The sequence below is a fragment of the Pomacea canaliculata genome, linkage group LG2 (genome assembly GCF_003073045.1).
Source record: "Pomacea canaliculata isolate SZHN2017 linkage group LG2, ASM307304v1, whole genome shotgun sequence".
In the NCBI taxonomy this organism is placed as follows: Eukaryota; Metazoa; Mollusca; class Gastropoda; order Architaenioglossa; family Ampullariidae; genus Pomacea; species Pomacea canaliculata.
The window spans coordinates 19971819-20204318 of NC_037591.1; the positions used below are offsets into that span (position 1 = coordinate 19971819).

The 232500-nt window shown below is 42.4% G+C and overlaps 12 protein-coding genes and 2 long non-coding RNA genes across 52 annotated transcripts; 8 read left to right on the forward strand and 6 right to left on the reverse strand.

The window, feature by feature from the left end:
* The first annotated feature begins 13563 nt into the window (after positions 1-13563).
* LOC112558128 (adenomatous polyposis coli protein-like) lies at positions 13564-53976 on the forward strand. 8 transcript variants are annotated; one of them, XM_025228345.1, is made up of 13 exons: positions 13564-13717; positions 18360-18614; positions 33081-33291; positions 34102-34210; positions 34470-34649; positions 34879-34938; positions 35359-35587; positions 35892-36028; positions 36524-36641; positions 37181-37432; positions 37863-37964; positions 38431-41209; positions 42107-53976. In XM_025228345.1, the coding sequence occupies exons 2-13, from the start codon at positions 18374-18376 to the stop codon at positions 48354-48356; spliced, it is 10668 nt and encodes a 3555-aa protein (XP_025084130.1). In that variant the 5' UTR covers positions 13564-13717; positions 18360-18373; the 3' UTR covers positions 48357-53976. The 8 variants fall into 8 exon arrangements, with proteins under 8 accessions (XP_025084130.1, XP_025084131.1, XP_025084132.1 ...); XM_025228346.1 differs by having other exon boundaries at positions 42110-53976; XM_025228347.1 differs by lacking the exons at positions 13564-13717; positions 18360-18614 and adding exons at positions 23410-23988; positions 30036-30601.
* Positions 53977-56041: 2065 nt separating this feature from the next.
* Positions 56042-59953, reverse strand: LOC112558144 (signal recognition particle 19 kDa protein-like). The gene is made up of 5 exons (XM_025228397.1): positions 59844-59953; positions 59363-59438; positions 58402-58473; positions 58015-58126; positions 56042-57101 (listed from the first exon to the last, which is right to left on the reverse strand). Exons 1-5 carry the CDS (start codon positions 59912-59914, stop codon positions 56968-56970), a joined length of 465 nt encoding a protein of 154 aa, XP_025084182.1. The 5' UTR covers positions 59915-59953; the 3' UTR covers positions 56042-56967.
* A 63-nt stretch (positions 59954-60016) lies between these two features.
* On the forward strand, positions 60017-69369 carry LOC112558136 (centrosomal protein POC5-like). 2 transcript variants are annotated; one of them, XM_025228372.1, is made up of 12 exons: positions 60017-60064; positions 60545-60790; positions 61135-61282; positions 61653-61835; positions 62194-62366; positions 62779-62849; positions 64724-64922; positions 65371-65550; positions 66115-66268; positions 67394-67596; positions 68551-68727; positions 69045-69369. In XM_025228372.1, exons 2-12 carry the CDS (start codon positions 60701-60703, stop codon positions 69177-69179), a joined length of 1713 nt encoding a protein of 570 aa, XP_025084157.1. In that variant the 5' UTR covers positions 60017-60064; positions 60545-60700; the 3' UTR covers positions 69180-69369. The 2 variants fall into 2 exon arrangements, with proteins under 2 accessions (XP_025084157.1, XP_025084158.1); XM_025228373.1 differs by having other exon boundaries at positions 67394-67485.
* A 9612-nt stretch (positions 69370-78981) lies between these two features.
* On the forward strand, positions 78982-110636 carry LOC112558142 (hydroxysteroid 11-beta-dehydrogenase 1-like protein). 5 transcript variants are annotated; one of them, XM_025228391.1, is made up of 7 exons: positions 78982-79227; positions 105483-105574; positions 105968-106098; positions 106859-106957; positions 107505-107718; positions 108152-108289; positions 109385-110636. In XM_025228391.1, exons 2-7 carry the CDS (start codon positions 105502-105504, stop codon positions 109549-109551), a joined length of 822 nt encoding a protein of 273 aa, XP_025084176.1. In that variant the 5' UTR covers positions 78982-79227; positions 105483-105501; the 3' UTR covers positions 109552-110636. The 5 variants fall into 5 exon arrangements, with proteins under 5 accessions (XP_025084176.1, XP_025084172.1, XP_025084175.1 ...); XM_025228387.1 differs by having other exon boundaries at positions 78984-79240; XM_025228390.1 differs by lacking the exon at positions 78982-79227 and adding an exon at positions 87434-87576.
* A 3364-nt stretch (positions 110637-114000) lies between these two features.
* Positions 114001-117148, reverse strand: LOC112558145 (calmodulin-like protein 4). Its single transcript, XM_025228398.1, has 5 exons — positions 117027-117148; positions 116896-116926; positions 116320-116457; positions 115897-116082; positions 114001-114569 (listed from the first exon to the last, which is right to left on the reverse strand). The coding sequence occupies exons 1-5, from the start codon at positions 117027-117029 to the stop codon at positions 114472-114474; spliced, it is 456 nt and encodes a 151-aa protein (XP_025084183.1). The 5' UTR covers positions 117030-117148; the 3' UTR covers positions 114001-114471.
* A 1462-nt stretch (positions 117149-118610) lies between these two features.
* Positions 118611-126044, forward strand: LOC112558141 (lysophosphatidic acid phosphatase type 6-like). Of its 4 annotated transcripts, none has more exons than XM_025228386.1 (9): positions 118611-119930; positions 120558-120767; positions 121319-121449; positions 121626-121714; positions 123035-123190; positions 123567-123637; positions 124478-124567; positions 125090-125264; positions 125722-126044. In XM_025228386.1, the coding sequence occupies exons 2-8, from the start codon at positions 120651-120653 to the stop codon at positions 125216-125218; spliced, it is 783 nt and encodes a 260-aa protein (XP_025084171.1). In that variant the 5' UTR covers positions 118611-119930; positions 120558-120650; the 3' UTR covers positions 125219-125264; positions 125722-126044. The 4 variants fall into 4 exon arrangements, with proteins under 4 accessions (XP_025084171.1, XP_025084170.1, XP_025084168.1 ...); XM_025228385.1 differs by having other exon boundaries at positions 118612-119930; positions 120595-120767; XM_025228383.1 differs by having other exon boundaries at positions 118617-119930; positions 120633-120767.
* Positions 120065-126841, reverse strand: LOC112558147. The gene is made up of 3 exons (XR_003098082.1): positions 126717-126841; positions 126138-126275; positions 120065-120729 (listed from the first exon to the last, which is right to left on the reverse strand). It is a non-coding gene; the product is annotated as an uncharacterized LOC112558147 (long non-coding RNA).
* Positions 126842-128549: 1708 nt separating this feature from the next.
* LOC112558138 (lysophosphatidic acid phosphatase type 6-like) lies at positions 128550-135281 on the forward strand. 6 transcript variants are annotated; one of them, XM_025228375.1, is made up of 11 exons: positions 128550-128692; positions 129024-129333; positions 130040-130174; positions 130745-130875; positions 131061-131149; positions 131995-132153; positions 132315-132385; positions 132882-132982; positions 133216-133305; positions 133832-134000; positions 134443-135281. In XM_025228375.1, exons 2-11 carry the CDS (start codon positions 129079-129081, stop codon positions 134752-134754), a joined length of 1512 nt encoding a protein of 503 aa, XP_025084160.1. In that variant the 5' UTR covers positions 128550-128692; positions 129024-129078; the 3' UTR covers positions 134755-135281. The 6 variants fall into 6 exon arrangements, with proteins under 6 accessions (XP_025084160.1, XP_025084162.1, XP_025084163.1 ...); XM_025228376.1 differs by lacking the exon at positions 128550-128692 and having other exon boundaries at positions 128881-129333; positions 131998-132153; XM_025228379.1 differs by lacking the exon at positions 128550-128692 and having other exon boundaries at positions 129196-129333; positions 130002-130174.
* Positions 135282-136330: 1049 nt separating this feature from the next.
* Positions 136331-146870, forward strand: LOC112558137 (lysophosphatidic acid phosphatase type 6-like). Its single transcript, XM_025228374.1, has 11 exons — positions 136331-136883; positions 137869-138006; positions 138217-138347; positions 138511-138599; positions 139253-139411; positions 140650-140720; positions 141217-141317; positions 141651-141740; positions 142251-142419; positions 143890-144025; positions 144738-146870. The coding sequence occupies exons 1-11, from the start codon at positions 136473-136475 to the stop codon at positions 144812-144814; spliced, it is 1572 nt and encodes a 523-aa protein (XP_025084159.1). The 5' UTR covers positions 136331-136472; the 3' UTR covers positions 144815-146870.
* A 110-nt stretch (positions 146871-146980) lies between these two features.
* On the reverse strand, positions 146981-150267 carry LOC112558143. 6 transcript variants are annotated; one of them, XR_003098079.1, is made up of 5 exons: positions 150128-150266; positions 149322-149499; positions 149015-149186; positions 148816-148863; positions 146981-147907 (listed from the first exon to the last, which is right to left on the reverse strand). XR_003098079.1 is itself a non-coding variant. In XM_025228394.1 (5 exons), the coding sequence occupies exons 1-5, from the start codon at positions 150174-150176 to the stop codon at positions 147904-147906; spliced, it is 441 nt and encodes a 146-aa protein (XP_025084179.1). In that variant the 5' UTR covers positions 150177-150267; the 3' UTR covers positions 146981-147903. The 6 variants fall into 6 exon arrangements, 3 of the variants coding, with proteins under 3 accessions (XP_025084179.1, XP_025084180.1, XP_025084178.1); XR_003098078.1 differs by having other exon boundaries at positions 149329-149499; positions 150119-150255; XM_025228394.1 differs by having other exon boundaries at positions 150138-150267.
* Positions 150199-157567, forward strand: LOC112558135 (polypeptide N-acetylgalactosaminyltransferase 1-like). 2 transcript variants are annotated; one of them, XM_025228370.1, is made up of 10 exons: positions 150199-150777; positions 151923-152089; positions 152671-152848; positions 153291-153491; positions 154193-154310; positions 154496-154684; positions 154928-155062; positions 155763-155864; positions 156087-156215; positions 156494-157567. In XM_025228370.1, the coding sequence occupies exons 1-10, from the start codon at positions 150233-150235 to the stop codon at positions 156620-156622; spliced, it is 1893 nt and encodes a 630-aa protein (XP_025084155.1). In that variant the 5' UTR covers positions 150199-150232; the 3' UTR covers positions 156623-157567. The 2 variants fall into 2 exon arrangements, with proteins under 2 accessions (XP_025084155.1, XP_025084156.1); XM_025228371.1 differs by having other exon boundaries at positions 150711-150833.
* On the reverse strand, positions 156863-199729 carry LOC112558131 (myosin-10-like). 11 transcript variants are annotated; one of them, XM_025228355.1, is made up of 42 exons: positions 199514-199729; positions 199188-199338; positions 198611-198679; positions 198023-198067; positions 197056-197139; positions 196182-196378; positions 195667-195690; positions 192376-192461; positions 191872-191972; positions 190902-191069; positions 189102-189168; positions 188707-188813; positions 182085-182171; positions 180263-180355; positions 179669-179725; positions 173930-174016; positions 173709-173748; positions 173226-173297; positions 171522-171700; positions 170083-170136; positions 169465-169581; positions 168984-169103; positions 168664-168873; positions 168302-168394; positions 167636-167983; positions 166875-167115; positions 166277-166385; positions 165996-166099; positions 165304-165411; positions 164901-164950; positions 164225-164523; positions 163937-163984; positions 163270-163384; positions 162701-162814; positions 162276-162378; positions 162006-162082; positions 161481-161623; positions 160935-161097; positions 160506-160640; positions 160116-160228; positions 159832-159962; positions 156863-159615 (listed from the first exon to the last, which is right to left on the reverse strand). In XM_025228355.1, the coding sequence occupies exons 2-42, from the start codon at positions 199335-199337 to the stop codon at positions 159446-159448; spliced, it is 4878 nt and encodes a 1625-aa protein (XP_025084140.1). In that variant the 5' UTR covers position 199338; positions 199514-199729; the 3' UTR covers positions 156863-159445. The 11 variants fall into 11 exon arrangements, with proteins under 11 accessions (XP_025084140.1, XP_025084139.1, XP_025084141.1 ...); XM_025228354.1 differs by having other exon boundaries at positions 166277-166388; XM_025228356.1 differs by lacking the exon at positions 195667-195690 and having other exon boundaries at positions 166277-166388.
* Positions 199730-200710: 981 nt separating this feature from the next.
* On the forward strand, positions 200711-207150 carry LOC112558146. Its single transcript, XR_003098081.1, has 3 exons — positions 200711-200766; positions 201205-201300; positions 207093-207150. It is a non-coding gene; the product is annotated as an uncharacterized LOC112558146 (long non-coding RNA).
* A 3475-nt stretch (positions 207151-210625) lies between these two features.
* LOC112558134 (echinoderm microtubule-associated protein-like 2) lies at positions 210626-228061 on the reverse strand. Of its 3 annotated transcripts, none has more exons than XM_025228367.1 (28): positions 227882-228061; positions 224375-224530; positions 224151-224214; positions 222857-223041; positions 222563-222683; positions 221883-222085; positions 221319-221413; positions 220491-220671; positions 219964-220171; positions 219592-219660; positions 218839-218997; positions 218458-218656; positions 218043-218192; positions 217512-217584; positions 216909-217013; positions 216243-216332; positions 215688-215831; positions 215308-215448; positions 214944-215057; positions 214368-214520; positions 214014-214154; positions 213649-213719; positions 213400-213500; positions 213121-213227; positions 212333-212435; positions 212115-212213; positions 211845-211978; positions 210626-211597 (listed from the first exon to the last, which is right to left on the reverse strand). In XM_025228367.1, exons 2-28 carry the CDS (start codon positions 224483-224485, stop codon positions 211475-211477), a joined length of 3444 nt encoding a protein of 1147 aa, XP_025084152.1. In that variant the 5' UTR covers positions 224486-224530; positions 227882-228061; the 3' UTR covers positions 210626-211474. The 3 variants fall into 3 exon arrangements, with proteins under 3 accessions (XP_025084152.1, XP_025084151.1, XP_025084154.1); XM_025228366.1 differs by lacking the exon at positions 227882-228061 and adding an exon at positions 224941-226434; XM_025228369.1 differs by lacking the exons at positions 219592-219660; positions 227882-228061 and adding an exon at positions 224941-226432.
* Between the last annotated feature and the right edge of the window lie 4439 nt (positions 228062-232500).

Genomic DNA, 232500 nt, shown 5'->3' on the forward strand with positions numbered 1-232500 from the left:
TTTTTCTTTGGTATTGGGACGACCAAAGATTGTAGCCATTGGCGTGGCCATTTCTTCTCGGCCCAGATCTTGCGACACAGTTCCGTTAGCACTTTCGCTAGTTCCTCACCCCCTTCTTTGACGAGCTCCGCGGGGACATTGTCTACACCAGGGGCCTTCCCTGTGTGTATGTCCCGTATTGCTGCATCGACCTCCCCCCTTAGGACTTGCAGGTCTATGGGGGGGTCCTCTGGTGGCTGTACGTTCATCAGAATTGCGTCATCGGTCTGCAATTCCTCGTTGTATAGCTCACCGCAATACTGGGTGAAGCGTTCAAGGACTTTGGCCTTGTCGCTTAGCAGGCGGCCCTGCTTATCTTCTACCCGCACGGCTGCCTTACGTTTTCCACGTGTGAGGGTGCGTAGGAGAGCGAAAGCCTTCCTGTAATCGCCCCAGGCGATGCCATCGTCTATTTCTGCACAGCAGTTTTCGATATATGCGGCGAAAGCTGCTTTGATGGACTTCCGGACCTTTTGGTGTACCTTCCGGTAAGCTAGGTCTGCCTTGGGACTCTCGTTCCTCTGAAGTCTCAATTCCCTGCGGCGTGCACAAAGATCGAGAATCTTCTTTGTGATCCACGGGGTCTTGGTGGGTTTCTTTCTCCCCAATACTTCTTCAGCCGAGGAGGTGAGTACCTCTGTGATGTGGCCCGAGAGGGTCTCCACATCGCAGTCGGTTTGAAGTAGGTTGAGTGCCGAGAACCGGCCCCCCACTTCAACCCTGTATGCAGCTGCTACACCCGGATTTTGGAGTGATTCTAGGTTCCACCGCGGTCTGGAGTTCTCGTTCTTCCATCGTTTCGTCGTTAGTTTGAGACGGAGGGCCATGAGCAAGAGCTTATGGTCACTACCAATATCCGCACCTGGGAAGACCCGTGTGCCTGAGCCAAGGATACTGGAACGGAAACGGCGAGGTACGAGAATGAAGTCGATTTGGTTGCGGGTCTTTCGGTCAGGTGCGACCCACGACTCCAATCGAGACTTCTTGTGCTGAAATAGGGTATTCGCGATGACGAATCCTAGGTGGTTGGCCGCTTCCAACAATTTTAAACCCCTGGCATTGGTCGTTCCTAGACCGTAATGCCCCACTGTGTCTGGCCAATTTGCAACTGTTTCTGGCCCGATCTTAGCGTTAAAGTCACCCGCCACGATTACGAGGTCGGACTTGTGGATCCCCCTCACCGTGTTCGATAGCAGCTCATAGAACTTATCCACCTCGTTTTCCCTGCTGGTGGTGGTAGGAGCATGAGCCTGGACTATCGTCAAATTCATTGGTTTGGCCGCGAGACGGATGGTTGCAAGCCGGTCCGACACCGGGTTCCAAGACATAATCGCCCCCGCTACTTTCTTATTGACCAGGAAGCCGACGCCCCTGTCCGCTCTTTTTCCGTTTCCGCTTAGTAGTAGCTTATGTCCGTGGGAAGTTTCCCGCTCCCCTGAATGCATCCATCTCGTCTCCGCCAACCCCACCACGTCCCAATCGTAGCCCTCCAACTCTGTGCAGAGCTCGTGTATCTTTCCACACTTTCGGAGGGTGCGCACATTCCACGTACCGACGTTGACACGCTTGTGCAACGACATATACTCTACCTCACTTCGATTGGTTCGCTGCTCCTTTGACCGCACGGTGCTCCACTTGTTCATCGTCCTTCGGATCCTGCGACGATGTGTGTCCTCTTCACCCTCGCTTTCGCCATCCCGTTTCGGGCACCGGGAGGCGGGGACCTTTTGTTTCTGCAGGGGGACGTCCCAGCCTGCATGGTTCACTGTAATAGACTTCATTCATAGTTTTACATGGACAAGTTACTAGATCGGCGCTGCCCAGTTCTCCCGATCAGGCCTTTTATTCCCAGGCAGGGTTTTGCAAGAGGCTTGCCTATTATCCCCAGGCTGGGTTTTGCAAGAGGCTGACCCCCGACGGGGCCGCAGGGTTGGGTCACTACTACACAACGATAAGAGACATGGGTGGCTGAAACCCACGGTTTGAGTCTCCACTGAAGGGCTAGATCTTCAGGGGCTCAGATGACATCGGCTAGCAACTTACGGGTTGCACAGGGACCGACGAACCATTGCAAGTCACCACTGGGTACACAGACTTTATGGCCTCCTGTTCTTCGCAGGGTCGCTATCTGATGCTACCCTGCAGAGGCTTTCTATTTGCACTGGGGGGGTGCATCCGTGTGCTCTTCGATCTTTTGTGTGCGACACCTCTTGATTCACACTCCGAAATTCAAAAGGATCGATAGGCCACGCTTTCACGGTCTGTATTCGTACTGAAAATCAAAATCAAGCGAGCTTTTGCCCTTTTGCTCTACGCGAGGTTTCCGTCCTCGCTGAGCTCGCCTTAGGACACCTGCGTTACCTTTTGACAGATGTACCGCCCCAGTCAAACTCCCCGCCTGACACGGTCTTCAGAGCGGATCGCCCGCGCGACACCGGCGAGGTGCCGGCGCGAGCTTAATTCCAGAAGCGAGGGGCTTGCGCCCGCTCTCCGCTCGACTGAATAAGTAAAGAAACGATAAAAGTAGTGGTATTTCAAGGTCGCTTTTTGACGGCTCCCACCTATGCTACACCTCTCATGTCTCTTCACAAAGCCAAACTAGAGTCAAGCTCAACAGGGTCTTCTTTCCCCGCTGATTCCGCCAAACCCGTTCCCTTGGCTGTGGTTTCGCTAGATAGTAGATAGGGACAGTGGGAATCTCGTTAATCTCGTTAATCCATTCATGCGCGTCACTAATTAGATGACGAGGCATTTGGCTACCTTAAGAGAGTCATAGTTACTCGCGCCGTTTACCCGCGCTTGTTTGAATTTCTTCACTTTGACAAAGAAATTAGCACCGATGCGTGAAGAATCGGTGAACTATTTAACAGGCTAGAGACTCGCCCGTTATCGGAATTAATCAGACAAATCGCTCACCACCTAAGAACGGCCATGCGCACCACCCACCGAATCAAGAAAAAGATAGCAATGTGTCAATCCTTACAGTGTGCGGACTGGGTGTTTTTTACCGTGTTGAATCAAATTAAGCCGCAGGCTCCACTCCTGGTGGTGACCTTCCGTCAATTCCTTTAAGTTTCAGCTTGCAACCATACTTCCCCTGGAACCCGAAAAGTTTGGTTTCAGAGTCGATGAAGCGACACTTGCACAACGCTAGTTGGCATCGTTTAATGGTCAGAACAATGACAGTATTTAATCGTCTTCGAACTCTGACTAGTTCTTGACTAATGAAAATATGCTTGGCAAATGCTTTCGCAGTTGTTCCTCTTGCGAAGACGACCCTGCGAAGAGCCGCGCACGCTCAGGCTTCGCGCAGTGACCGTCGCGAGACGGACCGCACGACCATGCCTGAGATGCAACTACGAGCTTTTTAAGCACAACGACTTTAATATACGCTATTGGAGCTGGAATTACCACGGCTGCTCTCCAATAGATCCTCGTAAAGGGTTTAAAGTGTACTCATTCCAATTACGGAGCCTCAAAAGAGTTCCGTATTGCTATTTTTCGTCACTACCTCCCCTAGCCGGGAGTGGGTAAGTTGCGCGCCTGGTGCCTTCATTGGATGTGGTATCCGTTTCTCATGTCCCTCTCCGGAATCACACCCTGATTCCCCGTTACCCGTTGTCAACATGGTAGGTCTATCACGTACCATCGACAGTTGATAAGGCAGACATTTGAAAGATGCTCGCCGGCTCGAGGCCATGCGATCGGCACAAAGTTATCCAGAGTCATCAAAAGGGACGGGGCCGAGACCCCGACTGATTTTGAACTAATAAAAGCGCTCTTCCCCGGCTTTGACACCGGAGCTGGTTTGCATGTATTAGCTCTAGAATTGCCACAGTTATCCAAGTTATAAAAGTAGAAATGGATCATCTAAGGAACCTCGACTGATTTCATGAGCCATTCGCGGTTTCACCGTACGAGGCATGGCTTAATCTTTGAGAACAAGCATATGACTACTGGTAGGATCAACCAGAATGCTGTTGGGTGTACACGTAACCGACTCCCACGAAGCAGTCGCCGCTGGAGCGCAGGTCCTGCGTTCGTGGGTGCTTTTCGCTCTTGCAACCGAATCATCGGTTCAAATTTTTCAACGTGCGGAGCGTTCACCCGATCGACACGGGCGCGCTCTTTCACTCGAGACACAGTCAAGCGTTATTCGTTACGCCGACGCGGCTGGCCGAAAGGAGCACGACGAACCTCTCTCTGCTCAACCAGCGCGCGCCTGAGCCGTGGGAAACGCGACAGCGAAAGCCGCGCGAATCGCCAGCGAGCCAAGACGTACCACACCTTCTCGGTCCGCTTCGAAACCGGCTCGCAGCAGGACGGGACGCAGACAACGATCACTTTCGACCGAGGGCGTCGCACGCCGAGCGAGCGCTCAGTTGCCGATGCAAGAATCCACAACTGGGTGAGCACTACATGGCTAATAGTAACCTTTCTCTATTGCCATGTTCACTTTCTCGCGCCTTTCGGCACACCTGCTCCCCATATATATAGCGCCGACTTATTCTTCCCTGCCTTGTGCCACGCCTCCCCTTGCACCAGGCCCTCCGCACCAGACCCTCCGCACAGACCCTCTGCACCAGACCCTCCGCACCAGACCTCTGCACCAGACCCTCCGCGCCAGACCCTCCGCACCAGACCCTCCGCACCAGGCCCTCCGCACCAGACCCTCCGCACCAGACCCTCGCACCAGACCCTCCTGTTCGGTAAACTTGAAGGAAACGAGGTTCCCCTAAGCTTCCAGTACCAAAATGAAGTTACTAATGACTAGAAGTGTGTTTTCAATGTGTTGCACCAGACCCTCCGCGCCAGACCTCCGCAACCAACCCTCCGCACCCGCCCTCCGCACCAGACCCTCCGCACCAGACCCTCCGCACCAGACCCTCCTGTTCGGTAAACTTGAAGGAAACGAGGTTCCCCTAAGCTTCCAGTACCAAAATGAAGTTACTAATGACTAGAAGTGTGTTTTCAATGTGTTGCACCAGACCATCCGCTTTGCACCAGACCCTCCGCTCGAACGAACATTTTACAAGTTTGGCACCATGCCCTCCGCACCAGACCCTCCGCACCATTGACTTATCAGCCAAGCACATAAACCTTTCGGGACGCCTGCTCCCCATGTATATAGCGCCAACCCTAACCATCCCTGCCTTGTGCCACGCCCCTCTCCAAATTTCTAACCGGGCGCGAGCCGTTCAGGCCCTCCCTAGGCACCAGACCCTCCCGAATCCCTTCAGCCGTTGCCGGTGTACAGCGCTGCCGAGAGACCGTTGTGAGTCTTTTTCCGATTTTTGCCCATCGTTTGAGAAAAGACACTAGGCCTACAGCAAGCGATGCTCGTTAACAACGATTCCATTTGAATTCCCTGGGGAAATTATTATCCATTTTATTTCTATTGATTTTTTGGTCAAAACAAGACTTGCATGACCATGAGAAATTAGAGAGAGGATAAAATATGTTACTTTTGTTTCATTTTTTTTTTCTACACTTGTATTGCTTTATTTTGCTTCAGTGCTGAAAGTGCACATCAAGATAGTGAACATGGTGGCTTAGAAGATTTATTTCCCAATGATCAGCGAAACCAAACCCATTTGACTGGACTAAATAGAGATGGAAAAATGCAAGACTGGGATAGCAGACTTCTCGATCATTTCAAAACTGACACCATTGCTGTATTGATGACAGACAGGTGTATGTTGAAGATGACGTGTTTAATTAAGATGAGGCTGAACCTTACACAGTACTTGTCTCATACATTTCATACATCGCAAGTCTGTTACATGCCACACACCATAATTCTTACACAGGAACGCGTTATGTTACAGGTCCCACACGTCACATGTCACATGCGTTATGTTACAGGTCCCACACGTCACAAGTCGCACGCGTTATGTTACAGGTCCCACACGTCACATGTCACATGCGTTATGTTACAGGTCCCACACGTCACGCAGGCCACACGTCATCATACTCACACGTGTTGTTGTTTTGCTCACCTGCATCTCCTACATCGCGGAGGAAAATGCCAACACCACGTGTTAGTGCAGACTTCGTGCGCGTGCTGAGTCACAACAGTTTTGTACATCAGGTACCTGTGAGAGTTTAGAAAAACAGTTACACACAAAATACTTAGACACAAACTCACGTGCCTGTGTGCGCCAGGTATTCGGTGGGAGTTTAAAGAAGCCGTTACACAGAAACAACAGACTGGGACATCTAATCTAAAAAATGTTATTTCCCACGAAGGCACATTTCACAAAATACCATTTGCTTTATTATATTACAGTTTGACTATCATGCACTCGACTAAACCTTTAGGCTAGGGCAACGGCCGTGAGATATGTATGTGTAAACCTTGACATAAACTGTGTATTAAAATATCAAGAAAAATATTTCAGAAGCGAGTAGAATGAAAGGAGGCAAGAAATCTGATTTTTTTTTTTAATATCAAATTTATCACGAAATTTGACAAGAGCTTTCATTAGGCCACGTGCGTTTGAAATGCTGACAATAAAACACATCTGGATACTTACGACTCCTGTACAGTGCACTCAGTACCAGTCAGATTGCCTGAGGTCACACCTTGCACCACGTGGACAATTAGAAAACAGACCAGAAATCCCAATGGAGCAGGACACTTCAGCTTCGTGTTCATCTTCTGACCCTGCAATAATACTGTACTTTATTTCGTCTTCCTGTAAACAGTAATATTCCTGGGATGATAGATTATCCCTATATTATCTACCTTGATGGGTGTTAGTTCCTTTGTGCACTATTCTACAGTAGCTGCATGGAAGAAAAGAGACTGCTCATGTAAATGACACTGAAGACGATGTTACACTAGATTTTACTTCCAAGAAGTACAGTAGTCCATGGAGAGCCAACTGTCAGCCTGTTATTTTAGACTGTAAGCAGGGCCGCCGAGAGCCACCCGGGCCCCGGGACAGACCTCTCCGGGCCCCTTGTACTTGTAATCGTAAATTATTTTCCCAGTATATAATGTATGTTTACAATTCGAATCTCAATATCTACACTCAAACTCAACTTCTGCATGTGTAATGCTTGGGTGTTCTGTCCTTAGACCTTTCTTTAAAAGAAAAAGAAAAGGAGAAGAAGAAAAAAAATCCACTGACCAAGGCCGGGCCCCTTTGACAGCCGCGGGCCCGGGTACACCAGACCCCCCTGTCCCCCCCTCTCGTCAGGCCTGAGCATACAGGAGGAATTATCAGCCGCTACTCTGACTATAGAGGAAACAATTAAAAAAGACGGCGGATCGACGTTTTCCCACTAAATACGAATGTATAAAAATGTGGTTCAAAATAAAGTTTAACTTTCTGCTTTCTTTTATTGTCATTTGCAGTTGCAGTCCAACAGACTGCCGCTTTCCTCCACTTCATAGCATATGTGTTTAATTTTTAGAATAATTTCACTTTGGCCACGAGGTCATTTTTATATTCTGTGACGCTTTGCTATCGTTCTTTATGATATACTTTAAGGTGCGTCACAGTCAAACTCAAATGGAGAGCAAGTTTCCATTTCAGTGAAGCCTTTGAGTGGTATTCTGGCCACACATTGAACAGAAACAGCTGTGTACTGGAAGTTCCTCCAGCAAATTTGCTAAAGAGACGCCAAGAGGCAGGTAAGAATTAACCTTATTTGAACCAATCCACACACACATACATATATATATATAGCTGTTCTGTCTTCCTGCCTTTTTCTCACGCCATTGTCATTTTCTGCTGGACACTGCAGGCTTTTGTTCAGCATCTATTTCCAAGCATACATCACACTATACATGTATTTATTATCAAAAGAAAGTCGATCAGATTACTAAACAAAATAGCAGAATAAAATAAAAATATAAATTTGTCATTACCTACTTCGGTGTAATTTCATTAATGAAAGCTTACATTTTCACAATGTAATGTTAATATGTTCATCTCGTAAGTTTATTACTACACTGCTCCAAGAACCCTTCGAGCCATTTTTCATATAAAAAAATAATGGTGGGACGCGAAAATAAGATAGACGACTAATGGGAGAGAACTCAGCAAGACAAATTTTCGAAGTTTGTTAAAGTTGTTTCCTCCTATCCTAAGGTGACCAGACGTCCCGCATTTGGCGGGACAGTCCCGCTTTTGACCTCGTGTCCCGCCAGAATATCGGGCGGGACGCCCAATGTCCCGCTTTCTGGCTTTCTGGCAAGTCCATCAAATGACCAGGTTGTCTTTAAAAATCACTTTTTTCGGAGTTTTTTGACGGTGACGACACCATCATCGGCACGTGTCCCGCTTTCGCCCCCGAAACGTCTGGTCACCTTATCCTATCCACGTTTTCAAATCTTACACTTACTTTAAATATTATTTAAGTTTAACTGCTTTTCCTTTTGTATATTTTTGTTATAAATATTTCCGAATTTAGTGTTGAGTGTATAATGACAAAATCTGATTTTTTTTGGCGGGGGGTGGGTGGGGGGGATAAAACTAAAATGTTTCTACTTCTGTAGGATGAAGGTCAAATGAAAAGCAGGAAATGTTTCTGCTTCGAATTATCTTCGTCATTGATTTTATTTCTTGATATTTATTGTCCTATCTTTCTGTTTCAAAACAGTTGTAAATGTGTAACTTCTGTGGGTTTTTTTAAAACAGGAACAGACATGTAAATAAAAAATATTTTTCTACAGATGAAACTCTGCGTGACCTACTCCAGCTTGCAAATGAATATGGCGTGCAGCAAGTCTTTCTAAACTTTCAATCTTACATAGACCGGCGCATAAATTGCAGAAGTGAAGATATGAAGATTGATGACACTTGCCTCTTCCTTGGAATAGTTGAAGAGTGGAGACAAAAATAGGATCAGTTAAGTTCCTTTAGATCTGCTCTAATTGAGAAGGCGAGTCAAGTAAGCTGGCATTGTTTGAAAAAAGAGAAAAATTATTCTTCCTTACCTGCTACGGTTCAAAAAAACATTCTCATGTGTCGTCTTGATAAAGTCGACAGGAAATAACTGTAAAACCTAGTATTGATTGTATTGACTAGTATGATTGAAACTTCTGATGTCAGCAACTGAGGCTATATTACGGCAAGCAGCCAGCCCTGTAAACAGATGCCACGTGCAGAGAATAGCGTGCCCGAGACGAGAAATGAACTCTGGGCAGCCAAAATTCACTGTATTGGTGACAGGCGCTAACCGTTGCGCCACCGGGCCGCTCGTCTCAAGTTTAGAGTAAATCCATATTTAATGTCGGCGAGGAAGACAAGGCGAGTTCACGGCAGAGAGCGAAAGAGAGAATGTATGCAGTTCGTCATGCTCATTTCTGAGTGCAGTCAGTCTCGTTTTGTTACTAAATAAACAGAGTACTTTACGGAAAATAGCTTGAGTTATTTATACTTACATATTCTTTTTTTGGCTAGGATTTCCACTGTTCTATCATCTGACGAAAAGTAACTTAAAAATATCTAACAATGACTTTTTCGTGCATCATTTCGGTCATTTTATTCTTCCACTGTAAACACTGAAATTATAGGACTCTTTCTTATTAACTCACTTGATCGTACACCTAGACACGTACGCGGGATGTATAATACTCATTTTCCTCCAACAGAGCAATCAAAAGTTACAAGCATCGATAAACACAAAGCCCACACATATATAAATGTGCTCAGACAGACTTTTAAGTTAACAGTACAGGTTGCTCTTCTTTTGTTCTTTCTTATTTTATTCTTACTTTTATTTCTATTTTATACTTGGTAACTGGAGCACCTTCCTATGTTCAAATTGTCTACGGGGACAAATAAAGTTGATCATTGTTGTTGTTCATTGTTGTGCTCATTTCTCATTAGTATTGTTTTAATAATATACTGACAGAATAATCGCCTTTTTTTCTCAAGAGGGTTTATGACGACAGAATCTGGTGTCTTGACTGTGAAATGTCAGCATGGCGATTTAATTAAAAGAATCTGTTACACAACCTATATAAAATTCTAGCTTATTTATTAATCCCTTTCTCGCTTCCAAATCGCGAATGAGCTGTCTTATTTATTGTGGTCAGGAAAACTAATCCCGGAAACTTACTCACCACTCTCGTGGCAAAGAATCGGAAAAATGTTGAGGAATTATCAAAAGAGTTCTTGTCGCACATTCCGTCATATACTCTCAAGACTCACCTGTTTTCGAGGAACAAAACTGGAACCAGTCGACCCAGTTATGTTGCACCAGCATCACCGATAGCCTCTTGTCACAGCTGGCAGCTATGAAGGGCTGCATAAAGTTAATTGCGACATGCCAAATAACTCAAGGCCTAAAACTGATGACAGGTAAAGGTAAAATAAATGAGGACCCAAAACCACCGAGACAATGTTACCATGAATGTAGATCCCCTATCTACCTCTCTACGTCCATGATGTTATACTACAAGTAGGTTACAGTAGAGAGCTCCGTGAGCTACGCCTCTGTAGTGAAGTGGTTACGAACAAAGTGTTAAGATTGACAGTTGGTGTGTTCAAAACCTGGATTTGTGTATGTGTGTGTGTGTGTGTTTTGCTTTGGGATGTTTCCGTTCTCTAATTTTCTGTCAAGCCTTTCACGAAAACCTATAGACTGCCGTTAGAAATCATGTAATCTCGCTGAGTATAGTCTTAAATGTTAGTCTTTAATATGTTAGAAAAGCAGTTTTGAGCAGGGTTATACACATTGGAGCTGCTCCTTTGGAATAAACAATTCATTTTTATAGTTACCATATTCTATTCCAGACTATTTAAAAATGAACTATTACTCATTGGACAGGAGCGGCTCAGACACCCGCGCTGTGCTAACTAGTTAACCCAGGTCACACCTCTGTGACATTGCCGAAATAATAAATAAACACGAAAATATAAAATAACATAGTGCATCTCATAATGTGAAAACTTTCTGTTTTCAGACAACACCCTTGAGGACCTCCTTCAGCTGGCAGATGAATATGAATGTGTAAAATGTCTTGTATCTTAAAAGCTCGTTCTTTTCGAAATTAATTGTTTGACCTATTTTATTCATTGTTTAGCTTTACTTTTTGGTGAAAGTGCTCAGACATATAGCGCTAACCTACAGGTGGCTATGAATAAATTTGAACAGTCTGTTCTTGTGCATTAAATTTCAGCACGGATGAATTGCTTTACAAGAAATAGCATGTGCATTTTGAATGGCTTTAGAAACAAACTGTATTACACAAAAACGTTTTCAAAAAAGTGTGTGTACACTGTGTTGCTGATCAGTGAACTTTCGCGTGAGCTGGACTCATTCGTTGTTCCAGTCAGACTTGTGCCGTCTGTTGGGTCTGTTGCATTTGCTATGGCGTGGGGGGGGGGGGATTGGTGTTTTACGCCGTTTCAGCAACTGAGGCTATATTACGGCAAGCAGCCAGCCTTGTAAACAGATGTCACGTACAGAGAAAGAATAGCGTGCCCGAGACGAGAAATGAACTGTGGGCAGCCAACCTTCACTGTATTGGTGACAGGCGCTAACCGTTGCGCCACCGGGCCGCTCGTCTGCACAGTTTATAGTAAATCCATATTTAATGTCGGCGAGGAAGAAAAGGCGAGTTCACGGCAGAGAGCGAAAGAGAGAATGTATGCAGTTCGTCATGCTCATTTCTGAGTGCAGTCAGTCTCGTTTTGTTAATGGTTTAATGGTACTTTTTGTAGAAAATGAGTAAAGTTTGCTTTGAATGAGTAGCATACAGGAGGAATTATCAGCCACTACTCTGACTAGAGGAAACAAAAAAGACGGCGGATCGACGTTTTCCCACTAAATATGAATGTATAAAAAATGTGGTTCAAAATAAAGTTTAACTTTCTGCTTTCTTTTATTGTCATTTGCAGTTGCAGTCCAACAGACTGCCGCTTTCCTCCACTTCATAGCATTCATGTTTAATTTTTAAAATCATTTACTTTGGCCACGAGGTCATTTTTTTTTTTTTGTATTCTGTGACGCTTTGCTATCGTTCTTTATGATATAATTTAAGGTGCGTCACAGTAACTCAAATGGAGAGCAAGTTTCCATTTCAGTGAAGCCTTTGCGTGGTATTCTGGCCACACATTGAACAGAAACAGCTGTATACTGGAAGTTCCTCCAGCAAATTTGCTAAAGAGACACCAAGAGGCAGGTAAAAATTAATTAACCTTATTTGAATCGATCCAAATATACAGGTAGTCCTCGGGTTACGACGGTCTCGAGTTACGTCGTTTCGTGGTTACGACGCTCATTCCGACTTACGAGGTCAGTGCATCATAGAAAAGGAAGGCCATCACCATGGAGGTGAAAGTGGATATCATAAGGCAGTCTGAGAAGGGGAAACAGCAACAGAAATTTGCAGGTCATTAGGACTTAGTCGTTCGACTGTCACTACGATTATCAAGGATAAAGATCGCATCCTTGAACACGTGACAGGATCTGCTCCTCTGAAAGGGACAGTGATAACAAATCGTACTGTACTGCACAATATTTTACTGTACTTATGTTTATTGATAATTATGTAGGGTACTGTGTTAGGATATGCGTTTGGATAGGCTAAGTGTTTGCAGTACTGTGCTGTTATTATGATACAGTACTTTATGAACGTTTGATCCGACTTACGTCGAAATTCGGTTTACAACGCCGCGTTAAGGACGGATCCCCGTCGTAAGTCGAGGACTACCTGTATATAGCTGGTCTGTCTTCCTGCTTTTTTCTCTCGCCATTGCCATTTTCTACAGGGCACTGCAGGCATTTGTTCAGCATCTATTATCTATTTCAAAGCATACATCACACTATAATTATATATTCATTTATAATCAAAAGAAAGTCGATCAGATTACTAAACAAAATAGCAGAATAAAATTAAAATATACATTTGTCATTACCTACTTCGGTGTAATTTCATTAATGATAGCCTACATTTTCACAATGTAATGTTAATATGTTCGTCTCGTACGTTTATTACTACACTGCTCCAAGAACCCTTCGAGCCATTTCTCAAATAAAAAATAATAGTAGGACGCGAAAATAAGATAGACGACTAATGGGAGAGAACTCGGCAAGACAAATTTTCGAAGTTTGTTAAAGTTGTTTCCTCCTATCCACGTTTTCAAGTCTTATATCTACTTAAAATATTATTAATTTTAATTTTAACTGTTTTATAATTGATGTCACACATCAAGTAAAACATTTCCAATGGTGATATCATAATAGTATCTTAACCGTATAAATTGTTGAATGAAAAGAAAGCGGTGGGCTGCATCAGTTTTTGTGTGTTCGTAATAATAATAATGTGTCCCATCGATGTAATCCTGAAGACAATACCTTATCATCTACGAAATCATGTCATGACACTGCTTACAATTGTGACTGAGAGAGTAAGGTTGGCACTTCCGATTCAGATTGTGGACAGAGCTGTCACAAAATTTAAAATCCTCTTTTCAACTACAGAACAAAGACACACAAGGGCAGTTACTCTCACCTTGCAGCAGGTGCACTGTCAGCAGTGTCCAATCAAATTGATGGATTTTTGTGACGTCAGACTGGAGTGCAATGGTGGAAAAATGGAAAAACTACTGAATATAATGAATTGACGTTTAAAATTGCAGAAATCTTACAGGGTTCAGCTGCTGCACTAGATATGAAATTTCACGTATAAGTGGAAAAAGGTTTCTTGCATTAGGTAAGCGATATTTGCAAATCTAGTTCTTCCGTTGTTACTATTTCGCAAATGTCAGATGTATGCATCCGAACGAACTAATGATTGATCGGATTAGTAACAATATCGGTTCTGTTTTAATTCCAATGTATTTTAAAGGCAAAAAAGTGTACCAAAGTTGTTTTGAATCATTTGTTCTAAGGCACTTCACTGATGCAATATTTTGCCATGCCGATGTCTTACATGTCTTAAAAAAAAATCTACTGCAATAAACCTTCGAGTGCGTATTCGGACTGGCAGGAGCTAGAGGAGTGTATTAAAAATTATTGCAGCGTACAGAGTAATCCAGTACAGTGAACCCTAAAAAATTGAAACTGATAAATAACGTGAGGACCAGTACATATCAACAGAAACCTGATCGCAAAGACCAAGAAAATCAAAGTTAAATGAAATCTAGAAAATGTTTACATTATGCATCATAATAGTAATATAGATATTTCTCGTGTATATTTATATAAACACCACATTTCTATTATTGTTATTAGTTTGTGAGAAGATGTAGCTACTATGCTAATATAAATTTCCATTAAGAGTGTACATTATCATCCATCATATACATAATTTGACCATTCTAGTTATTATCTATAACTGTTACAGTCGGACCTCAATAAGTCGAACTCAGAAATTCGACTTACGGAGTTTTCGAGTTAGGGAAAATGGCGTAATAGGCGCAGGTATTTGGCCGGGAACTAACAGTTAATTCAATATAGGGAGGTTTTCGACTTAGGGAAGGTCGACTTATCGAGGTCCGACTGTATCTACAAATCATCACTTGACAAGTACCTGTCTTTTACTACTGCTTTATCGTTCCCACATACATCTTTTGAATGTGTTTAAGTCTCTTTTTTGGCTCCCTATTGCTTGATACACCTGTTCTGCATCTACAGAACCCTACAGAACAAACTGACACCCTCTACCTTTTTCTGGAAATTTCATGATATGCTGGACTATAGCAATGCAGTTTTGGACCTGCAGTGCTTCTTGGAGATGTTAATGTCCATTTTGACAACAAGTCTCATCCTGACGCAGTAAAAATGTCAGAATTGTTGCACACTTTTTTGCCTCGTCCAATCTGTTTTGCAGCCCACTCAGAAAAGAGATCACATCTTGGACTGGGTCATGCATAGACCTGATGACCAATTAGTGCAGGCAGTTGATGTTTTTCAAGATCTCAGATCTGATCATCACTGTGTATCGATTGAACTTGATCACAGATGCCCATCATTGGCGCCAATGTTTAGACTCACTCATCAGTTACACAGTGTTAATATAGTCGCATCAAAAACACAATTGCAAATGGCCCTGCTCCAGCCTCCCTCTGCTGAGTAACTTGACTGTATTTTGCGTAGAGTTATTCATGACCATGCCCCAGTGTTTCAACGCCTAATGTGCCAGTCCAAATATGCACCTTGGTATTCGCAGTTCTGTGTTGAGCTGTATGACCTGAAGCACACTGGCTGGCGAGCTGAGCGTGTTTGGCGGAAGACTGGACTCACCATCCACAAAGAGATTTATAATGCTGCATTGCGAAGCATTGCAAAACGTGTCAACAAGGCCAAGACATCTTATCTTCAGGCCCAGATAAATAATTGCATCGCCTCCAAAACACTTTGACATATGCAATCGAACGACTGGAATTAGCAAGGCAATGCCGCGGTCCACTGCCTATCCTACTTCACAGCTGCTGCAAGTGTTTTGTGACTATTTTGCTAACAAGATTTTGGACATTCAATTATCCTTGGACTCGATATCGATGCCTGGCATCATCTCTTGTGATATTCTTCTGGGATGCTCTATGACCAAATTTTGACCAGTCTCTGATGCTGATATAAAGGCAATTATTCTGAAAGCCAAGCCAACAACTTGCCAGTTAGACCCAATACTCACAAGCCTTCTTCTTGAGTGCTTAGATATTTTACTTCATTCCAAACATTGTAAATATCAGCTTGTCTTCAGGTGTTTTACAATCTTTGCTTAAAAATGCCTTGGTGAAGCCACTTCTTAAGAAATCCACGCTTGATGTCAGTGTGTTGAACAATTATCATCCAGTTTCCAACTTGTCTTTTCTCTCCAAGATCATAGAGAAAGTAGTTTTGGCACAGCTCTTGGCCTACTTACAAGAGTACCACCTCATCCCCAATGCTCAGTCAGCACATAGAACTTTTCACTGTACTGAAACTACTTTAATTAAAGTGACCACCGACATATTATCTGCCCTTGATGGTGGTGATGTTTCTGCCTTAACTCTACTGGACCTAGCTGCTGCATTTGATGCTATCGAACACTCTCTGCTCCTTCATAGACTACACACCCTCTACAGGATTTCTGGACCTGCACTAGCGGGGTTCAACTCCTATCTCACTGATAGGACGCAGACTGTGTTTGTTGATTGTCAGACATCTCGGCTACTCCACTTTCTTGTGGCGTCCTTCAAGGCTCAGTACTCGGCCCAGTTTTGGTTATTCTGTATATGAATCCATTTTCATCTTGCATCCAGTTTCACGTTTCTCATCAATCATATGCTGATGATGCGCAGCTGTACTACTCCACTCCACTGGATGAGTCTCACTCTGCTACCAGCACCATAGAAGTCTGTATTAATGAAGTCAAAGACTGGCTGGGGACAAACAGACTTAAACTCAATGAGGATAAAATGGAAGCCCTTCTATGTTCGAGAAGAAAAAATCCATCTTCACTCGTTTGTCTACCAAGTCACATCAAGGTGGGCGAAACCATCATCACCTTTGCGCCCTCCATCAGGAATCTGGGATTCATTGTCACTGCAGATATGACTCTTGCTAAACAAGTTACAGCTGTCTGTCAGTCTGCCTATTATCAGCTATGCAATATAAGCGTCATCTGTCACATTCTGTCTATGCTTGCTACCAACACTCTTGTCTGTGCATTTGTTTTATCCAGACTTGATTACTGCAACTTCTTGCTTGCTGGCTGCCCTGAATACCCTCTTCACAAACTCCAGAAAGTACAGACCTCTGCTGCATGTCTGGTGCTTAGAGCTAGGAAACAGGACCATGCCACTCCTCTCCTTTGTTTTCTACACTGGCTACCTCGCATCCAGTACAAACTGTCCGTGCTGTGTTTTAATTTCTTTGCTGGCACCTGCCCTGATTATTTCTCTGAACTGCTCTTCTCTTACATTCCAACTAGACAACTCCGACTTTCAAATTAGTGAACAACTTTCACTGCTTCTTATAAATTATGCTTACGCTTTAGTTGGATTCATTTTGTTTGTGGGGATTTAAGTCTTCAGTGTTTGACCAGTTTCAAATTGATATATTATGCACCATATGTTTATTTGTGAGGGCTAATATTAGAATATTGATATTGCTCCAAAGTTTAGTATTTACAGCATTTAATTCAACCATTGTGCAATACAACTGTGTTAAGGCAATAGCTATGCTTATTATACCTAAGTAATTTTCACCATTTATATTACACATTTTTTTTTTGTCTTTTTTTTTAAATCCTTATTTCACTGCAAAATATGTAAATGTGCTGCTTTGGTCTGTTTTCCTAGATGTAAGTACATGCTCTTTTATCAGTACAATACAATGGCAAATTTAAAGATTATTTTAAACCTCTTAGGAGAGTTTGAATTCCTTTCTCTCTCCATTTCTGTTAAACTAACTGTCATCATCTAGCCATTATTCATAAAATAAAAATAAAATAAAATCATCCACATGCCAGTGCCATCAAATTTAATTTGTTTTGATAATGAAAATAGGCTGTGCAGGAAGAAGAAATAGACCCCACTTCATTTTCTCTGTCCTTTTATCAAAGCCATTTCAGCAGATGAGGCAGTAGTCCGTCCACTTTCATAAAGTGTCAGGCCTGTAGTGGGTATATAGTATCTTGCTATGAATACTTTACATTATCTTTTATTCTACTTTTTAGCCTCTATCTTAAAGCCTTCGTGATTTTTTGTGGACTGAGAGATTGACAGTAAACGCTTTTCACTATCTTATCTAACAATAAAATGTGATAAATATGATAAAAGACATTACTGTCTTTCTTTCTTTCCACCTCTGTTATTTTTCTATGATTTTATTAGACAACCATGATATCTTACAAATTGCTGTGACTTTTTCTTTTAAGAAGCCCATTGAAAAGTGAATGATAAGAAATGCCATTAAAGAAAACTTGTTCATAGATGATATCCTGTCAAAGCTGACCTGTTTTGTAATGTAGGTGGTGATGACTATGACTTAGTGAATGACTAATAAATTTGTACTGATTCAAAACAGCTACTAATCCTTTCACTTTTATTGTTTTCTTGTGAAAGAACAATTTAGTATGTAAACAAATCATCATTATTTTGAAAATTCCTAAGAACTTGCTAGGCTCAAAGAAATGTGTACAAAAGCCAAGTTTTGGAAAATCTTGGGCTGGGTTGATCTAAAAGTCCTAGAAGACTGAAATCATGAAATGAACCTAGATCAGTAATTCATACCAATGGCCTTGTATAAGTTATAATGCAGTGCTTCACCTTTGCATAGATTACTTTTTAATATATTAGTATTTGTAGTTGATGCTAAGTAACTGAATTTTATGTTGCATAAAGTTTAGAACATGTCGTTTGCTGCAGAATGATGGTTTAGGATGGCCCTTCCTTCTTTTAACCATCTGCTGAAACAAGTTGAGTCACTCAAGTCCGAAAATTCTCATCTGAGACGGGAGCTTCAGGACAACTCCAGTCATTTAACCAAACTTGAAAATGAAGCATCAAACATGAAAGATGTGCTGTCTCACATTCAGCTAACTATGAATGGAAAAAATGGCAGTTCTGAGTGTTCCTGGAGCACAGAAAATTCTGGAGAGATGGGCGACACATTACACCAGGGTAAGATTGTGTTTATTTATGCATGAATAATATGATTGTGTGCAAGCTATTTTGCCATAATGTTTATTGTTTTGTTTTTTGCTTTTAAAAGTATTGTTTGCAAATTGATTTTATTAATGAAATCCGATTACCTCTCAACTCAGCAAGAACTTCAGTAACTCACCAGAATGAAGAAGCCACACAAGTGTACACAGCTACAGTAGGCATTTATACTTTAAGCACATTCTTGGTTTTCTACTTTCATTATGTTTAAGGACACAGATGTAGGTAAAAAGAACAGCTGTGGCTTGCCAGCTTTATGCATAAAATTTTTGAGAGATGGGACACAGTAACATAATTCTCATCAATGGGAGTGACACAATATTTGTGCAAACATTACTGCTATTGTAAACATTTTTGCTATTGTTACTATACCATTATTATTATTATGAAGAATTTGTATGGTTTATTTTCCTTTGTGAAGGCGAGATAAGTGTGCTATGCATAAAAACATACAAACTGCCTGTTAATCATAAAATGAAGAAATAGAAGCAGCGGAAAATGAGAATGAAGTGGATGGATAATTGTACACCGAGTTCAAGAGTGTGCTGGATTATGGAAGCTATTTCTTAAAGAGATGGGTTTTGAGGCTAGACTTGCAGTCTTTGGATATAGATACTACTCACATAGGAAGGGCCAGAAAATTCCAAACAGTAGAGCTAGAGAAGGGAGAGCATTTGGTGAATTTCTTGTGTGATGTATGACACAGTGAGGAGGTCAGTACAAGCAAATCATAGACACCAACTTGGATGGAAGGGCATCAGTTGCTCCAACAGGTATGCTGGGAGCCAGGCCATAACGACATCCGTAGCATAGTAAAGCAATCTTAGAATAAATGCAAGCTTGTGCTGGTAGCTGGTGTAGCATGTGTTTGAGGGGTGTAATATTTTTCTCCTGTGGAAGAGAATACCAGCAACTTTATTCTGAGCCCTCTGAAGTTTTTCCAGTAGGCAGTGAGGGAGTTTGAGGAGTGGATGGTTTGTAGCAGTTATCTAGCATAACACAATCATGGAGATAATCTTTTTTGTGGTGGAAACTGAATGAAAGTATTGGATGTGGCTGATCCCGCAATTGTAAATTCAGTCCTTCTATATGGATCTGAGACATGGCGTGTGACAAACACCATCACCAACAAGATTCAGACATTCATCAACAGATGTCTGCACCACATCCTCAGCATCAGATGGCCCAAGAAGATCTCCAATACAGACCTGTGGGAGAGAACCAACAAAAAACCTGCCAGCCAAGACATCAAGAAGCGGAAACGGGGCTGGATCAGTCACACCTTGCGAAAGCCGGCCGACAATTTAACAAGACAAGCTATGGGCTGGAACCCACAGGGGAGGTGCAGGGTTTGGAGACCCAGACAGACATGGAGGAGATCGGTCCACAGCAAGGCCGAGGCAGCTGGCTTGACATGGTCCCCACTGGAAAGGGACGCCCAGAACCGGGTCCGATGATATGGTGTAGTTGTGGCCCAATGCTCCTCTGGTGGTGATTAGGAACAAGAAGATCTGGCAGAACACATGTAAAATATAGACCTGGAGACTGCATTCTTGTGAGATTCATGAGCAGTGATGCATTGATGACAACATTAAGATTGTGGATGGTCTGAGAAAGACCATTTTCATTTTGTTGGTAGACATCTTGGCTCCATTTGATGCCCATTTTTATGTTTGTGTTTGCTTGTGTGTATATTATGTGTTGCACATTTTCATTCATGCCTTATTTAAACTTTCTGAACAACAAAAGGGATGCAGTTGTGGTACAACAAACTATAGCTTGTATTGTTTACAAGAGGGTCTGGATGGGGGAGAGAAGAAAAATCCGCATGTAGTGCGAGCTGAAAGATGAAGAAAGTGGAAAGCTTGGTAATTTGCCAGTTACCATCTGCAGACTGAGCAGCCGGGTGCAGCACTGCTGCTTTTGGCAGCATGCCCCAGCAACAATTCTTTTGATCCTACAGATTTCACAGAAAAATTCACACATCACTATTTTTAACATTTTTATATAGCTTGATACATTCATCTGTATCAGTGGATGTGAATTATATCAACACTTTGTTGAAGAGTGTAACTTCACATTTGACAAAAATATGTAAAATGTAGTGAAGAACATATTATTTATGGAAAAGTACTTATCCTAGGTAACTGAAATGAACCTAGATTAAATTATTGTTCTTATATTCTAACATAAAAAGATACCTTTCCATGGCTATAAATCAGTTATGTACTTAAAAAATTGTAGCATTGTGGCGTGATTGCTATGTCTTCATTAGTTGAAAGCATGACCCACTTGCTCAATAGTTTGAATATGGATGCTTGTGTCGCAAACACAACAGCAGTTGTGTATTCTAAACATAAGAAAGATATTAAGCTTATTATATTTGAGTAATGATTTTGAAGTGTTACTGTTTTTCTTGCTCATCCAAACATTATCTGATGGCAGAATAAAAAAGAGCAGTCTGCGTTTACCATAATGAAGTTCCCTTAAAAAAGAGCAAGAAAATGCGACAAGTGCTTAGCAAACACTTTAGCCAGCCTGTTAGCTATCACTTAGATAACAATCTGATGAACCAGCATTACTTGATTTTCCTAAATAACCTAGGAAGAAAATATGACTGAAAACTACATTTTAAAAAGATATTGAGTGCTGTTTTGAGATGGCAGTTTTAGAATATTGTCTTTTTTAAAAAAAGCATGCCTTGGTGATTTAGTAAGTGTAGATTCATGCATACATAGTTCTGCTCTTTCATTGTTAACTCATTCAGTACACGGTTGAGCTGTAGCTATGAAGATGTTCGCATTTGCAGGTGCAAATTGAATAGAAAGAGTTAAGAATATAAACCCATTGTGTTGCTAGTCTTACCATTCACCATAAGTTTGTGGATTATGGTGAGATATGAGAAAGGGCTGTTTAGTTTAGTCCTTGTTACTCCTCAAAGAGCATAGGGCGGGCAGAAAAGGCTGTATTTTTGTAAATCTAATCTTCATAGCAATATGTGATAGAAAATAAACATTGACTGAACTTCATTTGAATGAAATAGTTATACAGTAAAACACTAACCTTAGTTTTGATTAAACAATTAGAGTGGTCCCAAGACTGAATCATGAGACTGAAGTAAAATCTTGCTGTCCTTTTCAGTATGCTCATCAGACTTTTATAACTATGACTGAAAAATATATAAATGTTTGGGCATGGTTGTGAAGAAATTTTTGTCTGCTTTAAGCACTTGTTTACATAGAAGAGCCAGTCAGGTGGTGCAACCCTTAGCACAGTGGTTCTTAACCTTGTTTGAGGTACCGAACTCACAAGTTTCATATGCACATTCACCGAACCCTTCTTTAGTGTCATCACGAATTGCGGGTGTGTCTTGACCTCCGTAGTGGAGGCTCCGCTGAACGCCTGAGACCAACTCACCGAACCCCTAAGGTTCGATCGAACCCCGGTTAAGAACCACTGCCTTAGCACATGTAATCAATATATCAAGTATTGGCTGTCCTGAGTTCAGATCTCATCTTGAACACTCTATTGTTTCTCTATATGTTGGCATCTGTTTACAGGACTGATTCGCTGCGATATAGCCATAGTTGTTGGCTCAGTGTAAAACACCAATTCCCCCCTCCCCACGACTTGTTTACATGGTTTACATTTAAGAAATGGAATAATGTTATTTATTCAGATATTTAGAATTAGTATCTGTTAAGTATTTTAGAATGAACTACATCCAGTCTACCTAAATTTAAAGTTAGATACTTAATGGAATCATTATAAGTAGAGATAATGCATGTAAAAGCAAATAGTTTTGTGATGATATCTTCTGAGCTAACATAATGCTGTTGCTCAATAGTTCTTTCATAGCTCTGAGTTATTTGTGGGGACTACATTTTCTGGTGAGTCTCTTTTCAACCCATTGACAGGGAAATCATAGATCTGCAACTACCATTCATTGATGAGATCATCCAGTAGGTGAGTTTTGGAGGCTGTTTATGTTACACATTCTGTTCTCTGCTGCAGTTCCATGCCTGATGCAACATATCTGTTGGCATGATTATCTTCTCAAGTGTTTTCCCACTGCTTTTGTAGCCTTCACACGAAGAAAGTTTGTGGTATTTTCAGCATCATGGGTTATACATAGAGTGTAAATATCTATATATTCATGTGCATATGAGGGAAAGTGTATATTATGTATCTTACACTGGTTCTTGTCAAAATCTGTGTAGATGTAATCAATCTGCAATTTGTATAAAATCGTCAACACCCCTTTTTTAAGATCTACTAACTTCATAAATTTGTTACTTAAACTGTTGAAAAAATTAACATTTTGTATGATTGACCTAGTTAGAAAACACTATTTTACAATTTCTTTTAAAGATCTCTTCGAGCAAGAGAAATTATTGCAGTTCAGAACCATAGTTTTACTTACAAGGCATACCAGTGAGTAACACTAAAATATTCATCTTTTTAATCCATGTATATTGTTCAACAGCTGAGCAGTCAGAGCTCACACCTAGCTATTTATGAATATAGATCGAAAAATACTTCATTTTTCTGCATATGTAAAATGGTAAGAGATGGGACGGTTTGCTAGAGTGTTGGCTGTGTACAGTCATGATTCAGCGAATGGGTGCAGCTGCACATACACCGTCGACCTAAGCAGACAGCCTGTTTCCCTCTGAACTCTCGCTCTCTGTCAGCCCGCTGCTGGGCTCGGCAAAGACCGGCCACAAGACGGGAGGATACCAAGGGAGGGATGCAAGGATTTAGAGGAGGGGGCGAGTAGGCGAGCGGTACGGCGGGATGACGATGTGGTAGTGAGTAAGAAGGTGTGGAAGGGGGCAAAAGGGAAGTTATTCAACCAGCTGCTTGCAAACCCTATTCCTTTTCTGGCGCAAGTCCCGGAGAGCATCATGGAATATGTGCGCGCTGGCTGAAGGGCGCGTGCTGTGCACCTGTGAGCTGGCAGTCATTGTGTGCGGGGTGTTGGGGGCCAGCAAAACACAAGTACACAAGCGTCCTAAAGACGGTCGTCGCACAAAGTGTATGTCGTCAGGAGAGAGCTTCTGGTTCAAGGTCAGCCAGTGACTGGATACCCTCACCACCTTGTGTATGTCCAGTTCAAGAGTGGATACCTCTGCGGATACGGTGTGGTAGTGTCGGCACTCGCAGACGGCACGGTTTGCAGCCAGGATTGCTTTAGCATGCGGAAAGTGCTAGAATTGAACGTGCAGTTAAGTGGCAGAAGTGGTCTGTATCACACAACAGGATAATAACCTCAGTTTGGTAGGTGTGCCAGTGCCTCTCCCTGCTGACAGGATACGGGGAGATGATGCAGGTATCTGTCGCTGATGTGCAAGTGCCTGGATATATGCGATGCGAGCACGTCTTGTGGTGATGCGATTGATTGCATGCTGCAGTCCTAGTCGTTAATACTCAAAATGAATAGGTTTTCGAGCGGGGAATGGGTTATAGAAAAAGTGTAGTTTCGCAGTGGTATGATAGAAATGCAGTTGAGTCTCCGTTGATCGGCCTTACTGACGTTCGTCAGGAAAGCAGATGTGGGGGAAAGAATAACAGGGTTTTCGCCTATTATTAATTTGCTGTTTTGTTTTCTGTATTTAGATGGTTTACGAAGCGTAGTTGTAGTCGAGTGATTATCAAAGCAAGGCGATGAGCGACGGTCAGACATCCTGGGAAGCTGTGGATCGGCGGACCTGGATACCGTCAACATATGAAATGGTGGGAGAAAAACAAGCTGGTACTGGGGCAGGAGGTAGTAAACGAGCATTGCTACATCGATCTCTTTTACGATGGGAGTTTTTGCCGAGGGTTTCAGAATCGTTGTTCTTATCTTCGCTGCAACGTATTTCTTAGTTACTTCTTAGCTTCATCAGAACTACACCCCCGTTGCTCACCATTTTCTCCATCCTCATCGACACTTGGTTATCGTCTATCACGAATGCAATGAGGATTGGCTATCCTGGGTTCCAATCTCGTCTCGGGCACGCTGTTCTTTCTGGACATACGGCATGTGTTTACAGCGCTGGCTGTTATTTGATGGCTTGGCATCTAGATTATAGCTTCGTCACCCGCAGTTCTTGTCAGTCGATTGTCAGCCTGCTTTACAGGATTGCCGTTTTGAAGAGTTAAGAGCACAGTAATAAGATATATCAATTGTGTGTCGCTGCTGAGAATAATTAGGGCTCTGCAGATATCCCAACAGCGTAGAGATATTGAGGAAGGCACACAGTTTGATTCATAGTGACTAGTATGGCTGAATGTTCTTCCTTCTACTTGTGGAGGATAATAATACATTGACAGGATCTCTCCAAAATGAGTGTGCCACAGGTTGCAAGTTCTAGTGCCATAAGAGAAGCGTATCAAGAGAGACCATCACTTTTACAGTGCATGGCATATCTATCTTAAGTTTTTTAAAAGTGAAATTTTCATGAAACAAAAAGCAGTAAGCAAATTTGAGTTCATAAAAATCCCCATGAGGTGCCATGTTTGCCACAAGTAGACATTATTTACAAACATAATGTGCAATTTGTTATTAATAGGTAAAATTAGATGAAAATCTATAGATGAAAGATAGAATGCCACAAAAAGCAACCCCTGAGAGGTGTTCTTACATAAGTATGACAGCAGTTTTCGTATGTTAGATAAGGTTGATGTTTAGACAGAAAATTTAATAGTTTGTGTAATATCACATTAATAAAACATGTTAGATGCCAGAAAGTAATTTTTCTTGTGATCTAAAATTGATCAGGAGTGGATACCTGTGGATATGGTTTGCTTTATTAGATAAAGCTTAAGATCTAAGTATTATATGTAGCACTCTTTTGGTACTTAAATTTTTTGGACAAACATTATATTCAATACATTAAATATATACCATATACATAAAGTGCCAGGTGATTTGCACTTGTATTCTACGTGAGGATAAATTGCACTAAAATGGAAGTGTGTAAGTGTCCTTTTCCGCTGTATACAATTTAATATATGTAATGGACTTAAAAGCAATAAGATTTTATACACATTGTAAATGTAATATAAAAAACAGCTATTTTTATATTTATGGCAAGGCTTGGATGCTTAGATAAGCTAAACATGAGGGTCTCTGGAAAATGTTATCTGCCTCACCCAGTCTGGGCCAAATTTAAACTTTCCTGAAAGAGCCTTATGTGACAGACATTAGAGTACTAGGCCAAATATGTGGTGCTGCCTCATTTATGGGATCATTTCAAGGTGTTTTATTTTGGCTAGTGTTGGCAATGAGCCAGAAGCAGATGAAGCAGGTAAGAGGGTGGAAGATATAAACATTAAGGAGCAAGTCTGGAAAATCCAAATATGTCTCCCCTCATTTCCTGCTGCTGTATACAGATCTGGTTTTTCCTGTGGCATCTTTCAAGAGCAATATAAATTTAGGTTTTAGAGGGTTTGTGAAGACAGCTGTGTTCCAAACTTAACAGCCCTAAAAAAAATGCAGATTAATTATGAATTTGTATGACATTTTAATTTCACCTTTTTGGCAGCCCCATAAGCTCATGAGTATATCATATTGTGGGCCATATATGTTCTCTCACCTGAACACTGTACTGATTGTCATGGGCTTTTGTGCATACCTCAGCCTCTTCCACCTCAATTACCACATCTTTTCAAATGGCAAAATGACCCGAGGTAGTTTCTTGTCAAAACAACCATCCGAGCAGCCATTCTTAACAGTATTAATACTTGTCAATGACTTGCAGCACTGAAAAAAAAAAATAGAACACTGTTCATAGGTCTGTACAGCTCACGTTTGTGTGATGGGCCCCAAATAAAACATTTTACTTAGGTTTGTACAGAGTTATGTGATGGGCCCCTAAAGATGATTATGTTTACGAGTAGATGAATTGTTATGGCAAAGGAAGAAGTACCACTAGGATATTTTATTAAGAGTCAGTATACATTAGTGTATGCACACTCTGAACAACTACAGTTACCCATTATGCAGCTAACCATATCTTTCTTGGGGCAGTTTCCTTTTATATGTCATGTATTTTTGGAAACAGGACAGTACAGATTGGTGTTAATGAGGTTCTTTTTGCATTATCAAGCTGTAAGCTGTGCTCATATGGCAGTATTAAGCTGTATTTCAACAGTACATCCATAGTGCAATTCTGTGCATTCTTTGACTTATCAGATGCCTGCTTTACTGTGGTTTCTGCTATGATATTAGGGTAAGCAATAAATTCTGTGTGTTGGCTTTTTTTTTTTTGTATGTGTCAGATATCTAGGATCTCAACTTTCCATTATCCAAAAAGTAAAAAAAACCCATAAAATATTGAGTCATTCTAGTGTTGGTCAAGATTTAGTTCTTTAAATCCTTCTTTGATGTAAATCAGAATTTTTCACCACATCCAGCTGGTCTTTATTGCAATTGACATTTCTGATCTCAGAAAATGTTTATCCTTATAAGCTCTTGAATGAAACAGACCCATTCCAGTCCATACACACATAAAGGACTTGGAGAGAACGGGAAAGCAGTTTAAATTCAACTGAGTCAAAAGGGTTATCCATACCACAAGATGAAGGACAATCAGCTGCCTGAAACAGGAATTAGTTTCTCCTGTTCTGTATGGCTGCTCAGCTTTTGCCCTGCTTTGTCATCTCTTCCCTCACTTCAAGTGGCTAGGCCCTCAGGGCAAGGCTTTGATATCACTTTCCTGTTAAGAAGGCATTTCAGAACCACCAAAGAACTTTGAAATTTTTACAGATTCAGCTTCTTGAGATTCCTGTCATGTTTTATAATGGTGACAGGTAACAGTTCCAAATGCTGTCTCATGAAATCCCATTCAAAATTTGCATTTCTTGGATTGCATTTAATTTCTCTGCCTTGCATGACCGCTAGATCTTGTTATATACTTTGATGATGTTATAATGTCCAATATTTGTTAATGTTTCGATCTTTGTATGCATTATATGTTTATTTGGAGCCTACACGTATTTGACTTTGTGCAGCATCTACTGTTGCGCCTATTGTAAAGTGAGAAACTGCACTGTAAAACTCTATTGTTAATAAATTTCACAGTGGTAACTAGGTTTGTGGTTACCCTCCAGTCCTAAACAGATTCCTAAGTTCTACCATTTTCTGAAAACTGCAGTGTTTGTGATTAACATGGGTGATATATAATATAGCTTACATTTTGGAGCTATTATCTCATTATGATATTGTTTGACAGTTTTGAAAGATTACCTCTACATGCTGCTGACATAACTGGAGCTAGAAGAAAGGAGGCAAGAAAGTGTTCCCATAAATCATCAGCCTTCATTTTGCAGGCTTTTCATCAGATGTGTACAGCTTGTGTTTTGTTCCGGTAAACTCGGCTGTACTAGACACCTATAGACTAGAGGCGTCTTAGGACACTGGTAGATGCCACACAGTCGATAGCAGAATTGTTGTGGTTGAAGCCTGCCGCCATTCTGGTAACGATCGATGGTCGCAGGGTGTGAAGATTGTGATTGGTGACGGACACGGCGCCTCGACCTGCTGCCACCGGCAGCCGTCACCCATAGGCACCAGGCCACGCTCGCCTTATCGTGGACCGCACTTTGGCCAGTAGAAGGCTGTTCACTCGTGCAGTGAATGGAGTAATGAAGGCATAAAGCAATGATGATGACTCACACTAGCTCTCAGCGCTTCATTGAGAGCGTCGTGTTGTCAGCCGGCGTGCTGCCCCGCGCTGGTGCTGTACAGCAGTGTGCCGCCTAGAAGCTGGGAGAGCTCTGGGCAGCGCCTTCCTCCTCTCTGTACAATCAGTTTCTTCTTACTCCTTCAAGGCCGAAAGAGTAAACTCAAAGGGCTGGTGTCAAGGTGAGTAACTCGTAATCGACCTTATCGACACCACATTAAGAGTACAAGCCCTGGCCATACACAGGCGGTAGCGTGCTTTATGACCTGAACACCAGTGTATAAGACCGCTGTCTGCCAGGTCAAATATTACGAGAGGTAGCAACCCTCAGTTTAATCTCCGCCTTGATAGCTAGATTTTAATCCACCCAGGCTTACCCTCCCATCGTTTTTCTCCATTACCTACCTCATTTGAGGACTCTATATTTATAACCAGCAGTAGATTGTGAAGCGCATGAGGCGCATGGTGTGGAAAGGACGGCAGACAGGCAGCATTGTTTATGATCTGCGGGTCCTAGGTCAGCTGGTGCAGTACTCTTCTGTTCGTGGCTTTTAGAAAGATGGCCGTGTTGATGCTTTTGCTGCTTAGTGTGTGTTGTGGGTCCGCGGGAATCCACATATTCTGCTTTCATATTTGAGTGAAAATAAGATTCACTGACTTGGGATCATCATCATGTCATCATGCCATAGTCTTCTCTTCCTTTTTCCTTTCCCCTGTCGGCAAATTTGTTTTTAAGAAAGTTGTTTTCATGCATCAGTGCAGTGGCATAAATGTATTATCGCGCATGGGAGGAGTTGTTGCTAAGGTCTGCAGGACGATTTTTGTGGAATCACCGATGTGATTAAGTTTACTTTCCGATTTAGTGACTGGTCGTTTGCATGTACCATTTCTTTACCTTTTGCCGAAGTGAGGGTACTCCCGTTGCACGATATGTGAACTGCTTAAACTCAACACCAAGTGCATCAGTTACAGCAGAGAGGTATAACGTCTCTGGTTACAGCAAGTGTCTTTGTTAGGTAGCAGGGCACCCGTTTTCTGGCCTCAGGTTTTAGTCTCCCGTATGCAAGAGACAAAAGGCGTTACAGCAACTTAGAAATGAAAGGCAGTTTGCTGTATCAGCCTCCTGTGGTTGTAGGAAGAAGGATTCATTTTCCAGTATTCCCAGACTTTCCTCAAACTTAATGGGACCGAAGTATGAAGTGAGGATACTTCGTTACCCGGGGGGCGAAATGGGTAAATCAAGGACAAGCGTGTTGCCACCGCAAAAAAAAAAAAAAAAAAAAAAATTGTATCTTTGCCGTTGCTGTATAACTACGCCGCCAGGGTTTGGACACCGCTTTATAACTACGAAAATAAGATGAATGTCCATGATTTCCACATCTTGCCTCTGGACAACGATGCATGAGGCAAATATACTATAATGACATATAATGACGTTTGCTCTACGTTTAGCAGGTTTGATTTTGTGTACATTCGATGCCGTGAGCTAGGTTGTATTGGTTGTAGTGTCGTTGAACCGTGTACTAGCCATGTGGTCAGCGGACCTGTACTAGGAGCGATTGGCTGACTTGCATTGGAAAATATTAAAAGGGGCTTGTGATTTTGAAAGGGCGGGCGTGGGAAAAGCCTAGTTTTTCTCGTAGCAGCTCTCGCTGGCACTGCTGGCTTGGTCAGATGAAAGAAAGCAAGGCTTTCGTTTTGATTGCAGCAGCTACGGCCCAGCACGTCGCTACCGCTGCGTCCGCCGCAGACCAATCAATAGGCTGTTACTGAACTGTGGGCAGTGTGGACCAGCCTGCAGACAAGTGGCCTTTTCTGTCTTCTCAGTACCGCAACAGCACGCCGTCCCTCGCCTTTTTCACAGGCTGTTTGTAACTTCTGGCATTGTTTCATTGGCAAACGACGAGCTTTTGGTTGATGCCGGCGATGTGTGATCGTGCATACGCTGCTGCTGCCAGGCCACCCGATCATGCAGCCCGAGCCAAGAGTCGCCGCCCTTGGAAGTGGCCGGTAGTGTAGAGCGGGCCGCCTGACGCAAATTGTGGGAAATAATGTCCCAGTGGAGGAAGTGGCTGGACCTCGCAGACAAGGGCGATGCCGTTTCGGAGGGTGGGCACTCTGACGATTCTCTGGGAGATACAGCCGAGGACGAAGAAGAGGAAGAGGGACAAGAGGAAGAATCGGGTTCAGAAGACAACATCGTGTGTTTCGGTCTGGGAGAAGATGATAGCGACGAAGTTGCGGAGGATGAAACAGATGGCAACTTGCTAAAAGGTTGGTAAGGCATTTTGTCTGTAGACTCTAATCTAACGGCAGGAGAGCAAGTAACCATGTGTATGTACATGTGCATGTGCATCGGCCCTTCCACGCTCTGCTGTGCCATTGGCTTGTGTTATTATGATGAGTGTGTGTGAGGGCGCGTATAAGAAGACCCTATTTTTTTTTATAGCTGTCATGTGTGCGCGTAAAATATTGATCACTGCAGACAAGGTTAGACCAGTGTATTCTCTTGCCTCTTGTCCTGTTCGTGCACTTTGATGTGCATCCACGGAGGAGACAAGAGATCTTGGTGTACTGTCTCACCGGACTGGGTGCAGATGCCACACGGGGGATTTTTTTTTTTTATGGACCTTAAGGCACAGTCGGATGCACTTGAAACAGTTGGCGGGATATTATCTTGTACCTTTAGAGTATCGGACATGCCAAGACGTCCGTATGCTACAGGCACACAAATATACGCACATGCAAACTGTCGGCCTACCTCTTTCTTCCCCTCACCCCTACGACCCCCCCCCCCCAAAAAAAAAAAAAAAAAACCCTGCCGATAAGTAAATGTAGAAAGGCTGAGTCTCTGAGAGCAAATATCAGAGCGATTAAAGTAACGAACAGACGGTCAGGGAGGCTCCGAACAAATACACAAAGAGATCTTTTTCATCATTCAACACCTCCCCCAACCCCAACTTTTAAATGGCAAATAGGGAAGAATGGGAGTCACACCTGTTTTTCCTTTATCTGAGCTACAGTTCCTTGTAAGAGTTGATTTCAACAGGTGAGAATTTCTTTGCATGAAATATTGAATAAGTTTGTTATAATAAAATTAGGGTTAATCACTTGGGATTTAAAATAAGAAATATTTGACCACAAGACACTGACCTTGCAAAATGTCGCTTTTTCCTATTGTTAGTCGTTCCTAGTTCAGTTCTTTATTCCAGTCCCATCATACGTTTATGTGATGCTGTAAATGTGGCCACAGTAAACACTTTCCTGTAGAAGTCAGCATCTGGCGATTTTCACATGTTGCTAATTTTTGCTAACAGCTAGCATTCAGCAAGCGGCTTAGTGTATCATCAGGCTGCTGGTAATGACCGCCAGTCTTGGGAGTAACGGTACCGCAGGCCATGGTCTGGGCGTTTGGTAGCAGACAGATCTGTATTGATTGTGTGGGTACTTCCCCAGACTGGGTACAGCAATAGGTCAGGACTACTGTAATATTGGACAGAGTCAGGCGTCATACACTCATGTCCCCTTCCTTTTCTAACCTTTAAAACCAAGGTCCAAAACTAGACATTTTTTCAAAAAAACACTTAAATGTATTTTGTTTTTGTTTTTTTGTTTTTTTTTAAAGATCTTGCAGTCATTAAAAAGGTTACTAGAATAGCTGATTACAGGTAAAATAAGTCTGGTGGAGCACCAGTAAAAGCAGAAGCCAAGTGTATGCCATTGTTAAATATGTTGCTGAGGTTATAGTTTTTGAAGCAGCTTTGTTATTTATCAACAGAGACCAGCTCTGAAGCAGTACTTGATGCTTCAGGCAACAGCATGGCATTATTAATGGTACTAGGTATATCAGTAACATTAGCGAGGCTTACATCAGTATTAAATACATTGCTGTCAATAATATATTTTCAGCAGTCTATTTGCTGTTATTAAAGCAGGAAGTGATTTGCGATGCTTATGTTATTTAAATATTCACCAGTCTACCATGATTTTGAGTTTTTCATGAGAATTCATGTACAACATAACCCCAAAATACTGTCAGCTGGAATGTCCACCATATATGCAGTGCCTCAAAACAAAATTTGTTAACAGAAAAGTATCTTCATATTAAATGTGTTATCTTCTGCTTTGCACAGCTGTCAGTGAAAAGTGTTGAATCCATAAAACTGATAAGTAATATCAGAAGATTTTGTAAAAATATTGAACAAAAAGTTTCACTGTAAATACAGATAAAACCCTTGGTTAATATTATTTGTCAATCAAATTGCTATTAATGCACACACAAAATAATGTAGGATGTATAAATGTATATTTGCCAGAACAGTTCTTTTACAATGTGACAACTATGCTATTAGAATATATGCTTTTCTTACTATGAGGGATTTGCTGTTTTGATTTCTTTTATCCACTAATGCATAAAAGCATGCAAGCACAACACATTATGAGTAAGACTAGAGAGATTTTTGACAGGGAAGTTATATTACTTAGTTGATGCTGCATATGGTCAGACAGCAGTAACACCTGGCTTAAGTCCAGAAAGAATTTAACAGGAACTTTGCCAAGTCATGATCAAGCAACTAGGATGCTTGGAGATGCTGGCATTCTCTGCAGTATTATTTCAGAGCAACAGCATGATGGAGTCATTGTACTTCACTCAGATGCTAATGAGCTTATGATCATAAGCATGCTTGCATATATGCTGCGTACCTTTGTTATTTCATTTGCTGGGATTGAGTTAGGTTTTAATATATTTCAGATGACTTGTTTGGGAAAAGAGGAACAGGTGCTACAGGTAACAGCAGCCTGTGTGAAGAAAATGATAATAGTTTTGAAGATGATGAAGATGATCCTGTCCAATGTGAAACTGATGCCGACACAAACATTATATGTAGCTCAGCCACTGTGGCCATGGTAGGAGCAGATAATCGAGCAGTATATGCCCTGATGCAAGAGCTTGATCAGGAAAGGTGAGCAAAAAGTTTTGCTGAAAATGGAGGAAAATAAGGGGTAACATGCTCAGGCCTCAGACGATTGTGTGTGTGTGCTAGAGAGGAAGAGAAAGAGATGAATATCTTGGATTTTAAATATCTGAGGGAGGTTTTTTGGACATTCTCCCTCTGTGCTGCTAAGCAGTGGAACTCTCTTCCACATCACATTCGCCACTCAGACTCCAAGGCTTCATTCAAATGCTCTCTGAAAATATATTTTTTCACAAATTACTACCCCTGAATTACTATTCTTAACTTCCTGGCAATACTGTCTGTCATGCTAACCGTAATGTAATGATTCCATCTTACACTGTTTATCCCTTCATAACTTCATCCATTGCTTTACATTTTACTCTTGTACCTCAGTGTGTCTGTACGTTCACTGGCTGTTATCTTTCATTTATCATTATTGGTCTGCACAGAGAGTGTGATCTATCTTGGTTGTGATGCTGTGCGTAATAAGTTCCCATTATTATTATTATTTTTTTCTTATTCTATCCAAGTAATTATATACCATTGTTGTGGTTTTCTCCTGCATTTACATAGCCCTTGAGTTGTATTGTGAGATGCCATTTTTAAAATAACATTTACCATATTTTCCTGGCATCTTTATTAGGGCAAAAGTAGCATTGATCAAAAATTGTTCCACATGTTTAATAGTTTGAATGCAAACTAAAAATTGTTATCAAATATGCAAGACTACAGCTTTCCATTAGATAATTATAAAAAATCGGTGAAACAATTAAGTCATTGCCTTTGTCTACTGCTGCTTCTTCCTCACCTTTGCAGGAGCTCAATATTGAAAGAGATTGAAGCTGAAGAGCAGCACAGAAAATGGTTTTATCGGCAACTAGAGCACATCAGCAAGAAGTTGGAAAACCTGCCACTTAAAGAAACAGTTAGCATCATCTTAACAACTATCTTAAAATGATTAGCTGCCTTAAAGAACATTATTAACATTTTTTTTTTAAATCTTAAAATTGCCTTCTTTCTTAGGAGCACTTTTAATTTTTTGACACTTTAATGTTAGAGAATAGGTAGCTGTTTAGTGCCCTCTTGCAAGACTGACATACACCATATCATTCGCTTAGAAATTTTCAAGATAATAGCATACATTTCGAACTCATTTGTCCTGTTTTGTCTTCATGGTTTTGCAGTATAGCTTGCAGACAGATATGGCCCGGCGTCAACTGGAGTATGAAGCACAACAGGTAAGGAGTGCTATGACAGAGAAGCTTGGCACCACTGAGCAGGCATCACAGAGGCAGGAGGCTCGTCTGCAGCGTATCCGCTCCATTGAATCACAGATGATGCAGCTGACACGCCAGCAGCAGAAGGTGAGTTGACTTGGGCTTGTACAGCAATACTTAAGTGATCACACCTTAATTAGGAGTCATGCTGATGTCTTTGGTATGGGATGTGTGTCTAATGTATCCACAGTACAGTGTTTTCTTCTGGTTGACATTTTTTATAACAGATTGATGGGATACCATTTTTACTGTTTGTATGTGTACATGAAGTTGGACATGTGTGCATTTATCCACATACCAATGAAATTGTTTTCAGAAGACTGCTGTAGATGTGACATTTAAAGAGGCAGGAACGTGTACTTCCTTAACAAGAACTGTGAGTTTTTTATCATTTCTTGAGGGGGAAACAAGGAAGTTAGCTATGTGCTTTAACTTCTTTATTAATTATGCTTTTAAACTGATACAAATAGTATTTTTTATCCCTGTCTTTTTTCTCTATCAATGCATGGCACATATATTTAGTTCTGTCAAAATAATATTTTCCAGTGGTTAAATACACAATGAATTTACTGGAAACTTATGGTGTTCTGCTTATATAATTTGTAGTTTTGATTTCATGCTCTCAGTACATCCTGAAGTTTTATAGTCACTGATATAAAAACCTATTGACTAGGTAAGAGAATAGATGCATGGTAACTTTTTCGCATGATTATCTGCTGAGACATCAATAATGTACCTATTTAACGTTTACCAGAGTTACAAGCTTTTAAAAACTTCCGCTACTTCCTTTACCCAGATGTTTGTAGTTGTTCCCGGTCAAGAAAATGGGGGTTATACGTCAGATCGAAGCGTTTCCAAAGCAGCAGACGGTCACTACCGAGCAACTATTGCCACTCAAACTCCAGATGTGACCTTGACCCATCCTCAACATTGCCAGGAAACACAGTTAGGGTTTGCTGCTGGCATACCTCTCAGTGCTGATATGTCTTCAGTCATGTACCATGGAGCATGGCCTATACACAAAGGTGCATCTTTATTGTTATTCACCAGCATGTACTCCTTACATGCTAGTTCAGTTTTATTTTTGTGGATACGAATGTCTTACCAATTTCGCTTCAGTATACAGATTTTAAGAAATGCAAGGGTTAAGGTTGCTGGAAATTATTTTGTCAAGTCTATAGTATGTAGTGAGGATGCAATGATGACAGTGATATCATTAGAACGGTCACAAGGATAATCTTATCATGGTTAACTGGGATTGTTACTTTTATCTTCAGAAGTAGGAATGCATTTTAAACTGATTATAATTTTTAATGCATGTGCCTTTAGAAGTGGGAGTACATGGAAGCATTGGTGGAACTGGCGACCTGGCTAGTGTAATGAGTTACAACTCCACCAACACCAGTAGCAGTCAGGGCTCAGTTAGTGCCAAAGCATCACTTCAGCCACAGCAGCTTGGCACCAAGGTATCTTCAGTCCATTGGTTTCTTTTTTTTATTTTAATGTTTAGTGGGCCTGTATTTCAGACCTCTTTGGACCCTAAGTCACATTTGGTTTCAAAATCACCTCATGCAGGGCAGAAAGTTAAAGTTGTTTGGTAAAAATAATACAGACCTTAATTGCTTAATTGCCCTTTGGGATAAATAAAGTTGTATTTTAGTTGCATCTTAAACCTTCTTTTGCCATATATTTTTTGTTTAACTTTATGATAATTTTCTGCAACTGCAATTCATTTTCCTCTTCCTTGTTATCTCTCTTCCAAAGGCTGTTAGTAACATTAATAACAGTGAAAGGAAAACTATTTCATTATTTCACCATGAAAAACAAAAGTAATTGTTTGTTCATGCCAGCTATTTATGACACAAGATGACACACATAAGTGCATTTTTCTTTAGTGCTTGCTATTTCTAACAACAACATTAGCAACAAGAAATTCTTTTAGATTTAATTTGCTGTTAAAGGTTGAAATGGTATACTCTTTGCTGTCAATGCTGGGAACCCATGACAAAGATGACATGTCACGAACATTGTTGGCTATGTCATCATCACAAGACAGTTGTATTGCCATGCGTCAGTCTGGTAAGTGTCATGCAAACTTTTGTTCCTTGGTAATATAATCAAGCCATGTTTTGAGTAAAGCTGATATCTTGCAGAATGGCATACATATTAGAGAGAGAACATCAGTGACTGTTAGTTATCACTCATAAACTGATTGAATCAGCTATCTGACACATGAATGTCACAGCCATTAGCTGTCACATGGATGCAGTTGGTTTGGTGATAATAAAGGTTGTACTTCTAGACTCACATCTAGACACAAAAATCAGAATGTTTTTAAGCATTTCTGTTAATTGGTAAAGAAAACTGTAAAAAGAGTTTTATAATTGTTGTTAAAAGTTAAGAAGTAAGATTTTCAATCATTGTAGTTGGCCTCTCATGTAATTACCACTCACACCATTCGTGTCCACTAGCTTAGCCTGCCTTAAATTATTATCATAGAGACCTGTGGTCCATCAGCAAAGCCTGCCTCAAATGATTATCATAGAGACCTACCTTGTCCATTAGCATAGCCTGCCTGTCAAATAAATACCATTGACCAAATGTGTTCATTCTTACAGGCTGTCTACCCCTTCTTATCCAACTGCTTCATGGAAGTGATAAAGACTCTGGCCTGCTGGGTAATACTCGAGGCAGCTCAGCAGCACGAGCTAGAGCATCAGCAGCACTGCACAATATTGTTCACTCAAACCCAGATGACAAGCGTGGGAGACGTGAGGCGAGAACCCTTCGCCTTCTGGAACAAATACGAGCTCACTGTGACCAGCAGAGAGGAGAGGCAGGGGAAGATGAGGAGGAGGAGGGAGGAGCTGGTAAGAATGTGACAGTCACTGGTCTGTGTGTGGGTGTCTCTACACCATGTGTGACAGTTACTGGTCTGTGTGCACACCAATGTGTGATGGTCAATGCTCTGTGTGTGTCTATACCAATGTTTGTCACTGGTCTTTGTATGCATTTTGAAGTTACGATCAGTCTAGCTGAATCACTTGTTCCAAGTGGAAGATGCTGGATATTCTTGGAGTTATAGGAAGTCACGTTTACATTGCACTGCGTTAGGAACTTTTATGTAATCATGTTTGATATTTTCTCTGGATATCAAATGAATTGTAAATATTGCCAAAATGATTTTTCAACAGGAAAAGATTAGTGTCATCTGTAGCAATTTTTTGAGTTGTAGCAGTGTGTGGTCTGACATAGTTTGAGAAAGGTGTATGTGTAATCAGTTATTTGAGATGTTTTCAGTGGCCAAGTCTGGGGACATTGACCACCATCCAGGACCAGCAATTGCTGCTTTGATGAAGCTGTCCTTTGATGAAGATTACCGTCATGCTATCTGTACTCTTGGTAGGATTTATTGATCCTGTTCATGTAATAGGCCGGGAGGGATTCATTCAATATGTGAATGATGTGTTAAGAAGTATACAAAACTGTTAATCAGTGTGAAGATGGAAAAAATGAGGAACAATGTCTGGCAGTATAGTGTTTATTACAGAACTGAATAATTAAATAGTTGTTTGGTTTTGATTATCTAAGCAGTCTTGTCTATTTTCAAAATCTCTTTTTTTCTTTTTCTTCATGTTTATGTGGCCATTTAATTTGTGTAATTTTGTGAACATGCATTTGTGTTCATGGATATATATATCTGCATTCATTTACTTGTATGCACACATTTATGTGGATGTTGTTTATATATGACCAACAGATTACTTTTTTTTACTGGTTTATAGTAATTAGTCTCAAGTGTGTATCTTGATTTTGTCTATTTAGTGAGACAAACACAGTGTTATTAATTGTTTGTTTTACCTTGTAGGAGGTCTACAGGCCATTGCAGAGCTGCTAGAAGTGGACCACATGGTACATGGCATGACCAGTGAACAGTACAGTGTAACAGTGCGGCGCTATGCCTGCATGGCCCTCACTAACCTCACTTTTGGTGATGGAAAAAACAAAGCTTTGCTGTGCACCATGCACAAAGCCATGGAGGCTTTGGTTGCACAGCTACGCTCCCCTAATGAAGATCTCTGCCAGGGTGCTGCAAGTGTTCTGAGGAACCTATCCTGGCGTGCAGATCTGGCCAGCAAGAAGACTTTGAGGGAGGTGGGTGCTGTGACCACGCTGATGGAAGCAGCAATGAGTGTTAAGAAGGAGACAACACTTAAGAGCATTCTGAGTGCATTGTGGAACCTTTCGTCTCATTGTTCTGAGAACAAAGCTGAAATTTGTGCCGTTAAGGGAGCCTTAGAGTTTCTCGTGGGACTTTTGACATTCAAAAGCCCTGGAAAAACTCATGCTATTGTGGAAAATGGTGGGGGGATTCTGCGTAATGTGTCAAGTCAGATAGCAGTCAGAGAAGACTATCGTCGGATCTTGAGACAAAAAGGATGCCTACAATTGCTGTTGTCACAGCTTCGTTCGACCAGCCTGACCATTGTAAGCAATGCTTGTGGCACTCTGTGGAATTTGTCAGCCCGATGTGCTGAGGATCAACAGCTTTTGCGGGAAATGGGTGCTGTCAGCATGCTGCGTAACCTTGTGCATTCCAAGCACCGCATGATTGCTATGGGCAGCAGTGCAGCATTGCGCAATCTTCTTTCATCGGCAGGCCCAGGCAAAGGACTTGATTGTGACCGAGGTGCTAATGGCAACCGCCCAACCCTTTCAGCACGAAAACAGCGTGCACTGGAAGAAGAGTTAGATCAGAATCTTGCAGAAACCTGTGACAATGTGGAAAGTCCCAGAGACAGCCCAACAGACACACAGAAGTCTGATGCAGACAGCAGACGTTTTGTCTATCCCTTTGATAGCTCACAGATCAAGTCAGATGAGGATCCACGCCGAACATTACACAAGAGACAGGTGATGACACGCTGTGGCAGTAGTGATGGAGCAGAAGGGAGAATTCACTCACCACAGCGTGTCCCACGTGCCAGCAGTCAAGACAGTGTGAGCAGCACCCATTCTGACATTTCACATGATCGCACACGTGTTCATAACATGTTAGCCAAAAGCTCCCATCTTTTACACCGCCGGCAGTGCAGCTCTCTAGAGCGCAAGAAAGACTCTGTGGGTGTTCTCCACAGAGTTAGTTCTGATAACAGCTGTGTCACAGCTTTAGAGCGACAGAAGAATGGGGACCACCAGCCTCGTGTTGGACAGTCTAGTCGCATCATGCAGTACATGCAAGAGGTTGCCATGCTTGCTGATCTGGATTCTGATTCAAACCAGCAGTCCCATCACCAGACAGATCACTCTGGAAACACTTCTGGTTTCATCCTCCAGTCACGCCCCTTTCCTAGCATGAACAATCCCCAAAGAGTGTTGTTAGAACAATTTACGAAAAACACCTCTAGCATAGGAACAGGTGGTGGTGTCACTGTCAATCCTATTTATTGCAAAAATGAAACAGGTGGTGATTCTGATGGCAGTGAAGAGCCAGTGAACTATAGTCTTAAGTACCAAGATATTAATCCAAACCTTTATTCAGAACCATCAAATATGAGGAACAATATTGTGCAGGGTAACTCCCATGGACATAGTGTGACCATCGGTGCAAGAGGACCCACTGCTGACACTTCTAGGTTTCATCACAGCAGCCAGGAAGCAGCATCTGCTCGCATCCCAGGTTATACAATGGGTAGTGTTGCCCCTACTGGCATTGGTGGTGTAGGAAGTCGGATGCCTTGTCAAGTTCCCAACATGGCACACAATCACTTCCCTACTCCACAGCCTTTCCAGCAACCTCTTCTGCAGCACCATTCTTCCCAACCTCTTCCACAGCCTTGCTCATACATACCTCGCCATCGCAATGTAGGTGGGCATCAGCCTATTTCTACCCATTTCTCAACTTATGCTGAAACTGATCTCGATAGTTTTGATGACCAGCCAACAGACTTCAGCCTGCGTTACTCTGAGGAGCACTCTGATGACCAAGATCAGCCTGTCAACTATAGCATTCGCTACCGTAACGAGCCCGATCCACACTGTGTGGAGTGCAAGTATGAAGAGGCCCGCCGCACCAATGACAGGCTGGACCAGGGAGCTAATGATGATCAGGTCCTGACATTCTGTACAGAAGGAACTCCTTTCTTGTCCACTGCAACCTCTCTCATGGACCTGACAGCCAAGCAAAAGGAGGAAGAGGATGATCCGAAGGAAGCAGAGAATGATGAGGATGATAACGATGGTGGCAGGGATGAACTGCATAATTTCAGCGCTCAGTATGGTGAGTCAGAACACACTACAGAGGATATGCATGAGCGGCATCAAAGGGTTCCTGGAAGGGCTTTTTCAAGCAGCAAGCCCCATTGCACCACTGGTGCTCACCAGCAGTCGGCTTACCACGGCGAGGATGACAGTGTCCCGGCTGACCAAGTCAAAACATACTGTGAGGAGGGTACCCCAGTATGCTTCTCCAGAGTCAGCTCCCTTAGCTCCCTACACAGCAGTGAGGCCAGGGACAGTCAAGATCATGGGAAGCAGATGGTGCTCCAGAGCATTGATGAAACGGAAAAGAATGATGCCATGTCAACATCTGTCATAGAAAACAAGAATGCTGCCATTAAGACTGCACTGGTTGACAAGGACACAAGGTACATAGTGTTTGTTACATATTGTGTAAACGAACTTCTGTATATTGTTCATATCCTACATTAGTATTTGCTAGTGTAGTGTAACCTGAAAGAAATTCATGAATTTTTTTTTTAATGCTATAGCTGCTTGTATTCTTCACCTCTGTAATTCCCTTAATAATTCACTTTATGAGATTGAAAGGGTTGCATCCTATCTTAGAATAAATTTAACTCAGTTTTATATTTTTTAATTTGGTTTTTAATTTCCTACACAAAACTGGCCTTGAAAGATGCATAAGAAAGAGATTCTTGTTTAGAAAGGACAAGTGTTCTAGTGTAACCTTTTAGTTCTTTTTGGAATTTTTTACACCTTCACAGTGACTGAAAAGGTTCTGTGCAAAGCACTTATAGCCTGTATTGACACTAATAATATGCACAGTTATGAAGAGATACAACTCTTTAATCAGCACAGATAGAAAGAGCCAATTTATTTGGTTGAAAATTGTTTTTGACAAGGGGGAATGCCTTGACATGAAGGTGACAAATTTTTGTTGATCAGTTACTTATATTACTGTCCTTGTAGGTTCTTTCATTAAGACCAGTTTTAATTGTTTCTGAAAGGTGCATATGTGTTGGTGTATAAAAGACCCAGAAATATTGAGAAGAAAAGTTATGAATGTCATTAAAATGAGGGGTTTTCCATTTTATGTGTGGAGAGAGTAGTGGGTACCCTCCTGGCAGTAAATCTTGACCTGGTTAGCTGGAACAGTCAACTTCAACATACCAGGGACGAACCTCAGTTCATTTAGCTATATGTTATAAGAGAATATAAGAGAACCAGATTTTTAAAAATTTTTAAAAAAGAAGTCTTGATATGTCTTTTAATTGTATATTTCTTATTTCTTATATTTTTTTCAGAAGAAATCGCACTGATGTTGAAAGGGAACCAAAAACAGTTACTTTTGATGAAAATCGACAGGTGGAAGAGACACCTCTTATGTTTTCACGCTGCAGTTCACTGGGGTCATTGAGCAGTTTTGACACTCAGTCTGTTCATAGCTCTGTTGTATCTGAATACAGTCGACGAGCAAGTGAAGTTGTCTCCCCTAGTGAGTTGCCTGATTCACCAAGTGAGACAATGCCTCCAAGCCCCACAAGAGTTCAGTCCCCTCCTGTGAAGTCATTTAAGCCTGTTGCAGCAGTTGGGGCTAAAGCGCCAGTGCCAGTTGAGAGCATTGGTCCTTCTGAGAATTGCATTTGGCAAGCTGCCAACACCACAACACAGCTGTTGAGCATGTTCAGAGGCAACCCTATGCAGAATATAAGTAACCAAGCAGCGTCCATATCGGGGAAATCAGAGGTACCTGTTGTATATGCAGATGAAGGCACCCCTCCTGTGTTTTCAGAAACTTCTAGTCTCAGTGCACTGACTGTTGACTGTGGAGCCATATCTACCAGTCACTCTGAAAGTCACATCCAAGGCATTGAACCAGATCTATCAAATATTGAGGAAACAGATTTGGCTGATGTGACCCTGTGTGAAGCTAAAAGCCCAGGTAAAATTATAGAGGACAGAGAATCTTCAATGTCTGAAGTTTCTGAAGGAGAGGAGGATATTTTGGCTCAATGCATCAATGCTGCCATGCCAGTTCCCACTTCGGCCAGTAGAAAACTGCGGAAGAGCTCCTCAGACAATACCATCAAGAAAAAATCTAACCTGCCTAAGCCTGAAAACACTCAACTCAAGTCACGTTTGCCTACTAAAGTTTCATCTACAGTTGCTCCTGTGCTTAAGTCTTCCAAATCCCCACCCAGTAAGATAGGGAAGCTTTTAAAGCCAGGTGAATATGGTAATAAAAAGCCCTCATCTAATGCATGTTCCAAAGTGTCTGGCAGTAATGTGGTAGCCAAACCTCCAAGACCATCAATGCCCCAAACTAAAACTCCCCAGAGCCAACATCCCCCTGAATCACCACTAAATCTTCTGCCAAGAGAAGAAGACTATGCAGCTGACACACTGAAAACCTTTGCCACTGAGGGGACACCATTGAATTTCTCAGCTGCTGCATCACTCAGTGACTTGAGTATGATGACTGGCAGTGAACCAGTTACAGCTATCAAAGTGAAGCCATCTTCACATGACGTCAAATCATCAGTGTCTGATGACTCCAAGAGTGATAACAGTTCAGGGTGTGAGGAGACTGAGCAGCAGCTTTTGACAGAAATGATTCAGTCAGCAATGCCTAAAAGTAGAGCAGCTCGCAAACTGGAGCTGGAGAGAAGAGCTGAAGGAGCAGAAGCAAAGAAAACCACAGTTACTGGGGTAAAGTCTGTGCCCTCAGGTGCAGCCAGTTCTTGCAGAAGTGACAGTAGAAAGATAAGTTCACACCTTCCTCAGGCAAGGCTTCCCACTGCTGGAAAAGTATGTTTCATTTCTGCTACAGCCGATGTAGTGAAAACTTACAATACAGAAGGAACTCCAAATAATTTTTCGACTGCCACATCACTCAGTGATCTGACCATAGATTCTACGGAAGATGTTGGTGGATCAAGTGGTACTCAGGTTTCGCACATAAGGAGTCAGGGTAAGTCTTCACTGGGTCATCATTCAGCTATTCACCTGCAGCCAGCATATTTCCCTCAAGAGGATATTCTTTTTCCAGCAGGATCCTTGGATTCCCCAAGGGTGTTTGGCATGGAAGGCACACCTGTCACATTTTCAAGAAATGACTCTTTGAGTTCTTTGGGCATTGTTGATGATGAAGACCGTACATCATTGAAACATGTTTCTAATAGTCGAGCTTATCTAACTCAGGAGTCAGAATCACTCTTGCATGAAATAGAGCGTCATGTGATTGGTCAATCTAGTGAAGAAAGCAGCATTATTTCTGAAAAGCATCCTCCATCACGGGGAGCATGCAAAGATGAGATGAAGAAATTTGCTGTGGAAGACACTCCCATATCTTTCTCCCGAAACTCATCACTTAGCTCACTTGCTAGTGGAGGTCGTGCACGTGAACCCCAGCCAGAAGATGAGCCGGCCATCTCTCGAACAAGCTCCTGTAGCTCTCTTAGTACAGAGTCTGCAAACTTTGACCCTACTCCATCTGAACAGGCGCTTCTTGACCAGTGTATCAGTGCAGCCATGCCCAAGCGCCGCCCTTCTCGAGGAGATGACAAGTTTCGAAGGCATGCCCGCTCTGTAAAAGCTGAGACTGGAAAATGTGAACCAAGAGAAGTGCAGGAAGGAGGAGCATTCAAAAGCTCGGCATTAGAAGTTTGTGTGGAGTTTGACAATCAGAGTATCGGTGAGGCTGCTGTGACCACTGCTCCTAGTACCAGTGAAGGTCTTGCAGAAAGGAAAAGACTCATGACCAGAAGCTGTTCAGATGCTATTGATGTGGAAGCAGATGTTTTGGGAAGAGAATCTCGCTTCAGTAGCTGGCGCAGGCATCGACAGCTGTCCTCAGATGAAATGAATTGTCAAGGGAGCAAATTGCCTTGGATTAGGTCACGATCCCAGGACAGTGAAAACTTTCTGAAGACTCAGAAAAACATCAGCAACAGAATCACACAGTCATCTAGTGATCATGCTAGTAGTAGTAGCAGCAGCATATCCAATTCCAGGACAATTCAGTGCTTTCTTGGTTTTGCTGAGGAATCATGCACAACATCTGTTATTGAGGTTGATGCATCCAATTCAGACAATCGGCTGTTAGAGCAAGCAGAGAGACAAAGGGGAGGTAGGGACAGGCAAGCAGGACCCATCCAGTCTCTTGTTGCTAGTATCACAGACTCCACCAGCTCACAAGAGAAAGCAGATAGCGAAAAATCAATCGATGATCAGAACGCATCTGCTGAAAGTGGAGAACACGATGAGAAGGAAAGTGAAGAGTTTGAGGAGGAAAACGAGGAGCAAGACGGGGATCAAGATCAGACTGTCTTGGAGGTCACTGTTGCAAATGGGCATTTTGATGACACCAGAGGAGATGAAGATGAAAATGCAGCAAATGATACAGAACTTGATGAGGGTAGTACTGCTAATACAAGCAGTGAAGTAATTCATTACGAAGATGGTCTGGAAGAGAAGCTGTGCTTTGGCAGTGAGCACACCTCATTTGATAATGAAGATAATATTGGTGACAGTAGTCACACATCATTTGAACAGGAAATCTCCCCTGAAGATGAAAGACTTCTTCAGGAGAATGCTAGTCTTATAGTCACAGAAATAGTCACAAAACGGGATATGACAGGAAGTGGCTTTGAAGATGACATGTTTATTGAAAATGAAACAATATCTTTGGTCTCAAATGACTACACTTCTGACACTGCATCGGAAGTGTCAATTTCCTGGTCAACCACATCAGAGAAAGTGAGTGAGCGCTCCTGTTCCACTGTCTCACAAGCAGATACAGCAGGCTCTTCAGGCCCAAAGATAGTCAAACCTTCAGGAAAGGTGGCACCCAAAACTGGAGTAGTAGATGACGGCAAAGTGGTGAGAGGCCGCAGAAAGCCTCTTTACAGCAATAGGTCTTCTACATCATCCATAAAATCTGATGTTTCCTCAACAAAAACTAGCAGCTCAATACCTTCCAAGTCACCTCGACCATCAAATGCAGGTGTTGTAAACTCAAAAATGCCTCAGGTTGGTGGACGTGGAAATCCTATTCCAAAGAAAAGCTCACCAAAATTGCAGAATGGACCTGGACAAGCAAAATCCAATATTCCGGGGCTAAAACCAGCTGGTCAGGGAATTCAGAAGCCAAGCTCTACTGCTGCAGCTGTCGCCACCAGTAAGGTTGGAATGGTCAAGTCTAACTTACTCAAAACCTCTCCTCCAGCTACTGCAAGACCAGGCTCAGGAATTCCAAGATCACCAGCAAGAGGAGGAAACACTCCTCCATCCAGATTGCCTTCAGCTACATCAGCTGTCAGTCGAAGAAAAGACAGTTCAACAGAACGTCCTAAACCTCCTTTGAAGCAAGCTACGTTCATTAAAGATGCTGGTCCTGCTGTGAAGGATGGGAGGGTTGCTGGGGACAATAGTACCAGCAACGTGCCCATCCGCAACAGAAGTACCAGCAGGGGACGGTGTCAGTCTGATAAAAGGAATTCCGGTGGATCAGAAGGCTCATCAAACCAAAATGGGAACATACCGGATTCCTGGAGCAAGGCTCTTGATTCGTTCAATTTTATTGTGGAGAAGACTCCAGAGAATGGCTATGGCACGCCCTTCAAACAAATGCAGCGCAATGCAAAAGATACCATGTTATCTGTGAAGCAGGCCTCATCATCAAATGGTAAGCAGCAGAGGCCATCAAATATAGCACGACCGCAGCCTGTTGGCACACCATCTAAATCTGGAGTCTCTCCTGGTAAATCATCAGCTTCTGCCCCTGTAGGAGGGAAGACTAGCACCAGTGGCCCTTCTCCAGGAAATAAGGGCAATAATCCAATCAAGAGTAACCTTAATAAGTCAGGCAGTGCTTCTAGCCTACGCAAGGCTGGCAGTGGCTCAAGTCTTACAAAGACAAGCAGCGGCAGCTCTCTTAGCAAGGGAGCGTCCAACACCAGTCTTCGCAAAATGAGTACAGGGGCTGCAGCAAGCAAGACAGAGCTGAAAAAGTCTGACAGCAGTGCCAGTCTCAGACGAAGCAGTGACATTTCTAGGCCTTCAACACCTATAGGCAGGCAGCAGCAACAACAGCTACCACATGCTCAGCAACACCAACAGCCCTCCAATCCCAGTGTCAAAAAGATTGAAGATTCCAAACAGTCTCAGTCACAACCACAGCAACAATCACAACCATCAACCAGCAGACGGCAAGTGCCAAGCAAGATTGCAACATTGTGGAGAAAAGAAGACTCACGAGACCAGTCTCCTTCGAGAGAAGAGAACTTGCCAGTCATGACTACTTTCAAGGCCAAGGCCAGCACTTTACCCATGATGGGTACCAAGAACAAAAGCAACTCACGGACATTTGTGAGAAAAAGCTCTTCAGGACATTCCAACTCATCAGGTGAAGATTATAACAGCAGCATGGAAGGCATTCCTCGATCGTCCACTTACGACAAGATTCCTGCTCATATGGATTCTGGTTCACAGTCTTCCGATGAGCAGATGCATTCTGGAGAGTTCCCTGTTTCCTCGGGGAGTGGTACCATGTTTGAACTTTGTGATCCAACCAATGAATATGCAGAATGGACAGAGACCCATCATGGATGTGATCCAAATCTAGATGAAGCTTACATTCAAGATGATTCCATGATGACCAGTGATGCTGGCACTGATGATGCCATGATGGGTTGTTCAGTGGATTCCTTAGAAGATATGTCACCACAAAATGAAGAGCAAGGTCTTATAGTACCACCCAATGTCATTGACAGCAGCACCTGGAAGAGAAAAGAACGTCCTTCCAAAGAGATCAATGTCAGCCTTCAGTTGCCTAATGCAGATGAGACCTGTAAGTCTATGTGTTCATTTATGAGCATGAATGAGAGCCAAAATGAGTCCTTTGCAAGGCTGCAGGACAGTAGTGTATGGCAACGTCATAATGATAGTATTGTCCCTGATAAGAGTTTGACAATTGATGCTTCCATTGATGGTAAGAAATCAAAAAATAAAAAGTCTGTTGCTAAGAGTATAAAAACTACATTGTTTGGCAAATCAGGACTCAAGTTCTTTAGATCCAACCAGTCCAAAGAGCAAGCCAAGCTTAAAGAGTTGAATGAGAAAGTTCAGAACAAAAAAGCAGCAGAAATATCAAGGCCTCAGACAGTATCTACAGGAACCACAACCTTGGCCAAAAGCATATCAGTTCCATTAAGTAAGCCCAGTCCAGCTGCAGTTGTTGCCCCTTTTAATTATAGCCCACCCTCTAGCTCCCAGGTCACCGTCATGCCACCACCTATGCATGCTGGAACAGTGGCCACAACTAACATTCAGGTTATCATCCGAGATTCCTCTTCTTTGAGTGTAGATGTCAGTAGCACTGGTGATGCAGCAATCCATAAGAAGGGAACACAGCCAGCAATCAAGCACATGACTAAAACAGAAATGCTTTTGGCACGGCGCCGTCAGTCCTACCTCAACAACCCCAAACAGGAAGAAGAAGGGGTCAGCGAGGAAGACACCAGTAAGCGTGGTTGCATGGTAACCACAGTGTGACCATCATGGCCATTACAATGAGATGAGTAACTTCGTGTTCATCGATTATTGATATACAGAAACATTTTGGAACAAAGAAATGCATTTGTTGTGCAAGGTTTTATATTTTAAACTGCTTGAACTCCTCTATTTTTCACAACCACATTTTTTGGGAATGTTTTAAAGAATAATAACTATTACTAGCCTGTTCATATTTGAATTATTTTAAATGCTGGAAGACTGCAGGACTGTATCAAGAAGTTATAATTATGATAAAAGCATCTGTGGTTGACTTGAAATGTAAACTGACTCCTGAAAGATTATTGAAAGAGAAGAAACCTGCAATTTGCAAAAATTCTTATTGACAAGAAGTATATTGACAGGTGTGCTTTTCTTTGTGCGGTTGATTGTAAAATTGTTTTATGAAATTAAAATTTGCCAAAAGCGGCTTAAAAAGGCAGAAGACTTGAAGAAATGAGGCATGGGAAGCTTTGGCTGACGACGATTGCTTACTTTGGATGATGATTTTGTTGTTCATTTACCTTGGAGAGTCTGGCATTTGACTACTGTGCTTTTGCAAATAAATTATTCTGTGTTTGTGCCAAACTTTTAAGTTTTTTTTTACTGATCAATTTATTTTGCTTTTTGAAATGGTTATGCCTTTTTCCCTCATTTTTTTAAAAAAGTTAAAGCATGAATCATTGATCTTTTTTGATCATTAGATAAAACTGTGGAACATGTGGAGTAAGAATCCATTGTTCTTTAAATGCATTGACAAAGCATCCTCCAAAACAAGAGGTATCTTTGACATCATGATACTAGTAACAGTTGCTATGATATATTGTACATTATGAAAAGAAAGATGAGAAACCAGCATTTTGGACCTACTGACCCTGTTTTGTGTGCATGTAACCACAGACTATTCTTTATTACTTTAGTCTGTTAAAAATGTTTTGGAGCATAAAAACACCTTTTTTAAAAATAAAAAAATATTGTAATTACCTACAAAGTGCTGTCACACATGCGGAATTTCTTTTGGTGATAAAATCCACAAAAATGAAGATTTCAAGTGGTTGGTTGAGTCTGTAGACTACATTTCTCCTCTAACCCCAAGCTTCATATTAACTAAGCAGTTGTGAGCCACATGTTGTGAATTATTTATAAATATGTGTACTTAGTGCAATCCAGATGCTGTGGTTGAATAGATAACCCTATTGCTGTTTTTGAATGTGTTCATTTTTCCTGGACCAGCCAACTTTAATGGTGGTGAATGTCCACACATGAGAACACTTACCTTTGTATACAAATTACAGGTACATGGTTTATGTGTGGAGATGCTCAGTAATCTCAGTAGCTCATCCAAAATTATTTCAGATGTGTTGCAAGCTGCAAGCTTTAGAAGTTTTGCTGAGATAGCAGGATTGTCCGGATAGGTTTTGAGACATTGAAAGATAATGTTGATGCAAGCACTAGTGTGTGATACACTTGAACAATATTGCAGTATGCAGCATGTTATCTGCATGTAGGCATATACATTATTAACCATTAATAGCTTATTAGATATGTGTCAATATAAAATTATGAATACACAAAACTTTGAAAAATTTTAAAGTACAGCTTTCAATTGCTATCTTTAAACAAAGTAACTCTAAATCTTTGCTTATCGATGGTTATATGACTGTGTCTCAGCATGTATTTGCTTAATGTTACAAAGTTATGGGTAGTTTTTAAAATGATCTTAATTGTAAACAATCTCTGGTAAGAATCATTGTTTTGTTGCACATTAGTGTACAGTTATTCTATTTGATTTTAAAAATAAACAAGCAGATAGAAAGGGCATTCAATGAGATTATTGGGGCAAAATGTGGTCAAGTGTTAAATATCACTTTTTTAAAAACTTTGGATTTATAATGTTAGGCTATTTCTGTGGACTGGTGCTATAGAATGTGTGAAGCTGCATCTTATGTCAATTAAAGTGAATAATTGTATGCAAACACTCAGTTCTTGAGCTTTACATTAAATAGCCTCTAGTAAAAATAGTGGATGTAGACAAAGATGAAAACAGACAAACTTGAAGGGAAATCCATGAATATCAATATCTTTCTGATGAGTTGTTCCTAAACAACTACAAAATAATTTTGGAAGATATTTCTGGCCCTGCAGATGGTAATTATCACTTTGACTAGTACAAAAAAAAAATCTTCAGGATTTTCATCACCACACCTGGTTATAATCTGGTTTTGTTTGTGTAATGCTTTGCAGAAAAATGTATTTGGAAACTCCATTGGATACACCTAATTTCAGTTTACTATAAAGTGGTGTGTCTGGGGATTCAGGTGGGTCAAGCTGATTTTTTTTTTCATGTTATGAACTTCATAATTTGTTTTGTTTACTAATGACTTAATATTTATTTATTGATTTTTTTTCAGATGAATGAATTTTATTCAAACAAGGGTAGTAGTTTCGTGAAAAGTTAGCCCATGTATGATTTGTGTAGTGGTTTAACAAAAATCATTTGAAACACAACAGTTGAATAAAAACTTAAGAGTTGTAGTGTGGTATGCCATGTATGTTGGAGGGGGTGGGGGAAGAGTAATATTTAAAGTTGTTAAATGAAAGCATCATTTTCACACCTAAAGTATTTAGTTGAGAATTTTTTTTTAGCTTAGTACATGTGGCTCCTGTGTTTAGCTCCCCCGTATTTTTTTTTTTTTTTTTTGCAAAAGCTTTTAAGAATAGGGCATGTGCTACATGTGATGAGATATTTTTTGTTAACCAAGGGAAAAAACTTTCTTAGAAGAACTGAGTTTGTAAAGAATTTATTGAAAAAAAAGAGGAGAGAGGAGCTGGAAAATGCACTGGTTACTTGTGTGCTTACACTAGTGGATGTAAACTATTGGTAATGGTAGTTCTTATTTATTCTAAGGGGTTCATTCATACATGAGTATGCTTCATCATATATTTACTATGTTGTTCATATGTCACACAACTGCATTTTTTATTCACTGAATGGAAATGTTGAACGATGTTTTTCCTAACTTTGTTCTTTAAAAGACTACTATCTAGTCATGTGCATTTATTGTATATTTTGTGGTTGTGACTTCCACTAATTTGGCCTGGAGACTTTAAAAATCCTCACAAATTTCATTTGGCTTAATGATGATAAACTCTATTATGCTGATAAGTATTTAAGAGAATTGTCTTTGTTGCCCAGTTACTGAGTTGTGAGACCATGTGATGAGTGGCAGGGGTTTTAATGCATTGATTAGTTCTAACAGCATACATCGCAAACAGAACCAGGCAAAGATAGGAGTTCTCCTCCCCTCCCACCACCCCACCACCATTTTGCTGTATGATACTTCTTCACAAATGTCTTTTTTTGGGGCTGTATTGTGAGATTACTTGCAAATGTACAGCAGAATATGACTTAGTGACTGAAAGATGTTTCTGTTTTATTTGTGTACATGCCAACAGCTGTGTATCAACTTATTGATGTTGCTTTTGTCTTGGCGAGTAAAAATCTTTACTAAAAAAAAAAAAGGATGCATTTAAGACAACTTCACCTGTGAAAGCTATTATAATTTCATGCTTGTCAGTAAATGCAGCATAAGTAATTAAAAATGTAGCAGTACTCATCAGTCATTTGACTATTAAATTTATTAAATGAAGGCATTAAAACATCATAAATGTGGCAATAAAAAAATTTCACACATCCAGATGTATGTACGCTCATACACACTTGTTTATACATACTCTGTTGAGTCAAATAGGATAGTGTTTGCCAAAACTGGTTAGCAGAGTGTCCTGGCAACCAGATCACTGAAGAGGTATGGGGACCTAAATATGCATGCTGCTTTTCTCGTGGTTTCTTCTTGCATAAAGAACACAAATCTCTGCTTTACCAAGATGATCTTTGAATTAATGTTTACAAAGGTAGTAAGTTTTAATGAGAGTTTATTGAGGCAGCAAATGAAGGGCAAGACATTGTAAGAAAAACTGACAGAGCTGCACAAAGATTGGAAATGATGAAAGTTATGCAGTCGTTTATTTTTGGAACGTGGCTTGGGCAACATCTTTCCCTTTGTGCTGCTATGTGTTTTACATTTTCATGTATGCGTAAAGTCAGTAAGGGAAGGGGACTTGGCGCTTGTGAATAGGCATTCTCAGTACATAGCAGATCAGAGACATTATTTTTTTGTAGCACTGGAGCAATCAATGAATTGCATACTTTGGCAGTGCTGACGGACATGTGTTTGATAAGTTCTGCTTTCAGATTCTTGTAGATAAAAGGCTGGCACATCATGAAGAGATTTGCATGATGCAAACCAAGTATTACTGGTTCTTTTCTCACCATTCATTTGTTCAAAACTCTCTCAAGGGGACATAATGAATTTTTTTACCTTCTCTTTAATTCAAAGAGCTTGTAGCAATTTGGGTTCTTATGCCTATCATCAGCACCTTATTATTTGATGTAATCTGTTCAGCTTCATCATATGGTATTGTTTTGACCTTTCTTTTGTGTGTACAATGTTTTTTACTTTTACTTAGAAATGCAGAATAGATGTGCAATCTTGCCACTGTATTTGTGGTCTGCAATGGAGATATGCGTACATTGTTGCATTAACACAATACATATTTTTTTACTTATTTTGACCAATAGGAGAACCATGTAGACAGTCATAAGCATTCATATTCATCAGCATTGGAACCTACTGAGGATGATGGTTTTAACTTTAGTTACAGCCATGACTCAAAATAACCCACTTCTGATTTCTACCAGGTGCTCCCCTTTGCAGCAGTAAACCACACCATTAGATTCCAAATAAAAACTTGCAATTCCTTATGCTCATTAGCTCCCAAGAGCCAGACAAAGTTGTGAAGATGTGTGTAAGGTCTGTGTGTTGTCACTGTGCTTTGCTGGGTGTGTTTGATGCTGATGTTAAAGGAAGAATGTCGCTGTATACTAGACTAAAGAGAAGGGCAGAGTGCTTGTTAACTCCTAATTTGTTGTGATTTTTGTGGGACATGGAAACAGTAGGCAACATAGGGCATGAGGGAACTAGACATTGTGCTCCTTAACAGTTTTCGTACAGATTTAAGCCGTTGATTCCTGTGACTGGTACTTTTCATTTTTCATCGTTATATTTCGCTGTTATGAAAAATGAAAAGTTTCTCAGATTACAGATGCTGCTTTGGCTGTCATTTGCAAGGATGTCAGGGTTTGCTTAAGACCTCCCAAAAAAACTATATTGTAATTTTTTTCCTCAGTGTAGCCTTGGAAGCAGTGCTTTTTTTGAAAAAAAAAATGTAATTGCCGTGCAACTAGGTATTAAGCAACAGATTAGTATGTGCTGCTTAATTTTTATTACTGTTTTATGCTACTGGAAATACTATTTAAGTGGTCAGACATAATGGTGCCTTGACATCTGCAAGAAGCAGAGTCGAGTAGATTCACCGTAAAATTTTGGTCATTGTTTTGATAACACTTCTTTTGTGGCTGTTTTGAGCTGAGCTTGTGATCATTTTTGATGTATGTTTTGTGAATTTTGGTTTTCCTTGCAGCTTTTATATCCAGTGTACATGGCAAGTTACCATCATGTAATGTTGATGATGAAGGTTTAAATATAAAATCAAAAATGCATTTTTGTTGGGTTTTTTGTTTTTGTTAATTGTATATTAATAATAAATGTTTATTTATAGAGCGCCATGTCCTACCAATGAAGGCAGGCTGCACAAGCACACACTTAGCAGCAGACAGTGAATGTTTTTATCTGACTCATCTTGGCTATTCTCTGAAGTTTTTTCCTTGGGGTCTAGGCCACGTGTGTGTGTGTGTATGGTGGCCATCTTCATCCTGCCTCTGGCACCATCTATATTCAATAAGTTATTGAGGAAGGCTAAGCACGACAAATGGGATTCCTTGGAGCACAACAAACTCAACTCAATTTTTCCAAAACTGTCTGACTGCATAACCCAGCAATCTCTGAACCGACAAGAAGAGGTGGTCTTAAATAAGCTAAAAACTGGCCACACATTTATCACTCATCATCTTTTACCTATACAAGAAAACTCCCCACTCTGTCCTTGGTCTCATGACATGTTAACTATAAAACATTTACTACTTACCTGTCCCAAACTCTCAACAGTTCACCAGAACTATTTCACAGCCCAGACTCAATGAACTTTTTGTAAAGTCTTCATCCAAATCAATCACAGCTTATCTTAACTATCCAAATGTCCTAATAGACCCTGTTCATTCAAAAGCTTCTTACTGTACATAACTAAGAAAAAAAATGTCTATCTTGTTCTTTAAATATCTTAATGCCAACCTGTACATTGCTCTTGCCATGAGATAGCCTCAGTTGCTGAGATGGCATAAAACTCCAACTGGAGTGGTTTTGGGTGATCACTGGTCTCTGCTTTCAAAGTGACTAAGACTATTCTTGTTGTAATACTATGCATACCAGATATCACAGGGGATAAGTTCAGCTGCCACTTTCTTGTCTCCGTCTTCAGCGTCTGGAGTGGTTTGCCACCATCACTTCACAAAAATGCCACCTTCGATGATTTCAAGTCTGGCCTTATGTTTTTCCAGGAGTATTTTAACTAGACTAGAGGCTTTCTCTTTTTATTTCTTCTACTTCTGAGTGCATCTGTTTTTGTATGGGTGCCCTTTTCTGGGTGCATATGTGTGGTAGATATATTTATGTCAAAAGTTCATTAAGGTTGTTGATTGCAGGGGAATGCACTATAGAAATGATTTATAATAATGATAACATCATGGGTAGTACTGGCTGTGTTTGGAGTGCTACTGGTTCTCCAGGACTTTCAGTTGAAAAGGAGGATCATCATCTAACATCAATTGGTAAAAGCTGGTTTCTGATTCTTCAGTCTCAGACACCTTCACCTGTCCAAGCCTGAGTAGCTGTTGAAATCATCAGTCACAATCTAGTTATGTAGTTATTGGGTCAACTGTGATGGCTTGTGGCTGATGTGTCTGGGATCAATTGGCTTATGAGAATAGATGTTGATAATGGTAATTAGGTTTCCTCAAAAGAGCACTGATTCCCAGGAATTCCATATCAAGGTCATCGTTGCTGGAGTTCCAAGTCTCAATCGTTGTGTTTTTAACCTAAGTGATTAGGCCTCCCTTTGGTCAGCTGTTCTTATCTTGTCTGAAGGCTTTATATCCCCTTATGAAGAAGTGGTTCACTTAGGCCAAATGTGTTTCCTGAATGAAAGACAGATCTATATTGTTGTTAAGGAATCACTGGATCTCAGTCTTTTTCTTTTGAATGCCAGTGTGCTAGCTTAAAAGTCTGTTGGGGGTTTGGCTCATGGGCTGTCAGGAAGGAGGAGGAGGATTGGTGTTTTACACCGTCAGCAACTAAGGCTATATCATGGCAAGGCAGCCAGCCCTGTGGGCTGGAAGGGAAAAGCTTGCATGCTCTGCTCTCCTGCTCACTGTGCAATGCTAGGTGAGATATAAAAGCAAGACATGACAAGCACTTTGCTAGCTCACTACAGTGCCATAGAATGCCATCAAAATTAAAACCTAAAAGATAAAATACCAAATGAAAAGATCTGAGAACAGGTGTGAAAATAGACTGATAAACTTTTTTTTTGGCATGAAAACACCACTCTTTGAGCAACTAGAACTGAGAGTTGATGATTTAATGTAAACTACTTGTTTGTCCTGATAGTTCTTTTTTTTTTTTTTTTTTTTTGAGGTAGCAAAGCTTTGAAGTTTGATTGGTATGGGTATTGCCAGCCTTGTAACTTCTTGAATTTCCCACCCAGCATGTTGACTTGCATGATGCTAATTTTCCTTTACCGGACAAGTGCTAACCCTTACGCTGGCAAAGCATTAAAAATGGTATTAGATTTGTTGACAATGCATGTCCATGGCACTGGTTTTTTTTTAGTTATATTTGTTGCATTCAGTTTTGTGATAAAAATATGCTCCATTTGGTAAAAAGTTTCTAATTTTGAACCTCTGATATTTTCCTTTTGCTGTTTGTTTTGACATTGTCATTTAAGTTTTGAAATAAGGAAATCTAGTAGTCCCCACCACCTCCCTGCATTCATTTTTATTAATATTCCCCAACTTGTTTCCACACTCGCACAAATACATAACACTCATGAATGTACATGTACATATATATGCATAGCCTAGTAAAGTACTTAACCGCATGAAGCATGAGTAACTCTCTTTAGTGGAAGAAGAGGAGGACCACGACTATCACCACTCACGGAACTGATTTTACAACAAAAATACATGAAGAGTTACCTGCATTCTCCACATAATTATTTCTCAAAATTAGATGCTTTACAATATTTAGTTTTGATATTACAGTGACTAGTAATAATACATGGCATATGCACTGACACTTCAATAAACAGCTACTGATTTACTAATTTGATCCCTCTCATGATAGAATTCTGAACCAACAGAAACTAAGATAAAAACAACAAATGCAGTATTTTCAAATTACCTATTTAGCTCCATACCACTGTGTTGTTACAAAAACTCTGCACATACATGAATGTGTGCACTCATGCTCACCAATCCTCAGCCACACTCCAAGCACACAACCAGTCAACACGATGACAGAATTGTGACATTCGCTCTTCATCTGCGTCCTTTTTTCTTCTGTGATTTTGCACTTTGTGCCTGCTGAGAAGCAGACTGTTGGGCAGACTGAGACTGTGCTCTAGACTTCAGTTTGGGTATTGTTTCTCCAAGATACAGCAAAACAGACTGTCCTGAAACAGTGATACGAGAAATCAGAAATTACAGCACATAATTTTGCGTCGGTTCCTGCGAACTTGCAACTGGTAACTGCATATGGAGTGTCTAACAAAATTAAGAAAATGCATAAAGAAGTCACATGGAAGGAAATGACAACTGACTGTTGTTTTTATCTCTTGATTTACCAATAACATTGCAGTGAAATGAATATGTCACAAACACAGCTCCTCCAAGCCTTCACTGTGTTGACCTAACAAAAAGTACAATTCAGTGTGTAGGTGTTTCAAAAAGTGAGATGAGCCAGTTCTGGCATGACAGTCTTAAAGTCACTTTGTACTGAAGCACACTGATCACAGCACTGTAAACAACTATCAAATGTAGGTATATTGAGGCCACAAACATAATGTTTATTTAGGAAATACAATTCATCTTGAAATTATAGACTGAGTTGAAGATACTGAATAGAAAATAACTGAACAACAATCAATTAGGTGGGACTACGGTACAGTAGGTTAAGTTTTTCACTCTCATGGCATTAATTCAAAAGCAACTAATTCATCATAAAAACCTACAGGTTGCTTTCATAGCCTTTCATCAAACATTTGGGATGGTTTTGAGAAATAAACTTTGGAATATACTAGAAAAAAAAAAATGTATAAAAGGAAAAAAAATTCTAAGCTATTAAAAGTATATGCAATAGTTTCCAGCTGAGTGTGAGCTGGTACATAGGTCTAAGCTGAATAATCCCCGATCTCAAACAGGATGAAATTTGTAGCTCTTTTTTATCAACTAGTTCACAAAAAATAAATGATGGTATTCAGTTGATCCTAGACCCTAACTAATGTAAGTGTTTATTTACATGGTTAGTACTTCTTTATTATTAAATCTTAACTGGACATCCATGATTCAAATGATAAAAACCCTTACTGTCAGGAAACTGCTCCATCAACAGTGACCCATCTTCTCGTTTTAGCTGTATGCGAATGCGGCCACGAACTTTCAAATCTCGATGGTCAAGTTCCCGGGCATAGACTTTGTTCTACATGAGAAGAAAAACAAAATTACAGTGACTGTCAGCATTATTTTAGACATTATTCTATTACATATAGCTAGAGTACAAATTTATTTCAGATTCGTACATAATACTAATAAAAAGCACATACAAAGCTCAAACAATGTCACTATAAAAATCTCATGACTAGAGGATTAACACCTTTTTTTCCAAAAACTAGCTCTCTCAGAAAAAGCAAGTCATTTCGTTGTACACAAAGAATAAGAAATCTTTTATTCTAAGCAATACAGTTGCCAACCTACTTCCACTCCCACTATCATCCCAGCAGCAGCACACACATCACGAATTTCTGTGTAGCTTGGGTTGTCCACCGCCTGTTAAAAAGTGAAGGAAACCAAAAAAAAAGATATAACATCATTTGATGAACGGAATGGGATTGCTAATATTTTAAAATAATATGTATAATAAATCCAAGCAAAAAAACAAAATGATAACTAAATTCTTACACAATCTGAGAAATAATATGCTGAGTCGTTGTTCTGGCATAAAGATGAGCGGAGCCAAAGATGATGCTTTTCCAAAATACTTTGTTCACATTTGAAAATCACAAAGATGTTAAACCAGAAATTGGTGCCTGACTGTGCAAAATACATATGTGTGAACAATGTTTTAGCTCTGAGCATGATGAGATATTGCAGTTATCTAACTGCCTACCATTTCCAATACTCTGAAGGGTTTAGTTACCAAGCTGGATAACTGCCTGGCTATACTGTGAAAAGTATATATAAGTCATTAGGTGTAACTTGTAGATATTAAATAAACTATGTACAAGGGCCCAGTGGGTACAAAGATTTCACATAACTGGAAGTTTCTTCCAGAACCACTTTCATCCAATACTACCCAGTACCATCTGAATATTACTTAGACTAAGCTTACTGTAGTTGACTGAATGATTAAATAAATACTCTAAGTAGTCACTACTGTGTTTTACAGCTTGCCCACAAACTTAAGTGGTGTGGTTCCATCTCTTGTATTGATTCTTTCTGGGTTCAAAAAACATGTAGGTCTTGAATGCTGCAGCAAGCACTCTTATTTGTAGCACGATATGCTTGATAGCAAGCAGGATTAAGATAAAGCAAGCCTGATGTGTGTGTGGAAGTCTGGCCAACAGCAGCAGATATAAAGTCTGACATTAGCATGCCTATGTCATGGGCATCAACCTACTGTGCAATAAACATGAAAACATTCATTCTTAATAGTCACCTTTTCTTTGGGGATTCTTCTCCCTTCTTTCACAGTCCTTCGGCTGTTAATGTACGCCGGATATATGCAAATCCATCTGAAATATTTAGCATGAAAATACTGAAAATATTGTTTTATTACTGCTTCTACCACGCTGGTGGTAGGTACCTTTGTAATTCATGTCATCATTCAAGAGTTGACATATGCTATCTATATCAACTAATATTGATTGCAAACTCTAAGTCATGTATGTTTGAAGCATTTTAAACATAACTTTCAATGTGTTTTCCGTAAGATCAAACCAAATTCGTTTATTGTTAGTGTGTACTTTGACGTTATTGTGAACGGTTACTAAAGATGTTTAGCTCTCAAATGTCGCTCCGTTGTGAAGACGTGTAAGTCTGACATCTGTAAATCACAGCAAACTGGAAATGTAACCTTGTGAACCTATAATTACATTTCCAACATTCAAATAAACAGGAATATGAGTGAATGCAATAACCTTTCTCTATCTGCATAAGTGAAGTTTGGATTCCACGGTCTTGCCTGCTGAGGTACTGTCGTCTGCGCCATTACGGAAAGCCGACAAGCCACCGGAAATGACGAAACACACAGAGCACGTTCTGACTAATGAACGTTAGTGTTGCTGCATTAAATGATCCAATAAAAGGTAGGCTTTGTTAGAGAGCTTGGTTTCAAATGTTGTTTACAAGATGGCTGTAGGTAGGGGCATGACATTTAGTTTGAATTACATGAATTGTACATATGATAGTAGTGATGAATCTTTGAAAAGAAGAACTTATTTGTTTCTATTGTTTGTCATTATTATAAATTAGAATTAACCATTATGACGTGATGTAATTGAGGTGAAATGGGTGTTTACCAAAAGGAGCAATACTTGTTCAAACATGCTTAGCAATATCCACCACCGGATAAGATTTAATATTTTTTGTAATATTATTTTATTTTTGAAAATAGTTTGGTCATGTGGCTGAAAATACTATGGCTGGAGGAAGATCGAAATGCACGACATGCTTAGCAATGTGTAATTCAATACTGGTCTTCACGAATGATTGGTTCCTTATCATCTGGTTGACGACACTACTTGCAAAATACGGTCAACATTAAAATAATAAAAATCAGATGATAAATAAAAGATAAAGCAAACATATATGTTAACTTTATTGACAACTTTTGTTTCAGATTTGTAGAAATTGGTAGAATATTGTTGCAATAGTTACTTCAACTTGGAATCTCCTTGAACGAGAAACAGAGTGTCAGGAGACATTGTAATTTTAAGAAAAAAGACAAGAACAAAACAGTCCAAGTTCTACAGACCTGGCAGTAAAATCTTCAGCAATGAGTCAGGCCTCCAGTACTTCTAGTCAAGAAAGCATTCCTCATCTACCTCCTGACTCTCCGGGAAGTTCTGTCTCATTGAGACTACAGGTAACTAGTTAAAAAATGACTGATGTTTAAGTTCTTGGTCTGTTAACCAGCTAGTTGGCCTGTCCATCCACCCAGAGCCTCATCATTCTGGTAGAAACTTTGCGCAGCATAAATAATGCACAGAGTCCATTACTTTGGCCAGAGCTAAGTTACTTTATTGACAGTGGCCTGATTCTAATATAGATGAGATGAACCTGAGTAAAATATTAGAAATCTTTTTCACCTCTTAAAGTGAGTGTGTACTGAAGTGTGTATGATCTGTTAACTCCTTCATTAGATTTTCAGTCTCTGCACACTAAAGTGTGGACACACAAATGGCACCTGATCAACTTCTGTGTTTTCAGGAAGAATATGATGAGCTTCTTAAGTATGCTGTTGTTGTTCCCAAATGTGATCCTTCTAAAATGCCACAAACTCTCACTACCATAAGAGGGGCCTTGGAGAATGCATCTGAGGAAGGGATAATAACTATAAAAGCAAGACCTCAGAAAGGTCTTTTTCCATTTTCTTGCCATTACTAATATCCTATTTAAAGTTGTGGTGATACATATGGTCATAAAACAAAACAAATTGTTTCAGATCTTTGGTATAAGAATATGCAGGTGTTATGTTTTGTTTGTTTATATTATATATATGTGTGTGCGTGTGTGCATGTGAGAGAGATATTGTGTTTTGCATGCATCTGATATATTATGTAGTTTTGGGCACAAATATATCTGCATATGTAAACAACAGAAAAATAAACCATATATTTCCCAAAAAAAATTATTCCACTTAGATTTTGTAATTTATTTTTATCCTTGAAACAAGCAAGTATATTGTGTATGAAAAATCAATTCTATTATGATGCTTTTTGTAACAGGCAGGGGAGTGGAAGAGGGACCAGAAGAGGAGGAGGAAGGTGAAGAGAAGACACCGAGACAGAAGGAGGAATACAAAGATCATAGAGTCAGATATTTACCTGATTTTGATCAAAGCTCCATCACATCAAAGGATCATTCATCAACCTCCAGTTTTGTTGAAAGAGGGACAGGAAAGGCCTCTGGTGATTTTTAATAACTTGTCTTTTTCTTTATTTATCAAATCTCAGAAAGTAAATGGATGGTAAAATACTGAACAAGTTTCAGAGTTTTGCATCTTTTCTGCACTTTACCTACTCTAATCATTAGAGCTATTGTTGAGTTGCTTAGATCACATAAAACATTTTATTCATAGAAAAAAATGATAAATGACTCGAATGCATTCATTTTACAATCATCTTGCTTACCAGAGAAATAAACTGGAAATGTGGTCAAAAGCAGTTTAGTAAGAAATACAGAAAAGGGATAATAGAAAATAAATTGCTTGTCACATTGCTGCATTATCATAAATCAGCATATTTTTTCTCTTTTCTTATTAAATAGATGACAGTTCCAGAGATTTTGTGCACCCATTGTTTCCAGAACCCCGAACTTTTGAAAGCCAGGAGAAGAAGCAAGGGGTTGATGATATTTATTCTGTGCATTTGGACCCGGATGTTGGGCGGTTGGAAACAGTGGTGGATCAGTGGTGCTTGGAATTCAAACGAAATGTGCTGGTGACTATTTCATTGTATTTGTTGACTGCTGCAGGATTCATTTTATTGATCTAGTTTGACAGGTTCAATGTTTTGTTGCTCCATGATAGATGATGTAGTGGACATTTAATTTTTTTCTATGTCAAAAGCAAGTTATTTTGGTAAGAACATCAATTATAAATATAGCCATGTGTATGCACAAAATAATTGTGTAATAAATTCCTTGTTTGTTTTTTTTTTTTTTTTAATACACAGGTAAACTATTTTGCCACTGAATAAAAAGATTATATATATATAATCTTCACCTTAATGAGTAGACTTCATTATATAGAGATCTGTAACTTAGGGATAATTTTTATTATGGTGTTTGTATGATCCTTGAATTTAGTAACTTTTCATCAACATTTTACAGTTTCCTTGTTTTTGTTGACAGGCAGAATTTAGTCAGTCAAAACTTCTTATTGTACAGCAAACACAAAAAGAGCTCCTGAGAGAAAAACAGAGGTATGTCTTCTTTTTGGTGTTTTGTTTTGACTTATTTTTTAATATACATAATTTAATAATAGTCAACCCAGAGCCAGAATATGTTAACTCAGAAAGCATAAATCAAGATAATGTGTAATCAGCATGAAGAAGTCAATGTTATGCATTACTTTCATTGTTAACTTTTTTTAAATGTGTCAGTTCAGTGCTACTATCACCAGTTTATTGAACTTAATAAATAATAATAATAATAATGGAACTTAAAATGTGCAGCATCACGACCAAGATAGATACAACCAAGATAGATTGTACTCTCTGTGCAAACCAATAATGATAAATAAAAGATAACAGCCAGTGGACAGTGAGGTGCATATAGGCACACTGAACAACATAAAGATTAGGTATAAGAGCAGAAGGTAAAGCATTGAAGGAATGTACATACTATAAACAGTGTATGATGGAGTCGTTACATGACAGTTAGCATGACAAACAGTATTGCCAGGAAGTTAAGAATAGTAATTCAGGGATAGTTCTTTGTGAACAGAAATGTTTTTAGAGAGTTTGAATGTAGCCTTGGAGTCTGCGTGGTGAATGTGATGAGGAAGAGTTCCACTGCTGAGCAGCACAGAGGTGAACTTCCGTTGTCCATATGTGACTTTGTGGAAGGGAGGGATAGAATGTGGGAGTCTGATGAGGAGCGAAGGTTTCAGGCAGGAGTGTGGACAGACAAGATTTCAGTAAAATAGCTAGGGGAGGAGCCTTCAGAGAATTCATAGAATAGAGTTGAGAGCCTGTAGACTATTCTGGTAGCCAATAAAGAGAGTGAAGAGGTGGTGTGACATGTTCAGATTTGGAGTCTGGAAAACGAGACGGGCACCTGAGTTCTTATCAATGAGGTCCTGTGGACAGCCAGCAAGAAGAGAGTTGCAGTAATCTAGTTTAGACAGAACAGATGAGCAGATGATAAATTCGGTCGTTGAGATGGACAGATATGGTGAATGGACCTGAACTTCCAGAGCTCATAGTATGCAGAATAACAAATGTGGGAAACGTGTTCATCAAGGCACATGTCAGCAGACATTATGTAACTTAAGTTACATGCTTAAGTAACAAAGGAACATCAACATTGTTACATGAATAGAGACAAGCAGTGAAGGGTACACTCTGGCTCTTATTTTTTCACAAAAATTAAAGCTTCTGTTTTTTCATCATTTAGTTTTTAACTTATTGTGGGTCATCCATTGCCTAATATCAGAAATACAATCTTGGATGTTCTGGATGGCAGTGTATTCCTGAAAAAAAGAACAACTGGTATAGAGCTAAGTGTCGTCAGCAAAGGATTCATCAGATATAAAGTGAGATTGAATTAAAGTATTAAGTGGCTTCATGTACATGATAAAGAGGATGGGACCAGATACAGAACCTTACTATGCCATGTTATATGGGTCTCACTGCTGCTGAAAGACCTGCCTTGCTTTACAGGCTTCTCACACTGTTACCTGGTACATGTTCTTGCAGGCCTTAATAATAATAATAAGTGTTCACTTGTATAGCACCTTATGGCATGTGAACACCTCAAGGCGCTTCACGAATGACAGAAGGTGATGTGACATCAAAATAAGGTGACACTAAAATAAGATGAAGACAAAATGTCAGTGTTCAGGACCATATGTCCTCCACACCACAGGGTAGCATCCACATGCAGCACAAAAAACAATCTGCAGTCCACATATCAAAACACAAGTCCAACATGAGGAAAGCATCAGATAAAACAAAAATGCAACAGAGCTCTGCCCTCTCCTCCCAGATAGGTGAGGGGACATCACTCTAATTTTTACTAATTTCAATTTTATTACATAGTATCTATATGCCATAATATGGCTTTTACAACTCAGGCATGCCACTGAGAAGAGTGAGATGATGCGTGAAATGAACAGTATGAAGGAACTGCTCCACACCTATGAACAGTCCATGGAACGCAAAGACCAGATTGTATCCAACCTTACTGCTGCTGTACAGCGTCATCGAGACAAGCTGGAACTCATGAGGAAATTTTCTGACTGGCGTCTGAAGCAAAATGATGCAAAACGTGAGGTAAGATTCCATAGGGCTTTGATTTGGGGTGCACCAGGTCACTGGAAGTCAGTATCAGGGCTGGAATCATAATTTAATGACTGTCAACTTGATGTGGTCTTAAAATGGTGTTTCAGCTTGTGAAGTTCTATTTAAAATGGCCGTACTGTTACAAACACTTTGAAAAGGTGAGAAAATTACGTTGTGGTTTGGGAAAGAAAAGTAGATTAATGATAACAATAGAATAATAAAATCCGTTTCCCTGTGTGGAGGTGAGCTCACTGTGCTGTTTGCAAAAGATTACAAACCAGCCAACAGGTTGCCATACCACAATGAAACATAAGTAGCAGCTAACGGATGACACCATGGTAAACTTGAATGAAGTGCATGGATGAAGATGAGAATGTGGAGTTTGCTGGGTGTTGAAAGTTTGGTGTTCATGCAGTGTTACCAATTTTTATTTCCCTAGGCCTTTGCAAGTGTCCTGGCACGTAAGCATTTTGAAAAGAAGCTCTGTCAGCGGGTGATATCAGCCTGGTTCTCTACTATTTATAATAAGTGGAAGCAGCGTGTGGAGAAGGCATGCCAGACAAAAGCACAGGAAGTCTGCATGCAGCTTACCAATGACTATGAGGCTAAGATCACTTCAGTAAGTTCAGATGCTTTATAAGTGCCTTCAGTAATTTACTGCCATGTGTTTGCTTTGCCATGCATTTTTAGTTTTTTTTTCCTGGACCACAAAAGCACAGGCAAAAACAGTAAGACATGCAACATTGTGACAGCTGTAAAGACAAGTATAGTTGGCAATAGACACAGCCACATATGATAATAATAAAATATTTGAAATTGTGTTATGTGTTGTAATGTGAAAAGATAAATAGGAAGGTTCCTGTCTGTCTCAGTTATTGTCATGTGTTTTTTTTTTAAATTTCCTTTATTATTTCTGTTACGTTCATCGTTTTTTTTTTATCCATATCATGCTTATGGAAATGATTGTCTCCTATTAAGCAAGAATAAGTTGAAAATATTTCCAGCTATTTAATAACTTTAACCTAACATTATTCACATGCATTATGCATTTATATGCTCAAGTGTAAGCATACCATCAGCCAGATTGCATGTTAAATTAAGCATCTTTTGAAAGGGAATTAATTTATGCAAGGTAGATCTTTGTCTTAGCAAGAAATGAAAATGAAAGTATCTTCCTTGGCAGCTGAATGAAGCTCTGGATGTAACCAAGCAGGAAGTGAAGCAACTCCATGTTGAACGAGAAAGATATGAAGAGGCCATGAAGAAGGCATTTATGCGTGGTGTCTGTGCACTGAATATGGAAGCCATGAACATTTTTCATGAAGAGGATGCAAGGGGTATGTTATCACCCAGCATTGACATTGTGAATGTTTTGGCAGTAGGGTACTATAAAATAATAATAGGATTTCTATAGTACAGCATTCTACAGCTCTGTGTGATTTCCAAGATAGCAAGATTCTCTTTTGTCTCCCTTGTTGCATGCATGCATTTATAGACATGCAAAACAGCAAGCAACATGGTCCAACACGAAGACATATGTGGGTCATCTTGAAGAGAGAACAGTGGAGAACCAGAGCTGTTCATTCAGCTTGGTTTTACCATTTTCACAGTCTGAGATTTGTCTGACACTTCAGATACATGTACGCAACATCCATGAGCAACAAGGTGAATCCAAGCTTTTGTCAGTGGACCACATTGTTCTTAGGTCATTGTCATGTTGGTCATCAGACAGAGAGAAGAGACTACATTAAAATGTAAATGCATTTTATTTCCTTTTTATGATCTTATTTTCTGACAAATAGTTGTTTTGAAGATGGCAAACAGGGGTGGTTGAATTAGGTGGAATTAGATTTGTGTGGCAATGTCTGGTATATTTCCTTGTCTTGTTTTGGTCCCTCATCTATTCAGATTCTAATGAAAGTTATGGTAAAAGACATACAGCTAATATATTTACATAAGTTTTATATGGACACAACATTTTAATAACTTAAAGACCACAAGGATCTATAATATATTGTGACAACTTTTTATTGTTTTTTATCCAGCTACAGCATCCCTATCTAACCTACGGTTGCTATGGCCTAGCTCACAGGGGTGGTTGTCAGGGGCAAAGCTGATACTGTTGACTCTCCTTCATTGTCATAGGCACACTCATTAGTGGTGGCATTCAATTTTAATAATAATAGAATTTGTAGATCACATTTCCCCATGTGAGGGGTAGCTTATTGAAAAATACAACAAACAAAACCAGCAGTTAGTCATGTGATGAAGAAAAATAGCAGCAGAACAACAGCACTGTGGCAAACGTTTTCAGTTTTTGTAAAACCCTTGTTTACAGGGTACTAAACTATACTGCTGCAGGTTTATAATAAGCAAGTTAGCAAAATGATGATATTAACTGGCTAACATTGTTAAGGATGATTCATAATGTAAGACTTGAAGGTGTATCTATTTCCCATCAGATCCTACACCTCGACACCCTGAAAGAAATGGAAATGAAGCATCCAGCAATATAAATAGTATTGGGCATGAGAAAGGAACCAGCAGCTCAAAGGTACTGTTTCAGGAACCTGTGGGTTCTTCCCAGCCATCTGAGCACTCCACAGCTAAAGTTCTTTCAGCACAGGGGTCACGGTCAGGTACAATGCCAACACAAACACGGCAGGTACATGCTAATATTGCATGTTTCACATTTTGCTTTCAATGAGCTTAGTTTTTTTGTAATATTAGGTAAAAAGTTGATGTCATCTTCACATGTGGCATTTTTCATCATGTACACTCTGTTTATTTTGTTGCTAAGTAGTCTTGTATTGTAGAGGTCTTGGATGACCAACAGCAAACTGAAATTGAATGATAAGACAGAACCTCTACTTGTTCATCCCTGTCATTCTATCATGTCATCTGCCATGTTTCCTTCATCAGAGTATCATGATGTGTGATGATGTGAGAGTACTATTATTTTGTACCCTTCCCTTGCCAACTGTATTCCATATTCATGACCTGGTAATGTGAAGTGCAAAGAACCTGGCCACCTGCTGAGATTCCATGCTATATTCTTCTTATTATTTTATCATCATCATCATCATCATCGAACGTCATAGTGTGGACAATTAATTGCAGACATGACCTAGAAATTGTTAAGCAAATAATTATCCATTTAAAAGTAGCAAACAGGCAACCAACAACTAAAGATTATATTGAGATAAATGACAAGGTTAAATAAATTAGTGCTATGTGTAGAGAAGTGTTTGAAGGAAAGAGATGTGCAAGTTGAGAGAGGTCTGTGAGTGTATAGAAGGTTTATTTGTGTGTGAGTGTTTAGAATGTACATGATGAGAGAGTTTGTACATGAATGTACATGATGAGAGAGGTCTGTGTTTAGAAGATACATAGACAGCCCACAGTGGTGAGATGATGCTTGACAGCTTGTAGCATTTGCCATGTCATATTTGTTCACCAGCAATAAAAGCATACTGAACTGGTCATTTTTGGAAATATTGAGCATATTATTTATCATTTTCAGTAATATCATTCCATCACAAGAATTTATAGCATTCTGGTGTTTGTTTAAATCGTTCCATGCATAATGCATTTTCTAGACACAATTCTATCTCTGCAGTCATCAGCCAAGCCAGTAACAGCCTCTGTGCCATCCACCAGCAAGGGCCGAGCAGTGACCACGCGAATGACAGGGAAGTCTGGTGAAAGCTCCAGGCACTGGGGTCGCTCGCTGTCACCCACACTTGATCCACCTATGGCATCTGTTGTGGTTGAGAGACACCAGCCAGTGACCAAGGTAGGAATTTGGTGGTCATCTTCAGCATTCCTTGAGAGACACCTTGTTTCTAATGACATACATTAGAAATATTTTCTGGCCTTTAATTCTACACATATTACATTATTCTGTGTACTTTTTATTTAATGTATTTTGTTTTCTTTTGTACTGATGCATAGTGATTTCATTCTGTGGTTTTCTTTCCTGGCTGTGTTTTTCTTCTTTCCTGTTGTATTTTATGGACAAGTTTTCTTAGACATCTAAACCAAGTGATAATTCTGATTTTTGCTGTCCCACACTTTACTCATGGATGTGTGTGCTTTTTATCATCTTCACAGCAAACCATTGGCCATGCAACAGCCAGCAAATACCCCAGAGTAGCAAGTGACAATACAGCCTTCAAGCGGCTGGCAGGTCAGGCTGATCCACTCAAAATCATTCCTCATGTACAAACAGTTCATGTGGTGGAGTGATGCGGTGACACTTCAGACTTCACAAGTGGGTCACAGAAGCCACAGAAACTGTGGCTAATAATACTGAATATTTGCTGCCCACAAGAGAGTTGAAAGTTGTCCTGATGATGAGTTACAGATTCTCAGAGGATAATTTCTGTTCTTTCAACATTTATTTTAATTGTGATGAATAAATATTATTTTAAACTTTTTTGTGAGCTTATCTTGCCGAGATGAAGTGAGATGTGATGCAAGTAGAAAGCAGATATCTGGGCAGGATGATTGGAGGTGAAGTAGACCATGATTTCCATGTAGACTGCAGCTTACATTTCATCTTCTTCACAGGCTGTGTAGTTTGTTTTTCACCAGCTGCATGATCCTGGGTGTTCACCTGCCATAACGGTAATGTCAAAGCCACCTGAGACAGCGTATCTTTGCAGGGTGCTAAAATTGTGTTGACCAGCCAGGAGGGTGCCACAAGACTGTTATACTATTACTGCTTCAACTGACATGTGACACATGTCCTCTGTGACTGTACTACTATGCCTTCTGTGACTGCCTTAGCAGCCTTCACTTTTACGACTGCCCTTGTTTCTTTCTTCTTGGCCTCCTGGCTGTAAGTGCATCCTAGGAAGTCTAAGGAAGTACGTAGCAGGAAAGCTTCAATATCACATGTGACAAAGTGATGTTCAAGGCAGAGCACAGACATCTGTAATCAACATGTTGATGTTGACACCTATTCATGTACAGCATGTCGGAAGGTTATTATTGGTCAGCTGAGTTTTCGCTACACACTTCACCTAATGAGCAGGCTGAGTCTGCAGCTTTGAGTCAGGTGCTGAGGGCTTCTAAGTTACCGGCTTCACACCACTCTACATTTTGTCAGCATAGTGGCAAGTTTCCTTTTGAAAGCAATGGATGATGACTATATATACAGGTCTCGTCAACGCTAGTGAGATACGAACTTGTTTTCTAATGGCTGGATAAAGCTCAGTGCATTATAGTGTTTCTCAAACCTGAGTGAATAACAATAACAATAACCAACTTTATTTGTCCCAATGGGCAATTTAAGTGGGAGGTGTGCTCTGTTTATTACATTAAAAGAAAAAGTCATTACAATTACGATGCAGTGGAATAGATATTAACATTAACAAGAGCAATGAGAGATATGGGCAAGACATTCCTATGCACACCTACAACATCTCACACACACATCGCTGACAGTTCATCTGTGATTGAGCAGCTGGACTGCTAATGGCACAAAAGATTTCAGATGCCTATTACTCTTGCATACAGGCAACTTCCATTCACAAGATATAGAACTACAGACATCACTACGCAGAGAACGACATGTTCCCAGCTCTCATTGGTTGAAGCCTTCACAAAGTAAATGTATCCACCTGTGGAGTAGACAAGAAAACATTCCAGGACATGAAAGTTTTGTAGACTCTGTGATAATGAGGATTTAGAAGACAAGTTCTGTCTTCTGATGTTACTGAATGTAAAAATTCCATGCCCTCCAAGTTTGTTAAACCTGCAAATATCTAGAAGTTTCAAAACCTTTTCTCCACCAAAAATAAGAAAGTCCGTAGACAACTTCACCTCATTACTTCTTAAAAGTTTATCATAAAGAAGTCAACCATTCTATTCAAATACAAATACATGTGTATACTTTATGTGTATTAACTGTACTGATGATAGAGATGACCTTCATGAAAAGTGACGAGACAGAGAAGAGAGAGAGAGCAAGGGACTGAATATAGGAAAGATACAGAAAAAGAGACAAATAGACCTTACAGTGACTAGGAACATTTGTCCTAAAATGTTGGTTGATAACAACTACTGTTAGAAATGAGTGAGGAGTAGAAAGAGCAGGAGAGAAAAAAAAAACAAGTGGAAGTTTATTATTGTAATAGAAGAACTAATGTGAAGATGATAATTAATGATGGTGGTGGATAATGAGAGCAATTGTCAGAGAGGAGTAAGATAGAAAGAAAAAGAGATAGGAAACGAGAACATGAGACTTGATTAGAATGAGAGAAGGTTTGGGACTGACATGAAATGTTGGCGGTTGAAGAGACTGGGAGAGAAATACAAGCAAAGACCAGAGAGAGGATGTGTGTGATTATGGATATTTAATATTGGATTGTGTTCTTCTGTGTGTTGTGTAATTTGTATTATATTCTCAAATGCCACTACAGAATCTCGAATCTTATTACAGACCTCTTTCTGTGCATGGGGCTGTTTGTAGGTGTGTATCTCGAGAACAGGTTTTCATCCTGATTTGGGGAATCTTTAACCAATCATTAGAAACAATTACACCCCAACAGTCCTTTAAAGTCCAGGTTGATTTGTGAACGTCACCCACCATCTTGACACCATATTTAAAGAATCTAACACCGGGTTAGTAGCCAGCTGTCAGTTTAAACCTAAGGGACACCTGGCTGTATATACGCATAGTTAAAATTAGCAGGATGCACGGCAACCACCCAATTTCAGTCAGTGCATTGACGACTGTTTGAGTACATTTTCACTGTTATTAAATGGTGATATTTTGTAAAAGGAAAAAAACACATCTGCGTTCTAAAATGTGTGTGCGCGTGCACGCGTGAGAAAGAGATTGATTTCGCCCTTTGACTAGCTTACCCCACTACATTATTTGTACCCAGTTCAGAGAAACTGTTCATAAAGAGCATAAGCCAGCGGAGAGCTGTTTCAATAGTGTGCGTCTAAAGGGAAATAAATGGTTTGCTTTTTGTTTGATTAACTTTCCCCTTTTTACCTGTGACCAGGTGTGCTTTGTAAGCCGCCCTGCATTGAATGGGGCACTGGCACTGAGACAGAATTTTGTTTAGTTGGCCGGCGGACTCGCTTTATTCGCTTCACCTTTAGTGTTAGCCTCGATAATACGGGTGGAAGCCACCTTAATACAAGTGGGGAGCTGCCATCACGTAATGCAGGCGGGAGCTGCGACCATATAATCCAGGCGGGAGGATTCCCATAGGCATTTGGGAGGGAGCGAGCTCAGACTTTTTATCTTCAGAGCAGTTGGCCTTCTATCGCGAAAGCGTACGTGTTTCTTAAACTAAAGAACATATGCTCGGCACTGGTGCCCTCACTTTCTTTGACTAATCCGGATCGCAGGCACATTCACCTGCTTCCATCTGCCTCAACATCCACAACCCCAGCCATCGGCAATGTTACTGCAATACCAGACAACGCATCAATGGAAGTTGGGGAACACACACACACCGTCACGCAGGCGTGCGTACACCAACAGTCGGGCAAAGGGCACGGCAGGTGCTACCGACTGCAGGTGCTTAGTCCACGTGGCGCCAAGAGGAGAATTCTCTCTAATTTTCTCTATATAGCTATACAATGCATTTTATACTTATAGAATTCATTTTACAGCTATACAATTCATTCTATAGTTATAAAATTTCATTTTATAAGTATAGGGTGTATTCTATAGCTATACATTTCATTTTATAAGTATAGGGTGTATTCTATAGCTATACATTTCATGTTATAAGTATAGGATGTATTCTATAGCTATAGATTTCATTCTATACTTACAGAATTCATTCTGTAGGTAAGGAGAGAAAAACTCGTTAAAAACCAAAGTATTTCATTTATATTATACTCAGAGGTTGCTATCCAATTCATTATATTTATATACACAATTCCATTCTGTAGCTACAGAATGCACTCTAGCTACACAATTCAAAAATATACTTATAATAGAATGAATTCTGTAACTAGAGTTGAAATGTATACGGAACAAGGCTGGCTCATTTGCATATTGGGCAAGAAGGTCAAAGATCAATCAGTGCCATCGATATATGGTCTTTGCGTTCTTCTGTGTATTTAGATAGAGTCGTTTATGTTGTTGTCGTCTATCATCTTAACAAAGAAACAAACAAACAGAAATCTTGCTTTATAAAAACTTTCACTTTTGTGTTTGTTCATACTGTGTACTTGGATTTTAGTATTTTTCATTTTCTTTTTTTTTTTTAATCCTCCGTTTTGTTTTCTGATATCTTCCTCGGAAGTTTACCTTATGCCTTCTCTGTCTGTCTGTCTGTCAAGACTTTGTGATGTGCTTGTAGATATTTCAGGCTATTCATGAAAGTAGTAACCTATGACACTTTCTCTTCAAGACTATTTTGTAAAAAGCACCATCACAATGCCACTGTAATTTGGGAATGTGATTTCTTGTCATTGCATTGCCCAGTTACTAGCAAAGCCAGTATAGTTCCATGTTGCCGGGAAACGAACCTAAACCCACCTTGGCTAACTTGGCCTGAACAGTACACGGGAGACTGGAGAGGAGGTTGGGGGCGGGGAGGAGACTTATAGAAAAATAAAGGAAAACAAAACGACCGGAAAAGACATTATTGATGCTTGAAGGTAACTATGGTAACCGCTCCCCTCAGCGTGTATAGACGAATAACTAGGGTTACCGCTGCTTTCATGGTATGTGTAGACAGGTATTAGGTTCACGTCATTGGCTCGCTGTTTATCTATCTAGCTTGGTACGCATGTGTATGTGCATAGGATACTAGAGTGTCACAGTTGACCAAAAAAAAAAAAACAAAAAAAAAAAAACACTAGTGATTTTGCTTCATGTCGCTTGATGACACAATTTGACTCCCTTCCCCCTTCTTTTTTTAAAAAAAATCTTTTTCTCTCATCTCCATTTTATAAGCTTCCCTCTGCCTGACTTTTATACATTTCTCATTTCACCTTAATTTTATACACTTTCTCATCCCTCTCTCACACACCTGTTTCTCTTTCTCGCTCCTCAAAAGATATCTCTTTGGCAATCAATCCATAAAAGAAGCACAGCCCCATAAAGTGTCAGGCGTCACTGCCGATAATAATTTTCATGGTCACGGCACATCTTAGCTGCGAGCGAAAATAAATCGAAGAAAATGTATGAACGATCGAGAGGGCATAAAACCTTTATGTGCGACTGTAGGCACCGCCTCACACGCCCCCGTGTTCCACACACACACACCCGTGTTCCACACACACACACGCGTTCCACACACACACACACCCGTGTTCCACACACACACCCGTGTTCCACACACACCTTGTGTTCCACACACACACACCCGTGTTCCACACACACCTTGTGTACACTGCGAGGCTGTGCCAGGGGCGCGGCAATGGAACTTGGTGCAAGAGGTGAGAGAGAATTCCAAGCGTTGTCTCTAACTGACCACACAGCATCGCTTGGACACCTGCCCACACAAACAGCTGCTTGTTCTGCGGCAAAAAGTATTGTGTTGACAAAATACTAACAGACGACTGTCGACCCTAAACTTAGAGCCTCCAAGCACACGTGACACTGCTATCATGAAAACTTCAAAGGTTGAAGTGCTCGAGCATGGTGCGCTGTAGGCAGTCGTCTTTTCACATTCAAGAACTCGTATCTCGAGTACAAGTCTTTAAAGACCAATTACTGAAATAATTATTTCAAAACCTCTGTCAAGAAGTGATGATTAGATGTGAGGCTGTATAACAAGGAGTAGGTAGGCACTGACCTTCATAACCTGCGTATGAGGCTGAAGACTGAATACGACTCACTCTGCTTGTTACTTGTTTTGTGTGTTTTTGAACTTTCTTCATCCTTTTGTGTTTCTCCTATCGTATATTCGAGTTGGTTTTTTTTTCTTCCTCCGATGAAGGCCAGTGTCAAGAGTAAAGTTTACCCTTTGCTGCAAATAAAAATGTCATGCCATTCTGTCTTTGTTGTCTGTGTGCCTGCATGCTTGCCTGTGTTTTTCTGTCTCCTCAGCTCCCTGCTGACATAAGCCTTGTGAGGATTATCAGCTATAATCAGGCTATAATCAGGCTACTGCTCACCTCCACCCCTCACTCTTCAGAGAAGTCTCCGGGAAACCCTGCAGAGGGAGCGGGGGAGGGGACCACAAAGTGGGTGTACGAGTTGTCTCCCAGCGACCAACCAAATATCATAACCGCCATACACAGTGCTGAGACCACGTGACGGCTTTTACTTCACAGAAGACGGAGATGACAACAAAAGCAGTGTCTTCACCCAGTCTGTGTGCACGCACTTGTGTCATTTGTAGGGAGAGATACAACCACTTACTGTAGAACTGGGGAGGGGAGGTGTAAGCAAAGATTCCTTTTGTGAGTTTAGAGACTCCATTTGCAAACGACATGGCCTGTCTCTTCCTTCCCCCACGGTCCCTCCACAAGGTTTTTTTTTCTTAACAACCATTTTTGAATATTTTCTCCTTCCCCTCTCCTTTGTTACCCTAGCTTATGTTTACTACTAATTATGCTCATAGTACTTAATTACTTCAATTAGTTTAGGGAGAGGGATAAATGGAAAAAATTTTCTTGCTTACTTTGCCTCTTGTTAATAAAGAATTGTCATTGTCAGACAAGAAAGCTATCCAAACAAAAAGCAAAAACGGAAAAAAAAACCACCTGTAGCTGTCTCAAGTAACGGCTTTGTCTTCGACACCTGCGGACTTCCAGACAGTGACATTACCTTCTCCTCCCTTGCACGAACAAGAATCGTTTGTCTAGTGCAAACTTTGTCTTGTCTTTTTAAGGTTAAGCTCCTGCGCGAGATGGTCCAGGACGTCACGTGCACAGTCACGTGTAGTGGCAAAGATCAAAGAAGCACGCGCTGGATGACGACACCTGGCTCCGATCCTTGCCTCCTGAGATTTCACCTGCCGACATTCTGGCCACGAGAGACATGGGGTCAGGACTGGCCTGCAGACATGGTCAAGTGCACTTCTCACTGGATCGTGTTGCGGCAGTAAACATCAACCTGGCCAAGACACACTTGACACGCTGAGCCACACCTGACAACACGCTGGGACACTGTTTTTTACACGAAGAATAACATCGTGTGGGCATGTAGGCATGCACGTGATGTCATGCCTCAAGTGGAATACCGAGTTAACATGGCTGCAGGAAAATGAATACCATGAGGACAAGGCCTATCTTTATCAATTGGAAATCCTGACAATACTTTTCTTCATATACATGTACATGTCACAGGGACACGCGTGAAGACGTGTGGAAAAGTTTTCATGGAAGTGGACACAGCTGACAGTTTATCTCTCTCTCTCTGATTTTACCGGGAAAAGAGGTTGAAGAATGTAGTTGGTGAAGAATTCGGTCTGTTCGTCTCTCTGTGTGTGAAAGTACCAATGAGAGCGAGCATTCACGCGTGTGTATCCGCATGCCAATCTAAACTTGCGTGCCACACGCCTTTCCCACCTGTATAATGCAGATGAATACTCGTGTTTAGTGTCAGCACGTCTGTCAGGTCTTCCATCGAGTTGTTAATGAGCGTACAGTCGTGACGTCACACCAGATTACCTCCCTTGCTGCTTAAGTACTTAAGTGTCAACATGCAGGCTTCTCACCCCCATCCCCGCCCGCCGACACATCTGTGGGTTCCTTCCTTTGACGGAGAGAGAGAGTGTGTGGAAAGACAACAGCCGTCACGCCTGCGCGGAAAATAATTTTGGAGGATCTCCAGTGTCGTCTCTTGATTGATATTATTTGTGAAGTGTCATCAGCTTGTCCCCATTACCACTTGACGGAGCCCCAGCCCCACCCGATCCATGGGAGAATGTCACCGGCTCGCTCATTGCAGTCAGATTATCCCGGTCACAGCTGTCGTCAGAGCTTAGTCCCCTCAATCAGATTAACCCTGTCGCTGCTATGTGTATTCTCGGCAGTCTGACAGTCTCAGCCCTCCACATCTCCCTCGTGACGATAACCAGCCCTAATGATGTCCAGAGTACGTCTTATTATCGCCGTCATTATCACCAAACGTCGTTTGTGACGCTGTAGTACCCCAGATACCCGTTACAACACTCGACTCCTTTCAACAGTTTTACGCTTGGAGGAGGCTGTCTCTTAATTAATAAAGAAGCTAACAGCTTCCGGTGGCCGCACGTGGAGAGCCGAGACATGCGCGTCAGACGCAAGCCCGCGCGTCAGCGATCGGATCACGTGTGAGAAACGAGGCGAGATGACAAATCACACAGTCCTTGATGTCTGATAATCACACTATCCGTGCTGTGTGATCTGTGGCGAGATGACGGCGCGGGGGACTCGGCAGGTGATTTCGTCAGCCCCCAGGCCACCGCAGGAGATCAAGTAGCGGCGGCCGTCACCAGATGAGGGTGGGGCTGGTGGGGCTGGAGGGGCTGGTGGGGTGGCACCGCTCGGCAAGGTCCCTCTCCGCCCTAATGTGGGTCGCGTACACTCGGCAATGGGGCCGGAGAGACAAACTGATATCTACCATACATACCATACGGCCGTAGCTCTAGCCGAGGGCAGGAGGACCTCTCCTTAGGTGTCCTTTGCTCGTCAAGCGTCGGGTACGCGAAAACCGTGTTTTCATGCGGCTGCCACTGCAGTCAATAAAGGAATAAAAACAAAGATAATAACAGCCATTGTGCAATGAACTGCCAGAAGATCAAAGATAAGGTCATGTTCCCTTCACAACTGTCTTACAGTGGAACCTCGGTTAGCGAACGCCTCGGATAGCGAATATTTCGGTTAACGAACAAAAATTTCGTTAAAAGTTTGTCTCGGATAGCGAACAAAATTTCGGATAACGGCCACGTGAACCACACGTGACCGACCAGCATGTCATCATTCACGCTCGAGACACCAGTTACGATCAGTCGTTCCTGTGCGCCTTCTTATTTAGTGATTGTTGTGCTTTATTTTAATAAGACAACTCAATCATGGCTCCAAGAAGATTAAGAGCAATTAACTGAATTCACCTGATGTTGAATCTTTTACAATGTCACGTGTGCTCATGGAGGGGAATCAGTAATCCCACCCCTCTCCACACCACGCCGTCAAAACAAGTTTTCCGATGTTTCAATGCTTTCGTTAATGTTTTTATGTTTATTTAACTCCGTTTATATTGCATTATAATGTATATATATATATGCCTGTAACTGCGAGTCAACAGGGGCTGAACACGGCGAACAGAATTAAGTTCGTTAACCGAGGTTCCACTTATTTGGAGTGTCTTGCCTGATGAGCCACACAGAGGAAGAGTGTGTGCGCGCGCAGACGCCAGATGTGAATCACGATACAAAACGAGTAACAACACGAAACTTGTACGAAAAGCAAGAAATATTTTAAGGACATGCTGTGCACGTGCATTAAGTATGTCACACGGTCTCAACAACACTCAATCGGGCGTCTAGCCTCTCGTGTTATACGGGTACATGTAATTTTGAAGTGTAGGCTGCCAGCCTGGGGAAGGTGCAGGGTGTAATTTGGCGACCATCAGGGGGGCATGTTGTCAGGTACAAGACAAGGCTGTAATTTACCGGCTCCAGACTAGAAGCTCTGTGTGTGTGTGTGTGAGAGAGAGAGAGCTCGGTGAATTGACATCCCACAGATAAGAAGCAGTTATCTCGCCAGACGAAAAAAACTTTACAAAAAATGATAACATCCAGAAAACGATTCAAAGTTCTATCTTCAACACACACGCGCACACAAAGATAAAAGAACAGAGTACGTAAAAATAAAGTGGGTATGTAACTGTGTGTGTGATAGTAGATATTAAAATATAGGAGAACCTGTAATCTTGGGAATACACACATGAGATGTGACAACTAAAAGCGTAAACATCACTAAGAGCTTTTGTATTAATGAGACTGCGATCTAGTGCAAATACGAAAAACCACAAAAGACAATTAAAAAAAAAATCTGATTATGATGTGAGATCATCTTAAAAAACAATTGTGAGGGAGATGTAAGCATCAGGGAGGAAAAGTAGACGCCCCAGTAAGAAAGGCAGGTAAGCCAGGTGGCGGCAGGCCTGCGTTATAAAGACGTGTACCTCCGGCATCGGTGGCCAGCGGTTGTGCCGCGCCGCGCCGCTCGTGAGCTAATCGCCGCGCGCCCGATAGGCCTCCTCATTACTCCCCCACCCCTGGAATCAAGAGGGCGCCGCGGGCAGCCGATCACCTGCGCGTCCCGCGAGAGCACCTTCAGGCCGGAGCAGATCAAGAGAGCGCACTGCTACTTTCTACAGGTGAGAACCTCAGGTAAGTAATATGTAATCGCTACTGTGTGTCGCTTTGAAGTCAGTCACATGATCAGATGTACCTGTGAGTCTGTGAGTGTGTCGATGCAATGCTTTAGGCATTCCATGCAAAATTGTACAAATATGACATTCATTGATAAGGGACTTAGCTGGATAGTGAGAATAGAATCCAGAAGGATTTTTTTCTCTCTCGTCTTTTCCTTTTCCTCCACCCTTCTCTCCTCGTTTCTTCCATTTTTCGCCGACCTGTGTTCTGACCCTGACGCTGCTTGTTTTGACCTCAAGTGCGCGCGAGAGACGCGGCTGCGGAGAGTGATAGGGCCTGTGGCGACTCCATGGATGCTTAATCATCCCGGCGCTACATCTTCTGGCGCCTGCTTATTCCCGTAATGGGTGAGTCGTGTTCATGCAACCTGGTGCTGTGGGCACTAATGGCGATGGCACCGCAGGTCGACGCTTGTCCTGACGACACCAGGCTGTCTGTAGTACAGCAGCGCGGTAATAAGGCGAAGGGGAGGGGAACGCGGGAGGATGTGGCGGAGACCGCGGGGGGAAAGTCGGTAAGCAGGCTGGGCGCTCCACGTCCACACAGAGAGCAACTTGTGTGACGTCACAGATGAGGAAGCACGTGACCATGGTGCTAGTCTCCCTCGCCTAGGAGCCGTCGCTTGAAAAGCTAGCAATTCAGGAATGGATACATTTTTTGTCTCGTAATTCAACATTTTTGACAATTGAAAATTACTTTACAATGTCGCGAGCCCTGAAGAACAGGTTACTGCTGTGTAGATTGCGAGAACGCGTTGGACGCTAACGGATTGACGTGCAGTGGTGCAGTGCATGATCCCACGCGACGAGCGCAGCATCTTCTCGTGACGTCATTAGGAGAGGAATCATCACCCGTCGTCGTCAGTTAACCGTTACAGGTCGTCAACACATCAATTTGTACATCTGCAATCAAAATGAACACGCTGCCAGTAGTGTGCTGGAGCCCCTCCCTTTCTACTACACTTCCTGCAATCAGACGGGCGGGAGGGTGTGAGGGAGGTGTGGCGGGTAACCTGCCGTATCAAGGTTCCTGCCGAGCAAGGGGGGATATTTGGAGCGTGGCACTTGTCGGCCTGGAAACGATCTCACAACCCTTCAACATTTAGACTTTAGGAGACAAGAATGAAGCCACAATGGCGGGGACGCAGGCTTTTTACTCGTCGACAGGTCATGTCATCAGAGCGGGGGGAAATGTCGTGGGGCCGGGAATGTCATGCTGGCACACCTGTTGTTGTTGATGTCGCCTTGTTTGTTCACACTTATGTCTATCACATGCATCGTACCCATGAGTGAGTAGTGACTGATAGAGTGGTTGGGTGAGGAAACAGTGAGTGCATGAGTGAGAGAACTTTTTTTTTATATAAGTTCGCACCTAGGGCTTATATGTCATATGATCTGGTCGTTCGTTCCACACATTCCTAGTTTTGCGGCAATCGCTGTAGCTTCCAGTATCTCCTTGTTGTAGGTTTTACCACAGATTGGGTAGCTCTGGGAAATGCAGTAGCCACGAGCTGTGTCAGGTGGATCCTGTGCGCACTAAATCTCTCTGATTTAGTTGTCTCAGAAACCGAGCTCAGGTTGAGCAATCTGACAGCTGCGAGCATGTCTTGGCTGAATCACGGAAGCCCTCGATGAAAACGTCAACGGTACGGCAGCTACAGTTACCGCACGCAGGGGGGATTAAGGCCGACTACAGACCAGACCCCGCCACCTCCAGTACCCCTATCTTTTTTCTCTTCCTACCCCGCCTTTTCTCTGCCAAAGCTGTAGTGAAGCCGCTATCTTGTGTCGGCCTACTAACAAACCTTCTGTTTGCCCTGCTATCATCCACCCGCGCTCATCTCTCACCTGCGGAAGGCGGGACAAAGGCGAAAACACCTGTCACGAACCTATCTGTAGACGCTGGATAACCCTGGAACTGTCACCTGCACAGTTTGAAATGGTCTGCGAGCTGTAGACGGGGTGGCGTATACGTTGCTAGTGGCAACCCTCAACTTCCTGTCTCCCTTACACGGGTACCCGGTGCTCAGTTGTCTTCCCCCGAGCGAAAGACGAGAGTGCGCCACGCCATCCCCTCCCCCATACCCTCCCCCACTCCCCGCCAAATGTCGAGCAGACAAAATAATTTGACAATTAATTTCTGTGTTCTGGTCATCAAAGTGAGGCTAAAACCTGTCATTAGCTCCTTGCTGTATTAAAAGGCCTTCTAGTTCTTCCGACCTACTGAAGGTGCCAGGTGATTAGAGCTTCTTTGAAAATTATTTTAGGCTCGGGAAGCCTGTCATTGCTGCGTGAGCTCGCAAATCAAACCTCGACAATCCCTGTAAGCACTGAGTAAGACGAGATATAATATTTAAATTATCTGGGAAAAAGATAGCGAAGCGTTAACGTGTCATTATTTCAATATTTGTAGATAAATGGGTGGCAGATATATATATATACTCAGTTTGTCTAATCTAGAGCCAGGCCTGAACATGAGAGAGGAAGGGTGTGATGGTCGCCAGCAGTGACAGGGTGACACACACTCATAGTGAAGAACTGCACTCCATGAAAGCAAGGATGATAATTGTAAAGAAAATGAAAATTGAAGCACCCATTAAGATAAACCATGTACACAGGGAGCGAGCGAGAGAAAGAAAAAAATCACACATATCCATCTTATTATTTTATTAAATCTTGCAATAGGAAAGAAAAAAATTGTTTATTAACGATGGTAGTAATATAATCAAACAATGTCACCCTTGCTCTAAAGAGGGGAATTATTTAGGAAACATAAATATAATAATATAAAAGCATTCACGATACATTAAGAAAATGAAAATGTACAAGGTAGTAATTACATTGAAAGTTAATGTAAAAGTCGATGCACAAATAATCCTGATGTCAGGAGAATTTGCAGATAAAAAAGTTTAGAACGAGTCCTCATGTTAGTTTGATTGAGGGTTTCAGAGGGTGTGATAGGTAGAGAGGCCATTAGTATACATATAACATAGAAGAGGACCTAGGAATAAACTTTGTGAAACATCAAAATGTAGCCTACAGAGAAACAGCGAGTGTTTCTATCTTTTTAGGAGAGATGTGAGGAGCTATGAGGTTCTCTAGCATTTAATATGTACTATTGCAATTGACTGATGACTAGACTGTGATCTATTGCATTAAAGTGTTAAAAAAAACAATAAATAATGCAGCAGAGAATATAAATGTTGCTTAGCTATTGTCCCACCAGACATGTGAACGCCTGAGGACAATTAAGAGTGATTCAGCTCAGAATGACCTGTGTGAAACAGTTCGTGTTGTAAAAAGTTTTACGAGATGTGTTTCAAAATGTCATGTCGGTTATCATAAATTGCATGAGAGAGAGAGAAAAAAAAAACCCAGTGTATACTGATATTTTTTAAAAGCCCTTAGGAGTAAACAAAGTAATGGGAGCAGATTTACGTCCGACGATGATCAGAAGAGCAAACAGTGACTCAGCAACCTTTGTGTCGACAGAGACAGACCTACTCGACCTCCACCTTGTGCCACAAGGCATTGTGTTATTCGCTGTAGATATGGGCTATCTCAGGTGAAGGACTATAGTGATAATTTATTGGTAGTTATACATGTACACCGTGTCTTCTAGAATTGTTCCTAACTATAAGAACAGCACGCGAAAAACTTCAAACCCTCTTCCCCACCCTAGTCACCCTGTACATAGCTTTGACAAGGTTTGTGACATGGAATTGATTAACTGATCGGATAGTTTGCCGAAAAGATTAAATATATTACTTAAAATATATAATATTAACCTAATATAACTTAATATAATAACTTAAAATATATTACTTAAAACTAACTGTTCCTTAATATTTGGCTGTTAAATGCTTTAATACTTGTATTAATTGATAATGCGGTCGAGACATGAGCGAAGCATCCCTCGGTTATAAAGCCGTGGAGCAGTTGGCATAATCAAGCAGAAACGTGTGTAATAAAACTGTGTCAGTGTTTTTGTCCCTTGGCTGCAGTTTTCCTGCGCATAAATCACTGGACTTGGGGAAAGATGTACAAAAGGTGAGGCAGGTACGTGGCACCTTTCATGTCCTCTACCCCCGAAGTTGGTGCTGGATTCTTTCGATTCCCTGGAGGTTGAGAAACTCGCTTAGTGAAGACAGCGCACTAGTGTGGACAGCTTTCTGCAAGCGTTAATATACGAGAATAATATTTTCCCTGGACATCATTTGTCGTATTAAAAAATAATAATAATAAACGGCGACCATAGCTGCGCGCGACTCAGTGTTCGCGTCCCTGGCAACGGCCGAGTTCGCTTTATGGCAGCAACGCGCTTCACGTGCAGTGCTCAGCACGAGCCCACCTTCACCTTCAGCTTGGGAAGCATGCTGGGACTAAGGCTGCTAAAGCCGGCATTTGACTGGGCAGTAAATTACTAGCCTCCACCAATCCCCTACACCATCTGCTGCCAACCATTCATTGTTTTATCGCCATACAATGGTAGTCCTCACACTGTGAGTGGTCAACAGCGTCAAAAACAACACTTCAACTGAAATGGGTCGAAATCTTAGAATCTCTTCAACACCTGCTTTATTTAAACTATGAAACAGAAAAGCTGAACAAATTTTGTTGAAGACCTAACCAGACATACATTGTTAAGGTAGAATTAGGCCGAGTTCCACTGTTTTAATGCTTTCTGTAATCATTAGAAAAGATTTGTCAGTTAACAACATATTTTCACTTTTTTCCCAAATCCCTGATACTAGATAAGCAAAGCAAGTATAGTACTGTTCAGAGTTTTGAGAAAAACTTGCTTTTAAAAAACACAGACAGTGAGAGACAGACAACAACACTCAGCGTGCGAAGAATGATGAATGTAACACCAAGATTCCGAACTGTCTGAGAGAGATAGAGAGATAGAGAGATAGAGAGATAGAGAGATAGAGAGATAGAGAGATAGAGAGATAGAGAGATAGAGAGATAGAGAGATAGAGAGATAGAGAGATAGAGAGATAGAGAGATAGTTAACCTAAGCAAAGGTAATTGAGGATGGCACACATTTCAGTTAATTTGCAGAGACTACTGGAAGGACCATAATTTTCTTCTACCTCAATCTGCACAAATAGTAACTAGACATTATATCACATATTAAATCCCACACTTAATTTCCAAGTTTATATTACTTTGAAATGTTGCCTTGAGGTCAGAACGAGATTCACACCCAATAATGTTCGAATAATAAGACCACTCCAGGATGCGTTTCTCTGAACATATCCAATTGTAACAGTTGTATCAACTGCTATTCTACTTATTATGTTGGGAGTAGGGGTTGGTGTGTATATGTCTGGGGAATGGATAAGTCATTGGGTGTGCTCAAGATTCTTGCTTTTGCTGATTAGTTGTTAACATCATATCCAGCTGACATTTTCATGTTTCAGAGTATGTATGAAAATTGGAAATATTTTTATTTCCTTAACGTTTATTTATTAGCAACGTTCTTTCAAAAAACCAAAAACAAACAGATTGTGAGTGGTCATAAATGCTCAAGTTGTTTGGCATTCGCATGAAACTAGTTGCACCCGCAGGCACGCAGTGCAGTCGCCTATCTCGCCAGGCCGGCACGTGCACCTCGTGCATGTCGACAGGTCGTGTGCCGGGTGGCTGTGTGTGTGTGTGGATCGTTTAGTGCGAATGAAGTAAAGCACCACACAACCTCCATTATTGTTTTAACCTGAAGGCCACCCTGGCAGCTGCTGACTTAGCTACACCACAGACGCCGCTTGTACCCGCTCCGCCAAGTGTCAGGGCTGCGCACCGAGAGTCTGGGGTACTTTACACCTGAGGGCAAGCGACACAAACATTTCCCAGGCCACCATCAGTAAAAAAAAAAAAAAAAAAAAGAAATTGCTAATGTCATAAAAGACAAGTCCAAGCCAGTAATTTTCAAGTGGCGGATGATCTCCTAACAACTTAACTGTCTTCTCTGAGATCTTTGTTCTGGTTTCGTCTACGGTTTTACCGTGTGGGTCGACAGACTATTGGATTGTGGATGTATAACTCCCAGTTATCAACTGCCTCTGCCTGCTCTCTTCTCTTTATCTGCCTCTAAAATTCTCCGCTTCAGATCTTCTTTATTTACGTTCTCGTTGCCTTCCTGTGGTCTTCACTGGATTCCTTGTCCTCTTGGATTCTGAGAGCATCCTCCATTCCTCTTGCACGTGCTCATCACTCAATCATACGTTGACTGCAGCATCACTGCAGGTGGGTGTGCTGACATTAGTGTTTAGTGATGGGATCTGTCTGCATCACATCTGCTATATGAACTAGTGCTATGTCGACTGGGAGGCCCTGACCCCACACTCACCACCTGCCTTCAACACCTGGTATAGAGCATCACCTCTTTGAGACAAGCAGCGGAGGTTAGTGTGGTGCCTTGTGGTCCCTCCTGTATGTTGCAGCCTCGGTCACATCGTTCAGTGCTGCTCACTTGTTCCTCTCTGCAGTCATTCGACGTCCTGTCAACAGTCTTGTCCCTGCCTGTCAAAGTTCTGTATTTCAGCAATTCGAGATCTTCCTCAAACTTGGACATTCACCATATAGATGATGAGGAGATGATGGAGACCTGGCCACATGCCCCCAGTACTGGTGTACAGGTGTGTACTGGTTGTACCTACCACTCGTTGACTGGTTGACAGGTGTGGTAGTGCCACTGCCCCTGTGTGAAGAACACGATGGCAAAGTGCGTGTCACCCAACCCTCGTTTATTTGTTGCTGTTGAGAGTAGGTGCTGCTGCTGCTGTTGTAAAGCGCAGTGAGTCATTGGGACCACGCCCTGAAAGTAATCCTATCTATGAAATATATAAATTCCAACTTGTTATTATACGTGCCAGGAGACGGAGAAACTGTTGATGACTATAAAATGGCAATAATCTTTTTTTAAAGCGATGTTTCACGATAGACTTTCTCATGCTACATGTCGTATTGGCAAGGAAACTGGAATTCCATATTGCCACTGCTTGCATTATGGTTCAAGAGCTATATAACTCATCTTTATTATTATTATTATTTATTTATTTAATAATCGGTCTCAAATGGCGCCGGATGACATAGTGACAAGTCCAGTTCCTAGTGCAATGTCACTTGGCTAATAAATTCTTCGTTTTAATTTTGTTAAGTGTAGTTGAAAGTTTCTTCTTTGGGAATTAACCAGTGTAGGTCACTAGTTGTATTGTATATTTGTGGACTAAGTAGTTACATTCATGTGAATTCAGTAGAAATAATTGCACGTGTAAACAAACAAACAAACAAACAAACATAGATCTGCTAAAACAGGGAAACCGAAACAATACCGATCTCGGTATCCATGGTTACAGCCCGTAAAAGATCCCCGCAGGTGTTAGAACAAGGTGAGCTGTTACTCTTGTCCCCAAACGTTGTGCTTTTATGGCTGCATTGTAGAATTTTGAGTTAAAATCAACCCAGGTGCGTCTTTAGTAGTGACAATAAACAATAAATTTACTTTTGGGTAAAATGAAGAATAGCGCGCACGCTCAAAGAAATAAATTTTATGTAGTTATCACAGGGAGCTTTGTTTGTTGTTTAATATCTGATATGATGGGATGTGCTTAGCTTAATGTTGTTTTTGTCAGTTGTACAGAAAACATTCGCGATAGGTTTTCACCGTTTAGTAACAGAAATTGAGAATTGATTTATCATGAACAGTCGAGATTTGATTCACCGTTGTTTTGCTGTGGTTGGTGTGGTGGTGGTGGTTCCCCGGTTCCTAAGCCACTGCACTGCGATGTGTTACTGCTATAACACGTGCACCTCCTGTAGTTTTACACAGCAAGTGATTAGAGAAAAAGGCGGACAACTGGCATTGAGACCATTTTCAAAGCTATAATAAAAACAAGCAAAAGTTGATGGCGTGAGAAGGACTCTGCGCTAGTGATGACTAGATGACAGTGATGTCTCGGTACCCGTCATGACTACCCACCTACTTCTCCGCCCCTCCTCCCATCCTTCCCCGCAATCCCCACAAGGAGCAGGGAAGGGGGAGGTAGCGGGGCCTAAAGGATGACGGGAATGGAAGAGGAGGAGAGGGGCTGCCCTCGATACAACCGGCTCCTGATCCAGCCCCTCCTCCCACGCCCCTCCGTGTCGCTCCGGCCTGTGTGCTGGTGCCCGCCTCTCGCGTCAGGCGCGGCACGGATGCGTGTGATGCTGTGATGCTGTGATGGTGGTGTGATGGTGTGATGGTGTGATGCTGAGGTCTGCTGCCACTTGTTGCACGGAGCTCGTCAGGTAGGACGGTGCGGAGAGTGTGCCGCTCGTTAGAGGCCTTGGTATGGAGCTTTTCTTCCTCTCTTTCTTTCTGTTTTTATTTTTTCTTACCCTCTCGGGACTCTGTATTATAGAGCGAGGGAAGTTCTTTGAACGGAACTCACGTGTAGTTTTTGTATCGCTAATATTTCTTGATAATCCTTATCATGAATTTTGTTAACCAGTTCTACATTTTTTTTTACATTTATTTAATATTTTATATTCTCTTAAAGCCTTGCTTGATTGGACAACTGCGGAGGAAGATTTGCGCAAGTTTCGCAGTTGTTTTTTTTAAATTTTAGTCTTCATTTAAACACTTCGCCACACGTGCTTAAACTGCAGTCCAGATTTTTCCGTTTACGACGGTTGCCCATTCTCTTTCCTCACGTGTGTGTGTGTTACCTACATAGACTGTGACAATGTACAAGTGTGTTCAAGACGAGTACACTCTGCGATGCACAGGGGAAGGACGGGGTCAGTGGGTGTGGGATGAGCAGAACATTTGAGCATTGTAAAAACATTGTTTATAATGTGGTCTTGATGTTCGCACACGCACACATCATAAACACAAGCCCGTAGCTGGCGACCACCAGTGTTTCCCTCCGCCATGGCGCAGGCCCTCCAAAGCCGAATAATGCATTAAACCAGAAACCATGTTCGTTGTATGTACACGATAACAACAAATGATTAATAGAATGACAGATAAGAGGTGCGTGTTTCTGTCATTAAGCAAAAGTATCCGAGCTGAACAGTTTGTGTAACATTCTGAGAACATGCTGTCGCCAGGTTTATTGTGCGATACACGAGAACCTAGGTTGTAAAACCGTTATCAATGTTACACTTGTCCCTCCTTCTCTCTCTCTCACACATTGTTGGTAGAGATGAATCATTGTGATGGCATTGGAGAAGGGAGCAAAGACTGACGAGTGTTTAAAGAGCGTTTGATTCATTGCAGACAGCAGATTGGAGCCTCTTTGCGTCTCACCCTCGGAATACGTGGCCTCTCGGCAAACTTCCTACGTCGTGACAGCACGTGCTGCTTTATGAGTCTCTGTTATACAGCCGCCACCACCCTCGCCATCCCCTCCCCCCCGACAGCTTGCGAAACAGTTTGCCAAGACATGCTGTGCTCCTTTTCTTTATAGGAACACCCAGTGGATTATTTATAGGAGCACCCAGTGGATTAATAGGAACACCCAGGGGTAGTAGCTACCGGTGGATTATTTATAAAAGCGCCCGTGGATTATTTATAGGAACACCCAGTGGATTATTTATAGGAGCACCCAGTGGATTAATAGGAACACCCAGGGGTAGGAGCACCCGGTGGATTATTTATAGAAGCACCCAGTGGATTATCTTTCACGGCCACTAAGCTTGTTGTCGACTAGCTCATTCGGCTGGATTAAATCAACTACTTGCTTCAGGTGATAGGATCAGTCTTTGATGACACCCCGAACAGAAACTCAGGTGATTTGCAGGTGATGTAATTCTGTGAAGCGACATATACATGTATAGTCTTATTGTATTTCTTTAGTCGCTGCCACAAAGTGAAATTCGTCTGTTTTCTTCTTCTTCTTCTTCTTCTTCTTCTTCTTCTTCTCTCTTTTAACAAGAAAGATTTGTCTAAAAGCACCCGAAGACACTATCTCATCACGTGTGTTTTCCGAGTTCGTGTTCGAATCCCATCGCAGGGCCCTCAGTCACGAAGGGTCTGTCGGTCTGTCGGCCACAGGGACCTGTCCTGCACAGCTCTGTGTGTCTGTGTTTTTGTCACAGGTCAGGATTCCTTGTTGCTGTCACCAGGAATTTACTCCCTCATAGTCTTTCCGATTTCGGCCGCCCCTTCTAGACTTGCTGAGTTTGGAAGGTGAGAAGGTGGGTCAACTCGCCCAGCAGCGACTTGTTTGCCGAGGGTTGCCACAGCAATGTCTGGCTATGTACACAGTACACAACCACAAATACGCATTTTGGTGCAGCAGGCACCGATACACCACGACAGGAGATAACCTCCATAACCTCCTCCACTTCCTGAACTGCCGCAGACCAGTGGATGTCATGACATGGTCCGGAGTGGACACCAAGTTCCCAAGAAAACGAACCTTGCCGTCAACTTTGTCAGTTAGCAGGTCTCGGTCGGGGGTCGGTTGGTGCAGTTGTTGATGACATCGGTTTCGCTCAGAATTACCTGTATGCACTGCACTGGTTGACTGCTGCAGCCACATCTGATGGTCATCTGAACGTCACGAAGTGTTCACGTTAACCTGATCGTCACATCACGTGGTGAAGTGTCCGAGGCTCGCCATTGCTCGTCACAACTAAAGACACAAGTGTTTCTAACACTAACATTTGATCATCACAATTTTTTTTTTTTTGTTTGTGAGCGGATAAACCACCTTCACCTTCTCGCACTCACCCGTGTCTCCGGCACCACGTGGCTCAGTTACGCCAGATCACGACTCTCACGGGGGTTAAGAATTGGGGGGTGGGGGAGTGGGGCACTCCGTGGGGAGGATAACAGGAAAAAGAAACTTGGGGCCACGTGAAGACGGAGGGTGATGGGGGTTAGGCCGTTTTGTCGTCGCGGAAGGTTTAGTTTGCTTGGCGGTGTTTCCTTGCAAGCGGTAAGTCGCCGAGCCCGACTGTGAATGCCCTAAGAGCCCGGATGTAATGAGAAGAGCAAACAGCGCGCCACACCGCGCGGGTCAAAGGTCGCCGGCTTGCTCGGCCCTCGTGGGGTGATAGACTTTGCTGGTCACAGGACTCGCCACCAAGGTGTGAGGCAACAGGAAAAGGGAGGAACCTTTTGGGGAAATGTGAATCGAAGACTAGGTGTAGCAGTCACATAAATCCCACACTACTTACAGTGAAGGCAGCGACTACATTAGAAAGTATAACTGACACAATGTAGAGCTCGTCGCATCTAGGAATGGTAGAATGTAGACCACAAATGGATGCCGGAGTTTTAGCTGGTCATGGTCAGGCCGCAATACAGTTGCCTGTTTCCGTAACTTCTGGCTTCAGCGCAGGAGGAGGATAGAAGGAGAAAGGGTGGGGGAGTCAATGTTCATTGTTGTATCACGCCAATGATAGACTGAGTCTACATTTCTTGGCTGTTCAGTCATCCATATCTACACTCATGTTTACTTTTAGTTCATCTGTCCCCTCAAAACCCATTTACATCTGTAAATACAATTAAGTGCGTGTCTGTAAGGCTCCGAGAGAAGTGGGGGTTGACAGTGAACGGGAGCTGTTCATGGTGACTTTACGGGACGACATGGTCACGCCGTAGCGCCGCAATGCCCGTATGTAGAGGTCACGTGTCAGGGCTCAGTGACTGCTGTCACGGTGTGTGCCAGCAGGACGTCAGCAGCACGCGTTACGTCAGCAAACACGAGCGTCACTTCCTCAAACAGTCCAAGAGGACCTGTTGCCTCCTGCAACGCCGTCGCGCATCTCGTCAGGTATCCGGGGCACATAACTCCGGCGACTGCTGAAGACGGAGCCTGGATGACAAGCAAGCCGAGACAGGTGTGAAGGCACTGTGCCAGCGCCCAGCCACCCCGCACATGCATGTCAAGAGGTGAGGGTCACCAAGTGCGCATAAGCCAGCGGCTAGTGGATGGGGAGGGGGAGGATATCGAGGTTGCGAATAAATAAAGCAGACCCCATCTGCCCCCCACTTCCCCGCCACCCCCCACACACGTACACGGTGTCGGTCATAACGCCAGCAACAGGAGGCCTGCACCCCCCAAAGGTCAGCAGCACCAAGTCGTGGAGTACACCGCTGCCCCGCCCTGCGCCCTGTTCACATGGCGTGGCGTGTTATTAAAGCTCACCACCAGGCGCCGCCACTCGGCCTCTTCCGGCTGCCTGATGCCACTAGGGGGCGTCCAATCGCGGGAGGGGGGACAACTTTGTAACGCCTTAAAAAAAAACTGCGCAGCTTGTCATGCCAACGGATGTGGAGGGCGAGCGGAAGGTGTGAAAGGCGGACTGGCCACAGGTGGTGCGAGGTGGGTGATGGCTCATGCTTTGGTATTTTATGTGATCATATAGTTGACGGTTGGTATGTAACAGTCTGTACAGATGAGATGAATCAGCACATTACTCAATTTTACTGGCGAGTGATTCAGTGGTTTAGAATTTTTTTTTTTCCATAAAGTGATTTTTCTCTCTCTCTCTCACATGGGAGGTGGTGATGCTGGATGAGTTGTGAGAGGGACTTAGACACTTACAGACATTTGGTGTTAACTGCTTATTGGTCAGTTTTGGTTGAAAATTTTTCTCAGTGATCTTGAATGTTTTATTTTCAAGGAAAATATTGTGGATGGTGTTTTTTTCTCTCTCTTTCACTCTGTGGTGTTTGTGTATTGCTGGTTGCATGGCGAAACCTATTGTTGTAAACATGGCAAGGTCTAGTGGTGTGGATCTGAACAGACCTGGTGTTGGTGAAGATGGCAAGTTTTAGTTTTAGTTTTGTGGACATGTACAGATCTTGCTTTGGTGAACCTGGCAAGATCTGGTGTTGTAGACATGGAAAGTTCCAGCATTCTACCCTTGCTGCACACATCGTCTGGCGTGCCCATGGTTGGAGCCACGAAGATGTTTTCGCAAGGAAACGACAGAAGTGTGCCAAGAACGGAAAGACGTTACAAGCGGTTGGGGAAGGGTAGTGGAACCAATGGCAAGAAGGGTACTCGGTACACTGGCACCACGCGGCCTACCAGCGACTGGAGACTGAACCTGGCAGGGAGCGGGTAGTGCAAACAGCTGTACCCACACCCCACCCCGTGCTCTCCTACCCGTCAAACTTCAACAACAAACCGGTCAGACACTGCGTCTTGGCGACGATAGTGAGAGACTCTCCTCGTCTATAAATGTCAAAGCAGTTGCCCTCCCACATATTCTCTTCCGAATGTAGATAATGCAGGTCAAGTCGGAGCAAGAACGCCCTTACAGCGGAGACCTACTTGAAGCAAAGGCTCACAGCTGTGAACCTGCACCTCACAGCTGTGAACCTGCACCTCACAGCTGGGCCTCTGGTCTTCTGCTCCATCTCACAGCTGCTGCTCGCTGGCACGTCACAGTGGTTGATAACTTTTATTTTTATTTATTTATTGCTCCTCATTCCAAGGAATCGGAAAGTTTCATCCCGAGAAAAGCAACATCTAGAGATAAAGACTTTTGAGTGGTTTAGTCGGGTACGTGCTATAAATAGCTATATGATACTGTCAGTACTTGTTACAGCTGGGAGTCGGCAAATGTCTCGTTTAGCGGGAGGGCATTGGAGATAATAAAGCGATGACATCCTTTCTACCTTTGTGTAAATTAAACGGAGCTGCATCGTGGGTTGAACACCATCTCCTCTGGCTACTTAGCGGTTAATTCATGCGGTAATGTAACTGGGGTAAAGTTCGTTGAGTGACTCACTCGTGATAATTCACCTGGAATACCTCTGGACATAAACTGCACGACTCGGCAGTGCATTCTTGTTTAAATTAGCAATGAGTGAGTGGCATCAAATGCTGCGGTAGATTACAAGTGCCAGCGGCGCCAAGAAGAATTATGAGGGAAATTAGAAGGAAAAGACAAGAGTGGGAAGAGGGACCGAGAGGGGCATGCGAAGGGAGGAAGACAAGACAGGAATGGTTCACATATGAAGACAAGACAGGAATGGTTCACATAAGACAAAGGAATGCTTCACGTTCACATAAGGAGAATGTGTCACACTGAGTTCAGAGACGATTTTCGTTGCCGCACAGTTCACTGAGTCTCGAGGGTTAGCCTCTGTCAGAGACCCCCGGCCTCTCCCCCCCCCCTGGCAGGCTACAGAAACACTTTGAGTCTCATTACCGCGGTACCATGCACGTGTCCCGCTCGACCGCCGACAGCGCCAGTCCGTGCAGCACGTGCATCGTAACGGTGCCGACGTCACGTGAAGGCACCACACGACACGGTGCAGTCACTGCCAGGTTCTTCCATCCTGCCTCTAGCGTACTTCCGTGATGTCTTGTAGACGAGTATTCCCCACATAATCCCCCAGTTCTCTCCCGCTCTTTCCATCCACGCACACACACCAGGAAAGACTGAGCTTTTCGCGAGATTCTTGGAACAATCGTTGAGGACACTTTAGGGCCACGGAGCTCGTATTCCTGTCTAGACTAGGGGGGAGGGTCTAGTTCCTCAGTCTAGCGCCTGGTGGCACGCGGTACCTCACACTGCTCTGTCTTTGTGTGTGGGTACATATTTCTGTCGTACATCAGAATGTGTTTGATGTACAGTAATTCAAGTACTATCAAGTGTATAGTATACACTATACAGTATACAATCCTGTCGTCTTTGTCCTCCTGTACTTATTGTGGTTTCCAATGCACAAGTCTCAAGGGGGACGCTCACCTTGTGGTCGAGGGTGCTGCTGACGGACAGTCAACACAAGTCAACATCCGTAGTGTCGCAGCGACCCTACAACAACTACAACTGCAAGCAGCAGAGAGAAGCTAAACCTTCATTAGTGTCACATTTCTCTACAAGAGCAGCCACCTCCCCTTCCCTCTTGCATCACGCTGGGGTACAAAGGGTGACTAGGGAAGCGGGTGGCGGTGAGGGACGACGGGAGGGATCTCAGTCGTAAAAGTTCTGCACGACAGGAAAAAACTATTTTAATCGAATACAAAACATTTTCATCTAGGTATGCAACAAGCTTACTGATGGATGCGTTCACACATCTGAACACAGGATTTCAGTGCACGAAGCCGTGAAAGTTGATACAAACTTGTTTCAGAAAGCGTTTATGAGGCAAAACTAAAAGAGGAGAAAATGACAAGGAAATTTCATTAAACAAAACATCAGATTTTCCTCATCAGATGTTCAACTTAGTTAACACGCTCTAATCATCTTTGTCACATTTTTAGTTTTATTGGGTTTTTTGGTATTGTTTTTTGGGGTTTTTCGGCCATGTGTGCAGCCTACCTGTACATAAAAATGGCTTTTACACACTTCGCAACAATGTTTTCTACTTTGTTTGCTTTATGGCAGGGTTCCACACTACCTATACTCAATTCTGTTTACCACGTGCGGGGTTAGGTATAAACCACTTACAAGGCTTGTAAGGAGCAATAGGTCTTCGATCAAATGTGGACAGAGAAGCATCATGTAGCAGAGCTGGTATGTAAAAGTCAAGGACCGATCTTTTAGTTGAGAACTGACTCGCATTCTATCAAGGTCCCTCTCATGTTTGTGTGTTTACAGTGGTCTGCGTCGATCGAAGCCTACTATTGTGCAAACTTTTTGTCAGCAGAAAGGATTTTCCGTAAAATATGTTAAAATCGAAATACATATTTACTTCTATAGTTCACCTCAGATTCTAATACGCAGACATCTTCTTAACGGAAAAAGAAAACAGTCCTAGTCACTGGATCGCGCCGAGTACTGGAGCTGCTGGACTGTGTGACTGGACTGACACTGACCAGTGTAAACAATATGATGTCGGACATAGTAGAGGACTTCACTGTAGTGTACACCTTGCGAAACTGTCACGTCTATGTAGTCACCTCCAATATTCATAAACATTGAACAGGAACTATGAAAACATTCAGTTGTCTGTATATGCTGCCACAGACATAGCAGTGACACTAGAGCGGCCATAGTCAGCATAGTCACACTCTGGTAACTAGACTTTCACACCAGAACGGCTGCACTCGTTTGAAAGTATTTTAAAACGAGATTATTTTCATGGCCAGCTATCAATTTTCATAGCCAGATGCGCCTGCTTTAATGTCCAGATGTTTCCACGACCGGAACTGTTTATCACCCTCCCTTCGTCCTCCTGCTCGTTTCATCGCTAGTTTCTGACAGAATAGATTGATACTAGCTTAACGGTTGTAATTAATAGCTTTAGCGTTTGTTTTCGCTATTCGAGGTGAATCTCCGCTGATAGGGGTGTGTGTGTGGGGTGGTGGTAGTGTGATGGTGGTGGTGGTTTTGGTGGTGGTGGTGGAAGAAGTGATGGGAGATGACTAGAGACGGATAGCGAAGAAAAATTCGTTGAGTGTAGTTGTAAGTGCCAACCGAGCATCAGTAAGGTAACATTTCTTCCCTTCTCCTTTCTCTCTCAATCTTTCTCTAGCGAATTCATTTTCATGAACTGTTACCTGGTACACTCCCTGCCTGCAATGCCGGCTCTCTAACTGCGGCCAAAGACCACGATGGTGACGTGATGATGACGAGATTAACGGTTCCACTCCCATCCCGTCTTCCTCATCTGCCATTTTGACTGGGATGTTGCAGCTAGTCTGGTGCTTCTTAACGGCCGCCTTACGTCATCACAGCATCTGTCAGGGCCACCTTGTGTGGGTCCCAGGCCGCGGCAGCCTAGCGGGGGCGTGTGTCATGGAGGCAACTCGCACCGACGCCGTGTAGGGCCGGGGAGTTGGGGAGGGTGGGGAAGATAAGGGTGTCGTCTGGGGAATAATTCGCTCGTAGATCATGTCCGCACAGCGTCTGCATCTGCCTGCAGCCATAAAGATCGCGCGCAGTCAGAGATCATCGCGAGTCGGCATCTGGTCACGTGACTGTCAGTAACCAGCGCCGCAGCTCCACGAGTCATGGAGTACTCGGGGCAAGGACCTGCACGCAAGAAGCTCTGTAGACCCGTGGCTTGTGGAGCTCTGTAGACCTGTGGCTTGTGGAGCTCTGATGGAGGCAACTGGGAAAGCTTTGACCCCCACGTAGACGCTTTGTCACTGGCTGCTCCAAACGGTTCTAAGATGGAGTTAACAGCATTCACTCTAATTTTATTCTCTACAGTCTACACCATCCCCGTCTCCTCTCCCTGTCTCACACACGCACGCACGCACGCACGCACGCAAGAGCGTGACACGCAGGTAAGCTTACAGACATTCCCACATTCCCTATCCCCACGTGACACTTTTGTCAGCGGGAGGCAGCTGTGAGGTTTGTGCGCGATTCCAGAAGATTGCATTTTTCTCGGTTGCACGTGCAATTCATCTCGGTCCTGTTTCTATTCTGAGAGACTAATCACAAGATCACAAAAATATCAATGTAGACTTGGCGAAAATATTCCTTAATTTATCCGGCGTCAGTTTTTAGACAGTTGGTAGATGACGTCAGAGGACACACTTGTCGTGAAAGCCATTCGCCGTTGTTTATGATATTCATTTCTCACTCCTTCTCTTTCCCTCTTCTCCATCTGTCTTTATATATTTGTAGTGTGTGTGAGTGTGGCACAGAGAGAGAGAGAGAAGAGAACTCGATTTCTGAATTAATGAAATTAGAATTTATTGTAAGTTCAAATACGTAGGAGATGTAACTATAAAATGTAGCTTTGATTTATCTCTGTGGCAGAATGGACTTTGCAAACTGTGTTGCTGGTACAGGAATGGAGTTTAGAAAAGTTAAACCTAATTCACATAAAAGTTAATCTTAACTGAATTTTGAAATCATTCTCTGAGATGTTTATGCGCTGGACAATTTCTTAAATGTACTGTAAACAGAGAAACGTTGACTACTAATGTCATCATGGCAGTCCTGTAATCTGTCATCCTTCAGGTTTTCAGAAGTGATTTCACGTCAACCCTTGGTTTTCCCATAAACACTGAAATCCATACTTGCGCCAAGTAATCATGACATTATACATCCTAATTTATTATATAAATGATTAATTCTAAAACATTTTGTAGACCTCCGTGAGAAGATGATGTTCTGATAAAGAAACAGCAATGTCTGTCAACATTGTTTACTCTGGCGACTTCAAGAACAACATCTGTACTTGTCAGACACCAGACAGCCACCACCGCACAGGGTTTCTCACAGACAGCAGAACATGTTATAGCCACTCCAAGATGTTTTCATAGAAAAAGTGAGAACTCTTTCTGTTATGCCCTCAGACTTGGGAGCCACACAATAGTATTGGCTGGATTTGGGTGTCGAGAGAGACGGGGAGGGAGAGAAGAGGGTGAGAAGGTCGTGGCTACACGAGATGAAATGTGTACCGAGGGCGGGAGAGTGTTCCACGAGACCAAGGGTCGGATGGAGAGAATCCTTCAAAGAGGCATCTGGTTGGGATGAGACCAAGGAAGGCTTCGTCAAATGTGAAGGCGACGGGGAGGGTTTGTTTACGTCTTGAATACTTCTTCCTGATCCCCTCATACCCTCCACACCATCAAGCCGCTGTCTTTAGTACAGTGGCAGTCAACATCTTTTGAATCTGGACAATCCAGACAACGAACAGAGTGTTGCTGGGAAATTGAAACAATGAAAGTGAAGATGAACTTAGTATCGTACACTGCTTTCTCTGCAGTTGTTGTTTTTTCACCTGAAAGTCCCATGCTGCCCCACAGTTTGGAATGTTCTCCAGTGCAACTCGCTTCTGCTGGTGTTTGCGTGAAAGCTCGGTCGGGTAGTGCCTGCTTCTGGTTCTCCATGGCGCGGGCAGACAGATTCACTGCTCGGCATCTTTGCTGTTGACGCCGTGAAACGCTTCGTTGTTTACTTGATGTCGGGCCAGAGCAAGCAGCGCAAGATGGCGGGCCGAGCGTGTTGCGGTGCGTGACTGGACGTTGGCTTCATGACGTCATGAGATGGAAACTGCCGAGAACAAGGGGCTGCAGTCTCCTCCCTCTCTCTCCCACTTCCGGCCTCGTGTCCGCTCCCCGCGCGTGCTGTCCAGGGAGCGCTCCGCAGCCGTGGTGGACGTCAGACGAGTGACTGCCCCTTTGGCGACCCCCTGGCGGCCGGTTTTATTGTTAACTAGTAGACACGTGCCATCCATTTGTCGCTTGTGAGGTCTTACTGTAACGGCATCTCACCGCAAGCATCTGGGAGACAGGGCGCAGAAAGTTTGTGATCGAGTGTCGGGACCAAAAACAAGGCGTGATAACGAGGCTTGATCTGCAGAAGTGGTAAGTACGATGTAAACTAAACATAGCTACATTACCAAAACTAAAGATAAACAACTTAAGAGAAAGTTTTGCAAGAAAGAGAGAAGCCGACTTTTATCGCCAACAGTCATTTACCTGTCGCCCTGTGGCACAGTACGTGGACATTTGTTCCTTCAGGTGTCCTGTCTTCCTGCAAAAGTTCCAATGCAGTGAATGCGGACAGAGTGGTCTTCGTACACTAAAGAGAGTGGAGGGAAGACAGAACAGACTTTATAACATTGTGTGAGATGTTCGTCACAACATTGATAAACATTGTTGACCTTCTTGATGTTATGACACTTTGCCTAAACCCAACTTCAGGACTTGTTAAAACAGAATTCTTTCATAGACTATTTCCCGTTAAAATATGCAAAAAAAAAAAAAACCCCAAAACAAAGAAAAAAACAAACAAACAAAAAAAAAAAAAACCAAAAAACGGAGAAGTGTATGTGCAGTTCTCAAAATAAATACTGCACAATTGTGTCTTTGTCCCTGGGGCCGGCGCCTACACCAGGTTCCTGTGGTGCTCCGCCAGTGGAGGCTGTCGTGGGCGGTAGCTGTGGTTTGTTTACCAGTCTGCGCGGCGGCAGAAGGTTTGGGAATCCTGCTTTGTTGCTGTTAGAGATTCTTTTTCCATGAATACTGTAATTTCTTTTCAGGTAGATACGGAACAAGTATTTCCTTTTTTTTTAAGTCTTAGTGACAACTAGGACAATGCTAAAGAAGGAAGCATGCATTGACAGAAAGCTAATGATCGGACGATGATGTGCAACTCACTTCAGTGATGTATACGCTACGGCAGCTGACTAAAGGCCTTTAGCAAATCACATGTAGCTTGCTTCTTTAACAGCAACATCAAGAATTTGTTTTAGAGAATCACTCTCTAGTATTAGTGTAAGTGTGTTTGGGGAAGCGGATAGCCTAGAGCACTGGCGTCCAAACTGAGAGCGCGTGGTTCAATGCCCGACTAGCGCAGCAAACTTACCTCAGTCGACTCGACCGGCGGGCATTGGTACCTGACTCCGAAGAGTGTTAGGAAAGGTAAGTCAGCGAAGGAGAAGAGATTGGAACCGCCTCGAGAAAAGTGAGGTCTCTAACACCTCCTCTCCGTCCCCCATCCAACGACCTGAAAAGGTTAGGGGATGACCTTTACCCTTTATCTAAATTGTGTGTGTGTGTGTGAGTGTTGGGGGGACGGGAGCATGCGTGCGTGCGTGAGAGAGAGTATAGCTGTTCACTGTTCACTGCTCGCCGCCATATTGCCAGAAATTACCCTGACACTGGAGGATGGAGCAGCTGAATCCTGCTCATGCCAGACATCAGTGCCAGTGTCCACTTAGACGATCTCTCCATCATCGATTTGCTCAGTATTCGTGTCTGTGTGGATTTGCTCCATTTCCTGTTTGGTGAGAGTCTGTCACAAAGACACGAGTGGCGGTTCATTCACAGATGTGGGTCCTGCTGCTGGTTCGAGCTCTTGCCGGTCTTAATTAATCGTTCGATGAGGGCAAGTCTGGCCTTTGTGCCACAGTCGAAAGGTCAGGTTCATGACTCCTCAGCCTCTGCTCTCGGTACCGTTGCTAACTCAGTTTGACATTTGTGTGCGGTGCTCATGCCAATAACCTGTCGCCTTGTCAAAGGCTTACTCGTCTGAACTCGGTTTTTGTCCTTTTTGTCTTTTAATCTTTTTTATGAAAAGAAAATAGTACACATATGACATTTGCAGTTCGCATTGTATATCTGTACCATTTGCAGTTCGAATATTTAAACCTTTCATGACCGCCCCTACACTTTTTACATTTTTTTTTTTTTTTACAAAAAATTCTGTTCTCTAGGCCTTTGCTCTGTATTCTGTTAGAAATAATTTTCCCGACATCAGTTTCTGTCTATTTTATACTAAAGTAAATTTCATCATTTATGTATATAGCCTCAAGAAGATAATCTTAATTAAGATATGTCGGGAAGAAGGTTGTCCACTCAAATAAATGATGGAGGGGTTAGACTGAGAATCTTAAATACACTAATAACGGTGTAGACAATATGACTATCATAATAAGTCTATCTTCAGAATACAACGTCGCTCTGGATGTTTCCTGTCAACAGATAAGACCTAGAGAAGAGAGACAGGGAGGGTAAGAATGAATGAATGACTTTATTGTTTACTGTCAGACAAGGGGCGCTGCTCGGTGTAAAGATGTTAAGCCCCTTGTTTGTTAAAGGTCGTCTTATAAAACTGAAAACAACAAAACCAAAAACACACAACAGGCCCGAGGAACTGCCAATTTGTGGCTGGACTGGCAAATAAAAGAGCGGATGCTGAATGATTTTTATGGTTGGCGAGTGCACATGGAGGGTCAGGGTGAGGGCTCGAGATAGAAAGTCTCTCATTCATCTGATCACCGACCATTGTTGTGTGCGGGATGGGATTAGTTTTCTGCTGCTGACTTCAGCCTACCGTTCACACCGTCCGTTAGTTTTGTTAAGATGTACACTGACAATGGAGTAATCTTCTGGTTTAGCTGATTACAGCTTCTGCTGAAGTTGGCGACAATGTGGGGGGTGAAACGGGGGATCATAGCAGGTTCGGTTTTTTAAATGCATCTTTTGTTTTCTGTGTTATTTGCTTTTTGTAAATTTTTTATTGTTCTGGAGAGCTTTGGGGTGTAGGTTTGAGAAAGACCGAGCAGTGATTTTTTTGTTAACCTGGCAACCGTGTTTGACTGTTTAGTAGGGTTGTAACTAAGCAGGCAAAGGTCATTTTCGTTCACAGGCCCCTCTGTTGCTGTGGTAACGCTTCTGAAACCTGCAGAAATATACTCTTTTTTTTTTTTTTTTTTTAACAAAACCTACAGGTGTGCTTGGTGACTCCAGCTCTTCATCACCTTTTGCTGAAAAAAAACTCGGTTTGTGATCGTCTCTCCGCGTGAAGCGGTGCTGTCATCTTGAGGAACTAACTAGGAGTGAGGTTGACAACACCTGACCTTTGCAGTGCCTAAAACATCGAACTGTCTGATGCCACGAGCTGTGCTGCTTACGCACAAAGATGTGATTAAAAAACTCTTGTAGGCCTTACATACTCTTACCTGGCGACATGTGAGACAGGGACGAGAGCACCACCAGAATCTGGTGTGTATGTCGAGGTGTGTGTGAGAGGGTGTACGAAAATGAAGTAAAAGTAGAATTTGCATAAACTGTATTTGCTTTGCTGTAACACGCCGCCAAGGCACTAAAAATGTTCCTTAGATTTATTGTAGACAGCAGTTTCACATCCACCTACGTGGCAGTAGGAACAAGCGCTTCTTCTGCTTCGTAAGGTTGCACCACCTGCAATTGTCACCTTTTACACCAACCTAAGTATTCAGTCACTTATTACCGATGGAAAAAAAAAACAGTGAAAAAGACCTTTGATTCTATCACAATGGTCAGGTGCGAAGGTAGGCGACGGGCCAGGTGTGGGAGGAGGCGCACAGAAAGATGAGCGGCGGGAGGAAGAGGTGTGGCGGCCAGGTGTGCGGTCCTCAACCGTCCTGTGAGCACGCTGCTGTGCGTGAGGCGGAGGAAGCGACACATGCGCCGAGCCTCGCTGTCTGGCCGCGTGCCGCCATCACCTTGTCAACGCACGTGTGGTCCAGGTGAAAGGTGAGCAGGATGGCTCGCAGTCCTCACACTTCAAGTTTTGACAATCGTTGTCGAAGAAGCTGTTGGATCGATGATCTCTGTGTGAAGAGAGAATGCCATTGCAACAATGAATGAACCTCGGTGTGCATCACTTGAAGAGCCCCCTGTTCTTCTGGAGGAAAACGTTTGAGAGACACACAAACGAAGCTACTGTCCCGCACACATCCTGCTTTCTTAAAAGGAGGACGCAGCAAGTCTGTTTTAATCAGTCCTTCGTGGTTTAAGCATTACAGCCAGTTCGTCTTCTTGTGCGAAAGATTACATAAACATGGCAGACGTCCTGGATCGTTTCAGACACAGACGATTCCTTTACAGCCGGAAATTTTGTTTGGACATGATTCAAAGTCAATAACTAACAGGGAAGTACAACTTGCCTGTCTCTTACAGAATTCAAGACGAAGAAGAAAAAAGAAAAAAAATCTTCAGAACGCTTGCAATGAGTTTTACATTAATTACAAGTTTTGAGAAGTATTAAATGCATCATCGGACATGAAGCACTGACAGGGTCCACGTGTACTTCGCCATTATGATCATGTGACTGCATGCCGATGCAGAGCCATGCTGTAGTATAACAAACCAATGCAGCAACGGTAGTCATTACATAAGATGAAAGTCCAAAGGGGAGAGGGACATCCTCAATGAAAGAAGAGAGCACGTTTCAAAAGGAACACTTTCACCACCGTTAAAAAAAGAAACACCAGGGCTTGTATTCATGGCATCAGCAGCTCGTGGGTAAAATGGCGCCGAGCTTGGTTAGCGAACTGGCTAGATAAGTTAACCCGGTGGGCAATGTTCTGGCCGTTGCTGTTGAAGACCATCTGCTGTTCTGCAGGAGGCTTGCAAAAGAACCATCCACTTGCTTCCTTCTCATAGTGACCCTCGTGGTCATCTTGTATTCTTTGTTGTTCGTTTCTCTGTGTGGTGTAAGTATACTTCCCGTTTGACCGCTGGGGAATCGAGTGTTTTGTGAAAGAGCGGTGCCTATCTCATTTTCTTTACTGCCTTTTCGTTGGCCAGGTACCCATTCAACATCTGGCTCCAGTGGGGAAGGTACTGTCTGTACGACACGGGTAGTCTGGGTAGTAGTGGTCTCCCGCCCTCCGACCTCGGCGGTTGATATCATACAGAGCAGAGATTATAAAGTCTTACCACTCGGTTTCCATTTCCCTCACAAACTTCTCTTTACAAAGGGTCAGATATTGGTTTCTATACGTTCTATCTCGGTGTAGTCATAGCTGCGTGAAGTCATCTGCGCTTTCTAGAAGTTCTGATCGTGGCTCAGTCTTACATTATGCAGCAGTGATTTTAAAAAAACTTATCAACAGGTCCTGTACTTTGTGACACGGTAGTTTTCATGCGAGAGCTCAGCCAACAGCAGGATTCCGATGTTCACTTATCTGTAACGAGATCTGCTAAACACAAAAACGACGAGTGGATGCTGCCCACCCGTGATGCCCCTTTTATCTCTCTCCACGGAGAGTTGACGAAGAAGGAACAGCGATGGATTTCCACTGACAGAGCCATGCAGCGGGAATATTTTTAACGGGCTGAGCTGGTGTCTGCCATTGAGACAAAACAGACGCCATGGAAAGGCAGTAAATCACGCGGGGCTGATACAAGAGTTGTCTCCGTGCCGTTCTATTGATCTGCCCTTGGCTGCTGCTGTCCCCTGCATCACAGCGGCGCGCACGTGCAAACCTGCGCCACTGAGCACCGTGTGACTCACAGTGTGTGCATTCATCACACCAAGAGGCAGCTGGCGAGATAAGCTGTAAACTTCATGCCGGGACATCCACTGACCAGACAGCGTGGCCGCACGCACGACTGAACCCTGACCTTTTGCACGGGGGTGCACGTGCGCGCGACCGACACTGCGGCGGCTTGTCGACAAGGTGTGGCTGTACCTGAGTACAAAGTAGGGGGCTTTTGCTTCATTCGTAGCGGTGAGAAGTTGTTTGTTTTGTTTTGTTTTTTTTTTTTTTTTTTTTTTTTTTTTTTTTTTTTTTTTTTTTGTTTACAGTGGCAATATTTTGCTTTCGTTTGTAGTCGAGCAGGATGAAGATTAGTCTCTGTCGTCCTAGAAGGAGTAAAGGTTAATATCGCGACTTCACGGCCGTTTCTGTGCATGGATGCTTGGAGGTGTGTTTCTTGAGAAAGGATGGGATGCATGATCTGGTAAGATAAAATCTTACTCTGAGCTTTCCACAGTTACGTGTGTGTGTTGGGGGGATCATCTCACTCCTCCTTTAAGATGAAATCACACGGAAAAGGTTGTCACCGCCGGCGCTAGAAACATTTACGGCTTGTTGCCAAGTTGAGCGAAAAACAATTTTATGGCCACGCATCATCGTTGTTGATGCAAAGAAACGAATAAAAAACAATCTCACGGAAGAAATGAAGACTGTAAGCGACTGATGATCTCCAAAAATTGCAGGTACCCCATGTCCTTGTTGATGATCAGGGCCAAGTGAACTTTTTGAACTCGACTTGAGAAAGTACAGATCTCTCCAAACTTCAAAACACTTTATTTGTGCGACAACGCTCTTAAACAACATTTTGTGGTCTCCTGGCTGTATCGGATGTATTATGCAGCTGAGCTGACAATTCTCTCATATTCAGAGTTAACAGTCTGTTCTTAACCTCTGCTGCTAATTTGTAATTGTTTAAAAGCTTATTTGTCGCAACTACTGTACGATTATAATTAATTCGATTACTGCCTACTTCGCTGAGGGCAGCTAAAGGAAGGTTCACAGGGGACAGTCAATGGAGGGGGGCTGATGGAAGCGATCGAGATGAATGCTATTTAGATGATGTCACCACCTTATGTTCAGTATGTGGTCTGTGAGATCACTGAAGTAAACACTTTTTTTTATTCAAGAACGCCGAACTCTCTCATTGGTTGTGGACTTGAGAGAAGATTGTTTGCCTGCACTTCGATGGCGTGGCGCTTGTAACTTCTGTCTGTAATATCTAACATCTTTCTACCACTTTGGTGCGAAAAATTGTAGGCTTTTTATAACACGTATACGAAACAAAATTATTGCAGTGTATGAGGGACCTACTCACATGTTTGACAAGATGTGTCTGGTGAAGAAGACCATGAAGTCTCCTCTCTGCCCGGTGACTGGCTGATCACACGTCTGTGAAAGTGTGATCCTGGCAGCACGAGAGTTGGCCACGCACTTCCTGCTTGGCAATAAAAGTAAAATTTTGTAGCACACTGATGACAGGAGACACTAACAGCTCTGTTGGGTTTCTTTTCTTTGTGTTTAGGGTGAGACACACGTGAGATATGTGGAAGAAGGTGATTGCAGTTCTCATTGGCATTGTCATTGGATACTGGTTCATCGACGACTTTGATCCAGGTGAGAGTTTTAATCGATCATGCATTAATCGTCAATCTTTTTTTGTTCTCTCTCTCTATGCTGTTTTCATTAATACATTTTTTAACCTGTTTCCATTGTTTACCTTCCTTCAATCATCCGTATGCTTAATATTTCTTTTTGTTAGGTCGCAAAATGTAGCTGCCTGCACATTTCCGTTATTTATCCATCACTCCATCGCGGGCGCGAACCTACACTAAACAAAAATGTAACTCTCACTCGTATTCCGAAGTAATGCTTTGAAGTTCCTATACTCATCAAAACTGTCAACTGTTTAGAGTGAATAGCGACGAAACACCAACAGTATCCTGTAGCTTCTACTTTCACAAGTAGACTTGTACTACCGTGACGTCATCCTCGTGACGCTGTGTGCAGACTCGCTGAAGGGCAAGAGGGTGCTGGTGACGGGAGCGTCGACAGGTATCGGGGAGCAGATCGCCTACCTGTACGCCAGGTTCGGGGCCAGCGTCGTTGTCACGGCGCGCCGCCAGCAACAGCTACAACAGGTACACGTCATCATCGACATGCTATTACAACAAACATCATCAGTTACCTGCTGGTTACAACCAGTAAATATCATTATTGGCATGCTGGTGACAGTAGGTAAGAATCATCAATGGCATGTTGGTCACAGTAGGTGAACATTTGTAACAGACAAGCTGGTTACAAGCGATAAACAAAACGGTGAGCTGGTTACAGAAGATAAACATTGTGAACGGCGAGCTAATTACAAAAGGTAAATGTTATGAACAACTTACTCCATTTTCCTTTTAACCCTTGGAGCACCAGTATGTCCCATAGTTTTAAACTACCACACACATGATTGAAGCCACTTAGAGTGGTGAGATGTACATGTATATAAATACTACGAGTATTATGCAGAACAGCGCTTTCAAGTAAACATTTTTGGAATCATTACTTTATTTTCACACTAAATACGCCATCACTAAAATTACTAGCGTGCAATTTTACAGTTCTGAAAGGGTTAATTATGAGTATGATCATGTCCTATAGCAATGCTGTCATTCTAACAGTTTAATAGCTTACACGTGAGTATCATTTGAATTCACGTTCTCTTATTGTGGACTTCTATTGCAAAATTTCTGGGAGCTACATTGGAGGAATCTTTTAAGATGTCTTGCAGATGTCATCTAGTCTTGTTTGTTTATACGAAGGCTTAGGTCGTGAACCACGTGGGTTAAACTTATCCAGATATATCATAACATTGAAAGTGGATGAAGGCCAAGTCGTGCTGTCGGTTCCTAGGTGGTTGCTCGCTGCAGGGAGCTGGGGGACCCGACAGCGATCTTCGGTTATGTTGTTGCAGACATGGCCAACCTGTCCTCTACTGAACACGTCATTCAGGTGTGTGACCAGGCTGAAAGGCTTTTTCTGTGTATAAGTATTGTGCTTACTGCGTCCTGTAATGACTCGAGGTCTGTACAGACTTTAATACTAACGGGATTTCGTGAACCTATCGGATGGACTTACAGGTATTGAAAATAGAGATGAAATCATTTCACTATTCTCCTCGTGCTGTAGAAATTATTGTAATATTTGGTCTCATTTTTGCCCCGTTTGTACATCATCGTCCTTATCACGCATCACTACTGTCTAGTGGGTGTCAGCGTCTCCTAGCAACCTATGTAGATATGTCGACAATCCTAGTCACAAAGTGGCACTGAAATCTTACGTTGCTTATCTACCTGTGAAGACTGACATGCATGTGACTGCTGGCAATCAGATTCTGCAGACCTGCACAAAGCTTCGTACATTTTATTGACATAGGAAAACATTCCTTGCTCTACAAGATGAGTCGCCTGACTGTAGTTAAACTTTCTGTCTTCTACCGTCGGTTATACTTTGCGTCTGATACCTATTTAAATTCAACTGCCCCGCTCCCACCCACCAGGATGCTGTTCAGCAGCTAGGCGGCCTGGACATCCTGGTGCTGAATCACATCATACCTCATAACCTGGGACCATGGACGAGCTCTGCACAGAATCTGACGCTACTACAGCGACTACTGGTCGTCAACCTGCAGTCTTACGTGCATCTGACGTCACACGCCCTGCCACACCTGACGGAATCCAACGGCAGCATCATCGTCATGTCGTCTTTAGCAGGTGGAGCTCTCTCTGCAGCTGTAGACAGCTTCCCTCCGTCAGTGAATGTATCGTGGGGTGAAGTGTAGAGGGAATGATAATAACAGAAAGCATCAGTGTCCAGTGCAGGCCTCTTCCAAAACTGTTTGCTTGTCCTCATCTCTAGCGGCTGTCAGTAGTTTTTCGTAATGTATAATTTTAATTTATCTCTAGTGGGTGTTAATGTGTATTAAATTACCGTTTAATTGTCATTCCTGTCGGTATGTAACTGTCAGCTGTCTGTGTTATTTATCCTACGTACGTACGAGCAAGTTTTTTCCAGTTCATACTTTAGTATCTTGCTGTGACTGATGCTGACAAATCTGTTAAAAGTTTATTTGTACTTGAAAAGGTCTGGAACTATTCTCAGAATAATGCGCTGACAGGTTAGTATTATTATGACTGATGTTTGCAGGAAAAGTTGGCATTCCTTTTGTCGCCGCCTACTCGTCCACCAAGTTCGCTCTCAACGGTTTTTTCGCGTCACTACGCAACGAGTTAATCATCTCGGACACTCCTGTCTCCATCACCTTATGTACTATTGGACTTGTTGGTGAGTAGTTTTCACTGTCTGCGCATCTTGTTGTTTACTACCGGACGTGTTTTCGTTCACTGTCTGCCGAGGCCAGCTACATGTCACCAGGCATGTTGATCCCTTCAATTCACTCATCCTCCTTGCTTCTTTCATCTTAACGGCCGTCTTCATCTGACTCCTTTTTTTTTTCTTAACTTCACTTGTTGTCCCAGGGTGCGATGAGAATCACTTAGTCTTTGGATTTTATCATCGAAATGTGGAGTCCAGTAAGTTAGAGATGGCATATCACTGAAGCGGTCACTAACTGTTCTTCTTTTGGCGGATAATACAAAGTGGGTTGTTGTTTTGGAAAGAGGTGGAGTCAATAGAAGTTGTGTCGTCCGGTTGGAGGGAAAATGAGTTGTTTGCGTTGCCCGTTTCCTGTGAAAGAATCATTTTGGATGAAAGTGCTAGAGGATCGTTTATTCTTGCTGTTATGGAGCTTTCTGAAGTATTTTTTGGAGTTGCTACGTGAGTGCACACTGATGACAAGTAGCTGGCCGTGTGATTTGTGTGAGGAAGAGTATAAATTCTGGACATTCTTACTGTTATGCGTCGTAATGAATGGACGGAGGGAGGAGGAGAGGAGTCACTCACCTTCTATTGGCTGCGGCAGACGATCCACAGGTATTCCGTGTAATCGAATTAGTTTTACTACGTGGTTGAACAGAGGTACCAGGTGCAATCCATTTGAACAGAGGGGAGTGGAGCTGGGCAGACTGAACAGAGAAGATTTGGGCGTGAAGTTATGTGGTTGATAGGAATATTTAAGGTTTTTGTTTTTAAATATTTGTGTTAGTTAAAATGTGGTCCAGGAGCTAGTTGCACAACTCATTTATAATTGTCAACACTTTTAGGCCTTAGATTTATTTAGATAATCAGTTTTACACTACATTGTACAGTTTTTAAAATGTCAAAAACATTGTGCTCCAGGTCTTGTAACATCGCGTGACTAATTTGAAGCTTCGCTCAGTTTTGGTGCGGCCCCCATAGCAAGTTTATTTTCAGACTTTTAACGAGTGTAGGTATCGCTGTCATCCATAGCAAATTACAGATGTGTCGTTTGGTTTGCAGGTACAGAGAACGCGCTGCATTACTTGAAGGAGTTCGGCAGCAGGGTCTCTGACACCATGAGGTCCGCCAGTCCAGCCGACGTGGCGCTGGCGGTCATTAAGGGAGGAGCACAACGAACGAGGGAAGTTTCTACCCTTACCTGTCCGCGCGAGCCCTTTGCCTCATGAGGGACTGGACGCCGGAACTAATCGACCTCATCTCGCGAACCGTCAGCACCCCACATCATGTCAGCGAGTAGCACTCACTTCGTCTCGGAGATGGTGGTGATGGTTAAGGGGAGGGAAATGATATCAAGAACACAGAATACCAGTGGCAAATAAATGGAAGGCAAGTCAGTTCACATCAGATTGTAGCACACTGCAAGACAATATGCCAGTAGGAGTTATGACAGCAGTCTGATACATGACAGTATGCCAACAGCAGTTGGCGCCAGGTAACCGTGGGAAATAATACACCCGAGAGAGATTACAGGGTACGCTTCCACGTACATCACGCGGGTGATAAAGAAGGAAATTGCTCAGATGTACAGAAGGTGTGTGGGACATTTTCGTTTTGAGAATAAGCAAAGTGAACATGTGACTGACAAGGAGTGATACAAGTCTAGCAGACATGTTAAGAATTGGGAGGTCAGAGATATTCTTTGCTGAACAAAATATTACTCTTTTTATGCTTGTCACTTTTTTAACTTTGTGCAGTTTCGACAGACCTAAAATAAGAGAAAGCTTTTGTTTGAATGTAAAATCAGGTCTACGTGCTTGAAAGATTGAGTTGTGGCCAATCGGTGAGTTGAGCGACATTTCGTAATGTCTCTAACGCCATGCTAGTCGGTTGACAATGAAGCCCAGACCAGTGATGACACTGCTAACGGAGGAAGGAAATGGGTGGAATGTATAAAGTCTGCAGAGATAATGGAACTTTTTTCGTTTTTATTTATTTATATTTTTGCGCCATTAGTCATTTTTAGACCAGTCCAGTGATGTTTATTGTGTGGCACCTCCTTGAAAGGCCAGGCATGATGCAGCCATAAAGTTGCTGACGGCATAAAGTGACAATATTCGACAACCGCGACACATGCAACAAACTCCCGTTGCTATGGAGATATGACAAAACGTTTCATGGATAATCACTTCCCCAGTCTAACTACCGCCTTCATTCAGTATCATACTCCTGCAACCGCAACTGAAGGAACGCAACCTGCTAACAATAATTACCGTTTCAAAAAAAAAAAAAAATATCAAGGACAGTTATAAAATATACATGGTGTGTAGAGTGTCTACCTCACAAGAGAGTGATGCTGTCACTAACGAGCACCAGGAGACAACCTGCACAGGTGTCGGGATGTCTGGCGCTGGTCGTCGTCCGAGGTGCTGACGCCGGCAACTCGGCGATGAAGCAACTGCTCAACCTCAACCTCTACAGACGCCAGCCCTGACCTGCCGGATCTGTACTCGTCAGGTGTGAGTTGTAGTATTTATTTGTGTATGTGTGTGTGTGTTGTGGAAAGAGTTTGTGTAAAGAAGTCTGTTAAACGACAGTTTAACCTGCTCGCTGACAGGTACTGTTGTTCTACCGCCATGTGAACTATGTGCAGTACACAAAGTGTAATCGTCAAACATGTTTCAATGTTGTCTACGACACAAATACCTCTGTTGAATTCATATAACTTTTTTGACATTGCGGTGTGAGTATCAAGCATAACAAACGCATTTTAATCTGACGGCACCTCCAGTCTGGGACTGTGTTGTAGCTGGGTGGGTTAACAAGTGTCAATCGGTGCAAAGTTCGTGTAAATGGTTGTCATGTATAGAATGGGAGACGAGTGTAACGAGGTCCTTTTGATAATTATATCACGTACAGAATGCAAGTGCAAGAACTCTCACAAAACTTAGTGGCCAGAGGAAGCAGCAGTATTCATCCAAGTGGTTGGACTTGATACTTGTTCAAATCCTTTCGTTATTTTGTATAGATTTATCTTCAAATGTGTTGTTAGTGAATTCCAGTATTAAAATAATAATTGCTGTCTGATAAAATTCAGGGAAATCTTAAAATAATGTCTTTCATTGTTGTTCCTACATTATTTTAACGAAATAAAACTATTATAGCCATTGCTTTTTTTTCACGCAGTTTATTGGCATGTAGCTGGAATGTGTGGTTTATGGAGAAAACTAGGGATCAGTTTCTTCATCCAAATCTCTCTCTTTCTCTCTCGCATAAGTGCGCACGCACACACACACACAAAGTGCCATGGAGGTGATGGACGTGTGAAAGTCTTGGACATTTATGGAGAGACTGACATGGGGGCTCGCTAGGTGAACTAATGAGAAATGACAGTGGGACATGATAGTGAGTAGGCTCATCATTTAACACACAGTAACTGCTCATAGCCTGCTGCACGCAGCCCATTCCCAGAAATCATCCAGCAGCTTGTGTTCCCTGACTCGACCAGACTCAGTGACATCAGAGATTACTCCAGCAACAGAAAGAGACCTACGGATGTCGCGAGGAAAACTGTTACGAGCAGCCATTGTAGTCCGTGCTGTGCACCTCATTAGACGCCATGGACACCCACTCGCTGTTGTAGAAGCGGCTGCTGGTGTAGTCGTCTACTCTGCTGGAGGGAGCCAGCTCTGTCTTCTTGTCTCGTCTGTGGATGTGCGGCGAGGGTTGGCTTCTCCCACACATGTGATGCTTGGTGCGCAGTTTGCCTCTGTTGTGGATTGTTCTTCAATGCATGTGCTGCGTCAGTAAAATCCCCAGTAATTTTTAATGACTATGATGACTTACAAGGTGAGGAGATGGAAGTGTGGAAAGGTAAACTTATTTCATGGATCAAGACATATTCTGAACATTGAAACAAAGAGCACATCACGAAAACCATACAAGGTTTATCATAGCTTTATTTATGATTATCTGAATACATTTTTAAACTAACTAAAATAAACTTAACTATTTGTCACAACCCTTTGCTTTCAGGAATGTATTGAAAATTTAATCTATATAAATAGCATGAAGGTATATGCATTTAAATTATCACAATTATTTTGGAACACTTGTTGTCCACATTCTACACAAAACCAGTAACCCTGACAATCAGATAAAATTGATGCAATAATATATATGGTTTTCACATGTGCAGGTTTATAAATCATTAAAAATCAATTAAAAAAAATGATGATTGATAACTGGGTCTCAGACACTATTCCACAAAATGTTCTCAGTAGTGAGGTGTGACTTCCATTCTCAACACTGCTAAAAAAAAATTAATGAAAAAAAAAAAGGGGTAAGAAATGGCTCTAAGCCTTGTGGAGGACAGAGCAGAAGGAAAACCATACCTTAATGAAGTTTAGAAGGCATAGGATGTCACTACATAATCAGAACATCCTCAGTTGAAATATGTGTGAACATTATAAGAAAAGAAGAAACAAAAACACAGCAGCAAGTAGAAAAAAACAAGAATCTGGTTAACATGCTTCCATGAACTGGCATACATGAAAATTGGCAATGATATGTTGTTAGAGAAATTCTAGTATCTCTGGCAAGTGTGAATTGACTTGAAATCTTCAAAAGGTTTTCGTACAAAACATCAGAAGGATTAATAGAGTAAAGGAAGGAATGACTAATTAATAACATCTGACTTCCCATCTAGTTTTTTGATGCAAAAGTAGCAGATGCATGAGGAAAGAAATGCAAAGCCAGTTACATTTGAGTTCCTTGAAAGGGGCAAGTTTTTGATATATTGGGCCTAAGCTTAAGCCAAATAAGCTAGAAGGTATGATGATTTAACATCACTGCCTGGTATGGTCACCTCCTCATCAAAGACAAGGCAAGGCTGGCAAGAGTCATCCACCAGGCAAATAAAATTATTGGTAAATCACAGCTGCCACTTTCTGACTTGTACCTTCATGCAGTCAGAAAGATAGCATATAACATCATTTCGGACCTAACGCACCCTCTCCATCCCAACTTCCAGCTGTTGCCCTCAGGCAGGCGCTATAAAGTGCCATGTGTACGGAAAGCTGCCTACCAGAAGTCCTTCATGCCAGCAGCCATCACCATCCTAAATAAAGGCACAAGGACTCAGGAGGAATCAAATACAGTCTGAAGAAAAGAGGGTGCTGACATCCATTATCAGCCATCACCTTGTTGAATATGTGCTCCCTTCCGAACAAGCAAGACGAACTCTCTGCGCTCAATCTAAATAATTAATGAAATGCAGTGATTTCTGTTACAGGCCAAAAGATGACATAGATGACAATTTGTGATGTTGTTTGCCTACAGGTGATGAACAGATAGTAGTATCAGTTGACAAAGTACCAGAAGGATGAAGAAAATGCAGTTCAGACACATATCGTTGCAGTCTGCAATGCCAACGCATTTTTTTTAATACATACAAGGAATATAAAGTATTGAAATTTCATTGACCATTTGACGGAGATCCAAACTACCATGATAATGTATCTTTACTCCTAACTGTGTGTGTTAAATGTCTGTATGAGTATGTATGCCTGCCCTTGTGAGCAAAAGAAAAATTTCTGTCTTGGGTCTCCTTAACAGACAATAAAGTCTGATTTGATTTGATTTGATGTAAACATTATTTTGCACAACTGACAACAATGTTCTGCTGCAAACTACAATTGTTTATAAACTGCTTGCATTTTATCCTGCACTTCTCTTAGGAAATTCAACATATTTTAACATATTTTAAATGAAAAATGATCACATAAAAACAAGAATATATCAAGGGGAAAAACAATCCCCACTAAAGTGCCTCTCCAAAAAGCCTCATGAACAGTTGAAAAGGTGTAAAGACTTTCAAGGAAAATTATTGCAGATTATTTTCTCACCAACATTGCTAACACTGGTCAACAGAACAAAATATGGAATGTACAGATGCATTGCATATAACGTATTTCCTAAAGTTTTAAAAAGCAAATCAGCACGCATTTATAAAAAAAAGAACTGGCTCGTTTGTCCATCTGATGGCATCATCAAGTTCAAGACAACGTAATTGAATGTTTTTTTACACTTGCACTATATTTGACTTTTCTGAACAGGTCATCATGGAAATTGCAATCTCGATGTTTTCTTCAATAATCTGGCGATGGAGTCATCACAGATTGCACGAAGTCAGTAATCTTCACCTGACCACTTGTTGGTATGCCTGATTCACGGAATAAGGTATCCACTGCAAACCATTAACAATGAAAATGAAGGAGGAGCTTGCTTTAAAGTGAGATACAGTTACAGTTAATATAACAAAACTGTTATGAAGGCATTTGACCCTCTCCCTCCCTCTCTCTAAAATACACACACATGTATGTTTACAGATATGCCAAGCCTCCACTCTTTCTTGTATAAGCAGGGTAATAGGGACAAATCATCGAAGGTGAAATTAAAACAACCTAACAAATTTCTACAATTTCTACATAAAATATCTGTCAACATACTCCTGCAAAAAATTAATGCGATCTTAATTCATAATGACGGTTGCTTTTGTACCCAAACCATGGAAACGATGATCACCTTTGATCTAATAGATGACAGAAGATGTGTGTAAAAAATGGTTGCCTGAATGCAAATTTTATTAAATATGTGGTAAGAATATCAGAAACATAAATAGATTTACAGCAATATATAAATTTTGCCTGAAAGACTTTCTCTAGTCGTGACTGTTGGATTTCACCGACACTCTGTTCTGTGTCGACTTTTAGCAGAAGAACCAATTGAGCAGTTATCTTTTGAACTACATTTATGGGCACTTCATGCCACATACTTTCAACAAATATCGAAAACAAAAAACAAAAAAGCAACAAACAAACCAAAAAACCCCACAACAGTATGGACATTAATTTTATGACACATGGCCCGTTTTAGGTGTTGAACTTTTGTCAATCTCAGTTATGAATTTTGCAAAAATCAGTTTTCGGTGTAATTTTGGGAACCATTTAAAAATTTGATGACTTGCCGAAGTTTATCACCTACAGCTAATAGCTGGAGTGCTTAATGAGCTAAATATGAGAGTATCACTATATATAATGATTCAACCATATTTTTCCAGCCACACTCTGTATTCAGAAATAGTGCCAATGTTAATTTTTAGCAAGTTTCCATTGTATTATATTTCATATAAATGTACAAACATTGTCAACATAACAGACATTAATAACCTTTCTTATAACGTTTGAGATTTGAAACAATAAAAGCAGAAACATTATACAATCATACTGTAATATTGTTTTTAAGACCCTTTTTCCAATGTCACAGAGAGAGTGACTACATAGGCGACTGTTTAATATTAATATATAATTTGCTCTTTATTACATTGAAAAGACTGGTGGGCTGTTTGTAGGCTGCTTTATTTCCTATTTAAAAGTATAAGTATGGGAAGTGAAACCAAAATCAAGGCTGCAGCTCCCGTAGACTTAGCACTGATGGGCCTCAGTTTGGGATACCTAATCAGAACTAAAATGTTTTCCAAAACAAGCAGTATGAAAAATTGTCCATCTACTTACCTTCATTCCGACTGAGATGCTCCCCAGTATTAGTCAGAATGTGTCGGATGTCAGCTGCATTAACATATCCAGTGTGATTACGATCCTGGGCCATCAGAGCATCAAGAAGCTCCTTCTGGCAGTTCTCAACACGTGAATGAGAGTGCATGATGTCAAGAAAGATAGCAAAGTCTATCCTTCCATCACCTTTAAAGAAGCATCAAGATTCATTCAGATTTTATTTGTCATTTTCTTAGCTAGGTGTGGCACAATACTTTGGGTTTACCCATATGCACCAGTCATCCTCTCTTCACAAAATAAAGAATATGTACTCAACAGTATTTTCATCTGTTTCCTCGCTAAATAATACTATATGCACATGCATACACTGCACATAATATGTATCCATACTCATGCATGCACACGCACACACATACAACTCACTAGTGGCATATTTTGCATAGTAGCTGGCTATTTCTTCCCTTGTTGGACTGTATCCAAGTGACCGCATTATGATGGAAAGATCACCTTCTCGTGTAATATAATCCAGGCGTGCGTGAAAGTTAAAGCATTCCTTAAACTCTGAAAATGTTTATAAACACAAAATTATTAGAACAATTATGATTGTATACCCACATTTTAAAATAATTATTATAATTATTATTTTTTCAAACAGATACAGGAAGAAATCTCCATCACATAGATTCACAAATCACATGCATTAACTTACAGTGTTACAACTTTTTGCTCTTAAAAAAAATCTTGCTTTCTCGTGACGTTGCTATGTCACCGAGACACCTGACTTATTCACCGTCGGTATATCTTGCTCCTACCTCGTAAAATGTAATCAAGCAATCAACTAATTATATAACAAATAATATTTAATTCCTGTTAGTGTAAGGACTTAAAAACAGACTTTCATTTTTCACTGCTCTTCATGGAATATTCATTCAGAGAGAGAGAGATGGACGATTAGGAAGTTGGGCGTGGCTAGAAATAGCAAGTCAGCTTTATTCCTACCTTCAATTTTGGCCTCACTAAAGAACCGCGCCTGTAAATATAAAAATGCAATATCAATAATGATTTGGCAAGCTTTGCGCAAAATAGAATGAAAATAATGTTTTAGAAAAACAGAACATTAAACAACCTACCATGCTTATAGCCGGGAGTTGCCGTTCCTGATATAGAAAAGTTTGTCGGAGAAAGTACGAATGTTAACAAAAACAAAACTTCCAAAATTATTAACGTGTAATGAAATCATCGGTCTGAATAAAACGAAAAAAAAAATGACTGAGCGTTTTATATCGAGTTTTGAATGGAGAATAATCTTATTCTTAAAAATAAATGCGTCAACAAATGGGGGAGACAATCCAGTCAGCTTAGTATACGAAGAGAATTATGTTTATAATTTTGTTTTATTGTTTGTTCACACCGCGTGTCAGTTTTAGCTATATATTTATAATAAGACTATTTACTCATTGACCAAAAGAATGCTGGTTTTATTGTACGGCTGTACCAGATGTCGTTTGTATATTTATAGATTCAATCAAAATTTTATTTTCGAGTTAAGTTAGTTCTTGTTAAACCTCGGAAAGCACAGGGTGGCAGAGCACTCTATGAACTATACTTTTTTAAAAGTATATTAAAATAAGTTGCTTTAAAAAGTAAGCAAGAAAATAAAAAAATTAAGTCTGAAATTAACTTCTGTATACATACGTACGTTGAGAGTGTTGTGTCATACAGTGGAACCTCGGTTAGCGAACGCCTCGGATAGCGAATATTTCGGATAACGAACAAAAATTTTGTTAAAAGTTTGTCTCGGATAGCGAACAAAATTTCGGATAACGAACAGCCACGTGAACCACACGTGACCGACCAGCATGTCATCATTCGCCAACAAATGAATTGAAAAAGGAAATGATTTCAAAGTATGAAGGTGGCATGCGTCTGTTGGATATGTGATGTCTATTACCGAAGAGTTTTACAAAAAAAAAAAAAAAAAAAAGGCAGGAGCAGACACTGGACAAGTTTTTTCCTTTAACCTCAAAGCTACAGAAAAGGGAAGTCAGCCCCGATTTTATAATGTCCCGTGTGCTCATGGAGGGGAATCAAAGCAATGATTCCACCCATTCCTCCCCACACCTCCATCCACCCACGCCGTCAAAACGGCAAGTTTTCTGATGTTTAAATGCTTTCGTTAATGTTTTTATGTTTATTTAACTCCACTTATATTGTATTATAACTGTTCTCATTAAAACAAATACCTATATAGCCTGTAACTTTCAAATATTAGCGAGTCAACAGGGGCTGGGAACGAATTAAATCTATTTCCCTTGTTTCTTATGGAAAAACTTGTTTCGGATAACGAACATTTCGGATAACGAACAGCTTTCCCGAACGGATTAAGTTCGTTAACCGAGGTTCCACTGTATTTATTAAATTAATTTATTTTGTGTGTGTAGATCCATATGGTTTTTGTTAATTAACCTTCAGGCTGGAGTGTTTACGACTGTTTGTGATGATTTCGCTACCTCCAATTCTGATAACTGATTAGGTCAGATATATTATGGCTGCTACATATAGGAACGAATCCAATTTTAATTCATTTCTAAACATGTACGTATTAATTGATGCTATTTAGAAAACACATGATACTGTACTGAAAAGAGGGATGAAATAAAGATTTCTTAATGTGATTTTATTTTTACTGCTTTGGTGTTGATGATATATATATATATTGAATACACTCAGTGGTTTAATTATTAAATATATTGACTTCAGTCTGTGATTATTTTCATATTTCTAATAAATCTCTAGCACTTATATTTGTTGGCTTACATTAGTTTTATATCCGTTATTATCTATATCTTGCACAAATTAAGCAAGCATTTTAACTTGTAATGAAGAGCGGCTGCATGTTGGTCAGGCAGCGAAAAATGTTCGATCATTGCTAGCCGGAGGACACTCGTATCTTTCGTTCTGCTTTGTCACAGTGAGGAGAGGAAAAAAAAAAAGATTCTAGATGCTTGATTTTTTTTAGGGTAGGGGAAGAGACTCCATGCTAACAGTGAATGACGTTCACATTCTTGTCCCTTCAGCTGCCCCTGGTTCATAATCCACTTAGAGAGAGAGTGTATTGGGGGAAGGTAACAAAGAATTTTGACTCCTTTCTTTATTTTGTAATGCTATTTTGGATTCTTCCGCTTCTGCTTTTGTCAGGTCTTCACAGAAATTTCGTCAATACAGAGGGATGGTTCATCTGATTTAATTAATGTCCTTGGATGAAGCTTCAGCCACTACGCGATATATACAGCTTACATCTCTCACAGTACCCTTTTCCCAGTCTTGGTAGTTTAGTCTTCGTACACGGGAAAACAATAAATCTTGGCGCCGACCTGTGCATACAGGACATCCAGGTTAGTATCTGGCATACAAAATAATTACGGATGTAGTTCTGTGACGGCAAAGATGAAGGTATTCCTTAGTGCAGTACACGCACGTACCCAGTACCTGCGTTCTATGATAGAGCACGTCCTGGGTACAGTCGTCTAGTCAGCAGTTATCAATTCTTGATGATGACTAGTAGGAGAGGCCTAGGGTTGGCGAGGCTGGAAACGACGTTCACGTCCAGTGCAGATCAGAACTCTCTAGAACAGGAGCGAAAAAAAAAAAGACAAAAATCACGTCAGACTTCAACTTTGTCGTCATAGTCACGTGAACCATTGCCACCTTCCGTTTGCTCACAGAGTCAGAGAAACAGAGCTTGAAGAACATATCTGGCATATGGGCTTCTCAAGAGAATGAATTTAAAAAGGACTCTTCAAATATCCAGAAATTTAAGTTTACTCTTGGGAGGCGCCTGGGTGATACGCCAGCAAACCAGAAGACCCGAGAATGCTCTGTGTCCGCCCGGGACAGTTGCTGACAACATGCAAGATAATTCCGTCGCCACCATCATACGAAACGGAGATTGTCCACTGAAACTGCAACAGGTCCATGTATTCTTTCGACATGGTGCTAGACTACCACTGCACCTGTCTCCTTGGCTGGACGAGGTAACTTTGCTACTGTGCTTTAAGTGTTTTTAGCCTTATAACATGCCAGCGACTGCTGCTCAACGGTTCTGTGCCGTGTCGAGTCTAGTCTTATCGGGGGTAAAAAAAAACCCAACCACAATTAGTGCATAAAATAATCTTCACAGTTTAGTCAAATGTCGCCTCAAGGCTTTCATGCAGATTGCAAGAACACGCATGTACGCGCGCGCGCAGGCGCACACACACAGAACGCAGTGTTCAGTTCATGCTTCATCACAACAAAATAACAATTGTATATATTATATATTACAACTTAGCGTTAGTACTTTTGTAAATATGATATTTAGCCGGTGTCATCATCACTATCATATCATCGTCTCCGCAAGATTCACCCTCGGATAGTCGAGGGCGATGACAAAAGAAATCACTTACGAATGGTTCTTTTTCTGACTTGGTCTTTCCATCATACACGGTAAGAGATGTACAGTAGAAATAGTAGAAGCTGTAGTACAGTAGTTATACACGATCGAGACATGTACAGTACAAGGCTAAGCATTAAATACATTTTGTATGATACATTACCCATGGCAGATAATTGACAAAGTAACCTTCACTGCGATACATTTCACATCGTGTCAAAACGCACAGCTGTTCACAATACACAGCTGTGTATAATATGTCCTAGTGCACTGTTGACGACACGAGGCGAACCCCTTGTGGCAGGTGAGTTATCCTAAAGATATGGTGCTGAAAGACGCGCCTCACACCATGATCCGCCACCGGATCGTCATGCTGCCGGACAGGACTTCCAGAACTCTCTCTGAAAAGGAGGAGTCTTACAAACTGTTACAGCTCAAGGTATTGCAGTTATTATTTAACGAACTCTTTTGCATACAGGAGCGGACACACAGTCTCTTATTAACATGTACATGCTTACTCGAATTTATACACGAACAAACACAGAATCAGATGTGAAAATCTGCTTGAGAGGGGTAAGCATTTTGTGAGTAGGAGGGACACACAAAGACATGCACTTGCTCCATTGACAAATGGGAGAGGAGGGACAGGGGACTGAGGGAGAGATGGCAAACGCAGTTCACTTCACGCGGCGTCGTTTGAAGCCTTTCTAACGATTAGCAAGTGCGATTACACAGTACAAAACCGAACGGGAAATTGTGAGAGGGTTAATGCCGCATGTAACTCTGAGCTCTATTGTGATGCATGTTTACTGTCTATTTGTTCCTTCAACAGCTCAACGCTTGTATGTGCTGCATTGCCTGTCAACCGTCCGACACCCGTCTTGTCATCATTTGTTGTCTTTGTACCGCAATCTTTACTTTTCACAGAGAACAAAAAAATGTGGAGCCGAAACACCATCCTACCACACACACAAATGTCTGTCTTTGCAGGGAGGGGGATATGCGGGTAACCTGACGGTGCTAGGCCAGGATCAGGCGTACGTACTGGGCCGCAGCCTTCGTGACATGTACATCTTTCGTCACCGATTCCTGTCGGAAGACTACAGTGCTCAAGATGTTTCGTGAGTTAGCATCCTCAAAGAGTTTCACTTTCTTCTGTGCTGTTTATAGCCTTGTTACTCTTCTGTAGCTGATCTCTTTTCATGGATGCTCGCTATAGTCGTGATTGAGTGCTACCTGCATGTAACCTTCTGTGAGCAGTGGCGACCTGCCAGCATGGATGGTGTTACTGTTTCAGCGTGCAGTCGACAAACATCAACAGAACAATAGTGTCCGCTCGCTGTGTCCTAGCAGGAATGTTCGGCAAAGAAAGACTTAACGAGAAGGGTAAGTGCTGAGCATGACTCGTCACATGCAGTCCACTTTGTTGTTGTCCTTCTCTGAAAATATTGGTGAAGGTAATAATTAGCGAACAGCTTAGTGGAGTGAGTAAAGGCACTAAACCGAGAGTCCACCCCGTTCGATACCCGTGTGACGCAGAGCACTTCTCATAGCTGACCATGTTGTAGAGTGGGTAACTCTCGATAGAGAGATGAGGAAGATAAAGAAGCGAGGAAGAAGAGATGGGCACCGTCCTCATACACATACACACGCCCTCGCGCATTATCCCGAAGATACGTATGGTTTTTAACACCTCACTTACCATTGTTTGTATGCTCATGAAATAAAATACTAAGGACTTCACAAACTATTCCTAATACTATCTTACACTAAACAACGTTACCAGGACATAGTACCTACCCATCATCCAACAGACGCGCCAACTTTGCGTTGGAGGTACAGTCAAATCTCCCTACTATGCCACCCCGCTACTATGCCACTCTCGGTATTATGCCACTTTTGCTCGGTCCCGACTATAAATTCAATGTAAAAAAAATTTACTATGCCACCCGCTACTCTCGCTACTATGCCACTTTTTTGTGATTGTTAAAAGGTACAAGTTGTGAAATTCCGCGCAGTGCTCGATTACTATACTGTATGGTAGTATGGGACATCGCAGTTAGGTGGGATGGAACATAGCACGCACACAGGGAGGGTGGAGGCTGGCAAGGGGGTCGACTAGCGACAGGATGCAGGTGCGCGGATGTGGTTGGGAGGGGTGGAGGATGAAGAGGTGAGGGGGAGAATGAGAGGAGACAGCTAGCGAAGCCGACTATTCTCGAGAAAGCTTTGGACCAGACCTGGGCAAAGGCCTCCTGTCTCTGACCGGCCCGCCCGCCAGTATATATATACATACAGTATTGGGTAAAACTGAGTTAACTATATTAGTCCGACCTCTAAACCATCCCAATGTCTCATGCGTCCCTTGGGAAATTAATTGCCCACCCTGCTTTGGACTGACGGGTAACTTGAACAGATAAAGCCGTTTTTACGAACTCTCACTACTATGCCACTCTCGCTACTATGCCACTTTTGCTCGGTCCCGGTAGGTGGCATAGTAGGGAGATTTGACTGTAATCGTAGAAAATGAAAGAAGTCGGTTATGGAGAAGTGCGAAAGAAAATCTGTGGCGTTTGCTGCAGCGGCCTCCACTAGGAGATCTGTAGTTTCTGTTTGTGCCTGACCTCGCTCACTAGCTACAGGGCGCTATCGTTCAGAAGACAGAAGCCGAGTTTGTTGAAATTCTCTCTTTTATGCCTTCTGCAGGTGGCGTGGAGATCACAGTGTGTGAGTTGAAGGATGATTTTTTGCTGCCCAACGACATGTCGTGCAATGTGCTGGCAGAGACGATAAAGTTCGCCACCAGCGACATGGACAACATCGGGCTAATGGAGGACAGATTGATCATTGAAAAAGCACTAGGTGGGCATTCCTTTTATGTTATAGCATTTCTATTAAAAAACCCACAAAACTTTCATGATTGCCGCTATTATTCTTCATCATGTTATGTGATGTTCTTGTGCATAAATTTATAAGCACAATGACAACTGACAGTATACAAGTCCGGATGCTGTGCATCAAGGGTAATCGGTGACACAGAGTGCAGCCTACACCACGCTGCCCGCTGCACTTGCATGCTGTGTTACTGAGGTCACCACCGCAACCGACCTTAGCACAGATAACGCAGGTCTATGGTCGATTAGAGAGGTGGTCAATAATCTCTCAATACGTTTTTGTTATTTACAATCCTTGGCTGTAAAAGATTGACTGAAAATGCTTATGGAGGCATTTTTTACAGGTATTAACTCTGAGGCAACCGGAGTGAAGATAAACTTCGATCACTTGCGGGATGATTTAACGTCAAGAATAGTAAGTAACAGTGTGTAGGGGCGGGAGGAGGGGCACGCGCGAGAGAGTCAGAAGCTAGAAAGAAGCAGTGAAAAAGTAGGAGGTAGAAGAGGTTAGTGATAGAGAGAGACTGAGAGTGATACAATAGAAAAGACGAAAGTATTGACGGAAAAATTGTCGACTGAGTCTGTTACTTTCGTCGATAAGTCATACCAGCTGATATCTACAGCGATGACTACGACATCAGTGAGGAGATAACAAACTTGATATACCATGTTAGTGATAGACAATGTCTACATGATTTGAGGGTTTTATGAGCGTTGATGATACGTAATACGTGATGTGACAATTTATATACGAGTAATATGTGAGTATTGATATATGAGTGATACGTGACAATTCAAGAATGACTGATACATGGACTGAATGATGTATGAATGTTGATGGTACATGACTTGAAGGTGACAGAGATCGAAACACAGGATAACTTTATTTTCTGGCTGTTTTTGTTTCTCCAAGACGCATGGATTTATCACATGCCACTGAACTGCTTCTTACGCGGACATGATTGAGAACAACGCCATCAAAACAATATACTATGCACGTGTGGAATGATTGAGTGAGTAAGCAGAAGTGCCTCCTGACCTCAAAGGAGCTTAAAGTTTTTATTCCTTCTCTTTTACTTTGACATTCTTGACATTTATTGTATCCCGTTATCTACGCGCTTGCATGTCTACACGTTCCGTACTTATACTTATCTCGTGGTTGCTACCCCGCTCTGTGTGTGTGTTTGTGTGTGTGCGAGAGAGAGAGGAAGGAGTTCTATGCTAAAACAAAACTGTATTCTGGGAAACGTTTCAGAGAACAGAGGCCAGCCTTGACATGCCTTGTGGTCGGACGCGCCTTGAATCGGGTAGTGGACGCCATGGAAAGCTTGATCTATGGAGAGAAGTGAGTGGACACAGCGCCGCTTGACACAAAGGCTGTGGTAAAGGGCCTTCTTGTCCGCACGTACTCTTGAGTATGTCAACATGTTTGGTCACTGATTACTCGACAGAGACCGGTAGTTGTGAAACAAGAGCCAAGTGGTTGTCTAGGGTAAAATGGAAAACTCAAAGAAAGCGTCTTGTTTCTGAAGTTAGAAAGTGTTATCCAGACCCCTCCTCTTCATCTGGATACTACTTCATGTTTCTTTATTCCAGGGCACTTGCTGTAGGGGTAAAGCAACAACCTGCTGGGTTTGCAAACCGCGTTATAACTACGGAAGAAAGACGCTTGTCCTCGAGTTCCTCTTTGCCTAGGGAAACGACTTACCTCACTTCATAAGTACAAACCTGGATGAGTCCGGTTAGGAATTAGGAACCCTAAATGTGACCTTGACTGAACTGGGAAGCGACGAACATCTAACACCTGGTGGTGCACTGACACAAGAATGAACACAATGCTGCATGCCTTTGGGGTTTGCACCTGTTGGTGGGCAGGGCGGTCAAGATGTACCTATGGAGCACGCACGATTCCACATGGTCGCTCTTCTGGAGGCTCTGGGAATATTTAATTGGAGATGGCCTCCTTTGTTGCCGACCTGAGGCTGGAGCTGTATAAAAGTGGTGATAACAGACACTGGGTGCGCGTCCTGTACTGCTCTCAGGTGAGACACACACACAGTGTTATGTCCCGATATGAGGGCTGCAAGACACGTACACTTCTACATGTGGTAGAAGTCAAAATATAATTTTAAAAAGAGAATGTCCTCAGCTCTAACAGAAAAATCTGTTTTGTGTATTTTTATAGTGAGTGCTTCCTCAGAAGCGGTTAAGATATGTGTGTGTGGTAAGGAATAATAATAATAATAATTAAAAATGCCAGATTTATAAAGCGCATTCTCACACTCCTAAGCATTATGGTCTTAGCGCATATGGGAAATGTGAGACTTATTTATTTATGACTTATTTATGTGTCCCACGTGCAGAATCATGTTCTTAATATAAAAATTACGGCAACGGTGGCAATAACTGACCGAGTTACACCACGCTGTTCTTAGCTACAAGATCTGTTCCCTGTTGTAGCTAGTTTAACTAACTCGCACGCATACCGTCAATTTCCAGGAGATTGCCATGCGGAATTTTTCCACTCCAATCATGCCGTTTGAGGATTTTGAGAGAGCCGTGAAACCGTACTTGATGGATGACTCTGAATTTGAAAGTCTGTCTAAAATGACACTGGACCAGATCTTAAATGCTTACTATCCTGTCGTGTGAATGATGTCAAGAAAGATAGCAAAGTCTATCCTTCCATCACCTTCAAAGAAGCATCAAGATTCATTCAGATTTTGTCATTTTCTTAGATAGGTGTGGCACAATACTTTGGGTTTACCCATAAGCACCAGTCATCCTCTCTTCACAAAATAAAGAATATGCACTCAACAGTATTTTCATCTGTTTCATCACTAAATAATACAATATGCACTGCACATAATATGTATCCATACTCATGCATGCACATGCACACACATACAACTCACTAGTGGCATATTTTGCATAGTAGCTGGCTGTTTCTTCCCTTGTTGGACTGTATCCAAGTGACCGCAATATGATGGAAAGATCACCTTCTCGTGTAATATAATCCAGGCGTGCATGAAAGTTAAAGCATTCCTTAAACTCTGAAAATGTTTATAAACACAAAATTATGAGAACAATTAGGAATGTATACCCACATTTTAAAATAGTTATTATTTTTTCAAACAGATACAGAAGAGAAACCATAAATCTCCATCACATAGATTCACAAATTACAAGGCATTAACTTACAGTGTTATAACATTTTGCTTTAAAAAAAAAAATCTTGCTTTCTCGTTGCTATGTCACCGAGACACGTACCTGACTTATTCACCGTGGTATATCTTGCTCCTACCTCGTAAAATGTAATCAAGCAATCAACTAATTATATAACAAATAATATTTAATTCCTGTTAGTATAAGGACTTAAAAACAGACTTTCATTTTTCACTGCTATTTCAATGAATATTCATTCGGAGAGAGAGAGATGATTACGAAAATGATTACCTACGTGGCTAGAAATAGCAAGTCAGCTTTATTCCTACCTTCAATTTTGGCCTCATTAAAGAACCGCGCCTGTAAATATAAAAATGCAATATCAATAATGATTTGGCAAGCTTTGCGCAAAATAGAATGAAAATAATGTTTTAGAAAAACAGAACATTAAACAACCTACCATGCTTATAGCCGGGAGTTGCCGTTCCTGATACAGAAAAGTTTTGTCGGAGAAAGTACGAATGTTAACAAAAACAAAAATTCCAAAATTATTAACTTATAATGAAATAATCGGTCTGAATAAAACGATAAAAATGACTGAGCGTTTTTTTTAAGAATAAGGTTTTGAATGGAGAATAATCTTATTCTTAAAAAAAAATCAAAACGCATCAACAAATAAGGGAGACAATCCAGTCAGCTTAGTATACGAAGAGAATTATGTTTATAATTTTGTTTTATTGTTTGTTCACACCGCGTGTCATTTTTAGCCATATATTTATAATAAGACTATTTACTCATTGACCAAAAGAATGCTGGTTTTACTGTACGGCTGTACCAGATGTCGTTTGTATATTTATAGATTCAATCGAAAGTTTATTTTCGAGTTAAGTTTATTTCGTGTTACTTCTCGGAAAGCACAGGGTGGCAGAGCACTCTATGAACTATACGTTTTTTTCTTAAAAAGTATATTATAAAAGTCGCTTGTAAAAGTAAGCAAGAATATAAAAATAAAGTTTCAAATAACCTCTACATATACGTTGAGAGTGTTGAGTCATCATATTTAAAATTAGTTTCGTGTGTGTAGATGGTTTTTGTTAGTTAACCTTCAGGCTGGAGTGTGTTTACGACTGCTGATCACTGATTATGTCAGATATATTAGGGCTGCTACATAGGAAAGAGTCCAATTTTAGTTCATTTCTCAACGTGTATTGATGATGTTTAGAAGACACATGCAAATACTGTACTGAAAAGAAGGGATGAAATAAAGATTTCTTCATGTGATTTTATTTTTACTGCCTAGGTGTTGAAATTATATTAAATACACGTAATGAAATGTGTAAATGCAATGGTTTAATTATTAAATATATTGACTTCAGTCTGTGATTATTTTCATATTTCTAATAAATCTCTAGCATTTATATTTGTTGGCTTACAGTACTTTTTATATCCGTTATTATTTATCTTGCACAAAATGAGCAAGTATTTTAACTTGTGATGAAGAGCGGCTTGTGGCCCTGGTGGCGAAAACAGTTTGTTGCTGGAGGACACTCATATCTTTCGTTCTGCTTTGTCACAGTGAGGAGAGGGAAAAAAAAAGATTGCTAATGCTAGGTTAGAGGAAATGTGCGGGGGTGGGGACTCCATGCTAACAGTGAATGACGTTCACATTCTTGTCCCTTCAGCTCCCCACTTGTCCCCCTCTTCCCCCTGGTTCATACTCGACTGAGTGTGTGAGAGAGAGAGAGGGGGGGGGAGGAGGTAACAAAGAATTTTGACTCCTGTCTTTATTTTGTAATGCTATTTTGCTCTTCTGCTTTTGTAAGGTCTTCACAGAAATTTTGTCTTCACAGAGGTACAGAGTGGACATTTTTGGAAGAAAACGACATTTACATGAATGAAGTTGCTGACATATCTACGTCGTATGCTCGATTTATCGCTCGTCACCAAGCGAAGATTATAGGCACTTCGATAGTGTACAAACTATGTGAGTTGCCCTCTGGGACAAATAAAGTCTTACCTTATCTTAAAAATATTTCGTAAGCAAAACTTATCTGATGGAGTTGAAAATGAATGCATTAAAACAAAGGAATTCCTCCTAAACGTATACCCTATAATTCTCTGTCTTCTGCCACTCGAGCTATGGTTCATCTGATTTAATTAATGTCCTTGGATGAAGCTACAGCCACTAAGCGATATATACAGCTTACATCTCTCACAGTACCCTTTTCCCAGTCTTGGTAGTTTAGTCTTCGTACACGGGAAAACAATAAATCTTGGCGCCGACCTGTGCATACAGGACATCCAGGTTAGTATCTGGCATACAAAATAATTACGGATGTAGTTCTGTGACGGCAAAGATGAAGGTATTCCTTAGTGCAGTACACGCACGTACCCAGTACCTGCGTTCTATGATGGAACACGTCCTGGGTACAGTCGTCTAGTCAGCAGTTATCAATTCTTGATGATGACTAGTAGGAGAGGCCTAGGGTTGGCGAGGCTGGAAACGACGTTCACGTCCAGTGCAGACATCAGAACTCTCTAGAACAGGAGTGAAAAAAAAAGGACAAAAATCACGTCAGACTTCAACTTTGTCGTCATAGTCACGTGAACCATTGCCACCTTCCGTTTGCTCACAGAGGTCAGAGAAACAGAGCTTGAAGAACATATCTGGCATATGGGCTTCTCAAGAGCATGAACTTAAAAAGGACCCTTCAAATATGCAGAAATTTAAGTTTACTCTTGGGAGGCGCCTTCGTGGTGCACCATCAAACCAGAAGACCCGAGAATGCTCTGTGTCCGCCCGCGATAGTTCCTGAAAAGAAGCCAGATCGTTCCGTCGCCATCGTCATACGAAACGGAGACATTCCACTGACACTGCAACAGGTCCATGTATTCTTTCGACATGGTGCTAGACTACCACTGCACCTGTCTCCTGGGCTGGACGAGGTAACTTTACTACTGTGCTTTAAGTGTTTTTAGCCTTATAACATGCCAGCGAATGCTGCTCAACGGTTCTGTGCCGTGTCGAGTCTTGTCTTATCGGGGGTAAAAAAAAAAAACCCAACCACAATTAAGTGCATAAAATAATCTTCACAGTTTAGTCAAATGTCGCCTCAAGGCTTTCATGCAGATTGCAAGAACACGCATGTACACGCGCGCGCACACGCACACACACAGAACGCAGTGTTCAGTTCATGCTTCATCACAACAAAATAACAATTGTATATATTATATATTACAACTTAGCATTGGTACTTTTGTAAATATGATATTTAGCCGGTGTCATCATCACTATCATATCATCGTCTCCGCAAGATTCACCCTCGGATAGTCGAGGGCGATGACAAAAGAAATCACTTACGAATTGTTCTTTTTCTGACTTGGTCTTTCCATCATACACGGTAAGAGATGTACAGTAGAAATAGTAGAAGCTGTAGTACAGTAGTTATACACGATCGAGACACGTACAGTACAAGGCTAAGCATTAAATACATTTTGTATGATACATTACCCATGGCAGATAATTGACAAAGTAACCTTCACTGCGATACATTTCACATCGTGTCAAAACGCACAGCTGTTCACAATACACAGCTGTGTATAATATGTCCTAGTGCACTGTTGACGACACGAGGCGAACCCCTTGTGGCAGGTGAGTTATCCTGAAGATAAGGTGCTGAAAGATGCACCTCACACCATGTTCCGCCACCGGATCGTCATGCTGCCGGACAGGACACCCAGAACTCTCTCTGAAAAGGAGGAGTCTTACAAACTGTTACAGCTCAAGGTATTGCAGTCATTATTTAACGAACTCTTTTGCATAGAGGAGCGGACACATAGTCTCTTATTAATGCATGCTCAGATTCATACACAAACAAACACACACAGAGTCAGATGTGAAGATCTGCTTGAGATGGGGTGGGGGAGCATTTTGTGAGTAGGAGGGACAGGGGACTGAGGGAGAGATGGCAAACGCAGTTCACATTACGCGGCGTCGTTTGAAGCCTTTCTAACGTTTAGCAAGTGCGAGTACACAGTACAAAAACGAACGGGAAATTGTGAGGGGGTTAATGCCACATGTAACTCTGGGCTCTATTGTGATGCATGTTTACTGTCTATTTGTTCCTTCAACAGCTCAACGCTTGTATGTGCTGCATTGCCTGTCAACCGTCCGACACCCGTCTGGTCATCATTTGTCGTGTTTCTACCGCAATCTTTACTTTTCACAGAGAACAAAAAAAAAAAAAAAACAAAAACAAAAACAAACAAAAAAAACAAACAAAAAAAAAACAAAAAAACAAACAACTGTCGAGCTGAAACACCATCCTACCACACACACAAATGTCTGTCTTTGCAGGGAGGGGGATATGCGGGTAACCTGACGGTGCTAGGCCAGGATCAGGCGTACATACTGGGCCGCAGCCTTCGTGACATGTACATCTTTCGTCACCGATTCCTGTCGGAAGACTACAGTGCTCAAGATATTTCGTGAGTTAGCATCCTCAAAGAGTTTCACTTTCTTCTGTGCTGTTTATAGCCTTGTTACTCTTCTGTAGCTGCTCTCTTTTCATGGATGCTCGCTAAAGTCGTGATTGAGTGCTACCTGCATGTAGTGCTACCTGCATTCTATGAGCAGGGGTGACCTGCCAGCATGGATGGTGTTACTGTTTCAGCGTGCAGTCGACAAACATCAACAGAACAATAGTGTCCGCTCGCTGTGTCCTAGCAGGAATGTTCGGCAAAGAAAGACTTAACGAGACGGGTAAGTGCTGAGCATCACTCGTCACATGCAGTCCACTTTGTTGTTGTCCTTCTCTGAAAATATTGGTGAAGGTAATAATTAGCGAACAGCTTAGTGGAGTGAGTAAAGGCACTAAACCGAGAGTCCACCCGGTTCGATACCCGTGTGACGCAGAGAGCGGTCCGGTGCCGCAACGGTTAGCGCCTGTCACCAATACAGTGAAGGTTGGCTGCCAGGAGTTCATTTCTCGTCTCGGGCACGCTGTTTTTCTCTGCACGTGGCATCTGTTTACAGGGCTGGCTGCCTTGCCGTGATATAGCCTCGGTTGCTGGCTCGGCGTAAAAAACAAATCCCCCCCCCCCGCCCGTGTGACGCAGCGCACTTCTCATAGCTGACCATGTTGTAGAGTGGGTAACTCTCGATAGAGAGATGAGGAAGATAAAGAAGAGAGGAAGAAGAGATGGGCACCGTCCTCACACACATACACACGCCCTCGCGCATTATCCCGAAGATACGTATGGTTTTTAACACCTCACTTACCATTGTTTGTATGCTCATGAAATAAAATACTAAGGACTTCACAAACTATTCCTAATACTATCTTACACTAAACAACGTTACCAGGACATAGTACCTACCCATCATCCAACAGACGCGCCAACTTTGCGTTGGAGGTAATCGTAGAAAATGAAAGAAGTCGGTTATGGAGAAGGGCGAAAGAAAATCTGTGGCGTTTGCTGCAGCGGCCTCCACTAGGAGATCTGTAGTTTCTGTTTGTGCCTGACTTCGCTCACTAGCTACAGGGCGCTATCGTTCAGAAGACAGAAGCCCGAGTTTGTTGAAATTCTCCCTCTTTATGCCTTCAGCAGGTGGCGTGGAGATCACAGTGTGCGAGTTGAAGGATGATTTTTTGCTGCCCAACGACATGTCGTGCAATGTGCTGGCAGAGACGATAAAGTTCGCCACCAGCGACATGGACAACATCGGGCTAATGGAGGACAGATTGATCATTGAAAAAGCACTAGGTGAGCATTTCTTTCATGTTATAGCATTTCTATTAAAAAACACACAAAACTTTCATGAATGCCGCTATTATTCTTCATCATGTCATGTGATGTTCTTGTGCATAAATTTGTAAGCACAATGACTGATTGACTGTATGTTCTTATGGAGGCATTTTTTACAGGTATTAACTCTGAGGCAACCGGAGTGAAGATAAACTTCGATCACTTGCGGGATGATTTAACGTCAAGAATAGTAAGTAACAGTGTGTGGGGGTGGGAGGAGGGGCACGCGCGAGAGAGTCAGAAGCTAGAAAAGAAGCAGTGAAAAAAGTAGGAGGTAGAAGAGGTTAGTGATAGAAAGAGACTGAGAGTAATACAAATAGGAAAAGACGAAAGTATTGACGGAAAAATTGTCGACTGAGTCTGTTACTTTCGTCGATAAGTCATAAACCAGCTGATATCTACAGCGATTACTACGACATCAGTGAGAGACAACAAACTTGATATACCAATGTTAGTGATAGACAATGTCTACGTGATTGAGGGTTTTATGAGCGTTGATGATACGTAATACGTGACAATTTATATACGAGTGATATGTGAGTATTGATATATGAGTGATACGTGACAATTGATGAATGACTGATACATGACTGAATGATGTATGAATGTTGATGGTACATGACTTGAAGGATGACAGAGATCGAAACACAGGATAACTTTATTTCTGGCTATTTTGTTTCTCCGAGACGCATGGCTATAACATGCCCACTAAACTGCTTCCTTACGTGGACATGATTGAGAACAACGCCATCAAAACAATATACTATGCCACTTGTGGAATGATTGAGTGAGTAAGCAGAAGTGCCTCCTGACCTCAAAGGAGCTTAAAGTTTTTATTCCTTCTCTTTTACTTTGTCATTCTTGACACTTATTGTATCCCGTTATCTATGCGCTTGCTTGTCTACACGTTCCGTACTTATACTTATCTCGTGGTTGCTACCCCGCTCTGTGTGTGTGTTTGTGTGTGAGAGAGAAGGAGTTATATGCTAAAACAAAACTGAATTCTGAGAAACGTTTCAGAGAACAGAGGCCAGCCTTGACATGCCTTGTGATCGGACGCGCCTTGAATCGGGTAGTGGACGCCATGGGAAGCTTGATCTATGGAGAGAAGTGAGTGGACACAGCGCCGCACAAAGGCTGTGGTAAAGGGCCTTCTTGTCCGCACGTACTCTTGAGTATGTCAACATGTTTGGTCACTGTTTACTCGACAGAGACCGTAGTTGTGAAACAAGAGCCAAGTGGTTGTCTAGGGTAAAATGGAAAACTCAAAGAAAAGCGTCTTGTTTCTGAAGTTAGAAAGTGGTATCCAGAACCCCTCCTCCTTCATCTGGATACTACTTCATGTTTCTTTATTCCAGGGCACCTTTGCTGTAGGGGTAAAGCAACAACTGCTGGGTTTGCATACCGCGTTCTTACTACGGAAGCAAGACGCTTGTCCTCGAGTTCCTTCTGTTGCCCTAGGGAAACGACTTCACTTCATAAGTACAAACCCTGGATGAGTCCGGTTAGGAAAACCCTCAATGTGACCTTGACTGAACTGGGAAGCGACGAACATTAACACCTGTTGTTGCACTGACACAAGAATGACCACAACTGCTGCATGACCTTTGGCCGGTTTGCACCTGTTGGTGGGCAGGGCGGTCAAGATGTACCTGTGGAGCACGCACGATACCACCATGGTCGCTCTTCTGGAGGCTCTGGGAATATTTAATTGGAGATGGCCTCCCTTTGTTGCCGACCTGAGGCTGGAGCTGTATAAAAGTGGTGATGACAGACACTGGGTGCGCGTCCTGTACTGCTCTCAGGTGAGACAAACACACACACACAGTGTTATGTCCCGATATGATGGCTGCAAGACACGTACACTTCTACATGTGGTAGAAGTCAAAATATAATTTTAAAAAGAGAATTTTCTCAGCTCTAACAGAAAAATCTGTGTTGTGTATTTTTATAGTGAGTGCTTCCTCAGAGGCGGTTAAGATGTGTATGTGATGGGGAACAATAATAATAATTGCCAAATTTGTAAAGCGCATACTCACACTCCTAAGGAGCATGATCTTAGAGCTTTTAGGAAATGTGAGAGTTGGCTATTATGACTTATTCATGTGTCCCACGTGCAAAATCATGTTCTTAATGTATAAGGTACGGCAATAACTGACCGAGTTACAGCACGCTGTTCTTAACTACAAGATCTGTTCCCTGTTGTAGCTAGTTTAACTAACTCGCACGTATACCGTCAATTTCCAGGAGATGAACATGCGGGATTCTTCCACTCCAATCATGCCGTTTGAGGATTTTGAGAAAGCCTTGAAACCGTACTTGTTGGATGACTCTGAATTTGAAAGTCTGTCTAAAATGACACTGGACCAGATGTTAAATGCTTACAACGAGTTAAAACCCATCGAGGTTCAGGACTCTTCAGAGGGTATAGAACCTACTGATGGTGAACTCGAACCTTCAGAGGCTATAATTGAACCCTCTGATGATACTGGCGAACCTTCAGATGATACAGAGGCTACAGTCGATGAAGAGGATGATGAAGATGATGAAGACGAGTAGCAGACGTAGGGTCTCAGAAGACAGGCAACACTCAGTCAGAAAAAAACCCAGCATGGGTCGAGTACTGCAGATCGCATGGCCGAGATGGAAGACAACATTAATCTGGAGTCTAGGCAAAGACGTGAGCCGACGCCACAGAAGAAAACGTGTAATAGCCGAACCTGATCAAAAGCACAGAAACTCTGTAGTTTTACAGGTCTAAATATTTATAAATAAACTATTTTTTGTTTGCGGGGTGGGAGGAGGGAATAATCCACTGTGTGGATGTTGTATACCGGGAAAAAGGAAGACCACACCTCACTGCTTAATGAAGGAGTGTTTACTAGTGTGAGGCCGTGTTAAACTGGTATGTAGTTATAAATAACTTTTCTTTGTGAGACTGATATTGGTTCCTTTCACTTGCTATCTCTCTCTCTTTTGCCGCCAAGGTTTGTAAAATGTCAGCAGATGCGGAAGATTTGTTGCAGGTTTATGTAGCATCACCCCTCTCATCATCATAGCAATACACCTGACCTCTGAGCAAAAAAGTCTTTTTATTAAGCTTTGTTGACTGTCAGGATGTTCATTATATGGCTTAGTGATCTGATTCATTACAGCATTTTAATATTGCCACTGTAATGAACATGATCCAGTTCATTACAGTACTATCATTATTCTCACCATGTCACCTGATTCATTACTGTCAGCACGGCATCCTTATTTCTAGGATCCACAGTCAGTCAGTGACATCATATAATGTGGTGTCGCCTATGAAATCGCGGAAAACATGATTACACATTAGCAAAGACACAATTAAAAACTATCTCTTTTGTACATCCTTGAATATGCCACCAATTACTCTCCAAGCTCCTGTGCGTATAATATATACCAACAGAGGCCCATATTTATTCCGACATACGCTGGTAAGTGCGCGATTTACCGACAGTTGTTTGAGCTAGATTATTGCATGTTCAACATTCTGCACCGACAACAGCAGTCAACACATTAGTGTGCATTTCACTGAGGCAGACAAACACGTACAGCTGTTAAGTTGTCAACGTTCCTCTAAAGCAGGGGTCACCAACTTTTTTGACACTGAGAGCGACTTCATGGGTACTGAGTAATACGGACAGCTACTTAACTGGTTGATACGAACTGAGTAACAATTAAAGTTCCATCGTGACTTAATTGATGCTATTTTTACAACATGCCCTGTGGACGACGTATATACACGATCCATGCTCTAATTAAAGGCTAAAAAGCTAGGGAGGATATAGGCTGAGCAACCTTCTTCTACACACACTGAACAGAGATCAAACTATACCCATGGAGATTTGTATACATGTAACTCCGTGAAAGTACCCACGGGTTATATATATATGTTAATCATTCCGTTTGACCAATGCTTGCCTCGCGACATATGCAGTACGAGCCTTTCCTCTGTTTCTGTGTGCTTTTGTCGGCGAGATCTCAATTTAGTCTGCAATGAAAATAATACACTTTTTGTGCAGCTTATGCTATCACAGGCAAAGATTATCATTCTAGCTGTTTGCTATACATGTATATGTTGATTGTCTTATCACGGACTGACGTCACAAAACAATGATGAGGCTGTGGGAGGGGGAGAGGATGGTGAAACAAGCTTCATGCTGACAAGAGCGACGTTCACATTCGTGCTTCCTCAGTATGTTTTTGAAGGCGACTGTCCCCTGTCCTTGTCTGTACACAAGCATTGCTAGATGATTGCTGACCACAGGCTGCGGCTGGCGAGGACGCGGACACAAGGGACGCTACTCTCATGGCGGAATGTGGCGAGTGTCAGCGCAAGGTGTCCGCACACTAGACACACACACCACAAGTCTCCTCGCCTTCACACCTTTGTATACAGGCATTTGCAGTCGGAGCTGAAGATGATTCGTACGATTCGTTTTACTGGCTTTATCGGGGGAGCGATTTGCGGAGTGTGCCTTGCGAAAGTAAGCGCTAAAGCGGACCTTGACTCGGCCACTGTTAGTCCTATGGAGTCAGACAAGCTGACACCCACAGCTGACTCAGCCATTCAGATACCACAACTAAAACTGAAACAAGTTCAAGTTTTCTTTCGCCACGGCGCGAGAACTCCTCTCCATTTAACCCCAGGCATAGAAGAGGTAAGTTGCATTGTCTTAAAAACTTACATTTCATTGTGCGTCAACTTTATACATAAAAGTTACGCATTTATCATTATTATAATACAAAATTAGGCAAATTCCACCCAAATAAGAATTACTCATTTATCCCATCTGCTATGTGACAGAAAATTATAGTAGTTTGTAAATTTATTTGACATCCAGCAGAAGCATGCTATTCAGGTATACTGTTTAAGGTACACAAATAATTAAGAGACTCTTTTTTTATATTATTACACTAGTGAATAAAATCCCACACACACTTTTGCACTTACACGATACACACATATGACTGGCAAAGTAATGAAGTTATATATCAAGTGCATTTCATGGCCATAAATGTCCTACATATCGTATTAGAATGTGTGTTATGCATCTTGGGTTACAAGTCTTTTGGTAAGAGTTAATTCTGTAGCTTAGTGGCCAATGGTACAGTGGACTCTAATTAATTGATTCACACTGTATAGGGCGTGGTTTATGGAAGTCAGAGACCAGTTCTCTCCATTTGTAGCTTGATGCCTTCCTTTGTCAATCAAGTACATTGCTGCTGTGTTTGTGAATCTTTTGGTCACAGTCCCAAGCTTTGAACAAACAGCTGTCTGCTGGGTGTGCAAGTCTTTCAGTCACAGGCCCAATGTTCTTCTGTGGCTTTATAAGTTCCTTTGTTATATTTCTGCTGTGTGTGTGTGGTGGGGTGAGTCTTTCAGAGGCCCAATCATAGAACCAACTTTCTTTGTGTAAAAATCTTTCAGTTACAGACCAGAGCCTTGAACTGACAACTATCAGCTGTATTTGAGTCTTTCAGTCATAGGCTTGAGCTTAGAACCAACACCTTCCTCTTGTGAAGTCAAGCACACTTACTATAAAGCATCTTTCCCTTCATATCCTATCAACCCTAAAAGGATATGTTAACATAGACATGACATGTTTGTAGACACTTCATCCAACATCTTTTTTGATTCAACAGGTGAGCTATCTACAAGGCACAGTACTGAAGGATGTGCCACACACTGTGTTTAAATATGAAGTTGTTATTCTACCTGACATGGTTCCTAGCCAAGGGCACTCCTCTATGGAAGAACATTATCAAAAACTTCAACTAAAGGTGAACACTTGGTATAAGAATACAAAATAAATTATTACACATAAAAGATTAATTAAAAAAGACTCCTCCTTTTAATTAGTATAATAAGATAATTACTGTTTATTTGATGTAGTGATGACTTGACATTTTATGTAGCTCTTTTATTAATATCTTTGTTTAAAAAAATTAAGATCTGCATTTAAATTGGAAGATTTATGTTTTTTTTTTCAGGGGGGAGGCTATGCTGGAAATCTGACTGCTTATGGACAGGAGATGATGTACAGTTTTGGTAAAAGTTTGCGGACTTTTTATGGGGACCAGCTGAAATTTCTGCCGAAAGAGTACAATGGCAAAGATATTTAGTATGTATACATTTTTTTGCCTTATTGTAAAAAACCACACCCACAGATCCATTCCACATATCTTCAAATTTTTACCTAACATATGATTCTAAAAACTGGATTCCACCTTTTTAATTGTTATTGACCAAAACTTTTTTTTTTTATTCTTATTGATATTTTTCAGTGTGCAGTCTACAAACATTAACAGGACAGTTGTCTCTGCTCGCTGTGTACTGGCAGGGATGTTTGGCAAACAGAGTCTGAACAAAAGTGGTTGGTACTCCCTTTTGCAAGAGAGAGAAAGAAGGAGAATGTTATTCAGTATGATCATTCCCACTTCAAAGGGGTGTGTACAAATAAAACTGTGATAATAAAAACAACATGAGAATAATTTCTTCTAAAACTGCAATTTCTTTATCATAAAGAGCCTTTAAAAGAACAATACAGGATAGTCTCATTGTGAGAAAATAATAGCAGTTAGGGGATTGAGGTGGATGGGGGTGAAGAATGGTTTAAGCCAAGACTTCAAGATTCAAGACTCTAAAAGATTCAGAAAATGAGGCAGCTTATTCTTGCTTTGTTGATTAATGATTGCTTTTCTTATTGAAAATCTTTCCATGTGAACATCTTGACATTGGCCCTTTCCCATCCACCCCACCCCACAAACACAATACCTAGTTGACAATGGCTGTTGTAGTGATGATAGTAGGCCTTACCTTACAGCCCAAATTGTAGAACTTAATGCCACATTCAGCAACTTAATGTTGAAAACCATTTTTATCTAAGAGTGGTCTATGCATATTCCAGAAGTCTTGCTCTGATAGATCATGTTACTTTATAGAAGCCAAGCACTATAATGTCACAGCTCTGTACTGAAGATGGTTAAAAATAGATTTTGCTCTAATGATGTTTGTCTTGCTCAACAGGTCCTGTCCAAATCAGAGTGTTATCCTCCATAGATGAAATCCTGTACCCAAACACAAGAGCTTGCAGTGTCTTACAGAAGGCAAATCATGCTGTAATATTCCACTTCGACAGGATCCCAGGAATCAAAGAAGACCTAGAATTCATCGAGAAAATTCTTGGTTAATATTGTAAAATTGAAAATTTCAGTGAATTTGCTGTTGACATAGCTATGGTGAAGGGTGTGAGAGCAGCAGAGTTTGAGCTTATTGTCATAGCAGAGGTTGAGGAGGTGATGTCATATACCAACGAAAGCTTTTGCATCAACACAGGGCTGGGTATAGTTGGGAGGAAAAGCTAGGACTGTGGCAGTGAGTGTTGTGCTGTTAATGTGCTGTTAATGTGTAACAGGGAGTAACAGGATTGAGCAAGTGTAACAAACTTGATCATGAATTTGAACGAAAGCCCTACTATGCTTCAGAAGAAAAAAATCCATTTTCACTCATTTTTCCACCAAATCACATCAAGGTGGGCAAAAAAAACCCCAAACCATCAGCTTTGCATTATCTGTCAGGGATTTATTGTCACTGCAGACATGACTCTCGATAAGCAAATTACAGCTGTCGGCCTGCTATTATGAACTACATAAGATCGGCGCCGTCCGTCACATTCTCTCTATGCATGCTACTAACACTCTTGTCTGTGTGTTTGTACTTTCTCGGCTTGATTGCTGCAACTCCTTGCTTGGTGGCTGTCCTGCATATCTTCTTCACAAACTGCAGAAAGTACAGAACTCTGCTGCATGTCGGGTGCTTAGAGCTCGGAAACGGAAGCATGTCAATCCTCTTCTTTGTTTTCTGTACTGGCTTCCCATCCCTTCTGGCATTCAGTACAAACTGTCTGTGCTGTGTTTTAATTTGTTTGCTGGCTCCTGCCCTGACTATTTCTCTGAACTTCTCTTTCCTTATGTCCTAGCTAGACAACCCTACTTCTCGTCTGACAACTGTCTCCTAACTATTCCTGTCACCAGAACAACAATATATACATAGTCACGGGATTTTTAAATACTGTGGCGCAAAACAATGGAACTCTCTCCCTTTCCATATCCGCCACTGTTGGATCTTTGAATGTGCACTGAAAACGCACCCCTCACCCTTTTCTTAAACATTACTCGTAACACCAGTTTCCTTAATGCTAGTCCTTTTTCACATCCTGTAGGAAATCTTAAAGCTGTACAGAAGGCTAAGAGCTGTCCACCTTTATAGTTTTGGTGCATAGATTCACTGTTTTTTACGTTTTCACATTCTGTTTATCTCAAGTTTAAAAGGATTAATTGATAAATGTTAACATATTGACAATGACTTGCCCTCTGCAATAATTCTCAGTTGTAACACAGACTTTTCTTTCTTTCCTTAACAAGGCTATGACTCACAGGCTACAGGACATAAACTGGACTTTGTGTCTTTGAGGGATGACTTTGTGGCCAGGATAGTAAGTACCTGTGGGTTTTAGCCACTTGTTGCTGTGCAAATTTTAAGACCAAATGCCATAAGAAACACCGTTGAAAACAATTTTTCAGAAAGCTGCCACTGTTCTTAAGAAACACAAGTAAAGGATAACCGCATCAGATTCTTACACCATTCTTCAGAACAACAGATTTAGAATCAGTCTTTTTAGTGCTATATTTCTGATGTCAGTTATATCAGTGATCTCAATAGCAGCTTATTCGACTTTGCTGTTCCTCTCAAGTGTAAAAGGACACAAGAGAGAATACACAGACAGATATGTGTTGTGTGTATGGGTGGGTACATATCTGCACATTAGAAATATTTAGGTGTATGTACTGATAAAAACATTGTTATACAAGTTTGAGCAAGTCTGTATTAAATTTGCATTACAATATGTGCTTGTGTACTAATCTGATATAGAAAATTGTTTTGTCCATGCTGTCATTATGACAAATCTGTTTAACATCTTCCTCTGACAGACACATGGATATTCCATTCCAGAAAATATTGTTCCATATATGAACATGATTGACAAGAATGCCACAAAAATTCTGTATTATGCCATGTGTGGACAGCACGAGTAAGTGATGATTTAATTTGGCTTTATGTAAATGAGCTAACTTACATTCTCAGATATTCACTTGATCACACAAACATTCAGAATCAGAGCATTCTTTTCCTCATGCACACACTATCCAATAAACACACACATTATGTAGGCATATGCACATCTAGGCAAGCGTGCACACTGCAGACACATGGATATATTAATAAATATGATGTTTACCTGATGCATGCGTGACACCCAACATTACTATTACCAGCATCAGGTAGTTGAAAATTTTTAGACTTATTTTTTCTGCAGTAAAATTTACTTAATGTTCTGGTATTCTGCCATTTTGGTGCTGTATAGGGCAGAACGCCCAGTCGTTACTCGCTTAGCTGTGGGACCAGCTCTACAATCTGCACTCGATGCCATGAGCAGGTGTATTCAGGGCCAAGAGTGAGTGTGATGCTGATTTTTATATTTTGATGACAAAAATAAGAGCAACAATGAGTAAAGTGCCTTTAGAAGGGAAGCACAATGTTTTATTGAGAAGAATGTCTGTTTATGGCAACTTCAAGGGAAAACATAATGCCATCTTATTTATAGGACAGTTGGCAGGTAAGGTGAAGTGATGATCAACAAATTATGTTTTTGGGGAGAAAGAGTGCAGCAAGAAGAAGCGTAGTAGAGAAGTTTCTCTCTGGTAGCAACTGATTATATGTCAGATGTACAAAAGCTATACCCACTTGAGGACATTCAGGATATTTTAGTGGGAAAAATGAGCCTAGTATTGTAGTTTTGGAGTATTTCTTTTAATTTTGCAGTTTCTTTAATTCCATAAACTGTTTTTTCAACAACAATTAAGGTTGTTGTTACTCCAAAAGTTGGCCTGTAAAAAAAAGCAGTTTTATGATACCAAAAGTTTTTTGTTTTTTTTTAACTTATGGTTGACATTCCTGTCTCCAGAACACCAAAAATCTATCTGTACTCCACCCATGATTCCACCATGGTGGCACTGTTAGAGTCCACTGGCTTGTTCAATTGGCAGTGGCCTCCATTTGCTGCAGATCTACGATTCGAACTATATGAAGATGACGACAAGCAACACTGGGTCAGGGTGCTGTACTGTGGAGAGGTCAGATATTTCTTTGTGTGTTCAGTGAACAAGTTGTATATTTGTGTTGTGTGTTTGGCATAATGTTAGAAATTAATGAGTTCCTCATTCCATTTCTTTTAAACATTTTACAGGCGTCTTTTCACACTTTAGACATAATTAACATGGTGTAGGGTGTGTAGTAAACTGAGAATAATTAGGGTGCATGTTAAAGAATTTTTGGAGATGCGACATGCCATACACCTCATTGCACTTTGCAGGGTCAATAGCATTTAAGCTTAGTGACTAGGCTTTGCTTCTATCCTGTCTGTGTGTTCTTTTTCTTTTGACATGGACTTCTGGTGCCACAAACCATGTGCTTCTGACTTGTTTCAAATGTAACAGTGCACATTGTCCTAATTATTTTATACTAAATTCAATAATCATATTTATATGAGTTTGGTAACTGGAAAAAGGTAATTGCCAATGATTTGATCAGAATGCTAACATCTGCCATTGCTGAGAAATTACACTTTCATTGCATGGTCATTCAGTTCTTGGATCTAGAGCTTAAAGCTGTTATTTAGATGAGGATTTATTCCATATATCTGATCAACAGGATTTTTGCTTAATATGTTTTGTAATAATAATAAATGCAAGATTTATATAGCGCTTACTCACACTCATAACATGCATGCTTGTAGTGCTTGAGACAAGAGCAAGACGTAGCATATGAAGGACGGAAGGATAAACAGCATACAAACAATGGGAGGATAAATAACAGTAGTGATGACAAACAAAAGACAAATATAGAAAATGCAAAGAGCAACCACGTAACAGGAACAAGAACAGAGAGCATTGTGATTCTGCAGAAGAATACAAGTAGGGAAGTAGCAATAAACAGAAAAAGGATTTGTTGGGGGAGGGGGGATGAAAAAGGCTTAGCATTCTGTGGACTGTATTAAGAGTAATGCTGAAGGAAGTGTGTTTTCAGTGCACATTTAAAGGATTCAGTAGTGGGTAAATGGTGAATCTGGAAATGAGAGAGTTTTGCTGCAGAGTAACCAAAACTCCTGTGACAATATTTTTCTGTTCTGGTGACAGGAATAGTTAGGATATGTCATCAGATGAAGAGCACAGTGTTCTGGCTGGGATGTAGGGGAAGAGAAGTTCAGAGAAATAGGGCTGGGGTCAGCAGAGAAATGAAAAAATACCACAGACCGTTTGAACTTATGATCTTATGGGTAGCCAGTCCAGAAAACAAAGGAGAGGAGTAACATCATCCCGTTTCCTAGTTCTGAGCACCAGATGGACCAAATAAATATCAAGATTTCAGTGATTGTAGTTGGTAATAATTAAATCTGTACAGCCCCAGTTCTGTCCCCTTTTCGCTGTTTTTGTCAAATTTTGCTGTTGCCATTTGGTTGGTTGCTTTGTTAAAAGAGTGCTATCAACACATGGTATCTGATGTGATACAGTACATGCACATAACATACAATGTGTCATTTTCAGGAGAAAGCTATACGAGGGTGTAATAAGCCTCTGTGCAAATTTGAGGATTTCAAACAGAGCTTGGTGCCATACACAATACAAAAGGCAGAGTATAAGAAATTGTGTAGCTCCCCTATTCTGGAGCAGATTGCTGCATGTAAGTGACAGTATTATGTGTCCATGTGGTGTGCAGTTGTATTTGATGTCTAATATTGTATTATCAGAAGATGTTTGCAGTTATACATTTATTTTAATTCATAACCTATGATCAAAGAAGCTGTGTAGACAGAGTGTGGTGCATATGGGGTAATCCAAGACATGCTTTGGGTTGTATTACTGCATAATTAATTTCTATCAAGTTTCATCTAGGGTTACCATCAAAAGGATGTTTGTTATTTGTAATTGTATACTCATTTATTAAAAAGACACCTTTCTCTTTCAGGGACATCTTTTATAACTCTTCCTCTCAGTCCTGAATTCCCCATTTTTTTCATGCTTTGTTAGGTTTGCTGTTGTAATGGCTTGCATGATGTTGCTGTAGTTTTTGTGTACAAATCTAAATCAAATCAAACCTTGTCCAAGGAAGTCCAAGACAGAAATTTGTCTGGTGCTCACAAGCCCAACCACATATACAAACATAATATAAGCATAACAAATATAATATGAGCATAGTATGAGCACTGTATGTTAAACTGCCATTTTGTTTCTAGTTCTGTCAACACGGTGCAAGGAGCTCACCTCCGTATGCAGTTATAAATAAGATGCCATCATACTTTTAACCTATTTGCTCACATGTTTGTGTCTCTCTTGTTTCAAGAGGATTCAGTATTTGGGCATGCCATTTTCTCATTGTACCTAAACTATTTCAGCACTTCTTCAGCATGATCAGGGAGAAGTGGAGACACCAGAAATTAAGGAATTATCAGAGATACCAGCTGGAATGTGAAAGTCGTGTTAGAGGAGAACTTCTGCTTTTCATTTCCTAAGTGGTGGAACTTGAAGGAATCTCCTTGCCATATCTTCATCCATGTACTTGCTGAATATCCAGAAAAATTAATTGATTAGTTGCCAGATATCACCTAAAGTTGACAAGACATGAGCTCACTCATACCCTGCAGATATTCCATCCTGTGCTGTGCAGTAATCTCAGATTCATTGTGTTGAGAGACAAAATGTTCTGCAGTCTGCACTGTATCAGTGTATTGAACTTAAAGAATTTTCACCTTTTAATTATTATATATAATTATAATATAATTATTATATATAACTGTTTATTATTTATAGGCTTGATTTTCTGCTTTTGTGCCTGTGGGCTACAAGCAGGTTTGCCAAAAGATAAATGTTACAAGGCCAATGTCAAAACCAGCCCCTGCACTGTTATTACTGAACTATGTCTACAGTGTACAGTCATGCCAATTATAGCCAAGAGAATGTCTATATTAAATAGTACAAAAAAGTGCTTCTAAAACTGATATGACAGTGCACTCTAGTGACATTGTTTTTAGAAGTACTTTTCTTTACTATTTAAGACTCATTCTGGATGTACTGTTCTGGGAGTGTAGTCACAAAGCAATCATATCATATGTGTATTTTTATGCAAGTTGTTGCTGAACTTTGTCTTTCCACTTAGTTATTCTGCTTATTATTACCATTATTCTGGCATTAGTACTTGACCATTGCTATTGTTTATAAGCGAATAAACAAATGACAAAGAATTCAACTCTTTTTGATAAGACATCAGTCCTTTTTGTCAAAAATGATCTGAAGCTAAATCATTTTTAGTACTTTTTACAGTTACATTTACAGTCTGTGTTTTGCACATTTATTTTTTACATAGTCATTTATTTTACAAATATTGTCCATGATATACACCTGTGCCTTATAGGATATTGAAAAGAGATTAAATTAAAAAAAAATGACTGTTAATCACAGATATATTAAAATTTAAAGAAATTTTAGGAGTACCAGGTGTTTTAGATGATATTAAATTTGTCACCTTGTAAAGGTACTGCTGAGCAAAACGTTTATTTAAATGCATACCTTGTCTGTCCACTGTCAACATGTTTCTCTATGTACAGATATTTTACTGTCATGCTTAAATAGCATTTTATGTACTTGTTGTGAATACCATTCTTATTAATTTAAGACATTTTACAAATTAATGCTTCAGTTATGCATATCATTTTTGAGACTAAAAAAACAAGAGTATACATTCTTGGTGTAGATTATTGATATATCACATATGTGCTAAATCAACATAGACAATGCAGATGACGATCATTTTTTGGGTAGATCTCTAGGACATTTTATGGGTATGATTGTTGTCACATGCTATGCGCCTTTCACTTTGTGGCTAATTCTGCCCTTGCATTTTGCTTTACTTAAACATAAACAATGTTTAGGCTGGTTGCAGGGCTATGTGGTTTTAACATTTTTTGTCATATGTCCAGTCAATGTTTAGCTTGGTAAAATTGAAGCAAAGCGGGCACATTTTAAAGGAAATTATGGTTGGTATTTGACAAAGGAAATAGCTCTCGTACATGAGGTGTCACGAGTACAAATTGGACCATTTATAATGCTTACATATGTGATTTGTTCCAATGCCTTAGTCTTGTAGTGCTATGGCAACATAATATTCTCTTTTTGGCATGCCATAATGCTTGAGCCTGGGCAATGACTTGTGGAAGAGTGTGGCCTCTGGTGAAGAGATAAAAGGTACCTTTCAAACTGTAGAATTTTGTGTCAAAAGAATTGAGTAATTTTTTTTCTTTCTTTAAATATCACAAGGCCAGATTAGAAGAGCGTGGAGTGAAACACTTTTGTCCAGTTTCACTGTCACATGACTATGATATGAATCTTATGAAAACAGAAATGCATTTTACAATTTGATGGGTTCTTTATTTTATGAGCAGTATCCCTGGTTTAATTGTTCAGCAGATTTTTATTGAATCATTTTCTCAGCCATTTGTTTTCAATAAAAATAAATTATTTTCTTTATAAAATAATTTACCTTCTTATCAGAAATTTCTCATGTATACCTGACGTGATTCGTGTGTTTATCATCCATGGTACTTTTTCAAAATATTTCTTAGCTATCGTGTGCCGATTGTTTTCAGATGTAAAACAAAAACATGCGCATGCAAAGTATGGCCGGCATGAGAGAATGATGGTTTTCTCACAAATGGATAAAAAGTCTAAGAACCTCATGATCTACACAATATTGGCATCGTGTGATAAATATAAATCCTATAAATAGTTGGCAGTTATTGAATATGACAATTTTAAAGAATGTCATTAATACTAGATTGGCTTTGGTCGGTGGATGTACTGTCGTCCGAATGGTAATTTACTTCAGACTGATCCTTCTAATCTCAGTGGTATTGTCGGATGAGTGGTAGACGTCCCCATCAGTTGAATCCTGTAGCCTGGCTGAAATTTTTAAAGCTTCTGTATAACATGCCAGTCAGTCAGTCCAACATCTTGACCAAGTACATAAACTGCCTCTTTGGTCAGGCACTAAAGGAATTTGCAAAAATATTAAAATCAAAGTTCAGTTTCAACTGGTATTTTTTATTAACCAACAAAGAAGACTATCATTATAAGTAGACTCTGCATTTCTTTGGAAGTATTAAGCACGTGCTAACAACTACACAGATGTACACTTAAAACAATGGTTTTAAATTTTAAAACATTTAAATATAGTAGTATATTTATGGTAGGGTACCATGAGTCCACCAACAGTATAATCCAAAAGACACTTGAAAGTTTTTTCCGTTGGAAAGCAGCTTTCAGTTTCTGATCTTCATCTTGCCATGTTTATCTGTGCTAGTTGTTCCACTTCACACCCTGATTCTTTGGAGACAGAAGGCCGCCGCTGTCATTCCTGTACAGACCGTTGAGTTGGTCACGAAATAGTCGTTGCACCACCATCCACCAGAAAATATAGCAGGGCAGTCAGAATGCTGGCTGTGGTTGTCATATGTGGCAAAGAGCATTCCGTTGTGCACGCAGTGAGAAACTGTGGAGTTAAGTGAATCACCTGGAGTCCACAGAAACACAAAAGTAGTAAATATTACAGAGTTCTATAATCTGCAGTCTGTAGTAAATACCAACTGGTGAATGTGACACTTAGATTTACTCGCACGCAGAAACCATTCATCTCACTGGTGTCGTTGTGACAACACTGAGGCTCATGAAGGTGTTCTATTGTACTATTGCTTGCTAGGGTCACTCCCTTCAGGCGGCTAACAGTGTCAAGTCGTGACGTGGTTGTGACCCCACTATGGGATCACCTCTGGCTTTGCATGGCATCCGTCAACTAGTGTTGTTGGAAAAATAAACAAGGTTCTTTGATGTCTTGCACTTACGTATATATTCTGAAGATGTGTTTTCTTTTATAAATATTGACAATTATCATATACTACCGCTTTCAGTGCTTGGATGAATCAAGCAAAACATAAGATTTCACAACTGGTGTCAGATGCAACAAGCTCATTCAAACATCCTGCTTCTCTCTTCTCTCTTGAAAAGCATTTTTTTTTACAAAAGAAAAGCATAGCTAAATGATAAAAACTAGAAAGTCTTTAAAAATAAAACTTTGGACCTATGAAACTACTCTTTTAGAGAGGGTGTGTGTGTGAGAGGGAGAGGGTGGGCATGAGAGAGAGTGTGTGTATGAGTTCCTCTGTGGGGACACTGAAGCATGCAAGCCTGTCAACTGCTGCCACAAAGACTCTCATCTGAGCATAAAAAAAGAATGCAGATCTTTTTACCAGATTTCACAACAAATATCTTCATACATTAAGAATATCTATGTGCACAACAAGTTATTTTTAATTTTTTCTAGCATTGTAACATAACAGACATGTTGAATATATTAATAACAGCAGTATACACTAGTTTGTATTTATGTGCAAACCAGAAGAGAACATTTCCACTTCACATTACCTGATAGCAGCAGTTGTGTCCTCTCCTGGTGCCACATTTTCTGATAAGCTTTCCAACAACAAAATGCACAGAATTAGTCATGTGAAATGCATAACATTTTCTTTCTGCAAAAAGTACAATTTCTATGTAAATTCCATAATCTTGGACATTTAATATGCTAGCAACAATAAAAACAAAAACAAATAGTGAATTACCTTACCTGTGTATTTTTGATTCTTTTGAGAAAGTATGGCTTTTAGCGCAGGCAAGCCATAGCTGAAGGATTTCTTGAAAGGAGCACCATCCTGCAGACCTGTCACAGCTAGCTCTGGCATGATATTGTGTGGGTTTTTTTTTGCATGGGAAATTTCCCCTCATTCCTGTGGCTTGACCTGAAAACAAGTACAGTTGAAGACAGTGCAACAACTGGTAAATCTCCAAACCTACATACAACCCTGCGACGTAAACTAGTTCCTCATCAGTAATACTACAAACTCAGCATACAATTCATTAAAGATGTTTTGAACCTCCCACCGCAGGTTTGCCCTCTCCTGCTCCTCCCCTTTTGGTGGCCTTGGTGTGGGGATTGAGGGTATGGGGATTGGGTTCAAGGCAGCAGCTGGGCGTTCTGAAGACTCCCAGGATGTTGGTCTCCGTCGTTATTTTGTAGTAAAATGACCAGTCCAGCTGCTTCATGAAGTCAGTCTGGAAATGTGGTAAAAAGCAACTAGAAGTTTCATACTATTTTGCCAACACAGGATTACCCCAGTTCCTAATGTACTGTACAATAAACTTGTTTTAAGTGTTACATACCAACTGGTTCAGTTCCGAGCACACCCTAGCACAGTGATTGTAGCGAGCATGGAAGAGATCGGCAATAAGTCTCATTGTGTCGACTACGCACTGGGTCAGTACAAAAACCAAGAAGAAAAAAGGAAAAAAAAATGCGCGCATGTGTGTGTGTGCACACATATCTGTACTGAGACAGTAAAATGATAACAAGATGAGTGGTAGAACGCAATTTACGTTAGGGGCTTTCAGTAATATAACGAGTGTCAGTTCATTCTTTATGTGCACAAAATCACGATCTTGCTGTACCCTACTTCTCAAATTAGTTTTTCCGCAAAGACCACTATCTCTATCTCACACAGCCCAGCGTTGCTAGGAGCACTGACAAAAGCAGCATTTGGTTTCCTTTCTTCGGCGGATCCGTTATGATTGTGCTACAATGAAATTACACCTTGTATGAAATGTTTTTGTTCTGATAATGTAAAGTGAAAGATAAATGAATCTTTTGCAGGTCTACGCAGACACATTATCTCACCATACTAACTGAGACTTGCTCCGAAGTAAAGCAGTGCGGGATGGTCGTCTCCTATCATCTACAGCCCGTTGTTCGTCTGTGTGTCGTCTGCTGATCGTGAGCGTGCTGTGCAGCATGTGGAGACGACGTCGCTGCAGTCTTCTTGTCGTGTTCACAGTCATCTATGTCTGTGTGGCAGCGCTCTTTCTCTCAAGTCCCTACTCGTCTCTCTCACCACCCGTGTCTTCCCTGGCGCGAGCTGGTCAGGGCAGGTACTTTGGTGACGTCACAAAGGCCAGCATGTCGGGAGATCCGAGGAAGACGAGAAACGTAAGAGGAAAGCTTCAAGGAAGGAAAGGACGTTTTGAAGCAAATTCTTCCGCTGAAGTAGGTCTCGACATTATGCCGCGTCTGCTACGTCAACACCACGCTGGTGGACTTCCGGTCGTCATCACCGCAGAGGAGTTTCGGCGACAGCCAAACAGTCTGACGGGAAATCCTTTGATCGACACGTACGGGGACAACGACTGGCTGCTGGCGGGAGAGATGGGGCGAGGAGTTACTTTTTCTGGAGAGGAGAAGACAACTTCGGAAAAACTGCAGGACAGGTGGCACATCAACATCATGGCGTCAGACGTCATCCCTGTCAACCGGATGTTGCCCGACTCACGACCGGAAGGGTCAGTAAAGACATGCGTGGCCGAAAACTTCCTTTAGGCACATTCATAATTTGCTGGTTTGTTGTTGTTGTTTTGTTGGGGTTTTTTTTGTACATAGGCCACACACAAAACGTGTGCTCACCACTATAACTGTCTATGAAACTCTCACAATAACTCAAGCATAGCACACAAAGAAGAAAAAGAGAGGAGTGGGTGATAGCGAGGGCGTTATAGAAGATGATGTAACAGTGAAAAGGTGCGAAACTAAAATATTCATAGGATATTATAAATGCCACACAACATTCGCCTTGTGCCTGTTTTCTGTGTGTCGCCATATTTATTTGCATTCAGTGTAAGTACAGAAAAATGTAATGTGACACTTCTGTGTGCGTAGCAAGGGTAGCATTTTGTAGCAGTTTAGGGTCTGACACCTCGATGTTCAGTCTTCCCCGAGCAAGTTGAGTGGAGTCATTGGTCATGTAAGCGATTTCTCACCACTTCTAGCCATCTCTCCGCATATTTATAATCGACTGCTTTGTCTCACTGTTAAGATTATGTCCTTATTTCACCACCACCCTTCTTAATGAACTGTAACATTAGCGAAATCTCATGAAGCATCGAAGATATGACAGAGACCCTGGCGTATTCTAACGGTCAGATCTGTGAAAAAATAGAAACTGTATACGTTAATAATAAACATAATAAGAGCAGCAATAAATACATTCAGCTGACGTGAGTACGGGTACACAATTTATGTATTCAAGTAGATGGATGCAATCAGTTTATGTTAAGAATAATACTTAAAGAATATTTATTCGATTCCTTGAAAACTATATTTATATCTCTATTTATTGACTTGAAAAAAACTGCTCTGTTGCTCTGTGATGACATGCTGATAGGTATTGCAGGTTTGGATGTTAGATCACCAAGAACATCTAAGTTTTTCTTGTTGGTGGTGGGTACAGAATAATGCTTCGGTCATTTATCAAAAAGGCTAACAAGGGTCTGTCGTCGCACATCAACATCTGTGCTTACAGAAGTAGCACTGTAATCGGTGCACATCCATGGCCAAAGATGGAATGTTTTACTTTGATCGTCGTCACTTTAACCTCGTGGTAATTGTGAGATAGTGAGTTCTCTGATGCCACCTCTGTGTGTGCCTTCAGTTGCGTCCACGTGACTTTTCCCCGCGAGCTGCCAAGCACGAGCGTCGTCATCCCCTTCCACGACGAATGGCCGTCTGTCCTTCTGCGCACCGTGTACTCCGTCATTAACAGAACTCCTCGTCATCTCCTGCAGCAAGTAGTCCTAGTGGATGACAACAGTGCTCTGGGTTCGTTATAGCCATGCGGCAAACATGTCCATAAGCTTTCCAAGAATCAAACATCAAGTACTGGAATGTGTGACTGGTTCGTAGGGAAGGGAAAGTTCTGTGAGTAGTTTTGTGGTGGTAAGACAGAGATAGTTGTTTGGCTGGGTCACACGCCTTAGTTAAAAGATGTGTCAGTGTTGATTATAAAAGTGCAGAAAGGGGAAACTAAAAGTCCTGTGGTACTACTGGGACATCGCTTATACTATGATCATATGTTCCTTGTCTTTTTTTTTTAAAGACAGCGGGAAGTGAGAACACGTGGCTGTGCAGCACAGAGACATCAGCTCGACAGCTCACAAAGGCACTATAGACGACAACAGCAGAAAACACACGAGGAACAATCGTTTGACGAGACTGACTTAAGACAGACACGTGATGGAAAGCTTACAATAGGGCTGAGCTACATGAGCTGTTACTAAATGTGTGACGAAAACAGGAATTTATGTTTATTGTTTATTGTTCAGCTAAAATTTATGAATTCCAAGAAGAAAGTCGACTGTTTTGTTTGTTTGACTTCTGTTTCACTTTTCTCTCATGTGAAGCTGCGCTGGGAGCGCCCTTGGACCAGTATGTACGAGACTTTTTCCCGCGAGACCTGATCCGCCTTGTGCGCTTGCGTCAACGGACTGGTCTGATTGCGTCACGCGTGGAGGGTTTACGTCACAGTGACGGTGACGTCGTGGTGTTTCTCGACAGTCACGTAGAGGTGAACGTTGCCTGGTGAGCGAGCTTTATATTAACAGCCACAGTGTGTTGAACTTCATACTGAAAGACTTGACCTCTCATGACGTCACCACAAGGGGCGGAGCATCTAGCGGTTAATCTAATCTGCATGTCAATTTTATAAATGTAATCATTAGTGTGTGTGTGTGTGGGGGGGGTGTTTATTATATTAAATTACTTGAAAATTTTCACTTGCGCTTATCACAAACACAACACTGCTGCCGAGTATTATTATGCATGACCTTTGAAAGTGTCTATAATATCAAATTTATCTCAATATAAAGCTATTTCTTCTTCTCCTGTCGTTTCAAGATTATATTTTACAAAACATCAATCACCATTTACTGACAATAATATAAAAAGTTGAAAAAAATTGCAAGATGTAAAAAGTTATTTACAGAAATATTAAATCATAATTCCTTTGGTTGTCTCTTTTAAGGTTGGAACCACTTCTGGTTGAGATCCAAAGTAACCGACAAACGCTCGCCATGTCAACGTTGGACTACATCAACGCCCACACTTTTGAGTACAACTACTACAGAAATCGAACTGTACGCTACGGCTTTGACTGGAGGTTGTTCTTCTTCGAGCTCAACTTCCGGTCAGACCAGGAGGTCAGCTCGCCGCACGCTACTCGACCGTATGTCCGCGCATGCAGTTCATTCTCCTCCCGAACATCCTTTTATCCAGCAGGGGCCGTAGTTATGAAGGGAGAGTAAGTCGATTTCCCAGGGCAAAATGGGGAACTCAAGGAAAAGCCTTTTGTTTCCACAGTGCAGTCCAAAGCCCGCGTACACTACTCTACCTCACGGGTAAAACATCTGCGGGTCTGTACACAGCTTTACAATTTTACAAATACAATTGTCCTTGAGTTCCATATGTTGTCTCAGAGCAACGACTTACTTTCGCCTACCGCCACAGAAGACAACAAACGTATTTTTTTTATCCTGACTGTATAATCACGCTAGAAGCTATAAAAAAATACGAAGAACATTTCATTCAAAGGGAAGAAATTTCACCATGTGAAGACTTAACTTTTTAACTCATGAAATACATTGAAAATATTTCGTGAGTCCGTTTGGCATTGCGTGGTTAGGATGGTTAATACTGTGTGTTTGAACCTACGCGTGTTCTTCTAACCCAGTCTTACTCTGTGATTGAACTAACAAAGATGGTGCTAGGCCAATGTCTGATTTTAGTGGAGAATTAGCAGAAGACAGACATAAGACAGAATGAGCCATCAGAGGACAACCGAGACAAGTATGAAAACACTGTTTGCCAAGCTGTACCGAAGTCAGTGATGTAGTCGCTCTGTAGTCTTGTTTTCCGACATGATTTCAGAGGCGTAGTCGCGGTCGGAACAGCCTTTGCCATAAACAGGAAGTACTTTGAAGACCTGGGCGGATATGACGTAGGAATGAAAATTTGGGGCGGTGAAAATATCGAGCTGTCATGGAGGGTAGGTACACAAAAGTATGCAAAGTATACCTGACGCGAGTGATTGTGTCCCTTCCGCTGTGCGTGTGTGTGTTTTTTAACCTACTCTTGCAAATGTAGGTTTATATTTAATCAGATCCCTGACTTGGTCACTAAATATATATCACTATATATCAGCACTTGTATTGCCTTGACCTTGTACTAAAGGTGTGGCTGTGTGGCGGTCGTCTGGTGCACGTGCCATGCTCACGGGTAGGTCACGTGGCGCGGACCCAGCCGTACTCCTTCGGGGCTAAGGGCCGCCACATGACCACCATGTTCAACTACAAGCGCGCTGCCGAGGTCTGGATGGGTCCCTACAGGAAATTTGTGTACGAAAACTTTCCAGAAATGGAAGTAAGTGCATGATACATTTAGAATGAAAGAAATAGTGGCATGAAGGAAAATATAACAAAGAAACAAAGATGATGGTGTGCTGAGGTCTGGTGTTTAGTTGACGTAGATATGGAGGGAATATGTGTAATCAGTTGTGTAACGTGCATTAGTACTTGTCGGTAATGTGTAGCGTTTGGTACCCGAGGATCTGTAGTGAAGCACTGTTCCCCTTGTACACCTGGCTGTGCAAACATTGCCCTGCAGGCTCTGGACGTGGGCGACCTGACTGAGAGGAAGGCAGTGAAGAGCAGACTTCACTGCCACAACTTCACCTGGTATCTGGACAACATTTGGCCCGAGCTAACGGTATACGACCGTGACGTCATTGCCTGGGGCTCTGTAAGTAGCGGAGGTCCGCAGCGCGATAGTAACTCGGTGTATGATGCTCTCACAGTATGGGGGCAATCTTATACAAGTATGTCGACTGTCTCTCTTTAATTCTTTGTTGTGTACTTGTTCACCTTTCAATTGGATTTATTACAAAGACAATTTTGTGAGGTTAAAAGGGACGCAATGTCACCTCCATTACTTTAACACACCATCCGCCTCGCATCCAGTACACACTGTCCGTGCTGTTTTAATTTCTTTGCTGGCTCCTGTTTCTCTGAACTTGTTTCCCCCTGTATCATAGCCAGAGTGCACAGCTCTTTGTCTTTCCCTGCAGATTTATGACACCCTCCATCCTTATTGTTTGTTCCTCTTTGTATCTTCTATGTCTTTTATTACCTGTCTGCATAGTTGTTTCTCCTTCCGTCTTTCCTGTTATGTTCATGTCTTTTTGCTTTTGTTTTTGTTTTAAGCACTGAGAGCGTGCTACATTGTAAGCGTGATTAAGGGCAACACGAATCACACGTTTATTATTATTAATTGACATTAATAATGGAAAGCAAGTCTTTAGTGCACAGAAAATGAGCAACATTGGAAATAGTAACAAATCTGAAATTCCAGTTCACTTTTCAGACAGCATCTTACTTCTAGTTGCTGTAAATGTCTACCGCGTGAAAGTAAGAAATCTCTTTCGTTGCTTTTCTTCTTTTAGCTCTACAACAATGGCACGGGTCACTGTTTGGACAATCATGCTTTCATGGACGATGCGCCAAGAATACATTCAGAAGTTTGCCACTACCATCTAAACACGCAGGTTCGAGTTTACCGCGCGCGAACACACACACAAACAGAGGTGGTAGCTGCTGTATTATGCGTGTCTTTGTGCTGACTTATGGGCTGTGTGTGTGTGTGCGGGCGCGCGCAAGGTTACCACGAATAAGTCACGAAGGATGGACTTTGCGTGAAAACGTAGTTGTATCCTGTATCCTGTAGTAAAAGAAGCCTTTGATTTACTTCCCTTGTTTTACGTCAGCAGGGTTTCTCCCTGACAGTCGGAGGGCATCTGCGAACAACAGTACAATGTGTCATGTTGAGGGGCACGTGGCCTGGCAGTCGCCCTTTGCTGGAGTACTGCGAGTCACCCGACATTTGGAAGCACACCAAGGTCGGGTACAGTGTCCTGTCCATCACTGTGCACGGGTGTTTGTGTCTGCGTGCATGGTCACATGTTACAGGTCTTAGAAAGATGACCCCTTGAATCTGCACTTGCTCCTCACCTCACAGTTTCGTTTCCCACATTATTTTCTGCACATCATAACCTATGTCCTTTGCATGTCACAGCTAGTTTCGTGTCACTCTTTCGTGTCATGTAACAACGATCGCACGCCCAGGCTGCTTCCCTTCTCGTCACAAACGTAGTCACGTCTTGCTTGGTTGTCACAGGATGGCGCCATCATCCACGTGCAGTCACAGCTGTGTTTGGACGAAGATGCCAGCGGTCCTATCACCAGTTACTGCCGTCCTGATGTCACGTCACAAAAATGGGTTTTCACCAACTACGTCAAGGTTTAATGACGTCAGACCAGTGACGTGCACGGCTGGGAGCTCACGTGACATGTTGACGCCAACTAGCTCTTGTCTCTTGATTCCGCTCTCAGCACGAGTGTTGTTTACAACAGCTTGCACCTGACAATAAATACATCTCGCTCACGTATCACGTGACATTTCTCGTCAGCTGACAAATGATGTGACGAACACACAGTCTGCTGCTGATACAAGAATACCTCACACACTTGAATACACACAATATCTTATGGGAAAATGCCTTTATTGTTTAATAAATAGTATTTCTATAGCGCTCTCTGTTATATCCATCCTCCGTGTATCTAAAATGCATCTGCCAACGACGTTCTATGTAACTTTGCTTACATGCTTCACGTTTTGTCAGCGGTACAAACGCAAACATTGTCAGAAAACAAATGACGGACATCAGTAAGTGGACAGCTATCCACCACCTCGCTCGCAAAGTCACAAAAGGATGCGCGGTGGAATGCGCGCCCGTTTGTGGTGTGTGCACATGCAAAGGTGAAGCCTCACATGCTTGCTACAACGCAGCAAGTTTTATTCCCAGACGGCATTTCAGTCGCTGCTTCTTGGCCGACATATTTATGCATTACTTAAAGTGACTTTGTCAAGCATCCAACAACAACGCTTAATTCTTAATGGGACGGCTTGGCTTACATATATATATATTAAAAATAGGCAAGACCAGACTGCACTGGCTTTTACTGTAAATTTATCATCTCCACACACACATCCTCATCTCGTTCATCCTTTAAAGTTCAAAGCACACTAATATATATATAAGAAAAAGTGATTAAGTCGCTCGAGCAATGTAGACAATGTCACTGCTAAAGTTCAGTAATCTCTACAGCTATAGGAAAATCCAGTTTTACAATTAGCCTTGGATGCGAGAGATCTATCTACTCTCCTTGTCTTCACTGCCCAAAAAAAAAACAAAAACAAAAAAAAAACAAAACAACCCAATTCAAGATGTCCCCGAAGACGGGATATCTACATCAGTAAAACATGACAGTAACGTATCACAGATTGCTTGTTGGCGTCAAGGTCGCTGACATTGTTATGAAGCAACAGCAAATGTAACGCCTTTGACCAAACGATGTTCTCAGCGACATCATCATTTGCTTTGCATCTCGTGCCTCCCACTGTCGCGTCGAGAACAAGATCAACACATGTCCTTTATACACACCTCCCACCTATCTACCACGCCAAAACTTTCTCCATCTTTCTCTGGCACACAAACGGATCAAACTATGTTCTCAAAAAAACCAAACCAACCTTTAAGACCCCAATGGGATCCAAGATTATGGCCATGGACTTAATTCCAGCAGGTTCAAGGCCAATGTCACGACTTGCTTCTTAAAAGTCAGTTAAAAGTAGACATAAAATTAAAGACGAACTTTACTGATATTTTCTCCTTTCATTGCACCAGTTACATCTCGGGTGGAGAAACACTGATGTCCAAAGCATAGAGTAACGTGCTAAAAGTGGGTAAAGGTTATGTAAATAGCTCAAGCTTACTGTGTACATCTGACATAAGCAAGATGTTTTGATGGAAATTGAGTCCATGTTCTGACTGGGAGGTGCAACTGATAAACAAATACAACAATAAATCGTCAACATTTAACTCAGCACAAGTGTGTTTTTAAAACAATAATATAGTAAAACAAATCTTCAACAAACATGTTCAGTGAAAAAATGTGGACGGTGTAGAAAAAACAAAACAAAAACAAGCCAAATCTGCACAGTACACATGAAGACAACTCTTAATATAATAAATGTCAGAAAAGGACGGACTGAGATGAGATGGGAATGGTAGGCAGTATGGCCGTCCTCACTGCCACCACAAAGTAACAAAGATGAGCAGCTGTACAAAGCCGTGTAGTCCAGCCATAATCATTCACTGCCAACTTATAACCTAACAACTAAAACATAAACATAATATGAAAAAAGATTATCACACTCCGACCCCAGACACCTCCTGCTAAGACGTGCGAGCAGGCATAGTCTATTGTATGTCCTCGGTTATTACTACACAAAACGTGAGTCTTCTGGCAACATCAAGGTTTGGAACTTTGGTAACACTGCCTGACGAGGAGCACAGCACTGCTTGATAAGCTCGCTAGCTTGACATAGTCACGTGACCTGTTGCTATCTGCTAGCCAAGTTCAGGAAAAGAAGTGGCTGAAGCCTTAACGAATCTGTTCTCTGATGATGATGACGATGTAGTTCCAGAGGCACATGAAAAATGTTTGTTCACGTTGCTATGTACGGTGAACATCTGCTAATTGCTTACACTGACTTTTTAAGCAAAGTAAACGAGGAGGTTGCATAAAAGCCTGGTTTGCCTTGCACGTTTCCTGAGTTCTTCCGTCAAGTAAAATACAGCGTGCCGTTTGACCGCACTGGCGGCAGGACTCCAAGTTATTGAACCACATTTGTCCACTATATATGGCATATGTGACACACTGTCTTTTAAAATAAGCGGTGGCACACAGCAAACAGCTTGAAGCGTGAAAGAAGCTGAAGCATAAAGCAATTCTTGACTGGACAAAAAAACAGGTGTATTTGTTGTTTGTGTCGGCCTCACCATAAAAAACTTTTGTTGGGTCAGATGCATTCATTTGGAGGCCTATAGGCCATTGTCTAGTTCAAGGAACAGTGGGGCCCCCAAGATGCTCAGCCATTTTAGGTAGGCCATAAACTGTGACGCCTTTGATGTCCGTCTACATGACCAGTCCTTGTAAAGACGAAGCGCGGGCATGTCGTTATCTTTCGTCAGCAGCAGAAGATTACCGTCACGCTTGACTCACTTCACTGACCTTCAGGATCGCAGGGTATCGATGCCACAGCCTGGTCGCCAGCTATCGGCGGAAGAGGAGTGGCAGGGTTCAAGGATGGTGGAATGTCACGATCAGCTGGTGACACGGCGAGTGGCGGGCGAGGGGTGACGGAGGATGGCGGGGTGAGCACGGCTGTATCTCCTAACAACAAACAACACTCGCAGTCACGTACATCGCCAGCTAACACAACAGGACACATCGATAGCAAGCAGTATAAGATAAAAAAGTGAGCTAACAAATATGAAAAAATGAAAATATTAAACAAACAGCAGCAAATAGTCTCCTTCACCCACAAACAAAACTGTAGAAACTTTAGAGAGATAAAAAGAAAGTTGCAAAGAAAGGTAGGCGTCTGACCGGCCGCTAAGGACTGCTGGTCTCCGCCGGACAGTGGCGCTGTTGGCCTGTGCACCGTGACATAGGAGCGAAGGTTGTTGTTAGACACGTTGACCAGCCGGTCATCCGTCAGTGCATGGGGCAGCTTGGCGCTAAGGAAGACAAACCATGAAGAAAATGCGAATTTCATGGAGTGATTAATGCAGACAAATTATCGCGTGCCCCATTCCTATCAACTGTAAACCTTATCTCCTTGCCCCTCATGGTTTTCGACTGTTCAGTTCAAAAGACGTAATCTAGACTACCTTATATTGTTCTGGCCGATGAGCATGCGGTTTATATCCAGTTCCAACATGCGGGGTGTGTTCAGGAGGCTCGCGCTGGAATCTTTTGATAGCCCGGCTCGCGAAGAAGGCAACTACAAGAAGCAGAGAAATGAGTTTATAAAATTAGCTGTGTGATTACTCTACCACACAGTGCTCTTTCTCTCTTTCAGGGTTGCACAGAATAATAGTAATGTTACTATACCGAACTGTGTGAACACACTCTCTCCCCGACACAATAATTTTATCACACCGTACTGTGCACGCACTCTCACTCTCTCATACACAATTATGTTACCACATCTCTCTTTTACACACACACATACGATTGTATCAAGTGATGGAGAGAAGCCACGCGGTTTGTGAACGTACGTTCCATGTTTGGTGCGAGTGTACCAGTAAAGGTGTATGTGAGGCCCCCATGTTGCGAATCGCCACGGATCCTACGACTCCATCCTCTGGACGGCTGGGGGGTGGGGGTGGCATAAACGTCATCTCACCTGCTGCCTGCAACACCACCAGCAGCGCACCTTTACAGTAACGACAAGTTCATCATTTTTACGTCGGATTTTACAATAGTTCAAGTGCTTAGATGTCTGTTAACATTTCACACATTCTGTGCAGTATTTTAATGGAAATTTTAAACCTTTCAGAAAAAATGTTGTACGTGTAAAAAAAAAAAAGGCCCATTTTTTAAGAAAGTATGCCCGGGGTGACCATTTCAGGGGTAAAAAAAAATGACGTTCACGGAGGAGAAAATCTCGACCATCTCTTTTGACTAATTCCGGATACATGTCTCACCTGATTGACAGGTGTGTGTCTGTCCAAGCGTCGGACGTTTGATGCAGGTGTCGGAGCAGGTACAAATGGGGCTGTACTCTCCTGAGCGGCTGACTGTTGTCTGCTCGCTGGTTGCATACGGACAGGGCGAGTGAGCTTCTGGGTCACCGGAACCTTCAGTTCTCTGAAATAGTGACACGTCACGCTGATCTTCAACGCGTTTTAGTCTTTGTCACTAAAAGATCGCTACACGCAAGAGGTAGATGATACTTTTAATATCATTAGCATCAAACTACAGACTACTACATAACACAAAATATAACGATTTATATATAACATTGCAGTCATCGTGATATGCGTGGAAAATCTTTGATAAAATTTGTTTAAACGGGACTCCACAGATGAGTAAAATATTTCAGAAGATTCCGACATTTTTCGTTTACTCGGAGGCAGTTGACAAAATCAGAACTATAAATCGAACGCTGCAGTTTCCAGTATCCACCGGAGACTGGTTTCAAAGTCAGCATCGTTATTTTCAAAACATTTGGATGGTGAAAAATAACTAACCTCCCCTTGAAGGAATACATAGGTTTGATGAGGAAAAGCCCGGACTCTTCTTCGATGTTGTCCAATGAATCCATCAACATGGCCGCTAAGCGGAGCCTTTCGAGCCCCATCTGGTCCATCTTGTCTGCCCACTTCCGTGCACGCTATCGACGTCACAGACAGACACGAGAAAGTAGTGCAGAATGATTACCAAAAAAAAAAAAAAAACCAAACCAAAACAAAACAAAACAAAAAAACCAACTACAACAAACAAACATAAAAAGCATCAGAACCAAACGAGCGAATGCACGAACGTGAGGCCGTTGCTGGTTTTGTAACGTTGAAATATTGTCGTTGCAACCACGTAATCACTACCACAATCTTTCCATCAGTGTTGACAGACATAGCTTGCAAACAAGAACTGCACGTGCAGACAGCATCCAGACCTGTACACACACGGGTACACGGTACTCACGTAAAAAAAGGCAAATCTGATAAGCAATAAAGTGCAGGACTATAAAGATTACCACTCCTTAATGTGCATACCTGGTTCTGCAAAACTTCCATTTTGTCCAACGTGTCAAAGACCTGCTCGTCAACAGCCGGACTACTCTTCACGTTGTCTGTGAAACAGAACACTGTGATCATAACGTCAGTCAGCAGTCGCACTTATAAAATATAGTTACACTAGACACAGCGGCAAAAACCTACTTACACAATTCAGTTTGACTAGACACAGCGACAACACAAAACAGACAACACGAGGTGTCCGTACAGACAAGCTGACGTGGCCAGCAATCAGGGGACACCACCCACCTTCTATCTGCTTCATGCGCGAATGGTGGACATACTTTCTGACCAGGTGAGCCAGTCGCTGGGCAGGCAGACTGACATACTCGTCCATCGTGCTGACAGCCTCCTTAGTAACAGCCAATGACAAGAGTTTCTTTTAAGCAAATCAATATCACACACGTTTAAGACTAGAAAGACAAAAGGATTGTGACCACAGGGAAGCCACCATAAGATTTCTCAGTAAGACGACGTCGGAGTGACGTCCAGGAGTCGCTTTTACTTGTTATTGTAAGCGTTTAACATTACTTAAAACTGTAGCACTACACAAATCCTATTAAAATGTTCTTGAAAATACAGCATTAAGGCAAAAATAGCGAGAGGTTTGGAAAATAATTCAGAAATTCTAAGGTTCTGTAGTTGAACAACCACAGCAGACCTCTTCTTCTCACCTTATACTTGACAGAGCTCAACCGTTGGTCCAGTACCGCCTTCTTCATGATCTTGGCATTTCTCTCCAGGTCCAGGCGCGTGAACATCAGCGACATATCTGGCGAGGGCGCCACCTGCAGAATTTCCACAACAACTCGCGTCATGAGAGTGGAAGGAATATTTAAATACATACATACTGTCTGATTTTGAAACATTTGCCACGCAGCACCAATCGTTAGGATATGTGCGTAGTTCTGACAGCAGACTGTGATACCACTGCTGTGTCGCGTGAAGACGATATCACACAAGCTATTCCAAGTATATCGTAAATCCCGATTACTCCGAAATCGTACTTACATACAAAAAAATTAAGCTAGACATTTACAAAAAAAGAAAAAACCCACACAAAACAAAACAACCAGAGGCTGCTTTAGTAAACAAAACAAGAGGCCTTGACTTTTGTGAAATAAATGGAGTGATCAAGTACAGTTGGTTTTGAACTGTTCAAATCTGTCTCTAGCTGCTATTGATAAATAAGAAATCTTCACATAAGCGACCAACTGTTCACACAGACCACTGTTTATCTAACCTGATTGCTGGAAGATGCCGATCTTGACTTTTTAGTCGTCTTGCCAAGGGTGGACAGCTCTCGTTGTAGCTCATTGATCGTGTCCTGCATCTCCATCATAACAACTGTATTGTGCCTGAAAAATATCATCTCAATCATAACAACTGCGTGGTGCCCGAGAAATAGTAAGCAAAACAGAAATGAATGATAAGAAATGTATTGTACCTGAGAACAAATTAGGAAAACTGCAGAAAATAATAACATATCAATCAAATAAGCAGTGTATTGTAAAAAAAACCAAACAATCCTACCACATTCAAGCTCAGTTACAAGAAATGCAATCAAGAAAAAGACAAAAGACTCTTCTGTAACCGTTGCAGATGCTTTGCCAATAGCAGAGTTTTAAAAGTTGTATGTATATTTCTTGCACCTACAGGTCATTCAAGAATTTTCATTCTGCACAATGTACTCGTTACAACAGCTTATTACTGTCTGCGTGAACCTGTGTAGCTACTAAGAAAGATGGAACACACTACAAACTCTACTCCAATATAGGTAAACAACAAAACTAATTAAACAAAGAGCAAAACTTGTTCGATGTCAAAACGACTGGTAAGAGTCAAGCCTTGTCAGCTGAATGGCGGCGCATCTACAAATAAGAGCGCAGGCCGGCGCGTGCAACACGTACCGTAGCTGCTCCTCGTGCTTGCGGCTGTCTTCCTGCAGCTGCTGTTGCCTGCAACAAGAGACATAACTAAGTTTTGAGCATCTCGAATGCAGTCAGGTTTAGAAGCCAGACCTTGTCCACAGCACAAAATGGTTCAACGACCGAGCCCACCATCGCACATGATATAATTTAATAACGCACACTCAAACTCACAATGAACTCACGACAGTGTGCAAAATTACACACGCGCACTGAAGCACGAAAGCACGAGGACGCACAAGGCCACATACACTACACATAGACACATACAACAAAATATACTGCTCCTGAAGGTCGGCCAGCTGCTGCCGGCCGGTGCCAGACAAGGAGCTCTGGTGTGAGCCTGTCCTCGACACGCCGCCTGCCCCATGAAGCTCAGTGCTAGTCCGGCGCCCCGCTCCGTCCAGCCGCATGTAGGCGTCCACATGCACGTGCGTGCGGTCTGGGTTGGTGAAGCTGGAAGCCGTCTGCGCCGCGCTGTGACTTGGGTACACCTCGCTCGTCTCCCGGGTAGGGGGTAGGCGACTCTCGTCACGGGATAGTGGCAACAGTGACGACACGGGGGGCTCCTGACCAGGTAAGAAGGAATGTTGTCAGGTACAAGCAGGCAGCTAAAAATGACTACAGCTCGTATCACAATACTGACACAGGAGACACGCACACTCAGACACCACCCGATGCGCTTATGTACACAGACACACGACTGTCGTGCTGCTGAGAAGGTTTACAGCAACCTCTCGCTATGTTCATAAGACCTGTGGTGTAACGGGAACCGTAAAGCCTGTCACCACTCTTCTAGCCCTGCAACCACACCACAAGCGATGTCACTACATTACATTAACCCCGCTGGCCCACTACTACTAACAAGCTAGCACACTACACTAGCCATGTCAGTGAGCGGTTCCAGGACATGGTCGTCAACTGACTTGCTCGCTGGTCTACACACCCTGTCATTGAGGACCACGCTGTTCACCACTCCGGCGATCTCTTCCAGCACTGTGGGACAGACAAAGATGACATGCCAGTCGTTACTTGCACACGTCACTCTGCCAACTACAGCACGTCACTCAGTCGTCAGGTACACCATGCATTTCAATATCGCCTTACTTGTTGGATTCAGTGTTGTCAGACATTATAGTCAGATTAATAGGCCACTTGTAACACTCAGGGGATTCAACAATATACTTCAATCATTTTTACTTTCATCAATGTTTTTTTTTTACATTTAAACACCAAACACAGACATATAGAAAGTAAACAATGCAATTTTTTAAATCATAAATGTTTACAAATATGTCTTCGTTAGAGAGAGTAATAGCAGGTGGGTAAACATCAACTCAGTTGCTTACCATACAAAATATTTGTGGTATGGTGCTCGACTTGAGATAAAACTGGTTTTTCTTTGTCAAAGACAAGTGTCTCCAAGTCCGCCAGGATCTGACTCGCCGACATCATATCTGAAGGGGAGAAAAAAAAACCACAATAGGAAAAGGTTATCAGGCAATAACCTGAAAACAAATACACACATAGCACTTGGTATATACCTAATTAAATTACATTCATTATACAAGAAACGTCTGGTATGTACCAAATTAAATTACACACATCATCTAAGCAGATACACATACCAGGTACCTATCCTAAAAAAATCCATGAGACGCATTAAAATGAGATTACTTAAAACTCAATCAGATGTAAATGGCAAATAGTGAGAATGGTCACAATGATGAAAACAATTATCTTTGTAATATTAGTATCATAACACCATTGGTAATAATACCAACACAAACATGTTTATCACGTCCAGCACCACACTACCATTATATATTCCGGCAGAGCTTCTGCTTACGCAAAAAATTGCGTACAGTACGCATTAAAAGTTCGGAGGACCCCTTCAATTTTCGTCAATGGGGTCCCCTTCAAATTTGGGCGAAGAACAGGGACCCCTTAAAAATCTGAAGAAGGGGTCCCTGGGACCCCAAAGAATTTAGCCTTAGCAGAAGCCCTGATAATTATTCCTCTTCATTTTGACACGAATTACCTTTGTCTAGGAAAGATCTCGCCATGGTATCTTTAAAGCTGACAACTCCTTCATAGACTTTTAAGTATTCTTGAAGAAGTGGGTGCTCTAGAAGTGTAGATTTTCTGAAAAAAATATTCTCTTAAGTTTGGCAGCAATTTGCAAAATGGCAACAGTCCACTAGATCACAAGAAATTCACAAATCTTATTTTATAACTAGAAAGAGCCACAGGTGTCACCTGGCAAGTCTGAGTCTGAAGCCAAGGAAGATAAACTTTTAGTATATTTCTAACATCACCAACCTGGATGGCAACTTCATGTCACGTGACGAAGGTGCCTTGGAGCCGGGAGGTGGCGACGTACCGATATCGTAATGGGAAAGTTCCTTTAGTCTCTTCTGTTCTTCCACCTCTTCTGAACACACACAAGGCAGGTTAAGCTCTTCTAAACATGGACAAGGTAGGTTAAGTACACATGTTTAAAAGTGCCGTGCACATTATAGCGACAGAAGTGTGTCTGGTATGGCATTATTCTATTCTTCAAACACTGCTAAAATTGATTGACTTAAATTCCATGCCATGAAAAAGGTGTTCCCCATGGTATATATATATAACGTTACATAATGTCACGCAATTGTGATAAATTAGTGATAAAATCATTCCCAACAAACAACACTATCAGACATGGTAACTTCGCTTTTAGTTCAAGTTTGCTAGTGTTTTATCGGGCCAAGCGTACTATTGCGAAGATGTTGACGAGGGTAATAATCACCGACGTGAACAGTAATATACGCTCCACTTCGTTTTACAAATAAACCAAAAGCGTGTATGAAGTCAGTTTTGGCAGCATCAGGTATTCAAGAAACACGAAGTGAAATCATCACACACTAGACAGCCTCACCCTTCAATTCATCCGGCAGCGCCACATCGTCCTGCTCTTCTTCGTCGACGAGGTCGTCTTCAAGAGCCTCGCGGGTGGGGATGGTGATGAGTGGCGTGTTGGCACGGCGGTCCTCAGCAGCTTGCCGCGCGCCCACCAGGCGAGTCTTGTACACGTCACGGAGCTGAGCGCGACGGCGGGCCGACAACTCCCGCAGCTCATCCTCCGAACTGCCCTCCAGCCTTGTAGCGCCATCTGGCGACTGTTGTATCAAAGGTGGATTATGAAGGAAATGCTTTACGGAATATTTGCTCTCCATTATCTTTTCAGGCCTAGTCTAGCTCTAAAATAATGATGATGTAACCGAGTGGTAAGGGGGGGGGGGGTTGTATGGTGACAACAACAGTTCAACACTCGAACCAAAAAGGCAGGAACAGTCAGCAGGTGTGCGACCCTTTATTTCTTGTACAATGGTCACGGCTGCGTCAATCGCCCGAGGCGCTAGAGGTCGGAGCTGTCTCTTCTTCGTCGTGTAGCTGTGCGCACTGTCTCCGCCGACTCTGATCTGATCTCTTCGTCTCAGCTCTGCCCTTATATACCTCTGGGAAGGGGTAAACTTTTGCGATGCTCTGATACGGTCGGAACCATACGCCGTTTTACCCTAGCCAATCACCGCTATTTGCCATCTCTCACCATGCCCTAGCAGATCCCGCCAAAACTAACAACAATGCTGGCGTACCGGTCCTCTACATCGATAAAAAAATAAAGCCAGGTAAACTCACCTTTCCTGACAATGCCTCAGTATCTTTGGAAGCATCTCTGGTGAGGGACATCGACTTGTCACGTGGCGCCTGGACAGTCTCCTCGCCGACGTTACTCTTGCGTTTCAAGGTCGCAAACTCCTCGTTCTCGCCCTCCGTCTGCGAAGCCTTTGTCTCAGCGTCAGTCGCTTGCTTTTCTTCTGTGATCTCTTGTACAGAACTTGAGAGAGTGGTTGCAAGGGGTGTGTACGGAAGATGAGGGCTGGTGAGGTCGCTGCCCTTTGATAAGTCAGATGGGAGCTGGTCTTGTGTCTTAGCTAGTGCAGTTGGGGTTGCTGATGAAGCCTTTTGTGTGGCATCATCCTCTTTCTGCAAAGTACAGAGAGGATAAGGTGGTGGACAAAATGTAAACATGCCAAGTACACTTAGTACATCTTTCTCAAAATTTACGTCTTCTGTATGCAGAAGGTCACATGGCAACACACACGTATGCACACGTTTTCTTGCAACTGTTTTTTGGTGGTCATCATGTTTTTTTTCTTTTGCCTGATCTCCTCTACACGAAGTGTATTGACCTGTTTGACTCCTTATCTTGAACCTCAGCAGTTTCCTTCCCCACCCGCCTTTATCCCCCACCTCATCCGGTGCTGATGTTGAGGCCATCATCGAAAGCACATCGGTACTTACCTTCATACCCTCGACGGCCGATGCCGTGGAGTCAATGTTGGGAGGAGCAGACATGGTGCCGGGGTCTCGTGCGTGGGCATTTCTTTCTGCCACCTGATTACAGACATGACACAAGACATCAGACGACTCACAAGTCGCTACAAGAGTTCTGTGAGAAATGACACGTGACGTCACGCTGTTTAGTCTACATACAGCGACCAGCAAGCAGAGACAAAAGGGACAGATGACACAGTGACAATATGATATACACGAGAGACAAGTGGCAGATGATAATTATCCTTGTGCCGTCAAGCAGCATTTAGTTCATTAAAATCCCGGGGTACAGTCTCCCTGATTATCAGATGTTATTTCTCATTTCTTACCTTGGCGTCGTCTGTTTGCTGCATGAGGTTGTGCAAGTCCTCCGATGCCTGGCTCTCAGGTGGTGTCGGGTGAGCAGGGCTGACGGATGCTGTGCCGGGTGTCTGAGGCGGTGGGCCAGGAGTTCGAGGTATGGGTGTCTGACCTGTGGTCAGGGAGGCGTCGGATGTTCCACGAAGGATAGCCGACCTCCTGGTTTCTTCTTGCTCCTCCTGCAGCCATTCACAAGGTTGGTTAGTCACTCACAGCCTGTGACTAGTCACTCACTCACATGGCTTGTCACTCACAGACACTCCACTAGTGGGGATGAAGGACGACCTACCAGCTGCTCCTGTTCAGTGATGAAGTCCTCTAGCTGCGTCAGGGCCGCGTCAGCCTCCTTCTCCGCGTCGTTCTGCAGCCTGTGGGCTTGTTCCACTTGCTCTATCAGAATTTTGCGTTCCTGCATGCAGATCCACGAAAAGGCAAGGCTAACCGTCATTATCACAATCATCGTCATTGTTACTGTCATCGACACTATATCATCAATGCACGAAATAAATCATTACTTGTCATTTACTTTGAGCGATACTAATCCAACATAACGGTTGACAGATTACAGCAACAGATTACTACAGCACCATGCAATCCTTGGCGTGGAAGGCAGCCCGTGATTCGCATGCTGGACAATAAAATAAATTACTTCAAAGACCGCGAAGCACGTCCAAAGTACACAAGCGATCCATCGAAAGCCGTGAATTAACAACAGAAACTGGTAGCTTTGAGGTGTGAAGGTGGGAGGGTGGCCATTCACGAGCACTTACAGCTTCCCATTTGTTCTTGTGCTCCACGAACTGCGCCTTTAGCAGCTGCACCTTGCGAGTGGTCTTTGCGATAGTCAGCTGCTTCTGGTCCTCCAGCTCCCTCAGTCTCTGCTGGGCCTGTCGCCAAGAAGCAGTCAACATGTCATGGGCATGTACAGAGGATGTGGGTTAATTAGTATAGTTTCCCCAATCTGCTCAAATATACAGGCTCTCCTATGACAAACGTATTCGCTCGGTGATCTGCTGCACCGAGTTAAGGAAGAGTGGCAATTGTGTTCGAGCGTGAAGGGCCAAATGACTATCAAAGAACCTTGGGGCTATTTAGAAGGGGTACGATGCACAATAGCAACAAGTAAATAAATTCTTTGTAACTTTGTGACCGTTACAACGTTCACCTCATAGAACACTCAAAGAAATGTCAACTTAAAAACTAATCAACAGTTTAAAAAATAAAGATTTTGCGGGGGAACTGTTTATATATTTATATACATCTGATGTTAAAAATAACAAGACATTTACAATACTGAGATCAACATTAGGGTTGGATGCGGAAGAGGAAATGGAGTTGCTTTTTCAGCTAAAACAAGTCAAACGAGTTATTTGAATGCTTGTACATACCAGTCGCCTGTATTGGGCAAACCGGCCTTCGACTCGTTCCTTTGGTACTTGAGCCTGAAAAATGAGTTACGAAGTGTTTCAAAGAAGAAGATATTTCAAGCTCAAGAGTTCCAGTGTCATTCACTGTTCAGCTGACTCACTAACACACAGTGGAGAGCTCACAATGCTTGTAGTTTAGTTTTAATTGTCTTGGGCTTCTCACGACTGTGACACATACAACGTGTCATGTCTAAGGTGACACATAGTATACATGTCGGTCATACAATGAGACGTCACCAGGTGTACACTATACAGATCGGCGATACAGTGAGACCTCAACAACCGTACATTGTACAGGTGGGTGGTGCACATTGTAGACCACACGTATCTCATTCGCTTGACAGAAAGTTAAGTGAGAGCTGGCGTGAGTGACGTCTGTACAGGACACGCACTACCCAAACATTTAAAGGCTGTATGGGCGGGAAGCAGCCGTCAGGAGTGATTGTCCAGCTCAGTGCAGCCGTTGGCAAGAAGAGGGCGGTAGAAGACGACGTGTATAGCACCTCGTGACCCTACCTACAAACACGCCAGGGACTCTTTCTCGGGCGCAGTCCTTTCATTTCTACGCGAGAGAGGTCTGCAATGCGTTGTGGAATGACAAACCCGCAGTCGCCTCGTCGTGCACACGGTCTTCACAAGGAGCTGGCATCAACAGCTGTCCGGTGTGTGGCCAGTGGGATTCGATAGTTCCAACATCTGTGCACACACTCGCGTTGTTAAGGCTGCCAGAGTTTTCCAATGGCTGAGTTCACAGATATCCTTTGTTGTACATGTTGTCGAGACAAAAACTACAAACACCAGGGATGTACATCAAGACGCTGACGTTGTCAAGACTGCATGCAACTGGAGACTAGGGACCACGTGATCATTAGGCTTAGCCACCAACTTTTGTGACATCTCCGCTCTCTTGTTTTTACGTGACCTTGTCATTTTTGCTTCAAAGTTTTTAATTTATAATATATACTAATAGTCTTAATACCGTTCAGGTACATTGCAACTATTAGCGTTATACACTATTTAGCATTATTTAGCATTGTACACTACGTCTTCACTTAACTTCGTTTCTTTGTAACCCGTTAGTGAGGAAGCAATTGGATTCCCGGCCAGTGCCCTGTGTCAATTTTATACATTCCACGCGTCTTCATGGGTTTTCTCCGGATACTCTGATTTCCTCCCACATGTTTTAGGTTTTTACTTGGTGACATTGGTGAAAAACAAAAAATATACCATAGGAACTTAAGTCTTCGTTACACGTCTGTCCATTAGCCTGTGGTCAAACTGGCTTCCCAGGCTGTCCTTACCTATCGACAAAGTTATTGAAGACGTGCTTATATGCGCGCGCACACACACACACTGTCGTGTGCTCAGGAATGAACACACGCACACAGACCTTTGCTTACCCACGATTCTTCATCTGTCAATGAAAAAGCGTCCTCCGAGTCGTGGAACTCGTGGACAGGTTCTAGGGCGGACCTCTTGCTGTGGCGGGCTGTCGCCTCCTTGCTCCTGCTCTCCTCCACCACAGCCGCCGCCGCGTCGCCTCCTTCGTCTTGAACCGCGATCTCGGCAAACTCCTTGTCTACCAGACAGAAAACTCCTTGTCACAGATAGACAACTCCTTATCTAACAGACATCAAACAGACAGTAGTCTGACAGGCAAAACCCTTGCATGACGTACAGGGTCTGCCGTTTCCACCTAACATGACCCCTGACCCCGCTTTGCGCTGAACAGACAATGCAAGGGGCTTTAATACAGTCACGTATGGCCTGGATTAAGAAAGACCCACGGCTCTCCAGTCTAATAAGGTGGCAACAAGTGTTTTCAGATTGTCACTCTCAGTGCCGAAGCCACGGCTTGAACTAAGAAAAGGAGGGAGTAGGGGAGAGAAGGCTTGAGAAGTGGATAAGGGAAGGAGGATCGAGGGCGGAAGACAGGGGATTGGTGTTTAACGCCGAGCCAGCAACTAAGACTATATTACGGCAAGGCAGCCAGTCCTGTATACAGAGGCCACATGCAGAGAAAGAACAGCATGCCCGAGACGAGAGCTGAACCCAGGACAGCCCCAACCCTCATTGTATTGGTGACAGGCGCGTTGTGCCACCGGACCGCCCACAAGGTAGGAAGACAGAGACCTCTGCAGTGACAACAACAATCATGATAGTGCGATAGAAGCTAAAAGATAACCCTGATTTACTGTTCATTCAAAGCTAAGATACAAATGCATGTCAAGATTAATTTACCAAATGACCGAAAACACACGAAAGGACAGTTTCTCGCTAGTTGGTCTGGAGACAAAATCGACGAAGCGGTCAAGTCTCTTGGTGGTCATGGGCTAAAGAAGGGCATGGGAACAGCTGATTAATACATTCGCTGCCCGTACGACTGTCTCCCTCACTCCCCACACAATTTCCTGGCCTGCGCGTTCAGCTAAACCTATTTACGCGAAGAAGCTAAATAAAGCGAGTGATGTTAACATCAGATACGGGTCCCACACCATCTGCCTTGTCAGTGCTGTCTTCCTGCATGATGAATGCCATCCATTTATTATTCATCAACCTGGAATAGCCAGCAACAAGCGTGCAGGTTCAGGCCAGTTCGATCTTTAGAAAATACCTCCCGTCCCCACCTATCCTCCGTCCTATCAGGTGAACAAAGGCGGCGGAGATACAAATGGCCGGGTTAAAAAGGTTCAGATCCCCTAGCAGTGCCCATGTTCAGACACCGAGTATTGTTGGAAATTATCAAACGGGACGGCAAAAATGTGGAGCCACTAGCGAGGACATCAGAGATTTAAAGCTCACTGGTCTTCATGTTGTTTTGTCGCATGCAGAGCCGTCGCTTTCGTGTAAATGAAATCAGGCGTCGAAATCACCCTTTCACTACCATGCCGACCCTTTGTGGGAATAAAGATTTCACCAATGCTTAGGCAACGAAGGTGGTGTTTAGTGACTCACATACACACACACACGTGCACCTACACACGCACTGTTATTCACGCATGGGCGCGCCAAGCTGTTAATGTCAGCCACGAAGCGTTAGCCACACCACATCTCTCGCTTCATTAGGAAGCAATTCTCAACCGCAAAATCTTTGTCACATTTACCTGCCCTTCTTTCGACTTTTGTGTGGCCGGAGTCGGGATATTCCGAGGTCTCTTCGCCAGAGGAATCTGAGTCTAACGAAACCACAGGAAACATTGCATCTTAGCTGTAGAGGAGGATTACAAGAGACTCTCTCAATCTGCATTTTTTAAACTGAAAACGTAAGGAATATCTTGTGTGTCTCTCCTTCTCTGGTGTCATGTCTCAACCCGTGCTCTTAGCTTCATAAATAACAAAGAATACAATAACAAAAACAAAAACATATCACAGATGACAAGGAAATACAAAGGTCGAGCATGTTTACAAGAATCAAAAGATACGAAGGCGACGAAGAAAGATGAAGACGATAAAGAAGAAATGGAATCCGATCTGTGCTACTGCTACCGCTGGTATTCGGCTACTTTGTGTAAGGCGACTAATCACGTGACCAGTTTGCTTTTGCATCACATTATTACCTGAACCTCCTACGTTAACCGTTCACTTACCTGTTTTAGCACCTGCACCGCTCGCTCGGCTGCCTTTGCCCTGCAAAATATCGTCGCAAACACATTTTAGCTTTAATGACTATTTTTGATGTCATGGACAAAAGTGGATGTTGTACTTAATTTACCCCCAAACTCTACCCGCTAACCATTTTGTCCGAATTAACTATCCATCATCCACCCGATGCCTTTGTCATATACCAACACTACAATAGTGAACGTACATCTTTTCCACCCGGAGTGCGAGCTGGTGACTTGGAGGACGACTTCTTCTTGCTAGACTTGGCTTCTTTTGTCGACGGCCGACTCTCCTGAAGACAGTCTCACTGATTTAGTAAGAATGGTTTATCTAGCTTAGCAAGCATGGTTTATCTAGCTTAGTGTGTTAGCAAGCATGGTTTATCTAGCTGAGTGTGTAAAAAGCATGGATTATCTAGCTCAGTATGTTAGAAAGCGTGGTTTATCTAGCTGACTGTGTAAAAAGCATGGATTATCTAGCTCAGTATGTTAGTAAGCGTGGTTTATCTAACGTTATTCGCTTTCCTTGTCGCCCTCTATAATTACTTTTCCCACGACGTTTCTGATCACATTCACCGATCGTCTAGTCTGTCGTGTTATCAAAATGTAGTTAAAAACATTGTTGACCATCTTGCTCACGCTGTTTAAGGATCGTGGAGAGGTTTTCAATAAGAAGGTTCGATTGTTTTTGTCTCGCGCGCGCACGTGTGTGTGTCTGTCCTAACTTGCAAACTCTACAAGTGTGCACTAGAGACACTGATGTTTAGCTTAGGGTTAGGGTTTGGGATAGGGTTTAGGTGTAGGCATTTGTTTATGCAGATGACTAAGCAGAGAAAACAGCTGAGGTCAAGGATTCATTGTCAGCAACCATGTTGGGATGTTCGCGCATGCGTACAACAGGTGAATGCCAAAACGTCATGGGAAATATATATTGGCTGCCCGCCCACTGCAAACTCCCACTTCCAAGAAAACATCATGCAAGTCTCTGCTTTTCGCAAAGATTAAACACAGTACAAAGTGAGTTGAAAACACTTGATCATCTACACAACGCTTAGTATCTGAGCATCATCTAGCATTGCCAACAGCACACAGGGACACGTTGACACGAAGCTGAACAGCTACCTACACAGTTACACTCCATGTTTGATTTACACTTCAACAGCACCATCATTATAATCCATTACAATGCATTAATAGTATAACAATTAAATTATCCACTGCATTATAAAAGCAAGCTTCACACAAATGCAAGAGGCAAACAAAAGTGAAGACAGGATGAGACTTGATGATGTTTGTTAGGACAAGGTGCCCCTCCAAAGTCAACGTTTCCTTTTCCACAACAAGCACACACACACACAGATTAAGATTGAGTAAATAAGCACACGTGTACTCACAGATTAATTTAAACAAGGTGTACACGATTTCTTCCCGAATATTAAAAAAACACACACACAGCCGTGTCAAAAATAAGTATTTGCTATTTTCTATTGAAAGGTGGCCACTTTTGCTGATAATCTTGTTGAATGATGTCAGACAACAAATAGAACCGAGAAAGACAGATGATGATGATGGATGATGATTGATGATGACAGCTTCGCCCAAACAGCAGCTTGAAAAGTGCATGTGATGCTGTTTTTCGCGCCGGCAGAACCTTTTTCAGCCACCCCACCACCCGACATAGTCCGAACGGCAAATGCCAAGCTGGATACAGCCCACAATAAAGTCGGTCACGTGAGGTCTTTCAGTGCCACAGACAAACACGAAGCTCAGCTAAACTCTACACCGAGCTCCTAGTGTCCCTGGCGCCATGACAGACGACTGGCAAGAAGCGAGTAAACAAAGAGAGGTAAAGAGAGGAGAAATGAAAGGTAATGACGAGAACAGGCGACGTAAGCAAGCTGTCAACCACAAGGTAAGACTAGCAATAAGCATCTAGCTCACCTTTAATTTCATGTTGATGGCTGTAGGCTTACACTGTGACAGCGCACACGTGACCAGCTGTCCATTAATAAAGCAGAAGGCTTATGTAGCTTATGTAGGAAAGATGGAGCTGCAGCAAGGCTGAGGTCCTGTGCGGACACAGTCCGGCAGACTGACCACTCCACTCTATCTAAATGCATACACAATATGCATGTACAAATAAATGTGGGAAAGCCTTTTTTAAAACACCCAACCAGGTGAATAAAAACTTGACAAATGTCAATCTGTAAATGGGACTGTACCTAACAGTTCTGCGAGTTGAATACAATACTTAAAACGTCAATAACAGTAATTCTGCCAAGTTATTCAAGCACAGACTGTTTAAAGACTAAACACGATTATACTGTGACACGGTTTAAGCAGTCTTACTGTGTGAAAGTCTGTGATGACTGTCACTCTGTGTTTACTGACTGCTAGTCACGACTACGTTTTGAACTGTTTTTGATTTCTCAATAATTTTTTGGCCTAATTATCCAATTACTGCAGCCTAGCAGCCGGGATCTGCCTGGTTGTTAAGATGGAAGAGGGAAAACTGGTGAGAGAAGCAGACGACAATATTTGTTTCTTAAGCTCCCAGCGTTCGCGAGGAAAGCCGTTTAGTCGCCTGGAAACCGCGGGACCATCAAAGGTTTGTGGGTCCGAGCTTATCTCCGCCTACAGTGGCCAGTAACGACTCGTGACAGACGAGAGGGCTGCGAGGTCGCCATGATTGCCTCATTAAATGTTGTGGTTAATACTGTCCACGACAGAGGACAGGTGGCACCAGTCGCTTGCACTTTGAAAGCTGTCCATGAAAATCTTGTCATGCACAGCCAAATAATGATGTCTTCCTATTACTACACACTTTCTCTGATGGTAATTCAGACACGACTGTCTTTTCCCAACAAACCAGAGTGCTTTTAACTCCACTTTACGATGAGTACATCCTAAAAATGACACCCGAAGCATTCCTTAGATCGAGCATATGCTAACACTTTTAGCTACATCTCGATGTTCTCAAACAAGCCTTTTATAATTTAACAGCTCAGCACGAAGAAGTTTCAAGCATTCGAACAGTTGGGTCAAAGTGTTAATTGTGGGGTTTTTTTTTTTATCTATTCATGCAAGCTGGGTGAAGAGACTGAACCGTGTGCAATGTGGGTACACTACATGTGACCCGTGCAGCACCCTGTAGGTCACTCCTGCTTGTGGTCATCGGCAGTCATTTCCACATTTTATGTAGGAATTCTAGATTACCTATTAAATTTAAAAAAAAACACAATGCTATCACATCCTATTTACGTACCACATTAGTAGCCTAACGAAGTGTCTGGCTTGGCTATGGTAACTGTTAAGATTGGTTTACTTAATTTCTGGTATTATTGATTCAGAAATATTATAACAGAAAGATTAGGATTCGATTATTCATACGCGTCAGTAACAGCCGCACGTAGGAAAAACGATACACAAGAACGCCGAACACCTGGACAGGCGACGAAGAGAAGCAAACCCGCTACGAAGGCTGTCAAGATACTCCTGATTGTCAACACAAGTCAACAGCAAGGCTGTCAGCCACTGACTTTCAACACACTGGAAGTCAAACTCGCAGTCTGATGCCGGGTGTTGTAGCCAAACCAAGGCTGGTTCCGTCACGCCGGGTACTCCAAGTAGTCAGCGGTTTCCACAAACATGATGGATCAGTTGTACTGACGATGTTTTCTCAAACGCCACACGGATTTGCAGGCTGGCGTCTGCTGTCAACAGCTACAGACACGCCAGGTGACCACATGGTGACCTGCGCTCCTAGTGACGTAAGCAGCACGTTAGCTTATGACCTCCTCTGCGAGCGGCAGACGTTACGTAGGTGCACTGCAGTGTACCCGGCATCCATGTTGCCCGTCCAGCAGCGAAGGGAAGAAGACTTAAAGCTCGGCGCGTGTCTTCATTACTGGCGTCTCGCCGTCGGAGTGCGGGCCGTGGACGCTCACCACAAGCGCCACACAAGCTCATTGATTGCAGGCCGGCCCACACTCCACCACAGGTAAACTCCTGCCCACCGCCTCGTCACAACACTCCTGTGCCGGGCAGCGCCCACCGTTTTGGGCTCGCCAGGTGTGAAATAGCGCCGTTGCTACGGCGACGCTGATGCATAGGCTTGCCGTGAGAGGCTGTGCAGCTTCACCTTGCAGAACACGAGACACGAGAAAACAAAGAAACACAAGAAAAAAAAAGCTGATTTCCAGAAGTGTTTTCGCTACATCGACTTCGCCTTTGAGATCACTAATTCCCAATCTCTTATCTTGCCTAATTTGTCAAAAAAAAAAAAAAAAAAAAAAAAGGAAAAATAAACCTATTGATTTCTTTCCACGAATAAAGAATTCGACTTTTCGACAAGATTCCGACAGAAGCTTTGAACCAACAATTACCTAATAGTTACATTTCTGAAATGATGATGATGGTCGTGATTGAGACAATGATGATGACGACGACGAGGGCTAAAAAAATCTTTATTTTTTTTTAAAGAGAAACAACGATGGTATTATTTAATCACATTGCAGCTGTGACCTAAACGTTTGGTATATGACTTGAAACTAATCTCAGAACGTGTTCTTTAGTGTCTTTTTTTCTGTTCTTCGTCCTTCAGAGGCAGGTACCCACAGCAAGATGTCCGCTCAGCCCCACCTGCCCGCCCAGGTGATGGCGAAGGTTTGCTGTGTGCACGGCCAGCCGTAACTTTCCCCTGTAGCGTGACTGGTGTTGGCCGCGCCACTAAAAGTGTTTCCTGGTCACACCATCGATTTGCTGTCACACCCTAATGTACTCGCCACAGAAAACAAAAGGGACTCCCTCCACTTCGCCCCTAATACACTCCTTGTGGAGCCACGCTGACACTCTAATAGCTAGCAAATCACCCGCACTCTCACGCGCATGCGCACACAGATGGGGCGAGTGGTGGCCGCGCTCTCCACGGTGACGTAGCGACTGCACGTGCGTGTGTGCATACGGGTTCCAGACAGCGCTGTCCACACACTCCAGACTGAGAACAGCTGCTCGCTCCACCCCAATGGCGGAGTTTTAGGTCATTATGAGATAACGATAATATTATAAGATAGCAATAAAGCGTTAACCCCTTCCCTTCACCGCTAACACGCCTCTAGACATCGCCATGCACACCAGAGTGGTAGACCTGAGTCCTGACACTTACAGCCACTCAGCCCTAGGTGTGTCAGTTAACTGTGCACATTCGTTACGGATTTATCCTCTCTCTGCACTCTCCACAGCTCGAGGGGAAAGGTATCATTTTACCTTACTTGCATTGGTTGTCCTTTGTGTAAACAGCTACAGGGACAAGCCGCTACTGACTTCATACAACGAATATCGTGTCACATCACAGGTATTGTTCAAGAACAAATACAACACGTCACATTGCTGACTTTAAACAACAGCTTGTGTTATGAAATAAATAGCATCGAAGCATGTACACAGAAACATTATTATAGGGCGCGACAGAAGAACAAGGTTTTCACAGATATACCAACTGTTAAGACCGGGGCCCAGTAAAGATGGAGAGCGGGTGGATGTAAGACCTCCCCTCCACTGCGACAGCGATGTTGGTGAATATGTGACAGGTGGCCCGAGGAATGTGATGCACATGCGAAATTGTGACCACAGGGATCCAAACACGTGCGACAAGGTGCAAGAGGAGCAGACGGGCCAAAACAAGGGAAACAAGCGGGGAGGGAAAAAACAGGTAAGAAGGCGAAAATTTACACAAGATAAACAAGAACACAAAAACACTCACACACTGGGGAAGCTTTAGGTGCAGGTTGGGCTGAAATGTGAAATGGACGGAGAACCAACGAAAGAAGAAGAACATGGGCTGGTTGCGCTCAGGAGAGACGCCAGTAGAGTTAAGAAATAAATAAATTCACGGAGTTACGGAAAAAAAGAAAGAAATTAGCGAACTCCTTGAAAAGTTAGCTCACCTTGAATTGAATGCGAACGCGTTTATGTTGTCTGAGGGCGGCGGTGCCAGGTCCTCCCTGGTCAGGCAGGGGGCAGCGAAAGTCAAGTGATGGAGGACGTTAGTTATCGGAGGACAATGATGTTAATAAAGCAGCTAGTGAACCAATCACTGCGGTATGACTAAGTCAACAAACACCAGCATTACGTGTACAGAAACACACAGGTTAGCAGTTAGAAAGGCATAAGCAAGCATAAGCTTCGTTCTGCAGGAGCTGCCTAGCACTGTCGGTCGGCTTCCAGCAGTCACGTGACTCTCACTGGCTATAGCAATTTCAGGTGAGAATCCGCGGCTATGCTTAGATGTCCAGTGTGCCAGTGAATCTGCTCTGAACTTGATACCTACTGACTGTCAGTCAGCTCGTCTATTTTCTCGCTGCAAACTTTCACACTTTACCTGTTTCCACGCTACAGACTTTCACACTTTACCTGTTTCCACGCTACAGACTTTCACACTTTACCTGTTTCCACGCTACAGACTTTCACACTTTACCTGTTTCCACGCTACAGACTTTCACACGTTACCTGTTTCCACACTACAGACTTTCACACTTTACCTGTTTAGAACTCTGTCGCGAGATGCCATCAATGCTGGTTTCTGAGTCGAGATCGAACTGGCGGCCTGTTTCCGACTGGGTATCTGCCGCTCCCTAAGGCACAAGAAACAAATTGCTCAATTGATGAACGAAAATGTATTTAAAAAACCGACTTAAAGCTTGAACGTCTTTCAATCATATTAGATAACAATTAAATGAATTTAAATTAAGCAGTCAGTATAGTTGTAAACAATGACCACAGACTGATAAAAAGGCTATGAAAGAGCCGGCAAGATCATTTAAGGGCAGAAGGGCAGTACAAAGATACATTGTGTTGTAATCTAGTTCTCCAAGAAAATTTTAGCATAATGTACATTTTAACAACACTAGTTGTAATGCCTATGTTGACACTAGTTGTAATGCCTATGTTGACACTAGTTGTAATGCCTATGCTGACACTAGTTGTAATGCCTATGTTGATACTAGTTGTCATGCCTATGTTGACAACACTAGTTGCTATGTGTAAAGGTCGAGGTGAACTTCTCATTACATGGAAAGGCGTAATTATAATAAAAATAATTCCTAAACAAAAAATAACAGCAATAATTTGATAAAATTTTCATGTAATAAATATTGATATACTATTAATGAAAAATCATTACATGCCCATAAAACGTGTGTGAAAAAATCTACCGTAACATATTACATCGCAAAGTGAAGGATTTTAGTAGATTAAAAGGCAAAGGTTAGTTATCGATTATGTTAGTACATAAAAGGCTAAAATAAATCATGAAATATGTTAGTATAAATTAAAAAGATAAATCAGGTGATGGAGCGATAGTTTATTACATAGCACACGACACACTAGGTTAAAAGGCCGACTATAGCTATAGCCTATGGACTATAGCTTTAAGCTATCAACACGTGTTTAAAGCACGTAGTCACGCCATCTGACGCCCTTGTCACGAGGTCTGACGCCACAGCTGTGCTGCTACCTATCAACAACTCCCTTGCTGTATATTGTTGACTGACCAATGTCTCTTCGCGATGACAACGATAAATAGGATAAAGAGGACAACAACGACAGTAACAGAGAAAGGAAGAGACAGACTGATAGACAGGAAGACAATTAACAAGTTACACACAACTAAACATCGTCATCCTCTTTATTTCCTTACACTACATTAATCCTTGTTGATTCGGGTGCTTTCCTCTTCCCTGTCTCCATGGAACTTCAGAGATGCCCCAAGCGTTTTCTTCATACCATTCTCACACACGGAAGAACAAAGACGGGAGAGACAAACTAACTGACACAAAGAGACGGTTAATGTCTAAGCTACACTGAAGAATTAGACGAGCATTTATTGGTACCGACTAGGGTACTCCTACAGGTTGGCACTACACATAAACAAAAGACATGTTAATATGTTAGCGACCTCATTTTGTGTAATTTTACTTCGAAAACAACTTTTTTCGCTTGGGGAGGGGACAACCTGAAGCCACCTGTTAGTAGAAGCTCGCCCTCTGTTAAGTCTGGCTCACTCTTTGCTGCTCTGCTGGAGACACCTCGACACACTGAGGCAGAAGCGACTGCAGACAGCCACCCCGAGTACAGGCAAGGTCACAGTTCAGCAGTACTCAAATCAAATATACATAATATCGTCTGGTGTTTGTTTTCGCCTCGCTTGTTATACTTGCCATAACAAGCAGCATAATTGTTATCACTATAACAAACACCGCCTGTCTGTCCAGGTGTCAACCTGTCGCTTCTGCTTCAGTGCATGGTGGCGTGAGATGGGGAGGTAAGGGAGGAGAGGAAAGGGAACTGTAGCTGAACTCTTACATCGTCCTCGTTATTCGTTTGCACCTGAAGCTGCAGCAAGTAGTGCTGCGTGGTTGCCGCCTCCTGTCTCGCCTGCTGCAGCTCCTCCTGCCACGGGCAGATAACTGCATGTGAGGTGTGAACTACAATTAAATGTCTAAGATAACCACACAGAGCCAAACACGCGGTGAGCACCGCACAGCCGCAGACAAGCTCACTTCAAGACCGAAATGAATTACTTCAGACAACTCCGGACAAGAGCAGAAAACCTGTGCATAGTTTTTACTAAGAGGTAAAATAAAATGTTCTACAACAGCAGAGAAAAAGGAAATATTCAAGAAACTTTTGACATTTTTATCTCCTGCCTTCCATCCATCCACTAAAATCTTTCGCGTTCTCTGTGTCTATCTGCCTGTCAGTTTGTCTATATACTGTATACATAAATCAAGCTGTGGTCATGTTTTTTCCACGCCAAATAGTGTATATCTAGGTATATACATATACACGTATATAGCAATTCCGACACAAAATAATTTTGTTTAACACTCTCAAAATGTATTTTCACATGAAATAGTGTATCTCTCTTGACATGAATAGTTTTATGACATATAATAGTTCTGTGTAACATTCTCTAAATGTATTTTCACGGCATATAATTTATCTTTATGCATATATCTGTATAGTTATTAGGACATGTAGTAGTTGTGTGTAACATTCTCAGAATCAGAAATAAGAACCCTGAGAAGAGCTTTAGAACATTTACTTTTTAACTGTTCAGTTTTGTTGCATTCATTCCTGCCCTATAATAACCACAAAGTAGCCACTGGCACAACAACATCAACAGAATCAATTAATCTAAATATCAAAACTATCGATCTGTCACAATACTGAGGTTTCACGACATAAAGTAGGACTGAATGAAATAAATAACCGATCTTCGCTATGTCTCCCTGCATGTTCCCTGTGTGTGTAGGGAGTTGCATGCACCTCCAGCCCCTCTTGATGAACGTCACCCACTTCTCAGTCCCCACTAAACGTCACGCGCCCCTCAGCCCCGCTCAGTCGACGTCACGCAAGCCTCACAACACACAGCCGAGGTCCAGGGATCATGTAAAAACAAGCCTGGTGCAGTAAATCAGGCAGGGAACACAACAGCCAGCTCCATCGCCCACCTGTGCGAGAGATTTGCCACTAGGACACTGGGAACCATCTGCCAGATCAGATAACCCCAAGCAGCTCTCGACAAAAAATGAGCTCGGCGGTCCTCGAGGCGCGGCGGGGAGACAAACCCACTGGTGCCAGATTGACGACTGATTACTGATTTGGAATGTGTTTGGTTTCGTCTTTGACAAAGAACTTACTCGCCACACTATCAGCATCCCCCACCACCTCCCGCCCGTGTGAATGACCCCTGACCCTAGCGTCGGTTACTATTGTCAGTGTTGTATTGAAGTCACAATAGTATTGTCACATACGCTGTAACGTCCCCACACTTGTTTCTTCTCTCCCGACCTTTCCTGCCCCCTCCCTCCCAACCCCAGGTTTACTCGTATTCTTGTTTATCTTCACGGAGACAGATATAGCGACAGTTTGCAAACAACGAGTAAGGAGTTGGTGCCATGCCTGCTTTGTAATCTCGGCAGTTTTTAACGTTTCGTTTCTCTTAATGATAGCCATGCCGCGAGTTGCTTACATAATCAAAGTCCTTCCTCGTCAGTGAGCAGCTACGACTCTTGTCTCATGCCTTCCCTAACAATTCACTTCTCTGTGACTTCATGCCCTTACTTCAGCTCATCCACAACAAAAGTTCACACGCAAAATGCGAGAGAGAGAGAGCTCAAGCAGCTGTCCAGCTGTAGGTCAGGCACACATTAAAGGCATGGCGGGCACGATGTTAGTTCACACATACTGAAGCACGTCCACATTAAAAGGCTAATCAGCACACTGTATACATGTCTTTCATGTTTTACCTGATAGGCCAGCGCATAAGGAGGAGGGTTGTTGTCTATAGTCAGACGCAGGTCCATGTACTGTATCACTTGTGTCGCCATGAGGAGCAGCTTGGCACACACTGCGATCACAAGACAAAGCCAGGAAGCTGCAAGCCGTCTCCAGAACGGACCTGGTTAAAATGGTTGTCACTCATATTAACGAAGACAGCTGATAACTGAAGCAGACGACCAAGATCTGTCGGCACAACGTCCACAGTGCGTATAGTCACCGAGGAACCCTCCCTGAGAACGCGCCTCTTCGAACTTTGACCTTTTCACGTCGAAAGCGTGTAATCCGTTAGCACCATGACTTTCTTTGTTTGTTGTTACGGTAACAGGCCAAAGGGGCTGTCATCCATGAGACGATGATATCACTGAAAGGCTACTATATCATTTGTAATTCGTCATCTCCCAACCTGGTCCTCTGGTTTCCAAGGAAGGCAGCTTCGCTAGCAACGGGGGCAAGCACACACCTCACACAAAAGGGCGAACCAAAGCTCAATATTTGATTCCTTGCTGGACTGAGCGCAAGAAAAAGATTAAAAACCCGCACAGAAGCCACAAATTAATTCATAACCGAACAAAAAACTTATTTCACACAGTTCCAAGGATCGAAGAAGAAAAACTATTTGGCGGCCTGCTCAATCAAAGTGTTGCACACATCTAACAATGTACACAACTCTAATCTCAAATACTACTGATTGGTGGCGACTGCCAACATTGACAAACACTAAGCCCTCGGCCCTTGAACGTTCATACAGCATGAAAGTCAATGTCACTCAAAGTCGCTAGGGTCCCCCCACCCCAGAGTTACTTGGGTCACCTCTGCCCCCTCTCTCTCGTGCGACAACAACGCATGCGCGCCGTCTAAAGTGGAAACTGGGACTAGAAGCACACCCCGGCAACCCAGTGACTAGTATATGAACAAAGTACTGTGAAAGGCTGTGAACAAAGTGCTGTACACGCTAATCGATAACAAATCAGGGCTTTTACAGGTGTGCTGTCACCCGGGCAGGTCTGCTTGCCCGTATGTTTAATACTGCTTGCTCGGCCTCGTCTGTCTTCGTGCCGGGTGGAACTGGCGACCCCCTGCAAGGTTTTCTAGCAACATGCGCCAAGCACTCAGCGCACAAACTGCCTCCATGTTCCTCCGGCTTCGGTGCGGGTTGACTACTCTCCCCATTCTCCCCTCTCTGGCACTCCCCACGTAAAAGTCCTACAAAAAAATGCTTGCTTGCACAGAGTTGTCCTCTCTCGTCATCAGCGCCTTTAATTAAGGTGTGATTGTGTGGTAGCTTACCCTGATACCAGTCTATAAATGTGTGGTAGTATACCCTGGTACCGGTACACGAGTGTGCGGTGTTATAGCCTAACACCAGTTGCTGCACGTGCTACACATAAAACCCATTTTGCAGGCGGCTTTTGTCAGCTGGACATGTATAACGATCTCTATGGTGACAACTGCCTACACATTTGAAAACAAACTTTTATTCCTGAAGTGCTAAAAGCGAACAAAGCCTTACTTTCTATGCTTTCAATGGATTATATACTTGAGCAGCCATAACACAACGCCAGCTATTGTGTCGTACCGCACTGCTGATCTTCTGTAGGCCTGAAGCTATTCAACCGCCGAGAGAATACAAGGACTGTGACTAGTCTTGTCAATGATCTCCTCATGGCAAAACGTTGAGTAAGCGATCAGTGAAAGCAGTTCTGTGGAGTGGACCTGCACCGCCACCCAGGGGAGCAGCGGTTTCTCTCTCCATGATGTGTCGTCAACGCCGTGCGGTGAACCTGCAAACACCGTGACAAGCCGTTTGTTTTTTTTTATTTGAAAGTGTATTGTCACTTTTGAATATTTGTTTCTTTCAAGCGTGCGGGTGACCTGACGCCTGGAATGAAGGACACGTGGCACTATGCATGCCCTTGGTTCTTATTGTGTGCAAATGTGAGTCGAGGTGCCTGGTTTGATACCCTTTCACACATACCGCTTTTTATCCCCCTCCCCTGGTCATGAAAGAACCGACCAGTCGATAGTATCATCAAAGAAACTTTAACCGTTGTAGAAATACCCGGAGCCTCCCACAGGCGACGTCACCTCGCTAGTGACTGAGGTAACTAAGTTAGATTGTATGTAAGCAATACGCACTGATTGCACGCTTCACCGCTTTTCTGACCGTTGAAGTGCCAGGAGATACTGGGCGCCATGGGGGCTGGAAGTCGGTGGACTCCTAGTCGTCATTCTGTCTCTGACTTCAGGGGGATTTTTGGTCAACAAGAACACACATGTCGCGTGGAAGTCGGTAGAGTAACGCACACGCATGCACGTTCACCTTAGTACAGTCACACACACCCACCTCTCTCTCTCTCACACACACGCTCATCTTAATCTCTAATACACAGTCGCACGAACCCACCTCTCTTTCATTCACACACGCGCACGCCCAAGCACAAGGACATACAATTTTGACAGCTAATCTCTAAAGGCAACATCGTAGAGGAAATTAAGTTTTGGCTCTTCATTCCTCATGTAAAATTCACACAACTCAATATGTGCGGAGAGACAAACACCGCGCCGTCTGGTTGGTCTGTGAACAGACTTACAGTCGTGAAATAATCTTTCCAAGCCGGGTCACGTGACAACTGCATGAGTGGACATCGTATATTACAGTCTGTGTGTGTGCACACGCGCCCACGACAGACAAACAGACATCGATTGTCCCATTCTAACCAAATTTTGCAGGACTTCTCCTTTCTGAGGTCTATGAAACATTATATTTTAGTGTTTATTTTACTCGTTATAAGATTTCACTCATGACGCTAACTTATGTTAAACAGAGCAAATGTTGGTAATAAGTTCATTGTAGAGTTGTAGAGGGCAGACTGTGTGAGTGTATGTAGGAGAGAGGGGGAAAGGAAGGGTGAGGGAGTGATAACGGAACTAGCCAGCGAGCACTGCTTAACAAATAACCTTTGCTACCATAGGGCGCCAAGAGGGGAGTTTCCTCTCTCTAGCTATAAAATGCATTTTATACTTACTCAATTCATTCTATACCTATACAATTCATTCTATACGTACATTATGCAGACAATAAGATGGTCACCTGGAGAATGTTTGATCCACTTGCTAGTATGAAATAATTACAATTTCAAAAGGAAAACCTGGTGAAACTAGCTTCCGTGTACTGGCGGTAAACACGTGATAGTACTGTAACTAAATTTGGCAAAATAAATGGTTTACAAAGTTGTAAGAAGTACACTGTATTGAGCTGGATACCATAGCGTGCTGTGGCGAGCTAGTTGTCCGGCTGTCTGTGGAGATTGGATCGACACGCTGTGTCAAGCTAATTTTTATATGTAGGAATAAAACAAAATGTTTAATTAACAGATTCCATGCCAAAAAGTCACACGTGCACTAACTAAACCTGAAGGGCTGGCTCTGGATTGGCCTTATGCCACCAGCCCCCATACAGTACATGAATTTCCAATGCAAATCACGCCTCACACCGAGGTGTTGAAGACGCCAGAAATACGATCTCATGAAGAGACATTACAATACATGTTCGCACTGTGCAGAAACAAACCATTGTTCTCTTGCCCACTTTTACTGGCCACTACAAAAGCCACGACGCAGTGTTGTCCCTGCCATTCACATGTGGTGCGCTGCAATGGCGGCGACCAGTGGCTTTGATATCACAAAAACCCATTTCTGTCCATTCACTCGCCAGCCCCAGTAGGTGCCACACATTTTCAGCCACCTATCCGCCCTTTTGTAATTAGGTGTACGATCGTGCTAAGTCGTTCAAGGCTTCTCCGGGTTATGAACGCTCCTTGCTATCAGCATGGCTGAGGGCAAACAGTTGACTCCTCTACACATCGCTTTAATCACAAGTTTGCTTCACAGGCAACGAGCCATCTAGTCACAAAATGTGCCCGCACTCTGGGGCAAGTGTCCACGTTAACAGGGATACAAGATTTAACAATAAAAACACAGCGTCACATGACGCATGTTAATGTAGTCTATCAAATTAAAATTAAGAACATGAAACAGATCTCAAATGCAATAAAGTTAATATTTTACATGCAAAGAATTTAATTAAATGAGGTAACAGAGGATATATGCAATAATAGGCGCAATAACTTTGTCTGCTACTGTTGTTCATTTTCTTTATTATTCATAATAGACCTTTTCAGAGAACTATGCATGCAATTCCAAGTGTTGGTCTGACTTCCAGTTTTGATGCTATTGCTGTATTTGAACCATATGGTTACTATGACAAAATATCATTTGCACATTATAAAGTGTTAGGAAGCCAAATTTAACCTCAGTTTCAAATGCCATACCTGTTTCTTGTGAATTTTCTAACCAGCGTAAAGAAGAATACTGAGGTAAATGTGATGTAAAACTTTTGGAGCAAATAAGGGCACCTCTAGTTTCAGCAAAGGTTGTCAGGATTAACATCTTTCATAGAGTTGTCAACGATCTTATGGGTGGTCTTGATCAATCAATCAACCATTGGCATCTTTATTGACAGGGAAGGCATCAGTAGACAATGAAAGTATCCTTATACCCCTATAAACATTCACATGTTTACAGAGCTAGACTATCAAGAAGAATCAAAAAGAGTCAAGTATGAAAACTGTTGGCCTACCGTCAGTGAGTGGATCTGAGTGGCATGCTGTTTCTTGATCTCTTCCAGCTCCTTGTGATGGGCCTCTGTCAGTGCTGCAATCTGGTCCTCATACAGCTTGGTAAGGTCTGCACAAATGGTAATGGCATTTTTGTGTCTATTAAGATTACAGACTTACATACCTATAAGCTATATCAAGCTCCCACATTTTGCACAGGGTAGGTAACTTTGTGTTGAGTGCCTGCACACTACCAATGTCGAGTTAATGAAGAGCCCTGTCTGGCTCTGCTTGACACTAACAGTGATCTTACTACCTGCATGTCTCAGTATGCAATTATATTTTTTTGTAGCAAATATATTTTCCAATAACTTTCAAATAAAAACAAGCATTAAGCAAATACGAACAAACATATTACCTCTTTTGATGTCTTCAGTCATTCGCTTTTGTTCCTCAAGCTCTTTCTGAACGAGAACAATCTTTTGCTAAAGGAAGAAATGAAAAAAATGCATGACACCAAGAATTTAATTCACTTAAAATAATATAATGCTGGTGGCCATTTACAGCTACCACTAATTTGTGTAGTCCTATGAGTTAATCAAACAGGCAGTTTTAAATTGATACTTTAGGATCAAATCAATCAGGCAAAGAAAGAAATCTTCACACCTTATATTTTATGGCCTCTAAATTTCTGGAATAACAGGTGCACGTGTTAAAAAGAAAAAGTAAAAAAATTATTGACTCAAAGACACATGGATAATCCATTTAAGGCACATTTCAACTGCTTCATAGTACAATGTTAAAAGCTATTGAATTAATGCAAGCTACTACAGTATGTATTAAATTAACATCACAAAAATGTTTAATAATTCAAAGCATGAAGTTAAGTATATTTAAAATATAACTATATGAAAGTCATTATAAATCAAAACAAACTCAACATGCAACACCATTAAGATAAATCACACGCACCAGCAAAGTCAAAAAGTTCACCAAGTTTTTGACCGAAATGATGAAGACACAGGTTAGCAGAATGCACAATAAGAAAACCTTTCCTTTTAATGATGAAAGACTGAAGTGTATCATATTGATTGTGCTGAACAGACCAAGTGGAGGAAATACTTTTGCTTTAGTGTTGGCCTATTCTGCTTTCATGCTTATGCATTTCCTTATGCCTTTCCTAATCAGTGAGGTGATTTCATTGTAAAGGTGAAAACTATGCGATGACTCCCTCTACTCTCTGTACCTTCTACAATATATTGACTGAGTGAGTGTGTGGAAGCATGCGTGCATGCACAAGCACATCATAAATATGTTGGTGACTTCGTGCACATGCTGCACATACACATGGTATTGTTAACATTCAAACATTAATTCAAGTCAGTTCATGGCACACAATATAACAATTCTCCAAAGCAACAATGTCAGAATACACACTCACTGCACTGAGAAAGTCAACACAGAGGCTCTAGTGCCAACATCAATGGCTGGGTTGACAACACATCATAAGCGCATAGTGCTAGCAAATAAATTATTCAAAGGAGCAGCTATAAGTGAACTATTAGTGCTCTTAGTGTAATTATTTAGGTGATGAGGGTCATCCTTATGCTGCACATTATCCTTATCCTTGTAACTAGCACTTGAGTTTTTCCTAACCAAGCACACTTGCAAGGTATAATTGCCTATTAGGATTCATAAAGTTCGTCATTTGTCGTTTACTAAAAAGTAGATGTGGTGACTCAAACTCTCTCAGGTTTTTAAAAAGACAGCAGTTATTGAAATCTAATGAGGACTTGAGTGTGAACAACTCTGACTCCATTTCAAGAGTGATAACAGTATTTTAAAGATTTACCATCAACAGAATCTGCAGACTTATCTCATATGATGCATCTGGATTTCAACAAAAAATAAGGATCAAATGTCTTAATAACATTTGCCTCCCACTTCACCTTAAATCCCCACAACTCTGTTACTGACACATTTTAATGAATTTTATTTACAAGGATGGGGAACTCAGTCCCTTCCCAACCCCTCAAATCTCTGCTAGCTAATCTTTTCCTTGCTCTGGGGTGTCAAAGTTCATGGAGGTTTGAAGGAGGTAATGTTAAAAACCATTTGTAAAACTATTGCAACACAACACACTAGTGAGGAATACTCCACAAATGTCAGCACAAGTCTCAAAGCGCTAACACAGAGGCTGATAACACGCTGGCTCCACCTGTGACTCCTCCCCCATGCTAGTCAGTCTGGTCTGACTGCGCTCCGTCATGTGGTTGGACTGAGCAAGATCTATTTCCAGTCGCGTAATATGCTGTCGTTGTTCGTTGATCTTTGCATCCCTTGCAGCAATCTGCTCTTGCAGAGCTTCTGTATCCTGCACTGCTTTCTGGGGGATATTGGCATCAACATTGTATAAAAAAGGGTAAGCTGCTTTTACTTATTGCCTGACAAAGGTAACCTGATGAAAGTTTTTAAGGTGTTTCTGCAAGGTACGACAAGTTAAGAATTCACACAAAATGTTCTTGATACTTTCATTCTGCCATGGATGAGCTGTCTAATGTGCAAGACTTAGCTGCCAGTCACAGTGACTCAATGTCGATGCTATTGTTCTTGTTGTTGCTGCTATTGCTGGTGTTTTTATTATTGCTGTTGCCATAATACTCACAGCACAGCAGTACTTTGATTCATGTGTACTTAAACATACATATTGTTTAATGTAATAAATCAGTTTACCTTTTATTAGTTTTTGTGAATGAATTAGCACTAAATGGCAAAATATTCTTAAACAGTACAAAAGGGCTAAGGGCTTCTAAAATAATATTTTCTAATCCCAGCAAACACTATAATAAATTATCTTGCAAGAGGAGGCATTATTTGATATATCTATAAAAACTGATGCCAGAAATGTCCTACATTATATGCTGTATGAGTGTTTCTCAGATATAATATCTCAATATTAAAGAACATATAAGATCAAATTATTTAAAAAAAGATTGCATCAGGTGCTTTTGCCAAGTGTCACATTTTTATGGAAGCATAGAGAAAGGCAAAGTATTTCTTGAGTTTTAAGCCGACATGACATTTGAAAAATATTTTTAAAATATGATTAGAAAAATAAGAACTAGAAAACTTTGAATGATTTCTTGAAATGGGAGTTTAGTGGGGGAAAAACACAGAAAGGTGCACACCTTGGCAAGTTCTGCAGCTGTTCGGAACTTTTGGACCTCCAAATTTTTGGACTCTAGTTGTTTGAATGTTGATTGTAACTTTTCATCCTTCTCCTGCAGTTCTGTCCAAAATAAAAGTTTTTTACAGGAATTTAATACCAGCCTCAGGTGATGTGACTACTTTGGATGTACAGGTCTAGGTACAGTGAAGATTGGTGCCAAGAAAAGATCAGTGGGTATAAATTTAAGGAAAGAAAACATCTACAAGCAGACTGAAGAGCCAGCATCACAAATAATTATCTAATTAAAGAAACAACAATCCCCATTTCCCTTCACTATGGAAAGTTAAGCTAACATAGGGTGTACACACACATGTGCACACATTGACACAGACATGAACCAACATCTATATATATATAAACTTTTAGCGTTAGTTATTCCACCTTTCCCCCACCCTTCTTTCTTTCTAAATGCACACACTAAATACAATGTGCATGCACTCACAAACACACACACATTAAATACCTGTTTGTACACCAAGCAGTTTCTCAGCTAATGTCTGCACTTCTTCTTTAGCTTGAAGCAGAGATTTCTCAAGTTTTTTCTTCCCCCTGTTGATAAGAAGCAAACAACAATGAAAAATGGCTAAGGTCTGCTTTACAGCTCTGTTCACAACCTATTCCTTGGTTTAAGGCTTGCTCTAATCCACTTACCCCATAATCTCAACAGATTTTACTTGATTTATCTATAGTCTTGCACTTATCTTGTTGGTCCAGTTCACTTTCTATTCATAGCTGAGAGATTAATTAGAGCTGAATGGTGCAGAAAAATAGTAACATTTGAGTGCTTGGTCTTCTCATGAGCCTGATAAATGTAGATCTGCTGCCCACAGTTAAGCCAGTGGTCTTGATTTATATTCTGGTACAACTTGGTGACAATATTCAGATAGCTAATTGGTCTTTCAGGACAATCTTGGCTTGTACTAAACATTCAGCTTGTGCATTTTTTAAATTGTCAGGTCAGGTCAGGTCAGTCCCATGCCCGGTCTGGGCGTAGGGGGGACCGTCCGGCAGCAGCAACAGACAGAATTTTCCACCCGGTCCTGTCTTGAGCAGATGAGAGCAGGTCTGGCATCTCGCGTTCGGTCCATTCTTTAATGTTGGTGACCCAGCTTTTCCTCGGACGACCACGACGACGGCTCCCTTCGAGGGTTCCTTGTAGGATCGTCTTGGACAGGGTGTTGTGGCGGGTGACGTGACCGAACCAGGCGAGCTTGCGCCGCTTCACTGTTGCCAGAAGGGGCTCATGTGGGCCCACGAGGGAGGTTACGGTGCTCCGTACGTATGCGTTGGTCTTGTGTTCGCGGTACGAGATGCGGAGCAGCCTTCTCAAGCACTTGTTCTCAAAGGCCTGGAGCTTCTTTTCCGTTGCGGCAAGCAGCGTCCAAGTCTCGCAGCCGTAGAGTAGGATTGACACTACGAGGGACTTGTACAGCCTGTGCTTGGTACTGAAGCTGATTGAGTTGCTTCGCCAGATCCTATCCAGCCTGGACATTGCGGATGTTGCCATACCAATCCTGATACGGATCTCTGCTGTACAGCAACCATCTCTAGTCAGGGTGGCACCCAAATACTTGAAGCTGTTGACCTCCTCCAGTTTCTGGCCGTTCATGACGATGTTGCTGCTGCTGTCGGTGGTGGAAATAATCATTACTTTGCTTTTTTCTGAGCTTATTTCCATGCCATAGGCCCCCGCTCGCCTGGAGAGTCTGTCCGTCAAATCCTGAAGTTCGTTGAATTCCCTGGGGAAATTATTATCCATTTTATTTCTATTGATTTTTTTGGTCAAAACAAGACTTGCATGACCATGAGAAATTAGAGAGAGGATAAAATATGTTACTTTTGTTACATTCGTTGTTACTGCCTGCCATGAGGTCAATGTCATCTGCAAAGCGGAGGTTGCACAGGGGTCTGCCACCAATGGAGATTGAGGTAAGGTGGTTGTGGAGGGTGTCCTGCATGATTTTTTCAAGGAAGATGTTAAAAAGGATGGGAGAGAGTAGGCACCCTTGACGGACCCCGATCGTCATCGCGAAGAACTCGCCTAGGTGGTTGTTGAATAAAACGTGTTGTATAAAACATTAATTCAGTCTTGGGGTGTTGAAAGTTTCTACATCTCTGTAACTTAAAATTCGCCTTAAAAGATATTTATTATTAATACACAAACTAAGTCAAGCCCATATGTTCCATACCTGTAATTCAGCTTCAGTCTTAAAATCACTCTGCTAAACTACTGCATCAGCATTCATAAGTAATAACACAATGCATGAACATGATTTATAATTAAATATACTAGACCTTTAGAAATCAGTTCATAAGCTAAAACACTTGCAGCTTGTTTCAACCGTCTATTCGTATAATCATATATGATATTCATCTAATGAGATAATTAAAATAACACAGTTAACTATAAACAACATTAAAGTGTTAAACACAATTATTCAGTGAAAGAGAATAGCAGTAATAATGTCAGAAAAATAACATATGACTACCAAAATATTTTATTTTAGAAGAAATCCCAGCAAAATCAGTGTACAGATGGCAGACATAGTAATACTATAAATGATGTTTCAAGTAGAAGCAATAAAAGTCTTTATCAACTAATAATTTGTTTCTTTTGGTGAAACCATTAACATGAGCCAAAGTTTAGTGCACATAGAAGCTGTGAAATAATTTAACCTAAGACTATTTGGGGATGTTCAAATAGCTGAAAAACACAAACAAAATACACTTACTGAACTTACTGAAAAGATGAAAAGATTATGCATGATCACTACATACCACAAGCTCTAAAAACTTTTGAAAAAAAACATGCTTTTGGTGGGCTAGAGTCTAGGGTGTTCTTGGTTATAAAGCACCAAGTGTAAAGGCCAATAAGGTAATACTGATCATCAATGTTTACTACATGCCCATGTGATATTCCTAAGAGAAACATGCTCACTATATGCCATAGTTCCAAATAAACATGCTTACATGCCAGAGTCCAAAGAAAAGGTTTTAAAAAAATAAAACACATAGACCATAGACTCTGTGGTACTCTTGACAAAAACCATGCTCACTATATTCCAAAGACCTCAAGTGTGTATTGAGAAAATACACTCACCACAAGCTAGGTACGCTACATTCTTGGAATAGCACATGCTTAAGATATATCAAGGACTTGAGATACAACATGCTCAGTTCTAATGATATTACTAATGGCTGGGCACACGTCCACACTTTTTGTCACTGGCTATTTCTTTCCGAGTCTAAACATTCAAATATTAAATTAATGTTGTCAGTCATATCAAGACTAAGTGGTGTCCTCATTCTTTATTTTAGAGTTTTCTATACCAGGATAACAAAAGCAACTGTTCTCTCACAGTCATTGCTTGCACTGCCTCCTTTGTGCTGTTTAAGAAAGAAACAGTAGAAAATGTTTCTAGAAAACTGTTTTCACTTAAATGGCAAAGAAGTGATTTCAGGACTTTGAGTTTTTCATAAATCCACTTAAATGTTTAATGATTAGATGCAAAATATTTATCTTCCTCTAGTATGCAGTCACTTCTTTTCGCTTTCCAACAGCTGGCTTACTAATTCAACCTATTTATTGAAATTATGCAATGGATTTAAATAATGTATGGTTATTGTAACTAAATGATGCTGATGTTTGATAGTGAAGTTTACTTGTTATAGATCACAAAGCAAGCTGACCAAACTGTAAACAAGGGAAGATTAGTGATTAAAAAGTTCATCTACAGCAGTGAAAACTACTTACTTCCCTTCCATCATCTGTGTCAGCCTTAGGGAGAGTTGTAAATAAGATAAAGCATTTACAAAAAGTTGTAGAGAGAAAACGAACATCTACAAAATTAGTATGAAAATGAGTTTAACATTCAAAACTTTAACATACAACAACACTGCAAATGCTTAGAAACTGTAGGTAAAGTCCTTTAATTTAGCAAAGTGTATCATGTTCCAAGTCAACAGGAATGCTTCCTCATTTTTATTGCACTTTTATTGTTTAAACAAATTTTTCTTTAACATCCGCTTTGGCAAAAACGTCATAAGACAGTATAAACTGTTGGTCATAAGTAATGTTGGGTAGGTAGTCATAACTGAAATGATGTTTATAAAGCAAAACATGTTTGTGAAGGTATTTTGGTCATATCTAAGAGGATATCCTTCCATTATGTAAGGACTTAATTAGGAGATTTTACTGAGCTACAGTGGACACAAGTAAACTAAAGAGGTATTATTGTAGCACATTATAATCAGACTAAATATAATTACTTGTTTGATGCCTTCTTCTCAGCATAGGTTGCCATGTATTCCACCATGTCCTTGTGGAGGTCACCCAATCTTCTGCTCAGTTCTTGAGCTACATGAAGACCATCCTCAATTTTTTCACTAACATCATCTAGGTCCATGTCAGGTGTGGTAGGAAACCAGTCTTCATCATCAATTTTTTTAGAGTTTTCTGTGAAGAACTGGACAATGAAAAAATATGAATTTTTCTGTAATCAAAAATGAAACCAAATATGTTGACTTCTAGCATTTCAATTTACTTAGTTTTATATTCTTATCTATGCCTACATATTTCTAATCTTTTTCTTTAAAAAACTATTTCTGGGACCAAAAAACTGTATTCATCAGAAATGTGTGCTTGTGCCCTGTAACAACAATCCCTTTCTCTCACAGTATTCAATTATTTGATTACGTCAAAAAAATCCTTTGTGCTTGCAATAAAACTTATATGGATCCTTTAAACCTGCAAATTATGTTAAGTGGAAATCAACATATGCCTCAGTTTTCTGTCTCCCATCTTAAAAGGGTGATAGCCAGTATGAAGATGACCTGAACAGGTCCACAAACCGTCTTTCTCATTCTGCTAATGACTTTGAGATCTTTGATATTTTTCTGAGTGGCAAAGCACCAAGAAAGAAAAGAAACCAACAGAAAAGCTAAAGATCCCTTTTATTTTCTGCCACCACCAACCCTCAAAAAACCTCGACCCTCACGAAGCCTCTTTTTCAGCACTAAGCAGTCTTGTGTATCCTATATGCAAAGCTTGTAAACATGCCATTATCTCTTTTTCTCTCTTTCTTTTCTAGTGTAAGGGATAGGACACATGCAAGTTCATAAACAGCTAAATGTTAAGGCATACCTCATTAACCTGCTGCAACAGTCGAAGTTTCTGCCCAGATACCTCTGAGAATCCCACAATGAAAATTGTTACCTGATGTTGGTACTATGAAAGAAACACATTAAAAGAATGTTCTTATAAGTGAATAACAAACATGCATATGTTATCCTCTGGCAGTAACTGATTCCAAGAAATCCATCAATAATATCTTCAAACAAACATTTCACAGTCTTGATTAAAACATGAACAAGGAAGTGTCCACAATCTAAGAAAAGGATAATAACGATAAGATAATTTTTTTAATATATCTGAAACATAAGAATGAGTCACCATAGTACCTCTTTGGGGGTAAAAAAATAGCTGAATGGTTAAAGTACTGGCACTTTTTAATACTTCATCCAGTTGACACAACTTTGAAAGAGGAGATAAATACTAGAGGGAAGCTAACCCTGACACAAATGTGGTCTTTAACACCTACTTCCCCAAATAAACAGAATATGCTATGCCTTTAATATTTGCAGAATCTTCTTCATTGTAATCTAATAAATGTTGAATAATGCCAAAACAGCTTTATTATAAAAAAAATAAAACTGTTTTAATGTCAGTGTGCATGTCATATTGTTAGGCAGTAACTAGTCTTCCTTGTACCTGCCAGAATTCTGCCATAAATCTCTTTCTAAATTCTAAAAGCGTCAAATATGCCCTGATAAAAACTGCCTTCACCAACTCCAAAGCCAAAAGTCTGTGGCACTTCTTTTATTGAATTTGTAAAACACACACACATATATTAACTGTTTTCAATTCAATATAAACATTGATGGAGTTTTAGTGATTCTTAATTTCAATAAATAGTTATGATCTAAATATCATTGCTAACTAGATAAGGCACTAATGTTTTCTATTTAAAGTTATGCATTGCCATGGATTATTTTGTGCACTGAAATGAGTAAGTTCATATATATGTGCGTGTAAGTCTGTGTGTACTTACTTTTTTCTTTTTGACTTGATCTTTCATTATTTCTTCAAGTTCTCCCTGGAAAGATAAAAAATGGACCGATGTATGATATATATTACATTGTGTAAAATTATAAAATATATACTAAGTGCCATCTTATAAGCACAAAAAAATTCATGCTGAGAAAATATACTAAGCTGCAAATGTACCAGGACAAAAAGATATAATGTACGCCATAAAACTATATAACACTGTATACTAAAAATTATAGTTATTACTATATTTTATTACAATAATAGTGGGGGGCTATATGTAGTAAAATTTTCTTTATTCACTATTTATACTTTTAGCACTGTGCCACAAAGTTAATGTAAATGTCATAAAAAAGGGTGTAAGCACTTGACAACACACACACACCCATACACACACCATCCCTCTTTCTCCCACACACAAACCAGACATACAAGTAAAAACGCATATGTCAAATTAAATTTTTCCTGGATATTTTTGAGAAATATTCCTAAATCCCAGAAATTGAAACTTTTTAATATGACACAAAAGTCATTAAAAATGAGAGTACACATAGTCTGGTTAAAATCTATAAATACATATCTCACTTACAATATTTTGCAGGTACTCAACATTTGATGTAGCATGCATGTTTTCAGTCATTTCAAAGGAAGAGTAAATCTGCAAAAATAGTTTAAAAATCATTACTTACATTTTAAATATTTTAATTATCTATTTTCATAGTTTACCACTCTGACCTTGGCCATAAAAAAGATTAAAAGATCCCTTGGGAAAAAAAAATTAGCACATCCTGCCAAATTATTGATAAGACCATTATGGAGTGCATGTGTAGTTTTAAAAAAATAATCGGGTACTTTGTTTGATGATTTTCTGTTAGTTATAATTATATCTTCTTTACTTTTAATTTTTAGGTGTACAGGTGTCAATAAAGAAATTATAGTACAAACGTATCTGTAAAATCCTTCTCTACAAAGATATGTACAGATAATTTATATTCCTACATATTTCTTCATTTCTACAAATCAGACTCTTGGTCTAACTGTATACGTACTATTACATTTTTCTCATTATTATAGTTATAATATATATTATTTATAGTATCTCCCTGGAAAAATCAAATAGAAAATCTGCATTTTTAAGGTAAAATTTAAAAACCAACACTACGTACATTTTCTACTCTTGTCATCACTTTTTCCAGTTCATCTTTCGTTTCATCTGCGATGCGCTGGGCCATTGATCTGGCATTTCTATCGATGACAGCCTGGGCTGGTGCATCACCACGATCCAAAATGGATATGCTTCCAACGTAATTCATCATTCTGCAGATATTATCACAAACGTTTCTACAATCACAGCAACTTATTATATACTGCTGCAGCTTTGAAGGAGTAAGAAGATAATAACAGATTGATTATGACGACTTATATTGACATTTATTTCAAAACTCACATCATATGCTCACTGCATACATATACGTACATATATCATACTCACCTCGATACTTTATTACAAACAATAACCTTCCGTCTCAATAACTTCCAAGAATAGGACAAGAAAAAGACACATTAAGAACAGTTTGCTAGAACAGTGCATAAAGGATATGCTTTAATTCGCGAAATGTAAATTCACAGGCCAATTCCATTGTTTATTTACAAGTCTACTCCTTGGTTATCATAAGAGGACAGAGCGGCGCCATTTTACCGGAAGTGTTTGCTCACGTGACCACGTTGCTAGGATCTTGCGTGAGGCGAGGTGCCGCTAGTGGTGGAAGTGAGGGCGGGAAATAAGAATGCCTTCTCTGAGGACATCGCGAAAGATAATCATGCTAATGAAATGCTAATGTTCGCACTCAACCTCTATGTGAGAGACAAGTACTTATTTCACTAAAGTGACTGCATACACCACAGCTCACACACTTAAGCAACAGTTCTCAACATTCTTCCTATTTCCGGACAAAACATATATATATCGCTCTGTCTCTTGAGGTCTTCTTCTTTCTTCGTTCCTATTCGCCCCCAGTGGAGCATAGGGCCGCAACCACACGCCGCCATCGGACCCGGTCCTGGGCATCCAGGCCTGACGAGAGGGGGGGGACAGGGGGGTCTGGTGTACCCGGGCCCGCGGCTGTCAAGGGGGCCCGGCCTTGGTCAGAGGATTTTTTTTTCTTCTTCTCCTTTTCTTTTTCTTTTAAAGAAAGGTCTAAGGACAGAACACCCAAGCATTACACATGCAGAAGTTGAGTTTGAGTGTAGATATTGAGATTCGAATTGTAAACATACATTATATACTGGGAAAATAATTTACGATTACAAGTACAAGGGGCCCGGAGAGGTCTGTCCCGGGGCCCGGGTGGCTCTCGGCGGCCCTGCTTACAGTCTAAAATAACAGGCTGACAGTTGGCTCTCCATGGAATACTGTACTTCTTGGAAGTAAAATCTAGTGTAACATCGTCTTCAGTGTCATTTACATGAGCAGTCTCTTTTCTTCCATGCAGCTACTGTAGAATAGTGCACAAAGGAACTAACACCCATCAAGGTAGATAATACAGGGATAATCTATCATCCCAGGAATATTACTGTTTACAGGAAGACGAAATAAAGTACAGTATTATTGCAGGGTCAGAAAATGAACACGAAGCTGAAGTGTCCTGCTCCATTGGGATTTCTGGTCTGTTTTCTTATTGTCCACGTGGTGCAAGGTGTGACCTCAGGCAATGTGACTGGTACTGAGTGCACTGTACAGGAGTCGTAAGTATCCAGATGTGTTTTATTGTCAGCAGTTCAAACGCACGTGGCCTAATGAAAGCTCTTGTCAAATTTCGTGATAAATTTGATATTTAAAAAAAAATCAGATTTCTTGCCTCCTTTCATTCTACTCGCTTCTGAAATATTTTTCTTGATATTTTAATACACAGTTTATGTCAAGGTTTACACATACATATCTCACGGCCGTTGCCCTAGCCTAAAGGTTTAGTCCAGTGCATGATAGTCAAACTGTAATATAATAAAGCAACTCGTATTTTGTGAAATGTGCCTTCGTGGGAAATAACATTTTTTAGATTAGATGTCCCAGTCTGTTGTTTCTGTGTAACGGCTTCTTTAAACTCCCACCGAATACCTGGCGCACACAGGCACGTGAGTTGTGTCTAAGTATTTGTGTGTAACTGTTTTTCTAAACTCTCACAGGTACCTGATGTACAAAACTGTTCTGACTCAGCACGCGCACGAAGTCAGCACTAACACGTGGTGTTGGCATTTTCCTCCGCGATGTAGGAGATGCAGGTGAGCAAAACAACAACACGTGTGAGTATGATGACGTGTGGCCTGGGTGACGTGTGGGACCTGTAACATAATGCATATGACATGTGACGTGTGGGACCTGTACCATAACGCATGTGACATGTGACGTGTGGGACCTGTAACATAACGCGTTCCTGTGTAAGAATTATGGTGTGTGGCATGTAACAGACTTGCGATGTATGAAATGTATGAGACAAGTACTGTGTAAGGTTCAGCCTCATCTTAATTAAACACGTCATCTTCAACATACACCTGTCTGTCATCAATAGAGCAATGGTGTCAGTTTTGAAATGAATCAAGAAGTCTGCTATCCCAGTCTTGCATTTTTCCATCTCTGTTTAGTCCAGTCAAATGGGTTTGGTTTCGCTGATCATTGGAAAATAAATCTTCTAAGCCACCATGTTCACTATCTTGATGTGCACTTTCAGCACTGAAGCAAAATAAAGCAATACAAGTGTAGAAAAAAAAAAGAAACAAAAGTAACATATTTTATCCTCTCTCTAATTTCTCATGGTCATGCAAGTCTTGTTTTGACCAAAAAATCAATAGAAATAAAATGGATAATAATTTCCCCAGGGAATTCAAATGGAATCGTTGTTAACGAGCATCGCTTGCTGTAGGCCTAGTGTCTTTTCTCAAACGATGGGCAAAAATCGGAAAAAGACTCACAACGGTCTCTCGGCAGCGCTGTACACCGGCAACGGCTGAAGGGATTCGGGAGGGTCTGGTGCCTAGGGAGGGCCTGAACGGCTCGCGCCCGGTTAGAAATTTGGAGGGGGGCGTGGCACAAAGCAGGGATGGTTAGGGTTGGCGCTATATACATGGGGAGCAGGCGTCCCGAAAGGTTTATGTGCTTGGCTGATAAGTCAATGGTGCGAGGCTACCATCTGAGGGATTATGACTGAACGCCTCTAAGTCACAATCCCGCCCGAATATGTAACGATACTTTCAGTGCCGCTGCGATACACGCCGCGGTGTCACAGCCGCGGCGGTGGTGAAGCCACAGGAAGGGGTCATCAGCCGCTCGCGCCGAGCAGTGCGCGGCGGGGACCAGGACGATTTTCACCCCATGCGACGTGGAGATGCCAAATCATTCGTAGACGACCTAGTTCTCGGTCGGGGTGTCGTACTTAGTAGAGCAGCCACCTCACTGCGATCTATTGAGACTCAGCCTTGGACCAGGAGATTTGTCCGCATTCGCAGACGGACGCATCTCCGACGATGGGCTCGAGTCCCCCTCCTCAGTACAAAGGGGGAAAGGTGGTGATGCAGCTACCGGGTGCACCGGTAAAGCAGCACACCACTTTTCTCTCTTTTACTACTTCGCTTTTTTCTTTTTTTTCTTCAAAAAAACCCAGGGGGAGGGCCTGGTGCAAAACTTTGAAAATATTCCAGTTCGATGGGAGGGTCTGGTGCAGATAGGAGGGTCTGGTCAAAGACTTTGAAAAAACTTTACTCGTCATTAACTTCGCTTTGGTATTAGAAATTTAGGGGTACCTCGATTCCTTCAAGTATACTAAAATGGAGGGCCTGGTGCTATGGGAGGGTCTGGTGCATACAGGAGGGTCTGGTGCAGAGGAGGGTCTGGTGCGAAGAGGAGGGTCTGGTGCGTGAGGGCCTGGTTTAAAAAAAAAGGAAAGTAATAGTGGAAAAATTAAACAAATGTTGTCCATAGCAGCAACGCTTTCTACTTTCGCCGGTTGATCGCATTCCGAACAACGTTGTGTCTGTACACCGACAAAAACCGATCACAACAATAGCAAGCCCGATAACCGTACCAAATGAGAATTCACCCATCATCTTGGAAGTTTCAGTTCAAGAGGAGGGTCTGATGCCGGTAGAGTTAGGGTCAGGTGCCCGGAGGGCCTGGTGCCTAGCGAGGGTCAGGTGCCCGGAGGGTCTGGTGCCTAGGGAGGGTCAGGTGCCCGGAGGGCCTGGTGCAATGGGAGGCGTGGCACAAGGCAGGTATGGTTAAGGTCGGCGCTATATACATGGGAAGCAGGCGTCCTGAAAGGTGCGCGAAAGGGACCGTGGCTATAAAGGTTTCTATATATGAAATGCTCACCCGGTTTTGTATTTTTCATCTGCAAATGAGCGCTCGCTCGGCGTGCGAAGCCCTCGGTCGAAAGCGATCGTTGTCTGCGTCCCGTCATCTGGCGAGCCGGTTTCGAAGCGGACCGAAGAAGGTGTGGTACGGGTTGGGTGATTCGCGGCTTTCGCTGTAGCGTTTCTCACGGCTCAGGCGCGCGCTGGTTGAGCAGAGAGAGGGGTTCGTCGTGGCTCCTTTCGGCCAGCCGCGTCGGCGCATCGAATAACGCTTGACTGTGTCTCGCGGAGGGTCTGGTGCCAAACTTGTAAAATGTACGTTCGAGAGGAGGGTCAGGTGCGGAGGGTCTGGTGCGGAGGGCATGGTGCCAAACTTGTAAAATGTTCGTTCGAGCGGAGGGTCTGGTGCAAAGCGGAGGGTCTGGTGCAACACATTGAAAACACACTTCTAGTCATTAGTAACTTCATTTTGGTACTGGAAGCTTAGGGGAACCTCGTTTCCTTCACGTTTACCGAACAGGAGGGTCTGGTGCGGAGGGTCTGGTGCGGAGGGTCAGGTGCAGAGGGTCGGGTGCGGAGGGTCTGGTGCCAAACTTAGAAAATTTTTCTTTGAGCGGAGGGTCGGGTGCCGGAGGGTCGGGTGCCAAACTTCGAAAATGTACGTTTGAGCGGAGGGTCAGGTGCAGAGGGTCTGGTGCCAAACATAGAATATTTTTCTTTTGGGCGGAGGGTCTGGTGCGGAGGGTCTGGTGCATGGGGAGGCGTGGCACAAGGCAGGGAAGAGATAAGTTGGCGCTATATATATGGGGAGCAGGTGTGCCGAAAGGCGCTAGAAAGTGAACATGGCAAATGGAGAAAGGTTACCATTAGCCATGCAGTGCTCACCCAGTTGTGGTTTTATCGTTGGCAAATGAGTGCTCGCTCGGCGTGCGACGCCCTCGGTCGAAAGCGATCGTTGTCTGCGTCCCGTCCTACCGCGAGCCGGTTTTCTACGCGGACCGAAGAAGGTGTGGTACGGGTTGGCTCGCTGGCGATTCGCGCGGCTTTCACTGTCGCGTTTCCCACGGCTCAGGCGTGGGCTGGTTGAGCAGAGAGAGGTTCGTCGTGCTCCTTTCGGCTAGCCGCGTCGGCGTATCGAATAAGCTTGACTGTGTCTCGAGTGAAAGAGCGCGCCCCTGTCGATCGGGTGAACGCTCAGCAAGTGGAAATGTTTGAACCGATGATTCGGTTGCAAAAAGAGCGAGAAGCATTGTACCGAATGAAATTGCACGGCCACGAACGGCAGAACCTGCGGCCTCGCCGCGGCGACTGCTTCGTGGAGGTTACGGTATTGCAAACCACAAAAACAGCATTCTGGTTGATCCTGCCAGTAGTCATATGCTTGTCTCAAAGATTAAGCCATGCATGTCTAAGTTCACACCCTCGTACGGTGAAACCGCGAATGGCTCATTAAATCAGTCGAGGTTCCTTAGATGATCCATTTCTACTTGGATAACTGTGGCAATTCTAGAGCTAATACATGCAAACCAGCTCCGACCCGGTGTCACAGCTGGGAAAGAGCGCTTTTAATAGTTCAAAACCAGTCGGGGTTTCGGCCCCGTCCCTTCTGGTGACTCTGGATAACTTTGTGCCGATCGCATGGCCTCGAGCCGGCGACGCATCTTTCAAATGTCTGCCTTATCAACTGTCGATGGTACGTGATAGACCTACCATGTTGACAACGGGTAACGGGGAATCAGTATTTGATTCCGGAGAGGGAGCATGAGAAACGGCTACCACTTCCAAGGAAGGCTTACCCAGCTCGGGGAGGTAGTGACGAAAAATAACAATACGGAACTCTTTTGAGGCTCCGCAATTGGAATGAGTACACTTTAAACCCTTTAACGAGGATCTATTGGAGGGCAAGTCTGGTGCCAGCAGCCGTGGTAATTGCAGCTCCAATGGCGTATATTAAAGTCGTTGTGCGCTTAAAAAGCTCGTAGTTGCATCTCAGGCATGGTCGTGCAGTCTCGCGACGGTCACTGCGCGAAGCCTGAGCGGGCGCGACTCTTCGCAGGGTCGTCTTCGCAAGACGAACAACTGCGAAAGCATTTGCCAAGCATATTTTCATTAGACAAGAACGAAAGTCAGAGGTTCGAAGACGATTAAATACTGTCATTGTTCTGACCATAAACGATGCCATCTAGCGTTGAGCAGGTGTTGCTTCATCGACTCTGAAACCAAAGTTTTCGTGTTCCAGGGGAAGTATGGTTGCAAAGCTGAAACTTAAAGGAATTGACGGAAGGTCACCACCAGGAGTGGAGCCTGCGGCTTAATTTGATTCAACACGGTAAAACACACCCAGTCCGCACACTGTAAGGATTGACACATTGCTATCTTTTTCTTGATTCGGTGGGTGATAGCGCATGGCCGTTCTTAGGTGGTGGAGCGATTTGTCTGATTAATTCTGATAACGGGCGAGTCTCTAGCCTGTTAAATAGTTCACCGATTCTTCACGCATCGGTGCTAACTTCTTAGAGGGAGAAGTGGCGTTTAGCCACTAGAGATTGAGCAATAACAGGTCTGGCTGCCTTTAGAAGGAATCAAGGTGGATGTGACCATGCTTTGAAAACTGTGCGAACCCCTTGAACGTCTTTCGTGATAGGGACTGGGGGCTTGAAATTCTTCTTATCAACGAGGAATTCCCAGTAATTACGTCGATGCCCTTTCTACACACCGCCTGTCACTACCACCGAGTGAACGGTTTAGTGAGGGGTACATGGCTTCTGCGTCGAGAGTCTGAAAAAGTCTATCAAACCGGAGGGAAAGCTTTTGCCGAGTCAGACTCTCCCCTCGGGGGTGGCATCGGCGAAAGTGTAAAGAGAGGCACATTCTCCCGTGACTGCTCCCTAGCTCTACCATTTTTTTATTCATTTCGCATTTTGTTGAAACCTTTCAAATATCGTTGCAAAGCAGATGAAAAGAAATGAAACAACTTTAGGTGGTGGGATCACTCGACTCGCACGTCGATGAAGAGAGCAGACAGTTGCGTGAATTAATGTGAATTGAAGAACACCCTAACCCTAACCATTTTCAAAAAAAAAACAACAAAAAAACCCCCAAAAAACAAAACAAAACAAAAGCAAACAAACCCGGGGGAGGGCGTAGTGCAAAACTTTTTTTTTAACAAAAGTTCCAGGTCGATGGGAGGGTCTGGTGCAGAGAGGAGGGTCTGGTGCAGAGAGGAGGGTCTGGTGCAAAACTTTTTTTTTACAAAAGTTCCAGGTCGATGGGAGGGTCTGGTGCAGAGAGGAGGGTCTGGTGCAGAGAGGAGGGTCTGGTGCACAGGAAGGGCCTGGTGCAAAACTTTGAGAAAAAAATTTGATTCATCAGTTTCTTCGCTTTGGCATTAGAAGCTTAGGGGTACCTCGTTTCCTTCAAGTATACCAAAAGGGAGGGCCTGGTCTGAGTGAGGGCCTGGTGCATATAGGAAGGTCTGGTGGTAAGTGTGAATGTGAGTGTATGCGTTTGTGTATGCGAATGTGATTCGTGACCTATAATTTCACAGTTGTCATGCTCGCACTTGTTTTGTAAGACTTCTGTAACTAAAATATGTGTATGCTCCTTAGCCAAAGGAATAGGAAAAGATTAACATCTTAGAAGTAGTCGTATGATACGCCATTTTTGTCTCGTCTTTCTATTTTTTCGTATGCATGTATCTCGAGTTAAACAACATTTGCTGCTTACAGAACAGAGCTGAGGTCAACGTACAAAGTGGTCACGGAGCTCGCCTATCGCAGGAAGAATGTTTGCTGCGCAGGGTACACTGAAGATGGTGATACATGTATCCGTAAGTCCTCCAACTCTTCTGACCTCGTGATTCTGGGTTGCCCTCTGCATAACTTTGTTTGGATGGTTGATTAGGCGTATCCATCCACATCCGCGCACCTGAATCCTGTCGCTAGTCGACCCCTCACACCTTCCCTCTGTCACGTGGCTGTCACCCGGCCAGCGACCACCCGACCCCCACATCGCCAGCCTCCACCCTCCCTGTGTGCGTGCTATGTTCCATCCCCACTAACTGCGATGTCGCACACTACCATACAGTATAGTAATCGAGTTTATTGGCAAATAGCATTTGACAAGGCAGGAACATCAGTGTCAATGAGAGTGACTAGCGTCTCAAATTGACTGACAATAATGAAGTTTGTGAGAAAAGCTCATAAAGTTTTTAGTCAGCAGGTAAAATGACAATATTAGTACAGTATAACTTTGTTCTATGAACTATTACGATTCAGCTAAAATATGCTAAACATTTCTATTTTTCTGTCATTTTTACAAAACCTTCTAATCTCCTTAAATATTAAAAGTATTAACACTCAGGCCTGACGAGAGGGGGGACAGGGGGGTCAGCAGTACCTGGGCCCGCGGCTGTCAAGGGGGCCCGGCCTTGGTCAGTGGATTTTTTTTCTTCTTCTCCTTTTCTTTTTCTTTTAAAGAAAGGTCTAAGGACAGAACACCCAAGCATTACACATGCAGAAGTTGAGTTTGAGTGTAGATATTGAGATTCGAATTGTAAACATACATTATATACCGGGAAAATAATTTACGATTACAAGTATAAGGGGCCCGGAGAGGTCTGTCCCGGGCCCCGGGCTGGCTCTCGGCGGCCCTGTTAACACTTACTAGCTAACCAGTCTTTAAAACAGTTGCTTTGTCTTCTAAAACTCAGCAGGTATTTTAACGGCTAGTGACTGATGGGGGTTGAAGTCGACCGAGTTTATGCTTCGTAAAAAGTTGGATGAATTCAAAATTTCTGCTTTAAAGAGTCTGAAGGCGACAGTTCAGTTCAGATATGTGTTTACGTGTAACAGCATGCGTGTGTGTAGTTATTGTGTGTGTGTGCGCGCGCGCGTGCGGTTTTGCTAAAGGAATAATATAGGAAGGGACTTTCGATAGGTGCTGCGTGTTTGTTATGTAAGTTGATAAAAATGATAACTGATGTGCTCTGCTGTTCGTCGCAGCAAACACTTTTTTTTAATGAGGTTGTTAACGACACTCGATGAAGACTTGTTTAGGCATTAACTTCTTCGGTTCTTCCTCTTTCCATGTAGAAGTATAAATCACTTACATAGAGAACATTTCCTTGCACGTCAGTGAGCTTAGTACAAAAGTCGCAGCACTTAGAACAAAAGGCGATGTGATACATCCAGCAGTTGTTGTAATCTGTCGAGGTTTTGACATCGCTGCTGACGTAACAGTCCTTACTAAAGGGGGGGGGGGGGGGTCTGTGGAGCGGAGTGCTACAAGTCTGATCCTTTAACATCATTTGTCCTCATTTACTAACCACTCGCATGTAAACAACTTCATGTTCAAGTAGTGATGTAGATCCTAGTGCACTTGTCCTACTGTTTGCAGTCTATATTTCGTTACTGAATGAAGTGTAGATATTGAGATTCGAATTGTAAACATACATTATATACTGGGAAAATAATTTACGATTACAAGTACAAGGGGCCCGGAGAGGTCGTCTGTCCCGGGGCCCGGGCTGGCTCTCGGCGGCCCTGTGGGCATCCCTTTCTAGTTGGGACCTTGAGGTACTATACATAAATTGCAGTTGAATAAAAGTAGAAAAGTAAAAGTTCAGAGGAATGTCGATCACTGTAAGAGCAGCGAAGATGGCGGAATAACGAGTTGTTTTCCCGTAGCTCACTCGACAATAAACGAAAATATTTTTTATGTCTTTTTCTTTTCCACATGACTTGGCACACATATCCTCTCTATAGTCAGTCCTCTTGAACCTCTGGTCGCCACTGTCACACGGCAAAAACTGGTTTGGTCCGGGCAGGTCGCTCGACATGACACACTGGCCAAAACAGCCCTTTAAGGATGTATGGAGAGATGACGTGGATGGCAAACAGAAGTGGTGGCCGAGTAACATCTCATTATGCCCACTCAACTTCTGGTCACAGTACGTGTGTACGTGTTTGTGTGTGGATTGGTCGTTGGGTGAAGAATGTGACGAGTAAATGTTTGAGGAAGTGCATGGTGCATTTTTACAGACTGAGTGACAAGTAAATGATAGGAGGGGAGGGAAAACTGTAATGGCATTTTAATATTGTTTGCACAATGTTGCAGTTATGTCTTTTGTATAATTTAGCTGTATTTTATTTGTTCTGTTTGCAGAATAACAAATAATTAAAAGACTTGGTCATCGATCTACATCCACAGAGATGCATGATCAAGCTATTGCCACCTCCCGCCACACTCACACACATGTAGAGGAGGTAGTGGAGATGAAATGAGGGAAGAGAGAGGGAGGGAGGGAGGGAGGGAGGACGATCCTAGAGTCAGAAGTATCTACCAAAAGATTTCTGGCATTAATTCTTTATGCAAGCTATATGCTTGTCCTGTTGATAGGTTTACTGGTGAGGGATAAGAGACCTCAGGAAATGATCATAGGTTTTAGTACAGGTTTTTCAAATTCCTATCTAAACCAGTTTAGAGAATTCATTTACTAGAGATGAAGAGTATCCCTAAGTATTTCAAGCTTGACTTAAATCTTAAATGCTTGAATATTAGATTGGAGAAGTTCATGTATTTGTAAAGGGAATCTAGGATACAGTTAACTAGCTGTTAGTATTTTATAAATAATGATGCTCTTGTTGTATTTTATGTCTGTTTGTCAGTGGAAGGATTTTTAGAGATGAAATCGTTACCTGTTCTTTTGGTTTTAGAAATACTGTTTTATTTGCTTTCCTTTGAACACCTGCAAAAAGCATCATAGTAATTAAACTAGCAGAGTGAGAGAGGTTAAAACCGCATTAAGGTACAAATATATATAAATGCTTACCAACCAACAATGAGGAGACCTGGGACCATATCCGCTTACTTTCCTGCTGTGGCCACTTTATATAAGGATGTTAAGGATGTTAATGTTGTATCTAGAAGGGAATCTTTATTTTAGATTTTATGAAGTATTGCCTTTGTTGACACAGAAGTAGTCTAATACTTGTGTGAAATAAAGGTCACAATGGAATGGAGCCACAAGAGTTAGGGTCGCTGAGGTTACAGTAAAAAAAAAAACAACTGTTACATGACAGTTGGTACATCGACAAAGATGTCAGATGTACAAAGTTTATATACACCATGGCTTAATGTGCAGAATTAAACACTTTGTGTGAGACTTTTACATATTATATGTCAGGGGCCTTGTGAAAGACAACACCCATGCACATAGGCCAACCATTCTGATCAAAAAAACACGCTTTGAGATCAGACATTTTGCTTTTTTCAGGTAATGCAATTTATTTGGGTGGTAACAATCTTCCACCACTTGACATTTCTTTTAACTTGGTACAAAACTGTAAATAAATTTGAGTTTCCATATGCAGTAGCCATCAGTCGTCTGGTTTTTTTATTGTGAGATTTTTGACACTCGTTAACCAACCTAGCCCGGGAACCCAATTAAGAGGTTGTACCACTTCGAACTCTTCAAGTTCCAGACTTTATGCCAGCTGTGTTTCAGCCTACATAAAACAGAAGTCCACCTAACAGTGGTTAAGATTCACAGTTTTGATCCTTTTATTCCGCTTGAAGGAACTGCCTGAACATTCCTGTCATTTTGTTGAGAGCATCTTAACTAACCGTACACCAAGCATGAAGTTTGAGCGGTTTATGGATGTAACTGAAAAAACATGAATTCTGTGAGATTTAGGTGCGTATTTAAAATATTTTTAAAACCGAGACATTATTATCACAAATACCTTTGATACAATGTGCGAGAACTGTCATAAGACAACAAACATTATTGTCAAAGCAGTTGACTACTCTGTGATCAACGGTGATCTCAAGGACCAGAAGGGGACACACTAAAATAAGACTAACACCCACCAGTGACTTGCTGTCTGACACAAACCCATCTCTCGGATCGAGATGAGATGTTACTGTACATGCAGGTTAAAATATTTTCCCAAGAGCTTAGCTAAAACCAGTAAATATTACCCTGTCACCTTTATTTTTAAAAAGAAATGTTTCAGCAGAGTTATGGTCAATAAAAAATGAAAAAAAATTAGCATGGTTGACATGCTGGAATTAGAAAAGCATAATCCATGTTGAATCACACAGCATGTCACACGATTTTCCACTGTAGCAGGGTCGAGTCTTGACCGCCAAGGGTCAGGATGGATGATCCAGAAGGAGAAAATCGAACTGCGGCAACTACGTGGTGGCATCGGTAAGTGTGACAGAAGATCTGCGTAAAAAATAAGATTAAGTATATCATTGTATCATTATACTGTGTACGCCTATAAATTGTTAAATGAAAAATCTCGATCACTCTGTGTTGCCTCATAGAGATTTATAATTCTCTTTATTTCCTCAAAAGTGTGCGTCATAGAGAATCACTACAGCTTTACAGCCAGGGCACCTTGGTCATGTTATATAGCTTGTACAGTTGTAATATTTGTCCCTACAGGTACTGCATTTCGTCAGGAACTCACCCCTGTCCGGACACACGGGTAGCGGTAGAGACACAGACTGCCCTGGTTGTTGCCCACGGCAACCAGCGTTTGTGAAGGGTTCACGTCCACTGCTGTGATATGTGGCGCAGAGCCCTGGAAGGATCTCACAACACCTGCACACACACACACAAAAATGAGAGAAAAAGAAAGTAAATGAGAGAAATGCCGAGGATGTTAATGTTAAATGGTAGGAGGAAGGAGAGAAATAGAATACAAAGGAATGAAAGAAGGAAATCCATGACACCTCACCTGTAAGAAGATGGTCGACAGAACAGGTATTTGTCGCCCATGTAAAGGAGTCAAGGTCAACATCATTGAGAGGAATTTCAATGGAAGTCAAAGTATTCCCTGAATGAAAGAAAAAAAAAATCCCGTTTACTTTCGACAATATTTCATGGACGGTAAAGTGGAAATAAATTTTTGTCATCGTTCACTCAATCACTCATTGGACAGAAACCCTCTCTTACACATCTTTTGTTCCCCGCTGAAGGACGAACAGCTTCTGAGTAGGAAACTCCCATTCTTGTTCTCGTGGGACCAGTCAAGAGCAGTCACTCTTCCACCATGGCCCTGGCGCAGCATAAATGTTTACATTCAGTTGAAAATCGAGATCCGCGAGCAAGTGTTGAGAATACTAAATGAGACTAACTGTACTAAACAATACACCACACAGTACTGTTGTACTGTACGGAGCATAGAGGGGCCAAACAAAGAGCATGTGAAAACTGACTGCAGTGTAGTACAAGACACACAGAATGAACAGTACCATGTCCCAGGTAGAGGTGGTGAGACTACACATGTTACTTGTAGTGTACGGCACTCAATCATCGAGGGGCGCCCGATAGTGTAGTAGTGAAAACACTCGCTTGTCGCCACTGATGTGAGGGGCTCACGGTTCACATCTTGTCTATGGACGCTCTCTATGTGACACTCTATGTTCGCAGGCCGTGGCGCCCGGATTTTTTCCGGGTACTCAGGTTGTCTCCCCCCCCCCTACCTCTCTCCACATAGTGCGAAATCGCCACAAGGTAGAAGCACTTTCCTACTAAGTCAACCAACCAACCAACCAGCACTGAATCAAGAATCTCATGCCTCACTACGAGGGGAGAATATAAATATTCAGTGAGATGTCCAATTCCAACGGTCAAACTAGCACGCCCCGTTTAGTGGTGAGACTATACAACTATACAATATTACTGCAGTATTCTGTACTCTACCACAGTACTACAGTACTACAGGCCTGTACTGTGCTGACCTTCAGTTTACTGTACATCTCCCAACTGACGTCGCCGTCGTCGTGCGAGGTGAGGCGGAAAAGGTAGATGGCTGTGTCATGGCTTCCGGCGGCCAGCCATTTGCCGTCTGCACACAGATAACGCAGTCAGCTCCATTTTCACTGGGACCTTATTGAGTCAACGAATTACTTTTTCTTAATCTTGAAATTGATGTATTAATTTCTAATATACATGTACATATACATATACATATACACTGCTGAGTTAACTCTTTCTGTGGAGCTAAGTGTGACCCTGACCAGGGGAGAGCTTGATGCAGTCCAGCCTGTCGGCGGTGACCTTTTGATTGATGACCTCAACCACCGTCATGTCCGACACTTGCAGACGAAGGACGACCACGCTGTGGACAGACATAGAGAACAGACATTTCATAGCTGATGTATGTGTGTGTGTGGGTGTATGAAGCGCACAGCAAAGCTCCACATGTACACAGAGTGTTCATGACACACACAAAGATGTTCGTCTCAAAATGTTCTCCCATGACTTACTGTCCATCTTTTGTTCCAAGCGCCATGTGTTCCCCAGTTGAGCTGCAGTCCACACACAAAAACTCCATACCCTGCGGCATAAACAGTGTCTCTGTCACAATAAACATATAAACATGTAGACTGCATAGTATTTATGGGCTTATCGTTTTTACTCTTTAATGAACGAAGTAATCGAGAACACCTTTAGCTCCGTGATGCTAACATGCTTTTTCCAACTCCTGAACTAGCTCGTAACCTCCCTGTACCCTCCCTCTATCCTCCCTCTCGTGACCCACAAGTGTCATGATGCAGCTCCTGTGTCACACACCCTTCCCACGCCGTGTCCAGCAGGTATGTGAGGTGACTGTCGAGGTACCTGTGCTCACCTTCAGGTACAGCTTCCACACTGGTCGTCGCAGCTCGCTGCTGAACTTGCACAGCACCCCGTCCACACCCGCCGTCAGCACGTCAGCCTTCAGCACGGAGCTGGGGATCACTGCCACCCCGTACACGTCATCGAAGTGACCCTGTGTCATGTCACAAGGACACCTTATGACAAATATGCTGATTCACCTTCTTCACATTCACCTTCTTCTCGACAGGAGAACACAACGAGCTCTATTTTGAAACCATTATTATTATGTATGTGCTTAGGCTTTTCTTAAGCGCTTTGAGCTTTGTCCATTGCTTCTTTCCTATACTAACTTCCTTGCTTATTGGTCCACCTTTCACCTGCATACCTGGGTGACAGGGGTTTGGTCAAACGTCGCCTTATCCAGAGGACAGCCCCTGGGCGCCATCTTGACACTCAGCAGCGAGTTCATGGTGGTCGAGATGACCAGAGAGTCTTCATGCACCATCATGTAGCGCAGGCCGCCTTCACAGGCCGGCATCTGCCACAAAACACAAATCACTTACTATTTTTTTTTTTCAATCACCTGATTTTGTCTGAGGTTCTTCAGTACTATACATACATATCTTCTTGTCCGAAATCGTGTATATCTCAAACTATCAGTTTCCATGGAACACACATCTATAAAGACATGGCGGAGGAGAAAGAAGAAAAGGAAAATAAAACAAGTGTCTGGAAACAGAAGAGAAAAGGCCGAGCGGGAAATATTTTATTCACAATTTTGTTTAACGCTTTGTTTTCTTCGGTTAGCATTAAGTTAGATATTATGTCGGCATTTTCTGATTTTGACAAGACAAGACAAGAATATTTTATTGTTTAGGCGATCTGCCCCCCAACTGCGCTGATTTTGATCGGTGTATGAGAGTGTTTATGTGAAAGCTTTGTAAAACAAAAGTGAACTGACCATCAAGTTGTTAGCATGATTCATGTTTTTTGACCATGCCCATGAGCGGAGCTGGCCGTCCCGTCCTCCTGTGAGGAGATGTTGACGACAAAACAGCAGAGACAGCACAGGCCCCTGTAGTGAGGATAACAGGGGTTAAGCTCAGTGACCTCCCTGTTCCCTCTACAACAGTCTACGGCCTGATTCTATCTGACTACATGAGCACCACTTCTAGGGTCTTATAATGACACGCGGTGCTAATGGATGAAGACATTCATTTGTAGCCATTTAAGGTGTGTTAATAATATGATGTGATGTGATGTGATGTAAAGTGGTGTTGGTAGTATGATGTTGGTGCTGTTCTTGGTGTTGAGTGATGGCCTACATCATGGCCGTGCTTGATGAAGTTGGTGATCTTGTTGCCGCCATCAGCCCAAATGTAGACAGTGCCATTAGAATCGCCGGTGATGAGGTCGCCCTTGTCCGTATGAGACAGGCACACAATGTACTTGGCTCTCAGTGATTTCTGCAAACGAATGCTAAAAGTCTGAAGAATGTGGACGACTCCACGATCCACAGCGTCTAGACACCAACAGATGACGAGTGTAGGGCGCCGGGAATTTTCTCTAATTTTCTCTCTATAGCTATACAATTCACTCTATACGTATATAATGCATTCTATATCCAGACAATTCAATTTTGTAAGTACAGAATTCATTGTATAGCTAGACAGAGCTCAGAGATAATGGTACATCATGGCTGAACCTCATAGTCTGGCAAAGCAGAAACACTCAGCCTCTGAGCATCTGGGAAGACCCTCCACCACGCGAGGTGTTCCTTGCCGCAGGTGACGAGAATGTTCTCATGTTTGGGGTTAAAGTCCATGTCACACACTGTCTGGCTCTCCAGCTGCAGAAACACGAAGGACTGGGGTCAGTACAGCCAGTACAGCACAGTACAGTACAGTACAGTACAGTACAGTACAGTACAGTGCAGGTAGTACAAAAAGCGAAAAGAGCAAGTCGTCTGTGACACCTACGACGGCAGAAGAAAACTGATGATTGATAACTGAATGTATTAACATCATTACCACTGAGACCCTAAAACAAATTAAAGAAAATCTGCCGCAAGTCAGGACATGGAAGAAGCTTTTTGGAAATGTGCTTTAGACAGGAAGTTACTCAGTGGATCCTGTAAGACAAACATCAACGTGAGGTTACAGGTATTGGAGTGTTTGACGAGAGATTTAATCCGATAGTGTGAGGCAGAAAGATAAATGGATGGAATGACAAACCAACAAAGGGAAGGCGAGAGACTTACGCCGTTTTCAGCAATTTTGGTGGCTGTTCGCAAGTCCCAGATCGACAGAATTTTCTGAGGTGAGCTGTTATCAACAGCAGCCAGAAATTCCTGTTACCGACAACATAAGTAAATGTAGAACACACTACACGGACCACATACACAATGGACAATACGCTAGATATACATGGACAGTATACTAAATATAGGTGGACAACATACTACACAAACTTCCTACTAAATGGACAATGTACAAAATATACATGAACAGGATACTAAATATACATGGACAACATACTATTTATTCGGACAAAAAATAGTTTTCATAACTGGGCTCTATGTTTATTTCTAAAGTGTGCTTATCTTGAAAGGTAATGTTTAACACAACAGCTTTCTAGAAATGTCTCTGCACTAAAGAACTTTATAAAGTTACGATGAAAACCACAATTTACGCAATTTATTGTCATTGGTATCGTAGTCGTCAACCGAATAATCAAACAATCACCATTAATTTTCAATCATCCTTTGTTAATCACCAATTATCTATCCTACATCATGTTTTCTTATTTCTTCTTCTTCTTAAGCACTTTCGTTGATTTGGCTCATCTGTGAAACCACGATTAATGATAAGGTCGCAGGAATATAAGTTATTACAAGAGGATGGGAAGGGGTCCCACAGCAGCTTACCGCGTGAGGCGAGAAGGCCACACACATGACAGCCTTGCTGAAGACATCAGCACCGAGAACATGTACAGTAAGCAACAGGTCCGAGCGCCACAGCCTGATGTGAGCCTACAGATATACACAATATACACACAATATACATATATTCACACATTGGGCACCATGATGTGAGCCTACAGTACACCATAATATTCACACATTAGACACCATGATGTGAGCCTACAGTAGCATACTACGACACCACGATTAAACACCAGGATGAGATTAGGTTTTTCCAGTTAGGATATAATATTCTTACGCTAAACAAAATTGTAAAAAATCACATTACTCTCAACAAACAAATAATTGAACAATTAAACAAGTTAGGAACCCGCAGAAAGGGAATATAATTATATTTCTATGTTATGTTTCATACATGCACAATGTTCCTGTTGACAGGTGGATGACAGTACATGTATTGTAAGCAGTAATAATGCAGAATAGAATCAAATTTACAGACATAACAATTTTCTCTGAAAGTAAATGCTTCTGATGTTTAAGCTATGCTGCGGGTTCGCAATATCATGGGAAGACAAAGAGAAACTTTGTGAAGTGTCTCGCCGGTACCTTATTTTCTGGTCTGTTGATGCTGGCGAACTGTCCTGTTGCTACAGTTACGCCATCTTTGTGGACAGCCATGCTGCAACAGCCAAATAGCAAGGTGAACAACAGAGACTGCGCCACACTCCGTTTCCTCTTTCTTTCTCTCATTCCCTTTATCGCTGTTAGTCAGTCTGTCTGTCTATCTGTCTGCCTGCCTGCCTGCCTGCCTGCCTGCCTGCCTGCCTGCCTGCCTGCCTGCCTGCCTGTGTCTGTCTGTCTGACGTCATATATGACTTTTGACCCAGTGTGACACAGTAAAGGACTACTCTTGTACACGCAGTCTCTTCTTGTTAATTTTGTAATTGATGTTTGTCTGCATTCCTAATATCATCGGCTGTAAACACAGGTCTTCGTCCTGTTCCTTCTAAAAATGCGTCCTGCTGTGTTTGCTTCTTGTGCGTGTGCGTGTGCGTGTGTGCGAGCGCGAGACACCTGCCACTCATTAATCAAGGTTCCAAGGCGGTTCGTGACCCCGGCTGATGCCCGGATGCTCACCACTTGACGTCCTCGCTGTGCTCCTTGTAGTGACGCTGCACGTGGTTGGTGCAGTCCAGCATGATGACGATGTTAGACAGGAAGTACGTCAGCTCGCCGCTGGCCAGCACATGAACGTTTCGGCGACAATCGTTTCCACGACAACCGTACCTGCACGGTTCAAACACACATTGAAAAACACAGACTGCCACAATGGCGGTGCTCCGTCACAAGTCAAGGGCTCGAGAAGAGAAGATGCTCCGACAAGATAAACGAGGAAAGTAGGTTGTTGGAGGTTTTGGAACGTGTTGTCATCTAGCCCTGATTTCTACAAACATGTCTTCCTCAGAAAAGAAAACCGATCACCGCAAGACAAGCGACATGTCTTGAGTTTAGTAATCGGTTGGCAAGAGAAAAAATGCGAAAGGACACCTACACCCACTCCAGCTGAAGGCGCTCGTTGGGAGGGTCCACGGGGATGTCCAGTGCTTTCAGGTGTTTCTGGGATAACGGTGGCGGCTTGGTGGCAGCAGGCATGGAGGGGCTTTCACTGCTTGTGTCTCCATGCCCCTGCCCCAGGTCAGCGAACGACACCAAGGCTCGAGATGGGACAGCCGGGGGACTGGAACTGACTTCTGCCACGGACAGAAAGTTTTTTTTTTTGAGATGTGACAAATAGGTCGTCGTCGACGATAACAAGGATAATGGTGACGATATTGACTACGACGAACGACAGGTGGAAGGCTGAAGAAGTGGATGAACGGACTGATGGCAGGACACGACTGTAACGCGATCTGTGACTGCAACATTCACTCACCCGTGACGGGAGGGGCCGTCAGCTGTGTGGTCAGCTCTCCTGACGCTCTCGCTGCTTTTTCTGTCTGCGCTTCGCTGCCGCCGTCTGACGGTCTGCCCTCCTCCAGCACGGGTGGGATCTTGCTGACGCCCTCCGACTTCTTGTCTCGCCTCTTGCCAACTGTGAACACAACTCACTGAGCTGTGAACAACAGTCAGCGGTGGCATCGCAGTCAAGCTACATGTGTGGTGTAGGCAACATCACATTGTATCAAACACTGTCTACAGACTTCGTCTGCACACTACACATGGCCTCATGAAGAGAATCGATTGTTCTTTTCTTCAAGTTTACACCTAATGTAATGTCACTCTGATAAAAAGGGATCCTAATTACATTTTTCTACTACTGAGAAACTGTGACCGTATTTCAAACTCTTCTTCGGACATAACTAAAATTAAATATCTAATTATCTGGTAGTGACATGATTAGAAACTACAATCTATTTCTAATATCAAAATATCTAATTATCTACATGGAAGGTGAGTGGGTACTAACATCAAACTTTTATCTAATAAAGTTAGTTTCTTATGCAATAGGGTTGAGTTATAAAATCATGCAGGAAAATCAAATGGGTCGTAAAACACAAATCCAGTTAGTGGAGCTACACCTATGGTTGCTGGCATGCAGGTGTCTAGAATGAAACTGTCGGTTAGACACTAAACAGTCAAAGCTCTAACTTTGACAAGCTCAGGCTGACTGGCCACACATAGTCACCTGCCAAGAACGTTTTCATCCCGGTAAACATTGTCTCCCTCTGAGGCTTCGGAGAGATGGAGTGGGTGTCTCAGGTGTGCAAGAGGCATCGACAATCAGTGTTACAAGTATGACAGGAGTCTCTAACATAGTCTCTAACACCAGCGAGAGATTTCTTCACGTGCATGTGCGTGCGCGTGTGTGTCAATTTATATGTGAGTGTTCACGTCTGCGTGCATATGAGTCAAGAACTGTTAATAAATGTCAATGAAATTTTCTAAAAGTGCTAATAATTCCCGTCCCATCACTTGCTCACACTGCTTTCATGTTCACTGTCCATGCGACAAGTTGCATGGAGTCATCACTGTGACTTTTCAGTAAGGTGTTACTTACCGGGTTTGTTGGCCTTCTTCTCGGTTTCAGCCGTCACCTGGCGGTCGTCTGGCATTTTACCTTTGTCATTCTCAGGTGTCGTCTGACCGGCGTCTGTCGGCACGTCTGTCCTGGGCTCTGTCTCTATCGCGTCACGTGGTGTGTCCAGCGTGCTCACCGACTGTGTAGTGGAGGGAGTGGGCGACACCGAGTCCTGACGAACTTTCGGCTTTTAGGGGTAAACAATGGAACAGAAAAAAAGTCTTATAAAATTCTGAACAAATTAGGGATAAAACGCGATCAAAAAATGATCTCTTATGAAAAAGGCAGTGACCGTGGCTCAGAAATATCTTTGTCATGTTGTCACCATCCGATATCATCACGCCGTCTGTCTTATTAACAGTGGCTTTATAATATTTTCATCGACAAGCACGTGGTCATGGTAAACGACAAATTTTACACTATAATAAAGATCCTGCAAACACAACAAGTGCTATGAGAGATGGCGGACGAGTAAAGGTAGGACAGGAAGGTGATGTCATAAATACCTTTTTCCGCAGCTTTGACATCACGCGAGACTTGGCAACCGACGAGAGTTCGTCTATCGGATCCGGAGCGATGTTGACGGCAGCCGTTTCCTTGGCTTTTTCTGCGAGGCTGACCAACTCTGGGAACCGCGCCTGGGCGTTGGCCTGAGCTTTCTCCAGGAAACTGAGCAAGGTGGGCCAGCTGCGACACGTGACACCACTTTCATGTGAACTTCTTCATGTAGTTGGTAGTGTTTGTACAATGTAGGCTCATATATACGTCTGTGTAGATGGCGGGTGTGTGTGTATACAGGAGAGATGCGAGTAAGTTTTGTGTGCGTGCGTGCGTGTGTGTGTCGCATTGCAATTCTGGATGAGTAATGAGTAATTATATATATATTAGTGAGTTATGATAATGAGTTCTTGGGTGTATTCCTTTTAAAGTACAACTATATATTTATTCGGTGTACATATTGACATAAATTTTCTTGTCTTGTCCAAGGCAGAGAGCCAAGAGACAGGAAGTCTTAAGGAAGTCTGGCCACCCTTGCCTGATGATGATGCCCTGAGAGCAGCTGTATACACGTATGTAGAAGAGACTATCTACCGCTAGTGTGTTATCACTGACAGCTGAGATGAAGTGAAAACATTACATCAGTCTTTATGTTCAAGATCATGTAACCAGCTGTGTGTAATATTAGATATTGTTGAGATCATCTAGTTGGCAAGTCACCAGCGAGATCCAACATCGTTCAGTCAGAACTTTGCACTACAGGACGAGGAATCTCTCAGCTAGTCGTGGAGAACATTCAGAAGAATGGAGAACGTGGTGACTAATGAGCCACTCACCTGACTTTGTCGTTGGACCCTTCGCTACATCGCTTCAGCAAGTTCTGTAGGAGAGCGCCGTACAGCGGACTCTTCTCTTTGCATGTCATCAGGGCCTGCACAAGGTGTAAACACTGCTTCTGGCTTGAAGAATTCCAGCAAAGCACTTAGACCGACCAAAGACGTGTATGGGGGATGGGAAAGGGAAGAATAATAGTTACATGACAAATGAAATCAGTGATGGTCACTCACTCACTCACCAGCCATCACTAGCCGTCTGTGAGAAATTAATCTCTATGATTGTTAAGCTACGAAAAGATATGAACATGCAGATCATAAAGTAAATGGCTGTGCTGCCTGTTTTTAGTTTGTAACACTCACTGTAGCACCACTGCACCACTCACACTCACCCCCACGCCACCACTGAAAGTTATAATAGGAGCTGTGGTTTTCTCGTGTTACCAGCTCTGTTGTGAGCCTCCCGTGTACAGAGTGCAGGGCGGATGCAAGCGGAAGTATTGACACACTTCAACGGACCTCAACATAATATAAACAAAATAAAGAGCATAATGTGTTTTTACTTACTGTTTCCTTGCTGATCTCCCCTGAGCGGTTGGAGTCCAGGGCTTGGAAGTCGTGGCGCAGGCTGTCGATGTCGAAGAAGGCGCGGTCCCGCACCAGCTGCTCCTCCAGTCGATGCACGAAGTCGGCGTCACGCACCTCCTGGGGCACAGGGGCACGTGGGGCCACGTCATTCCGAGCTTTGCGACCCTTGACACTGTCCCGCCCTGCACACAACGTGGTGGGGACGTGGGTGTGTTTGGGGGTGGGTGGGTGGGAGTGGGTGTTTGTGGTGTGTGTGTGTTTGTTGGGAGGGGTGGTGAATCTCACAGCACATGGCATCTACTGACAAAATCCTTAAGTCTAATGAGATAACTCGGGTCTTCTCAATCCCTCTGTTATTCCTTCCGTGTCTTGCTTTCTTAATTTTTTCCTGTACAAAGTTTGCTCTCCTACTCTCTACTCTTCTGTTCTCAGTTTTACACAACGTTAATGACTTGTCGATATTACACTCAAACTGTTTGGTTGAATATTGTCTGAACTCTCTCTCTCTCTCAATCCTCTCGTTTTCTCTGTCCTAGATCTCTTCCCCCAATTGGCTACTACACTTTCTCAGTCTTTCTCTCTCTCCCTCAAAGCACTAAGGTCATTATCGGTCATCAAACACGAGTCAGTGAGAAAGAAACACCTTTGAACACGAGTACCTGTAAGGTCGTGCGCACTGAGAAAGCAGCGATACAGCTTCTCGTAGTCTATGCCGTGACTGTCAGCAAACAAGTCATTTATCATCTGGTGCAGCCTCGGTGTCAGCACGATCTGGTTGTCCTGAGTATATGAACATAGGTATGTCAACCAGTATGAAAAAAGTATGTTTAAACCACAGGATACATGGATGGATGGAAGAACTGAAGGCTAGAGCAAATAAAAGTGGCACAGAAAAATGAAGAGCTCGCAAGCTATGGTGCAGGTGGCATCTGAATCCGTGCTTATGTACACACCTGAAACACCTGCATCATGTCTTTTTCAGAGATGCGGCTATCCAAGTTTCCAAATCGTCGAAGTGCCATGTGAAGTGCACGCAACCTTTGTCTGCTGACTTCCTGAAGACAGTCTTTCAGAGTCCTGGACAACTTGAGCAGCTTTTCCTCGGGGTCTGATGCCTCAGCCGCGTCTGGAAAAGGCGCTGAAGACAGAGATATGTCACGTGCTTCGTTCCTTCCATCATTTTCTTTCCTTTCTTTCACTAGTAATGCAGTCGAATGACTAAGGACAGAGAGCGGAGATTTAGAGAGGCTGCACTCTGGTAGCATCACGTTTCAAAGGGACGCAACTGCGTCACTACTTTTCCAGTAAGGACAAAGGAGTACAGTCCCTTTATATCTACGCTGTCTGCTAACGATTCTCCAAATGTAATATAAAGCCGCAGACAGGCCAGTTCTTAGCCCCCGCGAGGCCCGAGGCAAAGGGCATGTGCGGGGCCCTCACGCCACGATCACACGGTTTTAGTTGGGATCTAAAGTGACATATCAATCAAAAGCGCGGGGCCCCTTCAAGCGCGGGGCCCTAGGCAGATGCCTCGTCCGCCTGCCCCTAAGCACGGCCCTGGCCGCAGATACCACTCGTAGTAGTGACAGACACCACTCACGGAGATTTAGAGAGGCTGCACACTGGTTGCATCACGTTTCAAAGGGACGCAACTGCGTCACTACTTTTCCAGTAAGGACAAAGGAGTACAGTCCCTTTATATCTACGCTGTCTGCTAACGATTCTCCAAATGTAATATAAAGCCGCAGATACCACTCGTAGTAGTGACAGACACCACTCACGGAGATTTAGAGAGGCTGCACACTGGTTGCATCACGTTTTAAAGGGACGCAACTGCGTCACTACTTTTCCAGTAAGGACAAAGGAGTACAGTCCCTTTATATCGACGCTGTCTGCTAACGATTCTCCAAATGTAATATAAAGCCGCAGATACCACTTGTAGTAGTGACAGACACCACTCACGGAGATTTAGAGACGCTGCACACTGGTAGCATCACGTTTCAAAGGGACGCAACTGCGTCACTACTTTTCCAGTACGGACAAAGGAGTACAGTCCCTTTATATCTACGCTACGATTCTCCGAGATGTAAAATAATGCCGCAGATACCACTCGTAGTGACATGCATCACTCACCATGACAGCTACCACTCACAGTAACAGACACCACACACGATGACAACCACTACTCACAGTGACAACCACTACTCACAGAGACAGACACTACACACGGTAACATCCACCACTCACAGTAACGATAGCTGGGCACATTTTCCTTGTCGTTGTCTTTAGTCACGACGCCGCGCTTCTTGCCCTGAAACAAAGAGGCTGGACACGTGACTATCCGGTAGTTAGTACTTACATCACAGAGGTTAATACATCTACTACACAGGGTTTACACCTATATACAGCTCCTTATGGGTTCGGGCTTGGGGTTGGGGTTAGGGTTAGAAAGAAATAAAGACGAGGCTGACCGTGTCCGGCGCGTTCAACGACAGTTTGCTGGGTGTCTTGCGGAGCCCAGTCTGCTGCCCACCACCCGGCAGAGGGCGCGCGCTACGGGGTGGTACAGGTGTCTCTGGCATCTCGATGTCAATTTCTAAGTCTACGTCATCGAAGTACTCGTCGTACTGAAACGAAACAAAACATAGATGTTGCCCAGCGTCGTCAGCCACGTTGTTGACTGACGGCGTCGAGACTGTGACGTCATTGAGCGCGGTCACATGTTCTATAACAGGGGTGGGCAATTAATTTTCCCAAGCGGCCGCATGAGAAATTGGGATGGTTTTGGAGGGCCGGACTAATATGGTTAACTCAGTTTTACCCAACACTGTATATATATATAGGCTGGCGGGCCAGCGGGCGGGCCGGTCAGAGACAGGAGGAGGGCCGGATCCGGCCCGCGGGCCGCCCCTTGCCCAGGTCTGTTCTATAACGTCATTAGGTTATGTTCAGAATGATGAGAACTGGCGTGGGACACCAGCTCTACACTACGGTGGCAACATAAACAGTGTGCTAATGATAAGTATTTCTCACTCACCGATAAATCCAAATCCATTCTCATAATCGAGTTCTCAACAAGTCCTCAGCCCTTGAATAATATATTCTCACTTGCTGAAGCCATCACTAAATTCTGTCTGAAACCAATCACCACATTCCAGTTCTACCTGAATCCGCCCTTGAGGGATCCAATGACTCTGACGTCAGAACATAATCAGCTTTATTTTTTTTTTTTTTTAACTTAAACATCAACAGACACAGAGCTATGTCGGAGGCAATCACTTCTGTAATTCAACTCCTGCTTGCACTCCGTGCCATCACAATGTCGTCCTGGTGTCACTGGAGCAATAATGTAAATATAATGATTGATGCCATGACTCTTTCACTTTTCACTCTGTGTCATGGCTAAAATTTATAGTATTTTCTGTAACAGATGCATGCTTCTTTATAATGTCCTTATCTGTAGACGCTTGGTCGTCTGCTTGTACCCACGGGCAGCTCCGCCTCAACCGCCAGTGCTGTTAGGATACCCACACTCTTGTCATCAACTGGTCAGCAGTCGTCAGCATCCATTGTTGTTGCTGTCGATCACAGATCATTAGTCTGCCTTGCACAAAGCATGAGCAGACTACTCTTGATGCACAGAGTATTTAGTGACGTCATTTCCCTTCCCAACACCTCGGACCGTTTGTCGCAGTCTGTGAGCCTGGATTCTCTGCAAGACATCCAGCAGCAACATTCACCAAGGAGTTCAAAGTGCAGCTCAGCTGGACCACGTTCACATAGTGAGACTGAGGAGGAGAGGGCTGTGGTTTGGCAAGCACGGACATGTGGCAAGATCCAAGCAAGCAGCCACCGGAAGTGACAGATTCTGTGGGTCTCGAGTGTGAAATGAAGCGAGCTGGGACATCCATCTTCCTGTCAAGGGTATTCTAATAAAAAAAAAATTTCCCCTGAGGAAGAAGGAGCCGGTATGGTGTAACAGCAGGGAGTCGTTAGCCGTGCCTACATGTTGACTGATGTCTTCTGTAGTTTGAGGTCCCTCGGCTGGCGTGACAGTCTGGCGTCCCTCGGCACTACCTTGGTTTTATACAGCATCAAAGAACTACAGATGACTCGCTGGTACTCATACAAGACGTGGTGGACTCCTGTTCTCAGCTAGAAGCCTTAGTGACGATGTGTATATTGTCATCGTGGAGACTTTGAGCCTTTGAGTAAACTCAGTTTTAATTGAAAACAGTCGCTACATCTCAGTGTTTCTATAAGATGGATTTCGCTTATTACCCCTTCGTCCTCATGGCAATTTGTCGACATCCCACATCCACACAGACACACAACTTTTGTAGATTTGTTTATACATACGTGAACACCACTCTAGCTCTGTCGGGCTGCTGACGTTTCCTGTCCCCGGTCTTGATGTTCTTGGTGCCCAGGTATACATCATCATTAATGTCACCTGGTCAACTCCCGGCCTCCTGTGATCATTACTGCTTCATCGATACGTGTATCATGAATCCGACTTCACCGGTCTTGTAACGAGAGGCCAGGAAACTTGACCGCCCAGCCATCCGGAAACAGGACGTCACAGCTGACGTGGCTTTGTTTATGTGACGTCAGTGTTTTTGAATTCTAACGCCAACCGTTGTAGAATATCTTTATAAGAGTCCGGGGTGAGTGGCAACGTATTTGTACGTATTTCTAAAGAAGCAGATTTTAGAACTCGTTTATTTTCACACAAAACCGGTTCCAAGCCATTGAGAGTCGTTTCAGAAGCGTATAAAAGTGTGCTGATGGGCACGAAAGTTTACAGCTTTATCTTATTTCAAACAGTTTTAGTTTAAAAAGCTGTGCACTGGTGGTTTTTCTATAAAACTGATTATCGGAATATGTTTATGGCTTCAGTGTTGAAAAGTGTTTGAAATTAGAAGTGCATTGTGCAATAATTATGGGCACAGTTTTGTCTTTCATACTTCTTGTTGATGATGATGATGGATAACTGTACATGCATATACACGGGAGTATCCAACACACACACACACGGGCTATCTCACGGGAGAGCTCACACGTGACCTCAGTGGCAGTGGGGCAGTTGTAAGGACCAGTTCAAACACAAGACTCATACAGAAAGGTTTCCTAGGTAACTTCTCAAGTCCTTCTCCTGAATGTCAATGACAGTTCCTCTCGCTCTCTTCACTGAAATCAGGTAAAAACAGTTGCTGTCTCCAGCAGGCCACATCAAACAGATGTAGATGGCGGGTGTGGCAGTGAGTGTCAAGTGGACGAGAAGGTTGTGGATGTGTGAGGTTCACGCCAGCTACCCATGCATGCGTGCGTATGGGTGTCTGCATGCAGGTGGGAGTAAGAGTCAGTCAGTGAGAGAGAGGACACAATGACTTCTGCAGGTGATCATAACATTTATGTTGTGTGATCCAGGTCACCACCACCCCTACCACCACCACAATCCCGTGTCGTGATTGAATTGTAGGACAAAACACAAACATCCGGCGCTCGCAAGTTTCTTTGCAGGCTACGTGGACGCAGGTAAACAGACACAAGCACATACCTATACTCATCTCTGTCATCAGTGAGTCGAACTTACAATATCCCTCTTTTGTCTGTTGTTATCCTTTCTCGTCCGTTCCCCCCCCCCCCCACAACATTTGGACATTGCTAATCAAGGAATGAGCGATTGAAGAAAAGTAGCAAACGAACGAATATTTTTCTAATCCGAAAAAGAAAAGATACAGGGGGAGATATGCATCGATCAGTTCCTATCAATTTTATGCACTTGTGATCTTGGCAGCATAAAGACCACAGAGGTAAATCAATAGCACACCTTGGGAACCAGAGCGACACCCACAAGCCTTTCTCTGTGTATTCTGAAGCGAGATTGAGCGCCATGTTTTCTCAACAACATCTGACCTGGTAAACAAAATTATGATTACAGCCAAAATAAAACAAACAAACAATCTTTAGCTTACCTCCCCTTTTATTGTTTTTCTCGCAGACTGTCACGTTGATGAGTGGAGCACAGGTGTTGTGGTGTCGACTCCGCCCCAGGCTGTGGGCTCCAAGCTGCAGTCCAATTTGTCAGTGCCAAGTTGTCACAATAGCCCCATGTTTAGTTAATCGATGCATCGTCCCTCCCTTCAACTTCCGCCATTTTCCCTTTCTCTTGGATGGACATGCGCACTGGAGAAACAGCCGCGTGGGGACGTAAACACATGGGCTGGACACCCAGTCGTCCTTTATTTTGTACACAACCTGGGTGGATCGGTGGTAGTGGTGGTGGGTTTGTGGTGGTGGTGCGAGGTGGGGTGGACTTTGGCTGCCGTCCTTTTTTTTCTTTGTCAGGTGTCTGTCTACTTGTAGCAATTACAATCTTATACAAAAAAATTCACATCTCTTTCTCTTTTCTCCAACTTAATTTATAAATAATGGCTGCTTCATCTCTCTCTCTCTGATTGTCTCTCTCACTCTAATCACATGGAGTACATTTTGGCTTGAACCATAAGCTCTTAAAGGTCAGAGAGGATGGTGATGTTTACAGATTTTGATGTGGTGAGGTGTGATTTATGATTGATAAACAAGTGACATCAAAGGGCACAGTAAGTGGTTTATTCGACATTGACAGACAGACAGACAGACAGACAGACAGACAGACAGACAGACAGACAGACAGACAGACAGACAGACAGACAGACAGACAGACAGACAGACAGACCCAGTGGGAGATGAGCTACTGCTGTGCACAGCGCTAGACTGCCGGCTGAGTACCACAATCAAGAATGATAGAAGGGTGGCAGCCATGACAGCACCTACACTTAGCCATCGTCTAAATCACGGGTACAATCGACCTGTGGTTTGATCCTCCTCTGAACACGACAGCACGGTAGTTTGGAGTCGTCATGGCAGCACTCAGGCCGACAACGGTCGATGCTGCCTGCTCTACCGTCCACCCCTTTCAAACTGGGTATCGATCAACAGAAGTGTTCGTGATCCACACGACCCTGGCACCCAGTCACCGCGATAGCTGAACAGTCACCCCTACAGTACAGCCAGGCCTGACGAGAGGGGGGGACAGGGGGGTCTGGTGTACCCGGGCCCGCGGCTGTCAAGGGGGCCCGGCCTTGGTCAGTGGATTTTTCTTCTTCTTCTTCTCCTTTTCTTTTTCTTTTAAAGAAAGGTCTAAGGACAGAACACCCAAGCATTACACATGCAGAAGTTGAGTTTGAGTGTAGATATTGAGATTCGAATTGTAAACATACATTATATACTGGGAAAATAATTTACGATTACAAGTACAAGGGGCCCGGAGAGGTCTGTCCCGGGGCCCGGGTGGCTCTCGGCGGCCCTGCTTACAGTCTAAAATAACAGGCTGACAGTTGGCTCTCCATGGAATACTGTACTTCTTGGAAGTAAAGTCTAGTGTAACATCGTCTTCAGTGTCATTCACATGAGCAGTCTCTTTTCTTCCATGCAGCTACTGTAGAATAGTGCACAAAGGAACTAACACCCATCAAGGTAGATAATACAGGGATAATCTATCATCCCAGGAATATTACTGTTTACAGGAAGACGAAATAAAGTACAGTATTATTGCAGGGTCAGAAAATGAACACGAAGCTGAAGTGTCCTGCTCCATTGGGATTTCTGGTCTGTTTTCTTATTGTCCACGTGGTGCAAGGTGTGACCTCAGGCAATGTGACTGGTACTGAGTGCACTGTACAGGAGTCGTAAGTATCCAGATGTGTTTTATTGTCAGCATTTCAAACGCACGTGGCCTAATGAAAGCTCTTGTCAAATTTCGTGATAAATTTGATATTTAAAAAAAAATCAGATTTCTTGCCTCCTTTCATTCTACTCGCTTCTGAAATATTTTTCTTGATATTTTAATACACAGTTTATGTCAAGGTTTACACATACATATCTCACGGCCGTTGCCCTAGCCTAAAGGTTTAGTCGAGTGCATGATAGTCAAACTGTAATATAATAAAGCAAATGGTATTTTGTGAAATGTGCCTTCGTGGGAAATAACATTTTTTAGATTAGATGTCCCAGTCTGTTGTTTCTGTGTAACGGCTTCTTTAAACTCCCACCGAATACCTGGCGCACACAGGCACGTGAGTTGTGTCTAAGTATTTGTGTGTAACTGTTTTTCTAAACTCTCACAGGTACCTGATGTACAAAACTGTTGTGACTCAGCACGCGCACGAAGTCTGCACTAACACGTGGTGTTGGCATTTTCCTCCGCGATGTAGGAGATGCAGGTGAGCAAAACAACAACACGTGTGAGTATGATGACGTGTGGCCTGGGTGACGTGTGGGACCTGTAACATAACGCATGTGACATGTGACGTGTGGGACCTGTACCATAACGCGTTCCTGTGTAAGAATTATGGTGTGTGGCATGTGACAGAGTTGCGATGTATGAAATGTATGAGACAAGTACTGTGTAAGGTTCAGCCTCATCTTCATTAAACACGTCATCTTCAACATACACCTGTCTGTCATCAATACAGCAATGGTGTCAGTTTTGAAATGAATCGAGAAGTCTGCTATCCCAGTCTTGCATTTTTCCATCTCTTAAATAGAGTCAAATGGGTTTGGTTTCGTTGATCATTGGAAAATAAATCTTCTAAGCCACCATGTTCACTATCTTGATGTGCACTTTCTTTCAGCACTGAAGCAAAATAAAGCAATACAAGTGTAGAAAAAAAAAAAGAAACAAAAGTAACATATTTTATCCTCTCTCTAATTTCTCATGGTCATGCAAGTCTTGTTTTGACCAAAAAATCAATAGAAATAAAATGGATAATAATTTACCCAGGGAATTCAAATGGAATCGTTGTTAACGAGCATCGCTTGCTGTAGGCCTAGTGTCTTTTCTCAAACGATGGGCAAACATCGGAAAAAGACTCACAACGGTCTCTCGGCAGCGCTGTACACCGGCAACGGCTGAAGGGATTCGGGAGGGTCTGGTGCCTGGAGGGTTGATGCCTAAGGAGGGTCAGGTACCCGGAGGGCCTGGTGCCTAGGGAGGGTCAGGTGCCCGGAGGGCCTGGTGCAATGGGAGGCGTGGCACAAGGCAGGTATGGTTAAGGTCGGCGCTATATACATGGGAAGCAGGCGTCCTGAAAGGTGCTCGAAAGGGACCGTGGCTATAAAGGTTTCTATATATGAAATGCTCACCCAGTTTTGTATTTTTCATCTGCAAATGAGCGCTCGCTCGGCGTGCGAAGCCCTCGGTCGAAAGCGATCGTTGTCTGCGTCCCGTCCTGCTGCGAGCCGGTTTGGAAGCGGACCGAAGAAGGTGTGGTACGGGTTGGCTTGGTGGCGATTCGCGGCTTTCGCTGCCGCGTTTCTCACGGCTCAGGCGCGCGCTGGTTGAGCAGAGAGGGGTTCGTCGTGGCTCCTTTCGGCCAGCCGCGTCGGCGCATCGAATAACGCTTGACTGTGTCTCGCGGAGGGTCTGGTGCGGAGGGCCTGGTGCCAAACTTGTAAAATGTTCGTTCGAGGGGAGGGTCTGGTGCGGAGGGTCTGGTGCAAAACTTGGAAAATGTACGTTAGAGGGGAGGGTCAGGTGCGGAGGGTCTGGTGCGGAGGGCATGGTGCCAAACTTGTAAAATGTTCGTTCGAGCGGAGGGTCTGGTGCAAAGCGGATGGTCTGGTGCAACACATTGAAAACACACTTCTAGTCATTAGTAACTTCATTTTGGTACTGGAAGCTTAGGGGAACCTCGTTTCCTTCAAGTTTACCGAACAGGAGGGTCTGGTGCGGAGGGTCTGGTGAGGAGGGTCTGGTGCGGAGGGTCTGGTGCGGAGGGCCTGGTGCAAGGTGAGGCGTGGCACAAGGCAGGGAAGAGATAAGTCGGCGCTATATATATGGGGAGCAGGTGTGCCGAAAGGCGCGAGAAAGTGAACATGGCAATAGAGAAAGGTTACTATTAGCCATGTAGTGCTCACCCAGTTTTGGATTTTTGCATCGGCAACTGAGCGCTCGCTCGGCGTGCGACGCCCTCGGTCGAAAGTGATCGTTGTCTGCGTCCCGTCCTGCTGCCAGCCGGTTTCGAAGCGGACCGAAGAAGGTGTGGTACGGTTTTGCTCGCTGGCGATTCGCGGCTTTCGCTGCCGCGTTTCCCACGGCTCAGGCGCGCGCTGGTTGAGCAGAGAGAGGGGTTCGTCGTGCTCCTTTCGGCCAGCCGCGTCGGCGTATCGAATAACGCTTGACTGTGTCTCGAGTGAAAGAGCGCGCCCGTGTCGATCGGGTGAACGCTCCGCACGTTGAAAATTTGAACCGATGATTCGGTTGCAAGAGCGAAAAGCACCCGCGAACGCAGGACCTGCGCTCCAGCGGCGACTGCTTCGTGGGAGTCGGTTACGTGTACACCCAACAGCATTCTGGTTGATCCTACCAGTAGTCATATGCTTGTTCTCAAAGATTAAGCCATGCCTCGTACGGTGAAACCGCGAGTGGCTCATGAAATCAGTCGAGGTTCCTTAGATGATCCATTTCTACTTGGATAACTGTGGCAATTCTAGAGCTAATACATGCAAACCAGCTCCAGTGTCAAAGCTGGGGAAGAGCGCTTTTATTAGT

What these genes read in the sequence shown, in the direction of transcription:
- LOC112558142 (XM_025228391.1), top strand. Translation starts at nt 105,502, where the DNA reads ATGTGGAAGAAGGTGATTGCAGTTCTCATTGGCATTGTCATTGGATAC. An exon ending in GCCAGCAACAGCTACAACAG is followed by an intron (nt 106,099 to 106,858) that starts GTACACGTCATC and finishes GTCGGTTCCTAG; the next exon opens with GTGGTTGCTCGCTGCAGGGA. An exon ending in CTACTGAACACGTCATTCAG is followed by an intron (nt 106,958 to 107,504) that starts GTGTGTGACCAG and finishes CCCACCCACCAG; the next exon opens with GATGCTGTTCAGCAGCTAGG.
- LOC112558141 (XM_025228383.1), top strand. Translation starts at nt 119,676, where the DNA reads ATGAATTTAAAAAGGACTCTTCAAATATCCAGAAATTTAAGTTTACTC. An exon ending in ACAAACTGTTACAGCTCAAG is followed by an intron (nt 120,768 to 121,318) that starts GTATTGCAGTTA and finishes CTGTCTTTGCAG; the next exon opens with GGAGGGGGATATGCGGGTAA. An exon ending in ATGATTTAACGTCAAGAATA is followed by an intron (nt 123,638 to 124,477) that starts GTAAGTAACAGT and finishes GAAACGTTTCAG; the next exon opens with AGAACAGAGGCCAGCCTTGA.
- LOC112558135 (XM_025228370.1), top strand. Translation starts at nt 150,233, where the DNA reads ATGTGGAGACGACGTCGCTGCAGTCTTCTTGTCGTGTTCACAGTCATC. An exon ending in GTAGAGGTGAACGTTGCCTG is followed by an intron (nt 152,849 to 153,290) that starts GTGAGCGAGCTT and finishes GTCTCTTTTAAG; the next exon opens with GTTGGAACCACTTCTGGTTG. An exon ending in ACGTCATTGCCTGGGGCTCT is followed by an intron (nt 155,063 to 155,762) that starts GTAAGTAGCGGA and finishes TTCTTCTTTTAG; the next exon opens with CTCTACAACAATGGCACGGG.
- LOC112558137 (XM_025228374.1), top strand. Translation starts at nt 136,473, where the DNA reads ATGATTGCTGACCACAGGCTGCGGCTGGCGAGGACGCGGACACAAGGG. An exon ending in ATCAAAAACTTCAACTAAAG is followed by an intron (nt 138,007 to 138,216) that starts GTGAACACTTGG and finishes TTTTTTTTTCAG; the next exon opens with GGGGGAGGCTATGCTGGAAA. An exon ending in TCTGGAGCAGATTGCTGCAT is followed by an intron (nt 144,026 to 144,737) that starts GTAAGTGACAGT and finishes AAACTATTTCAG; the next exon opens with CACTTCTTCAGCATGATCAG.
- LOC112558128 (XM_025228345.1), top strand. Translation starts at nt 18,374, where the DNA reads ATGGCCCTTCCTTCTTTTAACCATCTGCTGAAACAAGTTGAGTCACTC. An exon ending in GTACTTCCTTAACAAGAACT is followed by an intron (nt 34,939 to 35,358) that starts GTGAGTTTTTTA and finishes TCCTTTACCCAG; the next exon opens with ATGTTTGTAGTTGTTCCCGG. An exon ending in CTGGTTGACAAGGACACAAG is followed by an intron (nt 41,210 to 42,106) that starts GTACATAGTGTT and finishes TATTTTTTTCAG; the next exon opens with AAGAAATCGCACTGATGTTG.
- LOC112558136 (XM_025228372.1), top strand. Translation starts at nt 60,701, where the DNA reads ATGAGTCAGGCCTCCAGTACTTCTAGTCAAGAAAGCATTCCTCATCTA. An exon ending in CTCCTGAGAGAAAAACAGAG is followed by an intron (nt 62,850 to 64,723) that starts GTATGTCTTCTT and finishes TTTACAACTCAG; the next exon opens with GCATGCCACTGAGAAGAGTG. An exon ending in AAAATGATGCAAAACGTGAG is followed by an intron (nt 64,923 to 65,370) that starts GTAAGATTCCAT and finishes TTATTTCCCTAG; the next exon opens with GCCTTTGCAAGTGTCCTGGC.
- LOC112558145 (XM_025228398.1), bottom strand. An exon ending in CTATGCAAAATATGCCACTA is followed by an intron (nt 116,083 to 116,319) that starts GTGAGTTGTATG and finishes GCTTCTTTAAAG; the next exon opens with GTGATGGAAGGATAGACTTT. An exon ending in GCATCTCAGTCGGAATGAAG is followed by an intron (nt 114,570 to 115,896) that starts GTAAGTAGATGG and finishes AATGGTTTGCAG; the next exon opens with TGGATACCTTATTCCGTGAA.
- LOC112558143 (XM_025228393.1), bottom strand. Translation starts at nt 149,766, where the DNA reads ATGTGTGCACACACACACATGCGCGCATTTTTTTTTCCTTTTTTCTTC. An exon ending in GCTCGGAACTGAACCAGTTG is followed by an intron (nt 149,500 to 149,607) that starts GTATGTAACACT and finishes CCACATTTCCAG; the next exon opens with ACTGACTTCATGAAGCAGCT. An exon ending in AAAGAATCAAAAATACACAG is followed by an intron (nt 148,864 to 149,014) that starts GTAAGGTAATTC and finishes GTTGTTGGAAAG; the next exon opens with CTTATCAGAAAATGTGGCAC.
- LOC112558144 (XM_025228397.1), bottom strand. Translation starts at nt 59,914, where the DNA reads ATGGCGCAGACGACAGTACCTCAGCAGGCAAGACCGTGGAATCCAAAC. An exon ending in ACTTATGCAGATAGAGAAAG is followed by an intron (nt 59,439 to 59,843) that starts GTTATTGCATTC and finishes TAAATATTTCAG; the next exon opens with ATGGATTTGCATATATCCGG. An exon ending in GGATGATAGTGGGAGTGGAA is followed by an intron (nt 58,127 to 58,401) that starts GTAGGTTGGCAA and finishes CTTCTCATGTAG; the next exon opens with AACAAAGTCTATGCCCGGGA.
- LOC112558138 (XM_025228375.1), top strand. Translation starts at nt 129,079, where the DNA reads ATGAACTTAAAAAGGACCCTTCAAATATGCAGAAATTTAAGTTTACTC. An exon ending in TACAGTGCTCAAGATATTTC is followed by an intron (nt 130,876 to 131,060) that starts GTGAGTTAGCAT and finishes TTACTGTTTCAG; the next exon opens with CGTGCAGTCGACAAACATCA. An exon ending in GATCATTGAAAAAGCACTAG is followed by an intron (nt 132,154 to 132,314) that starts GTGAGCATTTCT and finishes CATTTTTTACAG; the next exon opens with GTATTAACTCTGAGGCAACC.
- LOC112558131 (XM_025228354.1), bottom strand. Translation starts at nt 199,337, where the DNA reads ATGATGAATTACGTTGGAAGCATATCCATTTTGGATCGTGGTGATGCA. An exon ending in TTGCCCAATACAGGCGACTG is followed by an intron (nt 169,582 to 170,082) that starts GTATGTACAAGC and finishes TCTTGGCGACAG; the next exon opens with GCCCAGCAGAGACTGAGGGA. An exon ending in CTGAGGCATTGTCAGGAAAG is followed by an intron (nt 167,116 to 167,635) that starts GTGAGTTTACCT and finishes TTGATACAACAG; the next exon opens with TCGCCAGATGGCGCTACAAG.
- LOC112558134 (XM_025228366.1), bottom strand. Translation starts at nt 224,964, where the DNA reads ATGAGAATGGATTTGGATTTATCG. An exon ending in TGTGGAAGCTGTACCTGAAG is followed by an intron (nt 213,720 to 214,013) that starts GTGAGCACAGGT and finishes TTTATGCCGCAG; the next exon opens with GGTATGGAGTTTTTGTGTGT. An exon ending in TGTCGACCATCTTCTTACAG is followed by an intron (nt 211,979 to 212,114) that starts GTGAGGTGTCAT and finishes GTGTGTGTGCAG; the next exon opens with GTGTTGTGAGATCCTTCCAG.